The following is a 288,358-nucleotide window of genomic DNA, read 5'->3' on the forward strand; positions in this document are numbered from 1 at the left end:
GAAAATTCACCCTGGAGCTGTGTTTCTAAGTGAAGCCTTTGTCATTTCCAGGTCTGGTCTCCCGCCAAAGGAGGGTGTATTATCAGGTCAAAGGTCAACCCAGAGGAGGACACGGACTTGTTCGGACACAGAGGCTCACAGTGACAGCTGTGTTTATGAGATGGACCGTAAGAGATATGAACGAACAAACACACACACGCACATTGCTCCCCTCACACATTACAGTAATTACCAAATTATGTCACTTCTCAGACTCTAAGTTTGTGAATTCACATACCAGACATCTTCCATGTGTTTTCATTTTATTTATTCATATACCTACCCTGCCTTTCTAAGGTCTTCGAAAGCCAAGTTAACAAACAGATCACCGACCTTTTCAAATCCCACCGTACCTTCTCCGCTATGCAATCTGGTTTCCGAGCTGGTCATGCACCTCAGCCACACTCAAGGTCCTAAAAGATATCATAACCGCCATCGATAAGAGACAATACTGTGCAGCTGTACTCATCGACCTGGCCAAGGCATTTGACTCTGTCAATCACCACATTGTTATCGGCAGACTCAATAGCCTTGGTTTCTCAAATGACTGCCTCGCTTAGTTCACCAACTACTTCTCAGATAGAGTTCGACGTGTCAAATCGGAGGACCTGTTGTCCGGACCTCTGGTAGTCTCTATGGGGGTACCACATGGTTCAATTCTCGGGCTGACCCTTTTTTCTGTATATATCAATGATGTCGCTCTTGCTGCGGGTGATTCCTTGATCTACCTCTACGCAGACGACACCATTCTGTATACTTCTGGCCCTTCTTTGGACACTGTGTTAACTAACCTCCAGACGAGCTTCAATGCCATCCAACTCTCCTTACGTGGCCTTCAACTGCTCTTAAATGCAAGTAAAACTAAATGCATGCTCTTCAACCGATCGCTGCCCGCACCTGCCCGCCCGTCCAGCATCACTACTCTGGACAGTTCTGACTTATGTGGACAACTACAAATAACTAGGTGTCTGGTTAGACTGTAACTCTGTCTTCCAGACTCGCATTAAACATCTCCAATCCAAAATTAAATCTAGAATCGGCTTCCTATTTCGCAACAAAGCATCCTTCACTCATGCTGCCAAACATACCCTCGTAAAACTGAGTATCCTGCTGATCCTTGACTTCGGTGATGTCGTTTATAAAATAGCCTCTAACACTCTACTCAGGAAATTGGATGCAGTCTATCACAGTGCCATCCGTTTTGTCACCAAAGCCCCATATATTACCCACCACTGCGACCTGTATGCTCTCGTTGGCTGGCCCTCGCTTCATATTCGTCGCCAAGCCCACTGGCTCCAGGTTATCTAGAAGTCTTTGCTTGGTAAAGCCCCGCCTTATCTCAGCTCACTGGTCACCATACAGCACCCACCCGTAGCAAGCGCTACAGCAGGTATATATCACTGGTCGCCCCCAAAGCCAATTCCTCTTTTGGCCGCCTTTCCTTCCAGTTCTCTGCTGCCAATGACTGGAACGAATTGCAAAAATCACTGAAGATTGAGACTCATAATCTCCCTCACTAACTTTAAGCACCAGCTAGCTGTCAGAGCAGCTCACAGATCACTGCACCTGTACATAGCCCATCTGTAAATAGCCCATACAACTACCGCATCACCATACTGTTATTTATTTTTGCTCCTTTGCACCCCAGTATCTCTACTTGCACATTCATCTTCTGCACATCTATCACTCCAGTGTTTAATTGCTAAATTGTAATTATTTCGCCACTATGGCCTATTTATTGCCTTACCTCCCTTATCTTACCTAATTTGCACACACTATATAGACTGTTTTTCTATTGTGTTATTGACTGTATGTTTGTTTATTCCATGTGTAACTCTGTGTTGTTTGTGTTGCACTGCTTTGCTTTATCTTGGCCAGGTTGCAGTTGTAAATGAGAACTTATTCTCAACTAGCCTACCTGGTTAAATAAAGGTGAAATAAATAAAAAGTGTATTTTTTTAGCATTTTGTTATTCATTTTGTTCAGTATTTTTCTTGCAGACATACGTTCCCATTTTATAAGTTGTTAGTCGGGCTGTTGTTTAGTAGGGGAGGGCACAACGTACCTAAACACTTTGGGTTCTAATTGGACAAGTTCATGTATGACGAGGCACCTCCGTTTCAAAATACTTTCTCCTGTATTCTCCTGCTGAAAATGAGCCTGGTCTCCATTTTGTCTCATCCATACAGGCACTGCTGTGCTGTGTCTAAATGCCAGTGTGAACGGGGACTCCTCCCACAGTATCCCTGAGGAGTGTGGTGCCATCAGTCCTACCAGTCCCAGAGCTATGTCAGACACTCCAGATACTGATCTGTCCATCTGACCTGTCCTGTCATTCACCAAATACATTGCAGTATCTTCAGATAAAGAGAGACTGGGCCCGAATTCACAAACCTTCATAAGAATATATTTTACGTGGTTCATAAGAAAATCATGAATTATTAAGAATATGTTTGTGAATTGCACTTATGAACAATCTTATGGACTTTTTTTCCCCTTCTTATTTTTTCTTTAGAAGTGTTTTGTGAATCCAGGTCCTGGAGTTGAAATTGGTAGTCTACTGTCAAGTAACTGGTCCGTCTGGTCAGTAGGCCTGTGCAAACAGGTATAGTAGGTATAGTACTGTCTATCTTTTATGAATAATGACTTGGCTAAAGCGTGAATAGTTTTGAATTCTGCAGAGCTGAATGTATCAGGTACTTCAGTTACTCCACTGAAGTTAGACTGATATGAGGCTACTGTAATGTGAGGTGTTACCAAGGTTGTGTTCATTAGGGCACGCAATGGAAAAAAGTTTTAAAACTAAAAAAGAAAATGAGTGTTTCTTATTGAACGACTCCAGTTGTCCTTCCCTGTCGTTTTCTTCCCTTCAGTGCCTAATGAACACTCCCCAGCTTTTATTGCTCACATACTGCAATGCAGTCACTGCTTGGCAATGCGTTAATGGTATTTTCAAAAAGTATTGTATTTTTTCCTGTGGAAGCATTGCTTTGCACTTTAAGAATTATGGATCAGAACAAAGTCCTTTTTGAATGTTTGTACTATTCCAGGAAGTTTTATGTTATTATTGCAGAATAAAATGTTTGGTTTATTTGATATGCAATGTTACTGTTCATTCACTATGGAGTCCTTGTCCTTGTCCTTGAAACACAGAGGTGGGACATAATAGCCTTTAACCAAAACCCTTAAATGTTAGGGTTGCTAACTGTGCCAAGGACCAATTCAGAATGTGTGGATGTGGTTACATTTTCATCAATGGGCTGAGTTCGCATGCATCTCCTGGTACACCGGATGGGCAGAGTTTGTCTATTTTAGACCATTCCATTGGTCCTAAAGTGAAATCTCCACTCTCCTAAGTCACTGGGAGATGCAAAACAAACTCGCCCAACATTTTAAACTTGGCACGCCCCCAGTGTTCACCATATTGCTATGTGACAGACACTTTTTGTTATTTTTTTAAGTTATGTTTGCCATTCATGACATCCACCAAAAAAGAGTAATGCCTTAACAGAGATTCTGGGCATGGAAGGAGTTCTGTGACTGTATGATATGATGTTGATGTTTGAAATGTAAAGATGCTTCTTAAAAATGAAGTGAAATCACTTGTTTGTATATCATTTCTACATTGATTGTATCATAGTACTGTATTTAATCTGACAGAAGACAAAGGTCGATGTTTTCAAAAATACTGTAAACCTCATAATCTTGCAGGCGATTACATTTTTTTTTTTTTTTTACTGAGCAGTGCATGAATAGTCACCTCTTTATAACACACATGGTTGAAGAAAGGTTCCCAATTTTTGCACTTCCCACAATTATTTAGCACTATGAAAATGTCCTTAGGAAATATGTTGCAATGAGAAGCAGGGCTCATCTTCATAGTGTCTCAGTGTAGAAGTGCTGATCTCGGATCAGTTTTGCCTTTTAGATCATAATGAATAAAATTATATGGGTAGGAGGGTGCCGATTCTAGATCAGTACTACTAGTCTAAAATGTTTTATGAATATCGCCCCCTTGGTGTATCTGACAGAAACCTGTCATATTGGACAGTTGTGTCTCTATTCTGAAAGGCTGTCACAAATAGCCTAACCCCTTTTCATCTTAAGAATACGATGAATTATGCAATGCATTCATTATCTGTGAAAGAATTTCAGATGCCAGCCAGTTTTAGACTGAAAGCTTCTCAGAGAGAACCAACAATGAAGTGACACAGCCACATATCTATGCCAGCAGGGGGTGCTGCTGACATATTGATGACCCATTTCAAGCACCTGACCTCCAGGGTTGCATGCACCTGCCACTGGAGACCAATTTACTAAATGTCACACAATGAGAATCTCAATTGCCTTTCCTTGATTCCTTGTGTCCTTCTGCCTCCTTTTGGGGTTTGAAACATCCTTTCTGATCTCATCCAATGGTTTTTGAGAAGGAGGCAACGAGAGAGGATGCAAAGAATCAAGGAAATGCAATTGAAATTCTCCCTATGTCAGTGTAGTGACTGTAAGGGTCCCACACTGAGGATGACCTCTGTGGCCCATTCTTCCATGGACAATAATATGGTGCATGTTGCATCATCTCCATTTTTTTGCTCAAAATGCTCTATCATAAAACATTTCCTGCTGACATGCTACATTTTTGGGACCATATCAACAGCAGACTTATACCCAAGCATGATTTTTTTGGGAAAGTGATCCTTTTAAGAGTTGAAGCAAGCAGGTCAAAGCATCACTGACATGGAACTAGGTCTACTTTTAATGTAATGAATGATAGCTTAGGAATTGTACAGTAGGTTGTTCACACCACAACAAAATGTGGTGTGAATAGTTTCTGAAAGCACTGTTGCGTGACTGTCAGTGACTGACAAAACGAGAGAAACTGCTGCTGCACAACCAAATTTTGAACTTACAGCTTCTGTCGTTAATGCCTGAAAGCCGTTCTAAAATGTAAAAAAAATATTTCTCACAGCCTTTCAAGTCAAGATGTCAGTTTATTTAGAAGCAGTGTAAATTCAACTAGGCCTAGTTTGTAATCTCCAAATACTCTCCGCACTTTTCAGGAATCCATAGGAATAGTCTCTTGTGACAGACAATGCTTTTTCTTGGATCTGGGTTCTGAGGTTACCACAGGATGCAACTCAGATGAGAACCCCAGTCTCTAACAGTAGCATACTGCTCAAGTCTCCAATGGTGACAACCCGACTACAGCTCCATCTCGTGGTTCCGAATTCAAAGTCACTCACCGTGCAGGAACAGCTGACCGGTGCAAGGCTAAATTCCTCTGGGAGTCCATCCTGTGTGTCGACCTCAGAAACCCCTCTGATGATCCTGAGGGAGGTTGACTGTCCAGGCTCATCTCAGAAGGTTGTGTTGGATCCCGAGCTGAACCGCATGTCTTACAGCGTCCCGGCCTGGCCCAGAGTGCTGTGCATCATGTGCAGGCCAGAGCCAATGACAGTAAGGTGTCTGGGTTCCTTTTCTGCCCTCCTGACAGGGGAGTGGTTGAAGGATAGTCCTCCTGTCAATCACGAGGTGAGCCAGCTCAAGAGGTCTGAACTGTCTCTTGAGGATTGCAGCATCATAGCAAACAGTCAGTCAGCCATGTGTTTTTATTCACCTTTATATTTGAGTTACACCTATGTTAACATCTGTCATGAGAGACTAGTCTTTAGGGCACATAGATGACAACAGTTGATTTTATTTCCAAGAAATGTGAGTCAAACACCCACAAAGGCCAATTAAGTAAACTGAACATTCTGTTACTCTCAAGATGTAGTGCAGAAGAAAAAAAGTGATTGCTGTCAATTCGATTCATTTCCTTGTTGATTTTCCATTTTATTTTATTACCAACAGATCCTTATTGTTTTACCGTCACTTACTGGAACCTCTTTCCTTCAAAGAAAGTGTTGTGTCTTTGGCATCATTAAAGTGAATACTTATTTTATCAAATAAATTCTCTGTAATTAGTATTACGTGATTAAACTAATCATGTAAATGTAATTAACTAGAAGTCAGGGCACCAAGGAAAATCTTCAGATTACAAAGTTATAATTTTCCTAATATAACTCTTCAGATATTTTAATATCTGATCAATTAGTCTTCTAATTAATTAATTATTCTTTAACTCACGTTAGTCTCATTCCAAACGTCGTAAATTGTTGGTTATCTGCACGAACCCAGCCTTTACTATGAATCATCCATACACCAATTGTCTTAATCATTTATTTACTAACTAAATAAATAATCACAGAAATGCATAAACAAACAACAGTTATGGTTACAAGGAAATGATAGGGGAGGTTCCATAGTGGGCTAGCCAATATGACGGCTTGGTGGAAAAGGGAAGTGGGTGTGGACTGAGAACAGGCCGGAAAGAGAAAAAGGAATCACTACACAGTTGATAATTATATTAATTGAAATGCTAATCCTTTGCACATGAACGCTCACTCATTCGGGAATAATTGCAATCAATATATATTTACGCCCAGTGTGTCGTTGTGATTTCTGTTGGAATCTGGTCCGTCTGTTGGAGAGTCAGTTCATCATCGTCTCTCTCTCTGCTTCCCTGAAGATCAAAGTCTTTCCTGTTTAGAATGGATACTTCAGAGTACCATTTAGAAATGTCTCATAGAATAGATGTTTCGGTGGTTGTCTGTCTTCACATCCCAGGTTGACATAATTTCTAGCTGCAGACTAGTAATTATTATCTAAGATTTGTTCTTATTCTGTAGGGATCGATAATCTCAGGGTTTAACCATTTCCAGCTGTGTAGCCAATGCTCCATGTGGTATGGTTAGGAATTCAACCATTACAACCTTAGCTTATACTGAGGTTTTTGTGGTCTGTAGAGGATTTCCTCAGAAGGGTTTTTTATTCGTAACAGTAGAAAAGGGCTGTTCCATGACGCCAGATCATGTCTGTGCTCACGGGGGAGGGCCAATGACTTAGTTAAACTTTAAAGGGAATACAATTCTCTTTCATTAAAGGTTTAACATCACCTTACATCATTTCCCAAATAGTTTAATCTTTACTCATTCATTTTATACAAGAATTAGATGCAAACCCCATAATTGAGAAATGTACATATTCAGAGATATAGTTATGTGTGTTTCCTGTCCTCTCTGAGGTCACCAAATGAAACACACTCGTCATACCCGTCCCTTAAGTGTCCACGGACCATTCCCACCTTCTCACAAGTGGACCTTTTGTATCAAATTCCCATTTTGGGAATTTAGGAGTTCGTGATGTGAAATCCTTTGTCCTCTCTATGTGGCTCTCTTTCTGCATTCCCAGGGGAAGAGAGTCTCCTCCAGGAATTTACAACCTGAGATAACAGAACCTGGGTGTAGGAGATAGAGAGGGGGATGCCACGATCTATACCCAGAAAGGGCCACGTCATGACAAAAGGCTGATAATTTCTGTGGTTATAAATGCTCTATTTGCATTCTAAATCAGATCTTCCACCTGTAGTTTGTACAGAAAGATGGTCAAATTAAAAAGGGAAATCAAACTTTAAAGTGCATTTAAAATCATTTTAAATTGCAGTGCATTTATAATCGCAGCACACTTTATAGTAAAATAGTCAAATGAAAAGAAGTTAAAGCAAACAAGAAGCATTAAATGGGAATAATAAGAGAACATAAAACACAAAGGATGTCCAAAACCAAAAATGTTTGTTCAATGCGCTTTTGTTATAACACATATAACAGGGGCGCCATTCTATCATGAAAACAAGTTCAGGGCCCAGTTCCAAAATCATTCTCGTTCGCAGTTGAGTTGTGCTGTAATTCTGGTGTGACAAGATCATTTGAACTTTAGAAAAGTTCCTCACTGTCGCTGTGGAGCAATTGAGTGTAGAGAATGTGAAATGGAAATGGTTTGACTGGAGTATGTTCATGAGAAATGAGCCTGCAAAGCTTTTCACTTTGAATTGCATTATACTGATTGGCTGTAAATTGCTCTAAATCAGGAGCCATCATCGAACAAATGTGGAACACAGAGTGATGTCATTAAATGCATGACTTCACAAAATCTGAGAGCTGTAATAAACTGTCATAGATCTTTCAACCTTTATTTAACTACGCAAGTCAGTTAAGAACAAATTCTTACTTTCAATGATGGCCTAGGAACAGTGGGTTAACTGCCTTGTTCAGGGGCAGAACGACAGGTTTCTACCTTGTCAGCTCAGGGATTTGATCTTGCAACCTTTCGGTTATTAGTTCAACGCTCTAACCACTAGGCTACCTGCCGCCCCGAAGTGATTTATCAGCTAGTTTACACTGGCAATAAGTCATGTGCTTCTCTTTAGGCTTTTAGAATAAAGGTCTATAGGCCCTATCCAGAAACAACTCCTTGCTCGCCACACCGGTGTGAAGCTAGCCACAAGAAGGATGAGCTACAACGGTGGAATTTGAGATTAGCCTTCAAAATAAAAGTCCCTAATTGAAAATGATTCAAACTAATTAAAAATAGTTGGAATGTTATATAAATTAAACAGATGACAATAGTTAATTTAAAACAAAAAATGTAAATATCTGTTACAATCACACTGTGGAATTAGAATTGCATTGGGGGCATACTTATATGCACAGTATAGCCTAAGCTATGGATTGTGCACCCATGAAGTGGGTGTAGCCTGCACAGTGACACTCACAGCACCATTGTACAGTAATTAGGCAAGGCACAGTGACAGATTTATATATATTTTTTACCTTGTTGGATCTGGGATTTGAACCAGAAACCTTACTGGTCTAATGCTATAACCTTGAGGCTACCTACCTAATATGTCTTGCTTACACTATTTGTAACCATTTGCATCACTTTCAACTAGTGATTTTTATTTTGAAGGCTAATCGCAAATTCTACTATTGTGGCTAATCCTAATTGTGGCTAGCTTCACATAGGTGCCCGCCACTACCCCCTGACCTAGGCACTTGTGGAGATGTGAGAGGATTGCACAGTTGTTTATTCCACCTAGCCTATCAGAGGGAAAGGTAGAGCTATTAGCATATCCTCTCAGATCTTCAAGTGTAGGTTGGAGGAGGGCTGGGGGTTGTTTCTGAGCATCGATAAACATTGGTAGTAGGTTCAATAATGTTAAGCACCCTTCCCTCACTACTGAAAAGAATGTGGCTTCCCTGCAGATAGGATGCCAGGGCCAACTCAATAAGACTAACACATAGCTTCCTATATATCAGGAGGAAGTGAGCAGCCAGCCCAGATTAACGGTCTGTAATGATGCTCTTCTAAATGTTTATGTCCATATGCAAACTACTGTATTTATTTTCCCAATTGTTTTTAACAGAGGTCCATTCTCCCTTTCCTACCTGAATGGTATCATACTCTGGTATGTTCAGTCATGTCAGTGTGATATTAGCTCTGAGAGAAACTGAGAGATTCCATGGTGTCATCTTTTCATAACAGAAGGCGAGAGTCAAACTGTTGCTCCCAGTCTCACAAGGATTAACAGACGAATGGTTGTGCATACAAAGCACTCCAGGCAGACTGTGAACAAAGTGCCTGCATCCCAAATGGCACCTGTTACGAATACTCTTTGGCCCAGCAGTCTAGGGGGGATGGCAACAAGACCCGTAACATAAATCATGCAAATTATAATAGTGAAAAAGTAACAGTGAGAACAAATAACCACAGACAACTACAATCTACCGTCAAACTCTAATGGTTTATTTATAAACACACGGTAATGGGGTGTGAGAAAAGGGGCTGAGCTGGACCCAAGCAAAGAAACAATAATCCAAAAACACCCCTATGCTAGTCTAGCCTACTTCAATAACAGCTAGCTAACTAACCAAAAATACAGTGGGTGGTCCGCCCAGTTCTAACTAGGGTACTTAGACAAAGTATTCCTACGGGTAATGTATGCCCATGGGCGACTTGTCTTGGTACCCCCTTTTCCCACCAACAAACAGTCAACACTTTAACAAAACTCACAGGAGTGAGAGAGATCTGGGGAGAAAACAACTGACTGTTTTTAAACCAAGGGAAAGGGGCTGTGATTGGGGGAGGGAAGAGGAGCAGGTGTCTTCTGTTTGGGGACTGATGATTGTCACCTGTGAAGAGGAGAAGGAGAGAAAATAAATACACATACAGGGTACACACTCAGGATACCTGTATCCGTAACAGCACCCAATTCTCTATATATGCTCTACTTTTCACCAGGGTCTATAGGACTCTGGTCAGTACACTATATAGGGAAAATGTTGCCATTTGGAGTCCTTTTCATAGAAGGGAGAAATAATTGTGTTTCAGGGCATTGTAACGTCTGCTTCCAACTCACACTCTCAAACACGTAGATCCCCTGAATGCAGCTCACTATCCAGATCCCAATCACCTGAATTCTGATCACATGTTAACACACCTGTATGTCATTATCACACACTATTTAGTTCAGTTCTTTGCACCCCATCATTGTGAGGTATTGTTTGTTTTGATACACATTTCTACATGGAGTGCTGGGTTTTCCCGTGTTAGTCCTCCTGTGTACCATAGTTTTGGCCATCCTCACTAACCACACCTTTTTGCCTATTCCCTGGCTGTACTTTTGCCTGTCGGATTTCCTGTCATCAATCTCTTGCCTGATCTCCCGGACTACGTCTTTAGCCTTCTCCCTGCCTGTACTGTTGCGTTTCTGGTGCCCTGTGTATGACCTTCTGCCTGCCCCTGGACCCAGATACCTGCCTCCTCCTGTGGTCCTTTACAAATAAACACCTGCTGCGCCCTGCACTTGAAACCCGCTCTCTGTCTCCTGTCGTATTCATTACAGGCATAGCATTAATATTCAGTAGCCTACATACTGTACATGTTTCTATGATTTACTATTGGATTATTTGCAAGGTCATTTTCATGTAGGGCCAACCATAAAATGATATGAGAACTGCCCAGTGTTATTGCTATTTAGTATTTACTATTCATTCTCACTCTACAGTAGCACAAACCAGCTAACCATGCCTATCAAATCAAATTTTCAAGTACTGACATTTAAACAATATGAAGGGAGAGAACTAGGCTTTCTAAATCTGGCATTAACTGCAATCAAGAGAGATTTGTGACACTTGTTCCACTTGTGTTCCTCTTTCAGCGCTCTTGACTGTAATGACTTGCTTTCAACATTATGCATGGGGCCTGGGTGTTTAAGTGGGATCAACCTCAGTAAGTGCGAGTGAAAAGAGAAGATAAGCTGACATAAGACTTTCATAATACTATGACAACCACGGTTTAACCTCGGCATTCACTTCAAAGGAAAGGGGGGAAAAGACTTGAGGACTTGAGTCTTTCACACTGCTAAAATACTTTCCTAAGATTTCTTAAAGCTTTTCTAGGGTTAGATTGTGTTCTTGACGTATGTGGTAAGATTTGCCTGTCATAACAGCAGCATTAAGGCTCAAAACTATAATGCAGAACTAAATTATCAACATGGCCAATGTAGATAATGTGTAAATTGTTTAAATATGAAATGTATTCTTTCTGGTGGTTTCGCTGATATGGCTGAAAACATAACTGGTCATTTCAGCCATTGCATATTTTTGTTCTTGCATGCTTTTCTCATGTAGTGTAGCCTGTACTAAGTGATTTTATGTAAACATGAGTATAAGCTAGATGTGGTGTCAGTGGAATGATGCCGAGCTTCTCACACAGCACTCGGCAGGAGGATCAAAAGACACACGTTCTTTACATAACCTGCTTGCGTAATGAAATCCTGCTGCGGCATGAGTCACACTAATAATTACTCATATTTGTGGATAAACCCATATGACATACAGTGCCTTGCAAAAGTATTCACCCCCTTTGGCGTTTTTCCTATTTTGTTGCATTACATCCTGTAATGTAAATATATTTTTTATTTGGATTTCATGTAATGGACATGCACAAAATAGTCCAAATTGGTGAAGTGAAATGAAAAAAATTACTTGTTTAAAAAAAATGATAAAAAACGGAAAAGTGGTGCGTGCATATGTATTCACCCCTTTTGCTATGAAGCCCCTAAATAAGATCTGGTGCAACCAATTACCTTCAGAAGTCACAGAATTAGTTAAATAAAGTCCACCTGTGTGCAATCTAAGTGTCACAAGATCTGTGACATGATCTCAGATTCTGCAACCCCACTAAGCAAGGGGCACCACCAAGCAAAGGGCACTATGAAGACCAAGGAGCTCTCCAAACAGGTCAGGGACAAAGTTGTGGAGAAATACAGATCAGGGTTGGGTTATAAAAAAAAATCTGAAACTTTGAACATCCCACAGAGCACCATTAAATCCATTATTAAAAAATGGAAAGAACATTGCACCACAACAAACCTGCCAAGAGAGGGCCGCGCACCAAAACTCACGGGCCAGGCAAGGAGGGCATTAATCAGAGAGGCAACAAAGAGACCAAATATAACCCTGAAGGAACTGCAAAGCTCCACAGCGGAGATTAGAGTATCTGTCCATAGGACCACTTTAAGCCGTACACTCCACAGAGCTGGGATTTACGGAAGAGTGGCCCCAAAAAAATGATCGAATATGTTTGGTGTTCGCCAAAAGCCATGTGGGATACTCCCCAAACATATGGAAGATGGTAGTCTGGTCAGATGAGACTAAAATGTAGCTTTTTGGCCATCAAGGAAAACGATATGTCTGGCACAAACCCAACACCTCTCATCACCCCGAGACCCCATCCCCACAGTGAAGCATGGTGGTGGCAGCATCAGGTTGTGGGGATGTTTTTCATTGGCAGCGACTGGGAAACCAGTCAGAATTAAAGGAATGATGGATGGCGCTAAATACAGGGACATTTTGAGGGAAACCTGTTTCAGTCTTCCAGAGATTTGAGACTGGGACGGAGGTTCACCTTCCAGCAGGACAATGACCCTAAGCATACTGCTAAAGCTACACTTGAGTGGTTTAAGGGGAAACATTTAAATGTCTTGGAATGGCCTAGTCAAAGCCCAGACCTCAATCCAATTGAGAATCTGTGTTATGACTTAAAGATTGCTGTACACCAGCAGAACCCATCCAACTTGAAGGAGCTGGAGCAGTTTTGCCTTGAAGAATGGGCCAACATCCCAGTGGCTAGATGTGCCAAGCTTATAGAGACATACCCCCAAGAGACTTGCAGCTGTAATTGCTGCAAAAGGTGGCTCTACAAAGTATTGACTTTGGGGGGTGAATAGTTATGCACGCTCAAATATTTCATTTTTTCCTGTCTTGTTTCTTGTTTGTTTCACAATAAAAAATATTTTGCATCTTCAAAGTGGTAAGCATGTTGTGTAAATCAAATAATACAAACCCCCCAAAAATCTATTTGAATTCCAGGGTGTAAGGCAACAAAATAGGAAAAATGCCAAGGGGGTGAATACTTTCGCAAGCCATTGTACATTATGACGTTTCTACACTCACATAGGGCCAATATTGAAAAACCCTTGAGGACAGAGCAAAATAAGTAAAATAACAGTTAGGAGAAAGAATAAAACAAAAGTAAATTGTAAATGATGCAGTTTCATGTTTTAGCATTGTTTTTGGTGTTTTATCACTTGTTGAAAAAACAGTTGCAATTTTGCACCTGATGCAAATGCTTAGTAAATCTTCATGAATCTTGCCTTGACATTTTTGTCAAGCAAATAGGACAAAAGAGGAAAAATAAGACCAATCATCCAATTTCGTGTTCCATTGCACCTGATAAGTGGATAATAATGATGGTTGTTTAATTGATGATCTCCTCCCATGCTCAAGAGCCTACATTTCCAAAACACAGTTTTATTTATTTCTAATTACACTCAAATTCAGGGATGATCATACTGTATTCAGGATTAAAGTCTTGTTAATGTGCAGTAAAAAACAACAACATTGAGGTGGTTGTGAAACAAATATATTATTTTATAGAAATACTTTCAATGTATACTTTTTTCTCATACATACCATAATTTCCGGACTATAAGCCACAACTTTTTCCCCACGTTTTGAACCTCGCAGCTTAAATAATGACGCGGCTAATATATGGATTTTTCCCACTTTCAATTTTTTTTGAAAGGAGATGACTTTAGTGGTTTCAGTGCACAGGAGGAGGAAGATAGTGACCAATGACTTTCTTGGTAGGCTACTGTTTACTGCTAATTTTTTATTTTTTGTTACAAGCCGTGTTTCGTTAAAGCCTATTTATTTTTGTTACAAGCCGTGTTTCGTTAAAGCCTGTGTAAAGTTCATTTGTTTCAATGTACCGGTAGGCACCTGCGGCTTAGACATGTGCGTCTTATTTATGTTCAAAATAATATATTTTTTTAAATTCAGTGGGTGCGGCTTATATTCAGGTGCGCTCAATAGTCCGGAAATTACGGTACATCTTATGCACTTATTAAGTCCCCACATCCTCACAAATAACCTCTGTTGTCTCATCTGAGCAGTGTAAATGACTTAATATTCTAGAAATACCCATGTATGGTACCTATAAACTAAAAGCAATTTTTTTAGGAGGACTTTGTCAATTCTGGTTAACACACCATATTACAAATCCCAGTGTGGACCCATAGAGGCACAGTGCCTTAAGAAATTATTCACACCCCTTGACTTTTTCCACATTTTGTTGTGTTACAGCCAGAATTAAAAATTGATTAAATGTGTCACTGGCCTACATACAATACCCCATAATGTCAAAGTGGAATTATGTCTTTAGAGCTTCTTACAAAAAATATTTTTATGAAAAGCTGAAATGTATTGAGTCAATAAGTATTCAACCCCTTTGTTATGGCAAGACTAAATAAGTTCAGGAGTACAAATCTGCTTAACAAGTCACAATAACTTGCATGACTGTGTGCAATAATAGTGTTTAACATGATTTTTGGAAGACTACCTAATCTCTGTACCCCACACATATAATTATCTGTAAGATCCCTCAGTCAAGAATTTAATTTCAAACACAGATTCAACCACAAAGACCACAGACAAGCAGACATTGAATATCCCTTTGAGCATGGTGAAGTTATTAATTACACTTTGAATGGTGTATCAATACACCCAGTCACTTCAAAGATACAGACGTCCATCCTAACTCAGTTGCAGGAGAGGAAAGAAACCGCTCAAGGATTTCATCATGACGCCAATGGTCACTTTAAAACAGTTGCAGAGTTTAATGGCTGTGATAGGAGAAAACTGAGGATGGATCAACATTGTAGTTACTCCACAATACTAACCTAATTGACAGAGTGAAAAGAAGGAAGCCTGTACATAATAAAATCTTCCAAAACATGCATCCTGTTTACAATAAGGCACCAAAGTAAACCTGCAAACAATTTGGCAAAGAAATACACTTTTTGTCCTGAATACAAAGCATTACATTTGGGGCAAATCCAATACATCACTGAGTACCACTCTCCATATATTCAAGCAAAGTGGTGGCTGAATGATGCTATGGGTATGCTTGTCATCGGCAAGGACTAAAGAGTTTTTAGGATAAAAATACATGGAATAGAGCTAAGCACAGGCAAAATTCTAGAGGAAAACCTGGTTCAGTCTGCTTTCCAAAAGACACTGGGAACAAATTCGCCTTTCAGCAGGACAAAAACCTAAAACATAAGGCCAAATATACACTGGAGTTGCTTACCAAGACGACATTGAATGCTCCTAAGTGGCCTAATTTCAGTTATGACTTAAAAATACTTGAAAATGGCTGTCTAGCAATAATCAACAACTAACTTGATAGAGCTTGAACATTTTTTAAAATAATAATGTGCAAAAATTGAACAATCCAGGTGTGCAAAGCTCTTAGAGACTTACCCAGAAAGACTCACAGCTGTAATTGCTGCCAAAGTTGATTCTAGCATGTTTTGACTCAGGGGGTTGAATACTTACAGTTGAAGTCGGAAGTTTACATACACTTATGTTGGAGTCATTAAAACTCATTGTTTAACCACTCCACAATTTTTTTGTTAAGAAACTATAGTTTTGGCAAGTCGGTTAAGACATCTACTTTGTGCATGACACAAGTAATTTTTCCAACAACTGTTTACAGACAGATTATTTCACTTATAATTCACTGTATCACAATTCCAGTGGGTCACAAGTTTACATACACTAAGTTGACTGTGCCTTTAAACAGCTTTGACAATTCCAGAAAATGATGTCATGGCTTTAGAAGCTTCAAACATAGTGCCTTTTTGCTTGACATCATGGGAAAATCAAAAGAAATCAGCCAAGACCCCAGAAAAAAATTGCAGACCTCCACAAGTCTGGTTAATCCTTGGGAGCAATTTCCAAATGCCTGAAGGTACCACGTTCATCTGTACAAACAATAGTACGTAAGTATAAACACCATGGGACCACGCAGCTGCCATTCCGCTCAGGAAGGAGATGCGTTCCGTCTCCTAGAGATAAATGTACTTTGGTGCAAAAAGTGCAAATCAATCCCAGAACAACAGCAACGCACCTTGTGAAGATGCTGGAGGAAACAGGTACAAAATAATCTATATCCACAGTAAAACGAGTCCTATATCGACATAACCTGAAAGGCCGCTCAGCAAGGAAGAAGCCACTGTTCCAAAACCGCCATAAAAAAAGCCAGACTACGGTTTGCAACTGCACATGGGGACAAAGATTGTACTTTTTGGAGAAATGTCCTCTGGTCTGATGAAACACAAATAGAACTGTTTGGCCATAATGACCATCATTATGTTTGGAGGAAAAAGGGGGAGGCTTGCGAGCCGAAGAACACCATCCCAACCGTGAAGCACGGGGGTGGCAGCATCATGTTGTGGGGGTGCTTTGCTGCAGGAGGGACTGGTGCACTTCACAAGATAGATGGCATGATGAGGCAGGAAAATGATGTGGATATATTGAAGCAACATCTCAAGACATCAGTCAGGAAGTTAAAGCTTGGTCGCAAATGGGTCTTCCACATGGACAATGACCCCAAGCAAACTTCCAAAGTTGTTGCAAAATGGCTTAAGGACAACAAAGTCAAGGTATTGGATTGCCCATCACAAAGCCCTGACCTCAATCCCATAGAAAACTTGTGGGCAGAACTGAAAAAGCGTGTGCGAGCAAGGAGGCCTACAAACCTGACTCAGTTACACCAGCTCTGTCTGGAGGAATGGGCCAAAATTCACCCAACTTATTGTGGGAAGCTTGTGGAAGGCTACCCGAAACGTTTGACCCAGGTTAAACAATTTAAAGGCACTGCTACCAAATACTAATTGAGTGTATGTAAACTTCTGACCCACTGGGAATGCATTGAAAGTAATAAAAGCTAAAATAAATCATTCCCTCTACTATTATTCTGACATTTCACATTCTTAAAATAAAGTGGTGATCCTAACTGATCTAAAACAGGGAATTTTTACTAGGATTAAATGTCAGGAATTGTGAAAAATTGAGTTTAAATGTATTTGGCTAAGGTGTATGTACACTGCCAACTTCAATTGTATCTTATCAAGATAAATTCGTTTTACATTTTTCATTAATAGTTTTTACAAATGTTCTAAAAAAATATCCACTTTCACATTACATTTTGTGTAGATCGTTATCAAAAATGACAATTAAATCCATTTTAAGCCCATTTTCTAACACAACAAAATGTGGAAATAGTCAAGGGGTATGAATACTTTCTGAAGGCATACCTTCAAAGAAATCCTATGGATAAACATCTAGCCACCTTCCATTGTAATCAACTCTGTTTGACGTTGTCCATATTAGGACAGCCTAAGTCCTGCTAAGATTGAAACAAGTCCTGCTGAGAATGAGGGTGTCGTAATATTAACACCATACAGGTTAAATCTTGCTGTTGTTGCCGTGGTTAAAACCGTACACAATATCGCTTAAAATGTGGTGACAATAGTTATCAACTTCTTGCATAGCAAAGGACATCACTGTGTCATCCAGAGAAGGCAATTATTCAATTTTGATCCTAAGCTCACAATTCTGTACTTAAAGGAGCACAACTATAACATTCATATCTCGTTTCTTGATTTCAAAGAAAGTTTAAAGCAGTATTTTCCAAACTCTCCAAACCACAATGTGTGCATAAACTCTATTTCTAGTACTCTCTGTTACAATACTACCTAACATAGTTTTGTATATACTGTACATGTATCTTAAAACTCTGTACATTATTGCATTAAGGGGTCACAATACAGTGCCCTGACAAAAACATTGACATCACATAGAAATCAAAGGCCCATGACGTCCCTGCCAGACACCAGGCAGGGCAGCATTAATGTGTAATTCTCCATTTTGTCTTTGGAAAAACAAACAGTTGTTTATCTTATAATAACACTGAAATTGAAGGACCGAAGGTAAACATCCCAGATTTTGCAGGGATGTTTATTGTGGCTTTGAAAGAGTTAATCGCAGCTGGTGTCAGTTGTTCAGCCCACAAGAGTTAGAAAAAAAGATGAGATGCCTGATTTGAGGTCAATCATGGCACTGTATCCCATAGCTTTCTCCACCATACAAACACTGGAGACAAGCTAGCCCCCATCATCGGTCTAAAACAACACAGCACTTCCTCTGCTGTCCAGCACTACAACAAATTCACACCGATCATGTGTAAGGTGAGATTGAAACAAGTCCTGACACTGAGGCTGTCCTAATAGGACACCCGTACACGTGACTGGTGTTGTCCTTACATTGTGCCGAGAAACCGCGGTAATTCAAGTCAATCAGGGGGTAGACAGTTCAATGCTCCCCTCGGTTAAGGTTCAGCAGGTTTAAGAGAAACATGTTGTCGGGTCAAGCTCCGTAATCCTGACTGCCCCAGTGTGAACGTTGCCATGGTAACACCTCTCATACACATTTCAGAGCTCTCTGAGGAACAGTTTGACACCAACCACTTCTGACTCTGAGGCTGTCATAATATGGACACTGTACACACGAAGCTGGACCTCCCTCTGTGCTCAGGTGGTCGGGATGAGGGGTTCAAAGGTTAATATGGGGCGAAGAGGATGGACCCTCCTGTTGGCCGGATAGGGCCAGGAGCCGCTCGCAGGAAAGAGGGCTGGAGGGCGGTTTTCTGGAAGACGGAGGTGTTGGGCCGCGGGTGGAGGGAGATGGAGGGTATGGTGGTGGGGATGAACGGGCGGGAGAGGAAAGACTGAGACAGGGGCTTCACAAGGTCCTTCTGGAATGCCAATTTAGCCTGAGGGGAAGAGAACAACTCCATGAGACACAACAATTCATATGGGGTAAGATGTGTAATGCTATCCAATTCTATAATTGACTGATTAGTCAACAAATAAATCTGTAAACTAATCCATCAGAGAGACTACTCTAGCCTCTCTGCTCAAACAGACTACCCATAGGCAATGTGTAATATCAATTAAAAGAGAACAGCCACCGGGTGAGATAATACAGTTAATTCTGTACATTGTCAACTGAATTAAAACAGATATTATCTCAGGACATTTTCTCAGGATACTGGATATTATTTCAGTGACTTGATATTCTCTTTTCGTCTGGAAACATAGTGTATATACATTGAGTGTGCTATGACAGACTGACCAGGTGAATCGAGGTGAAAGCTATGATACCTTATTGATGTCACTTGTTAAATCTACTTCAGTCAGTGTAGATGAAGGGGAAAAGACAGGTTAAACAAGGATTTTTAAGCCTTGAAATTATTGAGACATGGATTGTGTATGTGTGCCATTCAGAGGGTGAATGTGCAAGAAAAAATATTTAAGTGCCTTTGGACGGTGTATGGTAGTATGTGCCAGGCGCACCGGTTTGAGTGTGTCAAGAACTGCAACACTGCTGGGTTTTTCACGCACAACAGTTTCCCATGTGTATCAAGAATGGTTCACCACCCAAAGGACATCCAGCCAACTTGACACAACTGTCGGAAGCATTGGAGTCAACATGGGCTAGCATCCCTATGGAACGCTTTCGACACCTTGTAGAGGCAATGCCCTGCCGAATTGAGGTTGTTCTGAGGGCAAAAGGAAGGTGGAAAGGTGGAAGGTGGAAAGGAAATAGCTAGTCAGTTGAACAACTGAATGCATTCAACTGAAATATGTCTTCCTCATTTAACCCAACCCCTCTGAGTTATAGAGGTGCGGGGGGCTGCTTTAATCAACATCCACGTCATCGGCGCCCGGGGAAAAGTGGGATAACTGCCTTGCTCAGGGGCAGAATGACAAGATTTTTACCTTGCCAACTTGTGGATTTGATCCAGCAACCTTTCGGTTACAGGCCAACACTCCTGCCCACCAGGCTACCTGCCATGTTCTTAATGTTTAGTGCACTCAGTGTAGATTTGACAAATCTCCACCAAAATTGAGGAAAATGACTGATGATAATACTGCCTTACTTCTAGTGTGGTGGTGGCGGTGCTGTGTTTCTGCTTGCTGTAAGGACTGTATTTGGGCTTCAAGGGTTTCCCGGCCACTCGGTCTTTGTGCCTCCGACTGGAAATGTGCTGAAACAAGTACAAAAACGGGTTGACATTAGTCCTGTAGGCGCATGAAAATTACCTTTCAAAGTCGTTCATACTCAGTTGAAACATAGTGTATATACAAACTCAATATGGCCGACGTAAGCAAATCACTAAACTGGCACTGATTTCGTATTTCTTCAGAGCAAATCAGTTTGATCTAGTTGTAACCTTTCATTGTAGGACATATCTCAGGGATGGGAAGCTCTGGTCTTAAAGGGTCGCAGTATGTGCAGGCTTTTATTCCAGCCCAGTACTAACACATGACTGATCGAAATAATACATTTTAAATCAAGACTAGTTTATCCGTTTTTTTTAAACATTTGGAACAAATGCCTGCACATAATGCGGCCATCCAGAAAATGAAAACCCATGCCTTAGGCCTATTCATTATAAATGTGAAGTTATTAACTGCTAATTGTGGTGGAGATTGACAGTGTAATTATGTGATAGTACCTGTGGGAGAAAAACACAAAAAAATACAAAATTCAAATACAAATGAATTAGAGACTTCATATGATCAACTTTGCAAGATGACATATCATACTATAGACATTTCAAATGCAGTTTGACTACACAGGCAATGGCATGGCACATACACAAAAAGTTGTAGAAATAAAAAACTATACTGCGGTACAGGATTTTGTTGTGTTGCACACACACAGAGGCAATTGTTCTGCGAACTCAATCCACTTGTTGTACAGAGGTAAAATGTATTATTTTGGATTTGTGATCAATTCAATGAATAAATGTTGAGATTGTCTGTAATTGTCTATTTCTTTACCTGTTTGAGCTGGATCTCTGAGTTGACGTGGACATCACAGATTTCGCAGTGGAACGTCTTGTTCTGCAGGCCTGAGCCTTTGGTGATGGTGGCCTGGACCTTGAGCTTAGTCCCTGGTCTGGGATAGGCTTTGATGGGCCCTGCTCCATCCCTCGCCTCCAGCATCGTTTTGTGCTTGGAACCTGGTAAGGATGTGGAATAACAAGCAAGAAAATTAAAGAGGCTATTCGTCACATTTAAAAGGTGCTCTTGAGCCAAAAGGGGCACATCCCATAGATAGACAGAAATTACACCTGTCCAGATAATAAATGTATTTTTACATTATATGTACAGTATATGAACCATAGCCAAAATTTCACGTGAACAATTAGCAACTAATAGATTCCATTTAGCTGACCTGTGTTGTGAGCCTCAAGCTGGGAGAGGGAGTTGACGGCCACTTTGCATAACGAACAGTAGAGAAGCTTCTTGGCCTTCTCCTCCTCTGATTCGTCGGAGTGCTTGTACGGGGCGGGGGCAGCAGGCACAGCAGGCACTGGGGTTGGTTTAGTGAGGGTGGGCTTTGGCATCTCTGGGGCCGGACTGGCAGGTGTGGGCTCACACAGAGGTTTACACAGGATAGATGAGGGCGCCAATGCCAGGCCAGCAGCTGGGAAAAACGATTTTGAAGACGCCATGGTGTAGAGATTGATTTTCAATTAAAATAGGGTTTTATCCAAACAAACAGATACAACAGTTAAACCACCTCATAACCCACTTAACACAGTGTTGTGCTACAGAGTTAGTAAGTAGGGGTATTGGGCTTTTTTTGTGTGTGTATTTTATTAGATAGGACACTAGCTCAAAACCACGCTTGCACTGATACAGGGGCTGTATTCTGGAGGCAGCGGCTTAGACCGATTGACCATGCAGGCCACAGAATTGGGCATTGATACATGCAATCTGTGATCAATTGAATGAATGAGTTGAGAGCCTTTTCTCTCTCAAACTAGTCTGAATTGCATGTATCAAAGGTATTAAACTAGTCTGAATTGCATGTCTGTAAGGTATTGATACATGCCGTTGTTACCATAAGAGAAGACTCCCTCTATGGTTTTATCTAACCTTAATCTAACCTAACGTCTGACTTCCATTTGTTCAGGATTGATGAGTCAGAGAGCATTTCCACAGCTGCTGTCAAGCAGTGCTCTGGGTCGTGTAAATAGGGGTACGCTGTAGCAAAACGAAAACACAATTTCAGGTATTACCTCCCCATTTTGGACCGATTTCTTCCTTTTCGTGACTATGAATTAGCCAGTAAATTTGAGCTGAACTGCGGAGGAACCGAACGTACACATGATGATGGTGCTTTTTAAAAATATATTTTTTACAGGCAATCTGCAATTGGTACATAAATTGATTCTTTAAGAATATACAGTAACTTCTGAATGCCACATGAGCTTAATTCAACTGTCGTGACAGATCAGAACCCAAAATATAAGCTTGGTTTACTCCATTGTTTGTAAACAATGTAACTGTTGATGGCCACTTTGCCTATAATGTTGAGATCATGGATGGTCATTCCCTGCATCCATAGCTTTGTCTATGAATTTGCAGGTGCTTACATTTCTCCAGCCCCATCCCTAAGCTGTGGCGGGGTTAAACTTATTCACAATATGCCTTGCTCATATCGATATCATAACAAATTATTGATATTGGGATCCACCACTACTTATCCAGCACGAATACATCTATCACTAAACCAAGCAACAGCCCAGGTGGTAGTGTAGCCTACCATTCCCAACTCAGATCAATGGGTATGCAATCCAACACCACTTTCATAGGTCAGTGACTTTAGCAATCCAACTCAGCACATTGATGTAGGCACCATATTCAAATGACCCTGACACATGTTCACAAGCTCCTCTGAGCTGAGGTATAACAATAATACACAGAGAAGCATATACACACACACTCACAAACACACTTAACATCATCACAAGTCCAAACGCTTGAGACAAAGGCCAATAAGGCAACGGCTGTATAGAGCATGCAGCTTAAATATTCGGAGTAGACAATGGGCCTGTCCCAAATGGTACACTATTCCCTATACAGAGCCCACATAGGGCTCTAGTCAAAAGTAATGCACTATGTAGGGAATAGGGTGCCATTTGGAACTCAACCTTAAACAAGAGGAGCTATTAACCTGGTTGTTCAGAGCTGCAGGCAGTGACAGCGATACTGGAGGAGGAAGATGAGGAGAAGGAAGAGGTGGTGGTGGAGGATATGAATCTCTTTCCTCTGTCCTGGCTGGGTGTGCTGTTGTTTTTCAGGGTCTTATGTTTAGGAGTCTCCTGCGCTTTGAGCTTCTTGGCATGTTTGCTGCCTTTGTAGTGCGCATCGGCTTGGCTCTACAAAGGGGAAGAAATGAACTGTTCCGTCAGGCTCATTTCTAACACAATTCTATAGGCTATGTAATTGCGTGAGAAAACAGAGTTTTGATGGCCTCTATTAAAAAGAGGATGATCCCATCAGCTTTCTCTAGGCTAGGCCTACTATATTTATTTATCAACTGTCCTAATATTAAGCACATCGCTTTGCTTTACAATAGGAGTATAGCCTACCTGGCTGGCATGAAAATGAACCACGTTTCACGATGGCATGAATGAGTCGGGCGACAGACGCAGGAATGCGTAATAGGGTTTTTATTTAGCCCAAATTACGGCGTGCCGTGTAAAGGCACAGGGCCGAAGACCGAACAAAAACGTAACAAAAACACAGGGTTGAAACCCAAACAAAAGAGCGAGCAGTACCTCGAATAAATACACACGAGCACAATGATGAACGCACGGGACGAGACCCGTAATCATCTGCGCAATCCACAAGGGCACGAAAGCCCAAAACACACAGCACATGTACTCACACGCACCAATGGACATTGTAACAATAATCAACCCCACCATGGTGAACAAAGGGCACATATAAACAAATACAATCGGTGGGAATAGGGGCCAGGTGTGCGCAATGAAAGTTCTAGAGGGATCAGTGACACAACGGGAAAAGCATCCTACATTCGCTCTTTTTTTATTTTATTTATTTAACCTTTATTTAACCAGGTAGGCTAGTTGAGAACAAGTTCTCATTTGCAACTGCGACCTGGCCAAGATAAAGCGTAGCAATTCGACACATACAACAACACAGAGTTACACATGGAATAAACAAAACATACAGTCAATAATACAGTAGAACAAAAGAAAACAAAAAGTCTATATACAGTGAGTGCAAATGAGGTAAGTTATGGCAATAAATAGGCCATGGTGGCGAAGTAATTACAATATAGCAATTACACACTGGAATAGTAGATGTGCAGAAGATGAATGTGCAAGTAGAGATACTGGGGTGCAAAGGAGCAAGATAAATAAATAAATAAATACAGTATGGGGATGAGGTAGGTAGATAGATGGGCTGTTTACAGATGGGCTATGTACAGGTGCAGTGATCTGTGAGCTGCTCTGACAGCTGGTGCTTAAACCTAGTGAGGGAGATATGAGTCTCCAGCTTCAGAGATTTTTGCAGTTCGTTCCAGTCATTGGCTGCAGAGAACTGGAAGGAAAGGGTGATGATAAGTGCATAGATTTTTTCCCATGGCCCTGCTCCGAGACAGGTGCATGATAATGGTCCATTCTAAATCAAAACTCATTACACACATATATTCTTTAGTATATGTAAAGACAACATTAAATTAAGAATAGTCTGATGGGTGACAATATTGGTCTATCACTTGTGAATAATATTTTATCACTTGTGAATGATGCCCAGCTTGTCCACTAAGGCAAGAAACAGAGCATTGCACATTGTTCAAATCATAGTCACACACCTCATGTAGCCTAGCCCATAGGCCTATATGTTTTGATAAGGTTTGAATCACAACTGTGGCCAAAAAGCTTCTTAAAATGAAGCACATTAATCTGCTTTATAACCGGTGTAGAGCCTAACTGGCATATTGTACATAGGCTGCATGTGAGTTTCAAGTTTGGGGAAGATCATTTTCACCATAAAAATACACCTTTATAATACAGCATTACATGCATAATTGCATTTGCTGTCACTTTCGAGAACAGTGTATTTCCGCTAATTGATTTTATTTTGGAATATTCACATTTATAGCCTACTGCCGTGTGCAGATTGCTGCGCTTATAATGTGAAGAAATAGCCTAATAGTTTATCAACATTTTAAGCTAAACGTTCTGATCTGTTACATCAGCCTCAATGCTTTTAAAAGGATTTTTTGATGCGAGTATGTTTTGAATATTAATTTATTGCACAGAAGGACAAGTTGACTACAAGAATAGATCAACTTTTGTACTATGGGGAAATAGTAGATTGACATAGGCTAGTGCTTTTGCTGTTCGGTAGGCCTACTCATCTTGTTGGCTGATGAAAAGTAGGATAAATGTTGACACTTCTAACATCTTCAATATGCTCCTCGGAATTCGATAAGAGGGACACACACAGTTGCGTCCCTGATGTGTATGTCTTCATTCACTTGTAGCCTAGTTCTTAGCTGAAATGCATCTGAGAAGGACCCAATCACGTGACTGGCATTGGCTAATAAGAATTGAGATATCTGAGAGAGCCACGTGAGCGAGAGGTGCTTTGGAACATTGCAGCCAGGAGAAGGGAATTATATTCATTATATTCAGCCCAAGGGAGGCCGCAAAAGGCATGGATTTTTTTAGGGGGCATTACACCACACAAGGGGAATTGCCGCCAGGATATCTGAGGCCTGTTGAAAATATTATCTAGTGCTTGTCATATTGTGAATGAGAGACTGATGAAGTGTGTGCAGCCGGCACAATAAACAAATCAGAGATCATGCCTTTTTTCAAAATCCTCATTAGAGTTCCACCATGCAGCCTTAGAATGTATTCAAAATCTAAACATATATCCCAACATTTGTATCACAACTCAAGTGGCATAAAAAAAACTCTAAATTAAGCATATAGTTGAAGTTGGAAGTTTACATACACTTAGGTTGGAGTCATTAAAACTCGTTTTTCAACCACTCCACAAATTTCTTGTTAACAAACTATAGTTTTGACAAGTCGGTTAGGACATCTACTTTGTGCATGACACAAGTAATTATTCCAACAATTATTTAACTTATAATTCACAGTATCACAATTCCAGTGGTCGGAAGTTTACATACACTACGTTGACTGTGCCTTTAAACAGCTTGGAAAATTCCAGAAAATGATGTCATGGCTTTAGAAGTTCTGATAGGCTAATTGACATCATTTTAGTCAATTGGAGGGGTACCTGTGGATGTATTTCAAGGGCTACCTTCAAACTCAGTGCCTCTTTGCTTGACATCATGGGAAAATCAAAGAAATTAGCCAAGATCTCAGAAAAAGAATTGTAGACCTCCACAAGTCTGGTTCATCCTTGGGAGCAATTTCCAAATGCCTGAAGGTACCACATTCATCAATACAAACAATAGTACGCAAGTAAAAACACCATGGGACCACGCAGCCGCCATACCGCTCAGGAAGGAGACGCGTTCTGTCTCCTAGAGATGAACATACTTTGGTGCGAAAAGTGAAAATCAATCCCAGAACAACAGCAAAGGACCTTGTGAAGATGCTGGAGGAAACAGGTACAAAAGTACCTATATCCACAGTAAAGCGAGTCCTATATCGACATAACCTGAAAGGCCGATCAGCAAGGAAGAAGCCACTGCTCCAAAACCACCATAAAAAAGCCAGACTACGGTTTGCAACTGCACATGGGGACAAAGATGGAGAAATGTCCTCTGGTCTGATGAAACAAAAATAGAACTGTTTAGCCACAATGGCCATCGTTATGTTTGGAGGAAAAATGGGGAGGTTAGCAAGCCTGAAGAACGCCATCCCAACCGTGAAGCACGGGAGTGGCAGCATCATGTTGTGGGGGTGCTTTGCTGCAGGGGGGACTGGTTCACGTCACAAAATAGATGGCATCATGAGGCAGGAAAATGATGTGGATATATTGAAGCAACTTCTCAAGACATCAGTCAGGAAGTTAAAGCTTGGTTGCAAATGGGTCTTCCAAATGGACAATGACCCCAAGCATACTTCCAAAGTCATGGCAAAATGGCTTAAGGACAACAAAGTCAAGGTATTGGCGTGGCCATCACAAAGCCCTGACCTCAATCCTATAGAAAATTTGTGGACAGAAATGAAAAAGCGTGTGCGAGCAAGGAGGCCTACAAACCTGACTCAGTTACACCAGCTCTGTCTGGAGGAATGGGCCAAAATTCACTCAACTTATTGTGGAAGGCTACCCGAAACGTTTGACCCAAGTTCAACAATTTAAAGGCAATGCTACCAAATACTAATTGAGTGTATGTATACTTCTGACCCACTGGGAATGTGATGAAAGAAATAAAAGATTAAATAAATAATTCTCTCTACTATTATTCTGACATTTCACATTCTTATAAAGTGGTATCCTAACTGACCTAAGACAGGGAATGTTTACTAGGATTAAATGTCAGGAATTGTGAAAAACTGAGTTTAAAGGTATTTGGCTAAGGTGTATGAAAACTTTCAACTTCATCTGTATACTGTAGGAGAACCAGTTTCTTTGTTAATAACCGCTCAACACAGAATAGCCGCATGTGCACACTTCCTTTGAAATAATTTGGACATATTCTATTAAGTTATGTTCAATTGTATTCTTCATGCTATATAATTATAAAAAATAATGCCACGGGATTCTAAACAAATCTTCAAGAATCATTCATTTATAATCCAAAAATGGATGTAGCAACTAAGGATTTCCCCTTTAACAGGCCTTGACCTTAATACAGCAGAACTATGTGGTCATTTGACGATCCATGTGATTTATTAACCTGTCCCAAATAAATGTATTCTGTGAATGTATTCTGTGAATGTCCCGAAAAATTGTTTCCTTGTCCCTCATTGGGCATTTTACATGTGGTCACCCTAATTTCACCGGTGGAAAAAAATCTCACTTCATATTTTCAATTGAAACTGCAAATGTGATTTTCACATGTGAATGTTTTTCACGTGGAGTTTTCTTACACGTGAACCCAAGAATGTGAAATGTCAGAATAATAGTAGAGAGAATGATCTATTTAGTATTTTATTTCTTTCATCACATTCCCAGTGGGTCAGAAGGCCTCAGGCGCTTAGTTCAATTCTCAAACCCCATCAGAACCCAAAATATACGTCTGTTTTACACTGTTTGTAAACAAAGTAAATGTAAACATCCTAACAACATGGTTAAAACTATAATTTTGATATCATGTAATGGTCAGTCCTTGCAACCATAGCCCTCTCCTGTACTCGCTGTTCACTCATGACTGCGTGGCCTTGCACGCTTCCAACTCAATCATCAAGTTTGCAGACGACACTACAGTGGTAGGCCTGATTACCAACAACGATGAGACATTCTACAGGGAGGAGGTGAAGGCCCTCGGAGTGTGGTGTCAGGAAAATAACCTCTCACTCAACTTCAGGAAACATCAGAGGGAGCACCCCCCCCCCCCCCAGTAGTGGAGAAGGTGTAAAGTTTTAAGTTCCTCGGCGTACACATCACTGACAAACTGAAAAGGTCCACCCACACCGACAGCGTGGTGAAGAAGGCGCAATAGCGGCTCTTCAACCTCTGGAGGCTGAAGAAATTTGGCTTGTCATCTACAACACTCTCAAACTTTTACAGATGCACAATCGAGAGCATCCTGCTGGGATGTATCGTCGCCTGGTACAACAATTGCACCGCCCTCAACCGCAAGGCTCTCCAGAGGATAGTGTGGTCTGCACAACGCATCACCGGGGGCAAACTACCTGCCCTCCAAAACACCTACAGCACCTGATGTCACAGGAAGGCCAAAAAGATCATCAAGGACAACAACCACCCGAGCCACTGGCTATTCACCCCGCTATCATCCAAAAGGCAAGGTCAGTACAGGTGCATCAAAGCTGGGACCGAGAGACTGAAAAACAGCTTCTGTCTAAATCAAATCAAATTTATTTATAAAGCCCTTCTTACATCAGCTGATATCTCAAAGTGCTGTACAGAAACCCAGCCTAAAACCCCAAACAGCAAGCAATGCAGGTGTAGAAGCACGGTGGCTAGGAAAAACTCCCTACAAAGGCCAGAACCTAGGAAGAAACCTAGAGAGGAACCAGGCTATGAGGGGTGGCCAGTCCTCTTCTGGCTGTGCCGGGTGGAGATTATAACAGAACATGGCCAAGATGTTCAAATGTTCATAGATTACCAACAGGGTCAAATAATAATAATTACAGTGGTTGTCGAGGGTGCAACAGGTCAGCACCTCAGGAGTAAATGTCAGTTGGCTTTTCATAGCCGATCATTGAGAGTAGAAAACAGCAGGTCTGGGACAGATATCACGTCCGGTGAACAGGTCAAGGTTCCATAGCCGCAGTCAGAACAGTTGAAACTGGAGCAGCAGCACGGCCAGGTGGACTGCAAGGAGTCATCAGGCATGGTCCTAGGGCTCAGGTCCGAGAGAGAGAGAGAGAGAGAAAGAAAGAGAGAGAGAAAGAGAGAAAGAGAGAGAGAAAGAGAGAAAGAGAGAGAGAAAGAGAGAAAGAGAGAGAGAGAGAAAGAGAGAGAAAGAGAAAGAGAAAGAGAGAGACAGAGAGAGAGAGAGAGAGAGAGAGAGAAAATACTTAAATTCACACAGGACAACGGATAAGACAGGAGAAATACTCCAGATATAACAGACTGACCCTAGCCCCCCGACACTGCAGCATAAATACTGGAGGCTGAGACAGGAGGGGTCGAGAGACATTGTGACCCCATCCGACAATACCCCCGGACAGGGCCAAACAGGCAGGATATAACCCCACCCACTTTGCCAAAGCACAGCCCCCACACCACTAGAGGGATATCTTCAACCACCAACTTACCATCCTGAGACAAGGCTGAGTATAGCCCACAAAGATCTCCGCTACGGCACAACCCAAGGGGGGCGCCAACCCAGACAGGAAGATCATATCAGTGACTCAACCCACTCAAGTGACGCACCCCTCCTAGGGACGGCATTGAAGAGCACCAGTAAGCCAGTGTCTTCAATGAAGACTTAAAGGTTGAGACCGAGTCTGTGTCTCTCACAAGGGTAGGCAGACCATTCCATAAAAATGGAGGAGCTCTATAGGAGAAAGCCCTGCCTCCAGCTATTTGCTTAGAAATTCTAGGGACAATAAGGAGGCCTGCGTCTTGTGACCGTAGCATATGTGTAGGTACTGTGAGGGAAAAAAGTATTTGATCCCCTGCTGATTTTGTACGTTTTCCCACTGACAAAGAAATTATCAGTCTATATTTTTAATGGTAGGTTTATTTGAACAGTGAGAGACAGAATAAATAAAAAAATCCAGAAAAACGCATGTCAAAAATGTTATAAAATGATTTGCATTTTAATGAGGGAAATAAGTATTTGACCCTCTGCAAAACATGACTTACTACTTGGTGGCAAAACCCTTGTTGGCAATCACAGAGGTCAGACATTTCTTGTAGTTGGCCACCAGGTTTGCACACATCTCAGGAGGGATTTTGTCCCACTCCTCTTTGCAGATCTTCTCCAAGTCATTAAGGTTTCGAGGCTGACGTTTGGCAACTCGAACCTTCAGCTCCCTCCACAGATTTTCTATGGGATTAAGGTCTGGAGACTGGCTAGGCCACTCCAGGACCTTAATGTGCTTCTTCTTGAGCCACTCCTTTGTTGACTTGGCCGTGTGTTTTGGGTCATTGTCATTCTGGAATACCCCATCCACGACCCATTTTCAATGCCCTGGCTGAGGGAAGGAGGTTCTCACCCAAGATTTGACGGTACATGGCCCCGTCCATCGTCCCTTTGATGCGGTGAAGTTGTCCTGTCCCCTTAGCAGAAAAACACCCCCAAAGCATAATGTTTCCACCTCCATGTTTGACGGTGGGGATGGTTTTCTTGGGGTCATAGGCAGCATTCCTCCTCCTCCAAACACGGCGAGTTGAGTTGATGCCAAAGAGCTCCATTTTGGTCTCATCCGACCACAACACTTTCACCCAGTTGTCCTCTGAATCATTCAGATGTTCATTGGCAAACTTCAGACGGACATGTATATGTGCTTTCTTGAGCAGGGGGACCTTGAGGGCGCTGCAGGATTTCAGTCCTTCACGGCATAGTGTGTTACCAATTGTTTTCTTGGTGACTATAGTCCCAGCTGCTTTGAGATCATTGACAAGATCCTCCCATGTAGTTCTGGGCTGATTCCTCACCTTTCTCATGATCATTGCAACTCCACGAGGTGTGATCTTGCATAGAGCCCCAGGCCGAGGGAGATTGACAGTTCTTTTGTGTTTCTTCCATTTGCGAATAATCGCACCAACTGTTGTCACCTTATCACCAAGCTGCTTGGCGATGGTTTTATAGCCCATTCCAGCCTTGTGTAGGTCTACAATCTTGTCCCTGACATCCTTGGAGAGCTCTTTGGTCTTGGCCATGGTGGAGAGTTTGGAATCTGATTGATTGATTGCTTCTGTGGACAGGTGTCTTTTTTACAGGTAACAAGCTGCAGTTTGGAGCACTCCCTTTAAGAGTGTGTTCCTAATCTCAGCTCGTTACCTGTATAAAAGACACCTGGGAGCTAGAAATCTTTCTAATTGAGAGGGGGTCAAATACTTATTTCCCTCATTAAAATGAAAATCAATTTATAACATTTTTGACATGCGTTTTTCTGGATTTTTTTGATGTTATTCTGTCTCTCACTGTTCAAATAAACCTTCCATTAAAATTATAGACTGATCATTTCTTTGTCAGTGGGCAAACGTACAAAATCAGCAGGGGATCAAATACTTTTTTCCCTCACTGTATGTATGGCAGGACCAAATCGGAAAGATAAGTAGGAGCAAGCCCATGTAATGCTTTTTAGGTTAGCAGTAAAACCTTGAAATCAGCCCTAGCCTTAACAGGAAGCCAGTGTAGAGAGGCTAGCACTGGAGTAATATGATCAAATCTTTGGGTTCTAGTCAAGATTCTAGCAGCCGTGCTTAGCACTAACTGAAGGTTATTTAGTGCTTTATCCGGGTAGCCGGAAAGTAGAGCATTGCAGTAGTCTAACCTAGAAGTGACAAAAGCATGGATACATTTTTCAGCATAATTTTTGGACAGAAATGTTCATATTTTTGCAATGTTACGTAGATGGAAAAAATCTGTCCTTGAAACAGTCTTGATATGTTCGTCAAAAGAGAGATCAGGGTCCAGAGTAACGCCGAGGTCCTTCACAGTTTTATTTGAGATGACTGTACAACCATCAAGATTAATTGTCAGATTTAACAGAATATCTCTTTGTTTCTTGGGACCTAGAACAAGCATCTCTGTTTTGTCCAAGTTTAAAAGTAGAACATTTGCAGCCATCCACTTCCTTATGTCTGAAACACAGGCTTCCAGCGAGGGCAATTTTGGGGCTTCACCATGTTTCATCGAAATGTACAGCTGTGTGTCATCCGCATAGCAGTGAAAGTTAACATTATGTTTCCGAATGACATCACCAAGAGGTAAAATATATAGTGCAAACGGAACCTTGAGGAACACCAAAATGTACAGTTGATTTGTCAGTGGACAAACATCCACAGATTTAACAGGATGTCATTTAACATCCACAGAGACAAACTGATATCTTTCCGACAGATAAGATCTAAACCAGGCCAGAACTTGTCCGTGTAGACCAATTTGGGTTTCCAATCTCTCCAAAAGAATGTGGTGATCGATGGTATCAAAAGGTCTAAGGTCTAGGAGCACGAGGACAAATGCAGAGCCTCGGTCTGACACCATTAAAATTTAATTTACCACCTTCACAAGTGCAGTCTCAGTGCTATGATGGGGTCTAAAACCAGACTGAAGCGTTTCGTATACATTGTCTTCAGGAAGGCAGTGAGTTGCTGCGCAACAGCTTTTTCATTTTTTTTGAGAGGAATGGGAGTTTCGATATAGGCCGATAGTTTTTTATATTTTCTGGGTCAAGGTTTGGCTTTTTCAAGAGAGGCTTCATTACTGCCACTTTTAGTGAGTTTGGTACACATCCGGTGGATAGAGTGCCGTTTATTATGTTCAACATAGGAGGGCCAAGCACAGGAAGCAGCTCTTTCAGTAGTTTAGTTGGAATAGGGTCCAGTATGCAGCTTGAAGGTTTAGAGACCATGATTATTTTCATCGTCTCAAGAGATATAGTACTAAAGCACTTGAGTGTCTCCCTTGATCCTAGGTCCTGGGAGAGTTGTGCAGATTCAGGACAACTGAGCTTTGGAGGAAAACGCAGATTTAAAGAGGAGTCCGTAATTTGCTTTCTAACTGAGCCACTTCCCTGTGGCTCAGTTGGTAGAGCATGGTGTTTGCAACGCCAGCATGGTGTGTGCAACGCCAGGGTTGTGGGTTCGATTCCCACGGGGGGCCAGTACAAAAAATTAAAAAAAATGAAATGTATGTATTCACTACTGTAAGTCGCTCTGGATGAGAGCGTCTGCTAAATGACTAAAATGTCAAATTTAAATGTAATGATCATGATCTTTTCCTCAAAGAAGTTCATGAATTTATCACTGCTGAAGTGAAAGCCATCCTCTTTTGGGGAATGCTGCTTTTTAGTTAGCTTTGCGACAGTATCAAAAATAAATGTTGGATTGTTCTTATTTTCCTCAATTAAGTTGGAAAAATCGGATGATCGAGTAGCAGTGAGGGCTCTTCGATACTGCACGGTACTGTCTTTCCAAGCTAGTCGGAAGACGTCCAATTTTCTGGAAGCTTGCTTCAGAGCTCGGGTATTTTCTGTATACCAGGGAGCTAGTTTCTTATGACAAATGTTTTTTGTTTTTAGGGGTGCGACTGCATCTAGGGTATTGCGCAAGGTTAAATTGAGGTCCTCAGTTAGGTGGTTAACTGATTTTTGTACTCTGACGTCCTTGGGTAGGCGGAGGAAGTCTGGAAGGGCATCTAGGAATCTTTGGGTTGTCCGAGAATTTATAGCACGACATTTGATGATCCTTGGTTGGGGTCTGAGCAGATTATTTCTTGCGATTGCAAACGTAATAAAATGGTGGTCCGATAGTCCAGGATTATGAGGAAAAACACAACATTTATTCCACGGGACAAAACCCACTGAGTCGATGATGGCTCCGAAAGCCTTTTGGAGTGGGTCTGTGGACTTTTCCATGTGAATATTAAAGTCACCAAAAATTTGGATATTATCTGCCATGACTACAAGGTCCGATAGGAATTCAGGGAACTCAGTGAGGAACGCTGTATATGGCCCAGGAGGCCTGTAAACAGTAGCTATAAAAAGTGATTGAGTAGGCTGCATAGATTTCATGACTAGAAGCTCAAAAGACGAAAACGTCATTTTTTTTGTAAATCGAAATTTACATTTAAGTCATTTAGCAGACGCTCTTATCCAGAGCGACTTACAAATTGGTGCATTCACCTTATGATATCCAGTGGAACAACCACTTTACAATAGTGCATCTAAATCTTTTAGGGGGGGGGATAGAAGGATTACTTTATCCTATCCCAGGTATTCCTTAAAGAGGTGGGGTTTCAGGTGTCTCCGGAAGGTGGTGATTGACTCCGCTGTCCTGGCGTCGTGAGGGAATTTGCTATCATAAATGTTAACAACACCTCCGCCTTTGCGGGATGCATGGGGGACATGGTCACTAGTGTAACCAGGAGGTGAGGCCTCATTTAACACAGTAAATTCATCAGGCTTAAGCCATGTTTCAGTCAGGCCAATCACATCAAGATTATGATCAGTGATTAGTTCATTGACTATAACTGCCTTGGAAGTGAGTGATCTAACATTAAGTAGCCTTATTCTGAGATGTGAATTATCACAATCTCTTTCAATAAATGGCAGGAATGGAGGTCTTTATTCCAGTGAGATTGCTAAGGCGAACACCACCATGTTAAGTTTTGCCCAACCTAGGTCGAGGCACAGCCACAGTCTCAATGTCGCCACTTAAATCTCAAGGTCATCAGACTGTTAAACAGCCATCACTGACATAAAGAGGCTGCTGCCAACATACAGACTCAAATCTCTGGCCACTTAAATAAACAGACTTAATAAAGGTAATACTAGTCACTTTAAATAACGGCACTTTAATAATGTTTACATATCCTACATTACTCATCTCATGTACATACTGTATTCTACACCATCTACTGCATCTGCCTATGCCATCGCTCATCCATATATTTATATGTACATATTCTTATTCATCCCTTTACATTTGTGTGTAGAAGGTAGTTGTTGTGAATTTGTAAGATTACTTGTTAGATTTTACTGCATAGTCGGAACTAGAAGCAGAAGCATTTTGCTTCACTCGCATTAACATCTGCTAACCATGTGTATGTGACCAATAAAATTTGATTTGATTTGATTTAGTCTATGAATTTGAGAGTGGTTGCATTTCTCCAGCCACATCCTTCAGCTTTTTACTGAAACTGTGGTGGGGAGTACACTTTGTTAATGTTCCAATTAAGGATTGCCACTACAAATACCTTCAGTAGAGTAATAGTGTTATTATATGATGCAATCCTCTAGACTGAGTTACATTTGTGCCATTATTATCAAGCAAAACTTCTGAAGTCGAGAACAAAATTCTTAGTATTGGAAACAAAAATAATGAACTTGAAAGCGAAACTTAAACCCAAAAGTATTGATAGCTTGTGATTTCTTCATGTGTCTTTTTGTAACGGGACACTTACTCACTCACACACACACACACACACACACACACACACACACACACACACACACACACACACACACACACACACACACACACACACACACACACACACACACACACACAGGAGAAGTGTGGTGCACTGAGGACACATTCACACAATCACTTCCAAAATAAGTGAAAGTGTACACCCAGCAGTCACTCTCTAAACCAATGGTTGTGTACAAGAACACACTTGTTAATTTCCCCTTAAGGCTGTTGCGGTTACCGCCACACTGGCAGTCATGAGTTATGACTGGAGTACAATTGCATGTGACCATTGAGTCACAGTAATCTCCTTTAATCCACTCTGAACATACATTGGTAGTACCCAACTCCCTAACAATCATCAGGTCGCTAATGGCCTAGTACTCAGGGCTCTATTTTATTTAACTAGGCAAGTTAGTTAAGAACAAATTCTTATTAAAATGACGGCCTACCCCGGCCGAACCCTAACCTGGATGACGCTGTGCCAATCACAGTGCACCGCCCTATGGGACTCCCAATCACAGCCAGTTGTGATTCAGCCTGGAATTGAACCAGGGTCAGTAGTGACACCTCTAGCACTGAGATGCAGTGCCTTAGACCGCTGCGCCACTCGGGAGCCACATCAAAAATTTTCAAACATCAAACCCTTAGCATGCACGCTGACTTTGGTCGCCAGTTGTATGGTGTTTCCTCTGACACATTGGTGCCGCTGGCTTCTGGGTTAAGTGAGCAGTGTGTCAAGAAGCAGTCCGGCTTGGCAGGGTCATGTTTTGGAGGACGCATGGCTTTCGACCTTCGCCTCTCCTAAGTCCACACGGGAGTTGCAGCGATGGGACTACCAATTGGCTATCACGGAAAAGGGGTAAAAAGTATAACAAAAAAGATTGAGGGGCTGTCAACAGTTTAATGACATATGTTTTATGGAGAAAACATGTTACTATCGATGTTGCCGAACAGATTTCACTTGGTTTCCCAAATTATTCACTGGGTAGCTGCAGGAACAGGGTTGGAGAGCCCATGGCATACAGAGTTTGGGCGGAATATCACCTGTGGCGCAGCGAGAGGCTGCATGCTCCTCAAACAGTGGTTGATGTGTGGAGTAAAATAACCGGAGTAGCCTTCCTAGCGTGTGTGAGAGAAATGAACAGGCAGGAATGTGGCTCCCATCAGTTATTCGCGAGCATACAGATTTTTTCCCCCTGCCCCTGTTCCTGCCCATTAGATAATGGGCCATTCTAAATCAAAACGAATTTGACATATTAGCAAAGACACAATTAAATTGAGAATAGTCTGATGGGTGAAACAATCACTTGAGAATAGTCTGATAATCACTTGATGGGAGAAGAGTGTGTGCAGCCTGAGACAAGGAACAACTTGCAACTTTTTCCTCTCATCAATAGCCTACAGTTGCATCATGCATCACATGTTCTGATTTCTAAAACATTCTGAGATTTGCTAAAGTTGCCAAATAACTGTAAATCTACGTATAGGACCTGTTTCAAATGATCACTTTTATGCTCAACATAGCCACTTCATATGCAAACGTACTCACTCTGGAATGGGAAAAATGTTATTTCTATTTTATTACATTTTGGGTGTTTTAGCTAACTTTTGTACACGTGGTGTTCCAAGTCAAAAATGACCGGTCATTAGAAATGAATGGGTGAGACTACAATTAGTGTATACAATTGAGTTCACGCACATGCCCATTGATCAAATGGACACACTTCCTCTCCCAGACCTCCACATGCATGTTTGAGCACACACACACACTTACATTTGACATTTTAGTCATTTAGCAGACGCTCTTATCCAGAGCGACTTACAGTAGTGAATGCATACATTTCAAACAATTTCATACATGTTTTCTCTGTGCTGGCCCCCCATGGGAATCGAACCCACAACCCTGGCGTTGCAAACACCATGCTCTACCAACTGAGCTACAGGGAAGGCTAAATAGTGGTTATGATGATTCAATAAAAACGTCCTCTGTCTTTCAAACAATAATTCAATCTCAGAGCCACCAATGCTTTTAAAACATGTTAGTGATACATTTTTAGGCATGCACATGTCAGGGGAGGTTACAAAATAATTCCAAGACACTGAATATCCCTTTGAGTATGGTAAGGAGATAATTGTTTCATTGAAAAATACAAGTATGCACATTTTAAGACTAAAGACACACCAGAATGGCATTCCAAGAGGTGTTGAGGGTCCCTGAGTGGTCCAGTGTCACTCAGGGTTGACATAAATCTGATCGATAAGACTTTAAATACTGATGTCGATTAATGATCCCCAACCAAATTGACTGACCTTGAGCAATTCTGTCAAAAACAATGGATATATTTTGCTCCAAGAGTTGTGCAAAGTTGGTGGAATCTTTTTCAACACGATTCACAACTGTAATTGCTGCAAAAGGTGCTTCAAACAAGTATTAACTCTGGGGTGTGAAGACATATGCAATTCAGACATCTTCGTTTTCTATTTTTAATTAATTAATTAAAATGTGAATTTGACTTTGAAATATGTCAAATCAAACTTTGTCACATGTGCCGAATACAACCTTAGCGTGAAATGCTTACTTACAAGCCCTTAACCAACAGTGCAGTTCAAGAAAGAGTTAAGAAAATATTTATCAACTAAAGTAAAAAATAATAAAAAGTAACAATACAGTAACGAGGCTCTATACAGGGGGTACCGGTATTGAGTCAATGTGTGGGGGTACAGGTTGGTCGAGGTACTTTGTACATATAGGTTGGGGTGACGTGACAATGCATAGATAATAAACAGCGAGTAGCAGCAGTGTGTGGGAGGGGGGAGGTGTTAATGTAAATAGTCCAGTGGCCATTTGATTAATTGTTCAGCTGTCTTATGGCTTGGGGGTAGAAGCTGTTAACTTCTATGGTCTAGGTGGGACGCTAGCGTCCCACCTGCGGGACACACTATTCAACAGCCAGTGAAATAGCATGGCGCGAAATACAAAACAGCAAAAATCTCAGAATTTCATTTTCTCAAACAATCAACTATTTTACACCATTTTAAAGATAAACTTCTCGTTAATCCAACCACATTGTACGATTTCAAAAAGGCTTTACGGCTCGATAAAGTTCATATTTATATCCAAAAACCCCATTTTACATTGGCGCGTGATGTTCAGAAAATATTTTGCCTCCAAAACTGCCGGTGAATCAGCACAACAATTTACAAAAATACTCATAAACGTTGATAAAATATTAAACTGTTATTCAAAGAATTATAGATAAACATCTCCTTATTGCAACCGCTGTGACAGATTTCAAAAAAGCTTCACAGGGAAAGCACACTTTGCAATAATCTGAGTACTTCGCTCAGAAAAATACATCATTCAATACAGATACCCGCCATTTTGGAGTCATCTAAAATCATAAATAGCATTATAAATATTCACTTACCTTTGATGATCTTCATCAGAAGGCCCTTCCAGGAATCCCAGGTCCACAATAAATGTTGTTTTGTTCGATAAAGTCCATAATTTATGTCCAAATACCTCCTTGTTGTTTGCGCGTTCAGTAAGCTACTCCAAATGTAGGTAGCGCGCCGAAAATTTCACGACAAAAAGTCAAAAAAAGTTCTATTTACGTTCGTAGAAACATGTCAAACGTTGTATAGCATCAATCTTTAACATAAAACTTCAATAATATTCCAACCAGACAATTCCAATGTCTTGAAAAACGTTATGGAACACAGCTATGCCACACACACACACACACACACACACACACACACACACACACACACACACACACACACACACACACACACACACACACACACACACACACACACACACACACACACACACACACACACACCTCACTCCCCTTCTTGGCTTCCATGGCAAGAGAACCTTTCCCCAATATAATATTTCCCCCACTGGAACCACACCTCACAAACAAACAATCGCAACATTGTTTCAATAATATATAGAACTTTTCTCGCAACTCTGGTATATGAAGCTTTTTTGAGGTCTTGCTCACAATTCATTCTGTGGCAGCACAATGACCAAACGATATACTGTATGTGAGGCTCTTGATCATATCTTTGATCATGACACTGGTGAGGAGGAGAGAGGCCAGGAAACTGACAGCGTAGATGCATTAGAGGTGAAAGTAGTCTGTGATTAATAGCACAATATATTTCACCTGAGTATTTGTTATAGTCAAAATAATCCATACATGATGCTTTTTTTTACTCAAAAATGTGTTGTATGAGCTCAGGTCAATGAGGCCTACAGGCCATAAATAACAAATATAAGTAAAAAATGTCACAGGTCAGGTTTTCTCCCTTGAGTGTACTACTTGAGGTTGCCACCGGAGAGCACCCTTGAGTTACTTCTAGTATTCAGGTGACCCTGACTAGGCTTATTGGGTTCACCTGCTGGATGACTATTTAGGTTCCTCTGTGGACTGGGCCAGTTGCTCAGGTCTCCTGTTTTGTTCAGTGTTCTCGTGTGGCCTTGCGTTGTTGTTTTTCTATGAAGACCTTAGGTGAACATTCTGGATTTACCCATACCTCTGCGTACTGTGTTTCTCTGCGCCTGGGTCCGAGTTCGTACTAGCATTAATGTCACACAAAACATGTAATGTTCACAAGAACTTAAGTTGATTAATAGATCTAACACAACGTTAGGTGATAATATATGTATTATTATGGATTTATAATCAGCTATAATGGGGCAGTCATTTTGGACAGGGAACACAGAATTAATTAACATGAAACGAACACAACAGGAGGGTTAAGGCTTCTCACAGCTCATGCTGCTGCAGAGTACCGAAGGCTCCTGTGTAATTTTCTAATAGTCACTTCAATTAAAGAAGGAGAACATTTTTCATTAAGGAGACATTTAATGTCTTTATTTTGAGACATACTGGAGTGGGATTTATGTTGGCAAAGGGAAAATGTAAATGTACGTTTTCATAACTGTGACCTTAATTGCCTACCGTCTGTAAGCTGTTAGTGTCTTAACGACCGTTCCACAGGCGCATGTTCATGAATTGTTTGTGGTTCATTGAGTAAGCATGGGAAACAGTGTTAAAACCCTTTACAGTGAAGATCTGTGAAGCTATTTGGATTTTTATGGATTATCTTTGAAAGACAGGGTCCTGAAAAAGGAACGTTTCTTTTTTTGCTGAGTTTATTTCTTTGGATGCCACTGTAGCTGTAGTGTTTAGAGATTCTACAGGTATAGTAGAAGCCTACATATAAAAGTACTCAATAAAGTTTCCTTAGAAAGAACAATGGATCCTCTTTTCAGTGAATAAAAGCTTCTTCCTTCTCTTCAATGAATCAGCTTTTATCCTATCTGATTATTCTCTGCCGTCTAGATATAGGAATCATCCCAAATGGCACGCTATCCCTATAAAGTGCACTACTTTTGACCAGAACCCATAGGTCATGCACTAAATAGGGAATAGAGTGCCATGTGGGACTCAAACATAGAAGTAATACATCAAAGTGTTCGTGGTTATCTTATTCCTTTTCAATCCACTAATGCTTCACCCCCAAAAATACAATAACAGTGGCAGCGGATTTAATACTGTAAATTGCTATCTAACTTCACTAGCTTGATTTGGGAAATATTCTTGGGGTTAGATCTCCACTCAGAGTACGTGCCTTGAGGGGAACATACATGGAACCGGATTATATCAATCACATTTTAATCTGTAGTGCCAATCACAGACAAGCACGCACGCAACAAACACCTGGGTTCAAATACTATTTGAAACCCTTCAAATACTTTTAGCGTTTGCTTTAGCCTACTTAAAGTGCAGAAGGTGCAGTTTGCACTTTTGTGACTATTCTATTGGTTCCATTGTGGCAGGCAATCTCAAAACCCAGCTAATGTATTTATAATGATTTCAAAAGTATTTAACCCAGTTTGGCATGCATGCACACACGCATGTACGCACACACACGCACGGGCACACAGACACACAGTATCATATTTTCAGTGTCAAAGGTAATTATATTCAGCTCTAACCAAAGCGCATGAGGCAAACTTGTGGGATGTCAGGAAGTTGCGAACTCTACTGAATTTTTGATTGGTTGGGTTTCCTCCATTATCTGTCTACTTTAACAGGTCGATGGTCTCTGTCCCTCCATACATCCTCACTGAAACAAAGTCGTGTTCATTAGGCACCAAACTGAAGAAAACAGACTGAAATAGGGAGGAACTACCTAGACTCGTCCAATAAGAAAAGCTCCTTTTTGTTTTCCATTGTGTGTCCTAATGAAATTGACCCTAATTACCTGTCAGTCCACTTCAGAAATATGACAATAAATGTGCATTGAGAAAGTATTCAGACCCGTTGACTTTTTCCACATTTTGTTACGTTACAGCCTTATTCTAATCTCATCAATATACACACAATACCCCATAATGACAAAGTGAAAACAGGTTTTTTGAAATTTTTGCAAATGTATTAAATGGAAAAAACAGACACTTTATTTACGTAAGTATTCAGACCCTTTGCTTTGGAATCGAAATTGGGCTCAGGTGCATCCTGTCTCCATTGATCATCCTTGAGATGTTTCTACAAATTGATTGGATTCCACCTGTCATAAATTCAATTGATTGTACATGATTTGGAAAGGCACACACCTGTCTAAATAACGTCCACAGTTGACAGTGCATTTAAGAGCCATGAGGTCGAGGGATTGTCCTTGGAGCTCAGAGACAGGATTGTGTCGAGGCACAGATCTGGGGAAGGGTACTGACAAATATCTGCAGCATTTAAAGTCCCAAAGAACACATTGGCCTCCATTATTCTTAAATGGAAGAAGTTTGGAACCACAAAGGCTCTTCCAAGAGCCGTTTGCCCGGCTAAACTGAGCAATCGGGGGAGAAGGGTCTTGGTCAGGGAGGTGACTAAGAACCCGATGGTCACTCTGACAGAGCTTCAGAGTTCCTCTGTGGAGATGGTAGAACCTTCCAGAAGGACAACCATCTCTGCAGCACTCCACCAATCAGGCCATTATGGTAGAGTGGCCAGACGGAAGCCACTCCTCAGTAAAAGGCACATGACAGCCCCCTTGGAGTTTGCCAAAAGGCACCTAAAGACTCTCAGATCATGAGAAACAAGATTCTCTGGTTTGATTAAATCATGATTGAACTCTTTGGCCTGAATGCCAAGCGTCATGTCTGGAGGAAACCTAGCACCATCCCTACGGTGAAGCATGGTGGCAGCATCATGCTGTGGGGATGTTTTTCAGCGGCACTTTTTGCGAGACTAGTCAGGATCGAGGGAAAGATGAACGGAGCAAAGTACAGAGAGATCCTTGATGAAAACCTGCTCCAGAGCGCTCAGGCCATCAGACTGGGGTGAAGGTTCACCTTCCAACAGGACATCGATCCTAAGCACACAGCCAAGACAATGCAATTGTGGCTTCGGGACAAGTCTCTGAATGTCCTTGAGTTGCCCAGCCAGATCCCAAACTTGAACCCGATCAAACATCTCTGGAGAGACCTGAACATAGCTGTGCAGCGACGCTCCCCATCCAACCTGACTGAGCTTAAGAGAATTTGCAGAGAAGAATGCGAGAAACTCCCCAAATACAGGTGTGCCAAGCTTGTAGCTTCATACCCAAGAAAATGTGAGGCTGTAATCACTGCCAAAGGTGTTTCAACAATGTACTGAGTAAAGGGTCTGAATAATTATATAAATGTGATATTTCATTATTTTATTTTAATACATTTGCAAAAAATCTCAAAACTTGTTTTTGCTTTGTCATTATGGGGTATTGTGTGTAGATTGATGAAGGGAAAAAAACTATTTCATCAATTTTAGAATAAGGCTGTAATGTAACAAAATGTAGAAAAAGTCAAGGGGTCTGAATTCTTTCCAATGCACTGTACCTCTGCTTTTCTACTTACCTCCCAGAGGCTACCACATGGCCTGTGGGGTTTGAATCGCCTGACAAGTGGGGCGAGGGAATATTAAATGACATGGTTTTGCATGGAGAGAGATGAAGGGCAATATAACATTGACAAAGCCAATGATTATAGATTTCATATAGAAACTGACAAGGCCCTTTGAGAGTGACACAGAGCCTTCAATCCTTAAAAAAATGTATTAGTTGGTTTTATATTTCCAGCATCTGACTTTCTATATATATATTTTTTATTATTTTTGATCAATAATGCAGGGCAAATGCATGCCGGTATGGCCAGATGATAATCATGATGTTTTGGATATTCTTTAGAATCTGTAGAAAAGTCCTTGGAGGGAAGGGTGTTTGGCATACATTTGAAATCTGTATTCAAAATAATTTGAGAAATAATTCATTAAAGTTAGAAACTTTGTGACATTTTGGCCTAACTCAGGACGCCATCTGTAATATGAGGGTGAGTATTGGAAAGGGTCAAATTAAAATGTTTCTACCAGAAGAAATACGAGAAGCATATGCATAACCATGGTAGCAACTGGAAGGGATCACTTTGGAGATTATGGAGAAATTATTAAACCAAAGGTGAGGACACAACAGTTCACCTGGCACAAGACTGATTCCAAACATTTGTCATGACTTTGCCCTGTTGGGTGAGGGTCATAAAACCACCTTTCTCTCTCTTCCCCCCACCGGTTTATGACCTCCCCATAAATACCGAAACTCTCTCTCCACTCTATATAATGGACTTTCGAAAATCCTTTGTTACCACAGAGAGAAACTTTGCAATACAGTAACATAAAAAGGTTAGGGAATGGAATAATATTTCTATAATCCAATCAGTTCAAAGTGTCCGTTGGTACTTAAAGAATATGATGTCAGATCAGTTGTTGTTTGGGACATTATATCTGATGATAGGACAACATAAATTATATCTTGGAAAGTCTACACATTCTAGTTCAGATTCACATGGAATTGTTGTGCAATTGAAATGTTTAAATATTAAACTATTTGTAAAAAGATTAAATGTAATTTTAGCCTTCTAAATGAGAGAATTGTTTTCATAAGTAATTTTATGCTGACTCAGTGGCCCCACCCAAGTGAACAGCCATTGTTTGGGAGGGACGACCCAATTCACATCAGAATAAACAAACCCCAGCATGAGCTGTGGTTGCGAATGGTTAAGACCCCTACAAACGATAAGACTAGAAAACCATCCCACGTAGAGTATTGGCTACACAGCTGGAAATTGTTAAACTATGAGACTATTGATTCACTACAGAATAACTCTGATGAACCCTACAGGACGATCGAGGATTCCAACAGAGAAAACAACAACAAGATACGGGCGTAAATATAAATTGTAATTTATTTTCGAATGAGTGGCCGTTCATGGGAAAAGGATTAGCATTTCAATTAATATAATTATAGACTGTGTGTAGTGAAACCATGTTGTCTTTCCCGCTCTTTCTCAGTCCACACCCCCTTCCCTTTGTCTACCAAGCCATCATATCGGCTTAGCTCACTAGTGACTTTTCTATCATTGTTAGTAACCAATATCTACTGTTTGTTTGTGATGTATTTCTGTGATTATTTATTTAGTTAGTAAATTCATAATTAAACCAATTTGTATTTTGCTGATTCATTTTTGAAACTAGGGTTTGTGCCGATAAAAGACTTTTACGATGTTCAGATGAGACTGATAGAAGGTAACAATTAGTAATCATTAATGGAAGACTGTAATTAATTAGAGTTATATTCTGGAAATTATAACTCTGTAACTCTAAACATTTTCCCGTGGTGCCCAAACTTCCTAGTTAATTAATGTTTATGGGATTAGTTTAATCACGAAACAATTAAACCTAGAGAACTGATTTGATTTAAATACGTCTTCACATTTAATGATAGTCCAGACATGACACATTACACTGTTGGTTTAATGTGCATTTTACATTTACTGTACTTTTTGCAGCATCTGTCAATAACGAAATCTGAATATACTCTGGATACATTCAGTAATATAATAAGAATTCATGGAAATCTAGGGTAGGTGCAACATAAGACAAAAAAAGACAAGGGTTTGAATTAGAGATCTAACTGGTGTCTCCAAGAGACCACACACCTCTCCAAAGTGTGCACATTTCTTAAGTCATTTCATTATTATGTGATTTTTTTTGCTCGCCTAGCTGTGCCATTGAGGAACTGAAGCAAGCATTCTTGTAGTTTTTTGTTTGGAACACAGCCCTGCATCCCCACCATCACACTATAAATCGCAATCTGGGTCAGGTGGGCAACATTTGAAAGCTTATTCTATTGCTGACATGACTAGCTATAAAATACGATCTTACAGCGATAGCCTTTCACAAGGCACTTCAGAGATAACAAGTTTGGTGCCCACAGAATGGAGTCATGAGTGCATTCAAGTGCATGTTCCATGGCAAATTTTCTCCACAATACGACAAATATAGGCTCATTCTGTTCAGAACAACACAGGGTATATAATGCCATGTCATCCTTGTAACTGTACATCAAACATAGTGATCATAAACATTGACACTGTAAATTACATGAATTTTATAATATGGAAATGTGAAGTGCACATTCCTCTCACTCAGACAAAACATTTGCCAAAGTAGCCCAATTAACTGTGAGGATGGGGGCATCTTCTTGTTGCACTTGCTGCTCAAGTTTAGAACAGCTGTCACTTGAATAGTATACAGAGCTGTAAAGTGGAGACCCTGGGCTCCGACGTCATGTACTGTATAGAATGTTACTGTACAGCCACTACGTTCCAATTTAGGCACTTATAAGTGACCAAATCTGCCATTTGCAGCATTTACTGTGAATTTGGTCTCTGCGAACATGGGAACATTGGCTTTAAAACGTACATTGCTGACAAACTTTGATCGGATTGAATCCCGGACCTTTCTATGAATTTAATTTGGGGAAGACGCAAAACATCATAATTATATTATGGGCAGTCTGGCGTGGAATGCCTCTGCAATGTTGTTGATATTGTATCAGCTATGCTCTCAATCACACAGTAACCATGGCACATAGTAACCAACTTTTTCATAAAGCATTTCAGAGTAGGAGTGCTAATCTAGAATCAGGTCCCCCTATGTCCATGTAATCTAATTCATCATGATCGAAAATACAAAACTGATCCTAGATCAGCATTCTTGCTCCGAAACACTGATGAGTCCAGGAATAAGAGTTCAGCACTACAGTTCAGTAGAAACGGAAGATTCTTGGATAACCATTGAAACACACTGACAAGAAAGAACCTCCCTTGATACCCTCCCTTGAAACTTCCATTATGTCCCAAAGGAGTTGGTAAGGAAACTTAAAAGTCAATGTTCCAAGTCCTGTTTCGCCCAAAGTGCTGTGGTTTGTTTGATTTTATGACCATGATGAGTGGAGGACAGTGGAACCCTCCTCTTCCACAGTAGGGCTTATTTCACAAGATCTCACTCTTTTTTCCTCCTCTCTCTGTCACTGTCTCTCTCTGACTGCATCTATTTGATGAGCCTTTCAGAGTCAATAACTGCTACCTAATTACACAGGGTAGAGAATGTCAACTCCACAATACTTAAACACTGCAATGCTTAAGCTCTCCTGAACGCTGCCTGTCTACAACAGTCTCAAACACCCTCAGTCATTTCATATGTCTGGCGAGAGAATGAGAGAGGAGAACACTTGGACCGAGGACAATAGAGCCCAGTTGCTGTCAATTGAAGAGGCATTAAACAGGAGACACAACAAGCAGTATGTTAACGAATAGCAAATCGCCGTGTCCACCCCACTGTTTTTAGCTCCCGAGTGGCACAGCAGTCTAAGGCACTGCATCTCAGTGCTAGAGGCATCACTACAGACCCTGGTTAGATACCGGACTGTATCACAACCTGTCGTGATCGGGAGTCCCATAGGGCGGCGCACAATTGGCCCAGCGTCGTCCGCGTTAGGGAAGGGTTTGGCCATCATTGTAAATAAGAATTTGTTCTTAACTGACTTGCCTCGTTAAATAAAGGTTAAATAAAGAACACATTTAAAAAGATTCCCCTTCTGCATAATCCATAACATCCTATAGAGTTGATTGACTGTCAGAGACCTTACTGACAACTTACATTTGTCCTAATATGGACGCCGGCAAATAGATGTCTTGATATCATTAATCGTATTAATCATACATTAGCGTACTCCCTGAACCTTTAGAGTAGACTGTCTGGGGAACACACACTTCACACAACTTAATATAGCTACCTGAAGACAAATGACAATGCACAAAGCTGTGAGAGAGAGAGTGAGAGTGAGTGAGAGTGAGAAAGAGAGAGAGAAGGGATTCCCATATATTCACATCTGAGTTGAAGCGCAGTTGGCAGATGTTGCAGGAAATAACTTGCTTTCTCTTCGGTGCGATGGAGACTCCAAATGTGTGATTAATTACGGCCTTCTGCACAGGGTCCATCTGGAAAACAAGCAGAGCACATAGAGACCAGATTAAAAATAAAGGGAGAGAAAAGAGAAAAGGAGAGAGAGTATGTGTGTGAGAGCAGGGGCGCAACTTTGACTGGGAACGGGTGGGAAATGTCCCACCCCACACACACACATTCTGAAATTGCATTTCTGTCCCCCCCAGTTTGATAGTTGGAATGTGATACAAAACGTGACACGGTGTGCTTTAAGACCATGCAGATGCCTCCGAGCGGTCGGGTAGGCTCTTTTGGAGTGTTTATCGGACCGGACACCACAGAGCAGGCTGACAGGCTGTGTGAAGGCAACGTTTCTGGAAGGTTGGCTGGACCTACACGGAAGAGTTGAACATAGTTCAGTGTGTACTGGCTACTGCTGTTTAACCTAACAGAAAAAAACGAAATTATTGTTTATTCGCAGTGCTGAGCTAGTATTGTTACTGACTTGTAACGTTATTTAATGTTTCATTCCCTTTCGACAGAGGTGAATGAATAAACCACAGTAGCCACCACAGCCAGGTCAGCTCTAGCCTGTAGTTATCTGTCAGATAGTAGTAATAACCACCTCATATCGTTATCTAACAGCAGTTGTTTGTATGGAAAAGTTTTGTAGCCTTTGTTTTGTCATGTTTAAGAAGTAAATGAACCTGGCAAGCTTTCGCCAGTTGATGTACCATTATTTTTGCCTCAATCAAACTAGACCTGAATCAAACGATGAAACCACCAGCCATACAATCGAAGATTGATATTCTGATGTTTTTTCAGTGCAATGTGAGTTATATTAGTCAGTATGTCAATGTAACGTTACTGATCTGTCAGTTTCCCAAGCTAATTCCCTACTTTTCACACTGACACAGTAAAAAACAGCTCTAACATTACAGGCTTCACTGTCATGGTGCACAGTAGTGATCTGCGCTGGACCGATTTCTTCATCCTGCTCCCGCCCGCACCTGCTGGTTTTCTGTCGGACTCCCACTCCCTACTGCAAGAACTGGTCCCAAACCCAACTGCAGTGCCGCAATGTTATTTTAGGCTTATGTGACGTAGCTCACTTGCCTGCCATGTTCCCAGGAACCCTATAGTCAATATCAAATGTGCAATAATAACTTAAGAAATAGGTTAAAATACCAGAGATTCTCACATGGCCGTTACATTGTATTACTGGGCTATATCAGCCAATATGTGTAGATGTAGTTTGAAGAGAGCAGAATTAGAGAGACTTGCACTTTCTCTTGAGCTATTTTCATAGCCTATCCTTTAGGAGTGGGAAGATTTTCAGACGCAGAAATATGTGTGATCAATATTTAGGCCTATTACTATTCAATGTAGTAAACTATAGCCTAACCTATAGCCTAATCATAGGCCTATTTAGGATAACTGCCCTGTGCTTCTCTGCCCATGTATACATAGGCTATAGCCACCGAGGTAAAGACAGTTTCAGGTTGGATATTCGACTGATATTTGCCTGTAGCTTTCCTTACGTCCACCACGACCGTCTGACGGTCCCACCAAAAGTTAGGGACCGTCAGCATAGTGACAAATACATTTTTTTTTTTCAATAGCTCTTTAACCATTACTCCTAAAACTGGTTGTAGCTAACCCGATGGCATTGCGCACACTTTTGTTTTGTCGATTTACATCTCGCACTATTTTAAACTATTTATTTACATTTTTGAATTTCAATAGCTCATTGGTCATATGACCTACTGACTTCAAACAAGGTTCAGAATGTCCACTCAGTGGGCCTACACATTGCACACCCTTTAGTTTGTCCACTTATCTCACACGTTTTTACATGAATTTTTCTAAATTTAAAATTTCAATAGTAATAGTTTAATAGTACTAAAGGGTGTGCAATGTGTAGGCCCACTGAGTGGACATTCTGAACCGTGTTTGAAGTCAGTAGGTCACATGACCAAGGAGCTATTGAAATTAGAAAAAAATGTATGTAAAATCTTGTGAGATGAAAATGGACAAACTAAAGTGTGTGCAACATGCAGGCCCACTGAGTGGACATTCTGAACCTTGTTTGAAGTCAGTAGGTCACATGACCAAGGAGCTATTGAAATTCAAATGTAAAAAAAGTTTGTACTTTGTTTACACTCCCTAACTAATTCAACTAGGAATACAAAATGCTGCTCACATTTCTATGTTTATTAGCTTTGGAAAGCGAATTAATGTCCAAATCGTGAAAATCATTTTTCCAACATCATGACACTTATTTGGAGTCTGTGGCTCAAGTGGTTTGAAAGCCATTGAGGTTTGAAAGCGCAAATATCCATCGAATATCCAACTTGAAACTGTCTTTACCTCGGTCTATAGCCTACTCTATTTAATTGGGACCAAACGCGCACCTGATCTCATAAGTATGGCTACTGAACTGGAAGCAGCGAGAATGATGACAGCGAGACTTGTGACGTTTTGCATAGTCCTACATGATATAGCCTACCTTTTAGGAGTACGATTTGCAGGCAAAGACAAATAAATGGGTAATCCATACTTATTGAAAATTAAAAGGCGCAACACTCCGCTCACCATAGTAGCCCCGTTTATGTGCATGTTGTGACTTTTCCTTTTCAATGATTATTACATTTTTTAGATTGCACTTTGACTCACGTTGGGTGAGCGCCCTCGACTTATTTTCATTATCAATATGTATTTACAGACACTAGTAAAGTACAGTCTAATCATATTTAAGTTAATTTCCAATTCAGGTTAACTGCCACGTGATTCTCCACCCATGTTGGCAGCCTACTCTATTTCAATGAGACCACACATACTAACTAGGCGCACTTGAACTCTCACGCCCAACTAGGAGAGGTAGGCTACTGAAGGTGAAGCTGGGAATTCTGAGTGTGTGAATAGTGCGAAAAATATGTGATTTTAATACAATAGGTATTAAGCATACAAAGCAGAAAAAGGACCGTTTCAAAAATAATCTGCTGGACAACAAAACTATTTTCATCCCAAAGTTGTCTGTCTGACCGCCCGCACCTGCCTGCAGCATGAAAAATGCTGACCGCCCCGCAATGATCTCTGTGGGGACTCGCAAGTCCCGCAGGCATCCCTTGGGAATGCAGCCCTCTAGTGCAGTCAGTACTCAACACTATGCTCATCATGTCTTAGCAGGATCAGATAGTGACAGGGTCCCAGCAGGGTCAGACAGCCAAGGAAGACCAGTCTACGGAGCTAAGGTGAATTTTGCAGTATATGATGTGAATGATACAAAGTTCCATCTTGAATTGATGGGTAGACCTACAGTAGCTACAGGATAGCAGTTTAAGTTTAAACTGCAGTAATCTCTGGCATAAATTACTGCAGATAAAACAATCCATTGAATGTACTATATGCCAGTGAAACTGAATATCATGCACTCAGGAATTGTATTATTCTGCTTGAGGTTTGAAGCACAAAGGGGACATATTTGCATATGTTGTGGTCTTGTGAAGGCTGACTGAATTCTGGCAAAGAGTATGTTCTTTTATTTCAACATGTTTACAGATTCTCCCTTTTTTTGTTTGCTTGGAAATGTTGATACTGTAGACTTATCAGAATTATAAATATATATAAATATATACAGTTGAAGTCAGAAGTTTACATACACTTAGGTTATAGTCATTAAAACTCGTTTTTCAACCAATCCACACATTTCTTGTTAAAGAATTAAAGTTTTGGCAAGTCGGTTAGGACATATACTTAGTGCATGACACAAGTAATTTTTAGAACAATTATTTACAGACAGATTATTTCACTTATAATTCACTGCATCACAAATCCAGTGGGTCAGAAGTTTACATACACTAAGTTGACTGTGCCTTTAAACAGCTTGGAAAATTCCTGAAAATGATGTCATGGCTTTAGAAGTTCTGATAGGTTAATTGTCATAATTTGAGTCAATTGGAGGTGTACCTTTGGATGAATTTCAAGGCCTACCTTCAAACTCAATGGCTCTTTAATTGACATCATGAGAAAAATCTAAAGAAATCAGCCAAAACCTCAGAAAAAAATGGTAGACCTCCACAAGTCTGGTTCATCCTTGGGAGCAATTTCCAAATGCCTGAAGGTACCAGGTTCATCTGTACAAACAATAGTACGCATGTAAAAACACCATGGGACCATGCAGCCGTCATACCGCTCAGGAAGGAGACGCATTCTGTCTCCTAGAGATGAACGTACTTTGGTGCGAAAAGTGAAAATCAATCCCAGAACAACAGCAAAGGACCTTGTGAAGATGCTGGAGGAAACAGGTACAAAAGTATCTATATCCACAGTAAAACGAGTCCTATATCGACATTACCTGAAAGGCCACTCAGCAAGGAAGAAGCAAATTCTCCAAAACCGCCATTAAAAAGCCAGACTACGGTTTGCATCTGCACAAGGGGACATTTTTGGAGAAATGTCCTCTGGTCTGGTGAAACAAAAATAGAACTGTTTGGCCATAATGACCATCGTTATGTTTGGAGGAAAAAGGCGAGGCTTGCAAGCCGAAGAACCCCATCCCAACCATGAAGCTCGTGGGTGGCAGCATCATGTTGTGGGGGTGCTTTGCTGCAGGAGAGACTGGTGCACTTCACAAGATAGATGGCATCATGAGGCAGGAAAAATATGTGGATATATTGAAGCAACATCTCAAGAAATCAGTCAGGAAGTTAAAGGGGGTGCCAGTGCCCCTGTGACAACAATTTTGGACCCCCTTGTGGCCCCCCTAAATGTGGAGTATGAAATCATTTTTACACAACAAATTTTTGCTATTGTTATTTTTTTACATCCGTTATTAGACAGTGGCAACGCGGAACACTAATTTAACCCATACATTTTCTAGAGGGACGGCTTTAGGCGGAACACAACAGTATCGTACCACATGCATCTGCAAGTTTGCCTGCAATGCAGTGAAGAAAACGATATGACAACAATAAAGTCTAATGTAACTTGCCCCTCTAACAGTACAACTGGCCCCAGCTTGGCCCCCCCCAGTTGAAATGGTCTAGAACCGCCACTGCACACCTACTCATTCAAGGGTTTATCTTTATTTTTTATTATTTTCTACATTGTAGAATAATAGTGTGTCACGCCCTGACCTGAGAGAGCCTTTTTATGTCTCTATTTAGGTTTGGTCAGGGTGTGATTTGGGTGGGCATTCTATGTCTGTATTTCTATGTTGGGGATTGCTTTGCTTCGGCCGGGTATGGCTCCCAATCAGGAACAGCTGTACATTGTTGTTGCTGATTGGGAGTCATACTTAGGCAGCATGTTTTTCCTTTGGGTTTTGTGGGTAGATGTTTTCTGTTTAGTGTGTTAGGATACCTGACAGGACTGTTTGGCTGTCGTCTGTTTTTTCTTTGTGAATTGCCTTTTTTCATCTAAAATAAAAGATGAACAAATTCCACGCTGCACCTTGGTCTACTACTTCAGACAGCCATTACATAATGAAGACATTAAAACTATGAAATAATACATATGGAAACATGTAGTAACCAAAAAAGTGTTAAACAAATCAAAATATATTTATATATTTGAGATTCTTCAAAGTAGCCACCCTTTGGTTTGATAACAGCTTTGCACACTCTTGGCATTCTCTCAACCCGCTTCATGAGGTAGTCATCTGGAATGCATTTCAATTAACAGGTGTGCCTTGTTAAAAGTTAATTTATGGAATTTCTTTCCTTCTTAATGCGTTTGAGCCAATCAGTTGTGTTGTGGTAAGGTATGGTTGGTATACAGAATATAGCCCTATTTGGTAAAAGACCAAGTTCTTATTATGGCAAGAACAGCACAAATAAGCAAAGAGAATCAACAGTCCATCATTACTTTAAGACATGAAGGTCAGTGAACTCGGAAAATGTCAAGAACTTTGAAAGTTTCTTTAAGTGCAGTCACAAAAACCATCAAGCCCTATGATGAAACTGGCTCTCATGAGGACCACCACAGGAATGGAAGACCCAGAGTTACCGCTGCAGCAGAGGTTAAGTTCATTAGAGTTACCAGCCTCAGAAATTGCAGCCCAAAATCAATGTTTCACAGAGTTCAAGTAACAGACACATCTCAACATCAATTGATCAGAGGAGACTGCGTGAATCAGATGATCATGGTCAAAATCATGGAAAGAAACCACTACTAAATGACACCAATAAGAAGAAGAGGCTTGCTTGGGCCAGGAAACACAAGCAATGGACATCTGTCCTTTGGTCTGATGAGTCCAAATTTGACATTTTTGGTTTTAACCGCCGTGTCTTTGTGAGATGCAGAGTAGGTGAACAGATGATCTCTGCATATGTGGTTCCCACCGTGAAGCATGGAGGAGGTGTGATGTGGTTTGCTGGTGACACTGTCAGTGATTTATTTAGAATTCAAAGCACACGTAACCAGCATGGCTACCAAAACATTCTGCAGCAATACGCCATCCCATCTGGTTTAGCGCTTAGTCGACCATCATTTGTTTTTACATTTCACATTTACATTTTTACAACTTATTTTCAACAGGACAATGACACAACACACCTCCAGGCTGTGTAAGGGCTATTTGGCCAAGAAGGAGAGTGATGGAGTGTTTCATCAGATGACCTGCCCTCCACAATCACCCGACCTCAACCCAATTGAGATGGTTTGGGATGAGTTGGACTGCAGAGAGAAGGAAAAGCAGCTTATGTGAGAACTCCTTCAAGACTGTTGAAAAGCATTCCAGGTGAAGCTGGTTGAGAGAATGCCAAGAGTGTACAAAGCTGTCTTCAAGGCAAAGGGTGGTTACTTTGAAGAATCTAAAATCTAAAATATATTTTTATTTGTTTAACACTTTTTTGGTTACTAAATTATTCCATATGTGTTATTTCATAGTTTTGATGTCTTCACTATTATTCTACAATGTAAAAATAAAGAAAAACCCTTGAATGAGTAGGTGTCCAAACTTTGACTGGTACTGTATATATTTTCTAAAACATTCAGTCAGGTCCATAAATATTTGGACGTTCACCAAGTTATTATTATTTTAGCTGTCACCCAAAAGTAATGGGACAATTGGCTGCACAGCTGTTCCATGGCCAGGTGTGTGTTATTCCCTCATTAGTGCATTTACAAGTAAGCAGATGAAAGGTCTAGAGTTGATTTCAAGTGTGGCATTTGCATTTGGAATCTGTTGCTGTTAACCCTCAATAAGTCCGAAGTGCTGTCACTGCCAGTGAAGCAAGCCATCAGAGAGATAGCAAAAACAGTAGGTGTGGCCAAATCAACTATTTGGTACATTCTTAAGAAGAAAGAACGTACTGGTGAGCTCAGGAATTCCAAAAGGCCTGAAAGACCACAGAAAACAATGGTGGTGGAAGATAGAATAATTGTTTCCCTGGTGAAGAAAAAACCCTTCACAACAGTTGGCCAGATCAAGAACACCCTCCAGGAGGTACGCATATCTGTGTCAAAGTCAAAGATCAAGAGAAGACTTCACCAGAGTAAATGGGTTAAAGACGAGACGTGTACATTTGGTGTCCGAAGTCCATTCATTTAACATAAAAGTATAAATATGTATAAATATAATATTAAATCACTCAACTCTTACCCTTCTTTTGACCCAGAAATATTTGTGTTGCAAACTATTAAATTAAGGGAGTTATTGAGGTCTAAAGTGTCAAAATGTCCTTTAGTGTAACTGTCCGTGTTAAAATTCTAATGACAAATGTGTTTTTAAAATGTAGAAATTCATCCTAAAAATATAAATGAACACCCACTGCATTATTGTGTTAGTGTTTGCAACAATATATAGAATAATGTGCGACATACAGTATCTAAAAAATATTTCAAAACTTGAATAACTTTTGTCCGGACTTTTGTGCTTCATCAATGTCATTCAGTATAACAAAGGAAAAAAGCAATTTTAAAGCCTATCAAATGATGGTAATCATGTGACAGTGTGTGACATCACAAAGAAGACCTTTTATGAATGTCAAGAGGTGAGTAAATCTCTCTGAAATATTTGATGATTTCACCTTTTCACCGTCTAGTAACCTTCGTAACAACAACACAGAAAACATACTTTTTATGTTATTATTTTATAAAAAGCTATATTAAATATGAAAAGTAAGGATAATCTTTATAGGTCAAGGTCATTACTTTATATAGGTGGCCAAGGAACTGCCTGTTAAATATGTTTACGTATGAAATCCGTTCTTCAGTATTAGGCTTTTGTCCTTCAGCACAACAAAAGTTTCATGTAATACCACAATGTCACGGTTATGCTGAATGACAGTAGCTTTGTTATTCCATGTTTTCACTAGTTTACAACATTTAATCATGCAATTCATATTTACTTGTTGTGTGAATACTGAATAATATAATCATTTTACTATTTTATGGCATTTTAAGGTATTTCAAGGCACATGATCTTTATACTGTAGATGCCGTTGTCTAGTAAGGAGAGGGCTGCATGGCACAGACAAAATATTAGCACAGATCCAGTTGCAAGGGAGGAAAGACTAGCCAGAAGAAAAGCAAGGTTTTTTTTCATGGTTTCATGCTACTGTCAGCAACAGAATAGGATACAATAGGATATAAAGCTGGGTGGATAACACTTAACTTTAAGTTGCACTATTACACTGTAGTTAATGTTTTATTGCACTGCAGGTAAGGTATAACTGATGGATTATATTAGTTAATATTACACACACACACACACACACACACACACACAAATGATGGATAAAAAATGGATTATGATTTATATTAGTTAATAGCTGCTCACATTTTGGGCACTTTCTGAAAAATTGAGACTGTACAAGTTTGAATTGAAGTAGTTTGATGGGCATTTTATGTAGCTATTCTGTGTAGGTATCTTGAAATTGCATTTGTGTACCTGCATTTATAGATATTTACCAGTTAGCGTAACAATGCATAATTACAACTAACTATCATGTAATAATCGTGTAATAATGCAACTCAATGCAACGTAAAATGTTGCCGTAGGCTCAAATTATAGTAGAGTGATTATTATTAACATTAGCAATGAAATAGTAACAAAACATGTTTGAGAGAGAAAGGGAGAGGGAGTTTATTTAACTTTTCAACTTTTATTAAGTGTTATTGTATAGCCTACTATTAATAGACTACTAATAACATTTAATGGAATGCCAATCCTATGTCATAACTATGACATTTTCGGAGAAGAAAGAAGGATGTCAATCCTGATCATTCACCAATCCATACAATAATACAATTTGATGCTGAAAAAAGAGAGAAAAATTTAGATTAAATCAGAGGAGGCACCGTGAAAAAAATCAAATAAATGAATGTGGTGATGAACTTAACTGCAGTATCCACTGAAGGAAACTGTTTTGAGCAGCCCCCTGAACAACTTGTACAAGTACAACACAAACCAACCTGCACCTCCAGAGCTGGAGCAACCATCTGAGTCCTTGACTCCAGAACTAGAGAAATCCCTTGATGCTCCAACAGAGGTGGGACTTTCAGAAGCAAAATGCAGAAGCAGAAACAGAAGACAGCCTGAAGACGGTGAAACCACCAGAGGATTTAAAAGGAAAGTTCGTAATAGACAATTACGATTACCAGCCATTTGTCGGCCATGTTCTGAAGGTTGTGGGAGAGGAGATGGAAATCAGTTGCATGCAACAAACAGCTGAAAGAAATAATTCATTTGCGTGGCCCCAAGTTAAGGACATCACATACTACTTCAAGTCGGATATCCAAGGAGTAATCTCCGAACCAGAGCCGTATAAAACGAAGGAATTCAAAACTCTGCCACTCTGACTGGGAAAGGTTTACAGAGCTTTATTAGTGCAAATTCCAAGTTACGCACCAGTTAGGCTACAGAATACTACATAGGCCTACACAAGAAAAAGACATACACAAGCAATCTAAAAAGAAATCCATGTTTTAAAGAAGTTATTGATTGATGAGTTCAGTTTAAGAACATTGATGAGTTCCATTTGATGTTCAGACAATGGATTTGGTTAATATTCTGATGTTCAGAATACAGAAATGTTTTGTTTTGATGTTGGTGGAATAATTTTGTATGCATTTTCTTTCAAATGCCTGATATGATTTGAGAAAGATATCCACTGTTTCGTGATGATTTTAAGCAAAACTACAGTTTTTTGCACAATGTTTAATTAACGCTTTGTTTGAAATGTTCAATGCTTATTTAATCCTACGTGAATGAAATTGTACCTCATGTGCCAGTAAATTATGTTTGTTGCATAGTAAAACCCATGTTTTTTTATGTGTGTGGCATATGGGTCATTTCTCTCTCTCTAGTATGGAAGCGACCTAAGTTCAGCTAGCCTGCACATTTTAAACATCTTATCCTGTTTTTTTACATAGTTTTATAACAACAAAATAATTGCTAAAAGAAAAATATTATTGCTGCTATTAATAATAGTTCATAGGATCGTAATTGTTATTGCTGAAGGAATCACATTTAATATTTGTGTGCCGTAGTGATATGTGTCATTCAGGGTAACAAAATGTCATACAGTATAACACCAGTATTTTATATTAAAATACAATAACTTTGTTTTGTTGACTCAGAGAGACAAAAACAAATCTCAAAGGATGAGGTGAAAGATATTTTCATAGATTTTTGCATTTTTTTCAGTGTAAGGCAGGAAGTTTTTGTACAAAACCTTCAACAAATTTCGAGTTGAACCCGTGACACATCAAATATGTGGTATTCAAAATAAAATAATGTCATTTTTTCTGCATAGTTTTATTTCTGCCAGTCTAGGCATGGGTATATAACCTTGTGATTATGAAAAATGAGCATAAAATGAAATAAAATTCAAAAACACTTTTACTAGGGTACATTCATATGAATCCCAATAAAAATGAATTATTGGCTTTATTCTTGAATATAACTAAAATAAGGGCATAGGTGACACTCCAATGAACATAAAAAAGCCTTGAAATGGCTTTTTGTAATTGCTGTTGTATTTTTTTACTACTTTGAAAACCTTATACGTCTGTGACCCAAATACATTTACATTTTTACATTTACGTCATTAGCAGACGCTCTTATCCAGAGCGACTTACAAATTGGTGCATTCACCTATGATATCCAGCGGAACAATAACTTTACAATAGTACATCTATATCTTTTTTGGGGGGGAGAGGGGGAGGGTTAGAAGGATTACTTAATCCTATCCCAGGTATTTACCAAAGGGTTTACCAAAGATGTAAACCATTGGTAAGCCTCAAAAACTGGAAGACCAGATTAGAGTTTGCAAAAAACCTGTACAGTTCTGGAACAGAAACTATGGACAGATGAGACAAAGAACAACTTGTACCAGAATGATGAGAAGAGTATGGAGAAGGAAGGAACTACTCATGAGCCGAAGCATACCACCTCATTTGTGAAGCATGGTGGAGGTAGTGTTATGGCGTGGGCATGTATGGCTACCAATGATTCTGGTTCCTTTGCATTTATTGATGATGTGACTGCTGACAAAAGCAGCAGGATGAATTCTGAAGTGTTAGGGCTGTATATTATCTGCTCAGATTCAGCCAAATGCGTCAAATCTCATTGGACGGCACTTCATAGTGCAGATGAACAATGACCGAAGCATACTGCGAAAGCAACCCAATACTTTCTTAAGGCAAACACGTGGAATGTTCTGCAATGGCCAAGTCAATCCCCTGACCTGAATCCAATTGAGCATGCATTTCACTTGCTGAAGGCAAAACACCCCAAGAACAAGCAGGAATTGAAGACAGCTGCAGTAAAGGCCTGGCAGAGTATCACCAGAGAAGAAACCCAGCTGTATATGTCTATAGGTTCCAGACTTCAGGCAGTCATTGTCTGCAAAGGATTTGCAACCAAGTATTAAAACTCACAATTGAATTTATGATAATGTTAAAGCTGATCTTCCCCCTCCCCACTTCTAAAACCAAAGTTGCACCGAAGAGAGAGAGAGAGGGGAGGGAAAGAGCATGGAGAGAAAGACAGAGATTAATGGAGAGAGAGAGAGACAGCAAGAGAGCAAGAGAGTTTGGGTGAAAAAGGATGATGTACACAGATGTGTATACAGGAAAACAAGGGATATCAAGTCAAACCAACAGTTTTTGTTTATGTAAGTAAAACCATTAGAACCACTAGAGGGATGAAAGCAAACAGCAGGGAGGCAGAGACGTGGAAAATCAGCAGTCATTGACTCTCTGTGCGAATGCCAGAGCAGCGATCAATTTCAAACGTGTTTATCCACAATGCTTATCCTTTAATAGAATAAACATTCAGTTGACAAGAGTAGAATCAAAGTCCCAGTCTCTCTGTTCCACTGTCTTAGATCTCACCTTCAAAGTAAAAAAACGGAATAGCAAGAAACCATATTGAAGAATAAAAGAAAGTGGGTGTTTGTTATAAAACCATAAAAGCAATGATACATTACCACCATAACCCTTTTGGGCATCGAAGACTATGGGTGCATCCCAAATGGCATCCTATTCCCTAGTTAGTGCCTTTGTCCCCATGTGCAGTTGCAAACCGTAGTCTGGCTTTTTTGTGGCAGTTGCTTCTTCCTTGCTGAGTGGCCTTTCAGGTTATGTTAATATAGGACTCGTTTTACTGTGGATATAGATACTTTTGTACCTGTTTCCTCCAGCATCTTCACAGGGTCCTTTGCTGTTGTTCTGGGATTGATTTGCACTTTTTGCACAAAAGTTCGTTCATTTCTAGGAGACAGAATGCGTCTCCTTCCTGAGCGGCGTGGCCCATGTTGTTTATACTTGCATACTATTATTTGTACAGATGAACGTGGTACCTTCAGGCATTTGGAAATTGCTCCCAAGGATGAACCAGGCTTGTGGAGGTCTAGCATTTTTTTCTGAGGTCTTGGCTGATTTCTTTAGATTTTTCCCATGATGTCAATTAAAGAGCCACTGAGTTTGAAGGTAGGCCTTGAAGTACACCTCCAATTGACTCCAATGATGTCAATTAGCCTATCAGAAGCTCCGTTGCCATGACCCCACTGTTTCATGGCAAAGGAGGGCTCTCACGGGGTGGTCGCGGGAGTGCTCGGGAAGGTGTTTAGGGGTTTCCATTGGTGCTACTACGGTGGAAAGTCCAGACCAGGTCTCCACCGTGCGCATTCCCCCCGAATATGCACATTTTGCTCTCGCCTTCTCCAAAAACAAGGCGACTCAATTGCCAACCCATCGATTTGGGGGGGATTGTGCGATAAATCTCCTGGTAGCCACCGCACTTCCCAGGAGTCACGTGTACCCCCTGTCACAGGCGGAGATGGCAGCTATAGAAACACATGTCTCTGAATCTCTGTATCAGGGGTACATTCGGTCCTCCACTTCACCTGCCTCCTCGAATTTATTTTTTGTGAAGGAGGGAGGTCTGCGCCCGTGTATTGACTATCGAGGCCTAAATCAGATCACTGTGAGGTACAGTTACTCGCTACCTCTTATCACCACTGCGATTGAGTCAATGCACGGGGCGCACTTCTTCACCAAACTGGATCTCAGGAGCGCTTACAACCTGGTGCGTATCCGGGAGGGAGACGAGTGGAAGATGGCGTTCAGTACGACCTCAGGGCATTATGAGTACCTTGTCATGCCGTACGGGTTGATGAATGCTCCATCAGTCTTTCAAGCCTTTGTAGACGAGATTTTCAGGGACCTGCACGGGCAGGGTGTAGTGGTATACTCCGCTACACGTGCCGAGCATGTGTCCCTAGTACGCAGGGTGCTGGGTCGACTGTTGGAGCTTGACCTGTACGTCAAGGCTGAGAAATGCCTGGTCTTCCAACAGTCCGTCTCCTTCCTAGGGTACCGCATTTCCACCTCAGGGGTGGAGCTGGAGAGTGACCGCATTGCAACCGTGAGTAATTGGCCGACTCCCACCACGGTAAAGGAGGTGCAGCGGTTTCTAGGGTTTGCCAAGTACTACCGGAGGTTTATCTGGGGTTTTGGTCAGGTAGCGGCTCCCATTACCTCACTGCTGAAAGGGGTACCGGTAAGTTTACAGTGGTCGGCTGAGGCGGACAGGGCTTTTGGTCACCTGAGGGCTCTGTTTACCTCGGCTCCCGTGCTGGCCCATCCGGATCCCTCTTTGGCATTCATAGAGGAGGTGGACGCGTCCGAGGCTGGGATAGGAGCCGTGCTCTCTCAGCGCTCGGGTACGCCACCGAAGCTCCGCCCCTGTGCTTTCTTCTCGAGGAAGCTCAGCCCGGCGGAGCGAAACTATGACGTGGGGGACCGGGAGCTGTTGGCTGTCGTCAAGGCCTTGAAGGCGTGGAGGCATTGGCTTGAGGGGGCTAAACACCCTTTTCTCATCTGGACTGACCACTGCAATCTGGAGTACATCCGGGCAGTGAGGAGACTGAACCCTCGCCAGGCAAGGTGGGCCATGTTTTTCACCCATTTTGTTTTCACACTTTCTTAGAGACCAGGTTCCCAGAACGTGAAGGCAGACGCACTGTCCCGGCTGTATGACACAGAGGAGTGGCCTGTGGATCCCACCCCCATTTCAACCCGAGCGTAACGGGCAGGTGGAGAGTTAACCAGGATGTGGGTAGGTTTCTGAGGTCTTATTGCCAGGACCGGCCAGGGGAGTGGGCGGCGTTCATGCCCTGGGCAGAGATGGCCCAGAACTTGCTCCGCCACTCCTCCACTAACCTCTCCCCCTTCCAGTGCATACTGGGGTATCAGCCGGTTCTGGCTCCTTGGCATCAGTCAGACCGAGGCTCCTGCGGTGGACCACGTGGGACGCCGCTCATGTTCACCTTCAGCGCGCCGTTCTGCGCCAGAAAGCCAGTGCAGACCGTTACCGCAGTGAGGCCCCGGTGTTCGCACCTGGGGACCGGGTATGGCTCTCGACCCAAAACCTGTTCTGCCGGAAGCTGGGTCCGTGGTTTGTGGGGCCATTTAAAGTCCTGAAGAGACTGAACGAGGTGAGTTACAGGTTACAGCTCCCCCCCCCTCGATTACCGTATTAACACCGCGTTCCATGTGTCTCTCCTCAGGCCGGTGGTGGCTGGCCGGCTCCAGGAGTCTGAGGTGTGGGAGGTTCCTCCGCCCCCTCTGGACATCGAGGGGGCCCTGGTGTGCTCCGTTCGATCCATACTGGATTCGAGGCGTTGGGCGAGGGGCCTTCAGTAACTCGTGGACTGCGAGGGGTACGGTCCGGAGGAGAGATGCTGGGTTCCAGTGGAGGACGTGTTGGACCCTTCAATGCTGCGGGAGTTCCACTGTCTCCATCCGGATTGCCCTGCACCTCGCCCTCCCGGTCATCCTCGAGGCCGGTGTTGGCGTGCTGCTGGAGCCGTGCGACAAGGGTGGTACTGTCATGACTTCCACCGAAGTCGGTTCCTCTCCTTGTTTGTGCGGCGTTCGGCGTCGCCGGTCTTCTAGCCATCGTCGATCCACTTTTCATTTTCCATTTGTTTTGTCTTGTCTTGTTTTCCTACACACCTGGTTTTCATTTCCCTCATTCAATGTTGTGTATTTAAACCTTTGTTCCCCCCATTTCTTTGTGTAGAATTGTTTGTTGTAAGTGCTAGTGCACATGTTTACTGGTGCACGACGAGTTTTGTACCCATGTTTGTTATTCTTTATGCCGTTGGTTTTGCAATTAAACTGCTCTGGCTGTTACCTAGTTCTGCTCGCCTGCGTCTGACTTCCCTGCCACCAGTTACGCACCCCTTACAGTGGGAACATGCAGCCGTCATACCGCTCAGGAAGGAGATGCATTCTGTCTCCTAGAGATGAACTAACTCTGGTGTGAAAAGTGCAAATCAATCCCAGAACAACAGCAAAGGACCTTGTGAAGATGCTGGAGGAAACGGGTACAAAAGTATCTATATCCACAGTAAAAACTAGTCCTGTATCGACATAAGCTGAAAGGCCGCTGCTCAAAACCGCCATTAAAAAGCCAGACTACGGTTTGCAACTGCACATGGGGACAAAGATTGTACTTTTTGGAGAAATTTCTTCTGGTCTGATGAAACAAAAATAACGTTTTGGCCATAATGACCAGCATTATGTTTAGAGGAAAAAGGGGGAGGCTTGCAAGCCGAAGAGCACCATCCCAACTGTGAAGTACGGGGTGTGGCAGCATTATGTTGTGGGGGTGCTTTGCTGCAGGAGGGACTGGTGAACTTCACAAAATAGATGGCAACATGAGGAAGCAAATTTATGTGGATATATTGAAGCAACATCTCAAGAAATCAGTCAGGAAGTTAAAGCTTGGTTGCAAATGGGTCTTCCAAATGAACAATGACCACAAGCATACTTCCAAAGTTGTGGCAAAATGGCTTAAGGACAACAGAGTCAAGGTATTGGAGTGGCCATCACAAAGCCCTGATCTCAATCCCATAGAAAATGTGTGGGCAGATCTGAAAAAGCTTGCGCGATCAAGGAGGCCTACAAACCTGACTCATTCACACCAGCTCTGTCAGGAGGAAGGGGCTAAAATTCACCCAACTTATTGTGGAAAGCCACCCAAAACATTTGATCCAAGTAAAACAATTTAAAGGCAATGTTACCAAATACTAATTGAGTGTATGTAAACTTCTGACCCACTGCTAATGTGATGAAAGAAATAAACTGAAATAAATCATTCTCTCTACTATTATTCTGACATTTTACATTCTTAAAATAAAGTGGTGATCTTATCTGACCTAAAACAGGCAATTTTTACTAGGATTAAATGTCAGGAATTGTGAAAAACTGAGTTTAAATGTAGTTGGCTAAGGTGTATGTAAACTTCTGACTTCAACTGTAGCACAGACACTTCTATACCCATATTCATGATTGTCTTTTTTTTCCATTTATGAATGTCTTATTCAATACATTTCTATGGGCTGTAGTAGTAAAGGCCAAATTCAATATTTTATCCAAATTATTTTACGTATTTATATTATACTTAAAGGGGTCCTAAAATTCTAAATCAAATTGCTAAATGATCTTAAAACAATTCCATATGTTAGCTTAGTACGTCGCTACTGCCTTCCTGAGATCTAGATGTACTGTCCCCATGGACACAGAAATGCCTTGGCAATGGTGCTTTGTGAGAATGTTAACTGAAGGGACGGATGGTTGTGAGTTTGCTCTCTCTCACTCTCTCACACACACACCTACACCACACACACACACACAGTAGCTGTGGGGATTAATGGGTGTGACTAATTGTTTCTATTCCTGTATAAAAACAACATTCATTACTCTTCATACTACCTTAGCTGCCACTCTTCATATAAGATAATTACCACTGACGATACGCATGAATGATGCCAATCTGTTAGCTCCCTACCTCTGTGTGTGTGTGTACATGCAATATTTAAAACCACACTAAATGGCTTAATAATGAGCTATATGTACACAGTATGTTGTGGTGCTATTCTTAATAAAATGTTAATCATGTTATTCCAATAATGATATATCCTTATCAAATGACGATTGGGAGGGTGCACTGTGTCGATCCTTGTCAAATTATCTTATTTTGTTCTCTACTCAATTTCATCAATTTAAACTGTCATCATATAGAACATAATCCAGGGATTTCTTATTGCCAGATACTGTACTATCCAGGGTTTCAGTGTTTTTCAGACTTCAATAGTAGATATATTCCCCATCCAGCTCTCCTCTCCTGTACCAAAGCCAATAAAAATCTATTCCCATCATCCTCGGCTAGGAGAAAACGAGTGTTTGTTGGTGCTACCTTAAATAATCGGTTAATGACTTAGAAGGTGAGGTGTGATCTTCACAGTATGTTTATACAATAAACTATTTACACTCAGTGGCCAATTCATTAGGTACAGCCATCTAGAACCCGGGTTGGACCCCCCCCCCTTTTCCTCCACAACAGCCTGATTTCTTCGGGGCATGTAAACATGGTGTACCTAATAAACTGAATGTATATTTGATAATTAAGAGTGTCACGCCTCATCTTTTTATTCATCTGCCCGGCCTGACCATTCCCAGGCACCCCTCAGGCTGAGTCATAACCAGTGGTGTATAGTCGTGGCCAAAAGTTTTGAGAATGACACAAATATTAATTTTCAAAGTCTGCTGCCTCAGTTTGTATGATGGCAATTTGCATATACTCCAGAATGTTATGAAGAGTGATCAGATTAATTGCATTTAATTGCAAATGAACTGAATCCCCCCAAAATATTTCCACTGCATTTCAGCCCTGCCACAAAAGGACCAGCTGACATCATGTCAGTGATTCTCTCATTAACACACACAGGTGTGAGTGTTGATGAGGACAAGGCTGGAGATCACTCTATGCTGATTGAGTTCAAATAACAGACTGGAAGCTTCAAAGGGAGGGTGGTGCTTGGAATCATTGTTCTTCCTCTGTCAAACATGGTTACCTGCAAGGAAACACGTGCCGTCATCATTGCTTTGCACAAAAAGGGATTCACAGGCAAGGATATTGCTGCCAGGAAGATTGCACCTAAATCAACCATTTATCAGATCATCAAGAATTTCAAGGAGAGCGGTTCAATTGTTGTGAAGAAGGCTTCAGGGCGCCCTGAAAGTCCAGCAAGCGCCAGGACCGTCTCGATAAAGTTGATTCAGCTGCGGGATCGGGGCACCGCCAGTACAGAGCTTGCTCAGGAATGGCAGCTGGCAGGTGTGAGTGCATCTGCACACACAGTGAGGCAAAGACTTTTGGAGGATGGCCTGGTGTCAAGAAGGGCAGCAAAGAAGCCACTTCTCTCTCAGGGACAGACTGATATTCTGCAAAAGGTACAGGGATTGGACTGCTGAGGACTGGGGTAAAGTCATTTTCTCTGATGAATCGCCTTTCCGATTGTTTGGGGCATCCGGAAAAAAGCTTGTCCGGAGAAGACAAGGTGAGCAATACCATCAGTCCTGTGTCATGCCAACAGTAAAGCATCCTGCGACCATTAAGGAGGGGGGTTGCTTCTCAGCCAAGAGAGTGGGCTCACTCACAATTTTGACTGAGAACACAGCCATGAATAAAGAATGGTACCAACACATCCTCCGAGTGAAACTTCTCCCAACCATCCAGGAACAGTTTGGTGACAAACAATGCCTTTCCCAGCATGATGGAGCACCTTGCCATAAGGTAAAAGTGATAACTAAGTGGCTTGGAACAAAATGTCGATATTTTGGGTCCATGGCCAGGAAACTCCCCAGACCTTAATCCCATTGAGAACTTGTGGTCAATCCTCAAGAGGCAGGTGGACAAACAAAACCCCACAAATTCTGACAAACTCCAAGTAGTGATTATGCAAGAATGGGCTGCCATCAGTCAGGATGTGGCCCAGAAGTTAATTGACAGCATGCCAGGGCGGATTGCAGAGGTATTGATAAAAATATCTAAAGACACTGAAGCAGCAAACTTTGTGGAAATTAATATTTGTGTCATTCTCAAAAGTTTTGGCCACGACTGTACAGTACTTATACTGAACAAAAATATAAATGCAACAAGCTACAATTTATAAGACTTTATTAAGTTACAGTTCATATAAGGAAATCAGTCAATTGAAATACATTCATTATGCCCTAATCTATGGATTGCACATGACTGGGAATACAGTCATGCATCTGTTGATCACAGATTCCTTAAAAAAGGTAGGGGCATGGATCAGAAAACCAGTCAGTATCTGGTGTGACCACCTTAGCGACACATCTCCTTCACATAAAGTTAATCAGTGGCCTGTGGAATGTTGTCCTACTCCTCTTCAATGGCTGTGCGAAGTTGCTAGATATTGGCCGGAACTGGAACACGCTGTCGTACATGCCAATCCAGAGCATCCCAAACATGTTAAATGGGTGACATGTCTGGTGAGTATGCAGGCCACGGAAGAACTGGGACATTTTCAGCTTCCAGGAATTTTGTACAGATCCTGCAGCATGGAGCTGTGCATGATCATGCTGAAACATGAGGTGATTGCGGAGGTTGAATGGCACGACAATGGGCCTTATGATCCCGTCACGGCTTATTGTAGAGAAATTAACATTCAATTCTCAGGTAACAGATCTGGTGGACATTCCTGCAGTCAGCATGCCAATTGCATGCTCCCTAAAAACTTGAGATATCTGTGGCATTGTGTTGTGTGACAAAACTGCACATTTTAGAGTGGCCTTCTATTGTCCCCAGCACAAGGTGCACCTGTGTAATGATCATGCTGTTTAATCAGCTTCTGGATATGCCACACCTGTCAGGTTGATGGATTATCTTGTCTACGGAGAAATGCTCACTACATTTTGTGCACAACATTTTAGAGAAATTAGCTTAAGTAGTTTAAGCTTCGGTACTTTACTATTTATACTTTTGACAACTTTTACTTCACTACATTTCTAAAGAAAAGAATGTACTTTTTAGTCCATTTATTTTTCTTGACACCCAAAAGTACTAGTTATACTTTGAATGCTTAGCAGGACTGGACATTAGACCAATTCACACACTTATCAAGACAATATTAAGAAAGTTAAGAAAATGACTGTAAAAACTTAAATCCGCATGGATTGAAGAGGAATTGAAACATTTTATGGTTGAGAGGGATAAGGCAAAAGGAATGGCAAATAAGTCTGGCAGCATAAACAATTGGCGAACCTACTGCAAATTGAGAAATCGTGACTAAACAGAACAAAAAGAAGAAACTATACTATGAAACAAAGCTAAATTATATAAAAAAATGATAGTAAAGAGCTTTTGAGCACCTTAAATGTAATCTTGGGCAAAAAGGCAAACTCAGCTCCATCATTCATTGAATCAGATGGCTCATTCATCACAAACCCCACTGATTTTGCCAATTACACATTTTTTCATTGGCAACAAACGCCGAACCTACACATCCAAGTTTAACTCAACAAATTATAAAAGACAAGCATTGTAATTTTAAAATCCTTAAAGTGAATGTGGAAGAGGTGATTTTGTCGTCAATCAACATTGACATGTCACCTAGGTCTGACAACTTGGATGAAAAATGACTGAGGATGATAGCGGATGATATTGCCAGTCCTATTTGCCATCTTTCAATCTAAGCTTACAAAAAAGTGTGCCCCCTCAGGCCTGGAGGGAAGAGAAAGTAATTCCACTACCCAAGAGTAGTAAAGCACTCTTTACTGGCTCAAATAGCCGATCAATCAGCCTGTTATCAACTCTTAGTAAACTTTTAGAAAAAAATTGTGTTTGACCAGATACAATGCTATTTTACAGTAAATAAATTAACAACAGAATCGCAGCATGCTTATAGGAAAGGGCAATCTATATGCACGACACTTACACAAATGACGGATAATTGGCAGAGAGAAATTGATAATAAAAAGCTTGTGGGAGCTGTTTTGTTAGACTTTTGACATTATCGATCATAGTATGCTGCTGGAAAAACATATAGAGTATGTTATGTCTTTACACCCCCTGCTATATTGTGGATTGTGGAATTTGAAATGATTCATGCTTACTTTTGATACTTAAAGGAAAACACCACCCCAAAACTATCTTTTGGTATTTGTTTCATTTGTCCATTATTGACATAGTCCCAAAATGTTTTGCTTGTTAGCAATCAAGTTTTAAAGACATGTAACTTTCGAAATACAGAAATCACATGATGCAAAATGCACCAAACGGGGATGATTTCTGCATTTTAAAAGTTACATGTCTGGAAAACTTTGATTTCTGACAAGCAAAACATGTTGAGACTATGTCAACAATGGACTAATGAAACAAATAAAAAAAGATTGTTTTGGGGTGGAATTTTCCTTTAAACCTTTCACGTGTGAGTTCCAAATATCCCAACTGTGGCCCCTGCATGAGTTTATTCATGCGCGTGATGTCAGAACGCTATTACTGTTCCAAAATGGGATGGTTCAGCAACAGGACAGCTACCCGCGCTGCCCTCAAACCAAGGCACGCTGCCTGCTAATTATCTATAGGCTATGCTTCAACTTGTCATTTTCTAATTATTTTCTAACAAGTTTTATTTTCTAAAAACAGTTTGAAATGAGGTGTGTTCTACCTCCTCGTTAATTTGCATAAGAACTGGCCCATTTCACTGTTGAGGACAATTTATGCTTGAGGCTTTACAGAGAGGACAAAATTCTCTCTTCATCGAGAGCCTGAGCACTTCCCTAGTGTTTCCACAGATCAAGTATGAAGACATTGCACATCTCTAGTCAGAACAGGCCTTGCACACATGTTTTCTACCAGCACATTTTCTGGCTGGCGCCCGCATTACCTTCATAGTTGTTTTCCTTATACATTGGACATGTGTGCGTTTCTATCAAAGTAAGTGGCTTATTTTCTGTATTGTGTTGTCGTTTCTGCTGTAGCACACCATATGTATGTATGGATCATAATGTATTTACTGTTTTATTCAAATGTTTTCAAGTACTGGTCACAACACATACAATCTATACAAGAATTGGAATGCAACAGACATTACTTTTTTGAATGTTGTATTGATTATGAGGAGTTAATGTTAAGCTATTTGCCGGCTATGTGTGGCGCCATATTTGTTGACATCATACAATGCATTCTGGTTGTCATGTAAGCGTCTGTCAGACCAAAGATGTTATAACAAGGGATAGTTCACTTGACTGACTTATGGTGCTTTCAAGACAACTGTGAACTTGGAAAAATACTAGGTCAAATCATGATGTCAATAATCTTCAGGTTGGAAAGTCGGAGCTCAAGAAAGAGGTCCGAGTTCCAGAGTTGGAATTCCGAGTTGGTTGACCGTTCCGAACTACTTTTCCCATTCGGAGCTTGTTTTTTCTCCGAGTTCCCAGTTGTCTTAAACGCACTGAAGTCGGAAGTCAGAGATTTCCCAGTTCCCAGTTGTTTTGAACACGGCATCAGATTGTAACTTTGGTACCTCAGGGTTGCCAGCTCAGACCCCCCCTTTCCAGGGGTTTTATTTATATATTGTGTTTGCCCCCCCATTTATTGATAAATCCCCCATCGTAGTAATATTTCCTGCATCATATCCCCCCCACGATACATTCCCCCATTTCTACGCTCCATGGACTTGAAAACCCCCTACAAATGAAATTAACGCCACTCAAACACCCCTAAAATGGTTTCATCCCTGTTTAGCTTTTGCACTACGGTTAGTCTAGGCAGTAGGCTTTTATTTGATGTGATGAGCTGCGAGGTGAAAATATTTTATTTTGCTTTATGATTTGTCCAAAAAACTATAAACGACTTGTCAAGTCATGTGCTCCGGTTCTTGTATACACTGTAACAAGTACATCGACGATTAGTAATATCTTGAAAAGTGGCTAAACTAAGTTAATATTTTTCAGGAAATGAGCGCAGCCATCTTTGACTTTGTTTATTTGCGTCTCATAGTAAATGGCATTCTGGGATTATGGAGTTTTCGCCAAGTGAAACATAAACAAACATGGCTGCCATCATAAGGAATTTAGCTGCTGTTAGCTTAGCTGACACACATTTCTTTTCTAAACAACATTACATTAGGCTCTTGTGCTCACCAGAGATGTGGAACATTGTAAACTAGTCTAGCTGTTAGGTCGCTAACTTGTTTGTCAGCGCAACCGGTTATTTAGACTGGTTTATGTAAGGTTCTTTATTTTCTTAGTCAACCTCACCCTCCAGATTGAAGTCTTCCACACCGAAACCATTCAACTCATGGAACTCTCATCCCCCAAACAGCTACTCATCCTCGGACACCCCTGGCCTTGTCACGACCCTGCCATCTCGTGGCGACAAGGTGAACTACTGTCCTGGTCTTCTACCTGCTTCACCAGTTGTCTCAGCCTACCCTGCAGAGCCACCACCATTGAGGACTCTGCCTCTGCAGTGCCACCCACCATACCATCTGAATATGCCCAGTACAGCACCGTCTTCAGAAAAATCAAGGCCACCACAAAGCAGCAAGAGAGAGAGAATATAATGTTTAAAAAAGTGGTGAGGTACAGTGTTTGAGTTTTTGTTGATTTAACAGGCATTGAGAGGTCCTGCGTGGCAAATGTCAAGTCTGGAGCCGAGAATGCTTGGCATGAAGAGCCGAGGCTCGCCAGTTTTACATATCCTGGCGCGGGAACAAAGAGGTTGTGTGCTGTGGGATGCATAGAACATAGGCAGCAAATGAAGAGGCAGGCTGTAGCATACAGTAGCAGAAAAAGGCAACTAACGACACAGATGCACACACGCACATGCCCACGCACAGGCAACGCACACACACATGCAAAGCTGTGGTTCTCGCTGTTGCAGTGTTATAGACCATTAAAGCCTAATAGGCTCATTCTAACACACACCTTCAGGGGATGTTAGTGAAGTGACAGTGACAAAAACGTCAAGAGACACAAACAAAACATAACCTGACTGTATCAGATGCTTGGAACAAGACAAATATATTCCGACACGGCATGCACAAGAAAAACTCATTTGATCAAGCGGTGGCAATAGTCATGGCACCATGTGAGGTATTTTGTAACAGTCACTCACGAATGAGCTTGTGTGTGTGTCGGTGTGTTCAGGCTTGTCACTCACACGTGCTGGTATGTCGCTGGCTTGCTATTGTGAGTGCTTGCTTGTTTTGTTCTGTCTATGGAGGAGTGTGTGTGAGTGTGTTTGTCTATTACCTTGTTTATTGTCCATCCACTAATATCAGTCAAGTCAGCACCTCTTGCCTTACCTAGCCCCTGGATACAGTCGAATCATGTCCGTTAAATGTTTGATCAGGGCCTTTTTTTTGGCCTGGCTGCCCTCTAGCTGCCCATTGTCTACGTCCCAAATGGCACCCTATTTAGTGCACAACTTTTGATCACGGTCCAAAGAGCTTTAGTCAAAGGAAGTGCACTATATTGGGAAAAGGCTACCCTTTGGAACGCAGCCATTATCTGCTGTGTTTGCTTTCCAACAAGTATTGATTACACAGTCTCAGAATGGAGGGCACGCCCCGGCTCTGGGGCTATGATGCAATCATGTAGAAATAATTTTCAGCATGCCCAGCCACACACCACTAATCAGCCTGATAAATGGGTACGCAGAATCGTTCTAATGAAGTCTTGCCTAGTCATTCATCACAGGAAGTAGTGTGTGTATGTTTATGTGTGCACACATAAACACGCATACACACAGTCTCACACACAGGAATGCCTTTTTAGATTACCAATGGAGATACAGTAGTTCAACCAGAAAATCAAGGGCTTTCACTTATCTGAACAGACACATCAATGTGTATAGGTTATAGTCTGGGGGGTTTAAACATTAATCCCAGTACTCCGAAAGACTTGGTGGACTAACCAGAGACTTTCTGTCGTCAATCTATCCAGCAGATGGACCAGCGATCCAGAGAGGGACAACAAAGGCATACACTTGTAAATATGTAAATTGCAATTTATTTTCGAATGACCAGTTGTTCATGTTCAAAGTATAAGCATTTCCATGAGTGTAGTGTATGTACGGGGGTCCACTGAGTTTCCTGCTCGAGCTCGCCCCATCCCTTTCCTTTGTCTACCAAGCCGTCATATTGGCTTAGCCCACTAGTGACTTTTCATGTCAGTAATCAATGTATAACTATTGTGTGTGTGTGTGTTTATGTAATTCTGTGAATGATTAGTTACTTAGTAAATAAATAATTAAGTCAATTTGTATATCGTTGATTCATGATTTACGATGCTAGGGTTCGTGCAGATATCCAAGGGTTTGCAACATTCAGGAATGAGATTGATGAGGTAATAATACATTAATAGAAGACTATAATCAGTAAGATAATAAAATATCTGAAGAGTTATAGTCGGGAAATTGTAACTCTATAAACAACATTTTCCCGTGGTGCCCCGAGTTCCTAGTTAATTACTATTCCATGATTCACTTAATCATGGAATAATTACACATAGAGAATTGATTTGATAATATAACAGTCTTCACATTTAATGACAGCAAACGCTGCGACACGTCCTAAGCCATGCTAAGCTGGGCACACAGCCACGTGTCTGTGACAGAGAGAGATGTTGACAGGCCCCTGGCGAGGCTTTCACTAACTGCTCCAAAGATCCCTGTCACATCACACCATGAAAGTCAGTCTGGGAGGACAGTCAGAGATGCAATCGGTGGAGAAGACACAGCGCGGAGTGAGGGAACACGCTGGCTGGATGCAGACACCCCACATGAAACTTCAAGCCCCTGACTTACTGCTCTAAGCATGACGTAAGAGATGCCACAAGTGAAAACAATGTATGTTTTTGTCAATGACTTGGTTTAAATGCATACTGAACAAAAATATAAATGCAACATGTAAAGTGTTGGTCCCATTTTTGATGAGCTGAATAAAAGATCCCTAAAATTATCCATACGCACAAAAAGCTAATTTCTCTAAAATGTTGTTCACACATTGGTTTACATCCCTGTTAGTAAGCATTTCTCCTTTGCCAAGATAATCCATCCACCTGATAGGTGTGGCATAACAAAAAGCTGATTAAACAGCATGGTCATTACACAGGTGCACCTTGTGCGTGGGACAATAAAAGGCTACTCTAAAATGTGAATTTTTGTCGCACAACACAATGCCACAGAAGTCTGTGGCATCGCTACCATGTGCTGCCTCCAATGTTGTTTAGAGAATTTGGCAGTACATCCAACCTGCCTCACAACCGTAGACCACGTGTTACCACGCCAGCCCAGGACCTCTTCACCTGCAGGATCATCTGATTGGCTAAGCCTGGCTAGTAAGTGGGCCTATGCCCTCCCAGGCCGACCCATGGCTGTGCTCCTGCCCAGTCAAGTGAAATCCATAGATTAGGGCCTAATGAATTTATTTCAATTGACTGATTTCCTTCTATGAACTGTAACTCAGCTAAATCTTTGAAATTGTTGCGTTTATATTTTTGTTCAGTATATACTGTATGTACTGTATATGTCGTTTGGCTGTGTGTGGTATGTCATTGTGGTAGTTGTACTGCAATGAAATGAAAATAAATTCAGCCGGTAGAAAAGTTAACAGTGTTGAAATGGATGTGGTGGTATTTGAGCCAAACACTCAAATTGAGCAACAAGTGAACTGCAACAAGAACTCAGAGTGGAACATAGAAGTGGGCGATATGTCGTAAAAATTATATCTAGATTATTTATTTATTTTTTTTATTTTTTTTACTTATGGACGATTCACAATATATATATATATATATCTCAAATTTTCTCAAAATAAGCGTTGTTGTACAAGGTTAAATACACTGCATTTCAAATAGTCAGGTTTCAAATAGTCAGGTTAAATACACTGCATTTCAAATAATCCGCAGTTATCTAATGAATTTTTGTGGCTTGTGTAATTATACACATCCTAAATATAAGCCATCTACAACCATAAGAACCATTAATAATGTAACTATTTTATCAAAGTAGTTTAACCTACTTTTTTTGCAATAATCACTGACCTGGCTTTCAAGTCTGTCTATGAAAATGCCAATTTTGTTACATCTTTAACCAGAACCATGCACATTCACTAATAATGACCAACTTCTGGTAGCAGGCATTACAGAAAATTAACACAGATCTCATAAACAATCTCTCAAGCACAAGCCCACGTACTAGTGCGCAGCCAGCTAATCTTTATATTTTATGTTTAGCCAACTTGGATCTACACTACCGGTCAAAGATTTTAGAGCACCTACTCATTCAAGGGTTTTTCTTTATTTGGACTATTTTCTACAATGTAGAATAATATTGAAGACATCAAAACTATGAAATAACACATATGGAATCATGTAGTAACCAAAAAAGTGTTAAGCAAATCAAAATATATTTTATATTTGAGATTCTTCAAATAGCCACCCTTTGCCTTGATGACAGCTTTGCACACTCATTCCTTCTGGAGCCAATCAGTTGTGTTGTGACAAGGTGATAAAATACCAAGTCCATATTATGGCAAGAACAGCTCAAATAATCAAAGAGAAAGGACAGTCCATCATTACTTTAAGACACGAAGGTTAGTCAAAACAACATTTGGTCAGTCAAATATGGAAAATGTAAAGAACTTTGTGCAGTCGCAAAAACCATCAAGCGCAATGATGAAACTGGCTCTCATGAGGACCGCCACAGGAATGGAAGACCCAGAGTTACCTCTGCTGCAGAGGATAAGTTCATTCGAGTTACCAGTCTCAGAAATTGCAGCCCAAATAAATGCTTCACAGAGTTCAAGTAACAGACACAATTCACATCAACTGTTCAGAGGAGACTGTGTGAATCAGGCCTTCATGGTCAACATTTCTGCAAAGAAACCACTATTAAAGGACACCAATAATAAGAAGAGACTTGCTGGGGCCAAGAAACAAGAGCCATGGACATTAGACCAGTGGAAATTTGTCCTTTGGTCTGGAGTCCAAATTGGAGATTTTTGGTTCCAACCGCTGTCTTTGTGAGACGCGGTGTTGGTGAACGGATGATCTCCACATGTGTATTTCCCACAGTAAATCATGGAGGAGGAGGTGTTATGGTGTGGGGGTGCCTTGCTGTCTGTGATTTATTTAGAATTAAAAGGCACACTTAACCAGCATGACTACCACAGCATTCTGCAGCAATACGCCATCCCATCTGGTTTGGGCTTAGTGGGACTATCATTTGTGTTATATGTGTTATTTCATAGGCGCAATAAGAATAAATTGCAATTATGTAAGGAATTGGCAACTCGTTCTCATTCTGAGAAATAAGGGAGGCCAATTGATTTCAACATCTAAACAAAGTATAACAGTTAGTATAACAGTCTTTGGCTAAAGTGCTGCTAGCGGTACTTGGTACCGCAATGCCACACACGACAAGCTGTACTTGGTACTGGACGACAAACTGAGCATGAATTTTCCAGGATACATTTTTATTAATAGTGCTGTTTTAGTAGTGTCTGCTTTGCATGCAATTTGAGGAGTTGAGACATAAAAAGGGTATTGTTAGAAAGGTTAACAAATCATTTGTAAATGTCTTTGTGTCCTTATGACCGATTTTGATGGACCAAACCTCAAATGCAAATTGCGAGTTAAAACCGCTTGTCAGAAAGGAAGAAGTGATCTCTCATCTTTGTTGTTGTGAGTGGCAGGGAAAGGGGCTTGGAGTTTGTGAGTAAATGGGAAGGTGCGCACAGCACAGAATGAAGCGAAAGAGATGAGGTCAAAAAGACAACATGAGAACGAGTGGACATAAATGCTCATAAAAACAAGACATTTTTGATGGGGTAAGACAGTCGATCCAAGCTTATGAGCCATTTATATATAGGTCGTATTAATTTGTATTAATTTAAAAGTCCCAAAATGGATGTACCAATCACCAACTTTAGCTTTAATTGTCCTGCCTAAAGCATCACTTATCAATTCAGATCAGAGCAGTTCTGCGAGATAGGAAGTGATAGCAGGAGACTCACTGTGTTGAAGTTGGGGAAGAGTCCCACTGCTGATGTGGTGTCCACCGGGAAGGACATGAAGGACTTCATATCCAGAGTGGACTGCATCATAACAGGAGGCGTCCGCACCAACGCCGGGAGACAGCTGCTATGGAAGGCACTTCCTACAGAAAGAGAGAGAGAATGCAATTTAGCAACAGTAGAGAGAGACAAAGCGATAGTGAGGGGAGGAAGAGACAGAGAAAAATTTGATATGTAAATGTCTTCCAAACTCACAGGAAACCATGGTTATATCTGCAGCAGTGCTTGCACACACATATAATTAATTCCTACGGACGGCATCAAGAGGACTGAGGAAGAGGAGATGGAGCGTGGATAAGTATTTTATTTTATTTAACCTTTATTTAACTAGGCAAGTCAGGTAAAAACAAATTCTTATTTACAAAGACAGCCTATACTGGCCAAACCCGGACAACTGTGCACCGTCCTACGGGTCTCCCAATCATAGCCAGTTGTGACGCAGCCTGGCTTTGAACCATGGTGTCTGTAGTGACGCCTCTAGCACTGAGATGCAGTGCCTTAGACCACTGCGCCACCTGGGAGCCCAAGTATTCAGTGATGATGCGTGAGAGAGTAACAAGACACACACGACATGCCTTCAGAATTTCCCTACTGCATCACTTTTTTTCTCCGCCACTGAGCTCATGGATCACCTCACAGAAAATCATGTCATACAGTACGACGCACCAAGGGACTAGAATGCACCTGTGCTGAGGCAGCATGGTAATTCTGCGCCCAGTGAACCATTGATACAATCCCACATCAATCCAGTCAAACATACATGCTGAATCTCCAGAAAACAGTCCCACTCAAAATAACCCAACACATCATAATATATAGCATAGTACATCCATTTTAGCAGACAGTTTTATCAAAAGCGTGAATTGAATGTAGGAGAATAAAACACAATAGATCTGGTAGAAGAAAATTGCATCTTTGAAATGCATCTTTGAAATGCAAGAGAAAAGTCCCAGTTCTAGCAATCACTCTGTAAGTCTGATGGTGTCCACAAGATGGCAGCAGTCTATGTGCAACGTTTCAGACAGATAACTTGAAGTATGAGTGAATTACATGATATTTAGTGTGAAGTCACCCAGGTACATTTGGGCAAATCGTGAAGGAGACATTTGCATTCATTCATTGCATTCATTAGGCCAGCTCATTGGCTATCTAGCTAGCTTTGTTGACCCTGATTGGTGCTTATTTGACAAAGTTAGAGTCGTTCAAGTGAAGACCGCCCACGTCATCGGCGTGCCATGAAGGCATCGCTCTCTGACCAAATATGTTGTCCTATAGGATATACTACACCGCTAATGATATAGTGAAGTCTGGTTACATTCTAGGATCTCTGAGGAATACATGCGAACGATGATTTGCGAACAAATGGTTTGGCTGGTTGAAACAACGTTTAGGGTTAGATTTTCACAGATTCCTTTCTTTGCAAATTGAACGAGTGGAAATACAAAATCGATCGTGCATGCTATATGGACCTTTTTAGGATATGAAAAAGGATTTTATCTAATAAAACAATACTTCATGTTATCTCTGGGACCCTTTGGATGATAAATCAGAGACAGATTTCAGAATGTAAGTACACGTTTCACCTTCAGAGGTTAATTTATCAAGCCTAATGTGCATGAAAAGAGTGTTTTGTTGTTAGAAGCTCTCCTCAAACAATAGCATGGCATTTCTTCGCAGTAATAGCTACTGTAAATTGGACAGTGCAGTTATATTAACAAGAATTTAAGCTTTCAGCCGATATAAGACACTTATATGTACCGACATTTGTTGTTTCTCTAAAATCTGCGATCGTGACAAGGTGCTGCATGATTTACAACTGTCCCATTGATAGGACGCTAATCCGTTCCAGGAATGAGGTGCTTTAAATTTAAATGCCGATTTACCTAGTTTGGTGGAGACCTGAGGAACCTCAAGAGTTAACCAACCCCATGGTATCTCATGTTTTTATATTTTAACAGCAAAGTTAGGTCAGTAGAGCTTAGCAAACAAAAAGGGAATACAGAAGTGATCTACAGGACTTTAATGAAGACCAGCCAACCTTTTGGGTAAGTCTCTGAGACATTAACATTTTCCAGTTGCCTTTCCCGTTGAAGTGGATGAAAAGCATGCCGTGTCATCTAAGGGAACCAATAACTCATGCACATCTGCATGGAATAAGGTCAACATAAAGAGTGTTTATTGAAAACATGGAGTAGGCAAACTGACAGCTTAATACAGAACTTTAGGCTAACTGCCTCAATTAGATCCTCTTTCCTAAGGTCATACCAAACTCTCGATGCAATGGAGCATCCCTCTCATAATCTCTTTTGATGAAATATTAATTTGACAATGTAAGGCCATAGAAAAAAAATGTTTTGAACAAAAGCTATTGGTGCCTGAGGGTGGCCTTGTCGTTAAAGCATGTATATGATTCCTCTGCCTGCGATGGTACAAATCTCAGCATTGACCGGCCCTACACTGCAAATGGTCACTAAGGTGACACAATGATGATTCAAAGAAATGTTGAGCAAATTACAATACCAAAACAAAATTATTTAATGGCAGCACGCACACGCCATTTTTTTTAGCCTGGATAATACCTGCCAGCCTTGGACTGTTTTTCTCCACTACAACGCCAGATTCCTGCCGTAAACCTTGGACCATTGATCATCACATCTAGCTAGCTGCCACTGAGTGACCCAGCCCCGAAGCTAGCCCTGAGCCAGGCACATCTCCCGGCTAGCAAATGAAATTACCACAACTACAATACCTCTTTCGCCATCTGGCCCGGTCCCTTCGTCGACACGACGCCCTGCCGTACCACCATGACTGGTCCGCAGACGTATTTCCACCAGCTGTGCTTTCAACCGGCCTTTGCCGGATGACGGAGCAGACGCTTCTACTTATTCCGGACTGCTAACTTTAAACGTCATGTCTCCCGCGTGCTAGCGTAGTAACGAATACCTAGCGGCTTCCGTGTTTCATCTATTGCTGTACACTGGACCCTTGGTTACATAGCTGATGCCTGGTGGACTGTTCATTTATCGCGGTACTCCACTTTGTTTATCTGTCGGCCCTAGCCCCGAACTCAGGCCCTGTGTGTAGTTAACCGACCCTCTCTGCCCATTCATCGCCATTTTACCTGTTGTTGTCTTAGCTGATTAGCTGTTGTCTTACCCGTTGTTGACTTAGCTAGCTCTCCCAATCAACACCTGTGATTGCTTTATGCCTCGTTTTATGTCTCTCTCAAATGTCAATATGCCTTGTATACTGTTGTTTAGGGTAATTATCATTGTTTTAGTTTACTGTGGAGCCCCTAGTCCCACTGTATATGCCTTAGATACCTCCTTTGTCCCACCTCCCACACATGCGGTGACCTCACCCAGTATAACCAGCATGTCCAGAGACGCAACCTCTCTTATCATCACTCAGTGCCTGGGCTTACCTCCACTGTACCCGCACCCCACCATACCCATCTGCACATAATGGTTGAATCTATTCTACCACACCCAGAAATCTGTTCCTTTTATTCTCTGTCCCCAACACACTAGTCGACCAGTTTTGCTAGCCTTTAGCCGTACCCTCATCCTACTCCTCCTCTGTTCCTCGGGTGATGTGGAGGCTAACCCAGGCCCTGCGTGTCCCCAGGCACTCTCATTTGTTGACTTCTGTAATCGAAAAAGCCTTGGTTTCATGATTGTTAACATCAGAAGCCTCCTCCCTAAGTTTGTTTTACTCACTGCTTTAGCACACTCCGCCAACCCTGATGTCCTTGCCGTGTCTGAATCCTGGCTTAGGAAGGCCACCAGAAATTCTGAGATTTCCATACCCAACTACAATATTTTCCGTCAAGATAGAACTGCCAAAGGGGGATCTACTGCAGATAGCTTGCAAAGTTCTGTCATACTTTCCAGGTCTATGCCCAAACAGTTCGAGCTTCTAATTAAAAACATTAATCTCTCCAGAAATAAGTCTCTCACTGTTGCTGCCTGTTATAGACCCCCCTCAGCTCCCAGCTGTGCCCTGGACACGATATGTGAATTGATTGCCCCCCCATCTATCTTCAGAGTTCGTTCTGTTAGGTGACCTAAACTGGGATATGCTTAACACCCTACAATCTAAGCTAGATGCCCTCAATCTCACACAAATTATCAAGGAACCCACCAGGTACAACCCTAAATCCGTAAACATGGGCACCCTCATAGATATTATCCTGACCAACTTGCCCTCCAAATACATGTTTTCAATCAGGATCTCAGCGATCACTGCCTGCATCCGCTATGGGTCCGCGGTCAAATGACCACCCATCATCACTGCCAAACGCTACCTAAAACACTTCTGCGAGCAGGCCTTTCTAATCGACCTGGCCCAGGTATCCTGGAAGGATATTGACCTCATCCCGTCAGTCGAGGATGCCTGGTCGTTCTTTAAAAGTAATTTCCTCACCATCTTAAATAAGCATGCCCCTTTCAAAAAATGTAAGGTTGTCATGCAAAAAAATTGGAAAAACGCCAAGGCGGGTGAATACTTTTGCAAGGCACTGTATGGAATCATGTAGTATCTAAAAAGGTGTTAAACAAATCAAAATATCGTTTTTTGGGGGGATTCTTCAAAGTATTCACCCTTTGCCTTGATGACAGCTTTGCAGACTCTTGGCATTTTAAAATAAGGATGTAACCTAACAAAATGTGGAAAAAGTCAAGGGGTCTGAATACTTTCTGAAGGCTCTGTACTTCAATACATTTTTTCAACTGGTACCCGCGGACATTCAGACGGGTCTGCTGAGGACTGTGGGCATCCTAGAGCAAAACAACCAACATGTACATGTTCGTGAGAGTCTCGCCTTTCCACAGAAATATTAGTGTGTAGCTCAAACTGTTTGGACGCTACAGACAGAAGTTGGCAGATTGGTTGTACCGACGTTAGGCGGAGTCCTAAGACGCTTGTGGGGGTCGTAGAGCAAAACGTGTTCGTGAGAGTCAAATCTTTCCATAGAGGGGTCATAATAGTTTGTAGGCCAAACCGTTCTGATGCTACAGATGATTTTGTGAGAAGATTGAAGGTTCCCTTCTATTAGAAGCACCTGATGCAGGCTGGGTGAAATGAAATTAGGGCTTATCACAAACTTGGGTCCGCATGCCAGGGAGGACTGATTCAATTGCAGAGGCAGATGACCTGGTGGGAGCAGAGGCTAATAAGTACAGACCTGCCAGTCATAAGGCAGAGTTGAGTTAGAGCAGTGAACAGGGTCACCAAACAGAAAATATGCTCCACTTCCTTAAAAAATTTGAGCATCTGTGCGTAACACTGAGGCTCCATCCCACATAATTAAGCCATAATTAAATATTGCTTGCTAATATGGACAAACGCAAAGACAAATCCAACATGTTGGCATAAAATGAAAGAAGAGTGGTGGATCTCAACATGGAAGATATTAGTAATTTCTAGTGTGAATGAAACCATAAATACGGGAGCACCTGAGATCTCTCTCTACAGCAGTGTTTCCCAAACTCGGTCCTTGGGAACCTAAGGGGTGCAGGTTTTGCCCTAGCAATACACAGCTGATTCAAATAATTAAAGCTTGATGATGAGTTGATTATTTAAATCAGCTGTATAGTTCTTGGGCAAAAACCAAAATGTGCAAACCTTGGGTTCCCCAGGACCGAGTTTGGGAAACACTGCTCTACAGAAAAAGAAAGTCCAGATTCCACATGGGAAATAAACATAGACAGCCTTTATAAGTCAAAGCCAGTGGCAGAACAATTGGAAAACAGGCTACAGTAATGCTTTTATAAGATATAGAATCTACATTGCAATTAGGCCTAACTTAAAGAACACAGGTGGTAGAGAGCCAGTCAGTGTGGGTCTGTGAAGTTCACATCTGCTCGAAAAATTTAATAATAAAAAAGTATTGGGTTTTTATTCTACTATTATTTCCTAGTATCATTGTTACCAGTCATTGCATTAAACAGTGATAAATACAATGAAACACATACAGTACATGAAAATGTAATGCTTAGATATAAAGTTCACAAGATGAGGACAGGAAGAGGCGACAATGCCCAATGAAACAAACATGCAGGTAAACCACTGCAGACACCAACCCAGGCACATCTAAGCTGTAGCTAAATGCAAACCCATCTCCATTTAGCAGCCAATAACACTATTAGTCTCACACACAGATTGTATCACAGTGAAATCGTTCATTTGGATGAATATCAAGGCACTTTATGCCCTTGAAAAGTACACTAAACAGGGAAAAAACAGGAGACAAAACACAAAACAGTTGTATGACTCACACTGTAAATTAGATGCTGAATACAGTAGCATACACAATAAAATCGATCAAATGAAATTCCATTGCATTCTCTTCACTATTTTGAGAGCACATATTACCAGAAGGATTCAACAAAATGCCCAAGATGCACTTCTCATAAGCTGTCATGAAACACAATGTAAAGATATAAAGCACAATGCCATAGCCTACCATTGCATTCATTGAATGCACTGAGCTAACCTTAACTTCTTCGGGAAAGGGGCCAGTATTCGGAAGTTCGGATGACTGAGGTGCCCAAAGTAAACGGCCTGTTACTCATTGGTATGCATGCATGTGCACAAGCAGAGACACACACGCACAGACACACACACAAGCACACACGCATGCTCACGTACAAACACAAATGCGCACACACACACACACACACACACACACACACACACACACAGGCTTATTACATCCTTTCACTGTTAGCAGTGGAAACAGGTCTACTCGGACAGCAGTGTAGTATGTTACACCAGCTATTCGATATCGGTGCAAACGCCATTTCATCGAGTCGCCAAGTGACAGTTCAGTCATTCAGTCAGGGTGATCTTTCAGATGATCGCTGCTATATTCAGAGTGACGCATTGTTATCATTCAATTTAAGTTGACAGAAATTTCCACAATAACAACTTATGTACTCTCCTATCTGGGATTGACAGCAGGAGGGGAATTTCTCAGCTTGATAACTAGTGTGCCATCTCCTAGAGTTTGAAGCAGAAGTAGGATCATCATCAATGCTCTTTCAAACACCTGTCACTGTCAGATAGAGTAGGAACACAGTGCATATTTCAAAGACATGGGAATGCAACAACAACTATATATTGTATTATGTAATGGCAAACAGAGTATAGCATAGCTATTGTCTTCAAACATATCCTGGTTGGACTACTTCAGACATTTCCACATTTCAAAAACCTATTCAAATTTAGATCAAACAAACAATTAAATCCAGACAATTCTACAGACACAGGAGTGTTCTGATATCAGCACAAACTGCCTACACCATGTCAACAGACGCCTTCACCACACACTGCATGCTCCCATCAAATCAAAAGGAATCCAACTGTCCAACTCACCTAAAAGCATGCTTGCACTATGTAGTGTGACCGTGAATACGCCTGAGTACATCCATGCCATTCCCCTCCTGGTCTACTTTGGCATTCTGCTGTCACTGCTGGCTCTACTGTGAGGACAGGGGAACACACGCTGGGGCGTGCTGGGGGGAGGAGGTGGCTGGTGCCAGGGGAGGGGAGCACTGCTGTGCTAACTGCCAGACTCACCCAGACAATAAAGCAGCGGTCAGTGGAGCAGCAGCCACAGCAGAGGTAGAAGGTACATTTACATTTACATTTAAGTCATTTAGCAGACGCTCTTATCCAGAGCGACTTACAAATTGGTGCATTCACCTTATGATATCCAGTGGAACAACCACTTTACAATAGTGCATCTAAATCTTTTAAGGGGGGGGGGTTAGAAGGATTACTTTATCCTATCCCAGGTATTCCTTAAAGAGGTGGGGTTTCAGGTGTCTCCGGAAGGTGGTGATTGACTCCGCTGTCCTGGCGTCGTGAGGGAGCTTGTTCCACCATTGGGGTGCCAGAGCAGCGAACAGTTTTGACTGGGCTGAGCGGGAACTGTGCTTCCTCAGAGGTAGGGAGGCGAGCAGGCCAGAGGTGGATGAACGCAGTGCCCTTGTTTGGGTGTAGGGCCTGATCAGAGCCTGAAGGTACGGAGATGCCATTCCCCTCACAGCTCCGTAGGCAAGCACCATGGTCTTGTAGCGGATGCGAGCTTCAACTGGAAGCCAGTGGAGAGAGCGGAGGAGCGGGGTGACGTGAGAGAACTTGGGAAGGTTGAACACCAGACGGGCTGCGGCATTCTGGATGAGTTGTAGGGGTTTAATGGCACAGGCAGGGAGCCCAGCCAACAGCGAGTTGCAGTAATCCAGACGGGAGATGACAAGTGCCTGGATTAGGACCTGCGCCGCTTACTGTGTGAGGCAGGGTCGTACTCTGCGAATGTTGTAGAGCATGAACCTACAGGATCGGGTCACTGCCTTGATGTTAGTGGAGAACGACAGGGTGTTGTCCAGGGTCACGCCAAGGTTCTTAGCACTCTGGGAGGAGGACACAAGGGAGTTGTCAACCGTGATGGCGAGATCATGGAATGGGCAGTCCTTCCCCGGGAGGAAGAGCAGCTCCGTCTTGCCCGAGGTTCAGCTTGAGGTGGTGATCCGTCATCCACACTGATATGTCTGCCAGACATGCAGAGATGCGATTCGCCACCTGGTTATCAGAAGGGGGAAAGGAGAAGATTAATTGTGTGTCGTCTGCATAGCAATGATAGGAGAGACCATGTGAGGATATGACAGAGCCAAGTGACTTGGTGTATAGTGAGAATAGGAGAGGGCCTAGAACAGAGCCCTGGGGGACACCAGTGGTGATTTATGTAGTTAGTTGTAAATATTTGTTCTTTTCATTGTATGATTGACACTGGGTTTACGCTACACTGTATGACGGACAACCATTGTGTGACTAAGGTCAGTTGAGTTCCCTGAACTTGTTTACCGGGCTGGACTCTTTTTAGGCCCGAGGTACAGGACATTTCTGGAGGAACCAGAGCTGTTTAAAGCTCATTATTGTTATATTGTTGTGTGTGATCATTTATGTTGTTAATACATCCACGCAAAAGAATACAGTTGTTTTGTAAGTTCTTTCCAATGTTTTAAGGGTTCATGAAAAGTGTATTTCCATCCTGACATTTACATGAGTCCTTTGTATTGGTGTAGACTTGACGGACCAGATGGGACTCATTCCCTATCAAACTAAAAGGAGAAACTAATATTTTCTCTGGTAGGCACAACCTACCTGGCACCCCAATAAATTATAACTTCAAGTCAAAACCGTTACATAAAAAATGGCACCCCAGATGGGACCTCAACATTGAGAAATAACCAAAGCAAATCTTTTGTGTGGAATTAAAAACAATGGATTCACCCCAAGAAAATGTGCTCATCCATATCTTACCTGTCAATGGGAATACACAGGGCCAGTCTGACCATCGAGCTGACAATACAAATCATAATGTTAATGGAGTTGATTTGGGCCAGAGCCCTGGGAATCTGAAGGCTCGGTCTGGACCACAGGCCACAGGAGGTCTAACCAGTTACTCCCTTATTGACATGGATCTGTGTGGAAGTACTGAGCTAGCCCTCCCTCTGACGCCCAACCTTCCTTCATTGTCTGGTTTATCTCCAGAGGTTGTAGTCTTACAACTTCAAGGTGACATCCTTGATATTCGTCGGACTCAACAACATCTCCAAACTCTAATCCACCATAAATTCAAATGGCTGAGTGAAGAGCAACAACAGAGTGCCATGGAATTCAGAAACTCACTTAGCATTCTAACCCGCACGCTGACAGAGCTCAGTGAGAGTGGAAGACGGGATGTTACTGGTGCCATGGACAGGCAGTTTGACTACCAACAAACCCAACTCACTGCCACTCTCCAGTGGCGCTTGCAACATCATCACACTGAGGTCCTCAAGGACGTTAATTCTGTTTTTTCTCCTCTGGTTAACACTGTAGACCACTTGCAGAAAGAGCTCTCTAATTGTGTTAAAATGTTGGATGACGTGTCGGTTGACATGGCCTCCATTAGGCACAACTCCTTGCACAGAGCTTCTCTGGTGTCCACTTCTGTTCAGACCACTGAGGGCCAAGCTGGCACCTCAGAACAGCTAAGACAAGGCCATGCTGCAGCCACCCCTTACAGGATGCAATCCACCATGCATCCTGGTGTTCATTTTCATGGTCCGATAACTCCCTCACCCTCTACTTCCTCAATCCCTCCTAGCTCTTTTGTTCATGGTGATTTGAGTAGCCGTCATGTGGGGGCGATGCCCATTAAATTGCAATTTCCCACCTTTGGGAAAAAGGATGACAGTCCTGATCCGCTAATGTATCTGGAAAGATGTCGTGACTTTCTTGCCCTCAATCCCCTGGCTGACGAAGAACTCCTTGCCACATTGAGGAATGTGTTGCATGGGACAGCTCGAGACTGGTGGGATCTGGCACGTCTCACCACTACCTCCTGGGCTGACTTTGAGGCCAAGTTTTCCTCTGCATTTCTGTCTGAGGACTACACAGATGAGCTGGCAGACAGAGTCAGGAATCGAGTGCAAAGAGAGAAGGAGAGTATCCGTGACTTTGCATACGGTTACCACTCCCTGTGCAGAAGGTGGAAACCTGGCATTGAGGTGGAAGAGGTCATTAAACTGATCTTGAAGAACATCAACCCACTACTAGCCAGTCAACTCAGAGAAAGAGTCACCACTGTTGATGGACTGGTTCGCCTGGGACAGCAGTTTGAGAAGGACAGAGAATGCCAACAGCAATATGAACAGAGAAAGAAACAGACACCCAAACCGTTACCCAAGCCAGACCATCAACAACAGCCAGAGTCTCCAGCCATGACCCCTCCCATGTTCTGTTGGAGATGTAGCCAAAAGGGACATTCTTCAGCTACATGTCCAAGACCATATCAAGTAAACCCTTCTAGAAACCACAAATCACAACAGGCCAACACACCTAACTCCCTTCGCAGGAACGACCATCCTACTCTGGGTGCTTTGACCAGAGCTGAAACCCCAAGAGTCACTGCCTACACCCCCCCATCGACATCCCCTTCCTTTCAGTTAATACCGCACCAACTGGTGGTACCCCTGTCCATAGGTCCATGGACAGGAAGAGCCATCCTGGACACCGGGTCATCCTACGCACTGCTCAATGAGAAACTGTGGAAGGAGGTTAAAAGTCTACACTACAACTTGAAGCCGTGGACAGAAGGTCCACTCTATCTGGCTGATGGTGAGGCTAAACGACCACTTGGATGGAGTGAGGTAGAGTTCCGCTTGTGTAACCACTCCTATATGATTCCTTCTGTTATCCTACAAACCAAGAACCTTGCTTTTCCTGTCGTGTTGGGAATTGATTTCATGTACTTCAGTGGTGTCCAGATTGATATCGCACACAATTGCTACTGGTTTCCATACAATCCGAGCAAGAAGCATTTCTTCCAGTCAGAAGCTACAAAGTTACATGATTGGGGTCCAAATGTGGCAGTCTTCTCTGCCATTGCTCCACTAACACTAACCCTGGATAATCCTTCTGATGATCTCCTTTTACAGGCTGTGAGAAGAGCTCAGCTGGAACAGCCAGAGGAGTTAAGGCTGTTGGAACAGCTGCAGAATAACGCTGATGTATGTACTTCAAAGCTGGGACGTACCGGGCTCCTGAAGCACAAAATATTCCTTACACAGGAAATGCCGATCAAGCAGAAGCCATATCGTTTGTCCCCAGCAAAGCTAATCATCCAAAAGGGACTCATTAATGATATGTTGACACAAAATATAATTCAACGTTCATCCTCTCCCTGTGCTGCTATTGTTGTCCTCATCCCAAAAAAGACCGGCGGTCTTAGATTTTGTGTGGACTATAGGAAGACCAACAAGGTTTCCCAGACTGATGCCTATCCTCTTCCCACCATCCAAGAGATCCTGGAGTCATTGTCTGGTGCGGTTGTGTTCACTACCCTTGACCTCAATAGTGGCTATTGGCAGGTTGAGATGGACCAGGAAAGCAAGGACAAGACTGCTTTTGTCTGTGCTGAGGGCTTGTTTTCCTTTAAGGTGATGCCTTTTGGATTAAAGAATGCACCTGCCACTTTCCAAAGACTCATGGAGATTGCGTTAGGTGAGCTCAAAGGGAAGATCTGTTTCGTCTACCTGGACGATATAATTATCTACTCCCAGACCAGAGAACAACACTTTCAAGATCTTCAAGCAGTGTTGGACAAGCTAAGGGAAGCTGGTCTGACATTGAACATGAAGAAGAGCAACTTCTACCAAACCTCCCTGAAGTTCCTTGGCCATATTGTGTCTTTTGACGGCACTCATGCGGATCCTGAAAAGACCAAGGCGGTACAAGATTTCCCTGTCCCAACCACACTCAAGGCCCTTCAACGGTTCCTTGGGATGGCTGGATGGTACCATCGGTTTGTGTTGAACTTCTCCCAGGTGGCAGAACCCCTCAACGCATTGAAGCGAAAAGGTGCGAAATTCCGATGGACGGCAGAGTGCCAGACCTCTTTTGAAACCCTGAAACGACACCTCGTCACACCTCCCATTTTGGGTCATCCCTACTTTGATTGCCCTTTTGTTGTTTACACTGATGCAAGTGATGTTGGACTTGGTGCTGTTCTAGTCCAACAGACTGGACTTGGCACTGAAGAAGTGCTAGCGTTCGCCAGTCGAACATTGAATGAAGCAGAACAGAACTACTCCACAACCGAGCAAGAGTGCCTTGCAGTTGTCTGGGCTTTGGAAAAGTGGAGGTACTACCTGGAGGGAAGACACTTCACTGTGGTCACTGACCATTCCTCCCTTGTGTGGGTGTTCAAGACCAACAAACCAAGCACCAAACTTATCAGATGGGCTCTACGGTTGCAAGAGTTCACCTTTGCAGTAGAATACAGGAAAGGAAAATACAACACTGTTCCAGATGCCTTATCCAGAGCTCCTGCTGGTGGTAATGGTGGCCCTCATCTTACATGTGCTACTGTCCTGTCAAGCAGTCGAGACTCACCCAAAACTGACTTTCCCATCTCTGATGAGGCCATTTGGAAAGCCCAACAGGATGATCCAGAAGTACAGGCTTTGTACCAGACTATCCTGGAAGATGGAGAAAAGATGGTCAATCCTACCACCAAGCTGACCATCATTGAAGACAAAGTCTACCGAGTTGTACAACTACCTCACAGAACACTCTACCAAATGTACATACCTGAAACTCTACGCCTTCAACTGCTGCAACATTTCCATGAAGACCCATTAGCTGGTCATTTGGGCAGGTTCAAAACCTACAAGCGGTTGCAAGCATTACTGTACTGGCCACATCTGAGCATGGATGTGAAGTCACTAGTCCGAAACTGTCAGGTTTGTCAAATGTACAAACCAGAAGGTAGAAAGCCTGCTGGCAAGTTGCAGCAAACTGTGGTAACCCGACCTTGGGAAATGTTAGGAGTGGATTTGATGGGTCCATTTCCTAGACGCTCCAATCAGAATGCGTACATTCTTGTTTTTGTTGATTACTATTCCAAGTGGGTGGAGCTCTTTGCCCTGCGTCAGGCCACAGCAAGGACAGTCTCTAACATCCTTACGAAAGAGATCCTGACTCGCTGGGGAGTGCCTGATTACATCCTGTCTGATCGAGGTTCCCAATTCGTTTCTGATCTCTTTGAGGAGACCTGCCTCAGATGGAACCTGAGACAGAAGTTGACCATGGCCTATACCCCCACAGACCAACCTCACTGAGAGAGTTAATCGAACCTTGAAGACAATGGTTGCTTCCTATGTAGGGACCCAGCACAAACACTGGGACAAGCACCTTCACGAGTTTCGATTTGCCCTGAATTCATCTGTGTTAGAGTCCACTGGAGTCACACCTGCAGAGCTGAACCTGAGTCGTCCCCTCCGAGGACCCTTGGAGATGGTGCTACAGCCCCAGCAGGTTACTCCAGAAGGGACTTGCTATGACCAGGTAGTCCATCTCCATAACTTGAAAGCTCTTGTCTCAAAGAACATGATCCAGGCTCGACTCAAGCAGAAGAGAAATTATGATAAGAACAGACGAGACATGCAGTTCCAGCTTCGTGATCGGGTGTGGCTTCGCTCTCATCCTTATTCAAAAGCTGAACAATTCTTCTCGGCCAAGCTCGCTCCTAAATGGCAAGGACCATATAGGATTGTGGAGCAGAGCGGCCCTTTGAACTATCGAGCGGTGAAAGAGGACACAGGTGAAGATATGCGCGTTGTCCATGTCTCACACCTTAAGGCCTGTTACCCCTCGGCTGAGGAATTGGAGGAGATTGAGCGCCGCAAGGTCTTTGAAGAGGAAAGTGAGGAGACTTTTCTCGGATTCCCAGACCCAGAAGTCTCACGCCTTAAGGCCTGTGACCCCTTGGCTGAGGAGCGTGAGCACCAAAAAGTAATGAATATTTTTGTAGAGGAAAGTGATGAGGAGACCTTTCTCTGCAAGATGTGCCTTCCAGGGCAATGGTCGGCTTTTTCCAGGGGAGGGGGTGTGTGACGGCCCTGAATGTTTCTGAACCGTCTCAGTGCTTCTCCTTCCAATAGGGCGCTTCCCCTTTAATTCCCAATTAAATAGCCAGCATCAGCTGCGCAAAAGTAGAGTTGTGATAGAAACATGAATGAGGATGTGTTCGACCCTCAGTTCTGAAGCGTCTCTCTTCCGTTTGTTGTGTTGCTGTAAAAGTGTGCTTTGTGTAGCCTAATAGAAAATCTACCCAGGATCGGATCCACTCTTGCGTCTGTGGACTACACCTCTCCGTTGGTTTTCGTGGCCTTTCTCCGCTGGAGATCTGTCGGCAGATTGGCTTGTCTGACTGACCGACTGACTACAACCTTTTTTGTATACGGTATTTCATTTGTTTTGGGGTGATGTATACTGTGATGATTTATGTAGTGGAGGATTTATTGAAATGTGTGGTAAAATATTTGTTCTTTTCATTGTATGATTGACACTGGGTTTACGCTACACTGTATGACGGACAACCATTGTGTGACTAAGGTCAGTTGAGTTCCCTGAACCTGTTTACCGGGCTGGACTCTTTTTAGGCCCGAGGTACAGGACATTTCTGGAGGAACCAGAGCTGTTTAAAGCTCATTATTGTTATATTGTTGTGTGTGATCATTTATGTTGTTAATACATCCACGCAAAAGAATACAGTTGTTGTGTAAGTTCTTTCCAATGTTTTAAGGGTTCATGAAAAGTGTATTTCCATCCTGACATTTACATGAGTCCTTTGTATTGGTGTAGACTTGACGGACCAGATGGGACTCATTCCCTATCAATTTAAAAGGAGAAACTAATATTTTCTCTGGTAGGCACAACCTACCTGGCACCCCTATAAATTATAACTTCAAGTCAAAACCGTTACACCACATAAGACGAGCGTCGGAGCCGGTGTAGTATGATTCAATCTTAGCCCTGTATTGACCTTTTGCCTATTTGATGGTTCGTCGCCGGGCATAGCAGGATTTCTTGTAAGCTTCCGGGTTAGAGACCCGCACATTGAAAGCTGCAGCTCTACCCTTTAGCTCAATGCGAATGTTGCCTGTAATCCATGGCTTCTGGTTGGGGTATGTACGTACAGTCACTGTGGGGACGACGTCCTCAATGCACTTATTTATAAAGCCAGTGACTGATGTGGTGTACTCCTCAATGCCATTGGAAGAATCCCCGAACATGTTCCAGTCTGATAGCAAAACAGTCCTGTAGTTTTAGCATCTGTTTTATAGACAGAGTCACTGGTGCTTCCTGCTTACATTTTTGTTTGTAAGCAGGAATCAGGAGGATATAGTTGTGGTCAGATTTATCAAATGGAGGGTGAGGGAGAGCTTTGTATGCGTCTCTGTGTGTGGAGTACAGGTGATCTAGAAATGTTCTCTCTGGTTGCACATTTAACATGTTGATGGAAATTTGGTAGAACTGATTTAAGATTCCGTGCATTAAAGTCTCCAGCCACTAGGAGCGCCGCCTCTGGGTGAGTGGTTTCCTGTTTGCTTATTTCCTTATACAGCTGACTGAGTGCGGTCTTAGTGCCAGCGTCCGTCTGTGGTGGTAAATAAACAGCCACGAAAAGTATAGCTGAAAACTCTCTAGGCAAGCAGTGTGGCCTGCAATTTATCACAATATACTCTACTTCAGGTGAGCAAAATCTAGAGACTTCCTTAGATTTCGTGCACCAGCTGTTGTTTACAAATATGCACAAACCGCCCCCCCCTCGGGATTGGCAGGGGCGTGCTCAAGAGTGGGGGACCAATGGGAAGGGGGCCGCAATTACACACTATTGGCAAACGTGTGTAGTAGTACACACACCACACAGTCCCTGTCCATTGTCACTCAACAATGGTATTTTAAAAATAATGGCCACCTAATATTTGAAAATATGCACACACTGTGCATGTGCATGCCGGTGTGTGTGTGTGTCGGGATTGGCAGGGGGGTGTCAAAACTATAAACATGACAGAATAGTCAATTTCTCCTCCGAGAGGCGAACTCAGGACCTTCAGATTGGTCGTATAACTAGTTACCACGGCCATAAAGTCATGAACACTGCCTATTTCTACCATTTATCTTCGTAAAATTGGATTTTTAAATCTAACCTTAACTTCAACCCTAACCTTAATCACACTGGTGACCATATGTCTCACCCTAACCTTAAAATATGTATTTTTTTAATATGATATTAATTTGTGGTAACTCTTCAGATTCCGTGGTGGTGGCGTTAACGCTTATGCTATGAACCCTGTCATGAACACATCTTGACATGGACTGTATGGAAATAACAGGAAACTTTTGTCGTTGTTCATTCACTCAATACTGATTGAACGTTTATTTTTCTTGCTAGGTTAAACGGGATCTTTAGTGACCACAGAGAGTCAGGACACCCTTTCAACATACCATCTGAAAGACGGCACCCTACACAGGGCAATGTCCCCAATCACTGCCCTGGAGTATTGGGCAATTATTATTATTTTTAGACCAGAGGAAAGGGTACTTCCTACTGGCCCTCCAACACCATTTCCAGTAGCATCTGGTCTCCCATCCAGGATCAACCCTGCTTAGCTTTAGGAGCAAGCCAGCAGCGGAATGCAGGGTGTTATGCAGGGTGTTATAGTTAAACCTGGGTGCCCTAGCACCCCCTGGCTACTTTTCACTTCAGGTTTTCGGGAATATGGATGTATTTCAAGGCCTACATTCAAACTCAGTGCCTCTTTGCTTGACATCATGGGAAAATCAAAAGAAATCAGCCAAGACCTCAGAAAAAAATTGTAGACCTCCACAAGTCTGGCTCATCTTTGGGAGCAATTTCCAAATGCCTGAAGGTACCACGTTCATCTGTACAAACAATAGTACACAAGTATAAACACCATGGGACCATGCAGCCGTCACACCGCTCAGGAAGGAGACGCGTTCTGTCTCCTAGAGATTAACCTAATTTGGTGCGAAAAGTGCAAATCAATCCCAGAACAACAGCAAAGGACTGTGTGAAGATTCTGGAGTAAACAGGTACAAAAGTATCTATATCCACAGTAAAACAGGTTATATGTCGACATAACCTGAAAGACCACTCAGCAAGGAAGAAGCCACTGCTCCAAAACCACCATAAAAAAGTCAGACTACGGTTTGCAGATGCACATGGGGACAAAGATCGTACTTTTTGGAGAAATGACCTCTGGTCTGATGAAACACAAATATAACTGTTTGGCCATAATGACCAGCATTATGTTTGGAGGAAAAAGGGGGAGGCTTGCAAGCCGAAGAACATCATCCCAACAGGGGAGCACGGGGGGTGGCAGCATCATGTTATGGGGATGCATTGCTGCAGGAGGGACTGGTGCACTTCACAAAATAGATGGCATCATGAGGATGGAAAATTATGTGGATATATTGAAGCAACATCTCAAGACATCAGTCAAGAAGTTAAAGCTTGGTCGCAAATGGGTCTTCCAAATGGACAATGACCCCAAGCAAACTTTCAAAGTCGTGGCAAAATGGCTTAAGGACAACAAAGTCAAGGTATTGGAGTGGCCATCACAAAGCCCTGACCTTAATCCCATAGAAAATTTGTGGGCAGAACTGAAAAAGCGTGTGCGAGCAAGGAGGCCTACAAACCTGACTCAGTTACACCAGCTCTGTCAGGAGGAATGGGCCAAAATTCACCTAACTTATTGTGAGACGCTTGTGGAAGGCTACCCGAAACGTTTGACCCAAGTTAAACAATTTAAAGGCAATGCTACCAAATACTAATTGAGTGTATGTAAACTTCTGACCCACTGGGAATGTGATGAAAGAAATAAAAGTTGAAATAAATAATTCTCTCTACTGTTATTCTGACATTTGACATTCTTAAAATAAAGTGGTGATCCTAACTGACCTACGACAGGACATTTTTACTAGGATTAAATGTCAGGAATTGTAAAAAACTGAGTTTAAATGTATTTGGCTAAGGTGTATGTAAACTTCCGACTTCAACTGTGAGTCCTCAGACTGTCTTATAAAGGGAAACTTGAGTGGCAATTATAATAAGCTGTGCTATTTTCAAACCCTCAAATCCATATGGTTCCCTGTGGATTCCTGACAGCAGTATTTAAAGAAGAATATCAAAGCTGTAGTGGGGTTTACCTCAAATTGAAGTCTATGTTTCTCGGTCCCCCTTGGTAAGAGCATAAATCCTTAATTTTGCAGAAAATAGGAAAAAGTGGTTTCACATTGAGAATATTGAATATTGTATGATATAAAACGGTTCAGTTTATTCTCCAAGGACTTACTCACACAATAACAATTAGGTACGAGACAGAAACGTCAGGACTAGAATACGCGATTGGTGAACACCAAGCCAGAAGCACAATGATGCCTTTGAAGTACCAAACAAGAAAGTCAAATATGTGTACACAGACAAAGTGCTCAGTGCTGCTGTCGGCATCCTGAATCCCCTTTGAAATGAAACTCATATGTAAAATTAACATCTCTTTAGAGAGAAGAGCCCATGGCTGCAAAAAGGAGAGACACACATACAGATTGAATTCTCTGCTATCAGACATAAGTTTACCTGAGGGTTTTTCCAGTCTAACAGAAAGGAGTTAAAGGGATAGTTCACCATTTTTGTGTGAATTTTTAGCATATTTCCTGCTTTTGACTTTCAACTTTCTTTCGGGAAAAATGTTTTGGAACATGTAGCAATGTTAGTGGAAATGGATTGAGTCAGCCAGCGGTGCATTGAAAGTATGAGGAAAGAGAGGTGGAAGGGGAAGCATAACATGAGAAACGAACTTGAAATAAAATGTAATATAACACCCTATTGGTAAATCAGAAATAAGCTAATAAGTCACCTTTAACCTGCTAAACAACTCCATTCTTCAGTTTGTAGTGGTCATACAATGCTGTTTGTCCTTTATTTCACAAACAGATCTGGTTTTCCTTCACAAACAACTCCTCAAAGGAGTCAGATTTTCACAAACGTCCCATACAAATGTGTAGGTTATATACTCTCACACAAACAGCAGGCTTATATCTGTTGAATGGTTGGTCAGATTGGAGAACCCATGTCAGGTGTGGCATAAATGCTATCCTGTATAACCAACCCAGCCTGTAACTCCACCATCGTAATGCCATGGGTAAAAACCACAGCGATGACAGCAGCTGTCTTTGCTCTCTCAAGGTCTCAAACATAAAACTTGGCCAAGGCGCTCCTTTCTTGTCTTCTGTAAAACTGGGTGTCACACCTTGATCTGTTTCACCTGTCTTTGTGCTTGTCTCCACCCCCCTCCAGGTGTCGCCCATCTTCCTCATTATCCCCAGTGTATTTATACCTCTGTTCTCTGTTTGTCTGTTGCCAGTTCGTCTTGTCAAGCTTACCAGCGTGTTTTTCTGTGCTCCTGTTTTCCTAGTCTCTGTTTTTCTAGCCCTCCCGGTTCTGACCAGTTCTGCCTGCCCTGACACTGAGCCTGCCTGCCTGACCATTCAGCCTGCCTTGACCTCGAGCCTGCCTGCCCCCTACTGTACCTTTCGGACTCTGACCTGGTTTATGAACTTCTGCTTCTACCCGTCCTGCCCATTGTATTTCAATAAATATCAGACTCGAACCATCTGCCTCCTGTGTCTGCATCCTGGTCTCGCCCTGTGTCGTTATAGGTATGTGTCTCAATTGGCAACCTATTACCTACACTACGTTTGACCAGAGTCCAGTGGGCCCTGGTTAAAATAGAAGTGCACTAAATAGGGAATATGGTGCCATCAGGGATAGAGCTGAGATCCAATCCATGGTATCAATTTCCCAAGGCCTAGTGAGATGCATTTACAGTACAACCAAGCAGCATCGAATGGAAAGCTTGTGTTGTTGGTTCCGGTTACATGCGTATCCTTATTTTACACATCCCCACCCCAGCCCTAATCTCCAACACGTGTGACAAGAAATGTAAGGAGAGGATAGAAATGGGTCTGCATGCGAAAGAGTGAACTCCCATTCCAAACACTCTGGCTCATAGCTGAGGAGACAGAGAGACCATAGGTTTTCACTGTGATCATTCAACAGAACACTCTCACCAAATGGATTCCAGACCACACTGGGCGAGGTTTGCCAAATGAAACTATTCTTGTCCTTAATTTTCAATGAAAATTCATAAGTGAATTTCCTGCTGAGCTTTTACACGTGGGTAGGAGAGTCTGAGCTAATGTAAGGTCCTATAGAAGCATGAACAAGATGGACAAGTAGAGGGGCAGGGGAAAGTATTTCTGAATTATGTGACTATTAATCACCGAAATAAAAGCCATAGTCAGGGAGAATCGAAAGTAAAAAAAAAAAAGAAGACCAACACAGGGCTATTTCTTGGGGGGGGGGGGGGGGGGAATACCAAATTTGCAGTGAGTGCCCGAATTCGGGGGGAGACCTATATTCGTATGACACCCCTAACTTAGACATCTTGAATTGAAGCATATACATGCACTTCTTATTTATTCACACCATCATACCATTAACCAGAGCTGAAGCATTATGCTACAGAACCCATATGCTCTCTACACCATATCCAGTATTGTCTTAGTAAAGATGTTCTCTGGCTAACAATGCTGTCCTGTCTCCTTACCAATACAAAAGCTTGAGTATTCCCCTCAACACAACTAGTGTGGTGCTGTGTGTAGACTAAGCTACTAGATATAAGTAACAGAACTCCCAGTGAAATCCAACCGTGTCATGATCTATAATTGTATCTCCCAGTGATAATGGCCTTTCATCCCAAACAGCTGACACACTCATCAATCACAGATCATACACTCCAGCTTTAATTTCCACAATGTTCACAACATCCATAACATTGAGTAGAACGGGACAGACCTTCCAGATAATCTTTGTGCCGAAATACCCTTTTAGCGTTGGTGGGGGTGCTGTATGTGTGACAGTGTGAATGAGGCAATGGAGTCATCGCTCTCGAACTGTCACTGTCATTTGAGCTGACGGAACATACTATTGAAAGAGGTTGGTAAAGTGCGGTTATGCTTTGCTTCATACAGCGCCACATGAGAATAGACCAATAGAAAGACAAAACAGGCAGACAAGCAGGCAGGCAGACAGGTTGACAGACAGGTAGACCAACAATAGGTGTGCTGTGCAGTGCAACGAAACCCAAACCACACAAAAAAGTCAGAATTTATCAAACAAAGAAATGTGGTTGGGCCAATGCTAACAAACAACCAATTTGAAGGCATTTTCACAATGCTGTCTGTTTTGACCTATAGTGCTGTATAATTACAAGTTCAAAGAGTGACAAGTCCACCATTCCATTATTTTTATTGGCACCATTTACAACAAAAAAAACTCTCAATGTCTCAGTCTAACCAGTCAGAGGTGGGAACTTCTGAGAGCTTCAAGCTCTTGAAATGAACATCAAACAACATATGCACCGTTTATCAATGCAGTGTTTAGCAAGCTTGGGATTTTAATAATGCCAGTAATTGGGTGGGAGCCTTCCGAAACTTTCATTGGGTTCTTATTGATCTCAGGATGTAGTGCCAAGGCTTTGGCATTCTGGGTGTGTCCCAAAATGCACCTTATTCCAATATAGAGTGCTTCTTCAAATGGCACACTATTCCCTACATAGTGCACTACTTTTGTCATTTTAGGCGAAAAAAAGGGGCTAATCCTTAAGAGTTTTAGAAGTCGAAGCCGTTTGGGGCGGGGTTCCAAACTGACATATTGAAATGTTTTAAGGTGGTCTCACTATGGATCATTGAACTATTTGATTTGGAATTTTAGGACCCCTTTAGGGATAATTTTTTGGGGATAATATATTGAATTTGGACTTTACTACTATAGCCCAGAGAAACACACTGAATAACACATTCATAAAATGGCAAAAAAGAAAGTAAAAAAATGTATTATAAGAAAAGGTTTTGAGGTGTTTGTTCTATATCTAAGACATAAGAAAACTCAGGAAATACATATACACCGTACCGGTCCAAAGTTTGGACACACCTACTCATTCCAGGGTTTTTCTTCATTTTTACTATTTTCTACACTGTAGATTAATAGTGAAGACATCAAAACTATGAAGTAACACATATGGAGTGATGTAGTAACCAAAAAAGTGTTAAACAAATCAAAATATTTTTTATATTTGAAATTCTTTAAAGTAGCCACCCTTTGCATTGATGAGAGCTTTGCAGACTCTTGGCATTCTCTCAACCAGCTTTATGACAGTCACCTGAAATGCATTTCAATTAACAGGTGTGCCTTGTTAAAAGTTCATTTGTGGAATTTCTTCCCTTCTTAATGCATTTGAGTCAAATCAGTTGTGTTGTGACAAGGTAGGGGTGGTATACAGAAGATAGACCTATTTGGTAAAAGACCAAGTCCATATTATGGCAAGAACAGCCCAAATAAGCAAAGAGAAATTACAGAGCATAATTTAGACATGAAGGTCAGTGAACTCGGAAAATTTCAAGAACTTTGAAAGTTTCTTCAAGTGCAGTCGCAAAAACCATCAAGCGCTATGATGAAACCGGCTCTCATTAGGACTGCCACAGGAAAAGAAGTCCCAGAGTTACCAGCCTCAGATTGCAGCCCAAATAAATGTTTCACAGAGTTCAAGTAACAAACACATCTCAACATCAACTGTTCAGAGGAGATTGCGTGAATCAGGCCTTCACGGTCAAATTGCTGCAAAGAAACCACTACTAAAGGACACCAATAGTAGCCTAGAGGTTAGAGCATTGGGCCAGTAACCGAAAGGTTGGCAGATTGAATCCTCGAGCTGACAAAGTAAAAATCTGTCGTTCTGCCTATTAACAAGGAAGTTAACCCACTGTTCCTAAGTCGTCATTGTAAATAAGAATTTGTTCTTAACTGACTTGCCTAGTTAAATAAAGGTTACAAGAAGAAGAGACTTGCTTGGGCCAAGAAACATGAGCAATTAACATTAGACCGGTGGAAGTCTGTTCTTTGGTCTGATGAGTCCAAATATTTTTTGTTCCAACAGCCCTGTTTTTGTGAGACGCATAGTAGGTCAACGGATGATCTCTCCATGTGTAGTTCCCACCATGATGCATGGAGGAGGAGGTGTGATGGTGTGAGGGTGCTTTGCTGGTGACGCTGTCAGTGATTTATTTAGAATTCAAGGCACTCTTAACCAGCTTGGCTACCAAAGCATTCTGCAGCAATACGACATCCCATTTGGTTTGCATCAATGACCTGGCCTCCACAATCATCCAACCTCAACCAAATTGAGATGGTTTGGAATGAGTTGGACGGCAGAGTGAAGGAAAAGCAGCCAACAAGTTCTCAGCATATGTGTGAACTCCTTCAAGATTGTTGGAAAAGCATTCCACATGAAGCTGGTTGAGAGAATGCCAAGAGTGTGCAAAGCTGTCATCAAGGCAAAAGGGTGGCTACATGGAAGAATCTTAAATATAAAATATATTTTGATTTACTTAACACTTCTTTGATTTATTTAACACTTTTTATTCCATATGTGTAATTTCATAGTTTGAATGTCTTCACTATAATTCTATAATGTAGAAAATAGTAAAAATAAAGAAAAACAATTGAATGAGTAGATGTGTCCAAACTTTTGACTGGTAATGTATATCTTTTTTTTAATTAATTAATTATTTTTACACATATTTAACCGCTTTTTTTGGATAGGCACAAAACTATCTTCATACCCCCATTCATTTTCTTAACCAGTACCGGTTACCTTTATACGAGTCCCGTGACACTTGTGGGGGTCCACAAAACTGAATAATCAAACTGAAACCAAACTAGAAAAGCACTAATTGCTCAGGACTAACTATAACCTTTCAGAAAGCAGACACACACACTTTCAATTGCCCATTGATTGTATTTGGCTTGAAACAGACTTTACCGGACAATGGTTGCTCTCCGGTTTCGTGACGAAGCCAAGGTGTGGTTGAATTTATTCTGCCACTGTGACTTCTTCTTGTTTTGGCCTCAAGCCTGCATATCACGGTTGCAAGGCATATAAACAAACCGGTTATAGAGCAAACAACGCAATTATAACACCACAAAGGTTGTTAAATGACATTTTTTCTGGCTTGGTTTCCCCATGTACCGCTACTGGCAATACCGAAGCTACTATTTGATCTCTAAAGACATTCCTCACATTATTCATCTAATATTTGATCTTGGCACATCACTAAATCAGCAGTGTGTCGGTTGTTAGAGTTGACTTGACTAAAAGTAATTAAATTGCATTGAACTCTCATTAACGTGCAAAGACGCACACATTTCCAAAAGGTACTCACTTCAGCTGTACTGAAATTGCAATCTGGGATTGGTGCATACAATTTTTTACTTTTTAAGTAATGATATATTGCCATTGATTCTTGCATCCAGTCATTTCCATGCCACAAGGTGGGCTTAATTGAGTTCATTGTTAAGCCCTAAGAATGAATACATCACAGAAGAGACTTCAAAGATTCAATTAACCCTCCTGTTGTGTTAATTTCATGTTAATTCTGTGTTCCTTGTCCAAAATGACCGTCCCATTATAGCCAATTATAAATCCATAATAATACATATATTATCACCTAATGTTGTGTTAGATCTTTTTGTCAACTTGAGTTATTGTGAACATTACAAGTTTTGAACTTCTATTTGCTATTTATGGCCTGTAGGCCTCATTGACCTGAGCTCATACAATGTGTTTTTGAGTAAAAAAAAAAAAAGCATAATGTATGGATTATTTTGACTATAACAAATACTCAGATGAAACATTGTGATAAATAGCACTGACTACTTTGTGTCAAAGTTTATTAAGGACATTTGTTTTGAAACCATTTCATCATTTTAAATAGTGGCACAAAATAACATCTGTTGAGTTCCCGGTCAAAACTGACCGGTATGATTTTATTCGAAAAGAAGTCCTCGTAAAGAAGTTTTCGTAAAGAGGTTTTATTCGTAAAGATTAGCCCAAAACCACACATGAAAACTTTACCATATTACAAAATGTATGTCTGAACACACTAAAGAACAACAGTAATAATAACAGTATTACTAACAATAACAAACATTAAAATGTTCACAAACTGTCAATTTTGTGTGTTCTCATGCACATGTTGGACAATACGTGGTGGTGGTTGCGTGTGCGTGGACTTGGGTTATAGATGAGTGGCAGGCTCTCCACCCACTTGTGCCAAACCTTTCTCATTGCTGCCAGCTTGTCTTGTTGACGGCGGCCTGGTCTTGTATCACGGTTGTCGAAGCGAATCAAGCTTGACAACATGGGTGAAATGTCTCGAATGACATAGTGGCACGACCAGACTCTGCATCCCATAAACTGGTGGTAGATTGGCTGGCGTGTACAGATCCAGAAACAAAATCAAGAGACCCACGTATGCTTGAACATATGTCTGGTCTACCTACTTCCAGTTGTCTTTGTAAATGCGACTTCCCTACAAGTTGGTCATGTTTATCACTATAGTTTTGATTGACTCTGTCAGAAACAGTTCGAATCAGGATTTTATGTCATCAACCCGGGATATGGCGTATCTCGTTGGCCCTGGGCTCATCCTGATACATTTTCAGCCGACAGCCGACCTCTCCTCTCCTCTCAGGTGGGGATGAAGACCAGGACAAATTCCCATTATTTTACCGTAATGTAACAACAACCTCAGCAGGGCCTTCTTCCTCATCACTGGATTGTTCCACATTGATTGTCTCTTGGTCTGGATCATATTCTGTGTTGTCTTCAACTTCTGATGAATGGGCATGTGCCTGAACTCAATTGTATACACTAATTGTAGTCTCATCCATTCATTTCTAATGACTGGTCATTTTTGACCGGAAAACCACAGGTGCACAAAAGTCAAATAAAAACCCGAAAATGTAATGAAAATCATCCAAATGTATTTTGTGTGTTCAGATGCCCTGTGTACATTTTTCAGAGAGAAAACTTGTAAATCGGTCCAATTCGACCGGAACACAACAGGAGGGTTAACTCAGCAGAGAGAGCAAATAAAAATTATCCAGAGGGACTCACATGCACATAAAAATGTAAATGTTTGTATTAATTTCAGCCAGCTGGTCTGAGGACAAACATCTGAGAAACCATTTCACCATGGTTCCTCCAGACTATGAGCTGGTTATACTGTGGAGGAGCTGTGGACTGCAAGGCTAAAGCATCACACCAACAGGGTCGTGTTCATTAGGCAAGAAACCAAAGAAAATGGTCCGAAATAAAGGGAAATGGAGTGAAACAGGTAGGTACTACCTGGATTTGTCTAATAGAAATGTACATTTTCATTTTCCCTTGCAAAATGTTTAAGGATTTTTTTTGCTGCGTACCCTAATGAACGCAACCCAATATAAGGGAGCCTAGGGGCGAGTATTAAGCAGACTGACACTACTTTTCAGCCCCCCATAAAAGTGACATGGTGTGAGAAGGCGGTATGGAGTTCCCCCCTACCACCATAAAGCCGATTTAAAGCTATTCTCCACATTAATACTGTGTCTATTGATCTACAGTAATTGAACTACATAAGCTTGAAGAACATAATGTATAATGCTGGACATACATTCAAATCCAGACAACATCAATAAATACAATCAATAGGCATTAGAATTGACCAATATACTGGGTGCAGGGCAGCCACACTAATTTCTGATGGCCTATGTTGAGACAGACAGGCAGACATGCATACAGACAGGCAGACATACAGACAGGCAGACAGACGGTGTGATGTTGACCTATTGAATGAGCTTTCTGCGTAACGACTGAGAGGAGAAAACTCCAGACTCCATATAGCTCTTTCAGCAAACAAACACACACAGTCACGCATGCACAGACGCACAAGCAAAGAAAATACAGTCACAAACCCTCTCACACACACACAGAGAGACAGACACACACAGTCATGATTGACTGTTACAGAATACAACAGCCCTCACTCTCGTATCAACAATCTATGGTCACACGCTGTATGCATACACACACACACACACACACACACACACACACACCTTCTGATTCCCAAGTAGATGAGTACATACACAGACACACTGTAATGGAAAATGAATTTCTGGTAATTTGGGGTATTATCAACAGTAAAATAGTGTGAAACGATTTACTGAAGCATACTGTAATTTAAGATGCGTTGTGGGAAAGGTTTGTGTGCAGTAATTCCATCCCACAGAAAACAGTACAGTACCGTGTTATTGAGTGCCAAAAACATTTTGACCAAGAGTGGGTGCATGGTATTGCTGTTTCTGGCACATGAACATATTTAAACAATGCTGTACCAATTTAACTGGTATGTAGTAGTAGTAGTGCCCCATGAAATTAAAATGTATAGGGGACAGATTGGAGTGGCATCAAGTCTTAAACCTTGCTGAGCATTTTGACATTTCCTTTTAGTCAGTTTTGCCCTGTAGTCGCTGCCAATTTGATAAGACCTCTAGAAGTGCAAGTGATATAACATACCAAATATTAATTGAAATGCTGTAATGTATAAACACATTAGCTATCAGCCAACCTGCTTGCACCAATCCCATGTAATTACAGTATAATACTGTGAAATACAAATCCATCTGCCCTTAAAGAATTTAACTAATTCCTCCATTCATTCATTACAATTACATTAGCATTTACTTTTTTTACAGTATAATACAGTCAATTCTACGGCATGTATTTTACTGTGTGTCATTACTCAGTACTTGCTTTGATACTGCATTTAGATTACAGTAGTTGTACTCCAATATGAAATACATTAACTTACTTACCACTAGCTGCCTGTTAAGTTACTGTCAAATTCACAGCATCCTCTTTACAGTGTGCTATAAAGAGTTGTCCATAACTGTGTAATCAAAATACTATACCTCAAACAAATTGCTTCTCAAATGTCAATACATAAAGACAATAAATCAAAAAATCTGTTGGCATACTGTAACCTAACAGAGACACTGTATATCAAACACTTATTTACTCAAAGCAGGGAACAACTACAATGAAATCAATAAACTGAAAGAAATGTCAAAGTCATGCATTTGCTGTAGTGTTACCAGCTACGAGTTCTGTCAAGCACAGCAGTAGTGAAAACAATCAGCAACAACGGAACAGCGTCGCTCACCTCGGCTCAGTAGACTGGTCCACATATTCACACACACAACTCCTCCCTCCCAATGCTGAATAAAATCTGTGTCCTCCTATGTTAAAAAAGAGATAGAGAGATGTAGGTGTGTGTGTGTGTGTGTGTGTGTGTGTGTGTGTGTGTGTGTGTGTGTGTGTGTGTGTGTGTGTGTGTGGGGAGGGGGGGGCAGAGAGAGACAGAAGGAGATCGAAGGAGAGACAGAGGTGGACAAAGAAAGAGAGAGAGGGGAAAAGAGAAGGGGACTAAGAAAGAGAGAGTAGGGGAAAAGGGAGAGGAACAGACAAAGAGAAAGGGAGAGAGAGTGAACGAGAGAAAGAAATGCTGCACTGTGTTGAGTGGTGAAGAACTAGTGCGCCTTGCCTCTGAGCCTTATCGTCAGTGTGACAACACACTTCAAGATCTCTGCAGCTCCCTAGATACTGGCTCATTTCCCCCTGAGCAAAACCCTTCACTCTGTGGGAAGAAAGAGAGAGAGACACGCACACACACACAAACAAACACGTGCAAGCTGGCACACACATGTGCGCAGGCACACGCAGGCATGCACACACACACACACACACACACACACACACACACACAGACAGAGATAAGCCATGCCATTAGACATAACAAATGAGGTGAGGAGAGACTAGTTCACAGTGACACTTCTGAGTAAGTTGGAAAGTGTATGTGTGTGTGAGTGAGAGATCTGACCAAGCAGCTAACAAGCCGATAGCCTGTCTACTCTTGTTAGTCTGTCATTTTTTTCACATGCCCACACGCACGCACACGCCTGCACGCACACATGTACACACCACACATGTATGCACACACAGTTTAAAGTGAGAGAAATCAATGACACACGTGCACGTAGTTTCGCGGGGCCACCCGCAAGGTCCGAGCAAGCGTGGTACACCAGACACACACACACACACACACACACATTTTTAAAGAAGAAGAAGACATTGCCATAAAATTTCAACTGACAATTCCCTATCGGCATTACCTTTTTAATCTCTGAACCTTTAGTGCCTGTGAGTCCCTATTAGTGGTTGCCCAGTTTAATTCCTGTATGAAGGAGTGGGAGGGCTGGGGTCTTCCTGGCGTCAGCAGGGCCTGGCACGGTCCAGGCATAGGATAAATAAAGCAGGACTGGCACGGAGAGCCAGGCACACAGCAGCAGGGAGCCTGGCCGTGGCAACAGTGTGATGGCATGGCCTGTGCCAAGAGAGAAAGGGAGAGCGAGAGCGAGAGAACCTCCTGCCAAATGTATGACCATATTAGAGACACATATTTCCCTCAGATTACACAGACCCAAATAGAATTCGAAAACAAATCCAACATTTTTATAAACTCCCATATCTATTGGGTCAAATACCACAGTGTGCAATCACAGCCGCAATATTTGCGACCTGTTGCCACAAGAAAAGGGTGGCCAGTGAAGAACAAACACCATTGTAAATACAAGCAATATTTATGTTTTAATACTTTAACACATACTATTTGCACATATTTACAACACTGTGTATAGACATAATGACATTTGAAATGTCTTTATTCTTTTGGAAATTTTGTGAGTGTAATGTTTACTGTTCATTTTTATTGTTTATTATCTATTTCACTTGCTTTGGCAAGTCCCTTAAATTGAAATTGAATAGAGAGAGAGCGAGAAAGAGGGAGAGAGCGAGATGACGGACTAGAACTGCAAACACTGAGCTCCCGACAGAGACAGAGCATGTGTTCTCACTGACACAGAGTGAGAGCCTCAACATGTGCCAAACGCCACAAATGTTCCACCTTCTGATATAGCAAACATATGTCTCGAGCCTTGGGGAAAAACATGAGGGCTGTACTATGGCCGAAATAAAACAAAGCTTCTGAAAAGATCTTGGCTATGTAAAGCTCCTCAAATATACTGTATGCTGCCAAGTCAATGGTGCTGGCCAGGAGTAATACAAGGACAGTAGCCATAGGGGGTGTCGCTGATTCAAACAACTTTTTTCATGTGGGATATATTTCAATCTACAAGAGCAGACAATAACATGCTACATAAAGAGTGTGAAAGTGACCTTGGAGTGTGAAAGCAATGCATGCACAGCAGTCCGCCACAATCCCCGACACTACGGTACACTACACAAGCTAGTCCCAATTCATTCCCTATCACTTTACTTGGCCATAATCGTTGCAGGAAGCAATACGGTGGAAGCTTTACTACTACACTGCTTATACCTATCCAGACATGCTAACCACATTGAGGGGATATAGGGAGCAATTTGGACCAGCTGTACTCCATACCCTGTCCTAATGAAAACGACCTTGTGTTCCGAGTGGAGTCTGTTGAGGCAGAGGGAGGAAGGGGCTTGGTGGACAGGAGCAACAGAAATGTCAGTCAAACATCTAGCTCTCTCAAGATTGATCTATAGAGGTCCTACCGGCCCCAAAGCCCAATCAGTCTGTCCTCGCCCCTCTCCTCCCCCTTTCCTTCCCCCTAACCTGCCGTGTTAGCCCTGCTCTGCTTCTGTTGACAGGAGGCAGTTTGACAGTGCCTGAATACCAAATCACCGGCACGGGATGCCACTCACACCAAAATTAGATCACTTTTCATGTGTATAATTTCTCTAACCCAAACAGAAGTTGTCCTTAATGGAAAGTAAATAGAGAGATCCCACACCACAGCCTGGAATGCTGCACTGCTCTTGTCGCCATCTGTGTGTTGTGTGTCTGTGTGCACGCACGTGCGTGTATGTGTGTGCACACAAGAGTGTGTGTGTGTGTGTGTCTCAGTGAGAACCACAATGTCCTCTGTGCAATCTGTCCCAATAGCATCTTGATGCTCCCCAATGACGTATCAGCAGTTTCCCTGACCTAGCTAGCAGCTCATTTCTCCAGTGACCGTGCCAAGTACAGAAACAAATAAAGCCTGTCTGATTGCCCTCACTGGTGAGTCAATCAATTAAAGATTGCGTTCCAAATGGCACCCTATTCCCTTCATAGTGCACTACTTTTGACCAGAGCCCCATGGGCCATTTATGACTCTGTCATAGCATCTGGAGCAATGCTTCAATTATCTCCAAGAGAGGGCCAACTTGGCATCTTGCCAATATCTGTTATCAAGCTCGAAGGGCGATTTCAAATTGTGTCCGTTACAATTGTAACTAAAGAGGTGAACAAATTAGTTTGAGTTATACAGTACCTGTACCATGTGATAGCAACATTGGTTGGGAAGTACAATTGGGGAAAAATGTATTAGTCACTGATTAGTCACTGGTGTGATTCAGAAAGTCTTTTCGATGACTATATCAGAAGAGAAGGACTAAACCCACTGCGGAAACTCTCTCCTCAGGGACAGGCAGAGGGATGTGTTTGTGCGTGTGTTTTGTTCTGTTTCTTTGTCATCAATGTTGGGAGATGTATAGATGAGCATATACGCACACACACACACACACACACACACACACACACACACACACACACACACACACACACACACACACACACACACACACACACACACACACACAGTACAGTATACAGCACATATCCCATTACATGATTATATTTACAGCATGGCCCAAGAGACACAACACATTCATTAATAAAGTAATTAACTTTCCAAACAGTTATGCTCCCAGCCAAGTTTTGATAAGGTCATTGTTTCTGTCATACAAATCTCAAGGTGATGCAAATCGACTACGGGTGAAAATGTGCTTTGTTGCTCACTCACTACTCTTTTACATTTTACTTTTACAATAGCTTCAGAGCTCAGGAACCTACCAAAGCACCAGAACAGTGTTTACCCCAGTGCTGTGTATAGCCTAAATAACATGCACATAAGACAATTGCATTTGTACTTTCAGATACTATTTTGGTATATACGGATGATGTTGCCCACCATTTGCACTGTGACATTCCTATATTTTTATTATTGAGCTCTCATCAAAGAGAAATTTAAATGTTGTATTTACAAATTACATATAAATGCTACTTGCACCGTGTTGAACATTAAAGGTCAAATTCATTCCAGTTCCTGTAATTATTCTATATTGATAAAATAATTGCTAGAATTTCAATGAAACCCCATAGCAATTGTTTTGTCCACAAATGATTGTTATTCTGATCACTGGAAGCATATACCTGTGAGGGGAGTCTACCTGTTGGTGGTCGTAGTATTAGTAGTAGTATTTAAAGTCCCCACAACAATTCTTTAGTTTTTAAATCGACCATGGGAAAAAAAGAGCTACTGTGCAAATAGTCTTTATTTTATATTCATAACACCAACACCTACCATAAACCCTTTGCGGCTCTATGGTGCAGTGTCTTGGCTACTGCTTTTTGTCAGCACTGCCATCTAGTGGTGAGCTCAGTGTTATCTGGATACTGTAGGCTGGTAGTTGGTACTGTAGGCTACCTACACCACAAGGCCAAAAGTATGTGAACATCTGCTCGTCGAACATCTCATTAAAAAAATCATGGCCATTAATAGAGTTGGTCCCCCCTTTACTGCTATAACAGCCTCCACTCTTCTGGGAAGACTGCTCACGTGCGCCACCGCACGCATGATGATTTTGTCCACCCACAGCAGACGCAATCACGACACGCAGGTTGAAATATCAAAACGAACTCTGAAACAACTATAATAATTTGGGGACAGGTCAAAAAGCATTAAAGATTTACGTCAAATTAGCTAGCCAACTTGCTGTTGCTATCTAATTTGTCCTGGGATAAACATTGGGTTACGCCAGTGTAGGTCCTCTACTCCGACAATTTATCCACAGATAAAAAAGGATAAACCAAGTTTGTTTCCAGTAATCTCTCCTCCTTCAGGCTTCTTCTTCTTCTTCTTCTTCTTCTTCGGACTTTATATGGCAGTTGGCAAACAACTTTAAGGTGCATTACCACCACCAACAGGACTGGAGTGTGGACCTCAGTTCATCTTTCAATCACTCACGTGGGTATATGCACATAGAAGCTAATGAGGAGATGGGAGATGCGGGACTTGCAGCGCGTCAAAAACAGAACCAAGTTCTATTTTAGCGACTGGCTACGCAGATGCTCGTTGACGTGCGCGATCAGTGTGGGCGCAATGATTGAATAATGTGTAAATGTATTTTGAGATGTGTGGTCAGCATGTTAGTGAGGTTGGGCACTGATGTTGTGCAATTAGGCCTGGCTCGCAGTCGGCGTTTCAATTCATCCCAAAGGTGTTTGATGGAATTGAGGTCAGGGTTGTACAAGCCATTCAAAGTTCTTACACACCAATCTCAACAAACCATTTCTGTATGGACCTTGCTTTTTGCACGGGGGCATTGTCATACTGAAACAAGAAAGGGCCATCCCCAAACTGTTGCCACAAAGTTGGAAGCACAGAATCATCTAGAATGTCATTGTATGCTGTAGCGTTAATATTTCGCTTCACTGGAACTAAGGGGCCTAGCCCGAACCACGAAAAACAGCCCCAGACCATTATTCCTCCTCCCCCAAACTTTACAGTTGGCACAATGCATTGGGGCAGGTAGCATTTCTACCAAGCCCATATTTGTCTGTTGGACTGCCAGATAGTGAAGCATGATTCATCACTCAAGAGAACATGTTTCCACTGCTCCAGAGACCAATGGCGGCAAGCTTTACACCATTCCAGACGAAGCTTGGCTTTGCGCATGGTGATCTTAGAATTGTGTGCGGCTGTTCGGCCATGGAAACCCATTTTATGAAGCTCCCGACGAACAGTTCTTGTGCTGACGTTGCTTTCAGAGGCAGTTTGGAACTCGTTCACCTCAGTCACCTGGGGCCCAGAGAGGGGAGAGGTCAGGCTTGTCTTTTACATGTCCCTGGTGCTATGCAGAATATCAGAAAGGGAAGAGGACAGGAGGGAACATTGTCTTCATAAGTGAATGTATCTGTTAAACCATGTGAATTGATGGTGTGATTAATGAGGAACCAATTACTGGTTTCCACAATGTCTGTGCGCCAGTCACTCCCTCCTTTGGCCTTGGGGGATGTGTGTGGTAGTGTCTAGAGTTGACAATTGTTTTATGCCATTGGATGAGTTGGAGTTTTTGTGCTAGGAGTAACAGGAACAAGATAGCAACCTCGTCTTAGGGACCAAACTGAACGATAATTTATAGCGAATGCTATCTGGCTATGGGATACTCCTTTCTCATTTATAGTCTCACTTTGTGAACTGTTCCTAATATCTGTGGTTTGTTATGTGACTAGGGGGTGGATCTTTGCTATAAAAAGATCTCAGTAGCCATTGTGTTGCCACTCTCAACGGATCATTAGAAATGGTGAATCGTTGAAAGTCATTGCTATTGCAAAGCTCTTATTATTAAAGATTTAGTTTAAGTATAACCCCAACTTGTGATAAATTTGTCTCTCCTAATATCATAATACAGAAATTAACCACCACAAGCTCCACTTCACATTAACAGCACTTACAGTTGACTGGGGCAGCGCTAGTAAGGCAGAAATGTTGTTGGTGGCATGTTTGGAGTGGGGGTGGGGGGGAAATTGTGAACCATAGCCATATCAAACATCAATACATCCAATTGGCACAATCATTGGTTCACTGCAGGTCAAGAACTCATTTATTGTGACTATTCCATTGGTTCATAATCTGAAAGAAAATAAATACTACTTGAACCTAGTTCTGCTGGATGGTCCCAGTCATTTTCATCCAATACTCTGTTACTGTGGTGTTCCATTTAAATGTTTCTGCAAATCGCTTCAATGTTTTTTAATAACATCTAACCTTACCTACTCTACTTGTAAGGGTTTAATCTTGTTTCCCCAATGCATCCCTCTACAACATCAGTGTTATTAAATGGTGTTTCATCCGCAAGTGCTCTTTCCATGCTGTTTACAGTACATCTGCCCTGGTAACCGTGATTACATTCCTCTGCCTCACTGCACCTGACCTATGTAATCCTCTCACTCTCTCTTCCCTGCTCTCTCACCAATAATACACTGAGAGTGGTGTTTGAGCTGCAGCTATGCCATGAGCAGGCAACAGTCGACCTCCAACCCCAGCCGACCCACAATCCCAGCCCCAGCCTCAGCCCGACTTCGGGCTCCAACCTCAGCATCAACTGACACAGCCTCAGCTCCAGCCTGACCCCCAGCCCCAATCTCCAGCTCTAGCCGAGCTCCAGCCCCAGCTCCACGGCTTCTCTCCTCCACGAGAGCTCGTTACTCTAGGGTGTGCGGGTGCATGATGCTCAGACTCTGGCCCTAACCAGGCATCTCCAGATGGGTTAATTCAGGGTAGAGAGAGGGCACAGCCCATCACAAGCCTCGTCAACCATGGGGGGCAGGGAATCTCTTCACCATGAGTAACCCACAGGACACAGATGTACTTTTCTCTCTCACTCACAACACACACCTCCATCCACAATTGCATGTGTGCACAGTGCACACACATGCACGCCCAGAGAGAGAGAGAGAGAGAGAGAGAGAGAGAGAGATGAAGAGAGACAACTCTTTGGGTGTTGGAAGTAGAGCAGAATAATTCTGTCTCGGTAGACAGACTAATAACATAATATTCTATTTTATTCGATGTTCCAGTGAATTGGTGAATGGTGAGTTGTCCCAGCTTACCTGTGCTGGAGCAGGTGAGAGTGCCGGCCGGTGCTGGACTGGTGCCACTGCCTGTGCTTGGGGGGAGCTCTCCATTGTTGAGCTGCTTGACCCTGCGCAGGTGGGAACGGCCGTTGTAGTGGACCTGGGCCTGGGCGGCTGAGTTGTGCTGGAGGTTGCACACCTCACAGAGGGAGTAGAGTAGCCTTTTCTTCTGCTGAGGGCCATCTGGGTGTCCTTCTTCGGGCTCCTGTAGCAGCTCGCCACACAGGTTGAAGGGCAAGCACACACCTCCACCATGGCCGCCGCCACTGTCTTTCTGCAGCAACTGGGTTGGACTCCGAGGCCTTTTCATACCTAGAAATGAACACAGCGAGGGAACAGGGTGAGTCAAGAGATGAGTAATACGTACAGAATTGGCAAGGTCTTCTTTAGACATCTTAGTGTGTTGCCCTCCAGTTTTCCCACTCGGGTGCAAACGGCTGAGATTTCGTAGCAAAACTCCTCAGGTAACACCAAGAGCATAGATACAGGCAAAAAATATAAGGACGATAATTGCAGAGGGAGAAAAGTCTTCTCTCCAAACCACATATTCACAACATATTTCGCAATTTCTTTAGCGTCACCTTCTGCACAAACTCTTCACATGCCATTACTTTTGAGTTCCACTCAAAAACCGCTAGTCAACACATCAGCTAGTACCACTTGTTTTACCTCTGCTCTGCCATCATCACAAAATGTGTATCCAAAACGGTACCCATTCCCAATATAGTGTGCTACTTTTATCCCAGGTATAGGGTGCCATTTGGGACAAAGACAAAGATATAGCCCAGACCCAGCATCACTCACCGCCCAATTGCCTATCAGCAACAGGTCAGGTGAATGTTCTTTGACGGAGATGAAAGATGATGATTCTCACACTCGTTGTGTCAGAGGGTGCAGGCTGCCCGGGGGCCAGAGGTGAACCTGGTGCTTATCAAAGCACTGTCGCTCCGTTCGTTCCAAATGGATTAGCAACTAGTTGGTAAACAGCAGGTCTCCACCACACATTCACATGCAGAAAGGCCTGGGAAACACATACAGTGCCTTCGGAAAGTATTCAGACCCTTTACTTTTCCCACATTTTGTTATGTTACAGCCTTATTCCAAAATGGATTACATTTTAATAAAAATCCTCATCAATCTACACACAATACCCCATAATGACAAAGTGAAAACAGTTTGCAAAAATGTCAAACTTATTACAAATAAAAAACAGAAATACCTTATTTACATAAGTATTCAGATATTTTGCTATGTGACTCGAAATTGAGCTCAGGTGCATCCTGTTTCCATTGATCATTCTTGAGATGTTTCTACAACTTCATTGGAGTCCACCTGTGGTAAATTCAGTTGATTGGACATGATTTGGAAAGACACACACCTGTCTATATAAGGTCCCAGAGTTGAAAGCATGTCAGAGCAAAAAACAAGCCCTGAGTTTGAAGGAATTTTTCGTAGAGCTCTGAGAAAGGATTGTGTTGAGGCACAGATCTGGGGAAGGGTACCAAAAAATCGAATCAAATCAAACTTTGTCACATGTGCCGAATACAACAAGTGTAGACCTTACCGTAAAATTATTACTTACAAGCCTTTAACCAACAGTGCAGTTCATGACGAGTTAAGAAAATATTTACCCAATAAACTAAAGTAAAAAATTATAAAAAGTCAATGTAAATTGTTCGGTGGCCATTTGATTAATTTTTCAGCAGTCTTATGGCTTGGGGGTAGAAGCTGTTAAGGAGCCTTTTGGTCATAGACTTGGTGCTCCGGTACCGCTTGCCGTGCGGTAGCAGAGAAAACATTCTATGACTCAGGTGACTGGAGAATCTGACAATTTTTGGCCTTTCCTCTGACATCGCCTATTATATAGGTCCTGGATGGCAGGAAGCTTGGCCCCAGTGATGTACTGGGCCGTTCGCACTACCCTCTGTAGCACCTTACGGTCAGATGCAGAGCAGTTGCCATACCAGGCGGTGATGCAACTGGTCAGGATGCTCTCGATGGTGCAGCTGTAGAACATTTGAGGATCTGGGGACCCATATAAAATCGTTTCAGTCTCCTGAGGGGGAAAAGGTGTTGTCGTGCTCTCTTTACGACTGTCTTGGTGTGTTTGGACCAGTTCGTTGGTGATGTCTGCAGAATTGAGGGTCCCCAAGAACACAGTGGCCTCTATATTTCTTAAATGGAAGAAGTTTGGAACCACCTAGAGCTGGCCGCTCGTCCAAACTGAGCAATAGGGGGAGAAACAAGATTCTTTGGTCTGATGAAACCGAGATTGAACTCTTTGGCCTGAATGACAAGCGTCACGTCTGGAGGAAACCTGGCACCATCCCTACGGTGAAGCACGGTGGTGGCAGCATCATGCTGTGGGGATGATTTTCAGTGGCAGGGCCTGGGAGACTAGTCAGGATCGAGGCAAAGATGAATGGAGCAAAGTACAGAGAGATCCTAGTTGAAAACCTACTCCAAAGCGCTCAGGACCTCAGACTGGGGCGAAGGTTCACCTTCCAACAGGACAATGACCCAAAGCACACAACCAAGACAACGCAGGAGTGGCTTCAGGACAAGTCTATGAATATCCTTGAGTGGCCCAGCCAGATCACGAACTTGAACCCGATCTAACATCTCTGGAGAGACCTGAAAATAGCTGTGCAGCAACACTCCCCATCCAAGCTGCTTGTAGCGTCAGACCTACGACTCGAGGCTGTAATCGCTGCCAAAGGTGCTTCAAAGTACTGAGTAAAGGGTCTGAATACTTATGTAAATGTGACATTTCAGTTTTTTGTTTTTATAAATGTAAAAAATTCTTACAAACCTGTTTTTGCTTTGTCTTTATGGGGTATTGTGTGTAGATTGTTGAGGGAAAAATACAACAATTTAATAAATGTTCAAATAAGGTTCTAACGTATAAAAATGTGGAAAAGGTCAAGGGGCCAGAATACTTACCAAATTCACCCCAACTGTAAGAATATTCTAATATAAATACACAATGCAGAGGACTAGAGGTCAAGAGGGCTAGAGAGCAATGGAACTAGTGTTTTTCAGTTCAACATTTATTTAGGATCTGTGTAGGAATTTCAGTCCGGGACTCATAGCAAGTTCTCATTGGTCCAAACTGTTTATACATTGAGCCTGAAATGGAAAACTTTGTATTTTGCCTTTGGCCCAATTTTACTGCAAGGAATTCTAATTGGTCAACCAATGGCTAGGCTTGGGTATAAACTACATCCTGTCTCTTTGTTCCCTGGAGAAAACACTGAGGACAGGGAAGAATAAACATCTAACATATACTTTCCAGCATAACTATGATTTGTTCTCTTTGAATAAATATATTTTACTCCCCATGATTTGCTTTGGGGTTAGTGTTATTGAAGAATAACATCAACTGCTAACACAACTTTCCAGATACACACATTCTCATGCAAACAGCGACACATCTTGTGCATACGCAGTCACAAACATTCAGGCGCACATCCAAGCACATACACATTAGGGTTGAATGGCGGGAACCTGGTTACCACTCCCTTTTACCCGGGATAAATAACTGCGAGAAGCTGGTGAATTATAATAAATGATTTATATGAACAGCATGGCGTGAAATGGAACTGTTCAATTATATGCGATGTCTAAATCTGCTTATCTACGGCCTCTGCAAGATGAATCAATGCTCAGGGTGGGGTCAGACAACCCATCTCAGTATGGAGAGCAATTCACGATGGATGTAGACCTATCATCTCATCGTGGTAACTTTTTTTCTTGTGACAGGTAGGCCTACAGTTGCTGCAGCATAGCCTATGCTACAGAAATATAAAGGCCGAATGCGCGTCTAATTTACCCATCTCCATCTGGCTTTCAGGGATCAACTTGTTTTTTAATTGTAAAGATCCCCAAAAAATGAATTGCAGCTGCAGAGTGTTATAACAGTTTATCACTTGAATGTCATTGCTTTAAATCAGTGCACACGCGAGGACCCTCTCGCAGTCTCTCTCTCTCCATTCAAATTGCACCAAAACAGATAATCCTGTTCAAGATTGATATAGCCCTTTATATAGCCCTTTATATATATATATATATATAAATAAATAAATAAATAAATAAAGGACCAGTCAGAACTTTGGGGGCGCAAAGAGGGACACAAGCAAAGAAGGACGCAAGCTCTGTTTTGCTGAATGTTAAATACAGCAGCCCAGTAGAACTCACCATCAACTTGAAAGAAGATTGAACGCGCAATCACGGTAGGCTATAGCCGTTAATAATTCAGATGCATAACCATTCAATCTTTGTTAAGAGAAGTGAAAGCCTTCTCCATCTACTGCTAGTCCTATATTATTCAAGGATGCCATTGGAATGATGAAGATATGGACAACGAAACTTATTTCATTTAACTGTTGAAAGTGAGGGAGGAATGAAGCAACAATAGAGAGAAAATGAGGAGGTAGGCTAATACCATTAGGGGAAATATTATTAAAGGTTTATATGCGTCAGCCTACTAATTATACAAATATCCCCTATTATATTTCAAAAATGTAAATAAAATTCGCTAGCCTATACTTGTAACTTTGTAGGCCGCATGTGCTGCACCAGAATTGCATGTCCTCTTCTGCTTTATCATGGTTTGAACAATGTGTGTAATTCCAGTCCACATAATACAGTATAATACAGGGAAAGGGGGATAACTTAGTCAGTTGTCCAACAATGTATTCAATTGAAATATGTCTTCCGCATTTAACCCAACCCCTCTGAATCAGAGAGGTGCGGGCGGCTGCCTTAATCGACATCCACGTCTTCGGCGCCCGGGGAACAGTGGGTTAACTGCCTTGCTCAAGGGCAGAACGACAGATTTCTACCCGCTGAATCCCGTCAGCTCCGGGATTCGATCCAGCAACACAATACAGTACTACAGTTCACACTCAATACGATTAGCCTTCTGGAGCTAGTTTTATTTATTTACCCAAGAGAGCAGCTACATCTATGGGCTTTTCATGTTGATGGAACATTTGAAAAATACCGAAAAAAATAGTCAACCATAATACACACATATAAGCGCGCCACAGGTCATTAACACACACACACGCACGCCAGTCATTAGTTCATGTTCAAGTAGTTTCTTTGACATTTGCAGGTATTAGAAGTAATAAATACACTGGAATTCTTTGTTGGGGCTCTCTCACATACAGGACAGTACATACAGATACAGTAAAAATATAATAAAAATAACATCAATTAAAAGTGCTAAGATCATAAAAACAGTTCAGTCATATGTGCCAAAGTGCTAAAAGTAGGATGAAAAAAACCCCTGCTCAGGTTGCTTGGTTTAGCAGGCGGATTGCACTGGGTTAAAAGCTATTCTTGAACCTGGTAGTGGAGGTTTTGATGCTCCTGTTGTGACGGTCCTGAATTTGTCTGAACCGTCTCAGTGCTTCTCCTTCCATTAGGGCGCTTCCCCTTTAATTCCCAATTAAATAGCTAGCCTCAGCTGCGCAAAAGTGGGATTATGATGGAGGCGAAAGAGGATGTGTTCAACTCTCAGTTCCCGAAGCTTCTCTCTTCCGTTTGTTTTGTTGCATTTAAAAGTGTGCTTTTGTAGCCTAATAGCAAGTTTACCCAGGATCGGATCCACTCTTTGCGTCCATTGGACTACACATCTCCGTTGTTCTTCGTGGCCTTTCTCCGCTGGAGATCTGTAGGCGGATTGGATTGACTGACCACAACCTTTTTGTATACGGTATTTCATTTGTTTTGGTGTGATGCATACGGTGATGATTTATGTGACTTTGCATACGGTTACCACTCCCTGTACAGAAGGTAGAAACTTGGCATTGAGAAGGAAGAGGTAATAAAGTTGATCTTGAAGAACATCAACCCACTACTAGCCAGTCAACTCCGAGAGTCACCACTGTCGATGGACTGGTCCCTCTGGGACAACAGTTCGAGAAGAACAGAGAATGCCAACAGCAATATGAACAGAGAAAAAAACAGACACCCAAACAGTTACCCAAGCCAGACCATCAACAACAGTCAGAGTCTCCAGCCAAGACCCCTCCCATTTTCCATTGGAAATGTAGCCAAAAGGGACATTCTTCAGCCACATGTCCAAGACAGTATCAAGTAAACCCTTCCAGAAACCACAAATCACAACAGGCCAACACACCTAACTCCCTTCGCAGGAACGACCATCCTACTCAGGGTGCTTTGACCAGAGCTGAAACCCCAAGAGTCACTGCCTACGCCCCCCCGTCGACATCCCCTTCCTTTCAGTTAATACCGCCCCAACTGGTGTTACCCCTGTCCATAGGCCCGTGGACAGGAGGAGCCATCCTGGACACCGGGTCATCCTACACACTGCTCAATGAGAAACTGTGGAAGGAGATTAAAAGGTCCACAATACAACTTGAAGCCGCAGACAGAAGGTCCACTCTATCTGGCTGATGGTGAGGCTAAATGACCACTTGGATGGAGTGAGGTAGAGTTCCGCCTGTGTAATCGCTCCTATATGATTCCTTTAGTTATTCTACAGAACAAGAACCTTGCTTTTCCTGTCGGGTTGGGAATTGATTTCATGTACTTCAGTGGTGTCCAGATTGATATCGCACACAATTGCTACTGGTTTCCATACAATCCGCGCAAGAAGCATTTCATCCAATCAGAAGCTACGAAGTTTCATGATTGGGGTCCAAATGTGGCAGTCTTCTGTGCCATTGCTCCGGTACCACTAACCCTGGGTAATCCTTCTGATGATCTCCTTTTACAGGCTGTGAGAAAAGCTCAGCTGGAACAGCCAGAAGGGTTAAGGCTGTTGGAACAGCTGCAGAATAACTCTGACGTATGTACTTCAAAGCTGGGACGCACCGGGCTCCTGAAGCACAAAATATTCCTTACACAGGAAATGCCGATCAAGCAGAAGCCATATCGTTTGTCCCCAGCGAAGCTCATCATCCAAAAGGGACTCATTTGATTTGATTCTCTTTTAGTCCCCATTTGGACTAATCTTCCAAGAGTCCTTAAACATTAAAATACAATTTATATACGAACACATTTTCAAATATAACACACTATTACAAACATACATAATATACTAACATAATGAACCAATAAATACTCAATCTAAAATATATTGATTCTTCATCTACTGTAATCCCACAACATTTCTGTGTATTATATTTAAATAGTTTTAAAATGTTTAAAATGTATATATTGAAAGGTTTCTGGTTTGCTCAGTTAATTTATTATATTTCTTTATTGCTCTAAAATTGAAATGTTCTTTTGCCTATTTCTCTTTTCTGTCTGGATAACGCATAGATGGTGGACAATCTATTCCAAGTATTTACGGAATGTCTGTCTCTTACCAACTGATTACCGTTGTGAATAGAACTTGGCCGTTTTAAATGAAATAAGCATGTTTTTTAAATGAAATAAGCATGTTTTTTTCAATTATCTTGTCGATTGATGACCAACCAAGAACATTGCGCATGACTGCAACAGAAAAACCATATCTCCACCGTAAAACAATCATTGCTGCTTTGTTCTGTGCAATCTGCAGCCTCCTAACTTCACTTGATGATGCATTTCCCCAGACCACAGAACAGTAGTTCACCTGACACTCAATTAATGCTTGTGTTATTTGCTTAAGAATTTTTCCTGGTAAATATTTAGCTATCCTTCTGAGTATGCATGCTGTTTTAATTTTTTTTTTTTATACATGAGTTATTTGAGACAACCATAATAAACAGTTGTCTAGCTGCACTTCTTCAATTTGTACTCCTCCCATACTGATATGTTGACACAAGATAAAACTGAATGTTCCACCTCTCCCTAGGCTGCTCTTGTTGTCCTCATCCCAATAAAGACCGGTGGTCTTAGATTTTGTGTGGACTATAGGAAGACCAACAATGTTTCCCAGACTGATACCTATCCTCTTCCCACCATCCAAGAGATCCTGGAGTCATTGTCTGGCGCTGTTGTGTTCACTACCCTTGACCTCAATAGTGGCTATTGGCAGGTTGAGATGGACCAGGAAAGCAAGGACAAGACTGCTTTTGTCTGTGCTGAGGGCTTGTTTTCCTTTAAGGTGATGCCTTTTGGATTAAAGAATGCACCTGCCACTTTCCAAAGACTCATGGAGATTGCGTTCAGTGAGCTCAAAGGGAAGATCTGTTTTGTCTACCTGGACGATATAAATATGTACTCCCAGACCAGAGAACAACACTTTCAAGATCTTCAAGCAGTGTTGGACAAGCTAAGAGAAGCTGGTCTGACATTGAACATGAAGAGCAACTTCTACCAAACCTCCCTGAAGTTCCTTGGCCATATTGTGTCTTTTGGCGGCATTCATGTGGATCCTGAAAAGACCAAGGCTGTACAAGACTTCCCTGTGCCAACCACACTCAAGGCCCTTCAACGGTTCCTTGGGATGGCTGGATGGTACCATCGGTTTGTGTCAAACTTCTCCCAGGTGGCAGAACCACTCAACGCATTGAAGCGAAAAGGAGCGAAATTCCGATAGACAGCAGAGTGCCAGACCTTTGAAACCCTGAAACGACACCTTGTCACACCTCCCATTTTGGGTCATCCCAACTTTGACTGCCCTTTTGTTCACGCTGATGCAAGTGATGTTGGACTTGGTGCTGTCCTAGTCCAACAGACTGGACTTGGCAGTGAAGAAGTGCTAGCATTCGCCAGTCGGACATTGAATGGAGCAGAACGGAACTACTCCACAACTGAGCAAGAGTGCCTTGCAGTTGTCTGGGCTTTGGAAAAGTGGAGGTACTACCTGGAGGGAAGACACTTCACTGTGGTCACTGACCCTTCCTTCCTTGTGTGGGTGTTCAAGACCAACAAACCAAGTACCAGACTCATCAGATGGGCTCTACAGTTGCAAGAGTTCACCTTTGCAGTAGAATACAGGAAAGGAAAATACAACACTGTTCCAGATGCCTTATCCAGAGCTCCTGCTGGTGGTAATGGTGGCCCTCATCTTACATGTGCTACGGTCCTGTCTAGCAGTCGAGACTCACCCAAAACTGACTTTCCCATCTCTGATGAGGCCATATGGAAAGCCCAACAGAATGATCCAGAAGTACAGGCTTTGTACCAGACTATCCTGGAAGATGGAGAAAAGATGGTCAAACTTACCACCAAGCTGACCATCATTGAAGACAAAGTCTACCGAGTTGTACAACTACCACACAGAACACTCTACCAAATGTACATACCTGAAACTCTACGCCTTCAACTGCTGCAACATTTCCATGAAGACCCATTAGCTGGTCATTTGGGCAGGTTCAAAACCTACAAGCGGTTGCAAGCATTACTGTACTGGCCACATCTGAGCATAGATGTGAAGTCACACATCCGAAACTGTCAGGTTTGTCAAATGTACAAACCAGAATGAAGAAAGCCTGCTGGCAAGTTGCAGCAAACGGTGGTTACCCGACCTTGGGAAATGTTAGGAGTGGATTTGATGGGTCAATTTCCTAGAAGCTCCAATCAGAATGTGTACATGCTTGTTTTTGTTGTGTGTGGAGCTCTTTGCCCTGCGTCAGGCCACGGCGAGGACCGTCTCTAACATCATTACGAAAGAGATCCTGACTCGCTGGGGAGTGCCTGATTACATCCTGTCTGATCGAGGTTCCCAATTCGTCTCTGATCTCTTTGAGGAGACCTGCCAAAGATGGATCCTGAGACAGAAGTTGACCACGGCCTATCACCCACAGACCAACCTCACTGAGAGAGTTAATCGAACCTTGAAGACAATGGTTGCTTCCTATGTAGGGACCCAGCACAAACACTGAGACAGGCACCTTCACGAGTTTCGATTTGCCATGAATTAATCTGTGTTAGAGTCCACTGGAGTCACACCTGCAGAGCTGAACCTGAGTCATCCCCTCCGAGGACCCTTGGATATGGTGCAACAGCCCCAGCAGGTTACACCAGACTCTGCATGCTATGACCAGGTAGTCCATCTCCACGACTTGAGAGCTCGTCTCAAAGAACATGATCCAGGCTCGACTCAAGCAGAAGAGAAATTATGATAAGAACAGACGAGACATGCAGTTCCAGCTTAGTGATCGGGTGTGGCTTCGCTCTCATCCTTACTCAAAAGCTGAACAATTCTTCTCGGCCAAGCTCACTCCTAAATGGCAAGAACCATATAGGATTGTGGAGCAGATGGGCCCTCTGAACTACCGAGTGGTGAAAGAGGACACAGGTGAAGATATGCGCGTTGTCCATGTCTCACGCCTTAAGGCCTGTTACCCCTCGGCTGAGGAATTGGAGGAGATTGAGCGCCGCAAGGTCCTGGATATGTTTGAAGAGGAAAGTGATGAAAACTTTTCTCGGATTCCCAGAACCAGAAGTCTCACACCTTAAGGCCTGTTACCCCTCAGCTGAGGAGCATGAGTGCCACAAAGTCATTAATATTTTTGTAGAGGAAAGTGATGCATACTTTTCTCAGAAACCCAAACCAAGATGTGCCTTCCAGGGCAAGTATACCGTGATGATTTGTGGTTAGTTGTTAGTCTCTCAGGCTGATACATCCATGTATTTATTACAAGCAGGCTTGACTACTGTAATGCTTTCCTGTCTGGTCAACTGCAAAACATACAGAATGCTGCAGCACAATTACTGAACAAGACCAGACGGAGAGCACGCATTACACCGGTTTTAAGGTCTCTGCCTGTGAGTTTAATAATACATTTTAAGATTCATCTATTGTTTTTTTGTTTTTTTAAATCAATCCATGATTGTGCACCCCAATACATGTCAGACATGCTTTTAAGTTATGTACCCAGTAGGTCCCTCAGGTTCTCTGGCACTGACCTTTTAAATATCTCAAAGCCTAGGACCAAGAGGCATGGAGAGGCAGCCTTTATTTATTATGCCCCCAGCCTCTGCAATAGCCTGCCAGAGAACCTGAGGAGGGCTGAAATGGTGGACATATTTAAAAGAGATCTTAAAACACACCTTTTTAGCTTTTCTTTTCTTTAGGGTCCCTTGTAGTCGTTCAGTTTTTAGTTATTCTTTTGTTTTTATCCTCATGTTCTGTAGCAAATATTTCCATTTTTATTTTAATTGTTGATTTTTGTTTTTTCTTGTGAAGCACATTACATTGCATTCCATGTCTGAAATGGGCTGTATAAATAAAAAAGGTTGATTTGGTTCTTTGTGCCGGAATAAACCAAGTTCAATTAATCATTAATACTCATATGATAAGAAAATGAACATACATACAATTAAATAACATTACATAAGATTACATAACACACACGACCAAAAGTATGTGGACACCTGCTCGTAGGACATCTCATCCCAAAATCATGGGCATTAATATGGAGTTGGTCCCCCTTTGCTGCTATAACAGCCTCCACTCTCCAAATCATTTCTGTATGGACCTCATTTTGTGCACGGGGGCATTGTCATGCTGAAACAGGAAAGGGCCTTCCCCAAACTGTTGCCACAAAGTTGGAACGACATACTGTAATCGCCTAGAATGTCATTGTATGCTGTAGCGTTAAGATGTCTCTTCACTGGAACTAAGCCCGATCCATGAAAAACAGCCCCAGACCATTAACCCTCCTCCCCCCAAACCTTACAGTTGGCACTATGCACTGGGGCAGGTAGCATTCTTCTGGCATTTGCCAAACCCAGATTTGCCCGTCGGACTGCCAGATGGCGAAGCGTGATTCATCACTCCAGAGAGTGTGTTTCCACTGCTCCAGAGTCCAATGGCAGTGAGCTTTACACCACTCCAACCGAAGATTGGCATTGCGCATGGGGTTCTTAGGCTTGTGTGCGGCTGTTCGGCCATGGACACCAATTTCACGAAGCTCCCAAAGAACAGTTATTGTGCTGACGTTGCTTCCAGAGGCAGTTTGGAACTTGGTAGTGAGTGTTGCAACCGAGGACAGCTGATTTTTACACACTACGCACTTCAGCACTCGGCGGTCGTGTTCTGTGAGCTTGTGTGACCTACCACTTTGCGGCTGAGCCGTTGCTGCTCCTAGATGTTTCCACTTCACAATAACAACATTCACAGTTGACCAGGGCAGCTCTAGCAAGGCAGAAATTTAATGAACTGACTTGACGGTGCCACGTTGAAAGTCGCTGAGCTCTTCCGTAAGGCCATTCTTCTGCCAATGTTTGTCTATGGAGATTGCATGGCTGTATGCTCGATTTTATACACCTGACAGCAATGGATGTGTCTGAAATAGCAGAATCCACTAATTTGAAGGTGTGTCCACATACTTTGTATATATAGTATGTATATAGATTACCAGTCAAAAGTTTGGACACACCTACACATTCAAGGGTTTTTCTTAATTTTTACTATTTTATACGTTGTAGAGTAATAGTGAAGACAAAGTATGAAATAACACATTGAATCATGTAGTAACCAAAAAAAGTGTTCAATCTAAAAATATTTTATATTTGAGATTCTTCAAAGTAGCCACCCTTTGCCTTGATGACAGCTTTGCACACTCTTGGCATTCTCCTGAAATGCATTTCAATTAATAGGAATGCTTTGTTAAAAGTTCATTTGTGGAATTTATTTCCTTTTTAATGAGTTTGAGCCAATCAGTTGTGTTGTGACAAGGTAGCGGTGGTATACAGAAGATAGCTTATGAGCTGTTCTTGCCATAATCTGGACTAAAAGAAACGACAGTCCATTACTTAGACATGAAGGTCAGTCAATATGGAACATTTCAAGAACTTTGAAAGTTTCTTCAAGTGCAGTCTTGAAAACCATCAAACACTATGATGAAACTGGATCTCATGAGGACCGCCACAGGAAAGGAAGACCCAGAGTTACCTCTGCTGCAGAGGACAAGTTCATTAGAGTTACCAGCCTCAGAAATTAGAATTCAAGTAACAAACACGTCTTAACAGCAACTGTTCAGAGGAGACTGCGTGAATCAGGCATTCATGGTGGAATTGCTGCGAAGCTGTCTTCAAGGCAAAGGGTGGCTACTTTGAAGAATCTAAAATATATTTTGATTTGTTTAACACTTTTTTGGTTACTACATGATTCCATGTGTTATTTCATAGTTTATGTCGTCACTATTATTCTACAATGTAGAAAATATAAAAAATAAAGAAAAATGAGTAAGTGTTTCCAAAATTTTGACTGGTACTGTATATCTACAGTGCATTCAGAAAGTATTCAGAAACCTTGACTTTTTCCACATTTGATACCTGACAGCCTAATTCTAATAAAACATTAAAAAAATGTACTCATCTACTCACAATACCACATAATGACAAAATAAAAACAGGGTTTTAGACATTTTAGCAAAATTACTAAAAAAAATTATCAAATAAATCACATTCACAACCGGTCAAAAATTTTAGAACACCTATTTTTGACCGGTTGTGAATGTGATTTATTTTATTTATTTTTTGTGAGTAGTTAGTTAAGGGGAGTACTTTTTTTAAATTAGAATTAGGCTGTCAGGTAACAAATGTGGAAAAAGTCAAGGTTTCTGAATACTTTCTGAATGCACTGTAAATATACAGTACCAGTCAAAATTTTGGAAACACTTACTCATTTTTCTTTATTTTTTATATTTTCTACATTGTAGAATAATAGTGACGACATAAACTATGAAATAACACATGGAGTCATGTAGTAACCAAAAAAAACCTCATTAAATGTTTTTTCTTTATTTGTACTATGTTATAAATTGTAGAATAATAGTGAAGACATCAAAACTATGAAATAACATGTGTAACGTCTGCTTCCAACTCACACCCTCAAACGTGTAGATCCCCTGAACGCAGCTCACTTTCCAGCTCACACTCACAAACACCTAGATCCCCTAAAAGCAGCTCACTCTCTAGATCCCAATCACCTGATTTCTAATCACCTGTTCACACACACACGTATGTCATTATCACACACTATTTAGTTCAGTTCTTAGCACCCAGTCACTGTGAGGTATTGTTTGTTTTGTGACATCTTTCAGAGTGCTGGTTTCCCCGTGATATACTCCTCCCAAGTATGTACACCTTTTGCCTATTCCCTGCCTGTACTTTAGGCTATTAGATTTCCCATTATCTACCCATCTCCCGGATGACGTTACTAGCCTTTTCCCTGCCTGTACTGTTGCCCTTTTGGACCCCTGTTTATGTCCTTCTGCCTGCCCCTGGACCCAGATACCTGCCTGTGGTCCTTTGCATTAAACACATTTTACATTTACATTTTAGTCATTTAGTAGACGCTCTTATCCAGAGCGACTTACAGTAGTGAATGCATACATTTCATACATTGTTTTTTTTCTTATTTTTTTCATACTGGCCCCCTGTGGGAATCGAACCCACAACCCTGGCGTTGCACACACCATGCTGGCATTGCAAACACCATGCTCTACCAACTGAGCCACAGGGAAGACACCCTGTAACCCACCTGCGGCGCCCTGCACTTGAAACCAGCTCTCGGTCTCCCCTCATTCATTACAATATGTAATCACATGGTAACCAAAAAACTGTTAAACAAATCAAAATAGATTTGAGATTCTTCAAATAGCCACCCATTGCCTTGATGACAGCTTTGCACACTCTTGGCAGTCTCTCAACCAGCTTCATGAGGAATGCATGGGCCTTGTTAATTTGTGAAATTTCTTTCCTTCTTAATGCATTTCAACCAATCAGTTGTGACAAGGTAGGGGTGGTATACAGAAGATAGCTCTATTTGGTAAAAGACCAAGTCCATATTATGGCAAGAACTGCTTATTTTAGCTAAGGGAAACAGTCCATCATTACTTTAAGACATGAAGGACAATGTCAAGAACTTTTAAAGTTTCTTAAAGTGCAGTCACAAAAACCATAAAGCACTATGATGAAACTGTCTCTTGAGGACCGCCACAGGAATGGAAGACAGTGTTACCTCTGCTGCATAGGATAAGTTAGAGTTAGCAGCCTCAGAAATTGCAGCTCAAATAAATGCTTCACAGATTAAGTAACAGACATCTCAACATCACCTGTTCAGAGGAGACTGCGTGAATCAGGCCTTCATGGTCAAATTGCTGCAAAGAAACCACTACTAAAGGACATCAATAAGAAGGAGAGTGATGGAGTGCTTCATCAGATGACCTGACCTCAACCCAAATGAGAAGGTTTGGCATGAGTTGGACTGCAGAGTGAAGGAGAAGCAGCCAACAAGTGCTAAGCATATATGGGAACTCCTTCAAGACTGTTGGAAAAGCATTCCAGGTGAAGCTGGTTGAGAGAATGCCAAGAGTTTGCAGAGCTGTCTTCAAGGCAAAGGGTGGCTACTTTGAAGAATCTAAAATATATTTTTATTTGTTTAACACTTTTTTTTGGTTACTACATGATTCCATATGTGTTATTTCATAGTTTTGACGTCTTCACTATTGTTCTACAATGTAGAAAATAGTAAAAGATAAAGAAAAACCCTTGAATGAGTAGATGTTCTAAAACTTTTGAAGTGTTCAGACCCTTTACTCAGCACTTTGTTGACGCACCTTTGGTAGCGATTACAGCGTAGTCTTCTTGGGTATGACGGTACAAGCTTGGTACACCTGTATTTGGGGAGTTTCTCCCATTCTTCTCTGCTGGTCCTGTCAGGTTGGATGGGGAGCATCGCTGCACAGCTATTTTCAGGTCTCTCTAGAGATGTTTGATCGGGTTCAAGTCCGGTATCTGGCTGAACCACTCAAGGACATTCAGAGACTTGTCCTGAAGCCACTCCTTGCGTTCTCTTGGCTGTGCTTAGTGTCGTTGTCCTGTTGAAATGTGAACCTTCGCCCCAGTCTGAGGTCCTAAGCGCTCAAGTAGCAGGTTTTCATCAAGGATCTCTGTACTTTGCTCCGTTCATCTTTGCTTCAATCTTGACTAGTCTCCCAGCCCCTGCCGCTGAAAAACATCCCCATGCTGACACCACCATGCTTCATCGTAGGGATGGTGCCAGGTTTACTCCAGATGTGACGCTTGGCATTCAGGCCAACGAGTTCAATCACCAGATCACAGAATCTTGTTTCTCATGGTCTGAGAGTCTTTAGGTGTCATTTGGCAAACTCCAAGCGCGCTGTCATGTGCTGTTTACTGAGGAGTGGCTTCCGACTAGCCACTCTACCACAAAGGCCTGATTGGTGGAGTGATGCAGAGATGGTTGTCCTTCTGGAAGGTTCTCCCGCCTCCACAATGGAACACTAGAGCTCTGTCAGAGTGACCATCGGGTTCTTGGTCACCTCCCTGACCAAGGCCCTTCTCCCCCGATTGCTCAGTTTGGCCGGGCGGCCAGCTCTTGGAAGAGTCTTGCGCCTGAGCTCAATTTCGAGTCATAGCAAAGGGTCTGAATACTTATGTAAATAAGGTATTTCATTTTTTTTTATACATTTGCAAACCTGTTTTCGCTTTGACATTATGGGTTAGTGTGTAGACTGCTGATATATATATTTTAAACTATTTAATCTAGTTTAGAATAAGGCTGTAACAACAAATTGTGGAAAAAGTCAATGTGTCTTAATACTTTTTTGAGTCCTGTATGTTGTCCTATTCACATGACTAGTCCAATACTCTCAAAAAAGTGGTAAATACAACCACTGTCACCATAGCAAATCTCTCTGGATTTAAGGTGCTAGTGAACTCATGTTAGTTCCAAATAGAACTTTAAAAGGATTCTATATCTGACCTGAATTGGTTCCATCTGGAACCTTTTTCAGATGATTCTGCTTTAGTGACAAACTTGTTCCTGTATACTTATTTTTTTATATCCATTGATGATATGCTACTTTTAACATCTGTGCGTCTTCGTTGTGTTTTTATGGTGTATTTACTGGTAATGTATGTATTGGCTGGTGCAATCAAATTTCCCCTCTGGAGGATTAATAAAGTACTATCTTATATTACTTCTTCAATTATTTTACATTAGAGAATTATTGATGAAGGCATTGTTGGTTTCCAGGTTCCCACTTCATTGCTTTCACCAATCTTACCATGTCAGAATCAGATTAGTGATTAAAAGAAGGAAGGCACAGCAGCACTACCATTCCATTTCATCGTTAATACTGGGCAATACCAGAATAACAGAGTGACACAGACTTTTCACTTTAAAATGTATGTCAAGCAAAAACCAATGACTTGAAAAGTTAAAACAAACCATACAGCTATATCCACAAGGACTACATTGAACATTGACAATGTAACAAAACACATTTACTTGATGAATAGTGCAAATGCAAAGTTTGGTAAGAGAATGACGGCACAAACCGTCATTCTGTTAACAGATTTTGCATTTGCACTGGTCTTCAAGTTGTGTTTTTGTAAAATGTTCAGTGGAAATTGTTAAAGGGATAGTTCACCCAAATGATAAAATAACAGTTTCCTTACCCTGTAAGCAGTCTATGGACTAGGTATGACAGAAATCCATGCTTTGGTGTAGTTTCCCTGGCACTGTTTCCACACGCTAACATTTTAGCATTTGTGGCACAAATCCCCTTCAAGACATGCGTCAAATATCATTTTTCGCTTTAAAAGTAGCCCTTGTGCGTAGAGTTGTATGGTTTGTTTAACTCTGCAATCAGTTTTTTGTTTGACATACAGTACCCGTCAAATGTTTGGACACATGTACTCATTCTAGGGTTTTTCTTTATTTTGAGTATTTCTTACATTGTAGAATAATAGTTAAGATATCAAAACAATAAAATAACACATTTTATCTTCAAAGTAGCCACCCTTTGCCTTGACAGCTTTGCACACTCTTGGCATTCTCTCAAATCAGCTTCATGGCGCCAGAGGAGTTGGCTGCTAGCAAATTGCTCTATTGTGTGTTTTTTCACGTTATTTGTAACTTATGTTGTACATACTGATTCTGCCACTGTCTCTTATGACCAAAAAGAGCTTCTGGATACCAGGACAGCGATTACTCACCTCTTACTGGAAGAAGATTTTTTCTTTAACGAGTCGGACGCAAAGGATTTACTTCAGAGACCTGACAAGGCCCTCGTCCCCATCATTTGCAGGAGAAAGAAACAGAGATATCGGGGACGTAGGTTGGGGTGCCTTGTAAGGATCCGACGGTGAGTGGGTAATCTGCCTTAACCATCAGTCCTATTAAACAACGTAAACAATTTTTAATTGGATAACAAACTACAATCACGTATATCCTACCATCTATCACGTTTAAGGTAAGACCCAGGTGCAGACTGCCGAAATAACAAAAGTTTATTATTTGAACAGGGGCAGGCAAAAGGACAGGTCAAGGGCAGGCAGAGGTCAGTAATACAGATAGGTGGGGCAAAGGCACAGGACGGCAGGCAGGCTCAGGGTCAGGGCAGGCAGGAATGGTCAAAACCAGGAAACAAGAAAACAGGAACTATAGCAAAGACAGGAGCAAGGGAAAAACCGCTGGTAGGCTTGACGAACAAAACGAACTGGCAACAGACAAACAGAGACCACAGGATTAAATACACAGGGGATAATGGGGAAGATGGGTGGCACCTGGAGGGGGTGGAGACAAGCACAGGTGAAACAGATCAGGGTGTAACACCAACGGGACATTAAAAACTGTAATATCTTATGTTTCACTGAGTTGTGTTTGAACGACAACATGAATAACATACAGCTGGTTGGTTTTACGCTGCATCGGCAAGATAGAACAGCCGCTTCCGGTAAGACAAGGTGTGGCGGTCTGTGTATATTTGTAAACAACAGCTGGTGCACGAAAACTAATGAGCTGTATATGGCCATAAGCAAACAGGAAAACGCTCATCCAGAGGCGGCGCTCCTAGTGGCCGGGGACTTTAATGCAGGGAAACATCCGTTTCTAATTTCTACCAGCATGTTAATTGTGCAAAAATCTAGACCACCTTTACTCCACACACAAAGACGCGTACAAAGCTCTCCCTTGTCCTCCATTTGGCAAATCTGACCATAAATCTATCCTCCTGATTCCTGCTTGCAAGCAAAAACTAAAGCAGGAAGCACCAGTGACTCGGTAAGTAAAGAAGTGGTCAGATGACATCGATGCTAAGCTACAGACTGGAATAGACTGGAATATGACTGGAATATGTTCCAGAATTCTTCCGATTGCATTGAGGAGTACACCACATCAGTCACTGGCTTCATCAATAAGTGCATCGATGACGTCATCCCCACAGTGACTGTACGTACATACCCCAACCAGAAGCCATGGATTACAGGCAACATCTGCATCGAGCTAAAGGTTAAAGCTGCCGCTTTCAAGGCGCGGGACTCTAACCCGGAGCTTATAAGAAATCTCACTATTCCCTCCGACGAACCATCAAACAGGCAAAGCATCAAATAAAGGACTAAGACGCTCATTGGTTGTGGCAGTGCTTGCAAACTATTAGACAACAAAAGGGAAGAACAGCTGTGAGCTGCCCCCTGACATGAGCCTACCAGATGGGTTAAATTACTTCTTACCTCAAAGCGAGCATAGCAACACCGAAGCATGCATAAGAGCATCAGCTGTTCCGGACGACTGTGTGATCGCGCCGTAGCCGATGTGAGTAAGACCTTTAAACAGGTCAACATTCACAAGGCCAGACGGATTACCTGGACGTGTACTCCAAGCATGCGCTGACCAACTGGCAAAATGTCTTCACTGACATTTTCAACCTGTCCCTGATTTGAGTGTGTAATACCAATATGTTTCAAGAAGACCACCCTAGTCCCTGTGCCCAAGAACACCAAGGTAACCTGTCTAAATGACTTCTGGGACTCTGGGACTAAACACCTCCATCTGCATCTGGATTCTGGACTTCCTGACGGGCCACCCCCAGGTGGTAAGGGTAGGTAACAACACATCCGTGCTGATCCTCAACACGGGGGCCCCCTCAGGGGTGCCTGCTCAGGCCCCTCCTGTACTCCCTGTTCACTCATGACTTCATGGTTAGGCACGACTCTAACACCATCATTAAGTTTGCCGATGACACAACAGTGGTAGGCTTGATCACCGACAACGATGAGACAGCCTATAGGGAGGTGTCAGAGACCTGGCTGTGTGGTGCCAGGATAACAACCTCTCCATCAACGTGATCAAGACTAAGGAGATGATTGTGGACTACAGGAAAAGGAGGACCGAGCACGCCCCCATTCTCATCGACGGGGCTGTAGTCCTTGGTGTCTGCATCACCAACAAACTATCATGGTCCAAACACACCAAGACAGTCCTGAAGAGACCACATACTTAACGTTTTACTACTTTAATACACATACAAGTGAATTTGTCCAAATACTTTTGCTTCCCTACAATGGGGGGGACTATGTACAAAAAGTTCTGTAATTTCTAAATAGTTTCCCGATATTGATTAAAAAATACCCTCAAATGAAAGCTGACTGTCTGCATATTAACTTCATAGTCGATGTTTGATTTCAAATTCAAAATTTGAGCATAGAGCCAAATTAGAAAAAATGCTTCACTGTCCCAATAATTACGGAGGGCACTGTCATTCATACCTTAGGCCTAATCTTACTGTAGAGCTCTTTTTACTTGTACACAATATAGCTGGATCATCTCGTCCTGCCCTCAGGGGTCCACCTCCCTGCAGCGCCCCAACCCAACACCCCAGTCTGCTTTAGGATCTTAGTGAAACATTCATTATTGGTTTCAGGTGTGTTAGGCCAAGGCCAGAGTGACAGTACGGCAGACCCTCTGAGCCAGGACTGAGCAGCCCAGCAGCTAGGGATTGCCTAAATAGGTATCTCCCCTGACGTGAGCATGTTTTCAATACAGATTCCTTTTGTCGTACAGTATACTATATAAGGCATCCAGACCTTATGAAAGTTGCACAGTATACTCTTAATCTTGTAATATATCAAATCTAGTGATACATTTCTTGAGATTTCTGCCATACATTGTGGGAGGATAACCAACCATACAATTAACGGCAATGCATTTCTTAGACACATAAATGCTTGGTTACAGAGATTCTTCAGGTAAGAGTCTCCAGTATCAACATTCCCAAGCAAACAAAAACAGGGAGAATCTATAGACATGCTGAGATAAAAGAACACTCTTTGCCCGAATTCAGCCAGCCTTCACAAGAGTATAACATACTGAAATATGTCCTTTTTTGTGTTTTACACCTTCAGCAGAGGAATTACATTTCTGAAAGCATGATATTCAGTTTCACTGGCATATAGTACATTCTATGGAGGGTCTTAAACTGCAGTAATTTATGTCTGAGATTATATGAACATGACTGTATCCATTCATCAGTAGTGTCTCCAAGATCTTCCTCACATTTCCGTTTTACATGTTTTGTGTCATCGGGAAAAGCCTCTATTGATACAGTTTGGAAATCAACTTTAGAAGTTTGTCAAACCGCCTTCAAATAGTTTTAATCTTTGAAGTTTCTGGCTTGTCCAGTGTTTGCTGCATAGAGAGAAGAAAGTGCTGCATCTCCTAGAGTTCCCCTCAGCGCCATCACAGACTGGTCTTCTCTAGTTGCCTGACCCTGCTGAGACCCGTCACCATCTTATCCTGCTCAGATGAGGCATGACAACGAATGATCCTAGTCTACATTTTACATTACATTATCTAAGAATATAATTAATAGTTCAATAATTGAAATGACCATTATTCCCAGATCCCAGACTGTAGCCTACCCATCAACTCAAGATGGAACTTTCTATCCATTCACTGATTGCTATAATATACTGCAAAATTCACCTGAGCTCTGTAGACTGGTCTTCTCTGGCGGCTGTCTGGCCCTGCTGGGACACGTCACCATCTGATCCCGCTAAGATATAATGAGCAAAGTGTTCTGTACTGACTGTGCACCATGAAAGTGAAGCCTGTAGAGCTGTTTATACCGTGTCAGTGTGTTTAGTCGGGAATTATCTTGGGAAACTGACAGACCAATAATGTTACATTGCTATACTGACTGTGATTGAAGTAAAAATAATATCTAAGGTTAACCAACTGTTGGCTTGCGCTAATGGTACATCAATTTACTTCTGTTGAAAGGGGACAAAACAAAGGCTACAAAACATTTCCATACATACAACAGCTGTTAGATACTGGTACCTCACAGATAGCTAGAGGCTACAGCTGAACTGGCTGTGCTAGCTAGCTAGCTAGCTAGCTAGCTAGTTCATTCACTTCAGACAGAACTTCACTCAGGAGGGGATGAAACATTAGCTTACTTTACATGTCTGTTACACTACCAGCTTAGCACTGGGAATAAACACTTGTTTCCTGTTAAGTCAAACAGCAGTTACCTTGCCAGCTACATCAACCAAATAAAGAGTGGCCAGTTTCTGCTCTGCTTGCTTTACAACTCTGATAAAAAGCAAAACACACAGACACAACAGCTGCCTCTGTTCGCACGCTCTGTGGTATCTGCGCCAACCTAAATCCAGTCTGGGAAAACCACCAAACAGCCTACCCAACCGCTCTGAGGTGTCCGCATGGTCCTAAGGCACCCCGGTTCCGCTTTCTGTATCACAGTGCAATTATTAAACTTCAGGGGATGGGGACGGGGACAAAAATGCAATTTAAGAATGTCGGGGGGGATCATGTCCCCTCTGTCCCCAGTGAACGACACGCCCCTGGACAAATCTATGTTACCTTGGAATTGCCTTACTGCTTTCAAAGGTTGGTAATTATTCAATGTCAGTCAGTTATCACTTAAGTTAACATGTATCTAACTTCAATATTTTCTCTGTCTTCATTTTCAAAGAGATGTTTTGAATAGATTAGGGACAGATACAAATTAACAGTTAAAACAGTTTTTCAATACAGTGCATCTTAAGCCAATTTGTGATAGAATTTGCTGATTTCCCATGTCCACCCCTGACTGGTGTCAATTAAAGTAACAGGGTTGAAGTTATCTTAAACCGGTCATAAATCACCTAGTGACAGGGGGAATGGAAGCTTGTTGTATGCAACAGGGAGAGGCAATTGAATGCAAGTTTTACAAAAAACTCAAATGGCCTATCCGACAATGGGTAACAGGGTTGAAATTGTTGTGCTCGACCCGCTCAGTTTTCCACCACAAAACACCAGAAAATTGCCAAAAAGAGTAGAACCAGCTCACTGGCCATTACATAATGATTTGACTATTAGATGTTCAATGTTTCGTTTGAAAAAAATATTTTAAAAGGAATATTTTCACCATATTAAGAGTTCAGTTCATGTGACAGGGTTGACCTTAAAATGAAGGACAAATGAAAATTAATCACTAATCAAGTAAAATGAATAATCTTCAGAAATAGTAACAAAGTAACTTTACAAATGATGTTATTTTTTGTGTTAAGTGTGTAAAAATCTTCCTAGAAATTGGAAAACATTAGGGACATGTCAAAATGCAGATTTTTGGCACTTTAGCAAGCCTTTATTCATATTAAAATGAATTATGAATGTGGTCTATATTAAAAAGGCAATTCATTTAATATAACAGGCTTTTATAATTCAATACTGGTGCGCAATTTCTACTTAAAATATCAAAGGGATGCATGGGTTGTGAATGGAGCAGAAGACAAATGTCCACCTTTCGGCAGTGTAACATACAGTGAGGCAAAAAAGTATTTGATCCCATGCTGATTTTGTATGTTTGCCCACTGACAAAGAAAGGATCAGTCTATAATTTTAATGGTATGTTTATTTGAACAGTGAGAGACAGAATAACAACCAAAAAATCCAGAAAAACGCATGTCAAAAATGTTATAAATTGATTTGCATTTTAATGAGGGAAATAAGTATTTGACCCCCTCTCAAGCAGAAAGATTTCTGGCTCCCAGGTGTCTTTTATACAGGTAACGAGCTGAGATTAGGAGCACACTCTTAAAGGGAGTGCTCCGAATCTCAGTTTGTTACCTGTATAAAAGACACCTGTCCACAGAAGCAATCAATCAGATTCCAAACTCTCCACCATGGCCAAGACCAAAGAGATCTCCAAGGATGTCGGGGACAGGATTGTAGACCTACACAAGGCTGGAATGGGCTATAAGACCATCGCCAAACAGGTTGGTGAGAAGGTGACAACAGTTTGTGCGATTATTCGCAAATGGAAGAAACACAAAAGAACTGTCAATCTTCCTCGGCCTGGGGCTCTATGCAAGATCTCACCTCGTGGAGTTGCAATGATCATGAGAACGGTGAGGAATCAGCCCAGAACTACACGGGAGGATCTTGTCAATGATCAAGGCAGCTGGGACCATAGTCACCAAGAAAACAATTGGTAACACACTACGTCATGAAGGACTGAAGTCCTGCAGCGCCCGCAAGGTCCCCCTGCTCAAGAAAGCACATATACATGCCCGTCTGAAGTTTGCCAATAAACATTTGAATGACTCAGAGGACAACTGGTGAAAGTGTTGTGGTCAGATGAGACCAAAATGGAGCTCTTTGGCATCAACTCAACTCGCTGTGTTTGGAGGAGGAATGCTGCCTCTGACCCCAAGAACACCATCCCCACCGTCAAACATGGAGGTGGAAACATTATGCTTTGGGGGTGTTTTTCTGCTAAGGGGACAGGACAACTTCACCACATCAACGGGATGATGGACGGGGCCATGTACCGTCAAATCTTGGGTGAGAACCTCAGCCAGGGCATTGAAAATGGGTCGTGGATGGGTATTCCAGCATGACAATGACCCAAAACACACAGCCAAGGCAACAAAGGAGTGGCTCAAGAAGAAGCACATTAAGGTCCTGGAGTGGCCTAGCCAGTCTCCAGACCTTAATCCCATAGAAAATCTGTGGAGGGAGCTGAAGGTTCGAGTTGCCAAACATCAGCCTCGAAACCTTAATGATTTGGAGAAGATCTTCAAAGAGGAGTGGGACAAAATCCCTCCTGAGATGTGTGCAAACCTGGTGGCCAACTACAAGAAACGTCTGACCTCTGTGATTGCCAACAAGGGTTTTGCCACCAAGTACTAAGTCATGTTTTGCAGAGGGGTCAAATACTTATTTCCCTCATTAAAATGCAAATCAATTTATACATTTTTGAGATGCGTTTTTCTGGATTTTTTTGTTGTTATTCTGTCTCTCACTGTTCAAATAAACCTACCATTAAAATTATAGACTGATAATTACTTTGTCAGTGGGCAAATGTACAAAATCAGCAGGGGATCAAATACTTTTTCCCCCTCACTGTATGGACAATAGTTGTATTTTATATTTCTGAAAAGGTACAAAAAAGTGTTTTTCTACACATCTTTCCAAATAAAATAAATGTGATTTGACTAATCTCTCCAGTGCTTCTGTAACCATCCCAAATGGCACCATATTCCCTTTATAGTGTACTACTTTGACTAGAGCCCTATGGGCCCTAGTCAAATGTAGTGTACCATACAGGGAACAGGGTGCCATTCAGGACTCTAACAATGCTAACAATCCCTATGAGGAGGGTAACAGCTGGACACAACTCTTAATTCTCCCATCCAGGTCAGTACTTGCCTCAGGTTGTTTGTTTCTCATTCAGCAAATTAGTCTTCACAAGTCCACAATGCCTTTGTTCCAAACAGAAAACAAAGGAGTTGATGAAAGCGAGAATATATATTCACTGTGATAAACAAGAAAAAACAATTGGATAAAACTTCTGAGTGCAGCGCAGCAAACTTTATGTATCCCAAAAGGGGCTTCAAATCCCAAAGAGGAGTTTCCTTGTCTTTTCCCTAGCGGTTTGGCCATACTGTCTCTCCATAGGGAGGTACTTAGTGAGACTCGTGCCATGCATGTAGCCAGGTTTTGTGCCGATACAGGGCTGTGAGGTAATGGCCAGGCAGGGAACCAGGAGTAGAGTGTAGCGGAGAAGAGGAGAGGAGGCAGCGCCAACACAGTGACAGAACATTTAATTTAGTTTCTCCTCGGAGGGCTGTGGACAAGGTGATGATGGTCGGGGGGGGGGGGGGACTAAACTCTCCTCCATCTGCCACGCTGGCATGTGGAGTGGCAAAGGTCAAAGTGTCTGCGGTGTATGCACCTGCTCAGCACAGCATCCTGCCGAGCATGATATCATTACTCTGATGATGGACACACTTGCTGCATGCAAAACCAATGTCAGTAGGACTGTATGACTCTCTTACTCACATAAACTCACCCGTGCCGAAGTCTGGTCTAGTTGTACTGCCGACTCCGGACCCCACCTCAGCCCCTACTCTCTACCTTCTGACTTAGCTGTCAATAAAACAATAACAAATTAAGATGTACATTTCGATGATGGCATACACACACACATCACTGAGAGTGGAGGGGACCAATACTGTTTATAATGTGTGGTTGTGATGTTTTTTTTTTGTGTGCTCTTAATTTCCACCCCAGGGATTGCAGTAATAAAGTCCAATTAATTTCCACAAATATGCAGAATGCGTAGCCTACCCTGTGGGGACTCTGTGCTAGATTGCTTTCTTAATGTACATAATGGCAATCACCTGGGTCATGTTCATTAGGGCACACAACAGGAAACATTTGAAAAAAGCTTTGCAACGGAAAATGAAAAGGAGTGTTTCCTATTGTCAAGGTACTCCTTGTCCAGGTACTCCTTTTACTTTCCTACTTGAAAGGAGTGTTTCTTATTGTCCAGGTACTCCCTTCCTGTCTCCGTCCATTTTCTTCAGTTGGGGCCTAATGAACACAACAAAATATAAATAAAGTAAAGTAAAGTACAGATACCCCAAAACAACTTCGTAAGTAGAACTTACGTTTTTTTACCTAAGTATTTTTCAACTGCTGGTGCTGAAGGTTAATTCAATACAATCATAACCTTATGATGGTCTGCAAGATTGTTATAATACTGTATTGCATCAAATGGTTGTTTTATTCAACATAATAGATGGTTCTTATAACTCTATTGTGTCTGTGTGAACTGAAAGTGGGCCTCTGGGGGGCTAAATGCTGACAGAAGATTTACGATGCTTTGAGTGACCGCATTCCGTAGAATGAGTTGGTGTTTCTGTTCTATAAGATACCAGGGAGAGATGGCTCAGGGCCAGACCCTGGTTTCTACACAATGAGAACAGTTTTTACAGCAGATACTTATAATTCACAGCAGACAGTATCTTTCAAACAAATCTTAACCTTGTCACCCATTCCATACATCTGTTTGTCATGTAGACTGAAAGGGGGTGTATCTTGGCTATAAAATACCTATGTACCTTTGTCTCTGGGCTCTCAACGAATCACCTAAGAGTGATTCGGTCGTAGAGCCCTCACTCTATATATGTGTGTTGTACTGACCTGCTCCCTTATTAATAAGTTAATAAAGATTTAGTTTAAGCATAGCTCTGACTTGTGTAATAGGTTTGTCTCTCCTCATTTGATAGTAAAGAAATTAACCACCATATTTGGAGACGAGGATGGGATGTGAATCTTCACTTGGTGACTGCTCTTGACGACCTGGGTAAATCATGCACGAGGGATCCCTCTAACTTGGGATCTCAGGGAGACCACACTTCGGGAACGGAGCAGATATACCCACCTATGAACTGAGAGGCAGCGAGCTGAGTGGATGGCGCCGAAGAAAATGGCTGACGTTTTAAATTCTCCAAACAAATTGTGCTATTTCGTAATGTTTTTGCATAACTTATTTTTTAACTTATTGTGTACAGTACATAATGTTGCTGCTACGGTCTCTTATGACCGAAAATAACTTCTGGACATCAGAAAACCGATTACTCACCGTGGACTGGAAGAAACCTTTCCCTTTAACCTGTTGGGGCTAGGGGGCAGTATTTTCACGGCCGGATAAAGAACGTACCCGATTTAAACTGGTTACTACTCTTGCCCAGAAACGAGAATATACATACAATTAGATTTGGATAGAAAACACTCTAAAGTTTGTAACACTGTTTGAATGGTGTCTGTGAGTATAACAGAACTCATATGGCAGGCCAAAACCTGAGAAGATTCCATGCAGGAAGTGCCCCGTCTGACAATTTGTTGTCCTTCTGTTGCATCTCTATCAAAAATACAGCATCTGTGCTGTTATGCGACACTTTCTAAGGCTCCATTGGCTCTCTAAAGCGTTTAGAAAGCGGAACGACGTGTCTCCTGTCTCTGGGCAAAGTACAGCAAAGTTCACAAGACTTCTACATTTTTTTCTTTCAGTCTTTGAATGAATACAACGTTGTCCGGTTGGAATATTATCGCTATTTTACGATAAAAATACCATAAAAATTGATTTTAACCTCTTACATCTAGATGTTCCGCTAGCGGAACGTCTGCTCCAATATCCAATGATGGGCGTGGCGCGAAATACAAATTCCTCTAAAATCCGAAAACTTCAATTTTTCAAACATATGACTATTTTACAGCTATTTAAAGACAAGACTCTCGTTAATCTAACCACACTGTCCGATTTCAAAAAGGCTTTACAGCGAAAGCAAAACATTAGATTATGTCAGCAGAGTACCCAGCCAGAAATAATCAGACACCCATTTTTCAAGCTAGCATATAATGTCACAAAAAACAAAACCACAGCTAAATGCAGCACTAACCTTTGATGATCTTCATCAGATGACACACCTAGGACATTATGTTATACAATACATGCATGTCTGTTCAATCAAGTTCATATTTATATCAAAAATCAGCTTTTTACATTAGCATGTGACGTTCAGAACTAGCATACCCCCGCAAACTTCCGGGGAATTTACTAACAATTTACTAAATTACTCACGATAAACGTTCACAAAAAGCATAACAATTATTTTAAGAATTATAGATACAGAACTCCTCTATGCACTCGATATGTCCGATTTTAAAATAGCTTTTCGGATGAAGCACATTTTGCAATATTCTAAGTACATAGCCCAGCCATCACGGGCTAGCTATTTAGACACCCACGCAGTTTATCCTTCACCAAAATCACATTTCCTATAAGAAAAATGGTCTTACCTTTCCTGTTCTTCGTAAGAATGCACTCCCAGGACTTCTACTTCAATAACAAATGTTGGTTTGGTCCCAAATAATCCATCGTTATGTTCCATCAGCGACGTTTTGTTCGTGCGTTCTAGACACTATCCGAATGGTAAATCACGGTCGTGCGCATGGCGCATAACGTGACAAAAAATTTCTAAATATTCCATTACCGTACTTCGAAGCATGTCAACCGCTGTTTAAAATCAATTTTTATGCAATTTATCTCGTAGAAAAGCGATAATATTCCGACCGGGAATCTGCGTGTCTGTAAACAGAGGGAAAAACCGAAAGGCGGGGGCAGGGCAGGTCACGCGCCTAAGCCTTTGTCCTCTGATAGACCACTTAGCAAAAGCTCTCGTGTGTTTCAGCCAGGGCTTTGAATTACGTCATTCAGGTTTTTCCCGGGCTCTGAGAGCTCATTGGAGACGTGGGAAGTGTCACGTACAGCAGAGATCCCTTGTAATAGATAGAGAGAATCAACAAGGGGAAGAAATGCTCAGACAGGGTACTTCCTGAACAGAATCTTCTCAGGTTTTGGCCTGCCAAATGAGTTCTGTTATACTCACAGACACCATTCAAACAGTTTTAGAAACTTTGAAGTGTTTTCTATCCAAAGCTAATAATTATATGCATATTCTAGTTTCTGGGCAGGACTAATAATCAGATTAAATCGGGTACGTTTTTTATCCAGCCGTGAAAATACTGCTCCCTAGCCATAAGAGGTTAAACAGCGTTTGACACGCTTCTAAGTACGGTAATGGAATATTTTGACATTTTTTGTCACGAAATGCGCTCGCGCGTTACCCTTCGGATAGTGACCTGAACGCACGAACAAAACGGAGGTATTTGGATATAACGATGGATTATTTGGAACCAAAACAACATTTGTTATTGAAGTAGAAGTCCTGGGAGTGCATTCTGATGAAGAACAGCAAAGGTAATCCAATTTTTCTAATAGTAATTCTGAGTTTAGGATGCCCCAAACTTGGTGGGTGTCAAATTAGCTAGCCTGTGATGGCCGAGCTATGTACTCAGAATATTACAAATGTGCTTTCGCCGAGAAACTATTTTAAAATCTGACATAGCGATTGCATAAAGGAGTTCTGTATCTATAATTTTTAAAATAATTATGTTTTTTTTGTCAACGTTTATCATGAGTAATTTAGTAAATTCACAGCCAGTTTTCAGTGGGTATGCTAGTTCTGAACAAAACATGCTAATGTAAAAAGCTGGTTTTTGATATTAATATGAACTTGATTGAACAAAACATGCATGTATTGTATAACATAATGTCCTAGGAGTGTCATCTGATGAAGATCATCAAAGGTTAGTGCTGCATTTAGCTGTGGTTTTGGTTTTTGTGACATATATGCTTGCTTTGAAAATAGCTGTGTGATTATTTTTGGCTGGGTACTCTCCTGACATAATCTAATGTTTTGCTTTTGCTGTAAAGCCTTTTTGAAATCGGACAATGTGGTTAGTTAAAGGCGCTCTAACCACTAGGTTACCTGCCGTCCCTAGATGTACCAGAAAATGTGTCATTTGTATAGTCCAAATTGGATAATACTTATTGCCAGCAGCACAGTTTGTCACCAACGTTTTGAATGAACATGAAAAAAGCATAACCAGCTCTGCTAGGTGAGTAGAATGGAGAGTGAAAATGTATTCTCGTTTGTGTCTGAAAGTAGCGTTAGCTAGCAAGCTAGCCAAATTTAGCCAGTTAGCTTGTGTGTGAGGCAAGAACAGTATTATATTTTATGAATCGGAGAGCTTGCACCTAGGCAGATTTTGGGGTTGAATAATCCTTGTGAGAATCAAGGACCGTGGATATTAGGTAACATTAAAATTGGCAGATTATATGGGTGAAAGCGCGAATGTTACGAATAGTCAAACTTTGTTTCATGCCGCTTTTAAACAATCGCTAAAATGGTGCAGATATCAGGGTTTTATGTTGATACAATATGTAGTGAATTTGATATTGGTGTGAAAAGACGAAGCAAACATCGCCAAATTAGTAAACTGTGTGGTAGAGCAGGGTCACAAGGCATCATATGGGAAAGCGAAACAAGAGATATATTAAAGAAGTTGTGTTTGTTTTGACTATAATTTAAAACTATTGCCATGTTTGTTCTTAGATATAGCAGTCAGTGTTTAAGTCTTTACTGAAGACATCTCTTCAGTAGGTCCTATGATTAAAGTGTAGTCTGGCCCAGGGGTGTGAAGGTGAACGGAAAGGCTGGAGCAACGAACCGCCTTGCTGTCTCTGCCTGGCCGGTTCCCCTCTTTCCACTGGGATTCTCTGCCTCTACCCCTATTACGGGGGCTGAGTCACTGGCTTACTGGTGTTCTTCCATGTCGTCGCTGGGAGGGGTGCGTCACTTGAGTGGGTTGAGTCACTGACATGGTCTTCCTGTCTGGGTTGGCGCCCCCTCTTGGGCTGTGCCGTGGCGGAGATCTTTGTGGGCTATACTCGGCCTTGTCCCGGGATGGTATGTTGGTGGTTGGAGATATCCCTCCAGTGGTGTGGAGGCTGTGCTTTGGCAAAGTGGGTGGGGTTATATCCTACCTGTTTGGCCCTGTCCGGGGGTTTCATCGGATGGGGCCACAGTGTCTCCTGACCCCTCCTGTCTCAGCCTCCAGTATTTATGCTGCAGTAGTTTATGTGTCGGGGGGCTAGGGTCAGTCTGTCACATCTGGAGTATTTCTCTTGTCTTTTCCGGTGTCCTGTGTGAATTTAAATATGCTCTTTCTAATTCTCTCTTTCGGAGGACCTGAGCCCTAGGACCATGCCTCAGGACTATCTGGCTTGATGACGCCTTGCTGTCCCCAGTTCACCTGGCCATGCTGCTGCTCCAGTTCCAACTGTTCTGCCTGCAGCTATGGAACCCTGACCTGTTCACCGGACGTGCTACCTGTCCCAGACCTGTTGTCCCAGACCTGCTGGAACCCTGACCTATTCACCGGACGTGCTACCTGTCCCAGACCTGCTGTTTTCAACTCTCTAGAGACAGCAGGAGCGGTAGAGATACTCTCAAAGACCGGCTATGAAAAAGCCAACTGACACTTACTCTTGTGGTACTGACTTGTTGCACCCTCGACAACTACTATGATTATTATTATTTGACAATGCTGGTCATTTATGAACATTTGAACATCTAGGACATGTGCTGTTATAATCTCCACCCGGCACAGCCAGAAGAGGACTGGACACCCCTCATAGCCTGGTTCCTCTCTAGGTTTCTTCCTAGGTTTTGGCCTTTCTAGGGAGTTTTTCCTAGCCACCGTGCTTCTACACCTGCATTGCTTGCTGTTTGGGGTTTTAGGCTGGGTTTCTGTACAGCACTTTGAGATATCAGCTGATGTAAGAAGGGCTATATAAATACATTTGATTTGATTTGACTCCTACTTCCACAAGAAATGTTATTTTTGTTCGAAATACTCCATATTAATGTCCAAATACCTCTGTTTTGTTCGTGCGTTCAGATCACTATCCAAAAGGCATAACGCGCGAGCGTAAATCCAGACACGAAAAGTGAAATAGTTCCATTACCGTTTGTAGAAACATGTCCAACGTTGTTTACAATCAATCCTTAGGTTTTTTTAACATAAAACATTGATAATATTCCAACCGGACAATAGCGTATTCATTCAAGAAGAAAAAGAAGGAACGGCAGGCTTGCAGGCTCGCGCATCACTAAGTCCTTTGTCCTTAGGCAGTCCACTCATTGACTGAGCTCCTATTTTCTGCCCAGTAACAGAAGAAGGATGAAACACGTTTCTAAAGGCTGTTGACAGCCAATGGAAGCCTTAGGAAGTGCAACGTGACCCCACAGACACTATAGTTTCGATAGGGATTCAAAAGAAGAACTACAATTCTCAGATGTCCCACTTCCTGGTTGGATTTTTCTCATGTTGTTGCCTGCCATATGAGTTCTGTTATACTCACAGATATCATTCAAACAGTTTTAGAAACTTCAGAGTGTTTTCTATCCAAATCTACTAATAATATGCAAATATTTGACTCGGGCCCGAGTATTAGGCAGTTTACTCCAGGCACGCTTTACATCCAAAAATGAAAATACTGCCCCCTATACCTTAAAAAGTTAAACTCTCTTGGGTAGGGGGCAGTATTTTGACGTCCGAATGAAAAGTGTGCCCAAAGTAAACTGCCTGTTACTCAGGCCCAGAAGCTAGGATATGCATATTTGGATAGAAAACACACTAAAGTTTCTAAAACTGTTAAAATTATATCTGAGTATAACAGAACTGATATGGCAAGCGAAATCCAGAGGACAAACGATTCCAAAAAAAAAACATTTCAGCCTACCACTATTTTCAATGGCTATCACTTTTATTATAAGGCCAAGTCCTCCCAGATTGCAGTTCCTAGGGCTTCCACTAGATGTCAGTCTTTAGAAAGAGTTTCAGGCTGGTTTTTGAAGAAAATTGATTTTTGGAGAAATTCTAGTTTTTCCGTGGTGGCTCCCATTTTGGCTGTAGTGTTTCCAAGCGCGTGGAAGAGAGCGCGTTTTAGAAACTTTAGGGTGTTTTCTATCCAAATCTACTAATTTTATGCATATTCTCGTTTCTGGGTAAGAGTAGTAACCAGTTTAAATCGGGTACGTTTTTTATCCGGCCGTGAAAATACTGCCCCCTAGCCCCAACAGGTTTTAAGGTAATTTGTAATACTGATTTGAAGGTAATTTGTAATATTGATAATTATGAGGAAGCTTATAGTTCTTAGCCCTATTTGTGATTTGGACCAACGGGAAGAAGGAGAGGGTGTTGCATTTGACTAAGGGTAGGCTGTTATAAGTCTATTTTACTATGATCATATGGCTACAATAATTTTTCTTTATGGAGTTAAGGGTAGTGAATTATTTATGTGTTTCGGTGTGTGCTACCTTACTGAAGAGACCTCTACCTGCTTTCTATCTACTTTATGAAATATCTCTTTACTTTTACTTTCTTACTTGAAAGGAGCGTTTCTTATTGTCCAGGTACTCCCTTCCTGTCTCTGTCCATTTTCGTTGGTTGGGGCCTAATGAACACAACCCAGGTTGAGATACAGATTAATCTCCGTTAAAGATCACAAGGTCATCTTAAAAGAAGTGTTGCTATAGAGAAAGGTCAACAGAGCCAAAAAAAACTTCAGTCCACTTAATCCTCCAGGAATATCTTCAAATCAATATGGCTGCCTGTCCACCCAATCATAGGATATTGACTTGAATGGGATTGTCCATTCTTGTCATTCTATTATTATGGTCTCAGCTGTAGAGGGGGTTTCTGCCTGCCTGTGAATCTCCTACTGTGGAAGTAATTAAACACATAATATATTGGAGCCCTTCCCCCGGTCTCTCGTTCTCCGCCATAGTGGAAATGAGGAAGTGTCTGTTGGAGGATGTGACATAGTTAAGGAGTAGAGGGATTTCATTCTGTCATTTACGAGCAAAGAGTTGACAAAGAATCACTGCGGGTACTAAAGGTGAAACTAAAGACTGTTGAAGTGTCTTTTTTTCCCCAGCTAATGCTGATTCATGTCACAAAAAAATCCATAAAAAAAAAACTTTCTTCAGCTACAAGTAATGTGTGTCTCTGACAGTGAGTGTGTGTCAGTGGTACTATGTGGTACTCAGTGGTGGAAAAAGTACCCAATTGTCATACTTGAGTAAAAGTAAAGATAAATTAATAGAAAAATTACTTAAGCAAAAGTGAGTCATCCAGTAAAATATAACTTGAGTAAAAGTCTAAAAGTAATTGGTTTTAAATATACTTAAGTATCAAAAGTAAATGTCATTCCTAAAATACACTGCTCAAAAAAATAAAGGGAACACTTAAACAACACAATGTAACTCCAAGTCAATCACACTTCTGTGAAATCAAACTGTCCACTTAGGAAGCAACACTGATTGACAATAGATTTCACCTTCTGTTGTGCAAATGGAATAGACAACAGGTGGAAATTATAGGCAATTAGCAAGACACCCCCAATAAAGGAGGGGTTCTGCAGGTCGTGACCAAAGACCACTTCTCAGTTCCTATGCTTCCTGGCTGATGTTTTGGTCACTTTTGAATGCTGGCGGTGCTTTCACTCTAGTGGTAGCATGAGACGGAGTCTACAACCCACACAAGTGGCTCAGGTAGTGCAGCTCATCCAGGATGGCACATCAATGCGAGCTGTGGCAAGAAGGTTTGCTGTGTCTGTCAGCGTAGTGTCCAGAGCATGGAGGCGCTACCAGGAGACAGGCCAGTACATCAGGAGACGTGGAGGAGGCCGTAGGAGGGCAACAACCCAGCAGCAGGACCGCTACCTCCACCTTTGTGTAAGGAGGAGCAGGAGAAGCACTGCCAGAGCCCTGCAAAATGACCTCCAGCAGGCAACAAATGTGCATGTGTCTGCTCAAATGGTCAGAAACAGACTCCATGAGGGTGGTATGAGGGCCCGACATCCACAGGTGGGGGTTGTGCTTACAGCCCAACACCGTGCAGGACGTTTGGCATTTGCCAGAGAACACCAAGATTGGCAAATTCGCCACTGGCGCCCTGTGCTCTTCACAGATGAAAGCAGGTTCACACTGAGCGTGTGACAGACGTGACAGAGTCTGGAGACGCCGTGGAGAACGTTCTGCTGCCTGCAACATCCTCCAGCATGACCGGTTTGGCGGTGGGTCAGTCATGGTGTGGGGTGGCATTTCTTTGGGGGGCCGCACAGCCCTCCATGTGCTCGCCAGAGGTAGCCTGACTGCCAATAGGTACCGAGATGAGATCCTCAGACCCCTTGTGAGACCATATGCTGGTGCGGTTGGCCCTGGGTTCCTCCTAATGCAAGACAATGCTAGACCTCATGTGGCTGGAGTGTGTCAGCAGTTCCTGCAAGAGGAAGGCATTGATGCTATGGACTGGCCCGCCCGTTCCCCAGACCTGAATCCAATTGAGCACATCTGGGACATCATGTCTCGCTCCATCCACCAACGCCACGTTGCACCACAGACTGTCCAGGAGTTGGCGGATGCTTTAGTCCAGGTCTGGGAGGAGATCCCTCAGGAGACCATCCGCCACCTCATCAGGAGCATGCCCAGGCGTTATAGGGATATCATACAGGCACGTGGAGGCCACACACACTACTGAGCCTCATTTTGACTTGTTTTAAGGACATTACATCAAAGTTGGATCAGCCTGTAGTGTGGTTTTCCACTTTAATTTTGAGTGTGACTCCAAATCCAGACCTCCATGGGTTGATAAATTGGATTTCCATTGATTATTTTTGTGTGATTTTGTTGTCAGCACATTCAACTATGTAAAGAAAAAAGTATTTAATAAGATTATTTCATTCATTCAGATCTAGGATGTGTTATTTTAGTGTTCCCTTTATTTTTTTGAGCAGTATATATTGAAGTGTCAAAAGTAACAGTATACATAATTTCAAATTCCTTATATTAAGCTAACCAGACAGCGCAATTTTTTATTTTATTTTTACAGATATCCAGGGGGCACACTCCAACACTCACACATAATTAGCAAATGAAGCATTTGTGTTTAGTGAGTTCTCCAGATTGAAGACAGTTGGGATCACCAAGGATGTTCTCTTGATAAGCACGTGAATTGGACCATTTTCCTGTACTGCTAAGCATTAAAAATATAACGAGGACTTTTGGGTGTCAACAGTATGGTGTAAAAAGTATGTTATGGCGTAAAAAGTATGTTCTTTTCGTTAGGAATGTAGTGGAGTTAAAGTATAAATTGTCAAATATAAATAGTAAAGTACAGATGCCGCAAAACAACTTCTTAAGTAGTACTTAAAGTATTATTTTTACTGAAGTATTATACACTGCTGGTGGTACTGAAGGTTAACTCTATAGTGTATAATCATAACCTTATGAGGTTGGTCTGCACCAGTTACGTGTTTGGGTGTGTGCCTTCAGCTCCTATACCTTACTGAAGAGACCTCTACCTGCTTTCTATCTACTTTATGAAATAACTCTTTTACCTTCCTACTTGAGGTGACCTCTGCCCTGTTTAGAAATATGTTAAGAAATGTAGGGCATTTATGGGACTGACTGCTATTCAGTTTGCCTGTAATTCATTGTATTGAAGATAATCAGTTAATGAAGTAAGTCATTGCTTAAACAGGCTGACAAATCCATTTTATATTGATTGTAAACACTGATTAGTAGGTATTCCGGCACAACACAGGATTAAGTGGACTGATTGAGGCTATTTTGGCTCTGTTGACCTTTTCTCCATGACATCACTTCTGTTAAGTTGGCCTTGTGGTCTTCAGAGAATCATCTGCTGACTTGGTTATGTTAATCAGGTACCAATTTTAAAATGAAATGAAAATACTACTGGACTGAGTTGAAGTATCATGTGGGAGACAGGCTGCGTTTGCAACCAGTGCCTTGTTGTGAGGAGTGTTTTCCATCTGACTGCCTCTCCAAAACAGACCCGATGACTGGCAGAGCTTCAACATGCCACGTAACCTGACCTCAGTTTAATGAAGCGAAGGCAGCCCAGGGAATAGTTATACCTCTTCGAAAACAAGGGAGAATGAGCCATGTTTTGAAGTTACATAATAGCCTTTTGCTAGAGCAGAGAGAGTGGAGAGGAGAGGGTGAGGTAACAGAGATGCGGGTGGCAGCCTCTTGCTCTGCACTCCAACAGTCAAATATGCATCAGCTCCTCTCCTTCACTCTGCCCTTGATGGGCATTGAGTGCATTATCACACATTTACATCTGCACTACCACACATTCACATCTAAGGGCTGTTGATGTTGTGGGGGACGTGACCTCCAGATCTGACAGCCAGAGTGGGGCCTAGATTGGCATCTTTAACCTATGGGGGAGCACAGAGTACAGGGTCACGTTGGACAGAGGTAGCCTCTACAGCTCAACTGAAGAGCAGAGCAGGACAAAATGACCAAACAAATAAAGAGAACCTTGCACAAGATGGGCTAGCATATAGTCACTGGCAACCTGAGATGAACTACGGTTCACAGCATACCTCCACTTGCCTGCCCTCTCCTCACCCAACTGTGAGAAGGCCAAAGGATAGACGTAGGTGTTTTTTTTTGGTGTGTGTGTGTAGTGGAGGGGTATGTGAAAGATGAGACACTAAAAAAAGCAAATGACAAATGACAGTTTACATAGACCATCGCTGTTCAAGACCTCCTTTCTACTTTTTCCCCTCTGTTCTCTACCCATAATAGCTCTGTACCTGACAGGAATGATGAATTAATCACCCAACAGTAGGGGTCTTCCTCAGCCCTCCTGTCTTCTTGCACCGCCCCTCCGAGCTCCCAGGCTGCATCCAACTGGCACGCTATTCCCTCCACACTGCTCTACTTTTGACAAGAGCCTGATCAAAAGTAATGCACTGCATATGGAAAAGGGTGCCAGTTGGGACGTAGACCTAGACTCCTTCACTCTCTGTATCCTTGCAGTTAGTTGCTGGAACCTGCTGACCTTCCCAATATCCTAGTTCATCTCCACAGCAACCATTTGTTTAGGTCCGCGGAGACATGGAGCCAATTTATTTATGTGCAGTTCACTACCCAGCAACCTCTATGGTGGGCTCCGTCGAGTGTCGTATAAAAATGTACGTTTCATGGTGAACACAGGGCCCCACAATGCAGAGGCAATGGTAAAGTACATGGGGGGAAAAAACTCCACATGATAACATAATGTAGTTTGTAGCATTGAATCTCATTTCTCTGATTTATGCTGATAGTGGGGTCTAGATTTGGACTCAAAATAAATCTCAACACCTTTTTACTAATGTTAGTGCAACATAATGTGGCAAACTCAAAGATAGGTACATACTATAGAGTTTCATCCGTAGAGTACAACCTTTCTTCATACAGGAAGCGGCACAGGTCCTAATCCAGGCACTTGTCATCTCCCGTCTGGACTACTGCAACTCTGTGTTGGCTGGGCTCCCCGCTTGCGCCATCAAACCCCTGCAACTTATCCAGAACACTTGGTGTTCAACCTACCCAAGTTCTCCCAGGTCACCTCACTCCTCTGCACATTCCACTGGCTTCCATTCAAAGCTTGAATCCACCACAACACCATGGGGGTTGCCTACGGAGCAGCAATGGGAACTGCCCCTGTCTACCTTCAGGCTATGTTCAAACCCCACACCCCAACGGGAGCACTCCTTTCTGCCACGTCTGGTCGCCTTGGTCATCCCAGCCTAATTAAAGCTCTTCTCTGTCCTGGCACCCCAATGGTGGAACAAGCTTCCCACTGACACTAGCACAGCAGTCACTGCCCATCTTCCTAAAACTTCTGAAACCCTACCTAATTCAAAGAGTATCTTAAAAAAGACATCTCATTGTTACCCCATACATGTTTTTTTTAACTCTACTTGTCTTTTCGTAATAGCACTGACTTTGCTGATAACTCCTTTACTGAGGAAAAAAAATGACTTACTACGACTGTGATGTGTGGTTGTCTCACCTAGCTATCTTAAGATGAATGCACTAACTAAGTCGCTCTGTATTAGAGCGCCTGCTAAATGTAAGGTTATGAAAGCATTCCAATAGTGCATACATTTTACCTATTGACATTAAAATAGTTTATTTCTATATTGTATACTTCAACTCAAATGCTCATTCAAATAGTATTCCCAATTCTAGCTTGTTGAACTACTTATCCCCACTACTGTGCAAAAACACTCTACTTCAGTGTTGTGTTCATGAGGGCACGCAACAGAACATGTAAGTGAGCGTTTCTTACAGGTCCAGGTGGTCCCTCCCTGTCTGTCAGTTTCTCTGTCTAGTGCCTAATGAACCCCACCCTCACAGTAAAAAGGCACAACAGTCCAGTCTCATACCAGTCAATGAGAACCACTACAGTAAACAAAAGCTGGTATAGGATCTCACAGCAATCATAGAGCAACCCATTACAGGGTCGCTGCCGTGTGACGCAGCGGTCTGAGGCACTGCATCTCAGTGCAAGAGGCGTCACTACAATCCCTGGTTTGAATCCAGGCTGTATCACATCCGACCGTGATTGGGAGTCCCATAGGGCAGCACACAACTGGCCCAACATCGTCCAGGTCCATTCTAACATATCAACACGAAAGTATCAAGTCAAGTTCATAGTTTGCATTCAAAGTGTTTTTTTGTGTTTCTGCATTTCACGTGCATAGCCCAGTATCTATAATTTTTCCCCAGGCCTATTCTGCTGATTTATGACTCATCTTCCCATGGTGCACCTGACGCTTCTTTCTTATCTAGTAGGCAGTGCACACCTGGGAGAGAGAGGGAAAGGGGGAAGTGGGGATGCATAGGGGGGATGGAGGTTGACCTCAGGGCTTGAGTCAGCACAGCACACCTGGATTGCACTTTTCTCATGGGAGTGGGAGGAGGATTTGCCTAAATGGCACATTCACAAACAAAGAGTGTGAATCTTCCCACACTATCTTCTCAACCATGTGCAGGCCCATATAGAGACCCCTGGAGGCCGTGTATAGGGGCCCCAGCAGCATCCGAGCTCTCCCTGCATCTACCAGGAGGCCTGGGTCATGTTCATAAGAGCATACTGTAGCAAACTGTTTCAGAAAATGAAAACAAGCACTTCTTATTTGACAATTAGAGATACCTCCCCATTTCACAGTTTTTACTGTTTGGTGCCAACTTAACACAACCCTGTTTTCAAAGTATCCACCTCCGATTTCCAATACATGGACTGTTTTGAACAGATCCACAGTAATTTCTAAAACATAGCCAAGTCACTTCGGGAGTTGGGATACGCAGCTAATATCCTATTTCTTTGAACAGTGGGCTTGCCTACAGCAAAACAAGGGCATGCTGTAATCTACAACAGGTGTTCTCAAACTGGGGTACGCACACTGCCGTCCAACGGTGCTATACATTCTTGCCTGAGTAGCCTCGTTTCACCGCCAAAAATAAAATGTAAACTACCTAGTGTTCAGCGAAATAACACAATGTCAAATACAGGTAGCCTAGTTAAATAATTTACATCCAAATCACATTAACCGTTACTCTCTCGCGGGAATTCCACTAACGGTCTGTATGTAGCCAAACGTAGCTGCTGCTCATTCCTTTTGCTCAAAAATGGATAAATGGTTAAAAAAGTAAGGCCTGCATCCATAGACCCCCATACCAGCTCTACTGGTAGTACTGCTTCTACCAGCAGTTCTACACCTGCACGTGTCGACGACAAGTTGTTCTGCTTCCATGAGCACATCCAATGCTAGCATTAGTAATTCTACATTTGGGGTTCACTTATATTGGGAGTAGTGCCTTTCCTCAGCCACAGTGTGTTATATGTGCAAAAGTACTATCTCACAACATGCCAATTTGAAAAATAAGCCACAGAAGCTTTTTGAGCGAGAATTAAGACGATTTTCGAGTAGCAAGACATGTATAAAAGCAACAGATACCATTAATAAGAAGGGGCTAGAAGCGTCTGATATGGTGAGCTCCCGAGTGGCTAGGACAGGCAAGACCCATACTATTGCTTTGTGTCACTGCGACCTTACTATCTGCCCTGTGAGTTCCCCCAATTGTTTGTTAACGTTGTGTACATTCAACCGAAAGCTAATATAACAAAGGCATCAGAGATTATTTATAATCTGTCACAAAAACTGGAATCCATCTCCCCGACGCACCCAAATTTATTTTAGGGGATTTTAACAACTGTACCTTGCAAAGTCCTGCGCACATACCACCAGTATGTGAAATGTCACACTAAGAAAAATAGGCCTCTTGATTTGTGCTATGGGACAATACCAAATGCGTTCTCTGCCACCACCCGACCTCCCCTGGGGACATCAGACCACAATGTGGTCTACCTCAGGCCAACCTACTGTCGGCTCCTGGAGAGGGAGAAACCCACAGTTAAAACTGTCCAGATCTGGAATGACAACAGTATCACTTGTCTCCAGGGGTGTTTTGACTGTACTATGTGGGAGGTACAGTGGGGCAAAAAAGTATTTAGTCAGCCACCAATTGTGCAAGTTCTCCCACTTAAAAAGATGAGAGAGGCCTGTAATTTTCATCATAGGTACACTTCAACTATGACAGACAAAATGAGAAAAAAAATCCAGAAAATCACATTGTAGGATTTTTTATGAATTTATTTGCAAATTATGGTGGAAAATAAGTATTTGGTCAATAACAAAAGTTTCTCAATACTTTGTTATATACCCTTTGTTGGCAATGACACAGGTCAAACGTTTTCTGTAAGTCTTCACAGGGTTTTCACACACTGTTGCTGGTATTTTGGCCCATTCCTCCATGCAGATCTCCTCTAGAGCAGTGATGTTTTGGGGCTGTCGCTGGGCAACACGGACTTTCAACTCCCTCCAAAGATTTTCTATGGGGTTGAGATCTGGAGACTGGCTTTGCCACTCCAGGACCTTGAAATGCTTCTTACGAAGCCACTCCTTCGTTGCCCGGGCGGTGTGTTTGGGATCATTGTCATGCTGAAAGACCCAGCCACGTTTCATCTTCAATGCCCTTGCTGATGGAAGGAGGTTTTCACTCAAAATCTCACGATACATGGCCCCATTCATTCTTTCCTTTACACGGATCAGTCGTCCTGGTCCCTTTGCAGAAAAACAGCCACAAAGCATGATGTTTCCACCCCTTTGCTTCACAGTAGGTATGGTGTTCTTTGGATGCAACTCAGCATTCTTTGTCCTCCAAACACGACAAGTTGAGTTTTTACCAAAAAGTTATATTTTGGTTTCATCTGACCATATGACATTCTCCCAATCCTCTTCTGGATCATCCAAATGCTCTCTAGCAAACTTCAGACGGGCCTGGACATGTACTGGCTTAAGCAGGGGGACACGTCTGGCACTGCAGGATTTGAGTCCCTGGCGGCGTAGTGTGTTACTGATGGTAGGCTTTGTTACTTTGGTCCCAGCTCTCTGCAGGTCATTCACTAGGTCCCCCCGTGTGGTTCTGGGATTTTTGCGCACCGTTCTTGTGATCATTTTGACCCCACCGGGTGAGATCTTGCGTGGAGCCCCAGATCGAGGGAGATTATCAGTGGTCTTGTATGTCTTCCATCTTCTAAGAATTGCTCCCACAGTTGATTTCTTCAAACCAAGCTGCTTACCTATTGCAGATTCAGTCTTCCCAGCCTGGTGCAGGTCTACAATTTTGTTTCTGGTGTCCTTTGACAGCTCTTTGGTCTTGGCCATAGTGGAGTTTGGAGTGTGACTGTTTGAGGTTGTGGGCAGGTGCCATTAATACAGGTAACGAGTGGAGGACAAAGGAGCCTCTTAAATAAGAAGTTACAGGTCTGTGAGAGCCAGAAATCTTGCTTGTTTGTAGGTGACCAAATACTTATTTTCCACCATAATTTGCAAATAAATTCATTAAAAATCCTACAATGTGATTTTCTGGATTTTTTTCTTCTCATTTTGTCTGTCATAGTTGACGTGTACCTATGATGAAAATTACAGGCCTCTCTCATCTTTTTAAGTGGGAGAACTTGCACAATTGGTGGCTGACTAAATACTTTTTTGCCCCACTGTATTTGAGGACAGCAGCTCTGATCTTGATGAACTCACAGATGTTATTTCAAACTATGTAAACTTCTGTGTTGAGTCAGTTGTGCCTACTAAAACCTGTAAAATCTTCCCTAACAATAAGCCTTGGGTATCAAAACATCTAAAATCACTACTTGATAGGAAGAAGGCAGTTTATGCTGAGGGTGATAGACAGGCTTTAAGAGATATACAACGTGAGATCAAAAGACAGATACTGGTGGACAAGGAGGTATAGAAGCAAAGGGTGGAGAGGACCCTCTCCTCAGGAAACGCAAGGGTGGCCTGGCAAGTGATTAAATCCATGGCTAGTGCCCCCCACATAGACAGGGGAAAAACCAGTGCTGACCTTGGGGGATATGAGGGCCAGAACATGGCTAATGAACTGAATGTTTTCTTCAAGATTTGAATCAGACAACTTTGTGTCAGAGGTAAAACAAATGGAAGCATCATTACAAATGTTTGAGAGTTGTTGTTAAACAGTCTGATGTTTTAAAGTTGTTCAGGGGATGTAACGCCCAGGCAAAATAAATGGACATGTGTTAAAGCACTTTGCTGAACAATTGGCTAGTGTTTTTACAGACATTTTCTAATCCTCACTCGACCAGCAACACGTGCCAGTATTGTGGAAAAACTCAATTATACCAATTCCTAAAGCATCTAATCCCTCTGTGCTGAATGACTACTGCCCTGTCGGCTTGACATCCTTAGTAATGAAATGCCTTGAGAAATTGTGAAAAATCATATTCTCAGTGTCAACCAGAAGCTTCTCGACCCATTTCAGTTTGCCTATCAGCCTAGCAGAGGAGTTGATGATGCCATTCTTACCCTCCTTAACATGGTCTATAGACATCTAGAGGGTGCCAAATCCCATGTCAGGGTTCTGTTGACTTTTCTTCTGCCTTCAACACAAATCCAGCCTTACATTCTGGCACAGAGACTCATTCGGGACTTCTCCTTAGATGGGGGGCTGGTTTTGTGGCTGTTGGACTTCCTGAGCCAACGCTCACAGCGAGTCAAAATAGGTCCCCACGTGTCAGATATACACAATACCAACACTGGCTCTCTTCAGGGATGTGTTTTGTCCCCACTCCTGTACATCTTGTACACTAATAGTTGTACTAGTTCCCATACTGACAGACTCCTCGTTAAGTTCACTGATGACACTGCCTTGATCAGCCTGTTGAATGATGACGAGGAACATCATGGCCCGGTCCTAGATGACTTTGTAGAGTGGTGTGAGGAATCACACTTGGTCCTCAATACCAACAAGACCAAAGAGATGTGCATAGACTTCACGAAGCGTACAACACCTACCTCTGCAACATGTCAGAGGTCAGAATATAGAAATTGTTGAGGAATACAAATATCTGGGTGTCCTTTTGGACAATAAGCTTCAGTGGAGTAAATGTACAGACCTGATCTACAAAAAGAGCCAACAGAGATTGTACTTTCTCAAAAAGCTGGGATCTTTTAATGTAGACTGTACTATACTGACTCTGTTTTACAAATCTTTTATTGAGAGTATTTTAACTTTTTGTATTGTTGGTTTGGAAATGCCACTGTCAGCCAGATAAAAATGTTGAGAAGGATTATTACCACAGCAAGCAAGGTACTTTGTGTCAAACAGTCAGGCCTGGATGAGATCTTTAAGGTCAGGGCCCTCCGTAAGGCTCACAAAATAATTTTAGACCCAAGCCACCCCCTGCACCTGGACTTTGAACTACTCTGGGCGCAGGTATAGGGCACCCCTCAGCAGGAAAAACAGAACTCGACAATCATTTGTGCCAGGTGTGATATCCCTCCTAAATAGCTCGGGCTAATGTTCCTATCGACTCCGTAAGGCCAGCTGGCTAGTCTTTTTTTTAATGTTTTAATTTATTATAATTATTTTATTGGGATGTAACTTATGAAAGTTGTATTGTATTTAATCGCCACTTTAAATGTGTACATGACACTGCAACAAAATGTCCCCATGGGGACAATAAAGTCAGTAAGTAAGTATTGTGGAGGACTTAATTCTTCCTACTGCCACAGATATGGCTGGGACAATGATGGGGGGAAAAGGCAAAAAAAACTATGCAGACAATGCCTTCATCAAACAACACTGTTTCACAACGCATCAGTGACATGGCAGGAGATGTTTTGAAACAATTACTGCTTCGGATACAAGCCAGTGAATTATATGCGTTACAGCTGGATGAGTCAACAGATGTGGCGGACTTAGCACAGCTCCTGGTATATGTCCGTTACATTTATGGCGGGTCAATTAAGGAAGACATCCTCTTCTGCAAACCACTAGAAACCAGGACAACGGGAGATGTTATTTTTTAAGTACTGGACAGCTTTGTGACATCAAATGAACTTTGGTGGTCAAGATGTGTTGGTGTCTGTACTGATGGCGCAAAAGCCATGACAGGGAGACATAGTGGAGTGGTAACGCACGTGCAAGCAGTTGCTCCCGATGCTACTTGGGTACACTGCAGCATCCACTGCAGTTCACTTACCGATATCTGAACAAGAGAGCCTCATCGAAATTGCAACAAGCGGTTCTGTGAAAATTGAATTTAAATCAGAAGCCACAGCCTGATTTTTGGATTGGGCTGCGCTCAGAGTATCCTGCCTTGGCAAATCGCGCTGTTAAGACACTGATGCTTTTTGCAACCACGTGCCTAAACTCAGCAAAAAAAAAAATTATAATAAAAATGTAAAAAAGTCCACTCAACTACATTTATTTTCAGCAAACCTAACATGTGTAAATATTTCTATGAACATAACAAGATTCAACAACTGAGACATAAACTGAACAAGTTCCACAGACATGTGACTAACAGAAATGGAATAATGTGTCCCTGAACAAAGGGGGTCTCAAATATCAAAAGTAACAGTTAGTATCTGGTGTGGCCACCAGCTGCATTAAGTACTGCAGTGCATCTCCTTCTCATGGACTGCACCAGATTTGCCAGTTCTTGCTGTGAGATGTAACCCCACTCTTCCACCAAGGCACCTGCAAGATCCCGGACATTTCTGGGGGCGAATGGCCCTCACCCTCCGATCCAACAGGTCCCAGATGTACTCAATGGGATTGAGATCTGGGCTCTTTGCTGGCTATGGCAGAACACTGACATTCCTGTATTGCAGGAAATCACACACAGAATGAGCAGTATGGCTGGTGGCATTGTCATGCTGGAGGGTCATGGTAGGATGAGCCTGCAGAAGGGTACCACATGAGGGAGGAGGATGTCTTCCCTGTAACGCACAGCGTTGAGATTGCCTGCAATAACAACAAGCTCAAGCCGATGATGCTGTGACACACCGCCTCAGACCATGACGGACCCTCCACATCGATCCCCCTCCAGAGTACAGGCCTCGGTGTAACGTTCATTCCTTCGACGATAAATACGAATCTGACCATCACCCCTAGTGAGACAAAACCGCAATTCGTCAGTTTAGAGCACTTTTTGCCAGTCCAGTCTGGCCCAGTGACGGTGGGTTTGTGCCCATAGGCATTGTTGTTGCTGGTGATGTCTGGTGAGGACCTGCCTTACAACAGGCCTACAAGCCCTCAGTCCAGCCTCTCTCAGCCTATTGAGGACAGTCTGAGCACTGATAGAGGGATTGTGCGTTCCTGGTGTAACTCGGGTAGTTGTTGTTGCCGCCATCCTGTACCTGTCCCGCAGGTGTGATGTTCGGCTGTACTGATCCTGTGCAGGTGTTGTTAAACGTGGTCTGCCACTGCGAGGACAATCAGCTGTCCGGCCTGTCTCCCTGTAGCGCTGTCTTAGGCATCTCACAGTACAGACATTGCAATTTATTGCCCTGGCCACATCTGCAGTCCTCATGCCTCCTTGCAGCATGCCTAAGGCATGTTCACGCAGATGAGCAGGGACCCTGGGCATCTTTCTTTTGGTGTTTTTCAGAGTCAGTAGAAAGGCCTCTTTAGTGTCCTAATTTTCATAACTGTGACCTTAATTGCCTGTTAGTGTCTTAATGACCGTTCCACAGGTGCATGCTCATTAATTGCTTATGGTTCATTGAACAAGCATGGGAAACAGTGTTGAAACCCTTTACAATGAGGATCTGTCAAGTTATTTGGATTTTTACTAATTATCTTTGAAAGACAGGGTCCTGAAAAAGGGACGTTTCTTTTTTTGCTGAGTTTATGTGAGAGTGGATTCTCGATCCACACTAGCATGAAAACTAAATACAGGCATAGACTGTGTGTGGGAAATGATTTAACTTCTTTGGGATAGGGGGCAGTATTTTCACGGCCGGATAAAAAACGTACCCGATTTAATCTGGTTACTACTCCTGCCCAGAAACTAAAATATGCATAGATTTGGATAGAAAACACCCTAAAGTTTCTAAAACTAGTTGAATGGTGTCTGTGAGTGTCACAGAACTCATATGGCAGGCCAAAACCTGAGAAGATTCCATACAGGAAGTGCCCTGTCTGACAATTTGTTGTCCTTCTGTTGCATCTCTATCAACATTACAGCATCTGTGCTGTAACGTGACACTTTTTAAGGCTTCCATTGGCACTCTAAAACCGGCAGCAAGTGGAATGGGGTGTCTGCTGTCTCTGGGCAAAGTACAGCAGCAGAGTTTGTAAGTTGTCAGCCTGGGGACAGTGAGACAGATGCGCGTTCACAAGACTTCTCCATTTTTTTTTCTTTCAGCCTTTGAATGAATACAACATTGCCCGATTGGAATATCGCTATTTTACGAGAAAAATAGCATAAAAATTGATTTTAAACAGCGTTTGACATGCTTCTAAGTACGGTAATGGAATATTTTGATTTTTTTGTCACGAAATGCGCTCGCGCGTTACCCTTCAGATAGTGACCTGAACGCACGAACAAAACGGCGCTATTTCAATATAACTGTGGATTATTTCGAACCAAAACAACATTTGTTGTTGAAGTAGAAGTCCTGGGAGTGCATTCTGACGAAGAACAGCAAAGGTAATCCAATTGTTCTAATAGTAATTCTGAGTTTAGGTGACCCCGAAGTTGGCGGATGTCAAAATAGCTAGCCGTGATGGCCGAGCTATGTACTCAGAATATTGCAAAATGTGCTTTTGCCGAAAAGCTATTTTAAAATCAGACATAGCGATTGCATAAAGGAGTTCTGTATCTATAATTCTTAAAATAATTGTTATCCATTTTGTCAACGTTTATCATGAGTAATTCAGTAAATTCACTGGAAGTTTTCGTTGGGTGTGCTAGTTCTGAACATCACATGCTAATGTAAAAAGCTGTTTTTTGATATAAATATGAACTTGATTGAACAAAACATGCATGCATTGTATAACATAATGTCCTAGGAGTGTCATCTGATGAAGATCAAAGATTAGTGCTACATTTAGCTGTGGTTTGGGTTTATGTGACATATATGCTTGCTTGGAAAATGGCTGTATGATTATTTGTGTCAATGTACTCTCCTAACATAATCTAATGTTTTGCTTTCGCTGTAAAGCCTTTTTGAAATCGGACAATGTGGTTAGATTAACGAGAGTCTTATCTTTAAAATGGTGTAAAATAGTTGATTGTTTGAGAAAATTGAATTGTGGTATTTTAGTTGGTTTTGTATTTCGTGCCGTGCGATGCCATTGGCTGTTGGCTAGGGGTTCCGCAGGCGGAACGGGGTTCCGCTAGTGGAACGTCTGTCCTCAACGGGTTAAGATAGATTGCAGAGTTATGTGCATTCTTTCAAGCACATCCTTCTCATTAACCTGTGGTGAGTTATTCACAATTTTTGATGAACAAGTAAGGTTTTATATGTAATATTGTTAAATAAAGAGCAAATTTATTGATAATATTTATATTATTATTTGTGCCCTGGTCCTATAAGAGCTCTTTGTAACAATCCGGGGTGTGGGAAATGACAACAACTCACTCATCCTTATGTTAAATAAATGTATCGTAAAGTGTGTTTGTGGCAGGCTTACAATGATGGCAAAAAAAATTATTTGAGAGTATGCTGATCCTGATGCTAGGGCGGTACACAGCTGGAGGTTGAATGTTTGAAGGGGTACGGGACTATAAAAAGTTTGGGAACCACTGATCTACAACATCCGAACCTATTGCATTTATGGATTGTGTGCCCACACAAACTGTCTTCACTTTTAGCTACAGTTGAAGTCGTAAGTTTACATACACTTAGGTTGAAGTCATAAAAACTTGTTTTTCAACCACTCAACAAATGTCTTGTTAACAAACTATAGTTTTGGCAAGTCGGTTAGGACATCTACTTTGTGCATGACACAAGCAATTTTCCAACAATTGTTTACAAACAGATTATTTCACTTATCTATTCACTGTATCACAATTCCAGTGGGTTAGAAGTTTACACAGTCTACTTAGTGTGTGTCTTTAAACAGCTTGGAAAATTCCAGAAAATTCTGTCATGGCTTTAGAAGCCTCTGATAGGCTAATTGACATCATTTGATTCAATTGGAGGTGTTCCTGTGGATGTATTTCAAGGCCTACCTTCAAACTCAGTGCCTCTTTGCTTGACATCATGGGAAAAATCAAAAGAAATCAGCCAAGACCTCAGAAAAAAAATTGTAGACCTCCACAAGTCTGGTTCATCCTTGGGAGCAATTTCCAAACCCCTGAAGGTACCACAATCATCTGTACAAACAATAGTACGCAAGTATAAACACCATGGGAACACACAGCCATCATACTGCTCAGCAAGGAGACACATTCTGTCTCCTAGAGATGAATGTGCTTTGGTGCAAAAAGTGCAAATCAAACCCAGAACAGCAGCAAAGGACCTTGTGAAGATGCTGGAGGAAACAGATACAAAAGTACCTATATCCACAGTAAAACGAGTGCTATATCGACATAACCTGAAAGGCATATCAGCAAAGAAGAAGCCAATGCTCAAAAACCAGCATAAAAAAAGCCAGACTACAGTTTGCAACTGCACATGGTTACAAAGATTGTACTTTTGGAGAAATGTCCTCTGGTCTGATGAAATAAAAATAGAACTGTTTGGCCATAATGACAATGGTTATCTTTGGTGGAAAAAGAGGGACGCTTGCAAGCAGAAGAACACCATCCCAACCGTGAAGCACGGGGGTGGCAGCATCATGTTGTGGGGGTGCTTTGATGCAGGAGGGACTGTTGTACTTCACAAAATAGATGGCATCATGAGGATGGAAAATTATGTGGATATATTGAAGAACCATCTCAAGACATCAGTCAGTAAGTTAAAGCTTAGTTGCAAATGGGTCTTCCAAATGGACAATGACCCCAAGCATATTTCCAAAGTTGTGGCAAAATGGCTTAAGGACAAAAAAGTCAAGGTATTGGAGTGGCCATCACAAAGCCCTGACCTCAATCCCATAGAAAATTTGTGGGCAGAACTGAAAAAGCGTGTACGAGCAAGGAGGCCTAAAAACCTGACTCAGTTACACCAGCTCTGTCAGGAGGAATGGGCCAAGATTCACCCAACTTATCGTGGGAAGCTTGTGGAAGGCTACCCAAAATGTTGGACCCAAGTTAAACAATTTAAAGGCAATGCTACCAAATACACTCAATTAGTATGTAAACTTCTGACCCAATGGGAATGTGATGAAAGAAATAAAAGCTGAAATAAATCATTTTATTCTATTATTATTCTGACATTTCACATTATTAAAATAAAGGGGTAATCCTAACTGACCTAAAACAGGACATTTTTACTAGGATTAAAATGTCAGGAATTGTGGAAACTGAGTTTAAATGTATTTGGCTAAGGTATATGTAAACTTCCGACTTCAACTGTAAATCCACTAGCGTTCTGTAATTACACTATTAGTTTGACTTCTTACATCTGCCAACAGCTAGATTGTATTCAGCAAGTTGGGCATCAATCTTGTTAGCTGCTAATAGTCCATACTAATCGCTAATGCTAATTGCTAGCTAGCTAATACTTGTACTGAGTCAGAGCGAACGCAATTAGCTATTCAGCCTGATAATACCAGTGATGGTGTAGACCTTGTGCAACAGTATCTTCTAAATCAAAGAGGAATATGCAAAGCAAGAATATGTCAGCTACATCTAGTAGCTAAGAGAAAACATTAAATGTATACAAAGATTATAGTCCACAAGTTAACACTTATCAACACTTTGGTTCCTACTCTGCATTTTCATTCGTTGTCATGTCAAACAACCCTGTATTGAAAGTGCCCACTATTATATTCTAACTATAGAATTATCATTCCTTTTCCGTTATTTCAACAGTTTACCCAAGTGTTTTGCTCTAAATCGCAATTAACAATTGCGACATTTGGTTAGAAATATGGCTTAGATTGTTTGGCCATATCGTGCAGCCTTACATGGCAGTGTGGAAACAGGGCCTGTATCTCAACCAATAGCAAATATAGGCAAAATATCCCAAGCAACATCCAGAGACTTTCATGCTCCTTGGGCTTTGAGGTGACCACTCCGGTGTGGGTGCCCTCAGCAGAATGTGGAAATAAAAGTATTATTTGAGTTTTTCGCCCCTGCCTACCAGAGTCCTCCTTGCTAGCTAGCCGGAGCGACACCAGTAGACAGTGTCCTTTGCTCCCACCTGCCCTCAGTCATTAACAGAACTGCAGAATTACAGTGCCCGATAGGTGGGGACGAAAGACACTCTCTACCGGTCCTCCCTGCCTCCCACTAGCACAGCAGACGAGAGGCTAGGGTGACACCGTATGCTAGTTTACTAGCTAGCTTGCTAGTTAGCGACACAGTGTGCTAGCTTTCTAGTTAGCTAGCTAGCACACTGTCGCCCCCGCCTCCCAGCTGCTGTGTACCAGAGTCCTCTTTAGGACTAGCTGGCTAAGCTAGCACACAATGTCCTGCGCTCCCACGCGCCGAACACCTGCCCTCGCTGTTGTTAACAGAACTGTGGGAAAACAGTGCCTGACAGGCGGGGGTGAAGAACACTGTCTACCAGTGTACAGCAAGCTAGCTACCGTAGTCGCCTCCGCCCCTTTTTCTGAGGGGTTTATCGGTGGCTGGCATACAACATTATTGTGCATTAACACTGCCTACTGTACTGGAACACCCTCTCCTCCCACCTGTCCTAAATAAAAAATTGACCAGTTGAAGTGTAAAGGAGGGGTTCCTGCAAATGCAGAAATGCCCACATGTCGGGAACGCCCCGAAAACAGCAGATTGTTTATCAACGTTCTGATTGTTCAAAGTGGTCAAGCTTGCGATGGGCCTCCGCAGCCTATAGTTCTTCATCATTCCCTCCACCGCCATACAGAAGACAAGGAAGAAACCACCTTGTAGCTAGGCCTACCTCTAGGCTGCTATACATATTTATTTAGTTTGTCATTCTATCATTTTTAATGAAATAGTTTTACCAGCTTAATGTATTCTCAAATTGAAAAAAGTAAGGGTGCGCCGCTCCCCTGTGCTCTGGCAGCATTACAACCCTACTAATGATCTACATAACAGCTATACAAAACAAATCCTTACCTGGTAATACAAATATGAATCTTGCTCCATATTCCCACATTTGCAAACACCTCTTGGGAGGTCATAAAGTGCCATCTATGCAAAAGAGCATGAGCTGCATTGCATTAATATTCTTCAATGATATGAATGCTTCTGACACAGTGCGTGAGATATGTTAAATGAATCACTTTTCCATGTGTGACTTGTTTGAAACCCAGAAACAGCAACACATAACCAACTAATGGTGAAATTATGTGAACTTGGCACCTTCACCAAAGTAGAATCTGTTCTTTCTTTCGTGAGTGTAACCGATGTGATTGGCTAGTTAGTTAGCGGTGGTGCGCGCTAATAGCGTTTCAATCAGTGACGTCACTCGCTCTGAGACTTGAAGTAGGGTTTCCCCTTCCGTTGCAAGGGCCGTGGCTTTTGTGGCGCGATGGGTAACAATGCTTCGTGGGGTGTCAGTTGTTGATGTGTGCAAGGGTCCCTGGTTCGAGCGAAGAGAGGGACGGAACCTACACTGTTACATGAGGACAACTAATCTGTTTGTAAAACGTAACACCTTTTTACGCTCGCTCGCTCTCAATGGACTGGTGAGTGCTACATTTGACACACTTGCCACACACCTGTTGTCAATTACAAAATACAAAGAACAGCACTCCTGATAATGTAGGTTGGTTCAAGTGTCCAAGCTCAGCAGGAAAGCTTTTAATGAAAGGTATTTATCTGGATACATATTTATACTATATAGATAGATCAGACTGATATCGGACCAGAGAGGATTAAAATCAAAACGTGGCTGAAATCTATAGTATGTGAATCCCCCCCATTGAGAGAAAAGTTTGAGTGTCACAAAACACCTTCATAATTGAGCTCTTACACAAAACAAACGGATAGCTTTTGGATTTTATGACGCCAAAAGTTCACAAAGCCAGAAATACCAGCACATATATAATCATGCTGGCAACTATAACCAAGATCCAAATTCTGGGGTGGAACAGAACGCACTACTGTAGACTGTCTTAATTTATTACCAGGTAGGATATGTCCTGAAAGAGACCGGATCAGTTTGAACAGTGTATCAGGTCAGGCACATTTTTGTGCACTGACAGATTGTTCGCCCGTGAACAAAACAGCCATAATATACATAAAACACGCTGCTTGACATTTCTCTTTGACATTAAAATTACTGTTTCCGATCAACAGCCAGGGTAGAAGTAAGAACAAAACTTACGCACTGCATTTGTCAAGCTATATAAATAAACGTTATATATCCTTACCTGTGGACAAGCGATAGGCAAATTTTCCAACAGATGCCAGTGGAATGCCGAGTCAACCTGATGATAACGTTGCGTCTTCGCGTTGTTCGCTCCAAATGTTGGACAGCGATGTGATTCATGTCGGGTTGTAATCTTTCTACGCATGCTCACCCCGCTGCATTCAAGAGGCTACTCTACTACCTTACCAGACGGTTGTCCTACTTTTTCTCCTTGACTGCGCGGTGCCCTTATGTGCGTTTTAATGACAAAATAAGCGATCTTGATGTGATAACGTGTTAGAGATTATGCATCTGATGGTCAGATAGTTGGGACGCTAACAAGCCCGCATATGAGATATAGCCTGTATGATAAGATATTAATTGATGTCTAAATGAAATAAATCAACAATAGGCTACAAACTGATACATGTGACATGTCCTTTGTCTAATTCAAAAATATTTTACACCATTCAAAATTATTGAATAGAAAATGTCGTGTGAAAGGCTAGGGTCTATTTTTCTCAATTTCTGCCTGACTGACGTGCTCAATGTAAACTGCCTGTTGCTCAGGCCCCGAAGCCAGGATATGCATATAATTGGTACCATTGGAAAGAAAACACTCTGAAGTTTGTAAATGTTAAAATAATGTAGGAGACTATAACACAATAGATATGGGAGGAGAAAGCCAACCGGAATTTCTTTTTTTTGAGAGCCCATGCTCTTCCTTTAGAACGTATAGGGAAAAATGTTTATCTAGCTCCCAGTATGCAATTCCTATGGCTTCCACTGGATATCAGTAGTCTTTGTTCAAGGTTTCAGGCTGGTTTCTTCCCAAAGAGGAAGAATTATGAGTTTTAGTACTGGGATACAGCTTTGGAAATCAGTCTATCCGCGCGACGAAGAGGACACGCACCTGCTAATATCATTTTCCTATTGAAAATACTTCTTTCCATATGAAATAGAATAGTTTAATTACATTTTAGGATACCTGAGGATTACATAGAAATGTATTTTGACTTGTTTTAACAAAGTTTAGCGATAGCTTTTTTGGATTCCTTTCTTTGCATGTTGAACAAGTGGATTACTCAAATCAATGGCGCCAACTAAACATACTTTTTGGGATATAAAGAAGGATTCTATCTAACAAAACGACACTACATGTTGTAGCTGGGACCCTTTGGATGACATCTCAGAGGAAGATTTTCAAAAAGTAAGTGAATATTTAACCGCTATTTGTGAATTTATGAAACCTGTGCTGGTGGAAAAATATTTTGATCTGGGGCGCCGTCCTGAAACAATCACAGGGCATTAAAATGCTTTACGTGCTTTCGCTGTAAAGCCTATTGTAAATTGGGCAGTGCAGTTAGATTAACAAGAATTTAAGCTTTTAACCGATATAAGACACTTGTATGTTCCTAAATGTTTAATATCCATAATATTTATGATTATTTATTAGAATTGCACGCCTGTCACAGGTGTCGTCAGGAATGGACCAAGGCGCAGTGGGTTGCGTGCTCAACATGATATTTATTAAATACGTGAACACGAAGAAAACAAGAAAATACAGAAACACGACAGGAACAGTTTTGCAGGCTAACAAAACGCAGCGCAAAAACAACTACCCACAAAACACAAAGACAAACACACCCTATTGTATAGGACTCCCAATCAAAGGCAACTCAACACACCTGCCATCAATTGGGAGTCCAACCCCAATTAACTATACATAGAAAAACAAACCTAACTAGACAAAAATGCAGCAATACAACCTAGAACATACAACCTAGAACATACATCCAAAACCCAGGAACACATAAATCAAACACCCCTCACAACACACACAAAAACCACCACCATACAAAACAAACATCCCTCTGTCACGTCCTAACCAAAATACTAAACCACTACTCCCTCTGCTGGTCAGGACGTGACAGTACCCCCCCCCTAAAGGTGCAGACCCCGGAATGCACCTTAAAAAAGAAAACTGGGAATGTGATGAAAGAAATAAAAGCTGAAATAAATAACTCTATCTACTATTATTCTGACATTTCACATTCCTAAAAAAGTGGTAATCCTAACTGACCTAAGACAGGCAATTTTTACTAGGATTAAATGTCAGGAATTGTGAGAAACTGAGTTTAAATGTATTTGGCTATGGTATTTGTAAACTTACGATTTCAACTGAATAGTCAAAAGTATGTGGACACCACTTACATTTACATTTAAGTCATTTAGCAGACGCTCTTATCCAGAGCGACTTACAAATCGGTGCATTCACCTTATGATATCCAGTGGAACAACCACTTTACAATAGTGCATCTAAATCTTTTGGGGGGGGGGGGGGTTAGAAGGATTACTTTATCCTATCCCAGGTATTCCTTAATAATATCCTGTTTAATCTAGGGGGCAGTATTGAGAATTTTGGAAAAAAATATGTGCCCATTTTTAACTGCCTCCTACACCAACTCAGAAGCTAGAATATGCATATTATTGTTCAGGTTTGGATAGAAAACACTCTGAATTTTCTAAAACAGTTTGAATGGTGTCTAAGTATAACAAAACTCATATTGCAGGCAAAAACCTGTGGAAAAATAGATTTAAAAAAAATTGAATTTTGTGACTGTACTATTTAGTGTCATTGTTTTATAGATACCATAGTGAGAAAGGATTCAGTTCGCAACTCCTAAGGCTTCCACTAGATGTCAACGATCTTTATAAAGTTGTTTGACGCATCTGTGATTAATACAGACCGAATTAGAATGCTTACAAGTTGACACGTCATCACTTCATTTTTTGCGCCTGCGCATAAATCTGAGAAGTGTCTTTGTCATAATCGTTTATTCTAGACACTTGATAGGTTGTGTGAAAATATTACTGATGTTTACTGATGTTTCATGTTAAAAATGGACCAAAAGATTAATGCTAAACAACGTTTGACATGTTTGAACAAACGTAAATAGATTATTTACTAGGTTTTCTTTAGCTTTTCGGCGTGACTTTACACTGCCCACCTCATTTTGTGGGAGCCTACTGAACGCTAACTATTTGGACATAAATTATGAACTTTGTCAAAAGAAACCACATTTGTTCTGGACCTGGGATCGCTGGCAGCGCCTTCTGATGGAGATAATCAAAGGTAAGGGGATATTTAGAATGTTATTATCGATATTAGATGATGCTAATGCTAACTGTATAGCTTAGCTTATAGCTTAGCTTGCTGTTGTTAGCATAGTACCCAGTTTATTGCAAAATGTGATTTCCCAGTAAAGTTATTTTGAGATCTGGCCATTCGGTAGCAATTACGAGATGATAATATATTATTCTTTGAATGACAATATTATAATTTACCAATGTTTTCGAATAGTAATTCCGTGATTTGTAATGCTGGATTCACTGGGAGCATTCGAGCCGAAAAAAATTCTGAATTTCACCGCGACTGTAAATGCTGTTTGGATATAAATATGAACTTGATGGAACTAAAAATGCATGTATTGTATAACATAATGTCCTATGAGTGTCATCTGATGCAGATTGTCAAAGGTAAGTGCATAATTCTAGCTAGTTTTCTGTCTGTTGATGCCCTTCTTTGAAATGGCTAAACATTACACACAGCTATTGTCAATATACTCTCCTAACATAACCTAACTTTATGCATTCTCCGTAAAGCCTCTGAAAATCGGACAGCGTGGTTAGATTTAGGAGATATATCTTTCAAATGGAGGAAAATAGTTGATTATTTGATTATTTGAAATGATTACTCTTGCAGTTTTGAATTCCCCGCCATGGTCACATGACAATGAATCCCAATACCGGGATAAGATCGGGATAAGATCCTCAACAGGTTGAGGTGGGGTTTCAGGTGTCTCCGGAAGGTGGTGATTGACTCCGCTGTCGTGAGGGAGCTTGTTCCACCATTGGGGTGCCAGAGCAGCGAACAGTTTTGACTGGGCTGATTGGTGTATTCAGCTGCTTCAACACTTTGCAGTATTTTGTTTATTTTCTATGTTGTGTCTTACATTACTATCCCAGAATTTTTTTTTGTGTTATTGAATTCAGCCGAGAATAACTTTTGAATATCAGAGCGGCAGTAACTCACAAGCATTTCTAGCAATACGACCACGATTACGACTTTCCCGAATCGGATCCTTTGTTCGTACCCCCCAGAGAAATTGAACTGATTCCAGAGGCCGATCCAAAACAACACCGGCGGAGAGAAGGTATTCGGAGTGGACTTCTAGTCCGACTCAGGAGGCGCGCACACCAGCGATACTACCATACCCGCTTCCGAGTATATTACTTGCTAATGTTCAGTCTCTGGATAATAATGTTGACGAGCTCAGGGTGAGGATTTCCTTCCAGAGACACATCAGGGATTGTAATTTATTCTGTTTTTTTCGGAAACATGGCTCTCTCGGGATATACAGTACTGTCTGAGTCCATACAGCCAGTTTGCTTCTCAGTCCATCGCTTAGCCAGGAATTGTCATAATCTTCGTCGTCTGAAGAGGAGAAATAATCGGACCAATATGCAGCGGGTATATTGCTCATCTTCGATTTATTGAAGGTAACCACACATAAACATAATGACGATAACAGTCCAGTAAGGTGCACAGACTAAACCTGAAACAACCACCCACAAACACAAGTGAAAACAAACACACTTAAATATGGCCTCCAATCAGAGATAACAACAAACAGCTGCCTCTGATTGGAGGTCATTGACAAAACTAACATAGACATAGAAAAACTAGAAAACCACATTGAAATAGAAAACATTGAACATAAACCAAAAACCTCGAAACACACTAAACAAACACCCCCTGCCACGCCCTGACCAAACTACAATAACAAATAACCACTTTTACTGGTCAGGATGTGACAGTACCCCCCCCCCCCAAAGGTGCAGACCCCGAATGCACCTGAAACAAAAACTCACAAAACAATAACCCCAAACTAAAGGGAGGGGAGGGAGGGTGGCCACCGTCACCGACTGCTCCCGTGCTACACCCCCCCCTCCCCAATCTTCCAACTACGGAGGTGGCTCAGGCTCCGGCTTTAGTCCCCATTCTAACCTGCCCACCCCCCTTGAAGGCTCATGGCAGTAGACCACTGCTGAAGGCTCTGGGCTAAGGTGCGTCGCTGGAGACCTCGGGCTGAGGTGCGTCGCTGGAGACCTCGGGCTGAGGTGCGTCGCTGGAGACCTCGGGCTGAGGTGCGTCGCTGGAGACCTCGGGCTGAGGTGCGTCGCTGGAGACCTCGGGCTGAGGTGCGTCGCTGGAGACCTCGGGCTGAGGTGCGTCGCTGGAGACCTCGGGCTGAGGTGCGTCGCTGGAGACCTCGGGCTGAGGTGCGTCGCTGGAGACCTCGGGCTGAGGTGCGTCGCTGGAGACCTCGGGCTGAGGTGCGTCGCTGGAGACCTCGGGCTGAGGTGCGTCGCTGGAGACCTCGGGCTGAGGTGCGTCGCTGGAGACCTCGGGCTGAGGTGCGTCGCTGGAGACCTCGGGCTGAGGTGCGTCGCTGGAGACCTCGGGCTGAGGTGCGTCGCTGGAGACCTCGGGCTGAGGTGCGTCGCTGGAGACCTCGGGCTGAGGTGCGTCGCTGGAGACCTCGGGCTGAGGTGCGTCGCTGGAGACCTCGGGCTGAGGTGCGTCGCTGGAGACCTCGGGCTGAGGTGCGTCGCTGGAGACCTCGGGCTGAGGTGCGTCGCTGGAGACCTCGGGCTGAGGTGCGTCGCTGGAGACCTCGGGCTGAGGTGCGTCGCTGGAGACCTCGGGCTGTGGGCCGTCTCTGCAGGCTCCGGGCTGTGGGCCGTCTCTGCAGGCTCCGGACTGTGGGCCGTCTCTGCAGGCTCCGGACTGTGGGCCGTCTCTGCAGGCTCCGGACTGTGGGCCGTCTCTGCAGGCTCCGGACTGTGGGCCGTCTCTGCAGGCTCCGGACTGTGGGCCGTCTCTGTCGGTTCCGGACTGTAGGATGTCGCCGGAAGCACTGGACGGGGCACTGTCGCCGGCAGCTCTGGACGGGGCACTGTCGCCGGAAGCTCTGGACGGGGCACTGTCGCCGGCAGCTCTGGACGGGGCACTGTCGTGGGCCGTCTCTGTCGGTTCCGGACTGTAGGATGTCGCCGGCAGCTCTGGACGGGGCACTGTCGTCGGCAGCTCTGGACGGGGAACTGTCGTCGGAAGCTCTGGACGGGGAACTGTCGTCGGAAGCTCTGGACGGGGACTGTGCACTGAAGGCCTGATGCGTGGGGCTGGCTTTGGAGGCACCAGACTAGTGACACGCACCACAGGGCTAGTGCGAGGAGCAGGAACAGGACGTACTGGGCTGGGCAGGCGCACTGAAGGCAGGCGCACTGAAGGCAGGTGCACAGTTTAATAAATAAAATGTGGAACAATACACACGCTGCGCTTTGGTCCGCTCCTTCATCTTACGACAACCGTGACAGGCAGCTTCCGAGCATAACATATAAACTCAATCACCATGTCGGTGTATTTGTCTAACAGGAAGTGTATAGGAAATGTTGTACCAACTGTGACTATTAAAACCTACACTAACCAGAAACCATGAATAGATGGCAGCATTTGCGCAAAACTAAAAGTGCGAACCACTGCATTTAACCATGGCAAGGTGACTGGAAATATGGCCGAATACAAACAGTGCAGTTATTCCCTCCGTAAGACAATCAAACAGGGAAAACGTTAGTATAGAGACCAAGTGGCGTCACAATTCAATGGCTCAGACATGAGACCTATGTGGCAGGGTCTACAGACAATCAAGGACTACAAAGGGAAAACCAGCTACATCGGACACCGACGTCTTGCTTCCAGTTAGCTAAACACCTTCTTTGTCTACTTTGAAGATAACACAGTGCCCCCGACGTGGCCCGCTAACAAGGACTGTGACCTCTCCTTCTCTGTGGCCGACGTGAGTAAGACATTTAAGAGTGCTAACCCTAGCAAGGCTGCCGGCCCAGACGGCATCCCTAGCCTCATCCTCAGAGAATGCGTAGACCAGCTGGCTGGAGTGTTTACGGACATATTCAATCTCTCCCTATCCCAGTCTGCTTTCCCCACATGCTTCGATAAGGCCACCATTGCTCCTGTACCCAAGAAAGCAAAGATAACTGAACTAAATGACTATCACCTTGTACCACTCCCTTTGGTCATCATGAAGTGCTTTGAGAGGCTAGTCAAGGATCATATCACCTCTACCTTACCTGACACCATAGATTCACTTCAATTTGCTTACCACCCCAATAGATCGACAGACGATGCAATCGCGATTTCACTTTATGCTGCCCTATCCCATCTGGAAAAGAGGATTACCTATGTAAGAATGCTGTTCATTGACTGTAGCTCAGCATTCAACATCCTAGTACCCTAAAAGCTCATCATTATGCTCAAGGCCCTGGGTCTGAACCCCGCCCTGTGCAACTCGGTCCTGGACTTCCTGACGGGCCACTTCTAGGTGGTGAAGGTAGGAAAGAACACCTCCACTTCGCTGATCCTCAACACTGGGGCCTCACAAGGGTGCATACTCAAGCCCCCTCCTGTACTCCCTGTTCCCCCATGACTGTGTGGCCACGCACGCCTCCAACTCAATCATCAAGTTTGCAGACGACACAACAGTAGTAGGCCTGATTACCAACAATGACGAGACAGCCTACAGGGAGGAATTGAGGGCCTTGGGTGTGTGGTGCCAGGAAAATAACCTCTTACTCAACATCAACAAAACAAAGGAGCTGATCGTGGACTTCAGGAAACAGCAGAGGGAGCACCTCCCTGTCCACATCGACAGGACCGCAGCGGAGAAGGAGGAAAGTTTCAAGTCAATCAGTGTACACATCACTGACAAACTGAAATAGTCCACCCACACAGACAGCGTGCTGAAGAAGGCACAACACGCCTCTTCAACCTCAGGAGGCTGACGAAATTTGTCTTGGCACCTAAAACCCTCACAAACTTTTACAGATGCACACTCGAGAGCATCCTGTCGGGCTTTATCACCTGGTACGGCAACTGCACCGCACGCAACCTCAGGGCTTTCCAGAGGGTGGTGCCCAACGCATCGCCGGGGGCAAACTACCTGCCCTCCACGACATCTACAGCACCCGATGTCACAGGAAGGCCAAAAAGGTCATCAAGGACAACAACCACCTGAGCCACTGCTTGTTCACCCCGCTATCATCCAGAAGGTGAGGTCAGTACAGGTGCATCAAAATTGGGACCGAAAGACTGGAAAAACAGTTTCTATCTCAAGGCCATCAGACTGTTAAATTGCAATCACTAGCACATTGGAGGCTGCTGCCCTATATACATAGCCTTGAAATCACTGGCCACTCTAATAATGGAACACTAGTCACTTTAATAATGTTGAAATATTTTGCATTACCCATCTTATATGTATATACTGTATTCTATCTTAGTCTATGCCGTGCTGACATTGCTCGCCTAAATATTTATATATTCTTAATTCCATTCCTTTACTTAGATTTGTGTGTATTGACTGTTGTTGTGAAATTGTTAGATATTACTTGTTAGATATTACCGCACTGTTGGAGCTAGAAACACTAGCATTTTGCTTCACCCGCAATAACATCTGCTAAATACGTGTATGTGACCAATACAATTTGATATGATTTGATTTGGCTAGAGCTGCCCCGATCAAATGTAAGTGCTGTTATTGTGAAGTGGAAACGTCTAGGAGTAACAACAGCTCAACGTGAAGTGGTAGGCCACACAAGCTCACAGAATGGGACCGCCGTGTGCTTAAAGCGTGTTGCACGTAAAAATATTCTGTCCTCGGTTGCAACACTCAGCACAAGAACTGTTCATCAGGAGATTCATGAAATGGGTTTCCATGGCCGAGCAGCCGCACACAAGGCAAAGATTACTATGCGCAATGCCAAGCTTAGGCTGAAGTGGTGTAAAGCTCGTCGCCATTGGACTCTGGAGCAGTGGAAACGCGTTCTCTGGAGTGATGAATCACGCTTCATCATCTGGCAGTCCGACGGATGAATCTGGGTTTGGAGGATTCCAGGAGAACGCAACCTGCCCGAATACAAAGAGCCAACTGTAAAGTTTGCTGGAGGAGGAATAATGGTCTGGGGCTGTTTTTCATTGTTTTGTCTAGGCCCCTTAGTTCCAGTGTAGGGAAATCTTAAAGCTACAGCATATAATGACATTGTAGACAATTCTGTGCTTCCAACTTTGTGGCAACAGTTTGGGGAAGGCCCTTTCCTGTTTTAGCATGACAATGCCTCCGTGCACAAAGCGAGGTCCAAACGGATATGTCGAGATCGGTGTGGAAGAACTTAACTGAACTGCTCAGAGCCCTGATCTCAACCCCATTGAACACCTTTGGAATGAATTGGAACGCCGACTGCGAGCCAGGCCTAATCACCCAACATTAGTGACCAACCTCACTGTGGCTGAATGGAATTAAGTCCCCGCAGCAATGATCCAATATCTAGTGGAAAACACCAGAAGAGTGGAGGCTGTTATAGCAGCAAAGGTGAGTCCCAACCAGTGGCGGTTCTAGACCATTTCAACTGGGGGGGCCAAGCTGGGGCCAGTTGTACTGTTAGAGGGGCCGGTTCCATTAGACGTTATTGTTGTCATATCGTTTTCTTCACTGCATTGCAGGCATTAGCAGGAAAAAGACCATGTTCATAATCATTAGTGTTCCACGTTGCCACTGTCTAATAACGGATGTAAAAAAAAGAATGATAGCAAAAATGTGTTATGTAAAAATTATTTCATACTCCACATTTAGGGGGGCCACAAGGGGGTCCAAAATTGTTGTCACAGGGGCACTGTCCCCCCACCCCCAAAACCGCCCCTGGTACCAACTCCATATTATTGCCCATGGTTTTGGAATGAGATATTCGACGAGCAGGTTTTCACATACTTTTGGTTATGTAGTGTACAGTAGTTATTTTGAACATGATGGCTAGTTATCTTGAAGGCCATGAAGAAAAGGCTGCTAAGCACAGAGGTTATTAGGAGTCTTCCTGGTGGTGCCTTTAGACACAGTACAAGGTGTTTTGTGTATTCCAAAATTCTTTTGGAATTCCAATTTGAGCAGCAGCAGCTGAAAAATGAGCTCCTACAAATATTGAAATTTACATGGTTTTTAGAGTGAAGTACATCGGAAAAAATCCAAAGAAAACTGCAAGACTGAATAGGAGAAAAAAACAAGCAACAAACAAAGAAGATAACTACATTTTTATGAAAAATAGTATCTTAGCTAGCTGAATTGTTTACCAGTTGCTAAGCAGTTGCTAGGGACTCTTTTGGAAGAAGCTAGCTAGCTAACGAAGAATAACAAAGAATATCTAGTTAACAGAAGAAAAGAGAAAATCAGGACAGAAGAAAAAGGATATCAAAGTGAAACAGTTCTCTAAAGACACGAGACAATAATACAAGAAACAACACTTCTGTAGCTTGTCAACTATGTGTCTGTCTATCCCTGTTCTCTCCCTTCTGCACAGGCCATACAAACGCTTCACACCGCGTGGCCGCTGCCACTCTAACCTGGTGATCCCAGCGCGCACGACCCACGTGGAGTTCCAGGTCTCCGGCAGCCTCTGGAACTGCCGGTCTGCGGCCAACAAGGCTGAGTTCATCTCAGCCTATGCTACCCTCCAGTCCCTAGACTTCCTGGCGCTGACGGAGACATGGATTACCACAGATAACACTGCTACTCCTACTGCTCTCTCCTCGTCTGCCCACGTATTCTCACATACCCCTAGAGCATCAAGCCAGCACTGGAATCCACATCTCTCCCAAGTGGACATTCTCTCTTTCTCCCCTGACCCATCTGTCTATCTCCTCATTTGAATTCCATGCTGTCACAGTTACCAGCCCTTTCAAGCTTAACATCCTTATCATTTATCGCCCTCCAGGTTCCCTTGGAGAGTTCATCAATGAGCTTGACGCCTTGATAAGTTCCTTTCCTGAGGATGGCTCACCTCTCACAGTTCTGGGTGACTTTAACCTCCCCACGTCTACCTTTGACTCATTCCTCTCTGCCTCCTTTCCACTCCTCTCCTCTTTTGACCTCACCCTCTCACCTTCCCCCCCTACTCACAAGGCAGGCAATACGCTTGACCTCATCTTTACTAGATGCTGTTCTTCCACTAATCTCATTGCAACTCCCCTCCAAGTCTCCGACCACTACCTTGTATCCTTTTCCCTCTCGCTCTCATCCAACACTTCTCACTCTGCCCCTACTCGGATGGTATTGCGCCGTCCCAACCTTCGCTCTCTCTCTCCCGCTACTCTCTCCTCTTCCATCCTATCATCTCTTCCCTCTGCTCAAACCTTCTCCAACCTATCTCCTGATTCCTCAACCCTCCTCTTCTCCCTTTCTGCATCCTTTGATTTTCTCTGTCCCCTATCCTCCAGGCCGGCTCGGTCCTCCCCTCCTGCTCCGTGGCTTGACGACTCACTGCGAGCTCACAGAACAGGGCTCCGGGCAGCCGAGCGGAAATGGAGGAAAACTCGCCTCCCTGCGGACCTGGCATCCTTTCACTCCCTCCTCTCTACATTCTCCTCTTCTGTCTCTGCTGCTAAAGCCACTTTCTACCACTCTAAATTCCAAGCATCTGCCTCTAACCCTAGGAAGCTCTTTGCTACCTTCTCCTCCCTCCTGAATCCTCCTCCTCCCTCTCTGCGGATGACTTCGTCAACCATTTTGAAAAGAAGGTTGACGATATCCGATCCTCGTTTGCTAAGTCAAACGACACCGCTGGTCCTGCTCACACTGCCCTACCCTGTGCTTTGACCTCTTTCTCCCCTCTCTCTCCAGATGAAATCTCGCGTCTTGTGACGGCTGGCCGCCCAACAACCTGCCCACTTGACCCTATCCCCTCTTTTCTCCAGACCATTTCCGGAGACCTTCTCCCCTACCTCACCTCACCTCGCTCATCAACTCATCCTTGACCGCTGGCTACGTCCCTTCCGTCTTCAAGAGAGCGAGAGTTGCACCCCTTCTGAAAAAACCTACACTCGATACCTCCCATGTCAACAACTACAGACCAGTATCCCTTCTTTCTTTTCTCTCAAACTCTTGAACGTGCCGTCCTTGGCCAGCTCTCCTGCTATCTCTCTCAGAATGACCTTCTTGATCCTAATCAGTCAGGTTTCAAGACTGGGCATTCAACTGAGACTGCTCTTCTCTGTGCCACGGAGGCTCTCCGCACTGCTAAAGCTAACTCTCTCTCTCCTCTGCTCTCATCCTTCTAGACCTATCTGCTGCCTTTGATACTGTGAACCATCAGATCTTCCTCTCCACCCTCTCCGAGTTGGGCATCTCCGGCGCGGCCCACGCTTGGATTGCGTCCTACCTGACAGGTCGCTCCTACCAGGTGGCGTGGCGAGAATCTGTGTCCGCACCATGCGCTCCCACCACTGGTGTCCCCCAGGGCTCTGTTCTAGGCCCTCTCCTATTCTCGCTATACACCAAGTCACTTGGCTCTGTCATATCCTCACATGGTCTCTCCTATCATTGCTATGCAGACGACACACAATTAATCTTCTCCTTTCCCCCTTCTGATAACCAGGCGGCGAATCGCATCTCTGCATGTCTGGCAGACATATCAGTGTGGATGACAGATCACCACCTCAAGCTGAACCTCGGCAAGACGGAGCTGCTCTTCCTCCCGGGGAAGGACTGCCCGTTCCATGATCTCGCCATCACGGTTGACAACTCCCTTGTGTCCTCCTCCCGGAGTGCTAAGAACCTTGGCGTGATCCTGGACAACACCCTGTCGTTCTCCACTAACATCAAGGCGGTGACCCGATCCTGTAGGTTCATGCTCTACAATATTCGCAGAGTACGACCCTGCCTCACACAGGAAGCGACGCAGGTCCTAATCCAGGCACTTGTCATCTCCCGTCTGGATTACTGCAACTCGCTGTTGGCTGGGCTCCCTGCCTGTGCCATTAAACCCCTACAACTCATCCAGAACGCCGCAGCCCGTCTGGTGTTCAACCTTCCCAAGTTCTCTCACGTCACCCCGCTCCTCCGCTCTCTCCACTGGCTTCCAGTTGAAGCTCGCATCCGCTACAAGACCATGGTGCTTGCCTACGGAGCTGTGAGGGGAACGGCACCTCCGTACCTTCAGGCTCTGATCAGGCCCTACACCCAAACAAGGGCACTGCATTCATCCACCTCTGGCCTGCTGGCCCCCCTACCTCTGAGGAAGCACGTTTCCCGCTCAGCCCAGTCCAAACTGTTCGCTGCTCTGGCACCCCAATGGTGGAACAAGCTCCCTCACGACGCCAGGACAGCGGAGTCAATCACCACCTTCCGGAGACACCTGAAACCCCACCTCAATAAGGAATAGGATAAAATAATCCTTCTAACCCCCCCCCCCTTAAAAGATTTAGATGCACTATTGTAAAGTGGTTGTTCCACTGGATATCATAAGGTGAATGCACCAATTTGTAAGTCGCTCTGGATAAGAGCGTCTGCTAAATGACTTAAATGTAAATGTGTTGTTATCCAATTCATATTAGTGCTAAGAGCAAGAGTTGCAACCATGAGAGGGGGTTAGAGGACATAGGGAGGTAGGTGTGTGTGTCTGAGATACTTTTCTCTGGTACGAGCTAGTCCAGCACCATACTCACCCCCTGCTACAGACCCCTTCTCTCTCCCTCTGTCTTGTGCCAAGCCTGCCTCACCTCTCCGTCAAGGATTCTCTTTGCATGTGAAAGCAGCCACACCAGCCGTACAGTACAGTTGAACATCAAGTGCTTCTGAAGCGCTTATAAGACATTGTTCAGAGGAAGCCATTTTAGAGAAATAAGACATTGACAATAAATACTGTCTGTCTGTCTCTGTCTGTCTGTCTGTCTGTGTCCTCAGTGATGGGTCTTTAATAGAGATGCACGTTGTGATTAAACGCAGCACATCTTCACTGAAGAGAGATAGTGATAATAACACATGAGCCATCACTGACAATTGCTCAGTCAGACTCGACAATTACACACAGAGTGTGACTAAATGACACAGGCTCCTGAAATTAGCCTCAGAGGGTGAGGTGCAACATTCCCTCAAAGTTCGGTGGAGAGACTGTGAAAGGTGTGTGTGTGTGCTTGGCTGAGTACCAATAGTTCCCATTCCCCTCTTCCTCTCATCCCCATGACCATTATCATTGCTCCAAACTTAACTTTCTCCACTAGGTGAGCTATAACACATTCAAACATCCTTGAAGGAACAGCCCAAGGTTGGAGGAGAAACACTTGGTTAGTCTTTTTCTACTGTCAGAGGGATTTGTGGATAGGTTGTGAAAGTACTGCTCTTTGGATGTGCTTTTTAAGGGGTGGGGGGGCATTTTTTGCTCAATTTATGAAGTGCGGCTATACAATGCTTAAAAGTGAACCAATGCTTTGTTTGGTAATATAGCTGTATTTGACCATCTCAGATGATGCAGAGGGACTGTATAGAAATGTGAGTGCTCAGCTGTTTACAAATGTTACTCCTCCCGCTGATTTTAGCTCTCACTGGTAAGCTCTGATATTTTATTGTAGCATAAAATAAATGAATAGCTCCTTTGTAATTGGGTATTTAAAACACTTTTATCCTACGGTAAATCATAATAGTTATTTGGACATTAGATTTTGTAAGAAGACTTTTTAATGAATTCGAGATTGATGATGCCAATCGAAGGTCATGTTAATATAGACATAATATGATAATATTACAGCAACTGTAAGATCTGTGTGTGGTGATAACCAGTTACTTTGATCATTTATATAATATATGCCATTTAGCAGATGCTTTATCCAAAGTCACTTACTAAAGTGCATGCAAAGATTTTTTCGTATGGCTAACCACAGGGGGGAATCAAACCGACGACACTTTCACTGCAAGTGCCATGCTCTACCTAATGAACCACACAGGACCATACATAATAATTTATATAAACGGTATCGGCAGCTTTCTCTGTGCTATGCCCTGCCATAATGCTCTACTACCCTAAGCATTGACCATTATATGCATCAGCCCTAAATCACAAATATCCACATTGTCTTCCTGAAACTTGGAGGACTTTTCCTTGTGATTTGAATTATTTGCGATTACATAAATGGTGATGTGATAGTTTTTTGATTGACAACTTTATATTCCCAGCAATCATTTAAAAAACCATCTGAGCCCCATTTCAATTTCAACATAACTATAAAATGTAATGCAAATATTACAAGTACACAAACAACTGAGATGGATGTCAGTGTCAATGTTGATCATTGCTAGAATTATAGTACTGTTTGACACAGACTGTAACATTGTGCGCTGAGTCGGGAAGCAAGTTCAGGGAGTGAGTGTTTTTAATGAAAAAAAATGCAACATAACCCGAAACAGGAACAATGCACAGACATGAAACAGAAACAATGACGCCTGTCACGTCCTGACCAGTAATAGGGGTTATTTTGTGCATGGCTACTAGTTCCATCCAGCCAGGACGGGTTGTGCTGGAGGTGCGGTTTGAGACCGCCAGTGCTTCTCCACGGCCCGGTATATCCAGTACCAGCACCACGCACCAGGCCTCCAATACGTCAGCCCAGTCCAACTCAGCCTGTTCCCGCTCCTCGCACTAGCCTTAAAGTGCGTGTCTCCAGTCTGGTAGCTCCACTACCAGCCCCATGCATTAGGCTTCCAGTGCATCAGCTCAGTCTTGAGCTTCCGACAACAGTGTCCAGTCCAGAGTGTCCGGAACAGTGTCCAGTCCGGAACCGAATGAGTCTGCCTACAGCCCGGAACAGAGTGAGTCTGCCTACAGCCCGGAACAGAGTGAGTCTGCCTACAGCCCGGAACTGAGTGAGTCTGCCTACAGCCCGGAACCGAGTGAGTCGGCTTACAGTCCGGAGCTCCCAGAGACGCTCTACAGCCCTGAGCATTCAGCAGGGGTGGACAGGTTGGGTGGGGGAAATAGACCTGAGCCTGAGCCACCTCCAGTATAGGTTGGTTGGGGAGGGGGGCGGGGTGTAGCACAGGTGCCGTCGTTGACGGTAGCCACCCTCCCTTCCCTCCCTTTAGTTAGGGGTTTATTTTTATTTTTTTGAGGTGCATACAGGGTCTGCACCTTTGGGGGGGGGGGGGGGGTACTGTCACGTCCTGACCGGTAATAGGGGTTATTTGTTATTATAGTTTGGTCAGGATGTGGCAGAGGGTATTTGTTTTATGTGGTTCGGAGTGGTTGTGTATTTAGTGGGGTGTTTGATTTATTATTCTGGGTTTTAGTCTAGTCATTTGTATTTCTTTGTTTAGGTAATTGGGGGTTGGACTCTCAAGTGGAGGCAGGCGTTTTCTTGTTGCCTCTGATTGAGGGTCCTATAAATATGTATGTGTTTGTTTTGGTATTTTGTGGGAGATTATGTGCTGTGTATAGCTCTGTGCCTTACCGGCCTGTTATTTGTCGTTGTGTTTTTGTGTACGTATTTATTTTTGGTTTACCTTCTTTGTCCATTTAAATAAAAAGAAGATGAGTGCACATTTCCTCGCTGCGTATTGGTCCGACAATGATTTATCTTTATCAGACGAAGAATGTGACACGGACTATGACACATACTTGACACAGAGACCTACAAATGGTATCTACAAGTTCATCTAACTCTGGGGAAGTAGATAAAGGGCCTCATTGCCAAAATCACAAAGTATACCTTTAATCCCCACATGAAATAAATTCTTTTCCCACTCACATTAACAAGAGAACCTGGGAAAGGTCTACATTTTTATATATTTTTTAACCTTTATTTAACTGTGATTGAGGCACCCTTACCAAAAAACAGGCTTCTGGCAAACAATTGTGGCAAATCTTTTGCCATTTTGCCCCAAGCTCATATTTTCACATGCAAATTAGTTTTGTGGCAACATGATTCCATGTGTTATTTCATAGTTGTGATGTCTTCACTGTTATTCTACAATGTAGAAAATAGTAAAAATAAAGAAAAACCCTGGAATGAGTGGGTGTGTCCAAACTTTTGACTGGTACTGTATCTGTGATTACAAATCCGTGTGTGTGTGTGTGTGTGTAGAGTGCATATGTGTTTCTGTGCCTGTGTGTGTGTGTCTCTTCACAGTCCCCACTGTTCCATAAGGTGGTGTATTTTTAACTGATTCTAGTGCTTGCATCAGTTACCTGATGTGGAATAGAGTTCCATGTAGCCATGGCTCTATGCAGTACTGTGCGCCTCCCATGATCTGTTCTTGACTTGGGGATTGTGAAGAGACCTTTGGTGGCATGTCTTGTGGGATATGCATGGGTGTCCAAGCAGCTAGTAGTTTAAACAGACACCTTTCTACATTCAATATGTCAACACTTCTTATAAAAACAAGTAGTGATGAAGTCAATCTCTCCTACACTTTGAGCCATGAGAGATTTACAGTAAATGCATATTATTAATGTTAGCTCTCCATGTACATTTAAGGGCCAGCCATGCTGCCCTGTTCTGAGTAAACATTGGAGATGGCAGACCTGTGGAAGTCCTTCGTCCAAAGCTTGTTGAATGCATGCACTGAAACAATCAGAAAACACGAAACAAAAACAACATTAAGATACTGAAAACAATTACTCAAAACATGTTCTATTTTGGCATCTTGAAATGTGGACCGGGAGGCTAATGGGCAGGTTTGGCTTTGGAAAAGCAGGGTCAGCTGTTACAAAATTGCGCTGATGTTGCTATGCTTCTCACTTAAACTGCCATTCTATATATTTTTCAGCATGGAAACAATGTTTCTGCCTTGTATCAATGCTATATAAACAAACAATTTGGCTAGCATAAACTGGGATTTAGGCCTACTAATTCTACATTTAAATGTGTACCTAGAGAGCCACAGTATAGACAATTTTTCTCCAGCTGAGCCTCAACACAATTGATTCAAACTAATCAACTAATTCTGATCTTCCGTCTAGACTGGGGACGCCATCATCAAGAGCTAGTTGTCTACTAATTGTCTATTCTTCCTGACTCCAGTGTATAAGGCTTGGGTGGAAGAAAAGCTAAATAAAATGTTGATATTATTTTTCAAAAAATAATTATTGTTAACTTACATCTCAAGGACATGCATGCAAGAAGTATTAACCCTGTGCACACATATTTCTCTGTCCTCATTTTGATTGAAGGCCTCAATTTGTATTTTTGCCTGGTAATTGCTTCTAGGAAGAAAGAGAAAGAACAACAGTTTAAAGCAGTTGTTACAAAGACAATGAGTTGGCTACAATTATGAGAATAATACATGCATTTGCTTACCTTATCAAGCTTGAAGACGATACACTAATTCATCACAAAAAAGTGTTATGAGTGAGTGCACCACCAACATCTTTCCAGGGTGTTGATGCATCCTCATTCCCATGCAGCCTCTTTCAACCCCATGGGTAGGGAAAAGGTATCCATCAGCAAAAGCTAAATTCCTATCATTGTCAGGGTGAAGTCAGGAGTCATTGGGATCAACAGCACTGCATAGTGAGCACAATAGCACAGGACTGTTCTCTTGGAGGTTGATTTGAAGAGGGGCCACTATTGCCTTCCTCCTAGACGGCAGCCCGAGCAATGACCCATCATACCCTCCCTAACACACCTCTCCCTCTTCAAGCCCCCTGCCCAGGCCCAAACCACAGCCTGTCATACACCCCTCCTCGCCTGGTGATGGAATCGCAGTGATTAGAGATGTCCTCCTACGGTTCTCTGAGCTCACCCCCCCAGTCCAGAATGGCCCTCACTTAACTCTCTGAGTGAAGTAAGAGGGTTTGTCAGGCGTTTAATATAGGACTGGATTGGTCAGGCCCCAGCCCAGAGGTTGCAGCAATGCAGCGGCCTTTTCACAGTTGACTTTGCAGCATGGTTATAAAAATGCCACATGACCTTACCGGGTCAGAACACCAGGGCTTGACTGAATAGGCCCCATCTAGTCCAAATACTGTACAAGACATGGACACAGCGCTTTGTGGAATGTTTACGATCTCTGCCCTTGCCATTGTCTTCTTCTGCTTTGTTCTCCACCTTCCTTTCTCTCTCTCTCTCTCTCTCTTTCTTTCCACAGAGTCCTCTGTCATTTACAAGAGAACATCAGAGGTTCCTCAAAATAGCTTTTCCTTGTGCTTAGATAAAAGTGAACCTACTGAACAGTGTCCCAGAAATCAATGATCTAACTTCATCAAAGCAACCAAGGTGAGTCATAATTACAGATAGATCATTCATTTCTGGGACACTGTTCAGTAGGTTCACTTTTATCTAAGCACAAGGAAAAGCTCTTTTGAGGAACCTCTGTTTTCTTATAAATGACAGAGGACTCTGTGGAAAGAGAAAGAGATAGATGTCAGGTATATGCTGGAATATAACAGTAGGTAAAGGCATTCATGAGATGCAAAAGTCAAGTGATATTCTATTGTGTATAATCTGTAATTATGACTCACCTTGGTCGCTTTGATTGAAGTTTACAGACAATAGAATGTCAGTTTACTTTTGCATCTCATGAATGCCTTTACTTACTGTTCTCTTCCAGCACATACCTGTCTGTGTCATGTGTGCTCCCTCTCAAGCCTCTAGGTCACCAGGCTGCTTGTTAAGGCGCACACCTGTCACCATCGTTACGCGCATTAGTGCAATATTACAATCCTTGATTTCCTGCCCTGTATATATATATATATATATGGAAGTTCCGGACAGTAGGCAGACTCACTCGGTTCCGGACAGTAGGCAGACTCACTCGGTTCCGGACAGTAGGCAGACTCACTCGGCTCCGGACTGCAGGCAGACTCACTTGGCTCCGCAGCCAAGTGAGTCTGCCTGCAGTCTGGAGCCGAGTGAGTCTGCCTGCAGTCCGGAGCCGAGTGAGTCTGCCTGCAGTCCGGAGCCGAGTGAGTCTGCCTGCAGTCTGGAGCCGAGTGAGTCTGCCTGCAGTCCGGAGCCGAGTGAGTCTGCCTGCAGTCCGGAGCCGAGTGAGTCTGCCTGCAGTCCGGAGCCGAGTGAGTCTGCCTGCAGTCCGGAGCCGAGTGAGTCTGCCTGCAGTCCGGAGCCGAGTGAGTCTGCCTGCAGTCCGGAACCGAGTGAGTCTGCCTACAGTCCGGAACCGAGTGAGTCTGCCTACAGTCCGGAACCGAGTGAGTCTGCCTACTGTCCGGAACCGAGTGAGTCTGCCTACAGTCTGGAGCTTCCAGAGTCGGCCTACAGTCCGGCGCTCCCAGAGACGCTCTACAGCCCTGAGCATTCAGCAGGGGTGGACAGGTTGGGTGGGGGTAGTAGACCTGAGCCTGAGCCACCTCCAGTATAGGTGGGTTGGGGAGGGGTGGGTGTAGCACAGGAGCCGTCGTTGACGGCAGCCACCCTACCTTCCCTCCCTTTAGTTAAGGGTTTATTTTTTGTATTTTTTTTTTGAGGTGCATACGGGGTCTGCACCTTTGGGGGGGGGGGGGGGGGGGTAACATCTCACAGCAAGAACTGGCAAATCTGGTGCAGTCCATGAGGAGGAGATGCACTGCAGTACTTTATGAAGCTGGTGGCCACACCAGATACTGATTGTTCCTTTGATTTTGACCCCCCCTTTGTTCAGGGACACATTATTCAATTTCTGTTAGTCACATGTCTGTGGAACTTGTTCAGTTTATGTCTCAGTTGCTGAATCTTGTTATGTTCATACAAATATTTACACATGTTAAGTTTGCTGAAAATAAACACAGTTGACAGTGAGAGGATGCTTATTTTTTTTGCTGAGTTTACTTTACTCGGTTTTGTTATTCCAGGTTTCAGATTTCACTCATTTTTCCCTGGGTTTCCCATACTTTTTTATTTAACACTTTTTTATAGAACAACTACACAATTAGATGTTCTGTGTTTACAGCAATGCTTAAACCACACCAGGAGATTACTTTTGAGGTCTAGGAAAAATCGATGAAACTTGCTCTGTTGTTTGGTTAGCAGTGTTTCTGAGGCGCAGTAAGCACACGTGATGCGTTCGCGAATCAAATACCCACTTGTGGTTTCACTGAACAGCAAAATGTTAACCTTTATTTATACTAATTGATAAAAAAACTCAATCTTTTAGAAAAAAAAGAAGGTATAATCTGTGTAAATGATATCATTAAAAGGACTGGTGGAGTTATGTCACACATGCAGCTAACACAGACATGTGGAAATGTCTGCTCTACCCAAATTACAACCAACTAATTGCAGCATTACTGCAAAAAATGGAAGAGTCAAGTGGAAGAGGGTTAAAGGAAGAAACTTGTCTGTCAGCCCTGCATTAAAGACCAAAATTGGTTAAAGAAAATTGTGATAAATGAAACTGGTATATATTTTTATTTAAGGACCTGAAAATTGACAGCTGTACATAGAAATTGCAAAATAGTTGGGAAGAGATTTTTCGATGTACCGATTCCATGGCACATGGTTTATGAATTGACACGCAAAATGATGCCGGATTCAAAACGTAGAATTTTTCCATTTAAATTATGATACAAAATTCTTGCAACCAATAGAATGTTATATATACAGGGGATAAACTCTTCCCAGCTCTGCAGATTTTGATGTGAGGAGACAGAGTCATTAGATAATTTATTTTGGTAATTTCCATATGTAGCTCGTTTTTGGCCACAGGTCCAGGAATGGTTGAAGAATTGCAACATTTACTTAGAGCTAACGCTGTAGATAGCAATACTGGGTGATTTGAAAAGTCATAGTCAATCGATCAATGATATAATAATTATTTTAGCAAATATGTTTATCTTTAATTTACAATCTGTAGAATCTATGCGAATAGGAAGGTTCAATACTTTTGTGAAGCATCACAGCATGGTTGAAAAATATATGGCAAATAGAAATCCAATGTCACGCCCTGACCATAGAGAGCCCTTGGTTCTCTATGGTGTAGTAGGTCAGGGCGTGACTGGGGGTGATCTAGTATGTCTATTTCTATGTTGGTGCTAATATGGTTCCCAATTAGAGGCAGCTGTTTATCATTGCCTCTGATTGGGGAACATATTTAGGTAGCTATTTCACCACCTGTGTTTTGTGGGATATTGATTGTTTGTTAGTGTGTTTGGGCGCTACGGCATCACGGTCTTTGTAAGTGTTGTTATTTTGTTTTGTTATTTTCACTTAAATAAATATGTGGAACTATACTCACGCTGCGCCTTGGTCTAATTATTTTCAAGAACGTGACATCCAATATGGATGGTGTTAAGAGATAGATGGGAGGGGTTGAATGGAGCTGAAGGGTGGGCGTAATAACAACAAGATAACAAATGTAAAACTTATGAGGTCTGTAAAATGTATATAGGTTCAGAAATTTTGTGAAATAGCACAGTACAAATAGAAATCAAACTGGATGGACATCAGAAATAGAGGAAGGACTAAATACAAACAAAATAGAACTATTGTAACATTGTCTGTAAAATGTATATAGTATCTATATGCTGGAAGTAGAAGGCTAAGTGCTATTGTTTATTAGTTTACTCCAATTGGGAGAGGGGTGGTATGGTTTGCGGGGAATAATGAAGGAAAATATATTCTAAAAAGATACATACAGTTGAAGTCGGAAGTTTACATACACTTATGTTGGAGTCATTAAAACAATTTTTTTTAACCAATCCACAAATTTCTTGTTAACAAACTATAGTTTTGGCAAGTCAGTTAGGACATCTACTTTGTGCATGACACAAGTAATTTTTCCAACAATTGTTTACAGACAGATTATTTCACTTATAATTCACGGTATCACAATTCCAGTGGGTCAGAAGTTTACATACACTAAGTAGACTATGCATTTAAACAGCTTGGAAAATTCCAGAAAATGATGTCATGGCTTTAGAACCTTCTGATAGGCTAATTGACATCATGTGAGCCAATTGGAGGTGTACCTGTGGACATATTTCAAGGCCTACCTTCAAACTCAGTGCCTCTTTGCTTGACCTCATGGGAAAATCAAAAGAAATCAGCCCAAAATTGTAGACCTCCACAAATCTGATTCATCCTTGGGAGCAGTTACAAATGCCTGAAGGTACCACGTTCATCTGTACAAACAATAGTACGCAAGTATAAACATCATGGGACCACGCAGCCATCATACCTATCAGGAAGGAGACGCATTCTGTCTCCTAGAATGGAACGTACTTTGGTGAGAAAAGTGCAAATCAAACCCAGAACAACAGCAAAGGACCTTGTGAAGATACTGCATGAAACAAGTACAAAAGTATCTATATCCACAGTAAAATGAGTCTATATCGACATAACCCAAACCCGCCACAAAAAAGCCAGACTATGGTTTGCAACTGCACATGGGGACAAAGATCGTACTTTTGGAGAAATGTCCTCTGGTTTGATGTAACAAAAATATAACTTTTTGGCCATAATGACCATTGTTATGTTTGGAGGAAAAAGGGGGAGGCTTGCAAGCCCGAAGAACACCATCCCAACCGTGAAGCACGGGGGTGGCAGCATCATGTTGTGGGGTTGCTTTGCTGCAGGAGGGACTGGTGCACTTCACAAAATAGATGGCATCATGAGGATGGAAAATTGTGTGCATATATTGAAGCAACATCTCAAGACATGAGTCAGGAAGTTAAAGCTTGGTCGCAAATGGGTCTTCCAAATGGACAATGACCCCAAGCATACTTCCAAAGTTGTGGCAAAATGGCTTAAGGACAACAAAGTCAATGTATTGAAGTGGCCATCACAAAGCCCTGACCTCAATCCCATAGAAAATGTGTGGGCAGAACTGAAAAAGCGTGTGCTAGCAAGGAGGCCTACAAACCTGACTCAGTTACACAAGCTCTGTCAGGAGGAATGGGCCAAGATTCACCCAACTTATTGTGGGAAGCTTGTGGAAGGCTACCCGAAACGTTTGACCCAAGTTAAACAATTTAAAGACAATGCTACCAAATACTAATTGAGTGTATGTAAACTTCTGACCCACTGGGAATGTGATGAAAGAAATAATAGCTGAAATAAATAATTCTATCTACTATTATTCGACATTTCACATTCTTCAAATAAAGTGGTGATCCTAACTGAACTAAGACAAGGCATTTTTACATGGATTAAATGTCTGGAATTGTGAAAAACTGAGTATAAATGTATTTGGCTAAGGTGTATGTAATCTTCCGACTTCAACTGTACGTGTTATGAATAACCAAAGGTTTCTGACTTTATATTAAGTACAGCGTCATATTTGACTTACCAGTGAACCTCAGAGTGTTCATCATCTATACTGTGTCTGAGGTTTCTGGCAATGAGTGATGCAACCTGAAAAAAAAGCATGAAAGACAGAGTTAATCAGGACTTGAGGTCTGGACATGGTCTGCTCTCCCTTATCTAGAGAATTAGGCATACAGTTGGCTTCAGTGAAAATATAATTATCTTGTTGTGTTTTGTCTAATAAGCATATGCATTTTGAAACAGTTTTTTAAAATCAAATTAAATATATTTCTACTACTGTAGATGCTGTGTTTTTATTGTTAGGATATAGTTATTGACAGTAGTGATGGACATCGGTCACAGTTCATACATTGATGAGCCATTAAATTGGACACTAGCTGGCCATCCAGAAACAACGACAAATGCATCCACCCCAACAAATATGTATATGTATTATAATCCACATATTTTTTATTTTACTAGGCAAGTCAGTTAAGAACAAATTCTTATTAACAATGACGGCCTAACCCGGCCAAACCCTAACCTGGACAACGCTTGGCCAATTGTGCGCTGCCCTATGGGACTCCCAATCATGGCCAGTTGTGACACAGCCTGGAAACGAACTAGGGTGTGAAGTAACACTTCTAGCACTGAGATGCAGTGCCTTAGACTGCTGCGCCACTTGGGAGCCTGTGTCACCAGCAAAGCAACCCCACACCATCACACCTCCTCCTCCATGTATCATGCTTCACCGTGGGAACCACACATGCGGAGATCATCCGTTCACCTACTCTGCGTCTCACAAAGACACGGCGGTTGGAACCAAAAATCGAATTTGGACTCATCGGTCTAATGTCAAAAGCTTGTGTTTCTTGGCCCATGCAAGTCTCTTCTTCTTATTGGTGTCCTTTAGTAGTGGTTTCTTTGCAGCAATTCGACCATAAAGGCCTGATTCACGCAGTCTCCTCAAAACAGCTGATGTTGAGATTTGTCTGTTACTTGAACTCTGTGAAGAATTTATTTGGGCTGCAATTTCTGTGGCTGGTAACTCGAATGAACTTATCCTCTGTAGCACTTTAATAATGCTACACCACTCAGTTTAAAAATGTTTACATACTGCTTTACTCATTTCATATGTATATACTGTATTCTACTGTATTTTAGTCAATGCCAATCCGACATGGCTTATCCTAATATTTATACATTTCTTAATTCCATTATTTTACTTTTTGATCTGTGTGTATTTTTGTGAATTGTTAGATATTACTTCACTGTTTGAGCTAGGAACACAAGCATTTCGCTAAACCCGCAAAAACATCTGCTAAATATGTGCGTGACCAACAAACTTTTATTTGATATGATGCATAGTGCCAACTGTAAAGTTTGGTGGAGGAGGAATAATGGTCTGGGGCTGTTGGTTTGGCCTAGGCTCCTTAGTTCCAGTGAAGTGAAATCTTAACGCTACAGCATACAATGACATTCTAGATGATTCTGTGCTTCCAACTTTGTGGGAACAGTTTGGGGAAGGCCCTTTCCTGTTTCAGCATTACAATGCCCCCGTGCACAAAGCAAAGTCTATACAGAAATTGTTTGTTAAGTTCGGTGTGGAAGAAATTGACTTGCTGCACAGAGCCCTGACCTCAAACCCTTCAAACACCTTTGGGACGAATTGGTCTAATCACCCAATATCAGTGCCGACCTCACTAATGCTCTTGTGGCTGAATGGAAGCAAGTCCTCGCAGCAATGTTCCAACATCTAGTGGAAAGCCTTCCCAGAAGAGTGGAGGCTGTTATTACAACTCCATATCCATGCCCATGATTTTGGAATGAGATCTTCAACAAGCAGGTGTCCACATACCTTTTATCATGTCGTATATATTGAAGTAGGCCTTTAGGCCAATAAGTAAGTTACGTTAAGACAGATACTGTAAACAGGACTCTTAGGCCTACAGCTCCATGTCATTTCAACAATTTAATTTCAATAAAAACCTTGAACCCATCTGTCCCTGAATTTTCTTAAAAATTTGTATTTTACACTCTAGCAGTAGTCCTACATTGAGATAAATATCATAAATGACAAAAACCTTCTGAGAATTTAATCCTCAAAGCGCCATTAAGGTCTGATGCACCATAAGCAATAGTAGAATATACGAGACTCAACGAGTAGCGTACCAATAAATTGAATATACACAATCACAAAGAAATGTATTCATATTTTGTATGGGAATGTCATAAAAATCCCACCGCACCTTCTCCGCTATGCAATCTGGTTTCAGAGCTGGTCATGGGTGCACCTCAGACACGCTCAAGGTCCTAAACGATATCTTAACCGCCATCGATAAGAAACTATACTGTGCAACCGTATTCATTGACCTGGCCAAGGCTTTTGACTCTGTCAATCACCACATCCTCATCGGTAGACTCAATAGCCTTGGTTTCTCAAATGATTGCCTCGCCTGGTTCACCAACTACTTCTCTGATAGAGTTCAGTGTGTCAAATCGGAGGGCCTGTTGTCCGGGCCTCAGGCAGTCTCTATGGGGGTGCCACAGGGTTCAATTCTTGGGCCGACTCTCTTCTCTGTATACATTAATGATGTCGCTCTTGCTGCTGGTGAGTCTCTGAGCCACCTCTACGCAGACGACACCATTCTGTATACTTCTGGCCCTTCTTTGGACACTGTGTTGACTACCCTCCAGACGAGCTTCAATGCCATACAACTCTCCTTCCGTGGCCTCCAACTGCTCTTAAATACAAGTAAAACTAAATGCATGCTCTTCAACCGATCGCTGCCTGCACCTGCCCGCCCGTCCAGCATCACTACTCTGGACGGTTCTGACAACTACAAATACCTAGGTGTCTGGTTAGACTCTAAACTCTCCTTCCAGACTCACATCAAACATCTCCAATCCAAAGTTAAATCTAGAATTGGCTTCCTATTTTGCAACAAAGCATCATTCACTCATGCTGCCAAACATACCCTCGTAAAACTGACCATCCTACCGATCCTCAACTTCGGCGATGTCATTTACAAAATAGCCTCCAATACCCTACTCAATAAACTGGATGCAGTCTATCACAGTGCCATCCGTTTTGTCACCAAAGGCCCATATACTACCCACCACTGCGACCTGTACACTCTCGTTGGCTGGCCCTCGCTTCATACTCGTCGCCAAACCCACTGGCTCCAGGTTATTACATTTACATTTACATCATTTAGCAGACGCTCTTATCCAGAGCGACTTACAAATTGGTGCATTCACCTTATGATATCCAGTGGAACAACCACTTTACAATAGTACATCTATATCTTTTTTTTTTTGGGGGGGGGGGGGGTTAGAAGGATTACTTTATCCTATCCCAGGTATTCCTTAAAGGGGTGGGGTTTCAGGTGTCTCCGGAAGGTGGTGATTGACTCCGCTGTCCTGGCGTCGTGAGGGAGCTTGTTCCACCATTGGGGTGCCAGAGCAGCGAACAGTTTTGACTGGGCTGAGCGGGAACTGTGCTTCCGCAGAGGTAGGGAGGCGAGCAGGCCAGAGGTGAATGAACGCAGTGCCCTTCTTTGGGTGTAGGGACTGAGCAGGTTATCTACAAGACCCTGCTGGGTAAAGTTCCCCCTTATCTCAGCTCGCTGGTCACCATAGCAGCACCCACCTGTAGCACGCGCTCCAGCAGGTATATCTCTCTGGTCACCCCCAAAGCTAATTCCTCCTTCGGCCGCCTCTCCTTCCAGTTCTCTGCTGCCAATGACTGGAACGAACTACAAAATCTCTAAAACTGGAAACACTTATCTCCCTCACTAGCTTTAAGCAGCAGCTGTCAGAGCATCTCACAGATTACTGCACCTGTACATAGCCCATCTATAATTTAGCCCAAACAACTACCTCTTCCCCTACTGTATTTATTTATTTATTTATTTTGCTCCTTTGCACCTCATTATTTATATTTTGCACTTTCTTCCACTGCAAATCTACCATTCCGGTGTTTTACTTGCTATATTGTATTTACTTTGCCAACATGGCCTTTTTTGCCTTTACCTCCCTTATCTCACCTCATTTGCTCACTTTGTATAGAGACTTATTTTTCTACTATATTATTGTTATTGTTTTACTCCATGTGTAACTCTCTGTTGTTGTATGTGTCAAACTGCTTGCTTTATCTTGGCCTGGTCACAATTGTAAATGAGAACTTGTTCTCAACTTGCCTACGTGGTTAAATAAAGGTGAAATTAAAAAATTAAAAAAACATTCTAAGACAATTTATTTCAAAAGAACGAATAGCATGTTTTAATATTTAGTTATCTGTGCTATAGTAGCTGAGGCTATGGCTACACCATGTCAATGAAATCAACTTGTTAATATAGCAGCCATTACACACTTATATTCCCCAGCCCTGTCACAGTCACACATACAGTGCCTTCAGAAAAGTATTCAGACCCCTTCAGAAAGTATTCAGGCCTTTTTCTAAAATGTATTAAATAAATATCCTCAGCAATACCCCATAATGGCAAGAGAAAACTGTTAGATAGCTAGCTAACGTTAGCTGGCTGGCTTGCTAGCTAACGTTACGTGTATGATCTGTGTAGTAATATTATTCGTATCTCAGAGCCATTTGCTTTGCTAGTTATATCCTAATATTAGCTAGCTAACGTTGAACCTAGTTGGTTAGCTACCTGCAGATTCATGAAGGGTAGTAACATCATGAGTTGGGATTAAGGTTCATTGTTTAGTTAGTTAGCTAGCTAACTAGCTAGCTACATGTCTTAACAAACCATTCCACTATGCAAGCAACCATTTCAATTGAATTTTAATTAACCTCTACTGGATTGGTGGGTCCCCCTCGGGACTGTTGAGCTAATGTAGACTAATGCGATTAGCATGAGGTTGTAATTAACAAGAACATTTCCCAAGACATAGACATATCTGATATTGGCAGAAAGCTTAAATTCTTGTTAATCTAACTGCACTGTCCAATTTACAGTAGCTATTACAGTGAAAGAATACCATGCTATTTTTTTGAGGAGAGTGCACAGATATGAACCTGAAAAGTTATTAATAAACCAATTAGGCACATTTGAGCAGTCTCGATACAACATTTTGAATAGAAATGCAATGGTTCATTGGATCAGTCTAAAAGTGACGCAATGATGACTTTTGGGTGTCAGCACATACACTAAATTGTGCCTGGGCTGGAATAATACATGGAATAATACATTATGGCCTTTCTCTTGTATTTCAAAGATGATACAAAGAAAATAAAAAAAGCATGTTTTTTCTTTGTATGATCTTTTACCAGATCTAATGTGTTATATTCTCCTACATTCATTTCACATTTCCACAACCTGCAGAGTGTTTCCTTCCAAATGGTATCAAGAATATGCATATCCTTGCTTCAGGTCCTGAGCTATAGGCAGTTAGATTTGGGTATGTCATTTTAGGAGAAAATTGAAAAGAGGTTTTAATGATGTCACTGTAAAAACTGTTGATTGACGTAGCTGGCTATCTACTCTGATTTCAGAGCACTCTCATCTTGAGTGTGCCAGAGTGAAGAATAACTAACAAATTTACGAATGTTCAACACCCGTTGAATATGAGTCAGCAAAAAAAAACGTACATTGTTGCCGGTAGCACAGTTGCCATTACCAACGCTCTGGATAACATAAAAACAGTGTAACCATCTCTGCTAGGGCAAGTAAAATGGTCACTGAGCTGTTCTCTCATGTGTCTGGAAGTAGCTAGCAAGCTAGCCAACATTAGCCAGTTAGCTTCAGTGCTTGACTGCTGAGAACGCTCAGATCAACCGTTAAAGAAATGGGTTGATGCTGAATGGGTGTAGACAAAGAAGGGCTCTCCAGTAGTAGTACCAAAACATTCAAAGGCCATTTTCTCAAAAGTGAGGTTACAAGTTTATCAACTTTCAAAGCAGAATTACTTTCCCATTGTTCCTCAACTGTAGTGTATGATATACAATTCTCTACTTTTATCCAATGTAAAAAACACAATTTCAAATGGTGATTTGAGCCCGGCGGTCATATTTTTGATAGTATACTCATTGACTCTTGAAGAATATCACTTATAAATGCCTCCCGAGCTTAGTTCAACTGTCTAACCCCATCATAACCCCAAATCTAAGGTTGTTTTCCTGCTCTTGGTCATGTTCCACCTGCCTAGTACACAGCAAAACCCAATTTCCTGCAAGCTGCTGGCGTTGCCGCGGCCTACACGTGCATCTCGCACCCTTCGGAGAAGCCGGCTCTGCTAGACTTGCTTCTCCTCTCCTCTCTCCTCTCTCCCTTCGCACTCTGGCCACTTAATAGGTCTGTGGAAGCACATCAAAGCCTCCATCTCTCTCCACCCCCCACAGGTTAAGAATACAATTATTTGACTACAATCAAGCTGCCTCGCCACCGAGCAATTTGATAAATCAGATTAATTAGTCATAAAACAGCAGGAGGAGCTGGCCAGGGGATGCCTGTAAATAGCATATTAAACACATAACCATCTCCGCCACCCACCACCAGTCACAAATGTACACTGCATTCTTTCTCCCTCCCCATCTTGCTCATCCTTTATACCACCCTTCTCTCTACTACCCCTTTTCCATCCATCCCTCTCTCACTATCACTCTCCCTCCCTTTGCATCCCTATTCCTCTCCCTCTATCTCCCTACTCCCCTCTCTTTCACTCTATATCTCCCTCTCTACTCCCCTCACTCTCCATCCCCTTTGATCACAATCTCTTTATTCCTCTCTCTCTCCCTCCCTCTCTTTCCTTAAGATCACAGTCTGACCTTGCTATCCTTAGTGATGTGCACCAGCAGCAGCACAACTGCCACTAAAAAACTCCCATATCATTGTCTTACGACCAATGGTAAAGAATTATGGTGACAGAGCTTGCTAGGGGTTTATTATAGGTGTTATGGTGTACAGTATATAAAAACTGAGCAGCAGTGTGTGTTTAGAAGTGTGTTTAGCCTCCCGTTGTAGAATCTACACTGCTCAAAAAAATGAAGGGAACACTAAAATAACACATCCTAGATCTGAATGAATGAAATAATCTCATTAAAAACTTTTTTCTTTACATAGTTGAATGTGCTGTCAACAAAATCATACAAAAATAATCAATGGAAATCCAATTTATCAACCCATGGAGGTCTGGATTTGGAGTCACACTCAAAATTAAAGAGGAAAACCACACTACAGGCTGATCCAACTTTGATGTAATGTCCTTCAAACAAGTCAAAATGAGGCTCAGTAGTGTGTGTGGCCTCCACGTGCCTGTATGACCTCCCTACAACGCCTGGGCATGCTCCTGATGAGGTGGCGGATGGTCTCCTGAGGATCTCCTCCCAGACCTGGACTAAAGCATCCGCCAACTCCTGGACAGTCTGTGTTGCAACGTGGCGTTGGTGGATGGAGCGAGACATGATGTCCCAGATGTGCTCAATTGGATTCAGGTCTGGGGAACAGGCGGGCCAGTCCATAGCATCAATGCCTTCCTCTTGCAGGAACTGCTGACACACTCCAGCCACATGAGGTCTAGCATTGTCTTGCATTAGGAGGAACCCAGGGCCAACCGCACCAGCATATGGTCTCACAAGGGGTCTGAGGATCTCATCTCGGTACCTAATGGCAGTCAGGCTACCTCTGGCGAGCACATGGAGGGCTGTGCGGCCCCCCAAAGAAATGCCACCCCACACCATTACTGACCCACCGCCAAACCGGTCATGCTGGAGGATGTTGCAGGCAGCAGAACGTTCTCCACGGCGTCTCCAGACTCTGTCACGTCTGTCACGTGCTCAGTGTGAACCTGCTTTCATCTGTGAAGAGCACAGGGCGCCAGTGGCGAATTTGCTAATCTTGGTGTTCTCTGGCAAATGCCAAACGTCCTGCACGGTGTTGGGCTGTAAGCACAACCCCCACCTGTGGACGTCGGGCCCTCATACCACCCTCATGGAGTTTGTTTTTGACCGTTTGAGCAGACACATGCACATTTGTGGCCTGCTGGAGGTCATTTTGCAGGGCTCTGGCAGTGCTCCTCCTGCTCCTCCTTGCACAAAGGCGGAGGTAGCGGTCCTGCTGCTGGGTTGTTGCCCTCCTACGGCCTCCTCCACGTCTCCTGATGTACTGGCCTGTCTCCTGGTAGCGCCTCCATGCTCTGGACACTACGCTGACAGACACAGCAAACCTTCTTGCCACAGCTCGCATTGATGTGCTATCCTGGATGAGCTGCACTACCTGAGCCACTTGTGTGGGTTGTAGACTCCGTCTCATGCTACCACTAGAGTGAAAGCACCGCCAGCATTCAAAAGTGACCAAAACATCAGCCAGGAAGCATAGGAACTGAGAAGTGGTCTGTGGTCACTACCTGCAGAACCACTCCTTTATTGGGGGTGTCTTGCTAATTGCCTATAATTTCCACCTGTTGTCTATTCCATTTGCACAACAGCATGTGAAATGTATTGTCAATCAGTGTTGCTTCCTAAGTGGACAGTTTGATTTCACAGAAGTGTGATTGACTTGGAGTTACATTGTGTTGTTTAAGTGTTCCCTTTATTTTTTTAGCAGTGTATTAATTCATCCCAAATGGCACCCTATTCCCTACGGAGTGCAAAATTGGTAACAATTAGTGCACTATAGTAGTACGCGCTCCAGCAGGTATATTTCACTGGTCACCCCCAAAGCCAATTCCTCCTTTGGCCGCCTTTCCTTCCAGTTCTCTGCTGCCAATGACTGGAACGAACTGCAAAAATCACTGAAGCTGGAGACTCACATCTCCCTCATTAACTTTAAGCACCAGCTGTCAGAGCAGCTCACAGATCACTGCACCTGTACATAGCCCATCTGTATATGGCCCATCCAACTACCTCATCCCCATACTGTTATTTATTTAATTTATTTTGCTCCTTTGCACCCCAGTATCTCTACTTTCACACTCATCTTCTGCACATCTATCACTCCAGTGTTTAATTGCTATATTGTAATTATTTTGCCACTATGAAATATTTATTGCCATACCTCCCTTATCCTACCTCATTTGCACACACTGTATATAGACTTGTTCTATTGTGTTATTGACTGTATGTTGGTTTATTCCATGTGTAACGGTGTTGTTGTTTGTGTCGCACTGCTTTGCTTTATCTTGGCCAGGTCGCAGTTGTAAATGAGAACTTGTTCTCAACTAGCCTACCTGGTTAAATAAAGGTGAATTAAAATTAAAAAATTAAAAAAGTAATGGGAAAAGGGTGACATTTGGAATGCATACTTGTTGTCTACTAGGTAGGTTAACCAACAGGTAGAGGTTTCACTATTCCTGCTCCTGCCCGTTTGTCTGGAAAAGCTGCCCTCAGAAATTGGCCAACTGCTCAGCCTCAGAGGAGTGTGTGTGTGTGTGTTTGTATGCACAAGTGGTCGTCGGTGCCATTTAAGATGAGGGAGAACGCACATTTTTTTAATGAGCATGGCCTTATTTCTGTTACCGCATATTGGATGACTGTCATTCCTATTCCATTCACCCAGCTCAATGTTACATTGAAGGAGCTAGGCTACTACATGATACTCAAATGTCCCTATATCCATCATGAGGTTGCTACAGCCTAGCCTATGAATGAAAGAATACAACGTACACTCGGTGCACAGATTGAGGGAAAAATGTGAGTAATCAAGGTGACAGAAAGTGACACATTCAATACAGCCTTGAACACTATTGCCTGCATCTAGCTGATCTAGGGTGTAATCATTAGTCCAACAGTTGCAAATGTGAGTTTCTGTTGGACAAATTCAGGTAGGTTTATCCTGGTTTAGTTTTTTTTGCTTCCGTTTTAAGATTTTTTTTTCAACGTAATTGGCAGAATGAATACACCTCTGATCACACAGTTCACTTTCATAGCAGCCACATAGAAACAGCATCATCATGTTGCTTGTTGTATAATTTCTTCTCGCATCTATGCGCTCTCCTCTCACCTTCTTCATTCGCTTGTGGACTTCAATACAAATCAGCTGTCTGTGACCAGGCGAAAAAACCTTTCCAAGCCAAATAATCAAATGATAACCGCTATACACAGCCTACATCGTTGTCACCATATTAGCTAATGTCAAAGTCAACATTGCTAAAAGAACTAACGCATTAGTAAACCCACTACAATCTTGCAGTACAGTGTAAGCAAGCAGTTTAGCAGTTACACCGGTGGTCCCCGGTGGCAATAAATTAAGAAAACCAAAAGCTTACCTTGACTTGGAAAAGTTTCAGTGTTCTCTGTTTGAGCCAGGTGTTTGAGTAGGCTAAACTAGCTAGCTGCATTTGCTAGCTAAGTGAAAGTGAAAAATAAAACAACAAAATATAGTTAGCTCTCTCGTTTTACTCTCTCTCTCTCTAGCTTCTGAATTGTTAAAGAAATGAATTGGTTAAAAACTGTTCAACTATTTTCTTTCTCTCTCTTTGAGTCAAATATTCACCACATGTTATACACTGTGACGCTAGCTAGCTGTAGCTTATGCTTTTAGTGCTTGATTAATTTTCTGATCCTTTGATTGGGTGGACAACATGTCAGTTCATGCTGGAAGATCTCTCAAAGGTTGGAGGACATCCTCTGGAAGTTGTCATAATAACTGTCTCAGTCTATGAAAGGGAGTGAGAACCATGAGCCTCCTAGGTTTTGTATTGAAGTCAATGTACCAAGAGGAGGATGGAAGCTAGCTGTCCTCTGGCTACACCATGGTGCTACACTACAGAGTGCTGTTGAGGCTACTGTAATGTCCATTGTGAAACAGTGTGTTTAAATGAGTTATTTGACATGAGAATATATTTAGTATAGTCCTATCTAAAAAGGATACCTTTTTAAATGTTTCACTATTTTTAATTTATGAAATTCACTGAGTAGGATGGTCCTCCCCTTCCTCCGCTGAGGAGCCTCCACTGTTGTGCATGTGTGTGAGTTGAGTTTATTTTTATTTTTAATTAATCAACATTTCAGTAAAAGTGCCGGTATTAGCCAGCCGGCTAATTTCAACCGCAGTCCCTGGGCAGGTTATTAAAAACAAGTACAATAACAGTACAGAAAAACAATGAGCAGTAAGCACATGCAGACAAACATATGACAAGCAACACGTATCACGCAGACAGAGCAATAGCACAAAAAGCAACAAAACAGATAACATGGAAAGTGGCAATACACAGCTAGGGATTATGTTCACAAGTCTGATTTAGCCATATCTTTATGTTTTTTGTGAAGGTGCGATAGGTGGTGCAGTTGTGTGTGTCTGATGGCAGTGTGTTTCAGACATGGGAAGCTCTCACAAAGAAAGCAGAGAAAGCAGATTGACTAAAGATGCTTTTCCTTAACTACACAGTCACCTCTCATGGCAGACTTTGTGGATCTGCTGCCATGAGTTTGGACTTTCTGTTTGACAAAAGTACTAAGTTGAGGGGGAGCTAGGCCATTTAGGATCTTGAATACAAGACATGCGTCGGTGTATGTATTGCACAATATTTTCTCAACTCAGGAGCCTGTGCTTTCTGAGGATGTAACAGTGATGATGGCTATTGAGAGCCTGTTTGTAGATTTTGGACCTCCCGATTTTTTACATTTTGGACCTCCCGAGTGGCGCAGCGGTCTAAGGCACTGCATCGCTAGTGCTAGAGGGGTCACTACAGACCTGGGTTTGATCCGGGCTGTATCACAACCAGCCGTGATCGGGAGTCCCAAAGGGTGGCGCACAATTGGCCAAGTGTCGTAGGGATTTAGGGGAGGTTTTGGCCGGGGTAGGCCCTCATTGTGAATAAGAATTTTTTCTTAACTGAATTGCCTAGTTAAATAAAAAAAATAAAAAAGGGTTTTAATGTTGTACAGCAAGCTTGGCCCAACTAGTCAAACGGTATGCTAAGTTGTGAAGTATTAGAGCATTGAAGAACAGTTTGTAGTCAAATCGGAAATGAGATAGGTTGAATTTGGTTATTTGAGTTACCTTTTTCACCTGCCTTTAAAAAGAGAGTTTGGAATAAATTATGATACCTAAGTACTTAAAATTGGATACCACCTGGAGCTTCTCCCCTCACACATAGACATCTGGCTCAGTAGCATCAGTTGCCCTCTTTGTGAAAACATGCAGTGTTAGCACGTGTGTGTGCACGTGCGCACATGAGGGTGTGAATGTGGGCAGAGGAACATAATGCCTTTTTCTCCTTGGTTCTTATTTCTGTAGAGAATTTACCAGAGCATTGCCTGGCATAATGTTACCCGCAATTGACAATCACTGAAAGACAACCAGAAGGTGGGCAGTCACCAGAATGCCAGGGTCTGCATGGCATGCATGACTAAACTCTATCTGGTGGCATCGCTTGGTCTTTGTGCCATGCATAGTAACAGACCTCAATGAGGCCAATTGGGCTATTTTGGGCACCGGCAATTGGATGATATACAGTTGATGCATGTGTCATCTCCCTCTAAATGTTTGCACTGGCCTGCTTACCAGCGACGCTCTACAACACCCGAACCATGGAATGACTGAATCACAGACTTAAATATCTAACACCTAAAAATGACATATGTCACACCTATCCTCTAAAGCCTGAGTCTCTTGAAAAGCACTATGCAACTTAAATGCATCATTATCATTGAACTGTGGTCTCTAGCCCCATCATGTTGCTCTTTTGTGAAAAATGACTTACTCCACAAATACTTCACTCTTTTCAGGTGCATATTCTCTCACATTCTTAACATTGGTATGGGATCATATTCATGCTGAAGATGGATATGGAATTAGGAATTTTACCCACTTTCTCATGTCCTCAATATCCTCAAATAAACCATTTATAAAGCTCAGAGGATTCTAGGAATCGTGCCCTTGACTAATTGGCAAGATAGATAATGTGACGAAATGTAGTCGTCTCTGCTTCCGTCTGGTTGAAAATACTGACTTTTCCCCACTCTTGAAATAGCAAAAGTCAATATTCTTTGAGGAGGTGGACTCATTTCAAGTTTGTCATCTAATATTTCCCTTGCAAAGGTCGAAGCGCTGTTTGGAAGAGTATTTTTAAACATCCCAGCGTGAATCGAAGAGACACTGCACTGAGGTTTTAAAATGTGCAGAGCTCTCGCTCTCCTCTCTCGCTCTACCTCCTTTTCGCCACCCCTCCTCTCTCCCTTTCCTCCTCTCTGTCATACACACGTACACACACATGCGCGAGCACACACACACACACATGCGCGAGCACACACACACACACACACACACACACACACACACACACACACACACACACACACACACACACACACACACACACACACACTGTTAAGAGAGCGTAGGCCTACCCCATCCACCTCCTAGCGTGCAGCTTTCGGAGTACACTGAGGTTCTGTACCAGGTCAAAGTGTACCCGATATTATGATCTGATATACAGTTTGTTCCAAGGTGTTAAGGTATTCCACCACATCATTTTAGAGAAGTGAACGTGCCAGCCACTCTGTACTGTACCAATCTACTTTCTCAGCAATTCACTAGCATCAGTGAATTCCTCTGTAACTGACATTTGTGTGTATTATGATTTAACAAATCTAATTTTCCTTGCTGCATGCTGCAAAATATGTCTCCTCAACGCTGTATTATAACCTTTCCCCCTGTCAATAGGTGTGTTCAATTTGAGGAAACCAGGGAATGGCCATGTCAGGTAAATGGGGAAGGTGGAGTGTCTTGATAAAATCAAAGAGTAACCAATCCACACTGTCAACAAAGCAGCACAATGGATTGTGGACGGCACAAGCGATCAGTCTCTCTCTCTCTCCCTCTCTCGCTCCCTCTCTCTGTCTCGATCAATTTCTTTCTTTCTCTTTCTCTTCCTCCTCCTCCTCTCTCATATACTGTCAAGAGTTGGGGTGGCTGAATATAAAGAGACTCAGATACAGTGCATTCAGAAAGTACTCAGACCCCTTGACTTTTTCCACTTTTTTACCTTACAGCCTTATTCTAAAATGCATTACATTGTTTTTTTTTACATATCAATCTACACACAATACCACATACAGGTATAAAAAATATTCTAATATTAATATCACATTTACATAAGTATTCAGACCCTTTAAGCTTGACACATCTGTATTTGGGAAGTTTCTACCATTCTCTTCTCTGCAGATCCTCTCAAGCTCTATCAGCTTGGATGGGGAGCGTCGCTGCAAAGCTATTTTCAGGTCACTGCAGAGATGTTCAATCAGGTTCAAGTCCAGGCTCTGGCTGGGCCACTCAAGGACATTCAGAGACTTGTCCCGAAGCCACTCGTGCTTTGTCTTGGCTGTATGCTTAGGGTCATTGTCCTGTTGGAAGGTGAACCTTCGCCCCAGTCTGAAGTCCTGAGCGCTGTGGAGCAGGTTTTCATCAAGGATATCTCTGCACTTTGCTCTGTTCATCTTTTCCTCGACCCTGGTCTCCCAGTACCTGCCGCTGAAAAACATCCCCACAGCATGATGGTGCCAACACCATGCTTCACCGTAGGGATGGTGGCAGGTTTCCTCTAGACGTGACACCTGGAGTTCAGGCCAAAGAGTTCAATCTTGGTTTCATCAGACCAGAGAATCTTGTTTCTCATGGTCTGAGAGTCTTTTAGGTGCCTTTTGGCAAACTCCAAGTGGGCTGTCATGTGTTGTTTAGTGAGGAGTGGCTTCCATCTGGCCACTCTACCATAAAGGCCTGATTGGTGGAGTGCTGCAGAGATGGTTGTTCTTCTGGTTCTCCGCAGAGGAACTCTGGAGCTCTGTTAGAGTGACCATCGGGTTCTTGGTCACCTCCCTGACCAAGGCCCTTATCCCCCGATTTCTCAGTTTGGCTGATTGGCCAGCTCTAGGAAGAGTCTTAGTGGTTCCAAACATCTTCCATTTAAGAATGATGGAGGCAACTTTGTTCTTGGGGACCTTCAACATTGCATGTTTTTCAATGTTTTTCAATTACCAACTCCTTCTCCGGCTTGATAAAAGCCAGTGTTCCTTTGTCAGAAGAGAGCTTATTTTTATGTCCTGTGTTGGTTGTTGGTCAGTGAAAGTTTTGTTGATATTATTTTGTAGCCGCTTCTTCAGAGGTATGTGTATGCCAATAGGATTTAGTGTTTTTGGTTAATTGAAATTGTTCACGTAAATTATTGGTACATTTTTCTGTTTAATTTGTTCCCAGGGGGAAAGGGGAACACACCTTGGGAGTGTTTAGGCAAGAGACCTGCGGGAATACATAACCCATAGTATTTAATCTGTCTATGCACAATAGGTAAGACCTGGGTGGACCACCCCCTGTATTTTGGTTAGCGCACCAGGTGGTGCTAAAGGTTAGGTAAGTAGTGGGAATGCAGGTAAGGAAGGAGAGGGGACTCTTTAATTTTGACTTTCTTTGCTTTGGTTCCATCCAGCCCCTTTTACCCACAGTACCTTGTTAAGGAATAATAAATTCCCTGTAAACTGTGTTTTTCTCTGCCTCTGTCATCCTTCCCCGCACCTATGATCACATACGTTTTCACTCCATGGGGAGTTGAGATGTAGCAGGGTGTTGCGTTCCCTCCTCCAAGAGGCGTACGTAACAGTACCCTTCCCCAGATCTGTTCCTCATCACAATCCTGTCTCTGAGCTCTATGGACAATTCCTTTGACCTCATGGCCTGGTTTTTGCTCTGACATACACTGTCAACTGTGGGTCCTTATATAGACAGGTGTTTGCCTTTCCAAATCATGTCCAATCAATTAAATGTACCACAGTTGGATTCCAATCAAGTTGTAGAAATATCGGAAACAGAAACAGGATGCACCTGAGCTCAATTTCGAGTCTCATAGCAAAGGGTCTGAGTTCTTATGTAAATAAGGTATTTCTGTTTAGTTTTTTTGGGAAAAACCTGTTTTTGCTTTGTCATTATAGGGTATTGTGTGTAGATTGATGAGAATAGTTTTTATTTAATCCTTTTTAGAATAAGGCTTGTCATGGAAATTCTACACATGGGACACTCGAAGTCAATCATAAATGAATCATTGTTTATTTACAGCAAGCTGGAGAGGTCACAGTCAAACTTAAATGCATAAAATACCGTTCCGAAGTGAGCTCCGTTGGGGCAGTCCCGTTAGATCTCTTATATACTGCTTACAGACACGTTACATAGGCATAGTTCATAGGGTTGGTTCCGGCATGTGTCTGGCATCATCTCCTACTTTAACTTATAGAACATATTCTGGGCATTCTGCCATATCGTCCTAAGGAGGGGGTCATGTCACCCCCCCTCATATCTTTACCAAGCACAGGCAGGAACCAAGTATTATTTATGAAACTGAAGACAAGATTAACATTTTCAAGGCTGTCTTGAAAATGATAACATGATTCAATTTTTCCATCACATTCCTTCCTCTTATCACTCAATCTGTGATAATTATAATTTCATTTTAATGTAAGCGTTTCGATTATAGCTTCTATATCAAAATGCATCATTATAATAAATCATAATAAATGTTATTCTTGTATTAGCTGGAGTGGATCTAATTTTATTCATAATCGTCATAATACAGTTAAAATCTGCAATCGGAAGTAGTAAGTAAACAAAATAAACCATTCACCCACAGACACTTTCAAACCATTCTGTGTTGTACAATCCAATTTGTAAAACCATGGCCTAAGACCTTCACTTCATACAGTTACACATATGCTTCATTACACAATTTCATTAATGGATTCTGGCAATGACATTTCAGCTGGAGCTTTTGTCGTGAGTGGCATGTTATTGACAGATCTCAATGCATTTCTAGTCTAAAGAACTATAAATGTTACAGTGTGCAGACATCCACAATCAACCTGATACCCCAAATAAACAATTTTGGACAAAACTAAATCAATTACGGGCAAGGTTGACCACCCCTCTCCCTCCCAGCACTCAATAGTCTGGCGTTTCTTAGTTTTCTTCAGATAGTGTTTCAGTTCATCCACCCAATAGCACATGTTCAAAGTGGATGGCCCTTGATAATGTCCCGATTTCTCTCACCTGATCCGCCACTGTCCTTTATGGTCCATTATGTCTTGTCCATTTTCCTAACAGTACACTAGCAGCATGAGAGAAGTTTGGACGGGATCTCTCTCCATGCTCACTCCACTTGGATGCATGTTGCACTCCTGAGAGAAAAGGCAATTGATAGCTTTGAATGGATGCTGTGTACAGATTGCTGGCTCGGACTCAGGTCTCACGGTAGAAGTGGTGAAGGACCATAGTGAACACCATTGTCGCCATTACTTCAGCCGGTTAACCTGTTGGGGCTAGGGGGCAGTATTTGCACGGCCGGATAAAAAATGTACCCGATTTAATCTGGTTACTACTCCTGCCCAGTAACTAGAATATGCATATAAATGTTTGATTTGGATAGGAAACACCCTAGAGTTTCTAAAACTGTTTGAATATTGTCTGTGAGTATAACAGAACTCATTTGGCAGGCCAAAACCTGAGAAGATTCCAAACAGGAAGCGCTCTCTCTGACCATTTCATGGCCTTATTGATCATCTCTAACAAAAACAGGGGATCTCTGGCATGACGTGACATTTTCTAACGCTCCCATAGGCTCTCAGAAGGCGCCAGAAAGCTGAATCGTGGCTTTGCAGCCCATGGCTGAAAAACAGTAGCGCATTTTGATAGTGGTCGATCTGAGGACAATGGGACGGGGCGCGCGTGCCCGAGTCGACTCCATGTTTACTTTCTCTCTCTTTGAAGGAAAACCACCACTCCCGGTCGGAATATTATCGCTTTTTTTACGAGAAAAATGGCATAAAAATTGATTTTAAACAGCGGTTGAGATGCTTCGGAGTATGGTAATTAGAAATTTTTGTCACGAAACGCGTCGGGCGCGTGACCCTTATTTACCCTTCGGATAGTGTCTTGAACGCACGAACAAAACGCCGCTATTTGGATATAACTATGGATTATTTGGGACCAAACCAACATTTGTTATTGAAGTAGAAGTCCTGGGAGTGCATTCTGACGAAGAACACCAAAGGTAATCAAACTTTTCTAATAGTAAATCGGAATTTGGTGAGTACCACACTTGGTTGGTGTCAAAATAGCTAGCCTGTGATGGCTGGGCTATCTACTTAGAATATTGCAAAATGTGCTTTCACCGACATAGCGAGTGCATAGAGGAGTTCTGTATCTATAATTCTTAAAATAATTGTTATGTTTTTTGTGAACGTTTATCGTGAGTAATTTAGTAAATTCACCGGAAGTGTTCGGTGGGAATGCTAGTCACATGCTAGTCACATGCTAATGTAAAAAGCTGTTTTTTGATATAAATATGAACTTGATTGAACAAAACATGCATGTATTGTATAACATAATGTCCTAAGATTGTCATCTGATGAAGATCATCAAAGGTTAGTGCTGCATTTAGCTGTGGTTTGGGTTTATGTGACATTATATGCTAGCTTGAAAAATGGGTGTCTGATTATTTCTGGCTGGGTACTCTGCTGACATAATCTAATGTTTTGCTTTCGTTGTAAAGCCTTTTTGAAATTGGACAGTGTGGTTAGATTAACGAGAGTCTTGTCTTTCAAATGGTGTAAAATAGTAATATGTTTGAGAAATTGAAGTAATAGCATTTCTAAGGTATTTGAATAACGCACCACGGGATTCCACTGGCTGTTGAGTAGGTGGGACGATTTCGTCCCACATACCCTAGAGAGGTTAAAAACTGAATTTAAATGTATTTGGCTAAGGTATATGTAAACTTCTGACTTCAACTGTAGATACAGTCTGCCTACCTACCTAGGCTAATTTGTACGGTCTGTTCAGTGTTTATTTCTATTAAGTTACGTATTGTTGTAAATGTAATCTCTGTGCCAGTGCACATGTATGCATGTTCAACTAGTTACCTTAATGTTAATGTTATTCTGTGTTGTTCTAACTGTACAATAAAGTATACTTTTTAATTTTTTGTCCTACAGAACATTCCGTGTGGTGCCTGGGCTTCTTCCTGGAGTGGATTCTAGATACAGAAACAGAATTACTTTGCCAGCGTTTGTCATTGTAGCAGAACTGTATCCCGTGAACTGTATCCCCCTTGAGGGATTAGACATTAAGCTGGATTTCAAGGAGATGACAAATGAGGAGCTGAATGACAGTTTGATCATGACAACACTACTTCCACAGCTTTACAAGTATTCCCTGAACTTACTGTATGTTTCTTTGGAAAGGCAATTTCATCATGAACACCTCTCCCATCATCTGCTGATCACCATTTGTCTTATCTACAGATTGTTACACCAAATAATGTGATTTAACAAAAGATTTTTGGTATCCATTACTGGGAGTTTTCTAAAAATCTTAGCGATGCTGTCTTCGTCCTTGATACGGGGAAACAGGAGTCTCATAAAATGTCTGTGTCCAGTTGCAGTGGGTCAGTTTGAATTTAGAAAATGTTATTCAAATGAATAATTGTTTTGCTCCATAAAGGAATCCAACTATATGTGTGCCGCCATCGTGTCTATTTCAAGTCTTCTCACTCGTTGATCGAGACAGGTCTCAGTCATCATGCCATGCAACACTTTGGGGTGGACACCCACCTGTATCGCTCAATGACAGAATACTTGAAAGAGACAAGGTGTCGGCAGAAATCCTTGGGTAAATCACATTATCTGGTTTAACAATCTGTAGCTACAGTTCTCTGCACTCGTGGTCTCTACACGTAGCTCTCTCTCTTGCTTCTCCTTCATTTTTCAATAAATGCATTTGTTCAAAACTGTTCAACTACTGTCTTTATCTCTTTGAGTCAACTACTCATTATATTTTATGAACTACAGTGCTAGCTAGCTGTAGCTTATGCTTTCAGTGATAGATCCATTCTCTGATATTTTTATTGGGTGGACAACATGTCAGTTCATGCTACAAGAGCTCTGATAGTTGGAGGACATCCTCCAGAAGTTGTCATAATTACTGTGTAAGTCTATGGAAGGGGGTGAAAACAATGAGTCTCCAACATTTTGTATTGAAGTCAATGTACACAGAGGAGGATGAAAACTTGCTTTCTTCTGGATACACCATGGTGCTACGATACAGAGTGCTGTTGAGGCTAGTGTGGACCTTCATTGCAAAACAGTGTGTTTTAATCAATTATTTGGTGACATGTAAATATATTTAGTATCAAGGCTCAGGAGAAGACCCAGATGCAGATAGTTTCAAAGTAACAACTGTTTATTACAGAAACAGGGGGGCAGGCAAACGACAGGTCAATGGAAGATAGAGGTCAGTGGTCCAGAGCAGAATCCAAAAGGTACAGAATGGCAGGCTCAGGGTAAGGGCAGGCAGAAAGGCCAAAACCGGGAAAGCTAGAAAACAAGAACTAGAGAAAAACAGGAGCATGGGAAAATGCTGGTAGGCTTGACAAAACAAAATAAACTGGCAACAGACAAACAGAGAACACATAAGTACACCGGGGATGAGGGGGAAGATGGGCGACACCTGGAGGGGAGTGGAGACAAGCACAAAGACAGGTGAAACTGATCAGGGTGTGACAGTACTCACCCCTTCAGGGGCGCCACCTGGCGTCCTACCTGGGCACATACCTGGTTGACCGGGTTGCCGGCTTTGGAACTCAGTGATGAGGCCTGTGTCCAGGATGTCCCTAGCAGGGACCCAGTCAACCAGGTACTGGAATCCCCTGTCCCATGGTCGAACCTTCAGGAGGTGCCGGTTGGCTGTCAATGAAACGGGGAAGAGGGGTGGGCCTAGAAACAGGAGACAAAGGGCTGTGATAAATAGATTTAATCGTAGACACATGAAAAGTGGGATGTATATGGAGGGTACAGTGCAACAGAAGACAAACAGCTGAGGGGCTAGTAATCTTGGAGATGGGGGAGGGCTGATAAAATGGGGGGAAAGTTTGCGGGACTCTACCTGGAGGGGAACATCTCGAGTGGACAGCCATACCCTCTACCTGAGACGATTCCGGGGAGCCGGGGTCTGGTGGCGGTCCACTTGTCGTCAATACCTGGAGATGGTCTTGAGAAGGGCCGACCGGGCTTTCTTCCAGATACGGCGACAGCGGCAGACAATCATCTGGACAGAGGGCATGCTGACCTCTTCCTCTTGCCCCGGGAAGAGCGGGGGCTGATAACCCAGGGGACACTTGAAAGAAGAGAGCCCAGTGGCAAAGCAGGGGAGGGTGTTGCGGGAATATTCAACCCATACGAGTTGCTGGCTCCACCTGGTGGGGTTGGCAGAGACAAGGCAGCGAAGGGTCATCTCCAGGTTTTGATTGGCTTGCTCTGACTGGCCGTTGGACTGAGGGTGTCCCTAGGCCATCATTGTAAGTATTTGTTCTTAACTGATTTGCCTAGTTAAATAAAGGTTAAAAAAATATGGTATGTTCGCCTTCTCCCCTGAATTTGCCTTGTTAGCAGCACATTCACCACTCCATCCAATGGGAAACTCTGCCCACGACTCAGGCCGATAGATGAAACAAACTACCTCAGCCCAGACCTACATTGGTGGCAGAGAGAGATGTTGGTGACTGTTTGTTTTTTTAAACATCCCTCGACTCCTGCCGTGTCAACAGACATCCCCCAAACATAACCCTCGGATAATGAATGTACAACTGGTAAATAGCTGCTGATATTTCAGTCAGATAGCTAGCTAGCTAGGTAGCTCAAGGTCTCTCGCTGTTAGCCAGGTAGCTAGCAATAACTAGCTGTCTAAAAGGATAGTTAGAAGCTAACGTTGAACGGAGCCTGGCCTCAGCAAGAGCAGTTGACTGAAGTTATGCTAGCTATAATCGAAAGATGCTATAAGTTCTTATAACAAAATAGTCAAGCTGCAAAGAAGGTGGCAAAGGAGATACACAGAGAGAGGAAGCATTTAAGCAAGCAAGGAGAGAGGTTAGTGATACAGTGTATCCCAAACTTGGGGTCCGGGACCCATGTGGGGTCCCCTAAAATGTAAATAGGGTCCCCTGAGAGAATCTTAAATCTTATCGAACACATTAATAACTTGTTTTTCTTCAGATGGGTATAGAATACAACATTTTAGATTCAACTAAGGGCATTTTACAATGTCAGAATGAACTTTTATGTCATTATGTATTGGGACAGCCTGTGGGACCAAACATTTTGTGAACTATAAAGACAATTTAATATTGTCATGTACACTGAGCAAAAATCTAAACACAACAATTTAAAAAATGTTACTGATTTACAGTTCATATAAGGAAATTAATCAACATCATCAGGTTGTGGCGATATATTGCCATCTGGTGGCGAGTAGAAACAATTGCATAATAGGAACTATTACAAATGTGTTCTTTGAAAATAAATACTGTATTTGTGTTTGAAAATGTACTTGAAAGTCCTTGAATTTGACTTGCCACTGTTTATACAAACCCTGTGTCCTGCACATCTAATGCGCTTCCTTGTGTCTATTATCAGAATAAACTACAGGTCAGCTGGGCTTGCTGGCAGGACAGTCCTTTCTTTAAAAAACACAACACAAGAGAGTTACGAAGTACGATCACATCTGTTACACTGGTTTCGAGACCAGTCTTCGCTGGACAGCTGTTACATATGGATAAGCTAGGGACTGGGCTAACATGACTATCCTTTTAGGTCAATGATATGCTGTTTTATAAAAATATTATTGGCTTTATAATCATGGGAAAAATAGAACAGGCTAGTAGCTAGCTAGTTATACCTAGGTAGCTTACAAGGTCAGTAGACTTTTCTCAAAACAAACCTCATTGTGGCTAGCTACATCTTGTCCCTCATGCTAGCCTTTACAGACAGATATTTCTAAAGAAACATCAACATTTAAAAATATTGATATGGCCAGCATTGTAGACCATTTCTCCCCTCTCGCTGCAGCTTTAGCTCATCTCGAAATAAGAGAAATGCTGTGAAAACCAGCGTGCTGCAAACATTCAAAAATGTTTTGTCACCAGGGCTTGTTTTGTTGACATTTTTGTCCTCACGTAAACTGTTGCAACTAACAACAACGATCTGGTGATAACCTTCAGAGCTCCGCCCAAGCAAGGCATTTGATTGGTATGATGTGTTGTGATTTACACAGGGTTCCTTCCCCTCTTTAATTGATTTCTGCAATGGAACTTCCCCAGGCTTCACATTTTAGGGAAGCCTTGTTCGCGATGAGGCTAGTGCTCACCATACACCATACAGTATTCTTAAAAGTTTTGTTTGGTACTGACCTTCTCAGGGATGGTGTAGGCCACAGGGATGCCCTCTCTGAGGTCGAGCTCCTCATCAGTCACCTCCGACACCAGCTCATTACATGACAGAGCATAGGTCAGTAATAGTACCTAGACAGGATCACTTACTATGGAGAGTACACTGAGACAGTATCAAAGCTCTAGCTCACCCCAATCGTTCTCCTCATGAACCACCTCCTCTACAACCTTTTTCAGCCAAGTAGACTCTATTTTTTTCTTCTGTGGGCCACAAAGCACACAACACAGTCAATTACAACTGTACTTGTATACACTCTGTGGACACTTTATTAGGTACATCACCCGTTCACAAAAATAGTTCGCTCCTACAGACAGTGAGTCATGTGGCTGTGGCTTGCTATATAAAGCAGACAGACAGGAATCAAGGCATTTAGTTACTGTTTGATTGAACGTTAGGATGGACAAAACGAGTGATCTAAGTGACTTTGAGGTTGGTATGATTGTCTCTGCCAGGCACACCGGTTCCAGTATGTCAGAAATGGTTGGCCTCCTGAACTTTTCATGCATGACAGTGTCTGGGGTTTACTGAGAATGGTGCGACAAACAAAAAACATCAAGTCAGCGGCAGTCCTGTGGGGGTGAAAACAGCTCATTGATGAGAGGTTGAATGGGAATGGCAAGAATTGTGAACGCTAACAGGCGGGCCAGAATCAGGCAAATAATGACGCATTACAACAGTGATGTGCAGAACAGCATCTCGGAACACGCAACTCGTCGGTCCTTGTTACCGATGGGCTATTGCAGCAGATGACCACACTGGGTTCCACTCCTATGAGGTAAAAACAAGAAGAAGTGGCTCCAGTGGTCACACGATCACCAACACTGGATAATTGAGGAGTGGAAAAACATTGCCTGCTCCTACAAATCCCAGTTCCTGGTGTCATGTTGTTGTTGGAGTCAGGGTTTGGCGTAAGCAGCCGGGTGTCAATGGCACAGGCTGGTGGCGGTGGTGTAATGGTGTGGGGAATGTTTTCCTTGCACACGTTAGGTCCTGTGATACCAATTGAGTTTCCATACTCTGAAGAACTCAGGCTGTTCTGGAGGCAAAGTGAGGTCCGACCCGGTACTATATGGGTGTACCTAATAAACTGGGCACTGAGTGTATATTCTTGTTCTCATTACCACGCCTTCTAACAGATGCTAGGACAATTGTACCTATATTTAACCGGAACTTCTTCCCGAGACCACCACCAGTTGGTGGCGGTCTTTTTCACAAGGTGTTATTATAAAGTGCTACCCATACATTTTGTAATGCAATTGCAAATTATGGACTGTATTGCTGTCACAATAAAGTGACCACAATAAAATATGAGTCCAAGACTTGATTGTGATGTCCGTAATCGTTTTTAATGTAACTAATCATTTCTTTGTCAAATATTCTGTAATGGAACTGCAATATCAGGACTGAGCACTCTGAAGCCGGTTTCCATCAAGGATCTCTCTGTACTTTGTTCTGTTCATCTTTGACTCGATCCAGACAAGTCTCCCCGTCACTGCCACTGAAAAACATCCCCACAGCATGATGATGCCAATACCATGCTTCACTGTAGGGATGGTGCCAGGTTTCCTCCAGAAGTGACGTTTGGCATTCAGGCCAAATAATTTTATCTTTGTTTCATCAGACCAGAGAATCTTGTTTCTCATGGTCTGAGAACATTTAGGTGCCATTTGGCAAACTCCAAGCAGGCTGTCATTTGCTGTTTACTGAGGAGTGGCTTCCGTCTGGCCAATCTACCATAAAAGCCTGATTGGTGGAGTGCTGCAGAGATGGTTGTCCTTCTGGAAGGTTCTTTCATCTCCACAGAAGAACCCTAGAGCTCTGTCAGAGTGACCATTGGGTTCTTGGTCAGGCGACCAGCTCTAGGAAGTTCCAAACTTCCAAACTTCTCCCATTTAAGAATGATGGATGCCACTGTGTTCTTGAGGACCTTCAATGCTGACTTTTTTTGGTACCCTTCCCCAGATCTGTGCCTCAACACAATCCTGTCTAGGAGCTCTAATGTCAACTTCTTCGACTTCGTTGCTTGATTTTTGCACTGACATGCACTGTCAATGGTGGGACCTTATATAGACAGGTGTGTGCCTTTCCAAATCATGTCCAATCAATTGAATTTACCACAGGTGGACTCCAATCAAGTTGTAGACAGATCTCAAGGATGATCAATGGAAACAGGATGCATCTGAGCTCAATTTCGAGTCTCATAGCAAAGGGTGTGAATACTAATGTAAATAAGGTATTTCTGTTTTTTATTTAGAATACATGTTTTTTTGTTGTTGCTTTGTCATTATGGGGTATTGTGTGTAGATTGCTGAGGATTTGTTTTATTTAATCCATGTTAGAATAAGGCTGCAACATAACAAAATGTGGAAAAAGTCAAGAGGTCTGAATACTTTCTGAAGGCACTGTAGATCAGGCAAAGCCTTGCTGGTAGTGCACTCTTGTGGCTGAACAAGGCAAATTAAATTATATTCACACGATACACCACAAAAGTATATCTTTTTGAGGCCTCTTGTTAGATATTGTAACCCAAAAAATGAATATGACATTTGTCGAATAGGTAACGCTTTACTTGACACCCAGCATTAAAACACGTTATGACATGGTCATAACCATGTCATAATATGTCATAACAGCTGACATAACGTGTCATAACGTGTCAATACCTGTTATAATATGGTCATAACACTGTCATGACACATTTACACCTGTTTTGACATATTACATTATTTTATTGCTGTTATGACACATAAATAAGAGTGTCAAAACACACACAACCTACCACACAAGGCAAAACATTCCATTACGCTGTAGTCTATGTATCAACAGTATGTTTTTGTTATATACATTTTTTTTTATTGACCATATTAAATTATCATTGTAATTGCGCACACATTGATGTCAGACATGCACCTACCCCAATTCTCTGTTGCTGATGACTGGGATGAATGCAGGAGCAGATTTCAGGAACAGGACAAGACACCCTCTTTTTGACTGATGACTGATATAAACGCATGTACGTGAAAAGCCTATCTGATTATGAATGTCATAATGCTTCTTGACAGTGTCAAAGTGTATTTTCTTAGTCCAAGTAAAGTGACACATGATAGTAATAATGCTTCATGACAGTGTCATAAAGTGTATTTTCTACAAGTTATTTAAAATATGATGAAAAAACATGACTGTATAGAATTCATTAAAACAACAACAAAGGATGTAAGAAACAAACTTTCAAACTTGGTGTTACCAAAGAATGTACTAATTTCATTATCCAAAACTATCCTTAACTCTTGAATTAAATGTAGATTTCTGCCTAAAATAGACATACTCAAATGTAATTATTTTTTCCTGAGATGGCCATAAACAATAACTGGTAATGTTGCATAGTTTTAGAAAGGTCTGGAACTCACCTTCCATGTAAAAATAATTAGCAATTTCTGTATAATTATTCTTTTGAGGACACAAGCTCAAGTACTGTGCAAATATTGTGAAATATGAAAAATCATATTTTTTGTTCCTTTTCAGTAAAAGTGGGGCTTAAAATTATTGAAATTATTTCTAAACAGTAAAAATTCAATTATAAAGGACTTATTATAAGATTTAAACTTTTTTATAACTAAAATAAATGATCCTACTTAGTGACAGTAAAACATTGGAACCATTTCATATAACTGTTATTGGGTTCTAATTTGAAATATGCTTATTCCTGTCACTGTCTTAGACCTTATTGATTACGTTACATGAAAAATAAATGTATATGTTATGTGTCTATAACGGTGACAAACGGTGCCCACAAACTGTTAGGGCCTACATAAAGCTGTCCCAACAGTAGAGTCCCAACACCTTACCACTTCTACACCTGGCTATAAACAGAGCCTTGTCTGGCAGCGAAATAGTTAATTCAGCCTCATTTACTGCCTTTAAAAAAACATAGCTGATATGGCTGAGTTCCTTAAACAAATGTGGTTTCTACTGACAACTGAGAAGTACAAACTATGGCATAAGGGGACGACAAGCGGATATGAGGCAATCCATAATTTCGATTAAGACATTAATGAGCGAGCTACAGTAGGACGGACATTTGTCATCAAAGTCTGGCATTCTCTGGATTTATGGTGCTTTCAAGACAACTGGGAACTCGGGAAAAAAACAAGGTTGAATCATGATGACGTCAGTGATCTTCAGGTCATAGCTCTAGAAAGAGGCCCGAGTTCCTGATTTACAATTCCGAGTTGGATGACCATTCAAAACGTATTTTCCCAGTCAGAGCTCACTTTTTCCCGACTTCCCAGTTGTCTTGAACTCATTGAAGTTAAATTTTCTAGTTCCGAGTTAACAGTTGTTTTGAGCATGGCAAAATACATGGATTGACAGTATGGCCAATGTTGAATGTTTATATTTTTAATCTTGGAAAAGAGCCCCCTAAAACCATAATTGGGACCACACATCCACTCCACTGAATAGCAGGCTTGTGATTGCTTTGCAATGCTTGCAGTTAGCCAGTGATTCCTTCCAAACCACTCAATGTTGAATTTGCGATATCCAACTTGTTGTGTAAGGTTTATGTCCAATGGCCGATGAGCACAGATACGTTTTATCTATAATTCTCTTCATTATTTCTCTTCATATGACAAGGATTAAAAAGTATTTCCCAGTAGATTGTCGACTTGTTTCATGATGATGACTGCTAGCTAAGATGTTGAAAGTATGTTGTTGGCATGTCAGTCCAATCAAAGGTACTATAGATATAATGTGATTTGACATCATTTTATTTGTGGCCAATGACCTTGAGCCTTCTTGGATGGGCACTTCTAGTGTAACTCTATGGTAGCACCTAAGAGGCTTGAGTTATTCGAGGCCTACCCTTAGATTTTGCAGTGACGTAGTGTCCCCATGAGGGACAGATCACTGAGCCAATCACAGCGCAACTAAAGAACAGTGCCAACCGTACACTGTATTTTCCGCTGCCTGCCCCACCACCACAGAAAGCACTGAGCTAGGCTGAAACACCTGCATTTTGGAGCTGTCTTACTCAAGAAAGCAAAAAAAGAGACCATGTTTGTATGGAGGGTTTATTAAATCAATTATTTTGTTTGCAAACTGATATGTGACACATGAATGCTAAAATAACATGCAGAACCTGCAACAAAAGAGGCTCTGCCCCACCTTTCCTAAATGACGGGTCGCCACTGATGGAAAGTTACTGTGTGAGACACAGTTTTGTTTAGCTCTATATTCATATTTCTGAGGAAGGAGGTAGAAAGCAAAAGCTGAGTCTCAGTTCCTGATAAGTCAGGCTAGTTTCTGTGGATCTAGGGTGAGGATGTGAAAGTCAACCCCGAGATGAGGACAACAGCTGAAGAGGGACCCACCCCAACAACACTGTAACTACAGCCCTATCTCACACACCCCTCCCCGCCCACAAATGTTCCAAACTTAGGCAGGGCCATATCAATACCAGAAAAAAGGAACAGACTATTTTCCAGCCCAGCAACAGAGACTGATTGTTTACCTTAGAAATAAAAGGAGGTGACTCTGGCTTGTCGTAAGGTATAAATATATGTTTGTGTGTTTTGCGGCTGAAGCATCCAGTGGGTTAAATAAACCTGGTTTAAGCTTTTTCTTGTTGTCCGTCTGAGTTTCTATTCAGTTTTTTCAGAGAATTTTCTCCTAAACATCCACTGAGCCGTGCAGACTCCATTCAAACGTGTACAGACTCGTTACAACTTCAGCTTTAAGCACAGATATATTCTCACAAAGGGATTTTTGTCACCTTTTCAAATGCCCTCAGAGGAAGAGGAAATCGATTCTTAGTCTGGATAGGCCAGAAAATTTGACTGTCAATGGTGTGCGTACTGGGAGAGGAGTTAGGTGCAGGAGAGCAGAGAGTTGTGAACAGGCGCACACTTTATTTAGGCAGGAGAACCAACAGACGGACGCCACTGCGTTGAAACCTCCATCCAATATGCCAAAGTGCAAAAACGTGCAAACAGTCACAATAATAAAGTACAAACAAATAAACATACCTCGTGAATATAAAACATGGAATAAACGCACACCAGAAATAGCGCATCAAAAATGACACGTAACACGAAACAGTCACACACAAAGACATGAGGGGGAACAGAGGAATAAATACATGTAGTGTGATTGGGGAATGAAAACCAGGTGACAAGACAAAACAAATGGATAAATGAAAAATGGAGCGGCGATGGCTAGAAAGCCGGTGACGCCGACTGCCGAATGTCGCCCGAACAAGGAGAAGAGCCGACTTCGGCGGAAGTTGTGACATTGACTTGTCACTCACTATGCAAATATGGGGTTTGAAACCTGACACTTAAACCAGCTCCGCTGAGAGAGTGGTAGTGGAAAGCAGACAAATGGTGCTTTCTGGCACTATAAGGCACAGGTCCCTACGACATTCACATAGCCCTTTCTACACCAAAATGTAATTTGGAACCAGTCCAGACCTATTCAAGGTCACCCATATAGGGGAATCAATCCTTCAGAGCCTATTGATGCACCCGGGTGTCAATTTAAGTAACATAATAAAAAAAATCTCAATCAGTCAATTTAAGCTAGAGATATCTTTATTTATTTTTTGCAAGGCTGCATCTCAATATGCAGCTTCGGCCAATGTCGGCCTTACGCATCTGCGGTGGAAGGTTGCTGAGCTATAGTGGTTTTTGTCAGGCCATGAGACATCCCGAAAATCGGTCTTCTCACAAAAAACGGCAGTAGTGTCCAAACAGTTTGGTCAACAAAATAATTTGACCACTCTATGGAAAGATGAGACTCCCCACAAGTCCCACGGGATTCGTCTGAATTCGGTAATGTTGATGTGCCAACTTCTGTCAATAGCGTCCAAAACCTTTGGGCTGCAAACTAATATGAGACACAACAGTGAAAGGGGAAACTCTCACAAACTTGATGGTTTCTCTATTTTGCTCTACAACCCCAACAACTATGAAAAAAAAATACTTTGAAAGAATATACAAACATTACAAGATCAGATGATAAGCAATTGGAATAACTAAGCTAACACATGGAATTGTTTTTAAGATGGTCACACCATGGATCATTTAGCTATTTTATTTGGAATTTTAGGACAACTTTAAGTTATTGAAAAAAATATAGAAAATAAATATTTGATACAATATTGAATTTGGCATTTGCTACTTATAGCCCATAGAAATGCATTGAATAACACATTCATAAATGGCAAAAAAGACAGTCCAAAAATAAATAATACGTGTTTGTCCTATATCTAGGAGACATAAGAAAGCTCAGGAAATATATATACAGTACCAGTCAAAGGTTTGGACACACCAACTCATTGAAGGGTTTTTCTTTATTTTTACCATTTTCTACATTGTAGAATAACAGTGGAGACATCAAAACTATGAAATAACACAAGGAATCATGTAGTAACCAAAAAAGTAGCAACCCTTTGCCTTGATCACAGCTTTGCACACTCTTGGCATTCTCTCAACCAGCTTCACCTGGAATGCTTTTCCAACAGTCTTGAAGGAGTTCCCACATATGCTTAGCACTTGTTGGCTGCTTTTCCTTCACCCTGCGGTCCGCCTCTTCCCAAAACATTTCAATGTGGTTGAGGTCGGGGGATTGTGGAGGCCAGGTCATCTGATGCAGCACTCCATCACTCTCCTTCTTGGTCAAACAGCCTGGAGGTGTGTTGGGTCATTGTCCTGTTGAAAAACGAATCATAGTCCCACTAAGCGCAAACCAGATGGGATGGTGTATTGCTGAAGAATGCTGTGGTAGCCATGCTGGTTAAGTGTGCCTTGAATTCCAAATAAATCACCAACAGTGTCACCAGAAAAGCACCCCCACAACATCACGCATCCTCCTCCATGTTTCACGGTGGGAACCACACATGCGGAGATCATATGTTCACCTACTCTGCGTCTCACAAGACATGACAGTTGGAACCAAAAATCGCAAATTTGGACTCACACAGATTTCCACCGGTCTAATGTCTATTGCTTGTGTGTCTTGGCCCAAACAAGTCTCTTCTTATTGGTGTCCTTCAATAGTGGTTTCTTAGCAGCAATTCGACCATGAAGGCCTGATATGTGTATAAAACAATATAATTCAACAAACAATAACAGAAAAAAAATAAACCTATTTAATAACAGCAATCACAATCAATTACAAAGAGGTATTCAATCAATAATTTAAACTGCCTGAGTGGCACCAGTACATGTAGGGGCAAAAAAACTAAACGCAGATTTTTTCAAATCTGTGGCGACTGAAGGGATCTGTTATTCATTCCTGGGAACGGGTTTGATAATTTATGATTCTTAACTTAATTAATGAAGTTACATATGGAGGCAGTCTCTGTAAGATTGCTTTGGAAATTAATAAAAGAGAATGCAGCTCTCTTCTTACAGACAGAAAGGGCCATCCCACATTTTTATACAGACTACAATGATCAGTCCTAAAATTGTCCCATGTCCAGTTTTATCTGTGTCCAAGGGTTTCAAAACCGAGGTTGCCGCATGCATGTAAACAATATCATCAACTTTTTGAATCTCAAGAAATTCAAATTTAACCCCATCTGTCAAGATGGCCTGAGTTCTGTCGCTAAGATAATTCTGAAACCATAAACAGGCTGTATATCCCAGGCCTATTTTTGATGACTTCTTCAGCAAAACAGAATGATCAACAGTATCGAATGCCTTTGACAGGTAAATTAACAAGGCAGCACAGCTCTTTTTAGCATCCATTTTGAAATGCTCCAGTCGATTTTTCGTTCCTCCTGAACTCCCTAATATGCTCAATTAAATGAATAGAGAGCCTGGTCATGGTGCTACAGTATGTTGTTACAGCATAATCAAAGTGAGGATAATCGGCGATCTTCTGTATATTTATGGCCTATTGTAACCTAAAAGTCACACCTTTCTTGTACTCCTCACCCTGCCCCAAACTCCACCCTTAACAGCAAAAAGAGAAACATTATCTGAGAGCAGAGATATGGGCGACAGCCAGGCAGTCCAGAGTGGTATTGGCAGAGAGTCACTCGTCATTGACAGAGAGTCAGGTGAAGAATGACGCGTTGAAGAGGGTGAGGAACGAACGCCATTATGGGCTATTAGCAGGACAATAGACTCTTGCCAAGAATTGTATCGTCAAATGTATTTCATAGATAGTTTGGCTGTATCACAACCGGACGTGATTGGGAGTCCCATAGGGTAGCACACAATTGGACCAGTGTTGTCCGGCTAAGGGGAGGGTTTGGTCGGCCGGGATGTCCTTGTCCAAAAAATAGGCACGGTGGGCTTTTGGTTTCTCTCCCTCTAAAAACAGATATAAATATTTTGGCCTTTCTAAATATTCTTTTGGCCTTTATTCAGATTACAATCGCTCACTTTTGGTTATTTGAAAACAAAATCATCTCCAAAATATCTTTATTTTTTAATCAAAGCGATTATTGTTATTATTAATTTACAATTATATAAAAGCCCCTTAGATATTCTCACAGATCAGATTTGCCCTAATGAAAAATGAATCCTCCAATCCTCTAAATGTAATTATTGGCGGAGTGTTGCGTAATTAAAAAAAACATTGTTAGACTTACTGTAGACCCACCGTAGGCGGCATGAGTCTCACTAGTGTTGCGTAATGTGCTGTTAAAAGTTGTGTAGGTCTAATTTATTTAAAAAGCATATTGAAGTTCGAAGCAATAGGATTTGAAGCAATAGCCTACCCGTGTGTGGTCAACTTTTTCAGCACCGTTTCATGCTGCTCTTAGACAATCATGGGGATGGGTCTTGATAAATCAATGAGATTTTTATTTTCACGAAATCTCCATTTGGGTATTAGTTAGACTACAATTAGGGTGTGGAAATGTTTTGCTCTTAGTAGTGTAGTCTACTGCCGACCGTCACTTTGTACAGCACCATATTTTCCTGAGGGTTTTTTGTCTTTCTTGGAATAGAACCACCATAATTTTAATCAAATCAATTAAGCAACCTTTCTTAAAATCAATTCCATATACTATGTTCTTACAAAAAAAGGTTTTAAATTCTCAGTCACAGCCAATATTGAAGACTATCAAACTTTTCTCAAAGAAGCCCTCTGGTGGTCAAACTAGCGCTAACTAGCATTAATGGCAACAATGGCTGACAATTAAATAACGTGCCATAGAATTCTGCGGCAGCCCGCAATGTGTGCTGCAGTGTGACTCAACTTTTACAGGAGGAACCACTGTATGTGACCAGGCCCAAAAAAATAATTCAAAGCCAAACCATGTCATAACCGCTACACACAGCCTACATTATTGTCCCCATATTAGCTAAAATAACTTCCTAGTCAACATAGCTAATAATAGAACTAATGCGTTAGTAAACCCGCTACAATCATGCAGTATCGTTACAGTGTATAGTCAGTGAGCAGTTACACCGGCGGGCCCCGGTGGCAATAAATTAATACAACCAAAAGCTTACCTTGACTGTGAAGAGTTCCAGTTTTGTGTTGGATAGTCATAGCCAGCTAGCTAACATAGGATCCTTCTGTTTTAGCCAGATGTTTGAGTAACTAAACTAGCCAGCAGCATTTACTATCTACGTAAGTAATTGAAATTGAAAGTGAAAAAAAAACGACACTCGTTTCTCCTTAATTTCTTAAGAAATTAATTTGTTGAAAACTGTTGTCTTTCTCTCTCTTTGAGTCAACTACTCACCACATTTCATGCACTGCAGTGCTAGCTACCTTTAGCTTATGCTTTCAGTACTACGTAGATTCATTATCTGATCCTTTGATAAGGTGGAAAACATGTTAATTCATGTAGCAAGAGCTCATAGGTTGGAGGACATCCTCAGGAAGTTGTCATAATTACTGTGTAGGTCTATGGAAGGGGGTGAAAACCATGAGGCTCCTAGGTTTCGTATTAAAGTCAATGTACCTCAGGCTACGACATAGTGCTACCCTACAGAGTGTTGACGAGGTGACTGTAGACCTTCATTGCGAAACAGTTTTAATCTATTATTTGGTGACGTGAATATATTTAGTATAATTATATCTAAAAATGCTAACCTTTTCAATGTTTTACCATTTTTATTCTTATGAAATTCACTGAGGAGGATGGTCCAACCCTTCCTCCTCTTCTGTATAGTGAATTAAGTCAAAACCACAATCCAAATCCCCATCTCCATCCATGAGCCAATTTAGCAAGCTAGTTACTGCAGGACAACAACAAAAGCAGACCAGAAACATACATATCTTTCTAACAATGCGATTTGATTGGTGTGAAGCCAAATCCAAACTGGCCTCCCTTGTGGGTCTTTTTGCTGCACCAGGACAACCCACAGTTGAGCTCAGCTCAATGCTGATTGGCTAATTATTTTAGCCAATCAAGGGAGGCCAAATGCTTGCTGCCATTAATCAATCAAATGCAACTGCGGCAACATGTCATACTCTTTTGGTCCAGACAGCATCAGATAAAGGGGCTACACATACTGAAACAGAGGGGCGCTGTTTTCCTCACTCTGATTATTTCTCCAGTGAGATTCAGCCAGGAAATTTATGAAAACACAGTGAGACGAAAGATACATTATTTATCATTGTATTTTTTTTATTAGTCAAATATTTGGAGAAGCCTGGTTTCTCTTGGCAGCCATGAATACACACCACTGCAGACATACTGTTTTCAAGTTCACATGGGCTTACCAAAATAATACAAATTATGATTTAACAATAACCATGTGATATGAGGCAATATTAGGGGAACATGAAATGGTATACAATTAATTAGAGTAATTGCAATCTTCTGCATTCTCCCAGCAGTTAGCGTAAAATATTTTCTTTCCTCTGACCTGTGTATCATCTAACTAGCAGATGGAGGAATTTTACTGACCTCTTTGACAGTCACATCTTAATGGTAGCTACAAATGTACTTTGGAAAATATGTGAAACTGGTGACAGAATACATGTTGCCCTTGTTGAGATGACTATAAACCTACAGGATGAAACTGAGTGCTGGGTATGCAAAGTGAGCTGAAGAAGAGCCGCTTGTCATCCGGTCCCACACACTGTCACTAGTGCAAGCAGAAATAGCTGCAGCAACACCATCACCCACACTGCGACAGAGCACCTCAGAACACACACACATAGCAGAGTGACTGGGGAACAATGCTGCCACTAGTGTCCCCACCCACAGACCACAACCCCCATCGTTCTGCTTTAGAAAGGAACATACACAGCCCAAGTGTTAATGAGCTAAATGACTCACACCGCCCAACACAAAGACAAACAGGGTGGTTTAACACTTTAGTGTGTGTACTTTACTTGATTTATACTTGGGATATCGCTTTTCAAGAGGAAAATTTAAAAAAAAATGCTAGAGGACATCTTTAAGTCAATGCTTTCTATACATTTATTTGTTCATATTCCCATACATTACTAATGACCGTAATATAACGTAAATGACCCCTTTATTCAGTATTCCCATGATGGCACAGGAGATCCCGTGTGGCTCAGTTCCTAGAGCGTGGCGCATGCAACGCCAGGGTTGTGTGTTCAATTCCCAGGTGGGACCAATATGAATATGTATACACTTACTGTAGGAGTGTCTGCTAAATGACTAAAATGTTCAATAAAAACCTTTTTCCAATAAAAAATGGTGTTACAGGTGTGTATCTAACATGATCGACAAAGCTCTGGGGTGAGTAGAGTGAGTGAAACTTGTGTTTGCGAAGGTAGCCCCATTACCACCAGGCAAAATGCCAATAGGCACAGTATCTTTATTGGCTGGGAATGACAATGAACGGTGCACATTGTCATAGAAGCAGAACACTGCCTCTATGGTATTATGTAAGGGTTGATTCTTCTACATGGACCTGTAACTACATTTGAAAGTTATCAAAACACTTAGATTTCTATCTACATAAATTCAGCAATTGCATTCTTCTCATATTACTCTGTAGGCTACTGACCTATTCAAAGCTTCCTCTGGCATCTCACCATTCATCTGCCTGTAGTGATTGAGTGGGAGGAAACAGCTGTGGGCAAGGTTCTGGCAGATTATCCTAATTTGAAGCTGAAGAAGTTTCACTTCTCATAGGCTGGTAACTCTGTTTGACAAAGATAGTAAAGGCACAGGCACTTAAAGAGCGACTGCCCCTAAAAAGCAACGTCTCGTTTTGAAAACGGCTTATTCCAAGTCATCACCCAAGTCATCATATCATCTATATAGAGCTGCTGCTTCTGCTTTATGACAAAATCACTATTTTAGTAGTTCTTAAAAGTAAATAAGTCATAGTTTTATGACTGCTGAATACCAACTATCAATCACTTAGATTATGTATATTCAGGTGGAGATACCTCATAAAGGAACTGCTCTCTATGTATCCCCTCTTGATTGCACATTCTTTTGTCTTTTAAGTAGCAGGAGTAAGCCTTCCCTGTAGCTCAGTTGGTAGAGCATGGTGTTTGCAATGCCAGGGTTGTGGGTTCGATTCCCACGGGGGGCCAGCACAGGAAAAAAAAAATAAGTATGAAATGTATGCATTCACTACTGTAAGTCGCTCTGGATAAGATTGTCTGCTAAATGACTAAAATGTAAAAAAGTAAAATGAGTAAAAGAAACACAGACCTGAGAAGTTTAGCAGCACATTGGATTATGGTCATTGTAGTTAGTTTATTGAATAAAACATGATAATTACATAGAACATTTTCCTGTTGGAAACATCAACACCCTATTACTTCGCACTGTCATGGCATATGAACTGATTCATCTCTAGAGAAACTGCAGAGCAATGTGAACATTGAGCAAAAAATAAATAATTCGATTTCAAATAATTGAACCTATGTCATTTAGTTGAGTAATGGCGACGAAAGATAGGGCACCCGTGCTTCTAGCTCCTAAAAAACGTTTAAATGTTTAGTTTTTTTATGTGTCATTTGTTACATTATTAGCCCAGATTTGTTTTGTGTTATTAGGTGCAACTGGAAAGAACATTTGGATATCAGAGCGGTGGTAACTCATCAGCATTACCAGCATTACGATCAGGAATACGACTTTCCCGAATTCGATCCTGATCCAAAATACCGCCGGAGGAGAAGAGGTATTCGGAGTGGACTCCTAGTCCTAGTCCACCACTTCCGAGTATATTACTCGCTAATGTTTAGTCTCTGGATAATAAAGTTGACGAGCTCAGGGCTAGGATCTCCTTCCAGAGAGACATCAGGGATTGCAACATAGCCATGTTTCTGTGAAACAGAGTATCTCTGGATATACTGTCTGATTCCGTACAGCCAGTGGGGTTCTCAATCCATTGCACAGACAGGAATAAAGATCTCCAGAAAGAAGAAGGGCGGGGGTGTATGTTTCATGATAACATTCAGAAACTCAAGTCCTTTTGTTCACCCGACCTAGAATGCCTCACAATCAAATGCCGACTGTATTACCCCCCAAGAGAATTCGCTTTGGTTATAGTCATATCCGTGTATATTCCCCCTCAAGACGATACCACGACGACCCTCAAAGAACTACACAGGACTTTATGCAAACTGGAAACCACATATCCTGAGGCCGCATTTTTTGCAGCTGGGGATTTAAAAAGCTAATCTGAGGAAAACGCTACCGAAATTCTACCAACACATTGTCTGTAGCACTCGCTCTGAGAAAACATTGGACCACTGCTACTCAACTCTTCGAAATGCCTACTAGGCCCTCCCCTGCCCTCCCTTCGGCAAGTCTGATCATGACTCCATTTTGCTCCTCCCTTCCTTTAGGCAGAAACTCAAACAGGAAGTACCCGTGCTAAGGACTATTCAACGCTGGTCTGACCAATCGGAATGCATGCTTCAATATTGTTTTGATTATGTGGACTGGGAAATGTTCTGGGTAGCCTCTGAGAATAATATTGATGAATACACAGATATGGTGACTCAGTTTTTCAGGAAATGTATAGGAGATGTTGTACCCACTGTGAATATTAAAACCTAACCAAACTAGAAACCGTGGATAGATGGCTGCATTCTGGCTGCAAACTGAAAGCGCGAACCACCGCAAGGTGACTGGGAATATGGCTGAATACAAACAGTGTAGTTATTCCCTCCATAAGGCAAAAACACAAGCAAAACGTCAGTACAGAGACAAAGTGGAGACGCAATTCAACGGCTCAGACATAAGACGCATGTGGCAGGGTCTACAGACAAAGGGAAAACCAGCCACGTCGCGGACACTGACATCTTGCTTCCAGATAAGCTAAACACCTTTTTCGCCTGCTTTGAGGATAACACAGTGCCACCGATGCGGCCAGCTACCAAGGACTGTGACCTCTCCTTCTCGGTGGCCAATGTGAGTAAGACATTTAAGCGTGTTAACCCTCGCAAGGCTGCCGGCCCAGACGGCATCCCTAGCCTGAGCAGACCAGCTGGCTAGATTGTTTAAGGACATATTCCATCTCTCCCTATCCCAGTATGCTGTCCCCACATGCTCCAAGATTTCCACCATTGTTCCAGTAATTCCTATTCACCAATGACTGCGTGGCCACGCACACCTCCAGCTCAATCATCAAGTTTGCAGACGACACAACAGTAGTAGGCCTGATTACCAACAATGACAAGACAGCCTACTGGGAGGAGGTGAGGGGCCTGGGAGTGTGGTGTCAACAAAACAATGGAGCTGATCGTCAACTTCAGGCAACAGCAGAGGGAGCACCCCCCTATTCCAATTGATGGGACCACAGTGGAGAAGGTGGAAAGCTTCAAGTTCCTCGGCGTACACATCACTGACAAACTGAAATTATCCACCCACTGAAGAAAATCCGCTTGGCACCAAAAACCCTCACAAACTTTTACAGATGCAGAATTGAGAGCATCCTGTCGGGCTCTACCACCACCTGGTATGGCAACTGCACCGCACGCAACCGCAGGGCTTTCCAGAGGGTGGTGCGGTCTTCCCAACGCATCACCGGGGGCAGACTACCTGCCTTCCAGGACACCTACAGCACCAGATGTCACAAGAAGGCCAAAATGATCATCAAGGACAACAACCACCCAAGGCACTACCTGTTCACTCCACTATCATCCACAAAGGCGAGGTCAGAACAGGTGAATCAAAGCTGGGACCAAGAGAATGAAAAACAGCTTCTATCTCAAGGCTATCAGACTGGTAAATAGCCATCACCAGCCCCTTAGAGGCTGCTGCCCGATATACGTAGACTTAAACACTGGCAACTTTATTAATGGAACACTAGTCACTTTAATTATGTTTACATAATGTTTACACATTTTGCATTTCTCATCTCATATGTTTAAACTGTATTCTTTTTTACTGTATTTTAGTCTATGCCGCTCCGACATTGTTTGACCAGATATTTATATACTCTTAATTCCATTCCTTTACTTTAGTTTTGTGTGTATTGTTGTGAATTGTTAGATATTACTGCACTGTTGGAGTTAGAAACACAAGCATTTCGCTACACCACAATAACATCTGCTAAACATGTGTATGTGACCAATAAAATGTACTTTGATTTGATTTAGATGTTTAAAAAACGAAAACGACTGAAATTTCGGTTAATCGCTCAGCACTACAAAATTGACTAAAAAGTTTAAATAGGATCATTTTGGTCATAAAGTCAGTCTCGTCCAAAACTAATATTTGTGAGATGATAGGAAAAAAGTGTCACGGAACGAATTGTACCGTAACAGTTTTCCTTGGGTTGGGTTTATTTCAATCATGTCCACATGCCCAAAGCTGACAGCACCCAAGTAATCATCAAATCCCATGGTCAATTTGGTTTTACATTTTGATATCCCTATTAGGAGAGTTAGGGACCAAATTTCAATGACTTAAAAACCTCACACCAACTGTAAATTGTAGAATTCATATACAAATATTGAAGCATTTAAAGATACAACTAAAAGATGAGCAACATGAAAATATTGTCCAATTTACATTTTGTAATTTATTGACGGTCCCTAACTAGCCCCAGAGAAAGGCTATCCACTGTCAAACCATCTTTGCCAAAGTCACATACCAGCTGGCTGAAGCTAAATGGCGAAAGAAATTGGCTAGCACTAGCTAGCCTTGGCTACTTCAAGACACATGACCTGGTTAGACTGTGTGAAGTTATTTAGAAGAGTGACTGTAACTGTGCACTGTTTTGGCAGAGTGAGTGTACAAACGCATGCCATGTGCGAACACACAGGAAAGAGACACCCACATTAAATCACCCCCCCAAGACAACTAATTTCACTTCAGTCATGGCTTTTGTATGAACTTGGATATGAATAGACGTATTCCACAGTTCCTCCATACCAGTGGAGGCTGCTGAGGGGAGGACGGCTCATAATAATGGCTGGAATGGAGTCAATGAAATGGTATCAAACACATCAAATGTGGTTTCAAAGTGGTTGATGCTATCCATTGACTGATTCCAGCCATTATTATGAGTCATCCTCCCCTCATCAGCCTCCACTGCAGCATACATATTCCAAGGAAACTTAGAATCCCTCCCCCACCCTCTCCCATCCTGTGACTTTAGACTAGAGTCCCCTCTTTCGGTGCTCCAGGCTTGTCATCATCCCTGGCCCGTGTCTCAGGCTGGGGTTGGCCCTTGCCTCTGGACAAGACAGTTGTTGGAACCGAAGATTCCGCATACCCAGGATCAGGGTACTGCTGCCGATGAGGAGCACAGAGCATCATGCAAAATAAAATACTACAAAATTATAGCATTTGTGCTGTCCATTGGCCCCTGCGAGCTCCTGCTTTGTCTGAGTGAGGTCACAGTTCTCGTTCAACAGGAAACAGGAAGACGGGTGCATCCCATGTAAGGAACTGTCACCCCACAGCCATGAAACATTGTCTTGCCATTTAAAATAAAATCATATTGAGGCTGTTCTAGAAAAAATATCAACACAACTTCAAAATGTGTTCTCCTAAAATTACATACCCAAATCGAACTGCCTGTAGCTCAGGACTTGAAGCAAGGATATGCATATTCTTGATACCATTTGAAAGGAAACACTTTGAAGTTTGTGGAAATGTGAAAGGAATGTAGGAGAATGTAACACAATAGATCTGGTAAAAGATAATAATAAAAATAAAACATTTGTTCTTTTGTATTTTTTTATGCCATCATCTTTGAAATGCAAGAGATGCCCATGTGCAATATACATTTTGGGCACTAGATGGCAGCAGTGTATGTGCAAAGTTTTAGACTGATCCAATGAACAATTGCATTTTTGTTCAAAATGTTGTATCAAGACTGCCCAAATGTGCCTAATTTATTTATTAATAACTTTTTATGTTCAAAATTGTGCACCCTCCTCAAACAATAGCATGGTATTCTTTCACTGTAATAGATACTATAAATTCAACAGTGCAGTTATATTAACAAGAATTTAAGCTTTCTGCTTTCAGATATCTCTATGTCCTGGGAAATGTTCTTGTTACTTACAACCTCATGCTAATCGCATTAGCCTACGTTAGCTGAACCGTCCCGTGAAAGGGACACCGATCCCGAAGAAGTTCTAAGTGTTGTCATTTTCACAACGTTAAAAATAAATTGAAGTTTTTGCAAATGGACGAGGCTGTTTCTTGGCCAGAGAACCTTCTAGAGCCACATAATTCACCATGCACTGCCAACTGAAACCATAGAACAGGTTTATAAAGAAGAGCTCTAGGTCTGACGGTTCTTTGATAGTTCGAATGCAGGTAACTATTGCAGGCTCTGTGTGTCTATTAGCCCCACACTGTGTCACTCCACATCGACTGTGTGTGTGTGTGAGTACAGAAAATCACAGAAAATCACAGAAATCACGTAGAGCTCCGAAAACCGCCTTAACGTAATCGCCTTAACACGCCGCAACTGGGTCTATAACTTTTTTGGGGAAAAAAACACATTTATTTAACCATCACCAAATGGACGTTGTACGCTTACTCATAAATTACAATAGATAAATGGCTGGTCCTATTTTTCCTTACACCGTAGGTTTATGTACTATGACATGAAGCAGTCCAATTAGCGCTGTATTACTGTTTTTGACCTTTAATCCCAGAAAATGGCCATTAAAATGGACATTAACTCACGTTGAGGCCTTGATGCCATCTTGTTTCTGGGCTAAAAGTACATTTGGCCAAACCTGTGCTCACCGAATTTCGTCTTCAAAGTCTTTTCCGTTCACAAGAAACGGCCATGTCTGTTTGTTGATGTTTTGTCCATTTGCAATAAGCAGCCAGTCTCCATCTGGTGGAATTTTCCGGTACAGCAAAAAAATGTCCAAAATATAAAAAATTGTAACGTGGAGACCAAATGTCAGAGAGACTTTATTTGATGACTTCCCGGAAGACAGGGCCCTGGGGGACGACCTAAGGCCAATGGCCTATTTTAATAACAACGTCTAGTAAGGACCGTACATTTGCAATATGGAGATCCTCATCAGCCATAATGACAGTGGCGGAAAAACATCTGGGCCGAAGGTATGCCGACCTCTTCCTCTTGATCAGGAAAGAGTGGTGGCTGATAGCCCAGGGACACTCAAAGGGCGAGAGACCTGTGGCAGAGCAAGGAATGGTGTTGTGGGCATATTCGACCCACACTAGTTGCTGGTTCCAGGTGGTGGGGTTGGCGAGACCAGGCAGCGAAGAGTCATTTCCAAGTCTTGGTTGGTGTGCTCCGACTGGCCGTTGGACTGGGGTGGAACCCGGAGGACAGGCTGGCCGATGAACCTATCAGGGTGCAGAATGCCTTCCAGAAGGAGAACTGAGGACCCTGGTCAGAGACCATGTCTATCGTCCATGGATCTGGAAGACGTGCTGCACCATGAACTGGGCCGTCTCTTTGGCAGAGGGTAGCTTAGGGAGAGGAATGAAGTGGGCGGCTTTGGAAAACCGGTCCACTACAGTCAGGATGGCTGTAGTGTTGCCATCAGACGGGGAAAGACCCGTGACGAAGTCCAGGGATATGTGAGACCAGGGACGGAGAGGGACAGGCAGTGATTGAAGAAGACCAGCCGGAGCTTGCCCGGGGGTCTTGTTCTGCGCACAGACCGTGCAGGCGGCGCTGAACGTGGAGACATCCGGGACCAGGGTAGGCCACCAAAAGGGTTGTCGCACAAAAGCCAGGGTCAAACGGGACCCCGGGTGGAAGCCAAGCCTGGAGGAGTGGGTCCACTCCAGGACCGAGGAGCGGACAGCATCAGGCACAAACATCTGGTTATCGGGGCCCCCCCACTTCGGGGTTCGGCTGGGAACGCTGCGCCTCACAGACCTGCTTCCCTATTCCCCAGCTGAGTGCCGTCGCCAGACACGAGGTTAGAAGGATGGTCTTGGGGTCCGAGGGTGTAGCCGCGGGGCTATAGCTTGCCTGGAATTGAGATGCTTTGGCGGTGCAGAGATTTTCCAGGTTCTTGTGGTCGGTCCACACAATGAACTGATCTTCCAACCCCTTCCAGCCAGTGCCTCCACTCCTCCAATGCCAACTTCACCGCGAGAAGCTCACGATTCCTCACATTGTAGTTCCTCTCTGTGGCATCGAGGTGATGGGAGAAGGCACAGGGCCGAAACTTGAGATCCAGGGCTAGCGTCCCACATACCCCAGAGAGGTTAACCAGAGCCTGGAACACAGGTGGGGCATTGGTAAGGCCAAATGGCATAACCAGATACTCTTAGTGAACACTGGTAGTGTTGAAGGCAGTCTTCCACTCGTCGTATTCCCGTATCTGCACCAGGTGGTAGGTGTTCCGTAGGTCCAGCTTGGAGAACACGGTGGCCCCCTGGAGTGGCGCAAAGGCCAAGGAGATGAGTGGTAGCGAGTGAAGGTTCTTCACCTTGATGTCGTTGAGGCCCCTGTAGTCGATGCACGGTCACAGGGTTTTGTCCTTCTTTTCCACAAAGAAGAACCTTGCGCTGGCGGGGGAGGCAGAAGGACGGATGAACCAAAATTATTTTGTACTCGCCCCTTCTTGATGAGCCTGTCTTTTTAATGGGCAGGTAGTTACAATATGTCCTGTAGCTCCACAGTATAGATAACTCTGGCTGTGGAGTCGGCGTAAGCGCTCAACCGGAGACAATCTAGCCCTGCCCAGGTGCCAGGACTCCGAAGGAGGCGAGTCGGCAGCCCTCCGGGATTCCCGAGAGAACTTGGTTGATGTTGGGTTTATTTGGACGCATAGACTTCGGGGGTCTCTGGGATTCTTCGGAGGCGAGGTGGGAATTGAGGGCGAACAAAGGCGACAGGACACAGATTCCTTCTCCTTCCTACGTTCTCGATTCCAGGCACTCCGGGTTTCAGGCACTCTCAGTCACCAACATACAAAAATCCACCGCGTGGTCTGCCACACTATGGGAGTCTTGACGTAGCTGGAGCAGCTTACGAGCAGCCTCTCTCCCGGACAACAGAGAATCAAACACCTTCCAAACGTCCGCCACAAACTCCACTAGACTGAGGTAGACGGCTGACTGTTGCTCCCACACCGCCGTAGCCCAAGCGAGTGCTTTCCCAGACATCAGCATTATGAGGTATGCTATCCTCGAGCAGTCCAAGGGGAACGAAGAAGTCTGCAGCTCGAAAATGAGGGAGCACTGGGAGAGAAAAGCCCGGCAGGTTCCGGAATCTCCAGCGTAATGCTCCGGAGTAGGTAAGCGGGGTACTTTGCGCACTGGGGTAGGCTGGGAGATTACGGGTGTGACCCGCTGACCAGAGGGGAATATGCGGAATTGTTCCAGCATAATCTTGAATGCCTGGTCATGGCGTTCTGCCAGTGTATGGAGTCCCTCCATAAGACATTGCAGTAACTGCTTGTGTCATCCAATGGTGGCTCCTTGCAGGGAGTCTGCTGGGTCGGTTATGTCCAGTTTGCACTATCACGTTTCAGGTAAATCCCAGATGCAGACAGTGTCGAAGTAACAAAAGTGTATTCCTCATACAGGGGCAGGCAAGGCAAACAACAGGTCAAGGGCAGGCAAGGCTCAGTTATCCAGATAGGGAGCAAAAGGTCCAGAACGGCAGGCAGTCTCAGGGTCAAAGCAGGCAGGGGTCAATAATCCCTTGAGGTGTGGCAAGGTACAGAATGGCAGGCATGCTCAGTGTCAGGGCAGGCAGAATGGTCAAAACCGGGGAAAACCAGAAAACAGGGACTAGAACAGACAGGAGCAAGGGGAAAAATACTGGTAGGCTTGACGAACGAAACGAACTGGCAACTGACAAACAGAGAACACAGGTAAAAATACACAGGGGATAATAAGGGGAATTGGGAGACATCTGGTGGGGGGTGGAGACAAGCACTTATACAGGCAAAACAGATCAGGGTGTGACACTGTGCCATATTTTTCAACTGTGCTGTGATGTTTTACATGAACTTTGAACCTAAAGATCAAACCTTGTTGATTGACTATGGCTTTTCAAATCGCCCGACAATGCTATTTGCAGGGTTAATTTAAAATTAATGTTTTTTTTTACATTCCTGAACTTGTGGACAGAAACAGTCTACATAGGGTCAATAACAGAATGAAAGACTGTCTCTTCGAAGCAAAATCTACAGAGCTGAGATTGTCGTATACTCTATATACAGTCGGAAGTTTACATACACCTTAGACGAATACATTTAACCTGTTGGGGATAGGGGGCAGTATTTGCACGGCCGGATAAAAAACATACCCGATTTAATCTGGTTACTACTCCTGCCCAGTAACTAGAATATGCATATAATTGTTTGATTTGGATAGAAAACACCCCAAAGTTTCTAAAATTGTTTGAATGGTGTCTGTGAATATAACAGAACTTATTTGGCAGGCCAAAACCTGAGAAGATTCCAAACAGGAAGCGCTCTCTCTGACTATTTCTTGGCCTTCTTGATCATCTCTAACCAAAACAGGGGATCTCTGGCATAACGTGACATTTTCTAACGCTCCCATAGGCTCTCAGAAGGCGCCAGAACGATGAATGGTTACTTTGCAGGCCATGGCTGAAAAACATTAGCGCATTTGGATAGTGGTCGATCTGAGGACAATGAGACTGGAGGCGCGTGCATGAGCCGACACCATGTTTACTTTCTCTCTCTTTGAACAAAAACAACGACTCCCGGTCGGAATATTATCGCTTTTTTACAAGAAAAATCGCATAAAAATTGATTTTAAACAGCGCTTGACATGCTTCGAAGTACGGTAATGGAATATTTTGAACATTTTTGTCACGAAACGCGTCGGGCGCGTCACCCTTCTTTACCCTTCGGATAGTGTCTTGAACGCACAAACAAAACGCCGGTATTTGGATATAACCAAACCAACATTTGTTATTGAAGTAGAAGTCCTGGGAAATCTTAGTTTGGTGAGTGACACACTTGGTGGGTGTCAAAATAGCTAGCCTGTGATGGCCGGGCTATCTACTCAGAATATTGCAAAATGTGCTTTCAACGAAAAGCTATTTTAAAATCGGACATAGTGATTGCATAAAGGAGTTCTGTATCTATAATTCTTAAAATAATTGTTATGTTTTTTGTGAACGTTTATCGTGAGTAATTTAGTAAATTCACCGGAAGTGTTCGGTGGGAATGCTAGTCACATGCTAGTCACATGCTGATGTAAAAAGCTGTTTTTTGATATAAATATGAACTTGATTGTTTTTCTGTGGACATAGATACTTCTGTACCTGTTTCCTCCAGCATCTTCACAAGGTACTTTACTGTTGTTCTGGGATTGATGTGCACTTATCGCACCAAAGTACTTTCATCTTTAGGAGACCGAACGCATCTCCTTCCTGAGCGGTATGATGGCTGCGTGGTCCCATGGTGTTTATACTTGTGTACTATTGATTGTACAGATGATTGTGGTACCTTCAGACATTTGGAAATTGTTCCCAAGGATGAACCATGATGTCAAGCAAAGAAGCACTGAGTTTAAGGTAGGCCTTGAAATACATCCACAGGTAAACCTCCAATTGACTCAAGTGATGTTAATTATCCTATCAGAAGGTTCTAAAGCCATGACATAATTTTCTGGAATTTTCCAAGCTGTTTAAAGGCACAGTCAATTTAGTGTATGTAAACTTCTGACACACTGGAATTGTGATACAGTGAATTTTAAGTGAAATAATATGTCTGTAAACAATTGTTGGAAAAATGACTTGTGTCATGCACAAAGTAGATGTCCTAAGCAACTTTAAAAAAATAGAAATTTGTGGAGTGGTTGAAAAACGAGTTTTAATAACTCCAACCTAAGTGTATGGAAACTTCCGACTTCAACTGTATATTGGTACATGCCAATTTTTACATCCTGGCTAGAAATTCTGCTACAAATGGCAGCATCCTTATTATCAACAGCTGATGTCTTGTTAAACCATCAATACGAGCTAAATTCGCCCGCACAGCTGATATCTATTGCAACCGTTATTGGTCACCTCATTATTGCTCCCTAAAAGATGCTTGCAACCAACGTCTTTCAAGATATGTTTGCCCTGTGGTTGGTATTGTCATCACAACAACTTAGTCATTTTTTTAATAGACCAAGGACGATTTATCTAATTGACAAGCATTCAGTGCAATGGAAATAAATTATTTCCTTGTTTACCACAGCAAATCTAGTATGGCAATTGATCCAAAACTTTGTATGAATGGGAACTAATGTTGATGTAGCCTACTGACTGTTCTTATTTGTTTCCTATTTATTTCCTAAGATCAGGAGTAAATTAAACCTGGACAATACATATATGAAATTCGTAACTACATCAACTGAATCGAGGTATTAAGTTATTTGTGCCAGAATCAAACCCACCCCAACACTGGAGACCTATATGTGCGGGCTGAAGGCAGCGGCCCTAACCGTTAGAACACCCCAGTTCACAAATTAGCTCAATTTTTAGTTAATCTGTATCCTTAGGGTACACTGACTAGTATGTCTTAGCCTAGTGGAGATCAATATATATCTTGTGTTATTAAGCTATATAAAAACAGTTGTTGGTGTGTATGGCTGCATTTCAGGCCTAGCGTTTGAGCGAGCGAGAGAGAATATAATTTTATAAGCAAGCGCTGCCCTCATTTTCAGCCATTCACAAGGCTCATTTGAATTTCCTGATATATATAAGGACAATTCTTTGCGACAAAAGAGTGAAAAAGTTAAGATCCGGACTGTATTGTGCACAATTTCTGTGATTTTGCCTTTGACCTGATTTAAATAAGGACTTTTGTGAGAATAGGCCTGTCCAGATACCTGATCCTGATGTCATCGAAATCATATGAATAGCAATTAACATTTACATTTACATTTAAGTCATTTAGCAGACGCTCTTATCCAGAGCGACTTACAAATTGGTCCATTCACCTTATGATATCCAGTGGAACAACCACTTTACAATAGTGCATCTAAATCTTTTAGGGGATTACTTTATCTTTTTAGAAGGATTACTGTGGGGTTTCAGGTGTCTCCGGAAGGTGGTGATTGACTCCGCTGTGCTGGCGTCGTGAGGGAGCTTGTTCCACCATAGGGGTGCCAGAGCAGCGAACAGTTTTGACTGGGCTGAGCGGGAACTGTGCTTCCTCAGAGGTAGGGGGGCCAGCAGGCCAGAGGTGGATGAGCGCAGTGCCCTCGTTGGGGTGTAGGGACTGATCAGAGCCTGAAGGTACGGAGGTGCCGTTCCCCTCATGGCTCCGTAGGCAAGCACCATGGTCTTGTAGCGGATGCGAGCTTCAACTGGAAGCCAGTGGAGAGAGCGGAGGAGCGGGGTGACGTGAGAGAACTTGGGAAGGTTGAACACCAGACAGGCTGCGGCATTCTGGATGAGTTGTAGGGATTTAATGGCACAGGCAGGGAGCCCAGCCAACAGCGAGTTGCAGTAATCCAGACGGGAGATGACAAGTGCCTGGATTAGGACCTGCGCCGCTTCCTGTGTGAGGCAGGGTCGTACTCTGCGAATGTTGTAGAGCATGAACCTACAGGATCGGGTCACCGCCTTGATGTTAGTGGAGAACGACAGGGTGTTGTCCAGGGTCACGCCAAGGTTCTTAGCACTCTGGGAGGAGGACACAATGGAGTTGTCAACCGTGATGGCGAGATCATGGAACGGGCATGCAGCTCCGTCTTGCCGAGGTTCAGCTTGAGGTGGTGATCCGTCATCCACACTCATATGTCTGCCAGACATGCAGAGATGCGATTCGCCACCTGGTTATCAGAAGGGGGAAAGGAGAAGATGAATTGTGTGTCGTCTGCATAGCAATCATAGGAGAGACCATGTGAGGATATGACAGAGCCAAGTGACTTGGTGTATAGCGAGAATAGGAGAGGGCCTAGAACAGAGCCCTGGGGGACACCAGTGGTGAGAGCACGTGGTGCGGAGACAGATTCTCGCCACGCCACCTGGTAGGAGTGACCTGTCAGGTAGGACGCAATCCAAGCGTGGGCCGCGCCGGAGATGCCCAGCTCGGAGAGGGTGGAGAGGAGCATCTGGTGGTTCACAGTATCAAAGGCAGCAGATAGGTCTAGAAGGATGAGAGCAGAGGAGAGAGAGTTAGCTTTAGCAGTGCGATAGACCTCCATGACACAGAGAAGAACTGTCTAAGTTGGATGACCAGTCTTGAAACCTGACTGATTTTGATCAAGAAGGTCATTCTGAGAGAGATAGTAAGAGAGCTTGCCAAGGATGGCACGTTCAAGAGTTTTGGAGAGAAAAGAAAGAAGGTATACTGGTCTGTAGTTGTTGACATCAGAGGGATCGAGTGTAGGTTTTTTCAGAAGGCGTGCAACTCTCGCTCTCTTGAAGATGGAAGGGACGTAGCCAGCGGTCAAGGATGAGTTGATGAGCGAGGTTAGGTAAGGGAGAAGGTCTCCGGAAATGGTTTGGAGAAGAGAGGAGGGGATAGGGTCAAGCGGGCAGGTTGTTGGGCGGCCGGCCGTCACAAGACGCGAGATTTCATCTGGAGAGAGAGGGGAGAAAGAGGTCAAAGCACAGGGTAGGGCAGTGTGAGCAGGACCAGCGGTGTCGTTTGACTTAAGAAACGAGGATCGGATGTCGTTGACCTTCTTTTCAAAATGGTTGACGAAGACATCCGCAGAGAGGGAGGAGGGGGGGAGGGGGAGGAGGATTCAGGAGGGAGGCGAAGGTGGCAAAGAGCTTCCTAGGGTTAGAGGCAGATGCTTGGAATTTAGAGTGGTTGAAAGTGGCTTTAGCAGCAGAAACAGAAGAGGAAAATGTAGAGAGGAGGGAGTGAAAGGATGCCAGGTCCGCAGGGAGGCGAATTTTCCTCCATTTCCGCTCGGCTGCCCGGAGCCCTGTTCTGTGTGCTCGCAATGAGTCGTCGAGCCACGGAGCAGGAGGGGAGGACGGCCTGGAGGATAGGGGACATAGAGAGTCAAAGGATGCAGAAAGGGAGGAGAGGAGGCAGAATCTGGAGATAGGTTGGAGAAGGTTTGAGCAGAGGGAAGAGATGATAGGATGGAAGAGGAGAGAGTAGCGGGAGAGAGAGAGCGAAGTTTGCGATGGTGCAATACCATCCGAGTAGGGGCAGAGTGAGAAGTGTTGGAGGAGAGCGAGAGGGAAAAGGATACAAGGTAGTGGTCGGAGACTTGGAGGGGAGTTGCAATGAGATTAGTGGAAGAACAGCATCTAGTAAAGATGAGGTCAAGCGTATTGCCTGACTTGTGAGTAAGGGGGGAAGGTGAGAGGGTGAGGTCAAAAGAGGAGATGAGTGGAAAGAAGGAGGCAGAGAGGAATGAGTCAAAGGTCGACGTGGGGAGGTTAAAGCCACCCAGAACTGTGAGAGGTGAGCCATCCTCAGGAAAGGAACTTATCAAGGCGTCAAGCTCATTGATGAACTCTCCAAGGGAACCTGGAGGGCGATAAATGATAAGGATGTTAAGCTTGAAAGGGCTGGTAACTGTGACAGCATGGAATTCAAAGGAGGAGATAGACAGATGGGTCAGGGGAGAAAGAGAGAATGTCCAGTTGGGAGAGATGAGGATTCCAGTGCCACCCCCCCGCTGGCCAGATGCTCTAGGGGTATGCGAGAACACGTGTTCAGACGAGGAGAGAGCAGTAGGAGTAGCAGTGTTATCTGTGGTAATCCATGTTTCCATCAGCGCCAAGAAGTCGAGGGACTGGAGGGTAGCATAGGCTGAGATGAACTCTGCCTTGTTGGCCGCAGACCGACAGTTCCAGAGGCTGCCGGAGACCTGGAATTCCACGTGGGTTGTGCGCGCGGGGGCCACCAGGTTAGAGTGGCAGCAGCCAAGCGGTGTGAAGCGTTTGTATGGCCTGTGCAGAGAGGAGAGAACAGGGATAGACAGACACATAGTTGACAGGCTACAGAAGAGGCTACGCTAATGCAAAGGAGATTGGAATGACAAGTGGACTACACGTCTCGAATGTTCAGAAAGTTAAGCTTACGTTGCAAAAATCTTATTGACTGAAATGATTAAAATGATACAGTACTGCTGGCTGGTGAAGTAGGCTAGCTAGCAGTGGCTGCGTTGTTGACTTTGTTTGAAAGTGTAGCTGGCTAGGTAACCTCGATAGTTTCAGTACTACACCTTATCATGATACAAAGGCAACTATGTAGCTAGCTAACATAACACTAATCAAGACGTTCCTTTGTAATGTATTTAGTTTCTACAATGCTGCTCGTCGGTAATAGTTGGCTAGGTTTGGAAATGGCGTCGCGGGGGACGAAAATAGCTGGCCAGCTAACCTCGATAATTATTCTAAACTACACAATTATCAAACTTTGACAAACTATGACAAAGACAACTTATTGACTAAAATGATACAGTACTGCTGGCTGATAAAGTAGGCTAGCTAGCAGTGGCTGCGTTGTTGACTTTGTTTGAAAGTGTAGCTGGCTAGGTAACCTCGATAGTTTCAGTGCTACACCTTATCATGATACAAAGGCAACCATGTAGCTAGCTAACACTAGCTAACCTGGCTAGCTAACCTCGATAATTACTCTAAACTACACAATTATCTTAGATACAAAGACAGCAAAGACAACTATGTAGTTAGCTAACACTACACTAATCAAATCGTTCCGTTGTAATGTATTAGTTTCTACAATGCTGCTAGTCGGTAGAAGTTGACTAGCTAGCTGTCGAGGGTGCAACAAGTCAGAAACTCAAGAGTAAGTGTCAATTGGCTTTTTCATAGCCGATCTTTGAGAGTATCTCTACCGCTCCTGCTGTCTCTAGAGAGTTGAAAACAGCAGGTCTGTGACAGGTAGCACATCCGGTGAACAGGTCAGGGTTCCAGCAGGTCTGGGACAGCAGGTCTGGGACAGGTAGCACGTCCGGTGAACAGGTCAGGGTTCCATAGCCGCAGGCAGAACAGTTGAAACTGGAGCAGCAGCACGGCCAGGTGGACTGGGGACAGCAAGGAGTCATCATGCCAGCTAGTCCTGAGGCATGGTCCTAGGGCTCAGGTCCTCCGAGAGAGAGAAAGAAAGAAAGAGAGAAAGAGAGAATTAGAGAGAGCATATTTAAATTCACACAGGACACCGGATAAGACAAGAGGAATACTCCAGATGTAACAGACTGACCCTAGCCCCCCGACACATAAACTACTGCAGCATAAATACTGGAGGCTGAGACAGGAGGGGTCAGGAGACACTGTGGCCCCATCATACTCCCTGGGAAGGGAGAGACGTGACAATATGGGAATTGTAATGTGACTAAATTATTTTAGTCACATTACAATTCCCATATTGTCACGACTTCCGCCGAAGTCGGCTCCTCTCCTTGTTCGGGTGGCGTTCGGCCGTCGACGTCACCGGCTTTCTAGCCATCGCCGCTCCATTTTTCATGTATCCGTTTGTTTTGTCTTATTCCATGCACACCTGGTTCATTCCCCAATCAATTCATATGTATTTATTCCTCTGTTCCCCATCATGTCTTTGTGTAGGATTGTTTTGTGTTACGTGTGTTTTGATATTGAGGATATTGTTACGAGCATTACTTTTTGTCTGTGTTTTGGGCACATTTTATGTTATTTTTGTGCTGTCATTTTGACCGGAATAAAAGTGCGCCTGTTTACTACACTCTGCTCTCCTGCACCTGACTTCACCTCCGATACACACTCCGAACACATATTTTTAATTTGCCTTCTCATTTCCAAACAAGCTCATGTACTAAAGCAAAACATACTTATTTCAGTGACAGCATAATGTTGCCTTGTTTCAGGCTAAGTCACAACATGAATGAACATTTTTTTACAATTGTGTCGTTTGAGATAAAAAGCTGTGTGGTTTAATGGAGACTTAAAAATGAATCATAGAAGCGCATTGACGGCTATTGTTTTAATGTTACAGCGCGCCAAATTGGGGAAGTGAGGTTGGTCTCTGTGTTGTGATGACTCCACGTTACTTTCTGTCAAACTTTCTGCCTACTACATTTTGTTAGGACATCCTCCTCATACTGCACTATTACCATGTATCCGAAGATGGAGCAGCAAGGGACGAAAGCCCCCACAGATGTTTGAGCAAGATAACATTCGTTTCATTTTTGATCTTTGGAACGCCGCTACATTTATCAAAAATGACTACATTCGGGCTAGGGTTATACAGCATAGGGCTAAACATGCTGTTTTGCTTTCTCTTACGTCATGCCGATTCGTACAATTTAGACATATCGCACGCTATTCCACTCAGTGGTCCGAACGGATCATTTTTTGGATATTCTGTGTTGCTCCACAAGCATCAGCAACAGACATGGTGCGTGTTGAAATTTTAATGCGATGAAAATGTAAATTATTCAGTGTGCAACAGAAGGGAATGTTTATTTTAGTCTGAAATTGTTTTTAATCTTCCCATTATGTTCTACACATTGATGACTGTCAAATTCTGTCTGTTATAGGGTAATAGTTGGCGCACCAGTTGCAAATTCAAAGTTCAACCAGGCTGTCAGGAATCCTGGAGCAATCTACAAGTGCAAAATTACAGACAAGAAGGACTGTGAACAGATTCAACTGGGTTAGTATATTAATCAATTATTAACTGTCGTCATACTTAATCCATGTTATTGCAGATTTACTGCATCAACCATCTTTAGATACCTTAAGTACAGCTTTTTCATCATTCATCTCACATTTTAGGGACAGCCTTATTGGGATTCAAACCCTGGGATCTTCTTCTGTCAGTCAACCTCTTTATGCGGTTATTACTGTAGGTGTTGTACAAGATCTCCACAATATCAACAGCTTCAGTGTCCCCCCCAGTGTCCTTTTGTACCAGAGATGTGAAACTCATTTAGCAATTTTTGGTCTTTACTAAAGTCCAGAGGGCCGCACTAAAAATGTGTTATATTTCCTTGCTTTCAAAACTTGCAAAAAATAGTCCTCTATCCATCTTTTAAATTTGATTTTCAATGCTCCCTGATTGTCTTGCTTTCATTTTGGTGATTGTTAGTAAGCTGGACAGAGTGAATAAACTATATAAATGTAGGTCCATTTACATTTCTACCCTATTTTTTATTTGGTTTTAGTCATTTGAATGTAGATTGAGGAAAATAGATTCTGCTAAAATATTGTAGCAACCGTGACCCAACACCTAGCGGCCTCATCGAGATGTTCGGACCTCTTGACGTAAAGGTTAAGGTGTTGGCTTGACAGTTGCTGGACCCGAGTTTGAGTCACGGTCAGGGCTAACCTCCAAATCTGCTACATTGGTGTCAGAAGTGGGATTGCGCCCGTGAGGCAATTGGCATGTACACGTGAGCATGGGGACATGATCTCTGGAAGGAAGGGTTAATGTAGTGACCTTAACCCAACACCTAGTGACCTCGTCAAGAGTTTTGGATCTTTTGGCGTTAAGATCATGATCAAAGTTAAGTCTGAGATGTAGTCCAACATATTGTAATAAACTACATTTGTAAACTAAATAGCATTTGTTTGTGTTTGTTTGGCTTTTTTCATGCTTTGAGATTCGTTCTGTAATAAAAAGGCTAAGCAAATTGAATACTTTATTATTTATTAGTAACACCCAGTCTGCACTAGAAGCAGTCTTCAGATACTTAAATACCCAGGGTTTCCCCTCTAACTACCTCATTTACAGTTGGCAGGAGCTAGTTTGTTGCGTGGTTGATTTCCTGATAAACACATGCTTGTCCTGGGTTGATGACACGTGTTGCTGTTGTTTAATTTCTCCATGTAGGTGTAATGAGTGACATGCCCTGTGGCAGACACTGTTCTGCTGAGGTTGAAAACCAGTGGCTTGGTGTGAGCCTCTCCAGGCGGGAGCAGGATGGACTTGTGTTGGTATGTGTAGTGTGTGTAGTGTGTGTGTGTGTGTGTGTGTGTGTGTGTGTGTGTGTGTGTGTGTGTGTGTGTGTGTGTGTGTGTGTGTGTGTGTGTGTGTGTGTGTGTTCGAGTGAGAGAGAGAAAAACAGAGAGAGAGAACGAGAGAGAGAGATTCCTATATGATGTGTACAATATAAACTTTTGCACAGTTTCTGTCTCTGTCTGTTGGGGTTCATTTCAGACTTGACTAGACTTGTTACATTGAGTAAAGACACACCTCGGTATTGAAATTTAAACCAACGTTATTTGTTAATTTGAGTATTTCATTTTACATTTCAGGCCTGTGGACATCGTTGGAAAAATGTCTTCTTCACCAAAAAAGACGATCTATATAAGTTGCCACATGGCGTATGCTACAAATTGGAGTCGGACTTGAATCAATCAAGTCCTTTGATTCCATGCTACAGAGGTATGGCCACATTGCATCACTCAACATGACTGCCCAGGAATATTGTCTTCCTGTATGAATGAATGGATGAATTAATTAATTAAAGAACATGGTTTAGTAATTGTGCATTGCCTTGTTTATTGTTGATGTTTTTTTATCCTCCACTATGAATAGTTTGTATCAACCATTGTTGTCCTTACACATTTGTTTTGTTTTTAAATAGATCACCAAAAACAGTTTGACAATGACTATGCATCATGTCAAGCAGGGATTTCAAATGTCCTTATTGGGGTATGCTTGAAATATGTCTGCTCTCAGAGAATTCTAACTTATTGCAAATGCTTACTGTAATATTGCACATTAAATTGAGATTAGTTACATTGGTGTGTACTGTTATGTTTAATAGGACCTCATAGTAATGGGAGCCCCTGGAACCTTCTATTGGACTGGGTCTGTTTTTGTCCACAACATATCCAGCCAGGTCACTTCTGCCTACTTGGATGATAACGTTGTCCTCTATGGAAGTTATTTGGGTAAGTGAACTAGGGAAGTGAACTGACATTACCTTTACACTAGTTATATTCATTCATATCTTGGCTTTCTATCATCTCAAAGTGACTGACATTCAATGCATGTACAGTAGGGTGACCATACTGTCCTTTCCGTCTCTCTCTCTCTCTCTCTCTCTCTCCTAGTCCTAGCCCTAAACTCCCCTGCTCTTTTCTTTCACATGAACATCACACTCATCTCCTGACAGGTTAGGATAATCCATTGTTTATGTATGTAAGCAGTGAAAACGATGCAGTGTCTCTCTCTTGTTTTAGGGTACTCAGTCAGCGCTGGCCACTTCCTGCACCCAGACTCCACTGAGGTAGTGGGAGGAGCCCCCCAGTATGGGCAGACTGGTAGAGTAAGAGTTAACACTGCATCTCTTTCCAACCCATTGTCATCTACAGAAAAACAGAGATACACTCAGGTCCTTAAAATGCATTCTTCCTTCCTTTCTCCCTTCCTTGAAGTAATCACTGACCAGAGATTACTCTATCGGTGTAAGCAAATGTTCTATTGCAGGGCTGCCCAACCCTCCTCCATGGAGATCTATCATCCTGTGGGTTCAGTCCAACCCTAATTTAACACACCTGATTCTACTAATTAGCTGATCAACAAGACCCTAACTAGCTGAATCAGATATGCTAAATTAGGGTTAGACTGAAAACCTACAGGACAGTAGATCTCAAGGAAGAGGGTTGGGCAGCCCTGTTCTATTGCATATCCTTCTCTAAATGTGTCATGTCAGATCAGTGATTAAGGAACAGAGAAGTGAAAGATGTCTTATAATCGTTTTCAGACAGGCTAATACACATTAGCCTGTCTGAAAATGATTATAAGACATCTTTCAATTATGAGGGTGTTTTGTTATAGTTCAGTGTCTGATCATTAAAATTATTTTTTTCTCAAGAATTTTCCCACAGGACATCCTCACAAATCATAAATGGGCCTTTTGGCAAAAAGTATTTGAACCCTGATCTTGAGGGCCACATAACCATTGCTATAGGAATGGACAAAAAAACAATCCCTTTCATACACATTAGTTCATGCCTCAGCATCAGACAGTGCAGTCTCCAAATCATCAGACAGTGCAATCTCCAAATGTAAGTGACTGTCCCTCTCCATCTCTTCCCCAGGCCTACATTTTTAGCATAGAGTCCAGCACACTGAGCATCATCTCTGAGGTCAAAGGACAAAAGGTGAGGGAGGGTCATTACCATGTTTTGTCTACAGTTGAAGTCGGAAGTTTACATGCACCTTAGCCAAATACATTTAAACTCAGTTTTTCACAATTCCTGACATTTAATCCTAGAAAAATGCCCTGTCTTAGGTCAGTTAGGATCACCACTTTATTTTAAGAATGTGAAATGTCAGAATAATTGTAGAAAGAATGATTTATTTCAGCTTTTATTTATTTCATCACATTCCCAGTGGGTCAGAAGTTTACATACACTCAATTAGTATTTGGTAGCATTGCCATTAAATTGTTTAACTTGGGTCAAATGTTTTGGGTAGCCTTCCACAAGCTTCCCACAATAACTTTGGCCCAATCCTCCTGACAGAGCTGGTGTAACTGAGTCAGGTTTGTAGGCCTCCTTACTCGCTCAAGCTTTTTCAGTTCTGCCAACAAATTTTCTATAGGATTGAGGTCAGGGCTTTGTGATGGCCACTCCAATACCTTGACTTTGTTGTCCTTATGCCATTTTGCCACAACTTTGGAAGTATGCTTGGGGTCATTGTCCATTTGGAAGACCCATTTGCGACCAAGCTTTAACTTCTTGACTGTTGTCTTGAGATGTTGCTTCAATATATCCACATCATTTTTCCCCCTCATGATGCCATCTATTTTGTGAAGTGCACCAGTCCGTCCTGCAGCAAAGCACCCCCACAACATGATGCTGCCACCCTCATGCTTCACGGCTGGGATGGTGCTCTTCGACTTGCAAGCCTCCCCCTTTTTCCTCCAAACATAACAATGGTCATTATGGCCAAACAGTTCTATTTTTGTTTCATCAGACCAGACCATCTTTGTCCCCATGTGCATTTGCACACCATAGTCTGGATTTTTTATGGCGGTTTTGGAGCAGTGGCTTCTTCCTTGCTGATCAGCCTTTGAGGTTATGTCGATATAGGACTCGTTTTACTGTGGATATAGATACTTTTGTACCTGATTCCTCCAGCATCTTCACAAGGTCCTTTGCTACTGTTCTGGGATTGATTTCACCAAAGTACGTTCATCTCTAGGAGACAGAACGCGTCACCTTCCTGAGCGGTATGATTGCTTCGTGGTCCCATGGTGTTTATACTTGCGTACTATTGTTTGTACAGATGAACGTGGTACCTTCAGGCATTTGGAAATTGCTCCCAATGATGAACCAGACTTGTGGTTGTCTACAATTTCTTTTCTGAGGTCTTCGCTGATTTCGTTAGATTTTCCCATGATGTCAAGCAAAGAAGCACTGAGTTTAAGGTAGGCCTTGAAATACATCCACAGGTAAACCTCCAATTGACTCAAGTGATGTTAATTATCCTATCAGAAGCTTCTAAAGCCATTACATCATTTTCTGGAATTTTCCAAGCTGTTTAAAGGCACACTCAACTTAGTGTATGTAAACTTCTGACACACTGGATTTGTGATACAGTGAATTATAAGTGAACTAATCTGTCTGTAAACAACTGTTGAAAAAATTACTTGAGTCATGCACAGAGTAGATAGAAGTCCTAACTGACTTGCCAAAACTATAATTTGTTAACAAGACATTTGTGGAGTGGTTGAAAAATGAGTTTTAACGACTCCAACCTAAGTGTATGTAAACTTCTGACTTCAACTGTACATAGGGTGATTATGTTTTGTCATGTTATGGCTACGCTGGATGATGTTTTGTCTATGTTTTGGTGATCCTATGTTTTCGTTGAAATGGTCCATCTCAACACATTTGATAATTTTCTGAAGGGGAATATCTGCCATCAATCACAACGCTGACATTATCCAATGGATGCTCTCTGATGTGCAGAGCGTATTGAACTACCATTGGGTTGCCTTATCCAATCATAAGGCTTTAAAGACTTCATATCTCCCATAAGTCTTTGGGTTTGTTACACAAGGGTGCAGTTTCCCAGACACAGATTAGGTCTAGTGCTAGACTAAAAATCACTTTCATTGGAGAGTCTCCATTGAAAATGCTTTTTAGTCCAATACAGGCTTCATCACTTTCTTTGAAACCGGCCCAAGATGTGTTTTTTTTCTTTTGCATCCTTTTCACAGCTGGGTTCCTATTTTGGGGCCACTGTGTGTGCGGTGGACCTGAACACTGATGGCCTGTCTGACCTGCTGGTGGGAGCTCCAATGTTCAGCGCCGTGAGGGAGGAGGGCCGTGTGCACATCTACATGAACCAGGGACAGGTGAGCAAATTGTCATCCCCTAGACAAGTTACTGTATGGTAGAGGGCTGGTAGATCTAATGTACACCTTTGTACTTTCTCAAAGCAATAGGGTTTAAAAATTCTGATAACTTTCCCTAAATTCTCAGGTTTTCCAGAAATCCTGGTTGGAGGATTGCGTTTTTCCTCCAATATCCAATTGGTATCTAGACACAATGCTGTTGAAATTTCAATTTCCAAAAAAGCTATTTTTTTCCCCTTCCTCAGGCTAACATGAAGGAGATGGAGTTTACATTAGCAGGGAAAGATTCATATGCAGCCCGGTTTGGGGAAAGTATCACAAGTCTTGGAGATATTGATGGTGATGGCTATCCAGGTAAATGTATATATGTAATTTAGGGTCCAAAAATGGATTAACCATTAAATGGTTTTCAATGAGTATGTAAAATTGTACCTCTTATTTATCAAAATAGAAGTCATATTAACGCAGCTGCAGAGTGAAACACAAAAGTCAAATTATTAAGCTAGTTTGGCCAGTGATAGAATCTCAACATTTGAGAATAGATGAAAATGAATAGAGACTGCCTAACTGCTTTGCAGATGTTGCAGTTGGGGCACCACAAGAGGATGACCTACATGGTGCTATTTATATCTATAATGGGAGGAAGACGGGACTTGAACGATACTTTTCTCAAGTATGTCCCCAAACGGTGTTAGTACGTGTGCATGGGAATGAGTGTGTACGTGTGTTTGTGCGTGCGTCTGTCCCCACACTCTTAAAAAAAACTATCTGGAACCTAAAATGGTTCCATCGGCTGTCCTCACAGGAGAACCCTATGAAGGACCCTTTTGGTTCCAGGTAGAACTCTTTTCACAGAGGGTTCTACATGGAATCCCAAATAGTTCTACCTGGAACCAAAAAGGGTTCCCGTATGGGGACAGCCGAATAACGCTTTTTTTCTAAGAGTGGAGTTGAACTGCTGGAAATATCAGTTCTGACTGAATTCCCTAAAACAGTTTTTTTACTCATCTTGTGTGTTACAGTACAACTGTGAAGCTTGTTGGTTTGTTCAATAACACATTCAGTATGAGGAAACAATGATAATGGTGCTTAGATCTTTCCAACTCACAAGAATATGGTATTCATTCTTCCCATTTAAACAGAGGATTGCTGGGTCTGTTTTGGGTAGTGCTTTCAAGATGTTTGGCCAGTCTGTGTCGGGGGGCATTGATGTTGATGAAAACGATTACCCAGGTAAGACACTCTGATGCCCCAACAACCCCATCCTTCCTTCCTTCCTTCCTTCCTTCCTTCCTTCCTTCCTTACTTACTTACTTACTTACTTACTTACTTACTTACTTACTTACTTACTTACTTACTTACTTACTTACTTACTTACTTACTTACTTACTTACTTACTTACTTACTTACTTACTTACTTACTTACTTACTTACTTACTTACTTACTTACTTACTTACTTACTTACTTACTTACTTACTTACTTACTTACTTACTTACTTACTTACTTACTTACTTACTTACTTACTTACTTACTTACTTACTTACTTACTTCCTTCCTTACTTACTTACTTACTTACTTACTTACTTACTTACTTCCTTCCTTCCTTCCTTCCATCTATGTCTCTTTAAGCTATTCATTCATATTAATATAGCCTACATTTTTCTTCTGTTAAACAAACCACGTTACTTTTTAGTCTAACTGGTAGTAACCTTACTACTAACTGGTAGTAAGGTAACATTACCTCTTCCAATATCTGTCCACAGATGTGGCCGTGGGAGCCTTTCTGTCCGACTCTGCTGTTGTTCTGAGGTACAGTAACAGCGACAGAAGACACAGTTAAACAATCTGGACTTGAGAGTCTGAAGAATATAATATTTATTTTAGATTCCCTTTCATTTTTTGTGTGTGCGTGCGTGTATGCATTGTGTGCGCGTGTGTGCGTATGTGTGTTTGTGTTATGTGTGTTTCCATCTCTGGGTGGTAGGTCACGGGCGGTTGTTGTGGTGGAGGCGACGATACTTCTTCCTCCTAGTGTGAACCGCACCCATGCCCTGTGTACAGAGAACGGCCAGCCTGCCATTTGCCTCAAAACCACTGTGTGCTTCCAGTTGCACACGCAACGTGTCTCTGGGCTCATCGGTGAGCCACCACACCCCACTCCACCCTAACACACCACATCACACAGCAGCCTTAACTTTTTCATAGCTAATTTATGCCACGTTGTTCAAACAATGCTGCATGGCACTTTTTTCTATTGATTTAGAATATCTCTGTCATACAAATGTGGTTTATTGGTTTTGTAGCTTATTGTTTGTTTAGCATTTCTTAAAAGCAATTGTACAAATATTTTATATCACATACCTATGTAATGTAACTGTTCTTGAACTCTCAGTGGTGCTCTGAAAGGATCCCATATCTGTGTCCCACATGCAGAAATACTTTACAACCTGACGGCTGATGTCAAGCACATAGAGGGGCTCCAGTCCAGATTCTTCTTCACCACCAATGGCACAGCGTTATCAAATGCCACAGCAGGCAGCATCAAGACCAGGCATGGCAACATGACCTGTGTTACCCACCTGGCCTTTCTGAGGGTGAGGGGACTGGAGGATGGAGGGGACAAGGGCAGGGAATGGGGGTACAGTGTTAGATGGAAAGGGGTAGTCAGGTGATCTCTGCCCCAGAGAGGTTCTCAAATCAAATGAAATTGTATTGGTCACATACACATGATTAGCAGATGTTATTGCGAGTGAAGCAAAATGCTTCTGCTTCTAGTTCCGACGTTGCAGCAATATCTAACAAGTAATATCTAACAATTCCAAAACAAATACCTAATACACCCAAATCTAAGTAAAGGAATGAAATAAGAATATATAGATATATGGATGAGCAATGTCAGGCTAAGATGCAGAAGATAGAACCTGTTTTATCTATTGATGTTCTACTTCAGTAGATGTGATTTTGTCAAAGAAGCAAGCTATTGATATCAAGCATGTGTGAAAGTATTTTTTAAAAGGTGAAGTAGGCCTACATCTGCTAGTCAGAATGTGTGTACATATGTGTGTGTGTGTGGTGTGTCTGTAGAATTGGAGGTGATGTTGACAACATGTGGTGTATAACATATAGTATATTAAGGATGTTGAAAGTTTGATGCAAAACGAGACCAAAACAGGTTCTCCTAAGAGGCTTCTGGAGGTCACTATGCAGCGGAGGGGTCATGATACCCAGGTCTTGAACATACCACAGCTTCCTTCTTGAAAACCAAAATTTGAAAAATGAACCAGCACAGTGAAACCATGAACATTGAACTTTCACCCGTAGTATGCACATGTCAAATAATAACAATACAATTTCAAATAGAACGGAAGGCATATTATTTCATGCAAGTTCCAAATAGTGTATCTCACATTTGTATTGTGTGCATCCGTGCATGTCACATTATTACAATGTTAAATAAATGTTTCAAGTTAGTTTTATATTATTTTAGGCATCTGTGATTTTTTACATGAGAAAAAATGTTGCTCATAGTATGCCAAAGAGAATAAGCAGTTTACCCATTACTTAACTGCAATCCACCTGAAAATAGTGGTGAATATAGCTACAGTACAGTACAGTCTTGTTCCTTCCCCTTCCTCCCCTTTCCAGAGAGACATTCGGGACATCTTCACCCCAATCCACTTTGAGCTGCAGTATGAGCTGGGAAAGCACAATGTGGTGAGGGGTAACTCCGAGAGCTTTCCCTCTCTCAGGCCTATGCTCCAAAGGGGAGGGAAGTACAGCAACTTGCTGACCAACAAGGTAGGTTGAGGTGGAGATCAAAGACTGAGGCCCTGTTCAAAAGCTTTGAAATCCACCATTCCTTTATTCTGTTTCCTTGAAACAATCAAAGATAATACGTGATTGGATAGGGGAAAGCAGGATTGTCACCCAATTGACCCATTGTCAAAGATTGTGGTGAATTGAGTGGTACTCCATTGGTTTGAAAGGGAAATAGGTTTTCCTGGGAAGATGTTGTCCTAGTTACAACAGTAGCTAAGGAGAGCAAGACTTGACAATGGGTCAATTTAGATAAAGACTATACTTAAAGGATGGGAGAAGGAATGCATTTTCAAAATATTCAAACAGGGCCATCCAGTGGTGTACTATATTATTGTACAGTGCAGTATGTAGTTAATGCATGGTTTATCATTTAGTATCCTGATTGTTCCAAGTCGGACATGATATGGCAGTGGTACAGCATATATGGGTGGGTTTTCAGCTTTCTCTACCGGAAATTTCACACAAGATTAACATATTCCATTGGCAATTCTAACATGTTCCATCGTATGTGGAACATTAGGGTGGCAGGTAGCCTAGTGGTTAAAGTGTTGGGCCAGTGACCGAACTGTTGCTGGATCAAATCCCTGAGCTGACAAGGTAAAAATCTGTTGTTCTGCCCCTGAACAAGGTAGTTAACCCACTGTTCCCCAGTAGGCTGTCATTGTAAATAAGAATTTGTTCTTAACTGACTTGCCTTGTTAAATAAAGGTTCAATGTGAAATGAGTTGATAACCTGTTTCCAATAGACTGTAAATGTATATAGGAACTAAAAAGGCCCTCCTCATAAAAATGGTGTGATTATTTTATTTTCAACACATTTATAACATGTACATTTCCGGCACTTTTTAGTAGTGTTTCTTGCATTGTGCTTTGTACCTGAAGAGGAAGTAGTTAATTAACTCACTAAAGGTAACAGCCTCCCACAGACTGTATTCACCAGGTACTGTGCCTGGGCCAACTGTTCCACCAATCTGCAAGTGTCTGCACAGCTGCTGTTACCGAGGTGAACTCCTTCTCCCTCAGATCATCTATCTTAATCTTTACTCTTGAATTTACTTGTTTCATTTCACTCTGGGAATTAAATCTGAAGAGCACGATTGTAAGTCATTTTATGCTGTGAATACAGGGAAATGGGGGCTACCTATTGATAATGAGGGCATGAAAATGGTAGTAGGTTATATATTATCTTATATATGTTATATATGTGGGTGTGTGCATGTGTATCTCTCTCCTTTTCTCTTCTCTCATCTCTGCCTTGCATCTTTCGATCAGAGCCATGAGGTTTGTTACCCTCTACATGCTTGCTTGCTCTTTACTGTATGTGCTAGTAACTGTTACTTATTCAGACAAAACCACAGCTGGACTCTGAGGTCTACTTGTAACAACTTTGATTATATTTATTTTTTATCTCACTTTATAACTCTCTCTCTCTTTCTCTCTCTCTCCTTCTCAGGACACACAGAGACATGCCATACGTTGCCCTGGGGGAGGGGAAGACCATTCTACTGAACGTTACACTGTCCAATGCTGGCGACGCTGCCTTCCTCCCCATGCTTCACCTGAGATACCCCAGAAATCTCTACTTCATCAAAGTGTTGGACGCTGTAGGAGCACTGCTAGTTGCTAACACAACCTTACACCTACCACAGATGTTTTATCTACTGTCAAACATAGTATTTTGTTCATTAGTCCACTATTGATACAAATCCTAAAATTGTGTATGTTTTAAGATCTCTTTCAGTACAGAGCAAAATGATGATGATGATGTGTTTTGAACTATCCCTTTGATACCGAGAGCTCTTGGCTCATGCACATGGGGCATATTGCAAACTGAATGGGTCTAACCAAATGTTGCACATGTGGTTGCAGGAGGAGAAATATGTGAGCTGTAAAATCGCAGAGGAAGAGAAGACAAGTGTCGGGCTAGATTGCAGCGTGGGAAATTTGTTTTTCAACGCCTTAGCCAAAGTATATACATGAAGGGCAACTCCACCACTTTTCAACTTCACTTTCATTATCTGTGTTAACATATGTGAAAAAAGCGCATTTCTACCTTTTGTAGATTATTTGTATTTTTTAAAATTCTACCCGATAATCATCAAATGTTTAAACGTTCTAAAAACAGTGATTTTCAAAAATGACATTCGCGGTGATGTAGGGAGCAAGAACATCTCCTCCCTTGAGCTAAGAACTTGTTGCAGGTTTTGAAAATGTATGTTTTTTACTTTTAATCCTACCCGGTGATAGCATTTTTTTAGGACCTTCCTTATTTTTTTAACCACAAATCATAGAAATGCGCTGTTTTCACATATGTAGACACTGGTTCGGTGCTGGAGATTAGGAATATGAGGTTGAAAAGTGGCGGAATTATCAATTGCAGCCATTTTTATCTCAATATCGAATAATTTCTTACTGTGATTGCTTTAAAATAGTCCAATAGAAACAAAAATAGCTTCTTATCAAAGAGCAATTTCTCTAGTAATAATTTTGCCAGGACTGTCTGGGAGTAGGGAGCGGAAAACTGAAAACTAGATTTTATTGCAGAGAAGTTTGAAACTCTCTTTCTTATTGGTGATATCACCAGGCAGGCCAAAACTCCATCCCAACAAAACAGCCTGAAATGTCATGCAGCCTTTTCAAACAGCTCTTTCACTAAAAGGGCATTATCATAATTTTCACAATTTCACAGTATTATTCCAACCTCATAGTGTGGAAATATCTATAAAAAAATAGGTTAATCATGTTTTTGACTGCACTGGGCCTTTAAGTACTTGCACAGAAAGTACAAAAAGAGTTAAACCCTCTTCTGCAAGGTATTTCAGTCCATTTACTTTTAATTCCCTTGTGCGTATTTTATTATCATAATACACTTCTTGGGTCATCAAAAGTGGTCCTGGGTTGTGTTCTGTAGAGCATACTTAACAAAACATTTTAGTATCTCCTCATTTCACTACATTTTCTTCTGTTTTGTGCCTAGCCTGATGTATTTTTGTGAAATAATGTCATTATCTGACGGGACATATTTAGAATTTCTCATGATATTATGTCTATATCTTGCCCTCTAAGGTTAATATCAGTTTTCTACTGGATGTCAGTGCTGACAGTGAACCTGGTGACCTGAACATTATAATCAATGCAACCCGGTAAACATTTACTGTCTATTTTCTTTTTTAACACTGTCCTGTTTTCACTTGCTTTCCCACTTGATAATGAAAAAAATCTACAAAGGTGGCTGTTTTGAATCTTAAACCATTTTTTTGGTGTTATTTACTTCTTTTGGTGTTATTTACATCTACTGTACACTGAGTGTACAAAACATAAATAACACCTTCCTAATATTGAGTTGCAAAGAGCAGGTGTTCTTAATGTTTTGTACACTCATTGTATACATACTCTCTATACAGGGAGAATTTTGAAAATGAAGATCTTCTCCATGACAATATTGTTAATCTGACTCTGCTATTGAGATATGGAGTGAATCTAAACATCCACGGGTAAGACATGGTATCACTCTATTATATACAATATTCTAGCATACTACTTTATAAACACTGATAAGACGTTGATTTATCAATGTATTTGTAATTATCTATATCCCTGTGGCTGTAGTTTTGTATCCCGAACAGATTTTGTGTTTGGGGACTTTGAGGATCCACACTGCTCCACTGAGAGGTTCAACTACACTTTCAAGGTATTGTTGTTAAATGTGTTTCTATAATAACAGCACAGCTAGGTGAGAATTCCATTTGTTAACAGGATTGTTAGAAAAATGTAATTGTCATGAATTCTGGCTAGGGCTCTAATGTAAAGTTTCGGCACTTTATGGTATTAAGACATCTATCTTTAAATATCTCACTCAGGTTGTCAATGTTGGTCCAAGCATATCTCACGGCACAAGAGTGGAAATTGATATCCCCAAAGCTTTAGCACCGTATCCATACAGACTGCTCAACATTTTGGACATACAGGTATGTGCTTGCATTGCTCAGTTAATGTTATGGAACACTGAATCAGAACATAATTGCGCAGATGAAGACAGTCATATGGCAGACCTGGCACCAGGATAAAGTGACTAAGGGGGCAGTTGAAATTGCCGAGGCGGCAACATTTTTGGGGGTTCTTGCATTGGAATTATATTGAATTCTGTTTATATAATAACGCTATACCATAATAAACATTAAGTGAAAATACAGAGACTCCGTGCTTTTCAAATCTGTAGAATATCTCTCCTGCGCTAGATCAGCAATGCTATTTAGATGAGCAATTACCCTATTGCAAACAGCCTGTGTGAATGCAGCCATACACACAGCTGTCTTACCAAAATAATGCAAACTAAATGCTGAAAGTAATAGCCTAGTTATTCATGCATACAAACAAAAATACTGAATAGCAGTTTGGCTTAGAATACAGACACAACTGCGAATGTGAACGAATGCGAACAGAATAAAACAGAGGTACCAAGTAGGCCTAGTAAACAAAATATCTGATCGATAAAGGCATGACACAATCTATATTGAGGCTCGAATGGAGATCCAAATGACCAAAACATAGCCTACAGACTACTACAGTATGATGCAGCCATGCACAGCTGTCTTGCCAAATAAATAGACCTATACTGGCTCGCTTCAAACATGGAAAAGCATGCAGTTCGTTCACGAGTTCAGCAACACGTTGCGATATGGCACAATCAAATTCGACCCATGTAATCAATTAAGCAATTTCAGCCTACCATAAACATGTGTCCAATACGTACAGTTCCATTTACAGTAATGAAAATCAATATGCTACCAAGAAATCCATAATAGAATGTAGCCTATCTATTTCTATGATGAAACATACCAATATGTAGCTATTGGGTTCTTGCATTGGAATGATATTGAATTCCTCTTATATCACACCATACCACAATACACATAAAAAATATGCTTTTGACCAGGAAGTGACAGGTTCAAAGGCACAAAATATCATTGCTCTGTCTGCACCATCGACAGGCCCTACACACTAAAGCAAGATTTTGATTAAAAAAACAACCAGCTGAATTGTTTCAATCTTACATTTTCAAAAGAGTTGCAACTCTTTGGATCTTCCTGAGTAATCGATCATTCCATTCTCCCTGAAATCTTCTTGTAAGATGCCCCTCAAATGCCAGATGGATTAGTTGATCTTTCCTCGGGTGTAGCATGCTTCTTCTGTTCTGACTGAACACGTTTGTCAAAGTGGAAAATTAGTTCTCGCATTTAGCTGTGGATGCCATGGATTTACTTTGACTATTTTACGTCTAGTCTATGAGATCAGGCTGCCTACACACACACTCTAGAAGAAAAAGAAACACACACCTATTAAGGCGAGGTGCTAGCTAGCGGAGTAGAAAACTTGAAAATAAGGGAGAGCCGCACACTCTAGGAGCTCAGATGCAAAAATGTAATATCCAACGTTTCGACAGCCAAGCTGTCTTCATCAGGGTATGATCAAACACTGCGAGATGACTTGTTTATATAGTGTCAAAAGACACACAGGTGTCTGTAATCATGGCCAAGTGTGGCCTAATATCATTGGTTAATTCTCAAATATAAAAATGGCATACAAAGAACAGCATACAAAAAAACAAGTGGATAGCATACGATCATAGATTCATTCTAGACTACACAAGCCCACAAACAACCACAATGGCAAAGTCACAATAATCACAAGCATGGCTTAAGATCAAAGTCTATGTTGAGACCGAAGGGTGCAAGGGTCTTTAAGTTAAAGATCCAGGCAGCCTCTCGTTTTAACAATAAATTATCAAGGTCACCCCCACACACAACAGCGGGCCCTGTCCATGGTGCTGACACAGTGCAGCTGAGAGATACAGATTTTTGGGCGCCAACCTGTCACAATCATTGTAACTTTTTTTGCTATTTTCATATAGGGACATAAAACTAAAACTGAGGGGGATAAAGTTTGAACTGAGGGGGCTAAGCCCCCTTTAGCCCCCTTGTAGCTCCGGGACTGTCAATGATGGGTGTAGCTGGTGTATGGAAGTCAGGCGCAGGAGAGCAGAGATGAGTGAACAAAGCACTTTACTGAGGCAATTATTTGAACAGAACACAACTGCGTCACAAAAACAAATGCCCAAAGAACAAGTGAGGCAGCACAAAGTACAATAACCAAGTACAAAGTACTGGCTGCCACAAAGCACGGGTGCAAAACAAAACTTGGCGCAAACCAGCCGGAAGCGTGCCAACCTGACAATAAACAATACCCCACACAGACATGGAGGGAACAGAGGGCAAAATACACATAGTAATTATGAGGAGAAGTAAATCAGGTGTGCAGGAAAACAAGACAAAACAAATGGAAAATGAAAGGTGGAGCGGCGATGGCTAGAAGACCGGTGACGTCGACCGCCGAACGCTGCCCGAACAAGGAGAGGGACCGACTTCGGCGGAAGTCGTGACAGGGACGTCATATGGTCTGTCATTCATAAGAAACAAATTAGTAGCAAACAGATACAGAATAATACAAATATTATATCATGTTGTAAGTAATAACTTTTACCCAACCTAGTTTTCTTTTTACATTAATAACCTTGCATTGGATTACTTCACTAAATAGTGAACTTGTATGATAGGCTCCCTATCAGATGGAAATGGCTATAATGGTGTTTAAGGTGCTTAAGACACCAAACAGGAAAAACAAACGTAAACAGGGAAGGACTACTTGCATTTGTCTGACAAGAAACACACAATTTCAAAATGGTTTAAACATTTTTTGTTGTTTATCCCAAGTATATTAAACCTGGGGCCTCTTATGCACCCCCCCCCCTAAAAAAAACTAGAATAGTCCTAGTATACCAAATGAATTTGAAATACATCTACAATACATATTTTCCAGATGTTCAATTTAAGTTCTGAATGAAAGGTGAAAATACTTTTTTTCCAGAAGTTGAAATCAGGTACATTTTCAGTTTTGAAGGAAAGTTGAGAATACCTCATTCATAGACATTTATGTTTAGGCCAAATCAAGGCTGCTCCAGACCGGACAAAATCTGAACCAAACATAGAAGTCTATGATTGGTTCAGATTTGGTCTGGACTGGACCAAAAACCGATATCTGTGGACTTAGAACTCAAGGTCGGTCCGGACCGCAGCAAAAAAATATATCCAGTCCAGACAGGACCAAAGAAAGACATCCAAAAGGGCATCAGCATCGGTCCGTGCTTACTGGGATATACTCTACAGTGTTGCCTGAAATGTAATTTTAGGAATGCCCATCTATGTGGTAGGCTTAACGTTTGAAAAACACACTGAAAAGAGACGGCCAGTCTGGACAGGACCAAAAAAAGATGTCCAAAAGACGTCGCCGTTGGTCCATGCTTATTGTGGTGCAGCTTTCGATGTCAGAGCACAATGGAATTTTATGAACGCAGATCCATGTGGTAGGCCAACCATTTGTAAAACAGGCCATTGCATTGTCTTCATGCGTCCTGATTCCTGTAACTAATCAATGTGGCTATTTAAGCTCTGAATATCAGCTACCCAACTTTATCAGGAGGAGATATCCAGAGCCTATTTGCAATGTGTTTACACAGCGGGAAATGCAGAAGTATTTTCGTTTTGGCTATGATCACTTCGTAAAACATTGACGGATACAAACTTGAAACCACTGATCATGGCATTTTCGACCAAGGGATGAAATTCCTGAACGGTAGTTGTGAGTAGCCTGATTGTCCATTCCATATTGTCCATTTTACTTTGACCTGTCCTGTTTTTAGGATAAGTTGTTTGTTAACATGTCAGAGCATTTTTATTAGATTGGGCGCTATTTAGGTTAGACTATTTCAGGAAAAAACCTGCATGATGTGAAAAGTTTCCATCTCATTACATTGTCATACATTTTAAATCCAGCCTGTAGGCTACAAAAAAGGCCACATACTCTTTCTATCATATGCTATATTGGCCACATGATTTATGTTCACATTTTTATTTTACGGAATGTTGGTGGAGTGCTAAAGTCAGGGGGTCACTTTGGTTTTAGAAGTGGGTGGGACATAACCTGATGGGGGTCTTTGGGTCCTCCCCCAGAATTTGTTAGGGCATCTAAAGCTCATTTCCTGTCTTTTTACACAATACAATATGCCGTCTCTATTTAGAACAAAAAGTATGCAAAAATGCCCACAGTCATCAAGTTAGGTAAGAGATCATTATTAAATATATTTAAGTGATTAAGAAGACTAAACTAGATCAAAGGTAATTCAATAATAAAGATTGTGTTAAAGGTAGGCTATATCCTACAGGCCTATTCAAAACATAGCAAGTGTTGCTGTCATCATTCTTGGTGCTTCAAGTTCAGTAGCCAGGTGCGCGTGTGGTCTCAATTAAACAGAGTAGGCTATAGCCTATGTGTGGGCAGAGAAGCACGGGGCAGTTATCTTTTCAAGGAAATGTATTTCCTAAATGGGCCTATGATTAGGCTATAGTTTACTACATTGCCTAGAAATTCCTAAATATTGATCACCCATATTTCTCCGTCTGAAAATCTTCCCACTCCTAAAAGGTAGGCTATAAAAATATCTCAAGAGAAAGTGAAAGTCTCTCCAACTCTGCTCTCTTCAAACTACATCTAGCATATTGGCTGATCTAGCCCAGTAATAAAGATGGCCCTCATATTAGGATATGAGAGAATCTCAGGTAATGTTATTTTTGCACATTTCATATTGCCGGGACCATGGCTGGCAAGTGAGCTGTGTCACATAAGCCTAAAATAACATTACTGGACTGCAGTTGGGTTTGGGACCAGTTCTTGCGGTAGCGGGTGGGAGTCAGACAGAAAGCCAGCTGGGGCGGGCAGGGTGTGGTATGAAAAGCTGCTGGTGCAGAAAGGAGCAGGATAAAGAAATCGGTCTGGCGCAGACCTCAACTGTGCACCATGACAGTGAAGCCTGAAACGTTAGAGCTGTTTATTACTTTGTCAGTGTAAAGTAGGGAATTAGCTAGGGAAACTGGCAGATCAATAACATTACTTTGCCATACTGACTAATAAAAACTCACACTGCACTGAAGAAAATGTCACAATATCAATTATTTGGCTGATGGTTTCATCGTTTGAATCTGGTCTAGTGTGATTGGGGCAAAAGTAATAGCTAACGTTGGCACACTTTTGACCAGACCAAAGGCTACAAAACATTTCCATACAAACAACAGCTGTTAGTAAAAATAGGCAACTCATATCGGTATCTCACAGATAGCTAGAGCTGACCTGACTGTGATAGCTACTAGCTAGCGTACCTAATTCATACACCTCAGAGGAGATGGGATGAAAAATCAGCTATTGGCTTGCGAAAGTATTCACCCCCTTGGCATTTTTCCTATTTTGTTGCCTTAGAACCTGGAATTAAAATGGATTTTGGGGGGGGATGTATCATTTGCGAAAGTTTTCACGTTGCGAAAGTATTCACCCCCTTGTAGTTTTTCCTATTTTGTTACATTACATCCTGTAATTTAAATTAATTTTTATTTGGATTTCATGTAATGGACATACACAAAATTGTCCAAATTGGTAAAGTGAAATGAAAAAAATAACTTTTTCAAAAAAATTTAAGAAATACAAAATGGAAAAGTGGTGCGTGCTTATGTATTCACCCCCTTTGCTATGAAGCCTCTAAATAAGATCTGCTGCAACCAATTACCTTCATTAGTCACATAATTAGTTAAATAAAGTCCACCTGTGTGCAATCTAAGTGTCACATGATCTCAGTGTATATACACCTGTTCTGAAGGCCCCAGAGTCTGCAACACAACTAAGCAAGGGGCACCACCAAGCAAGCGGCACCATGAAGACCAAGGAGCTCTCCAAACAGGTCAGAGACAAATATGCGGAGAAGTACAGATCAGGGTTGGGTTACAAAAAAAATATCTGAAACTTTGAACATCCCACGGAGCACCATTAAATCCATTATTAAAAAATGGGAAGAATATGGCACTACAACATACCTGCCAAGAGAGGGCCGCCCACCAAAACGCACAGACCAGGCAAGGAGGGCATTAATCAGAGAGGCAACAAAGAGGCCAAAGATAACCCTGAAGAAGCTGCAAAGCTCCACAGCGGTGATTGGAGTATCTGTCCATAGCACCACTTTAAGCTGTACACTACACAGAGCTGGGCTTTACAGAAGAATGGCCAGAAAAAAGCCATTGCTTAAAGAAAAAAATAAGCAACATGTCTGGTATTTGCCAAAAGGCATGCGGGAGACTCCCCAAACATATGGAAGAAGTTAGTCTGGTTAGATGAGACTAAAATTGAGCTTTTTGGACATCAATGAAAACGCAACGTCTGGCACAAACCCAACATCTCATCACCCAAAGAACACCATACCCACAGTGAAGCATGGTGGTGGCAGCATCATGCTGTAGGGATGTTTTTCATCGGCAGGGACTGGGAAACTGGTCAGAATTGAAGGAATGATCATGGCGCTAAAGACAGGGGAATTCTTCCAGAGATTTGAGACTGGGACGGAGGTTCACCTTCCAGCAGGACAATAACCCTAAGCATACTCTTAAAGCAACACTCGAGTGGTTGAAGGGGAAACATTTAAATGTCTTGAAATGGCCTAGTCAAAGCCCAGACCTCAATCCAATTGAGAATCTGTGATATGACTTAGAGATTGCTGTACAACAGCACTTGAGTCAAATCCTGGTATCATCCGATCTTGTTTCTCATGGTCTGAGAGTCTTAAGGTGCCTTTTGACAGGTGCTTAGGGTTCAATCCTGGTATCATCCGATCTTGTTTCTCATGGTCTGAGAGTCTTAAGGTGCCTTTTGACAAACTCCAAGGAGGCTGTCATGTCAGGTGCTTTTTACTGAGGAGTGGCTTCCTCAGTAAAAAGCCCATCCAACTTGAAGGAGCTGGAGCAGTTTTGCCTTGAAGAATGGGCAAATATCCGAGTGGCTAGATGTGCCAAGCTTATAGAAACATACCCCAAGAGATTTGCAGCTGCAATTGCTGCAAATGGGGCTCTATAAAGTATTGACTTTGGGTGGGTGAATAGTTATGCATGCCCAAGTTTTCATTTTTTCTGTCTTATTCCTTGTTTGCTTCACAATAAAAAATATTTTGCATTTTCAAAGTGGTATGGATGTTGTGTAAATCAAATGATACAACCTCCCCCCCCCAAAAAAAAAATACAATCAATTTAAATTCCAGGTTGTAAGGCAACAAAATTGAAAAATGCCAAGGGGGTAAATACTTTCGCAACACACTTTTGCAAGCCTCTGCTTAGTACAGTGGGCACTGCTTATCACAGGCCGGCATCAGTGCTCGCCTAAAAAGCCCATATGCCAGTGGTTGAGAAATATTTTTGGGGCAGAATTATGTGATGTTTTATGTGTTGTTGTAGGTGCGTTTTGGCCAGTTTAACTCAGAATATGCCACCCTAGTCAATCTGCCACCATAGGCAGTTGCCTAATTCTGCCTAATGAGCGGGTCGGCACATTTTACATTTACATTTTAGTCATTTAGCAGACGCTCTTATCCAGAGTGACTTACAGTAGTGAATGCATACATTTCATAAAAAAATGTTGTACTGTGAAGGGAGGTCATAATAATGAAAAACTGTCTACCAAATCAATTCATTTTTAAATGTTGATTACTTCTCCTTGCCAGTATCATTCACCTGATGATAAGAAAAGATGTGAGGAATTGTTTTTGCTAACAGATGATGGGGGTCCCTATGTTGCTGATTTGCCTAGGTGGGGGTCCCTGGGCAAGAAAGGTTAAAGACCCCTGCTTTATCCTAATGAACATGATCCATGTCTCTTATGTATAGAATTTACTTATCCTGGTGTTCACATTACTTTGTCTCTCGCATACAGTCATCTTCTGGGTGGTGTTACATTCAAAACTCCACTGATGGGACCAGCAGTACACATGGCAACATGTATGGAAGCCAGAGGGCCAGTACCATTGACAGTGTTTGGTTAAATGTGACAACTACCACTGACAGCTATTGGATGAATAGCTCCAGCACCACTCACCCTTATTGGACTAATACTTCCAGTACCACTGACACCAATTGGACTAGTACATCCTATTGGGCCAATGTCAGAAACTGGACCAGTGTTATTGAGGATGAGTGTGATCTGCCTGACTCCAATCCCTTGAATGAACTTTTCTTCTTCTTCTTCTCGAAAAGAAGTAGAAGACATATGGTAAGTACGTTTGCTACAACGCTTTGCTTGGAAGCCACTTTGTGACCAGAACGCTGAAACTCAAAGATACAGTATGTTGAAAACATGTATTCATGTCAATGGGACAAATGTGGATTTAACTGTGTACATATTTGAAATCAGAACTGGGCCGTTGATGAGCAAAACTATGAACAATTGTAAGGATGTTGTCTTTTTGTCCAGTACTGTATGAAAGAGGATGCTCTCTGTCTGTACGCGGTGTGTGAGCTTGGAGACATGGACATTGGGAAAGATGTCACCATTGAAATGGAGGTCGAAATGAATTCGGGAGTTTTAGACATCTCACCGGTGAGGACTGTGCAGTGTATACTAATTGTATAGGTTTTTACATAAATCAATAAGTATTGTGGTGACATTTTCCCGTGTTCTCTCTCCAAGGGAAGACATGGTGTCATGCTGTTAGAGACCACTGCTGTCATATCACCCAAGAAGGACCCATTTATTTGGTTCTTAAAAGAAGACCCCATTACAGTGGTAAGTCAAACACTTTATAATTTTCATGAGAATCCCCAACTGTGCAATGTCCCTTGTGGGTGTCAAACCCAGGTCTCCCAGACCATAGGCAAACATGCTAACCACTGCTCCAATAGGGTAAACCCACTTGTGGGAGATCGTAAGCTTCACTAGGCTAGGGTTGCTACAGTACGCTACTGTACATACATTAGCCTGTTATCTTCAAGGTATTTTGGACGTTCTACCAATTTGGTGCCTTTTGAAATGTGTAACTTGGTAATAAAAAGACTTCACCTGATTTTAACATTATGTCATAAAGAACACATGTTCAACATGTTTTCCAATCTCAAGAGGTTAAAATGAGGGACAGACAGAGTTTTTTTTACCTTAAAATTAATTACTAATCACATTAAATTATTAATAATAATCTTCAGAAATAGCTTTGTTAAAGAAACAAAATAACTAAGGCTTTACAATGATGGTGACAATTTGGAGAAATGTTGGGGTTAATTGTGTTACAATCTGCCTGGAAGTCACAGAGGGTGCTCAGAGGGACGTGTCAGAATACTTACATTTGCCACTTTAGCAAGTCTTTCCTCATATAAACAAATCAGATTTATTGAACTCCCCATGTGGTCTATGTTAAAGGGAACATTATTGAATATAACAGGCTTTTAATTCAATATACAGAGGATTGCGAAAGTATTCACCCCCTTTGCATTGTTCCTATTTTGTTGCCTTACACCCTGGAATTAAAATTGATTTTTGGGGGGTTTGTATCATTTGATTTACTCAAGATGTCTACCACTGAAGATGCTAATATTTTTTATTGTGAAAGAGTGCATAACTATTCACCCCTCTCCCCCCCAAGTCAATACTTTGTAGAAACACCTTTTGCAGCAATTACAGCTGCAAGTCTCTTGGGGTATGTCTCTTTACGCTTGGCACATCTAGCCACTGGGATTTTTGCCCATTGTTCAAGGCAAAACTGCTCCAGCGCCTTCAAGAAGGATGGGTTCCACTGGTGTACAGCAATCTCTAAGTCATACCACAGATTCTCAATTGGATTGAGGTCTGGGCTTTGACTAGGCCATTCCAAGACATTTAAATGTTTCCCCTTAAACCACTCGAGTGTCGCTTTAGCAGTATGCTTAGGGTCATTGTCCTGCTGGAAGGTGAACCTCCGTCCCAGTCTCAAATCTCTGGAAGACTGAAACAGGTTTCCCTCAATAATTTCCCTGTATTTAGCGCCATCCATCATTCCTTCAATTCTGACCAGTTTCCCAGTCCCTGCCGATGAAAACATCCCCACAGCATGATACTGCCACCACCATGCTTCACTGTGGGGATTGTGTTCTTGGGGAATGAGAGGTGTTGGGTTTGTGCCAGACATAGTGTTATTCTTGATGGCCAAAAAGCTCAATTTTAGTCTCATCTGACCAGACTACCTTCTTCCATATGTTTGGGGAGTCTCCCACATGCCTTTTGGCAAACACCAAACATGTTTGCTTCTTCTTTTCTGGCCACTCTTTCGTAAAGCCCAGCTCTGTGTAGTGTACAGCTTAAAGTGGTCCTATGGACAGATACTCCAATCTCCGCTGTGGAGCTGTGCAGCTCCTTCAGGGTTATCTTTGGTTTCTTTGTTGCCTCTCTGATTAATGCCCTCTTTGCCTGGTCTGTGAGTTTTGTTGGGCGGCCCTCTCTTGGCAGGTTTGTTGTGGTGCCATATTCTTTCCATGTTTTAATAATGGATTTAATGATGCTCCGTGGGATGATCAAAGTTTCTGATATTATTTTATAACCCAACCCTGATCTGAACTTCTTCACAACTTTGTCCCTGACCTGTTTTGAGAGCCCCTTGGTCTTCATAGTGCCGCTTGCTTGGTGGTGCCCCTTGCTTCATGGTGTTGCAGACTCTGGGGCCTTTCAGAACATGTGTATATATACGGAGATCATGTGACACTGAGATTGCACACAGGTGGACTTTTTTAAAAGGAATTATGTGTCTTCTGAAGGTTATTCGTTGCACCAGATCTTATTTAGGGCTTCATAGCAAAGGGGGTGAATACATATCCACGCACATTTACATTTACATTTAAGTAATTTAGCAGACGCTCTTATCCAGAGCGACTTACAAATTGGTGCATTCACCTTACGCACCACTTTTCCATTTTAAATTGTTTATATTTTTTTTAAACAAGTAATTTTTTTCATTTCGCTTTACCAATTTGGACTATTTTGTGTATGTCCATTACATGAAATCCAAATAAAAATCAATTTAATTTACAGGTTGTAATGCAACAAAATAGGAAAAACGCCAAGTGGGTGAATACTTTTCCAAGGCACTGTACATTTGAATTACATTTCTACTTAAAATCAGCACTAATTTCAAAAAGCACTAATTTCATGGAACACTAGGAATAACATCCACGGCGTTGTTGTTTATCACTTACAAAATTGGATCTATGTTCTCCAGGTTGTCCTGGAAGCCCATCATAGCCACAAACTGAAACCAGTCATTGGGCTGTTCATCATCGTGGCCAGTCTCTTCCTAGGCATCCTCATCCTTGCCTTGCTGGTCATCTGCATGTGGAAGGTACATTTCATAGTTCTTAATAACTAGTTGATTTCCTGGTTCTTACTGGTTAATTTCCTGGTTCTTACTGGTTAATTTATTGCTTCTTACTGGTTAATTACTGGTTCTTACTGGTACATTTCCTGGTTCTTACTGGTTCATTTTCTGGGTCTTTCTGTTCTTTATGTCATTGTTAAGCATCTTGTGAATGTGTATTATGTTAGACTAAGCGACTGCTGCTTTTCATCTACAGTCTTTAAGACCATACAACATAAATGTTCCTAGGCCGTCATTGTAAATAAGAATTTGTTCTTAACTGACTTGCTTAGTTAAATAAAGGTAAACATTTATTTTTTTAAATATCTGTATATTTTAACAAAGTAACATTCAACAATTGTTTATTGTTAACAATTAGAACCGTGCATGTCTGTTTTAATTGTGTACTAAATCAAGGACTTTGTTCACAGAGTGGCTTCTTTAAGAGTAAGTATGAGGAAAAGATGGCGAATATACGAAGGCACAGCTGGGACTACTGAGGACGGACATTGATTCATATCAAATATATGACGCAATATCATTGTTAAAGGGGAAATTCAGTACAACGTAATGTTAGATGGTTCCTCAACCTGAAAGTAGTCTAATAATCTAAAATGAATTATATTTGCTGACACCCTGCAGTCACATTTTGGCACTAGTAGACTAACTAGCTAGCTAGCTATGTAAACCACACCCTTATGCGAACACGCCTTCTGCAATGATGGCTACAAGGCAGTACTTATTTAAATTAGGTTAGAGTATAAGATATTACCATTGGTGTATTAAAATGACCGGCTTTATGTGGTCTCACAAAGCCTTAGCTTTAGGAGGAAGCCAGTAACCTTATGGTCAAACGTTATTGATGTACCAGCAACAGTCATTTTTTATTATTTTGTCATCTTACTATGATCTGGTTTCATCCAAATATCATCCAATCTGATGAAAAACATGATTTTGACTGTTTTTGACCTTTAAGTTGTATAATATTGAACTTCCCCTTTAATCAGTGACTGAGGATTGATTGACCCACGGTACAGTGTCTTGCAAAAGTATTCACCCCCTTGGCGTTGTTCCTATTTTGTTGCATTACATCCTGTAATTTAAATGGATTTTTATTTGGATTTCATGTAATGGACATACACAAAATAGTCCAAATTGGTGAAGTAAAACTTTAAAAATGACTTGTTTCAAAAAAAGATATGTTTTTTTAAATGTAAAATTGGTGCGTGCATATGTATTCACCCACTTTGCTATGAAGCCCCTAAATAAGATCTGGTGCAACCAATTACCTTCAGAAGTCACATAATTAGTTAAAGTCCAGCTGTGTGCAATCTAAGTGTCACATGATCTCAGTACATATACACCTGTTCTGAAAAGCCCCAGAGTCTGTAACACCACTAAGCCAAACAGGTGTGGAGAAGTACAGATCAGGGTTGGGTTAGAAAAAAATATCAGAAACTTTGAACATCCCACGGAGCACCATTAACTTTGTCGGGATCGGTGTTCCGTCCACGGGACGGTTGAGCTAACGTAGGCTAATGCGATTAGCATGAGGTTGTAAGTACCAAGAGAATTTCCCAGGTTATAGACATATCTGATATTGGCAGAAAGCTTAAATTCTTGTTAATCTAGCTGAACTGTCCAATTTACAACAGCTATTATAGTGAAAGAATACCACGCTATTGTTGGAGGAGAGTGCACAATTTTGAACATGAAGTTATTAAAAAATTAGGCACATTTGGGCAGTCTTGACACACAATTTTGAACAGAAATACAATGATTCATTGGATCAGTCTAAAACTTTGCACATACACTGCTGCCATCTAGTGGCCAAAATCTAATATGCACCTGGGCTGGAATGATACATTATGGCATTTCTCTTGCATTTCAAATATGATGTAAACAAAAAAATACAAAAGAACAGTGTATGTTTTTCTTTGTATTATCTTTTACCAGATCTATTGTGTTATATTCTCCTACATTCCTTTCACATTTCCACAAACTTCAGTGTTTCCGTTCATATGGTACCACGAATATTGGGGGTGAATTATTATGCACGCTCAAGTTGTTTTTTTTGTCTTCTTGTTTGTTTCACAATAAAAAATATTTAGCATCTTCAAAGTGGTAGGCATGTTGTGTAAATCAAATAATACAAACCCCCAAAAAATCTATTTCAATTCCAGGGTGTAAGGCAACATAATAGGAAAAATGCTAAGCGGGGTGAATACTTTCACAAGCCACTGTATTTGGGGTGGCAGGTAGCCTAGTGGTCAGAGCGTTGGGCAAGTAACCGAAAGGTTGCAGGATTGGATCCCCGAACCTACAAGGTAAAAATCTGTCATTAACCCACTGTTCCCCGGTAGGCTGTCACTGTAAATAAGAATGTGTTCTTAACTGACTTGCCTAGTTAAATATTATAATAATGAAGTCGCTGGAGAAAAACTGGCAAATAGACACACTTCAAATATATTTTTTATGTGGATTTATATGAATTCAGGGGAAAATGACAAAATGCACTTTATATTTGACAGGAGACATCTTGAGATTAACCTACATGAACAAAAGCAAACAATATTTGATGTAGGAACTAGAAAAAATGCTCAGCTTTTGAAAGGGAATTATGTTTTCTATGCAACTCAAGTTTTTGCAATGTCTCAAATGTTATTCTAAATTTCAATAGACTACATGCCATCTAAATTGCAGTATTATTTTTGTAAAAAGAAAAATTGTGCCATGCTGTAAATTATTAGTTATTCCTGTACAGGGAGACAAGGTGTTGTCATTTTGTAGGCCGAGTCTGATTGCCTGGTTCTAATCAAATTTCACCCATGTTTTCACAGTGATTATTTTAGATAGCTACAATAAGGTCTGTGGCATGTAGGTATACTGACTAGCTATTGTTCTGAGAAGGTGATGTCAATCAATCTTTGACTAAAAAGAAAGACTAAAAACCTCTTAAAGATATTAATTTGGTTAAAAAAAACGTATTGCAAATAGTTAGCCTAAGTCTTACACAGACCTTTTTATCGCTATAAAAAATCAATCTTATGGGAAAATGGATGGGGGCAAATGGCAGCAAATCACTTCTTTGCTTTGTGTACTACAAAATTACACCGGCACACCTCAGCACTCTATTGCACTGAAATGTGGTTTGTTTTATTTTCTTAACTTTTAAAAAGACAGGTTGACACCCTCAGTTATTTTGGAAATGCATGACCTCTGTTTGTCACTTCCACTAAATGGTACTTGTCTTTAGGATGTTACCAATTACCTGAAGTTGAATCTATTTCAAGTAAGGAAAGGGCTTATTCTAGAAACCACTGGTTTGAATCCATTTGCAACTCTTCAAGGCGCCACATGGTGGCACTGGTTAACACCATACACGCCTCACCAGTTCCATACCTGACCCAAAATTAACCCACATACTACAGGTGTCATCTGTACTATAATCATCCTTTCATTTAAGAAACATTTTCATTGCCATCCATTATGAACGTAGATCATTAAATATCTTCTTATTGAACTTTCAAAGCAGTGTGTTTGTATTTCCAAAGTCTGATGTTATTTCAAATCAAATGTTATATGTCACATGCACAGAATACAACAGGTAGACCTTACCGGGAAATGCTTACTTACAAGGACTTAACCAACAATGCAGTTCAAGAAATAGAGTTAAGAAAATATTTAATATATTTCTTTCACTTTTGTTTATTTGTTATCAAAAAATCTAAAAGAAAATGACATAACAATGAGGCTATATACAGGGAGCACCAGTACCGAGTCAATGTGCCAGTGACTATGCATAGATAATAAACAGCGAGTAGCAGCAGTGTAAAAACAAAGGGAGAAGGGGGGGGGGGGCGGTCAATGTAAATAGTCCGGGTAGCGCTTTGGTTAATTGTTCAGCAGTCTTAGGGCTTGGGGGTAGAAGCTGTTAACCTCTCTGGGCTAGGTGGGACCTACTCAACAGCCAGTTGAATCCCGTGGCGCGTTATTCAAATACCTTAGAAATGCTATTACTTCAATTTCTCAAACATATGACTATTTTACAGCATTTTAAAGACAAGACTCTCGTTAATCTAACCACACTGTCCGATTTCAAAAAGGCTTTACAACGAAAGCAAAACATTAGATTATGTAAGCAGAGTACCCAGCCAGAAATAACACCCATTTTTCAAGCTAGCATATAATGTCACATAAACCCAAACCACAGCTAAATGCAGCACTAACCTTTGATGATCTTCATCAGATGACAATCTTAGGACATTATGTTATACAATACATGCATGTCTGTTCAATCAAGTTCATATTTATATCAAAAACCAGCTTTTTACATTAGCAGGTGACTAGCATGTGACTAGCATTCCCACCGAACACTTCCGGTGAATTTACTAAATTACTCACGATAAACGTTCACAAAAAACATAACAATTATTTTAAGAATTATAGATACAGAACTCCTCTATGCACTCGATATGTCCGATTTTAAAATAGCTTTTCGGTGAAAGCACATTTTGCAATATTCTAAGTAGATAGCCCGGCATCACAGGGCTAGCTATTTAGACACCCAGCAAGTTTAGCATTCACCAAAGTCAGATTTACTATAAGAAAAATGTTATTACCTTTGCTGTCTTCGTCAGAATGCACTCCCAGGACTTCTACTTCAATAACAAATGTTGGTTTGGTCCCAAATAATCCATTGTTATATCCAAATAGCGGCGTTTTGTTCGTGCGTTCAAGACACTATCCGAAAGGGTAAATAAGGGTTACGAGCACGGCGCATTTCGTGACAAAAAATGTCTAAATATTCCATTACCGTACTTCGAAGCATGTCAACCGCTGTTTAAAATCAATTTTTATGCCATTTTTCTCGTAAAAAAACGATAATATTCTGACCGGCAAAGCCTGTTTACATTCAACGAGAGAGAAAGTAAAAGCATGGGATCCCCTCGTGCACGAGCCTTAGTCTGATGGCCCTCTGATCGGCCACTATCCAAACGCGCTAATGTGTTTCAGCCCGGGTTCTGAGAGCCTATGGGAGCCGTAGGAAGTGTCACGTTACAGCAAAAATCCCCAGTCTTCAATAAACAGATTCAAGAAGAACAAGAACTTGTCAGAGAGGGCACTTCCTGTAAGGAATCTTCTCAGGTTTTTGCCTGCCATATGGGTTCTGTTATACTCACAGACACCATTCAAACAGTTTTAGAAACTTTAGGGTGTTTTCTATCCAAAGCCAATAATTATATGCATATTCTAGTTACTGGGCAGGAGTAGTAACCAGATTAAATCGGGTACGTTTTTTATCCGGCTGTGTAAATACTGCCCCCTAGCCCTAACAGGTTTTAAGGAGCCTTTTGGCCATAGACTTGGCACTCTGGTACCCCTTGCCATGCGGTAGCAGAGAGAACAGTGTATGACTTGGGTGACTGGAGTCTTTGACACATTTTTTTAGCCCTACCTCTAACACCGCCTAGTATATACAGTTGAAGTAAGAAGTTTACATACACTTAGGATGGAGTCATTAAAACCCGTTTTTCAACCACTCCGCAAATTTCTTGTTAACAACTATAGATTATTGTCAGATTTGCCGAATGGAGGGCGAGGGAGAGTTTTGTGTGTGGAGTAAAGGTGGTCTAGAGTTTATTTATTTTTATAAAAAAAAATACAAATCCTCAGGTAGCACGTGATATGCTGGTAGAAACGAGGTAAAAGTCCCCGGCCACTAGCAGCGCCGTTTCTGGATGAGCATTTTCTTGTTTGCTTATGGCCTTATACAGCTCATTGAGTGCAGTCTAATTGCCAGCATCGGTTTGTGGTGGTAAATTGATAATATAGATGAGAACTCTCTTGGTAGATAGTGTGGTCTACAGTATTCTACCTTAGTCGAGCAATACCTTGAGACCTCTTTAATATTAGACATCGCACACTGGCAGTTATTGACAAATAGACACACACCTCATTTTGCCAGACATAGCTGCTCTGTCCTGCCAATGCATGGAGAAGCCAGCCAGCTCTATATTATCCGTGTCATTGTTCAGCCACGTCTCGGTGACGTCACAGACCCGTTGGTAGGATAGTCTTAATCATAGATCGTCCAGTTTGTTTTCCAATGATTGCAAGTAGGCCAATAATACGGAGGGAAGTGGTGGTTTACCTACTGGTATACAAATTCTTACAAGGCACCCTGCCCTCCTCCCCCTTTTCCTCTGTCTTTTCTTCACGCTGAGGGAGTTGGGCCTTGTCTTGACAAAGCAGTATATTCTTCGCGTCAGGCTCATTAAAGAAAAATCTTTGAGGTGAGTAATCGCTGTTCTGATGTCCAGAAGCTATTTTCGGTCATAAGAGACGGCAGCAGCAACGTTATGTACAAAATGAGTTACAAACAATGCGAAAAAACAAACAAAATAGCACCGTTTCTTAGGATCCCGTAGAACGGCAGCCATCCCCTCCTGCGCCATTATATTCTTACTTTACACAACGCACAAATCTTACAAATCATATTTCAGAGTGATGTTCCAGACACTGTTGACAGAGATGGGCAGTATTTGAAATATGTATTTAAATTAGTTCTGAGTATTTTGTTATTTGTATTACACTGGGCTGAACTACACGCCTATGTATTTTGTAAATGAGCTGTAATATGTATTTACAAAATCATTTCTTGATCCATTTTTGGAGTGGTTCACAATTTCCTGGACCCCTTTTACCCTTTTATCAGGAGTCTAATGGCACTATTTTGTGATGAGTGTCTGTTATATTAACCATATATAAGTGTACAGTCGGAGGTTTACATAGACCTTAGCCAAATACATTTAATCTAAGTTTTTCCCAATTCCTGACATTTAATCCTAGTAAAAATGTCCTGTCTTAGGTCAGTTAGGATCACCACTTTATTTTATGAATGTGAAATGTCAGAATAAAAGTAGAGAGAATGATTTATTTCAGCTTTTATTTCTTTCCTCACATTCCCAGCTGGTCAGAATTGTACATACACTCAATTAGTATTTGGTAGCATTGCCTTTAAATTGTTGAACTTGGGTCAAGCATTTGGGTAGCCTTCCACAAGCTTCCCACAATAAGTTGGGTGAATTTTGGCCCATTCCTCCTGACAGAGCTGGTGTAACTGAGTCAGGTTTGTAGGCCTCCTTGCTATCACACACTTTTTCAGTTCTGCACACACATTTTCTATGGGATTGAGGTCAGGGCTTTGTGATGGCCACTCCAATACCTTGACTATGTTGTCCTTAAGCCATTTTTCCACAACTTTGAAGTGTGCTTGGGGGTCATTGTCCATTTGGAAGACCCATTTGCAACCAAGCTTTAACTTCCTGACTGATGTCTTGATGTTGCTTCAATATATCCACATAATTCTCCTTCCTCATGATGTCGTCTATTTTGTGAAGTGCACCTCCTGCAGCAAAGTACCCCCACAACATGATGCTGCCATCCCCGTGCTTCACGGTTGGGATGGTGTTCTTCGGCTTGCATGTCTCCCTCTTTTTCCTCCAAACATAACGGTCATTATGGCCAAACAGTTCTATTTTTGTTTAATCCGACCAGAGGACATTTCTCCAAAAAGAACGATCTTTGTCCCATGTGCAGCAGTTGCATGCCATAGTCTGGCTTTTTTGGCGGTTTTAGAGCAGTGGCTTCTTCCTTGCTGATCGGCCTTTCAGGTTATGTTGAAATAGGACTTGTTTAACTATGGACATAGATACATTTGTACCTGTTTCCTCCAGCATCTTCACAAGGTCCTTTGCTATTTTTCTGGGATTGATTTGCACTTTTCGCACCAAAGTACGTTCATCTCTTTCCTGAGCGGTATGACGGCTTCGTGGTCACATGATGTTTATACTTGCGTACTATTGTTTGTACAGATGAACGTGGTACATTCAGGCATTTGGAAATTGCTCCCAAGGATGAACCAGACTTGTGAAGGACTACAATTTTTATTCTGAGGTCTTGGCTGATTTCATTACATTTTCCCATGATGTCAGGCATTGAGTTTGAAGGCAGGCGTTGAAATACATCCACAGGTACACCTCCAACTGACTCAAATTATGTCAATTAGCCTATCAGAAGCTTCGAAAGCAATGACATCATTTTCTGGAATTTTCCAAGCTGTTTAAAGGCACATTCAACTTAGTGTATGTAACTTCTGACCCACTGTAATTGTGATACAGTGAATTATAAATTAAATAATCTGTCTGTAAACAATTGTTGGAAAAATGACTTGTGTCATGCAGAAGGTAAATGTCCTAACCTTGCCAAAACTATAGTTTGTTAACAAGAAATTTGTGGAGTGGTTGAAAAACGAGTTTTAATGACTCCAACCTAAGTGTATGTAAACTTCTGACTTCAACTGTATATACATGTAGGTAGAGTTATTAAAGTGGCTTATGTATGGATAGTAACAGAGTAGCAGCAGCGTAAAAAAGGGGAGCGGGGGCAATTCAAATAGTCTGTGTAGCCATTTGATCAGATGTTCAGTAGTCTTATGGCTTGGGGGTAGAAGCTGTTTAGAAGCCTCTTGAACCTAGACTTGGCGCTCCAGTACTGCATGCCGTGCGGTAGCAGAGAGAACAGTTTATGTCTAGGGTGGATGGAAATGTTGAGAATTCTTTTTAAATGTATCCACCATGTGTCATCTACAGTATCTGAGGTCAGTGAATTGAAGTCTGTGAACGCATAGATCGGCTGAGTCCATGCAAACACTTTTTTTTACTTTGTATGTACATAGTTTGTAGGTCAGTTAACAAACAAAGGTGTCCTCACTGTCCTGAATGCTTAAGGAAGACAACATGCTTGTCTCAAATAGGCTAATCTGTATTAGTCTGACAATCTTAACTGAAATCACGGGCTAAATTTGGATTGGAAAGTAAATCCATAGAAGGTAACTGGGATTCTGGGCACACTGCTCCTGTTTGGTGCCTTTATGTACCTTGACCATCTGATGCAGTGACTTTTTCTAAGCCCCAGGATTACCCTCCTTAATTGGGGTTAAATGAGCACCCGTGAACGCACCCCACCCGAACATAGGCTCATTCTCAGAAGGGGTTAACCCAATCTCTAGACCTGTCCCTAAAGTAGATCACTGAGAGACATACTAACTGGTAACATGCACACACACACAGATGGGCAGTATTTATTTTACATGTATTTGAAAAGAGAGCTCGGGGGGTTCAATCAATTTAAGTTTTGTTTCATATCCACTTTTAAATCCACTGTCAAAACATGCTCTACCAGCCTGTTGAAGGTTCATTTTGTTAACGACTTTATTTAGTCTGGAAATAAGTCATGGAGTGGAAAATTCACTCAAACATTTTTATTGGCAGACATATTTTTTGGTAACACATTGACATAATATTTTGGACATACTGAATTTTTATGTAGTGGTCGTGACAGAGTTTGTATCACTGAAATCATGCAGCCCCAGCCACTCTGGCATTCCTTGTTCGGTCCCTCTTTCTTTCCACATTATCATAGTATTCAATATAAGATAACATTATACAATATTGCTTAAACATTCAGATATTATGCGTATTTTTCGAAAGGATAACTATCTCAGTGGATAATAGTTACAGCAGTCTGTTTAATGGGTGTGGGGGTTGCTGCAATATAGGCAGGATCTCATTCACATGATGGTATTGCCCTCTTTTCACACAACGACTTACTTTTGAAGTTAATCGTTTTGAAGTTGCTTTCCAGTCATTTAATCCCATGACACCTAAACCTGTTGGTCCTTAATACTTAGCTAGCCTTGTCAAGCTTGGCTTTGTATAATGAAGGTGTAACCAACCCACAAATAGGTTGTCACTGTTCGTGTTTACATTGTAATGTATACACTGTATGTGGTGTGAATTATATTTTTTATGAGGCCCCTGATCATTTCAAATCAAAAGCACAGTACAGTACAAGTACCTTGTGTATTGTGGAAATAATGTGGACAACAAGGATGTCACCTTATTAACCATGGAGACTAAAGAGTGTCATTTCCAATGCAGAGGTGGATAAAGGACTCAATGATCTCATAAAATGGCCGTATCAATCTATTTGTCCTGGGTTCAGGTCTAATAGCGTTTCACACATTCATAATATAAGGCTGCAGAGTTTATATTATACTCATATGGTGTACTATATATTACTATACTATATAGTAGTGTGTAATATTTGTATTTATTAAGGATCCCCATTAGCTGCTACCTGGGGTCCAGCAACATTAAGGCAATTATATACAATTTAATATATTAGATGACATTAGATTTCATAACACTTTTTACAAGGCATTGTAGAGTAGTGTGCCCTCAGGCCACTACTCTACTACATATCTACAATACAAAACATTTGGCAGCAGTTTGTGCTGATTGTTTTAGGTTGAGTAGTACTTTAATAGCAATCCATGTCCACATTTGGGTTCAAATAGTATTTGCTTTATTTAAAATACTTTGTTATAATTGAACCTGCCTGGAGTGCCAGATGGGTGGGGTTTTGGCACTATTGCATTGGTTCCATTATGCCTGGCATGCTCAATGAAGCGCAGCTAAAGTATCTGAAAGAAAACAAATACTATTTGAACCCATGATCTGATGTCTACTGACACTGTCTAAAGCTTGAATGGTGGCGGAAGGCCACGTGTAGCGTCTTTTTGTGTTCAGTATCCTGTTGTGTTTTGACTACGAGTAATTGATAGGCAAACATCAGAGGCTAATGACAAATGAAATAACTGTATTATTGACATCGTAATATGTATGAGAATCCAACAACTACAGAGCAGCTAGAGTATTGACCCATTGAAAGGAGAAGGACATGATGATGACTATTGACATCTTTTTTCCTTTGAACAGCGCAGTCAGTCCATGTTTGCTAATTTTGTACCAGTACAAAGCTGGGTGTCCATTATCGTTAGTTAGCCTACATTTTTCGATGTTCTAACTGAAGCACTGGACAGCACATACAATGTTCTTGTTAGCAGGCTAATGCTTGGGTAAAATAGTGAGTAGCCTAATTAAAGGTATACATTGATAGCACAATCATTACAAAGAGGGATAAGTAATTGGTTGAGAAATACACAAACAAATTCCTACATATAGAAATGTTTTATTTCCATTATTGTTTGTTGTAACAATTATTTGATGAATGCAAACTATTGGTCTTGGTATATGATTGGGTTGGGCAACACAGACTCATTTGATCTTTCTATCAAGAAGTTCGCAGAGAAACAGTGTAATTGTATGTCATACTAACGTTAGTAACGAATACATTAAATGCATACATAATTTACACACTGTCCATGTGTAATCAAACAAAATGTTAGACACTTCAGGTGTTTCATGTTTTCTGGAATATGGCATTGAGCTAAGCGTTCAGCATCGTCTCGTGATGAGTCTCAAACGACATAATGTTGTCCATGGGAATATCAAAGCGCTTTGATGAGCTTGCATAAAAAGGATGAAGACATTGTACTCCCGCCAGACCTTGAGATGCATATTGTATCGAAAGGGCATAGTTGTTGTCGAACTCTGCTGTTGACTCGTGCTTGTAGGAAAAGTTCCCATTCACGCTCAATGGTGGACTTAGGGGTCCTTCGAACCGGGGGCTGGTGCTGGTACAGTCTGTGAATGTAGTTTCAAAGAACGGCTCAAGCGCATTGTCGACAGTGTGGTGCTTGGAGTGGTGGATATGGGAGCTGTCCATTGTACCATATGGCGGGCTAGGGTAAGGGTAGGAGGGGTGCAAAGAGAAGGACGCAGTCGATGTTTGGTGCACCTGAGACGGGACGTCCTGGACCTGCTCCGGTAAAAACGTCCTGGGGTTGAGCTGCAAACATCCTGCCACTAGATTGGTGGTGGGCTGGGACAGTCCTTGGCATAGAGCCTGCACGAACAACATCAAATCTGGACTTTCATCCGATTGCAAGATCTTAGAGAGAGCCCATATGTAATTTTTTGCCAACCTCAATGTTTCTATTTTGGAGAGTTTCTGAGTATTCGAGTAGCAAGGTACAACTTTACGCAAACTCTCAAGCGCATCATTGAGCCCGTGCATACGGTTTCTCTCTCGCGCGTTGGCCTTCATGCGCCAGACCTTAAACCTCTTTCGGGCTTTTGTAATTTTCTTTATCTTGGTCCCAATCCTCTTTGGGCTATCGTCAAGGCTCTCTTCTTGCCCCGACCCTCCTCCTTCCCCCTGCTCCTCATCGTTGTTACTCTCTTCCATTCTGTTGAATTCATCCTCGTCGTCATTGTCGCCGTCCTTACTCATGGTTTTGTGCACACCATTTACTGTTTCCATGTTCTGAGTGGCGCGACATCCCTCAGTCCATTTGAAAACATACTGCTGTGACACTGGCATGGTGCTGTCCTCTGGTGGGGCAGAGAAGGAGAGTTACTTCCACAGTTCAAAACTGCTGATACAAAGACACTTGCGGTAAATGTGTGTGGCTCTGTGAAATCCTAATGCCCATGTATGATTATGTAACTGCATGATCTGAGCTAAGACAGATTAAACTATTAATACCTGCCAAATAGCCATGCAGGCAATGACTCATGTTATGAGGCATAGTAGGCTGAATGAGGCACTAGTACTTTACATCATTATCATCCTTATGCATCATCCCTGCGCTTAATAAAGTGCCTTTGCAATTGTTTTCATAAATAAGCCTATATATGACAAGTTGACCTAAACACCCGCATGTTGAATAGCCCTATAACCACTTCTCAGTACGATGTACTACTTAGCGAAAAATATAGGCAATAAAATTCCACAGTTACAACAACAAAAAACACCAGCAGAGTAATGTTTGAACCCAACACAAATAGCAGTCTACAGACAAGAAAAAGTTAAGACTAGAGACATTCTTAACTGAAACTATAAATAATTACCTTTTAATGCAGAGTATGTTGTTATAAGAGTTCCATATCCTTTGAAAAGTCCTGATTCAATCTGTCTGCAAACCTCAGATGCTGCAGTTTTATAGTACTGATGCTGAGGCTGACTGATGGTGTAGTGCACCAATGGATGCACTTTATAAAATCCATGCGTGGATAACTGTGGGATCAATGCCCGCCCCTTTCTCCGACAAGTGCCATGTTGCGGGCTAAGACTCCGGCAAAAGGCCTCAAGCTTCACGTGATGTTTCTAATTTAGATTCACTGGACCTCTGGGTGCCTCCCATATCGTGGCTGAAAAGAAAACGACCATCTGTCACCAGTCAGACTGCACAGACCTGTTTACACCTGCAGGATAAATTAACTCTTCCAATTAGCAGGTGTATGCCATGAAAGAAGATTCCTCACACGCACCCTAACCCATTTCAGCCAGCAGCATAGGCCTACATTTTGTTTCCATTGAGGCCTAGAGATATGGCAGAAAGATTAGGTTGGTTATCGGCCTACAGTTACGTTTAGTGTGACAGTGTGCATTTATTTTGAGAACATGTTGGATTTGATGGTTGGATTAGCCCAAAAGCCTAAGCAATTTATATAGGCCTATTCTTTTTATAAGACATTTCAGGTTGCAGAATACCTTTAACTTTTAATCAACACCTGTAGCCTATTCTAGGCTATAGGAAAAAGTTTGTTGCCCTAAAGAGTGCCCTTCACAAGAAAGTTTGAGGCCTAAATGCACAGAGAGGTAGACCAGTGGGTCAGACAACACTAAACATGGATTTAATTGGGTTTATAAATTCTAACCGTGCGTGCCTTGGCTGGTGGCTTATGAGACGGTAGATGCGAGGTCTGAGCCAATAGTCCTTCTCAACCAGGGTTGGGCACTTGAGCCGCACACGCAATAACAATATAGCAGTGTTTCCCGCTTCACTAACTTGGTCAGAATGGTCTTAGAGCTGTGTGTGTAAAAATGTGACATGGGAGAATATAACACTGTCTGTATATATAACACTGTCAACTCAGTTACACCCCCTCTCATCTGTATCTCAATCGGTAAGAATTAAGAGGAACCTGTGTTACCTCCGTGAATGCCCGGGCATGATACGAGCAACCCTGTTGATGATACGCTGTAACTAGTTAAGACCGGTCTTATTGCAATGATGTAGGGTGGAAAGCCACACTGTGGCACAGTAGTCCAGGTGAGTTTTATCATGGGTGCTAAATTGTCAGGATAATGTCCTTGGAGATGAAGTCCATTGCCCTTTTTAGAGTGCCAAGCCCAGACAATAGTTTCCCTGTGACCAGGCTGGCGTGTTCAGTCCAGTGTTAGGTGTAGGCCAAACTACATCCCCATCTACTTTATGGTGTTTACTTCTTCATAAGTGTTTTGTCCATCTGTTATTGTGATACTTTTGCCTGTGTATCTCAGCTTTTGTGGGTTGCCAAACAGCATTGCCGTGGTCTTCTGAGGGTGTAAGGAGAGCTTGTTGTCAGCAAACCAAGCTGCTACCCTCTTGATGTCTTTTGAGACTGACTCCTCACACTCTCTGGTGGTATTAACTGAGTAGAACAGGACTGTGTCATCTGCATATACTGTATATGTGACCTGTTTCAGGAAACTAGGCGTATGTCACGGGTCACTACTTCATAGGAGAGCCGTTTGAACGTAAACTTAAAAAAATATATATATGCGTTCATTTCAAGTTAGTGTACTGTTAGCTAGCTAACGTTAGCTGTCTGAATGTGCTTGAGCCATTCTTTGAAACTACGTTCAAAGACTGCACCAGCTAGAGAGAGCCTGGAGGAACAGAACAAAGACATCAGTGTTCCTACTCATCCTGGCATCTGGGAAACAACACCAGAGGCAGATGACCACAGGATGAACCCAAAGTGGCTTATGGTGCCCCCAATCTATATGGGAGGGGTGACTAAGCACTCTTGGTATCAGCTATGTAAGGAACAGCATGGTATGTAAAGGGTAGGATACTCAGCTCAACAGTCAAGACAGTTGAGTTGACTAGTTTCATTATTACAATAATTAATCGATATTGAATAAAGATGATTGTTTGAAGAAATGAGTCTCTCTCACTTGATTAGAATATTCCACCACATGTTATGTGTATGATCTTATAATTTCTATTTCAGAGCCACTAGTTATAGCCTATTGTTAGCTAGATAACATTGAACCTGGTTGGTTAGCTACCTGCAGATTCATGCAGGGTGGTAACGTCATGAGTTGGGATAATGGTTAATTGTTTAGCTAGCTAGCTACATGTCTTAACAAAAGACTCTAGTCTTAGTGTGCCAGAGCGCAGAATAACTGATGAATTTACGAACGCTCAACACCCGTTGAATATGGCCGGTGTCAGTAAACGTCAGCAAAAAAAGCGTAATTAAATTACTGCCTGCAGCACAGTTACTGTCACCAAAGCACTGGAAAACATGAAAACAGCCTAACCAGCTCTGCTAGGATAAGAAAAATGTTCAGAGTGGGGTGTTCTCTCATTTTGCCAAATGTTAGCCAGTTAGCTTGGGCGCTTGACTGCCATTCTGAGGTCAGAATGTTCGGATCAACCCTACTCATCGGCCAGAGCTTCCAGTGTGCACTCTGAACGCGAAACGCTCTGCAGTCACCAACGCTCTGGATAACATAACAGCCTAACCAGCTCTGCTAGGGCGAGTTATGTTCAGTGAGCTCCCTCACTTAGATGTCTGGAAGTAGCTTGCTTGACTGCTGTTAGTACAAAACACTCGGATCAACCCTTAAAGAGATGGGTTGGGCTAAATCTTAAGAGGGTGTGAACGATGCTGAATGGGTACAGACAAAGAAGGGCTCTCCAATAGTAGTGCCAAAACATTCAAAGGCCATTTTCTCAAAAGAGTTTACAAGTTTATCAACTTTCGAAGTGAAGTTACTTTCCCATTGTTCCTCAACTGTTGCGTATGACATACCATTTTGTAGCTCTAAGTGTCTGCTTTTAGCCAATCCATTACAAATGTTGCTACATGAGACCGATTTGAGCTGAGCGGTCACATATGTATACAACGTTTCTCCAGCACTGATGTAAGGTAATTTATGTAAATGGGAACACCAGGGGTCCAAGCACACTCCCTTGTTGTACTCCATTCACCACAGGTACCTGGGCTGACTCCTTGCTTTGCAGTTTAGTGTATTGACTCCTCCCCTGTAAGTATAATGTAAACCACTTGATTGCAGTACTGTCAACTTGTTTCTCAAGCTTCCTCAGGAACAGTGTCAATAGCTTTCTTCAGATCCAAGAAGAGTGCTGCTGCTAGATGTTAAAAGCTAACTTGATGTCCTCGACAACCTTTTGCACTGCTGTAGATGTGCTGTGTATTTTCCTAAAACCACTTTGATAGACTATAAATAGGCTGTTGAGTGATAAATAGTTAGCTACCTGTGTGTGTGAACCAGCTTTCCAACACTTTGGCAAGAGCACATAGAATTGACACTGTACGGTTGTTGGCCACATCCAATCTATCCCCTGACTTGTAGATTGGTGCTATATTGGCTGTTTTCCATTGACATGGGATCTCCCCTTTTGAGATTGACAGATTTAAGATATGAGGCAGTGGACCCACTATCACTGTGACAGAGTCCTTTCGAAGCCTAGGTGGAATATTGTCTGGCACTGGGCCTTTCTGCTGCTTGATTTTCAGGAGTTAATTTGGTTCTGTTACTTCATCAACTAGCTCTAGCCCAAAAACCTGCTCAGAGACATATGAGAGTGGGTCTTTTGAGGGGGCCTATTTCATTTGCAAGCTTCTGCCATTTCTAGAGGGTCAGATGTTTTTGAGGTGTCCTGTGATGATATACTCTGTACTTGGCATAGTCTTGTGGCTTTACCAGTGAAAGAGTTTATTTTCCACATTGCACGGTTGTCTCCCTTAGATTTTTATGGAGCAGCTGAGTAGTAGTTTTTAATTTTCCTTCCTTACTTCAGCAGTTACGTTGTTTTTGAGACATCAATAACATTCAGTCATGTTCAGCCTTTGTTATCTAGCCTTAAACATAACCTGAATTAATTTGACCCTTATGGCAAATTTAAAGTTTTCGGTCTGCTGGCAGAATAAACTGCCCAAAGGCAAAGAAAATACACTTGACGTGTATGTTCAAAGTCTACAAACAGATTAAATTCTCAACAACCTTTTAGTTGTGTATTGGTTAGGTTACATTTAAGAATTTAACAGTATGTAGCCTGAAATGTTTTTGGACAAATATGGTTGTTCTGTGGAATGTATCACTGACGTTAGATCTGCACAGTCACGGTTTATGTATTCAATCGGAATGTTTTTGTTTGTCTACTTGGGCTGTCAGGTGATACTTGTCAAATAGAGCTATTTTATTTGCACACCTCCTTTTAATAATAGTAGAGAGAATAATAGTAGATAGAATTATTTCTTTCATCTTTTATTTCTTTCATCACATTCCCAGTGGGTCAGAAGTTTA

At 42.1% G+C, this 288,358-nt stretch overlaps 4 protein-coding genes across 8 annotated transcripts in view; 2 read left to right on the top strand and 2 right to left on the bottom strand.

Annotated features, from left to right (window-relative positions):
- LOC115179151 (pleckstrin homology domain-containing family A member 3) overlaps positions 1 to 3,641 on the top strand; it is a 17,837-nt gene extending 14,196 nt beyond the window's left edge. The window contains exons 7-8 of one of the 2 annotated variants that reach the window (XM_029740459.1): positions 52 to 167; positions 2,229 to 2,379. In XM_029740459.1, coding sequence (XP_029596319.1) covers positions 52 to 167; positions 2,229 to 2,362 — 250 coding nt within the window. In that variant the 3' untranslated portion in view covers positions 2,363 to 2,379. Of the gene's footprint in view, positions 1 to 51; positions 168 to 2,228 lie in introns of both variants that reach the window. The other variant, XM_029740458.1, reaches the window with a different exon arrangement.
- Positions 3,642 to 17,315: 13,674 nt separating this feature from the next.
- Positions 17,316 to 168,127, bottom strand: LOC115179199 (zinc finger protein 385B). 3 transcript variants are annotated; one of them, XM_029740577.1, is made up of 9 exons: positions 167,973 to 168,127; positions 113,856 to 114,191; positions 77,673 to 77,815; positions 48,264 to 48,374; positions 23,421 to 23,625; positions 21,633 to 21,884; positions 21,236 to 21,417; positions 20,329 to 20,436; positions 17,316 to 19,158 (listed from the first exon to the last, which is right to left on the bottom strand). In XM_029740577.1, the coding sequence occupies exons 2-9, from the start codon at positions 114,187 to 114,189 to the stop codon at positions 18,946 to 18,948; spliced, it is 1,548 nt and encodes a 515-aa protein (XP_029596437.1). In that variant the 5' UTR covers positions 114,190 to 114,191; positions 167,973 to 168,127; the 3' UTR covers positions 17,316 to 18,945. The 3 variants fall into 3 exon arrangements, with proteins under 3 accessions (XP_029596437.1, XP_029596439.1, XP_029596438.1); XM_029740579.1 differs by lacking the exons at positions 113,856 to 114,191; positions 167,973 to 168,127 and adding an exon at positions 106,257 to 106,405 and having other exon boundaries at positions 17,317 to 19,158; XM_029740578.1 differs by lacking the exons at positions 113,856 to 114,191; positions 167,973 to 168,127 and adding an exon at positions 85,110 to 85,270 and having other exon boundaries at positions 17,318 to 19,158.
- A 77,490-nt stretch (positions 168,128 to 245,617) lies between these two features.
- On the top strand, positions 245,618 to 271,556 carry LOC115179184 (integrin alpha-4). 2 transcript variants are annotated; one of them, XM_029740544.1, is made up of 28 exons: positions 245,618 to 245,964; positions 246,107 to 246,222; positions 247,402 to 247,505; positions 247,827 to 247,956; positions 248,159 to 248,226; positions 248,342 to 248,468; positions 248,760 to 248,845; positions 249,621 to 249,683; positions 251,750 to 251,887; positions 252,133 to 252,241; positions 252,466 to 252,560; positions 253,030 to 253,120; positions 253,653 to 253,698; positions 253,874 to 254,028; positions 254,323 to 254,483; positions 255,535 to 255,687; positions 256,635 to 256,711; positions 257,162 to 257,312; positions 257,578 to 257,676; positions 258,775 to 258,851; positions 259,113 to 259,202; positions 259,318 to 259,399; positions 259,569 to 259,676; positions 267,562 to 267,897; positions 268,099 to 268,224; positions 268,315 to 268,410; positions 270,866 to 270,985; positions 271,432 to 271,556. In XM_029740544.1, exons 1-28 carry the CDS (start codon positions 245,789 to 245,791, stop codon positions 271,498 to 271,500), a joined length of 3,249 nt encoding a protein of 1,082 aa, XP_029596404.1. In that variant the 5' UTR covers positions 245,618 to 245,788; the 3' UTR covers positions 271,501 to 271,556. The 2 variants fall into 2 exon arrangements, with proteins under 2 accessions (XP_029596404.1, XP_029596405.1); XM_029740545.1 differs by lacking the exons at positions 245,618 to 245,964; positions 246,107 to 246,222; positions 247,402 to 247,505; positions 247,827 to 247,956; positions 248,159 to 248,226 and having other exon boundaries at positions 248,425 to 248,468; positions 248,760 to 248,840.
- A 10,366-nt stretch (positions 271,557 to 281,922) lies between these two features.
- On the bottom strand, positions 281,923 to 284,124 carry LOC115179407 (neurogenic differentiation factor 1). The gene is made up of 2 exons (XM_029740899.1): positions 283,882 to 284,124; positions 281,923 to 283,362 (listed from the first exon to the last, which is right to left on the bottom strand). Exon 2 carries the CDS (start codon positions 283,349 to 283,351, stop codon positions 282,356 to 282,358), a length of 996 nt encoding a protein of 331 aa, XP_029596759.1. The 5' UTR covers positions 283,352 to 283,362; positions 283,882 to 284,124; the 3' UTR covers positions 281,923 to 282,355.
- Between the last annotated feature and the right edge of the window lie 4,234 nt (positions 284,125 to 288,358).

Source organism: Salmo trutta, chromosome 39 (genome assembly GCF_901001165.1).
Source record: "Salmo trutta chromosome 39, fSalTru1.1, whole genome shotgun sequence".
NCBI classification, from domain to species: Eukaryota; Metazoa; Chordata; class Actinopteri; order Salmoniformes; family Salmonidae; genus Salmo; species Salmo trutta.

What these genes read in the sequence shown, in the direction of transcription:
- LOC115179199 (XM_029740577.1), bottom strand. Translation starts at nt 114,189, where the DNA reads ATGAAAAGGCCTCGGAGTCCAACCCAGTTGCTGCAGAAAGACAGTGGC. An exon ending in TCTCACCTGCTCCAGCACAG is followed by an intron (nt 77,816 to 113,855) that starts GTAAGCTGGGAC and finishes CTCTTTCTGTAG; the next exon opens with GAAGTGCCTTCCATAGCAGC. An exon ending in AACTGCGCTTCAACTCAGAT is followed by an intron (nt 23,626 to 48,263) that starts GTGAATATATGG and finishes TCCCCTTTGTAG; the next exon opens with AGCCAAGCCGATGCGCACTA.
- LOC115179184 (XM_029740544.1), top strand. Translation starts at nt 245,789, where the DNA reads ATGACTACATTCGGGCTAGGGTTATACAGCATAGGGCTAAACATGCTG. An exon ending in TTTCAAATGTCCTTATTGGG is followed by an intron (nt 248,227 to 248,341) that starts GTATGCTTGAAA and finishes TATGTTTAATAG; the next exon opens with GACCTCATAGTAATGGGAGC. An exon ending in TCTACATGAACCAGGGACAG is followed by an intron (nt 251,888 to 252,132) that starts GTGAGCAAATTG and finishes CCCCTTCCTCAG; the next exon opens with GCTAACATGAAGGAGATGGA.
- LOC115179407 (XM_029740899.1), bottom strand. Translation starts at nt 283,351, where the DNA reads ATGCCAGTGTCACAGCAGTATGTTTTCAAATGGACTGAGGGATGTCGC.